The 240,328-nt window shown below is 43.2% G+C and overlaps 7 protein-coding genes across 18 annotated transcripts; 4 read left to right on the forward strand and 3 right to left on the reverse strand.

Moving 5' to 3' along the window:
- Positions 1–54,507: 54,507 nt before the first annotated feature.
- kcnd3 (potassium voltage-gated channel, Shal-related subfamily, member 3) lies at positions 54,508–147,736 on the forward strand. 2 transcript variants are annotated; one of them, XM_061670135.1, is made up of 8 exons: positions 54,508–54,585; positions 56,792–57,971; positions 135,783–135,951; positions 144,805–144,906; positions 145,973–146,005; positions 146,100–146,192; positions 147,024–147,277; positions 147,511–147,736. In XM_061670135.1, exons 2-8 carry the CDS (start codon positions 56,869–56,871, stop codon positions 147,683–147,685), a joined length of 1,929 nt encoding a protein of 642 aa, XP_061526119.1. In that variant the 5' UTR covers positions 54,508–54,585; positions 56,792–56,868; the 3' UTR covers positions 147,686–147,736. The 2 variants fall into 2 exon arrangements, with proteins under 2 accessions (XP_061526119.1, XP_061526109.1); XM_061670125.1 differs by having other exon boundaries at positions 54,509–54,797.
- Positions 147,737–149,991: 2,255 nt separating this feature from the next.
- On the reverse strand, positions 149,992–151,682 carry LOC133411719 (neuromedin-U receptor 1-like). Its single transcript, XM_061698603.1, has 2 exons — positions 150,741–151,682; positions 149,992–150,217 (listed from the first exon to the last, which is right to left on the reverse strand). Exons 1-2 carry the CDS (start codon positions 151,680–151,682, stop codon positions 150,062–150,064), a joined length of 1,098 nt encoding a protein of 365 aa, XP_061554587.1. The 3' UTR covers positions 149,992–150,061.
- Positions 151,683–152,355: 673 nt separating this feature from the next.
- Positions 152,356–162,286, reverse strand: ddx20 (DEAD (Asp-Glu-Ala-Asp) box polypeptide 20). Its single transcript, XM_061670149.1, has 11 exons — positions 162,074–162,286; positions 157,077–157,171; positions 156,571–156,739; positions 156,207–156,321; positions 155,981–156,123; positions 155,741–155,879; positions 155,587–155,645; positions 155,334–155,416; positions 155,149–155,254; positions 154,619–154,720; positions 152,356–154,216 (listed from the first exon to the last, which is right to left on the reverse strand). The coding sequence occupies exons 1-11, from the start codon at positions 162,267–162,269 to the stop codon at positions 153,090–153,092; spliced, it is 2,334 nt and encodes a 777-aa protein (XP_061526133.1). The 5' UTR covers positions 162,270–162,286; the 3' UTR covers positions 152,356–153,089.
- Positions 162,287–163,432: 1,146 nt separating this feature from the next.
- On the forward strand, positions 163,433–164,521 carry LOC133395152 (parapinopsin-like). The gene is given in 5 exon segments (XM_061668015.1): positions 163,433–163,688; positions 164,028–164,129; positions 164,132–164,133; positions 164,290–164,466; positions 164,468–164,521. Coding segments are annotated over 5 exon segments (582 nt in total). The 5' UTR covers positions 163,433–163,441.
- A 2,976-nt stretch (positions 164,522–167,497) lies between these two features.
- Positions 167,498–203,345, reverse strand: LOC133413316 (cyclin-dependent kinase 17-like). Of its 7 annotated transcripts, none has more exons than XM_061697503.1 (18): positions 202,603–203,345; positions 196,908–197,068; positions 194,888–195,052; positions 185,732–185,865; positions 178,899–179,024; positions 174,086–174,142; positions 173,889–174,003; positions 173,705–173,799; positions 173,544–173,606; positions 173,347–173,470; positions 172,531–172,651; positions 171,945–172,042; positions 171,663–171,768; positions 171,399–171,441; positions 171,212–171,302; positions 171,052–171,129; positions 169,348–169,469; positions 167,498–168,446 (listed from the first exon to the last, which is right to left on the reverse strand). In XM_061697503.1, the coding sequence occupies exons 2-17, from the start codon at positions 197,035–197,037 to the stop codon at positions 169,366–169,368; spliced, it is 1,650 nt and encodes a 549-aa protein (XP_061553487.1). In that variant the 5' UTR covers positions 197,038–197,068; positions 202,603–203,345; the 3' UTR covers positions 167,498–168,446; positions 169,348–169,365. The 7 variants fall into 7 exon arrangements, with proteins under 7 accessions (XP_061553487.1, XP_061553494.1, XP_061553501.1 ...); XM_061697510.1 differs by lacking the exon at positions 202,603–203,345 and adding an exon at positions 197,444–197,547; XM_061697517.1 differs by lacking the exon at positions 169,348–169,469 and having other exon boundaries at positions 202,603–203,344.
- A 2,176-nt stretch (positions 203,346–205,521) lies between these two features.
- Positions 205,522–213,547, forward strand: LOC133413334 (transmembrane prolyl 4-hydroxylase-like). 3 transcript variants are annotated; one of them, XM_061697563.1, is made up of 9 exons: positions 205,522–206,177; positions 206,422–206,503; positions 209,961–210,157; positions 210,262–210,352; positions 211,032–211,194; positions 211,256–211,441; positions 211,541–211,631; positions 212,336–212,459; positions 212,629–213,547. In XM_061697563.1, exons 1-9 carry the CDS (start codon positions 205,794–205,796, stop codon positions 212,841–212,843), a joined length of 1,533 nt encoding a protein of 510 aa, XP_061553547.1. In that variant the 5' UTR covers positions 205,522–205,793; the 3' UTR covers positions 212,844–213,547. The 3 variants fall into 3 exon arrangements, with proteins under 3 accessions (XP_061553547.1, XP_061553558.1, XP_061553567.1); XM_061697574.1 differs by having other exon boundaries at positions 211,568–211,631; XM_061697583.1 differs by lacking the exon at positions 211,256–211,441 and having other exon boundaries at positions 211,568–211,631.
- A 587-nt stretch (positions 213,548–214,134) lies between these two features.
- Positions 214,135–234,796, forward strand: LOC133413344 (sodium- and chloride-dependent creatine transporter 1-like). Of its 3 annotated transcripts, none has more exons than XM_061697605.1 (14): positions 214,135–214,781; positions 216,729–217,040; positions 220,046–220,193; positions 220,423–220,584; positions 222,054–222,186; positions 225,428–225,562; positions 225,656–225,759; positions 227,199–227,323; positions 227,998–228,110; positions 229,401–229,541; positions 229,936–230,038; positions 230,781–230,881; positions 230,952–231,122; positions 233,888–234,796. In XM_061697605.1, exons 1-14 carry the CDS (start codon positions 214,751–214,753, stop codon positions 234,014–234,016), a joined length of 1,908 nt encoding a protein of 635 aa, XP_061553589.1. In that variant the 5' UTR covers positions 214,135–214,750; the 3' UTR covers positions 234,017–234,796. The 3 variants fall into 3 exon arrangements, with proteins under 3 accessions (XP_061553589.1, XP_061553581.1, XP_061553597.1); XM_061697597.1 differs by having other exon boundaries at positions 220,046–220,177; positions 220,257–220,584; XM_061697613.1 differs by lacking the exons at positions 214,135–214,781; positions 216,729–217,040 and adding an exon at positions 217,922–218,452 and having other exon boundaries at positions 220,046–220,177; positions 220,257–220,584.
- The last annotated feature ends 5,532 nt before the right edge of the window (positions 234,797–240,328 follow it).

The following is a 240,328-nucleotide window of genomic DNA, read 5'->3' on the forward strand; positions in this document are numbered from 1 at the left end:
TATAATTTTTAGATCTCTGCCCAAGTGGTCATGTATGTACATGGTGCAGAGCGATGTATGAAAAAAATTGGTCACTATCATACATTTTAGCGTATATTGATCTTTTATCACAATATTTAGCGCATTTTTATAATATCATAAAAATGGTGTCACCATTCAAACATTGCAGATTTTTGTCAAGGTCGGTGCTGAACCTACTCAGCATGCAGTCAATGATGTCCTTCAGCTAGATGTTAAAGTCCTCACTGAATACAGTTGAAGCTTTTGTCCTCTTCGGTGTCAACTAAGGGAAAGAACAGTGTGTGCGCGTGTGTGTGTGAGCGTCTGTCATTTTTTTCAGTCAGGGCTTAAACAGGTCAAGCGCTGTCTGCAAAGATATACATTCTGATCAAAAATAGAACTATTCCACATCTACCTACAGTAAAAAAAAAAAAAAAAGGATACCATTCAAATTGGAGTTACATAATTAAAGCGCAGTGATGAATGCAGGTATTTTACAGTCAGCGTTTTCATAAAGTGTTGGCAGATAGGGCTGGTCTTGAAGATCAAGTAGTCAACGTGTCTTTGATCCTTTTTTTGCTTGGGGTACATGCGTGTGTTGACTGGCGCCTATCAACCTCACGGTTATGGAAATGTGACTGATGATGACTTTGAAGGCGCGCTGCATGAATGAAATAAATGTGCAAGTGGGCAGCTCGTGGGAGGCTTTATGCAGCTAAATTGCAGCCTTTGACGATCAAAAGCAGCTCATTGTTGCCTGTGTTGAAAGTTATTTGCCTCCCCCAACCCTTATCATAACTATCTGTGGTATATGAAGTCACACAGCATGTCCCTCTAGTTTTTTTTGGTTTTTTTTCTCTCTCTTTTGCTTTGCTGTGTCTTCAGTGTCCCGGCATGCATCAATGTCAGCTTCTGATTTATGAATCCTATCCTGCTCTGTCATTACTGCCTCCAGAAGGAAGCATTGATGGGCCAATATGTTGAGTCTAGCACCGTGAGAATTACCTCATTTCCACAAATATCATGAATATTCTTCTGACAACCTGTGGCCTGCAGGAGTTGACATATAAGTGGTACAAGATGAAATATTACAGTGATACTAGAAATGCTGGGTTATTTCATTTTCTGCGAGAATGATTTTTTTGGTAGTCAGTGTTGGGAAAGTTCATTTTCTACGCGAACTAATTCAAAGTTCAGAACACCATTCCAAAAATGAACTAATTCATAGTTCTTGTTTTCTTTTTCTCAATATGTTGCTGATGGGCTCGTCCCCTCAAAATATTGGCATTTCATTTTCCCATTGTTGCCACCCATTCAGCCCACACATTGTAGAAAGCTGCAGCTAGGATTAAAAATGAAAACAAAATATGAAGAGATTATTGATGCTTCTTTGCTTGTAGTTGCCATTCGTTCACTTTACCATAAACAGGTTTTGTTGATTTCTGTTCATGTATGTTTATATTCGCATGTCGTATGTGTATGTAACCAAAAGACATAAGATTACTGTTAACCACAGACAGATCACTTGATCATCTCCAAGTGATGCAGTTTTGTTATTAGACACCAGTTTTATTTTAACTGTATTTGAATAATTAATTTGGAAAACATGGTTGCATTTTGCATGCATGCAATTCCGAAACTGAGAAACAAAATAACGCGGCATGCCAGCATTTGTATAATATTCCACTCAGAACAGTGTTGAGATCTGGAAGAGTCAAACGGGGTTCTGTTTCATTGAATATCTTTGTGTTTACACGCATGATGTGATGTCCCATCCCCTTGGCTTTCATACTTAAAAGCCATATTTGTTTGCTTGTTTTTTTATTAGCTAAAGTATCAATAAAAGCACACGAGTCAGTGACAATTTGTTGTTGGACACTCTTCTTGTATCTGACCGAATTCAAGAGCTGCAGAGATCATTTTACACTTGTCTATGCGAGTCCCATGATGCACATGTCTGGAAACAATGAGTCCCATCCCGGGAACAATGAATCCCTGCAATTTATCATCAGTACAAATACAGTAATCCTCCGGTACATGACGGTTGTTCCTTCGCACTCCCGCTATATTGCAGATTTTTATTTGTACATTTGTACAGTATTTTTGTGTTATCCATTGCTTTTGCTCTCAATATATAATGTTTCAGTCTGCCACAATAGCACATTTTATAGGAAGATATATTATCCCAAGAACTATCACGACATCACTTATATGATGATATTATAGCCCATAATAATTCAAGCACATGCTTTTTAAGAACAACTAACTTCAATTCTAAAGAACATTGAACATTGGCATTGTAATGTATAACAATAAATAAAATATCTTAGATAAATAAAAGATATAAATAAATCAGACTCAGGCTCTGTTTGCAAAAAATGGCACTTAAACAAATATTAAACATTTGGCTCATACTCTAGGTATAGAGTCATTAACCCGCTAACGAGACCCCAAAATGACTTAAAGCCTGCCAAATTTAAATGAATAAAGCAAACAAAAACACCGTATACGGCCTCGAAAGCATTTGTGCTTTGACAGTTTTAAATCAGATGCCATACATTTTCATATCACTGTTATTTTTTTAGTCTTTATTTCTTATCTATTGTATGAATGTTGCCGTGTCATGTACTGTATAATCCCTGCTCCATTTGAAAAAGAGATTTCCCCTCTCAATAAGCATTTACCTGGTTAAATAAAGGATGAAATGTAAAATAAGGCTCGCCCTTGAGCTGCCGGACTGTGATGTGAGACCTTCACCTGTCAACCCAATGACGCTGAAAATGGATTCGCTGAAGTCAACTACTGCCTGAATATTGATAACGTGTGCCGCTGTACTTATGATTATAAACAGTTACTGTAACTTTCCCATGTGTGTGTGTGTGTGTGTTATGTGGGTAACACTCACACACACAGAAATATGTAGGTCTTCAACCATGAGTCTATGGACACAGACTGAATATGCTTCATGCATCCCTGCTAATTTGGGTGCGTCTCAGACGCAGGACGCACATCAAACGAGATCCCTGAGCTGTATCAAAAATGCTGCTTTACAAATGAAATGATGCTCACTTTTTCATGACACTGAGCTACATATCCATAATTGATAACTGATTCTGATAACATTGACAGAATATAACTTTATTCTCTCTCCCGAAACAGAAAAAAAAAAAAAAAAAAAAGGCAGGTATAGCCGATGAAGTGGCAAGTGTATGTTTTTATGTTGCTTACATTTATTACGAATACATGAAATGAAATGTTTTGGGTAGAAATGTGATGCAATGTTGCTGCAACAGTGAGTCTGTGGAAGGAAGCTGGAGAGCAGACCAAAGGAAACACACACATAACATAACCCCACCAACTAAATACACACTGGCACAGTATTTCATTTAACGCCCTGTTGTCTCTTAGGTTGGTATCAACTGTCATTTGGAGCTAATGTCTCAGATGTTTCCATACGGCTTGTGTCCCTATGCATTACCCAAACTGATGCTGATACAATAGCTGAGAAGATGGGACCAATGATATCCTGGCTCGCCTATTGAGCCACTGACCTCCTATCACAGGTTCCATTGTAACCCAACGCCACAGACATGAACTCATTGACCACTGTTTCCAACAACCTAGACCAGGATCATGGTCCCCTGTGCAACAATCAGACCCCAAATCACCCCGCAACATGGGCTGTCTTTGCAAGATATATATATATTTTTTTTTTATGATTAAAGCTACATTTCAGATGCATCATTAAGGAATTAGATGATGATGCTTCTTGGCTGCATATAACAGCAGTTCCACTCATCTGGAATTGGGCCAAGTATTATCTGGAAGAGCAGGGGTGGGATCACATACTATGTCGTGTTTCGTCCCAACAAAGAGGAGCAGTTTCTAGACATGAAAAGTAGGGAAACAAATGTTTTATCCCCGAGTCAAGGTTATTTATGCCATCTTACTACACTATTTAGTATCAACAAAAAAAACTATCTAATGGAATGAGTGTCTTAACTTCTTGTAGATCTCCTGAAAGAAAACAACATCTTAAGAACTGATTCTGTTTCAGTTTTTTACTCGTTTAGCGCAGCCATTTCACATGTGCTCATTTTCTTCAAAAGCCTCTTCTCGGTCGTAGGGGCCCCTTTATCTGCTTCCTTTTATGCTTCCTATACCATCCTGGAACTTTATCCTAGTTAATATTCAAATCAATTCATTCTCATGCAGGTTCTCAGCCTCAAAAGACCCCCTGCTTGCCCATTCTGTGTTTTGAGGAGATAAAAAAAAAAAAAAAGTATAAGAGAATATGTATGAGGGGAAAGCGATTCCAGAGTTGAGCTGTTCTTAAGAAATTCCAGGATCAGCGATAGATCCGTCAAGCTAATATACAGAATAACTGCTCCCTCATGCCTCCATTATTCCCTCCCGCTCAAACAATTCTTTTTTTTTTGTAAGTAAGGATTCAGGTGGTTTTGAAGTTTCACCCAAATCTTACGCAAGTAAAATTCAATGACATAATATGGGGAAATGATCATTTTGAAAAATTTGCTCTGCTTATAGAAACTTGTCATTTGTAGATAATTAAGGATAACAATTTGCAACAAAATGGAGATAAGTTCGATATTGTAGGTAGTTCTTATGCACAGTCATTTACTGTATTTGCCTAAATTAAACTCCCCCATAGGCAACTGTAGGAAACGCTGCTGAGCGGAGGAGACAAGAAATCCCAAACAAAGAAACTCCAAAAATAGCAACTAAAATGATCTTGTAATCAAATTCTGTATAGTTAGACATCGTCTCATTATTCCGATTCAATCCTATTGTCATGTTAATTATGTACCACGCTCATATGTGCTGTCAAGTTAATAGTTTTCCTTTCAAGTGCTCCTTCTAAAGCTATGCTGTTTGCACGGGAGTATTGTTATATTGCAACATCTGCAACTGCTAATCATTTCAGGTCATCTGTGGTCTTAACTAAATATTACATCAATTCACAACCCACAACCGGAAGTCTTTCAGCATTTTTTTTTTTAACACTCTTTAGTCTACATTCATTCTGGATCCAGAATTCTGAAATAGTTGCGATATTTCTTATTCATACCCATTCTGGTGCATTATCCTTTATAGAACAGGTGTCAAACTCAAGGCCCGTCACTTGATTTTATGTGGCCCCCGAAGGCAAATCATGTGTGTCAACTTCCATGATTCTTGTTAAAATCTGCACTGAAATTTCAAATAGTCATATGTCATAAATGATCAAGTTGAGATACTGCAAGCATTTCTGTGTTACCAAACATGAACAATAGTTGAAAAACCCATTACCCTTGATTTCAGATTCCAAAGCGAGTTCATAAATTTCGTTTGTAAATATGATGAGGCGATTAAAGATTTTTACGGTTTCACAGTCATAACGGCCCTCTGAGGGAAACCGTAACTACAATATGGCCCGTGACTAAAATGAGTTTGACACCCCTGCTTTACAGTATATACAAATTGTTTGTCTCCAGTTAGTTCAATGTTTAAGTGTCGATCTGTCCAGGGTGTACCCCACCTCCCGCCCCCCAAAAAAATCAGGGTAGAATATTGATGAATAGTTCAGAGAACTGCAGCTTGAGACAACTTTTTCCGCGTGTCATGTGTGTGTGTGCGTGTGTGCCAGGTTTTGTCTTCCTCTCTCGTTTCTCACACACCTGCTCCTGTGAGCATCTTCACCACCTGTGCCTCGTTCACCCTAATTACCTATTGTATTTAACCTCGTGTCTCATTCCCTCTCGTTGCCAGTTCGTTGTACCTTGTCGTCACGTTCCAGCATTCCTTGTCACAGACTCACAGTAAGACTTTGACCCTGTTCCGATTATCGACCTTGCCTCTTTGCCTCATGTTCTTGGATACTGTTGCCCTTCTTGGATTGCCTGCCCATGTACCGACCTATGCCCGTCTATTAAACCTCTCTTTTTGGAAACTGTCCATTTGTTTTGGAGTCTTGCATTTTTGGGTCCTAGCCTCTGTTCCGTTCATGACAGAACGAACTGGCCATAACATGGACCCAGCAGACTCAGACCCGGTGCGCAAAGCCCTTCAAGCGCAGGGTCAACGCCTCTCGAAGCAGGATGAGCAGCTTGCTGCCCTCCACCTTCATCTAGAGGGACTGTCAAGGCATCAGGACAATATGATGAGACAGGTTGGCCTCACAGTTTGAACTTCTTATGAAAATTATCCAAGACAAGGAACCAGTTGGCACCACACCCAATACCGCCACGGTATTTCCATGTGAAACAGTCAACATGCAGCCACCTGCCACCTCCGCTGCTGTCTGCCCACAGCTCGCTCGACCGGAGAGGTTCTCGGGAAATTCTGGGAACATTAAGCCGTTCATCACGCAGTGCGAACTCCACTTTGAGCTCCAGGCAGCTGCCTTCCCCACCGAGCGGGCAAAGATCGCTTTCGTCATTTCCCACCTGACTGGTCGTGCGGAGGCGTGGGCTACTGCTGAATGGAGCCGCAATTCCGCCACGTGTCATTCATGGGCTTTTTTCGTAAAGACTATGGAGCAAATTTTTCAATTTTCCACTCCTGATCGTGAGGCAGCTCGCTCCCTTGTCACCTTACGACAAGGCATGCGCAGGGTGTCAGATTACGCGATTGAGTTTCGCATTCTAGCAGCTGAGAGTCATTGGAATAATCGGGCGCTACTCGATGCCTTTTTTCAAGGACTATCCCCCGCCGTCAAGGATCATTTAGTGCCGCTAGACCTGCCGACCGACTTGGACACTCTCATCGCTCTCGCCGTAAAAATCGACAGGAGGCTTTTGGATCGCGAGCTGGATGGAGATCGGCGGAAGGCTGCGTCACCGCGCACTTTGAGGACAAGCCTCGGTGACCAGCCAAACCAAGGCAGATCCCCTGGTTCCGGTCTCAGCCCACTGGCTAACGTCCCCACGGAGGAACCCATGCAACTGGGCAGGTTCCGTCTCTCCCCTGAGGAACGTCAACGCCGGCTGAGGGAAGGGCGGTGCTTCTACTGCGGTCAGTTGGGTCATTCCGTGAGCAACTGTCACGTCAAAGTTGCCGGTGCCGGTAGCAAGGGCACGGGAGAGGTGAGTCTGAATTTGATGAAGGAAGACCCTACACGGGTTCTTCCTAAAGTGACACTATGCTCTCCTGATCAAGAAATTCATACACCTGTATTAATTGACTCTGGTTCTGACGCAAACTTACTCAACTCCATCCTCGTTAAACGTATGCACCTTAGAACCTTTGAAATAAAACGCCACCGCAACACCTATGCTGCAGACGGCAGTTTTATGGGCAAAATCACTCACCGCACTCAAACACTCACATTGACATTTCCCGATTCTCACTCGGAACGCATTAGTTTTCATGTTTTTGACGCCATGAATCAGGACCTTATCTTAGGGAACCCATGGTTGAGATTACATAACCCCCACATTGACTGGTCCTCTGGGCAGGTTATGTCATGGGGCAGCAATTGCGCCCGGAACTGTTTCAAGCCGCCATGTGATGTTCAGGGTCATGTTTCTAAGGACAATCCACAGACCCCATCTGGGGATCCTGATTTATCTCAAGTGCCCACCTGTTACCAGGATATTAAAGACGTTTTTTCCAAGTCCAAGGCCAAATCCCTTCCACCCCACAGACCTTATGACTGTGCTATTGACTTGCTGCCTGGAACCACACCCCCACGAGGCAGGTTGTTCACTCTTTCAGGGCCGGAACACAAGGCCATGAAGGAGTACGTGGAGGAATCACTGGCAGCCGGCCTCATTCGCCCATCTTCATCCCCTGCGGGAGCAGGATTTTTCTTTGTGGACAAGAAAGACAAGACCCTGCGACCCTGTATCGATTACCGGGGTCTCAACGATATCACTGTAAAAAACAGGTACCCTCTTCCTCTCATCTCCACCGCCTTTGAGTTCCTGGAGGGAGCCAAGGTTTTCACCAAACTGGACTTAAGAAATGCATATCATCTAGTCAGAATAAGGGAGGGGGATGAATGGAAAACAGCATTTAACACACCAACAGGACATTATGAATATTTGGTAATGCCTTTTGGGCTTACTAACGCTCCAGCTGTTTTCCAGAACCTCGTCAATGATGTCCTGCGTGACATGCTGAATGTTTATGTTTTTGTTTATTTGGATGACATTTTGATTTTCTCCCCGGATGAGGAGACTCACATTATTCATGTCCGCTCTGTTTTGCAGCAGTTACTGCAGAACCAACTATATGTTAAGGCTGAGAAATGTGAGTTCCACAGGGCGTCAGTTTCTTTTCTGGGTTTTGTCCTGGCTCAAGGTGAAGTCAAAATGGACCCTTGCAAAGTCGATGCAGTAATTAATTGGCCTACTCCCACGTCACGCAAAGATGTACAAAGGTTCTTAGGGTTTGCAAACTTCTACAGAAAATTCATCAGGAATTTCAGTTCTATAGCCTCTCCTTTGCATGATCTTACCTCGCCACACAAACCTTTTGCATGGAACCCGCTTTGTCAGGCAGCGTTTCAAAAACTTAAGTCGAGCTTTACCTCCGCTCCCATCCTTACTTTGCCAGATCTCCAACAGCAGTTTGTGGTAGAAGTCGATGCGTCTGATGCCGGAATAGGAGCAGTGCTCTCCCAGAAATCTCTCAAGGATGATAAATTACATCCTTGTGCTTTTCTCTCCAAAAAACTGACCCCAGCTGAGAAAAATTATGACATTGGTGACCGTGAACTGCTGGCAGTCAAGGTGGCCTTGATGGAGTGGAGGCACTGGCTAGAGGGGGCACAGACTCCGTTTTTAGTATGGACAGATCACAAGAACCTTGAGTACATTAAGACTGCTAAAAGATTAAATGCGAGGCAGGCTAGATGGGCTCTGTTCTTTACTAGATTTAATTTCACGCTATCCTACCGACCCGGTTCTAAAAATGGTAAGCCAGATGCTTTGTCACGCATTTTCTCCGAAGAGAATTCTTTGTCCAACCCAAAGACTATTTTGCCCAAGTCATGTTTTATTTCCGCTTTTGTTTGGGACATTGAAACGGCGGTTAAAGGGGCTCTGAAAGACACTCCTAGCCCTGACGATTGCCCTGAAAACAGGCTTTATGTGGTTCCGACCTTAAGGGGAAGAGTCATCCACTGGGCTCACACGAACCGCACTGTATGTCACCCAGGCATTGCCAAGACTCAATCAGTGGTCGAACAGCGCTTTTGGTGGCCTAATATTAGGAGGGATGTTATTGATTATGTCAATGCTTGCCAGGTATGTGCTGCCAACAAGCCCTCTCATCAACGTCCTTCTGGGGAGTTGCGACCCCTGCCAATACCACTACGTCCTTGGTCAGACATTTCCGTAGACTTTGTGACAGGATTACCGGCCTCTAAAGGCAATACCACCATTCTTACAGGTGTTGACAGGTTCTCTAAGTTGGCACACTTCATTGCACTTCCAAAACTCCCCTCAGCTAAAGACACTGCCGAGCTGATGATTAATCAGGTTTTTAAGTTCCATGGTTTCCCCAAGAATGTGGTGTCTGATAGGGGTCCCCAATTCATTTCGCAATTTTGGAAGGAGTTTTGCAATCTCATAGGTGCTACCGTCAGTCTGTCATCTGGGTTTCATCCTGAAACCAACGGCCAAACCGAGAGGCTGAACCAGGACCTGGAGACGGGGCTCCGATGTCTCGCTTCACAGGATCCGCGATCCTGGTCTCAGAAATTGGTTTGGGTCGAATTCTCCCACAATTCCCTCCCCTCTGCATCCACTGGTCTATCGCCTTTTCACGTTGTGCATGGTTACCAACCATCTCTGTTTCCTGCCATAGCCCCTGAGTCCACAGTTCCAGCGGCATTAACCTTGGTGAGACGCTGCAGGAGGACCTGGGAGCGAGCCCGACAGATGCTGCTGCGCCAGGGACGGTCCTACAAAGCCGCTGCTGACCGTCGGAGGACACCGGCCCCGAACTACAAAGTGGGTCAGCGAGTTTGGCTCTCGACCAAACATATTCCACTCCGGGTGGAGTCCAAGAAGCTCGCTCCCAGGTTCGTTGGGCCCTTCCCCATCACAAAGATCATCAACCCTGTCACCGTGAAGCTGAGGCTCCCAAGGTCGATGCGGGTCCACCCTGCTTTTCATGTCAGCCTACTCAAACCAGCCCGGGACTCCCCTCTGGTCCCGCCTTCCAGGCCCCCTCCTCCCCCCCGGTTTGTGGATGGGGGCCCTGTCTTCGCTGTGAAGCGGCTGTTGTCGTCTCGTCGGAGGGGGAGGGGGTTTCAATATCTGGTGGACTGGGAGGGCTATGGGCCTGAGGAACGTTCATGGGTACCGTCTGCGTTTATCATGGATGATTCGCTCATTCGGGACTTCCACGTTGCGCATCCAGGGGCCCCAGGGCCGTCTGGGGCCGGCCGTTAAGGGGGGGGTACTGTCGTGTGTGTGTGCGTGTGTGCCAGGTTTTGTCTTCCTCTCTCGTTTCTCACACACCTGCTCCTGTGAGCATCTTCACCACCTGTGCCTCGTTCACCCTAATTACCTATTGTATTTAACCTCGTGTCTCATTCCCTCTCGTTGCCAGTTCGTTGTACCTTGTCGTCACGTTCCAGCATTCCTTGTCACAGACTCACAGTAAGACTTTGACCCTGTTCCGATTATCGACCTTGCCTCTTTGCCTCATGTTCTTGGATACTGTTGCCCTTCTTGGATTGCCTGCCCATGTACCGACCTATGCCCGTCTATTAAACCTCTCTTTTTGGAAACTGTCCATTTGTTTTGGAGTCTTGCATTTTTGGGTCCTAGCCTCTGTTCCGTTCATGACACCGAGAACAGGAATAAACATTCTGGTGTTTACTTTTTTACTTAGACTAATTACTTACTGCAGTGCCAACACTTACAAACTATTGATTGTATACAGTAAATGAATGTCCCTAAATTGAAAAAAAAAAAAAAAAAAATCCCACTCGAGGAAATGTATTTACTCACAGGAAAGTATTTGGACATTCATTGACCTATACTACTGCGCAGGTCCTCGCTTTTTGGAATAAAATCATTCCATTTAAAATTCCTACCAAACTTTGGAGAGCAAATAGATACTCCTTCTCTGGCTGCCGAAGATGAGAAGATTCAGAAGTTTCATTTACAGACCCTGTCAAAGTAAAATAAAAATTAAAAAACATCCTAAAACTTAATTCTAAAATGGTCAAAATTGGTAGAATTACTATGGATTATGAACTTCCGAGATATCGATGGGGCCTGATTTACTAAAGGTTTGAATATGCAAAATGATACACAACCTTCATTTTGTGCTTGTGATGCTCTTCAAAATTTTCCATGGTGAAAACCATCAGAGCTACCTAAAGCGCAAAATCCTCATTTTTAAACTGGGATCTCCACCAGTTTACCACCTGTTGCCAATAGGCAAGCCATCGGTTAGCGAGAGTAAACTTGGAATTTAGCAACTGCTATTTGGGATCTGAGTAAAAGTTCGTAATCTTTGTAGAGCACGTGCGACAACGCCCACCAACAAAGCGCGCAATCTGTGTGTGTGAACACGGTAAGCAAAATTTTGTTTGAACTTTTGGGGATTTTAGTGAGTTCGGTCCACAGTCTGACAGAATCAATAGTTTTAGCCTTTCACTATACACATGGAAAGGTTGAGGTGATGGAAAAGAATACAAAACACATTTTGTGGTAAGCATCAGGGAGAGTTGCTATATAAAGAAAATTTAGTTGAGTTGAGTTGAAAGGTTAATCATGGGCCCAATTACAGCAGTGTTGGAATAATAGCTACAATCCACGTGGCTAAATTGTCATTTAGCTTGCATAAAGTAGTTTAAATCCAAAATTAATTGTCAAAATGCTTGGTATTGTATTTTGGGTTTGGTTTGCAAGAGGACTTAATTAAAGCTTCACTCCCGTATCAGTTGTAATACAGTGAATCATGCTGTTCGAGTCTAATCACCCTTTCAGTCTTGCTTAGTCATGAAGGAGGCTCAGTGTGTCTTTCTTGTAGTTATAAGATAATTTGAGTAATTACTGTGATCGGAACTAGTCATGTCTTTCCTCACAGTCAATGTGGATTTGTGAGGGAACATCGTGAGAGTGTTATCATAGCACACAAGGCCATTACTAAATGCATTACTCACATACAGTAATTGCTTTGACTCATAGTTGTTGCAGATGTGCGCGCTGATAAAAATCCATCCAGAAGAGTGTTACTAAATGATCGAGCAAGGCATTTGCTATTGGACCTCATCGTCCTTGCCACCTACAATATCTCACCTCAGAACATACCGAATGATATACAGCATTTGTAAATACTAAATAATAATTTTCAGATAAACCAAGTAAAATTGAATTGACTGGTATAGTTTGTAGTTCCCGTATAATTATTTTCTGGCTGTTATTTTAACAGGGTGTGTATCGCCACAGCTGCATTTTCTACAGGAGTAATGTTGGAAAATTAGACCTGAGATAGTTTAATATTTAATAACGCTCGCTCACTCCTCTGGTCGTTGACTTGGGTTTCAATATAGTTGCTGGGAGCCAGTCGCTTGATGGAAAACCTCTGTTCTGCATCACTCTAACAAGTTGTAAATCAGAAGCTGTCATTTCCTTCCACTGACCAAGACTTGTTTTTCCTCCGTTTCATTCATTTTAAATGAGTTCAGTTAGATATTGTTTTAAAAAGTTCTTTCAATAAGGATTCATTAGACGGTACAAGTGTGGCAAGTTTTTCCAAATCCTAAAGAAGGACTGAAAAAACACATTTAATCACAGTTTTCTATTTCAGCTTGATAGAAGCCAAGCCAGGTGGAATTCTGTGTATGATGTATAAAAGCAAAATGCCATTCAAAAATATTTTGAATGGCATATGGAAAGGGTGAGTCATCCATTGCGTATAGACATCTCAGACTCTTTGCTTGTAAGTATTTTATGTGAACTCTGGGGAATTTTAAGCAAGTTAAGTCCCTCCCATCAAGTAAATTGTGAAATTAATCAGACATTTGACTTGTAGCCTCAGTCAAGCTTTCATTACTCAAGCGCCACCCTTTGCGTCCCAAACCAAGACTGAACTGCTCCCTTGCAACTTGATAAAATATGTGTATGCATACAGTATGATGTTTGTAAAGCGACGTTTAATCTGCATTATTTTCAGAAATTCTCGTCACTCAAAAACATTATTCTTGAATAATGAGTTTCGATTCCCACAAATACAAACTCGAATGTAAATTGCTGTGATTGATGATCCGATGTTGATCCTAACTTAATTTCCCAACGGTCTCAGTCCGTAGAGACTGCTTTGACAGACAAGCAAACAATAACTTGTTTATTCACCAATAAAACAGAGATCATTGACAGTCTTTTTAAGGCGGTAAAAAATGTACTGTAGGCTCCTGTGATTGAAGACCATTAGCCACTGCTCCATTGGCTCCAATTCCTATGAATCTTTGCATATATGTTAATGATCATTCAATGCCGTGCTCTTTGCAATCAGTGCCTGTCTTTATCCACCATTGCAACCAATGAGATCTGTCTATCGGTTCAACCACGTCTTTCTCGCCTTGTGTTTTTATTGTTTTAAAAATAGTGATAAATGCCTTTAAAAATGTGGTATGGTTTGACTTCACTTTCTATATTGTTTAATAAAAATAAAGGAGAAAATAAGACAATTGAAAAATGTGTTTATATTTGAAACTGATGATGATTGTAACAAGAAGTAGCTGGATATACAATGAGGACTGGCCTATTGAACAGCTGGCACAACCTCTTTTTATTGATGGACTTCCAAACATGCATTCAGTCAAAAGCACAGTATTCCGATGAAACTACTTTTATTGGATTAATTTCATACATAAAAAAACATGCTGTCCTTTAATGTGTTAGTTTATTAACTGTAGCAGTGTGCACGTCCCGACTGGCTGACAGCACATCAGCTACCAAAGGTATTGTCATATTTAAAGAGTCACTAGAACTGATGCTTTCAGCGCAGGCATACATTACTAAGGCCTTCAATAATTGTTTATATCCTTAATGTACATGTTTTCGTTTTCTTTAAAAACAATTCCAGCAGCTATTCTTTCAACGCAGGGGGCTTTGCTTCACTGTGGTAAAGTAGTTCTGAGGCTTTTACGGATTCATTAACCAGACGGTCACCGCTGTTTTTCAAAACAAGATACCTGGAAGACTGGAATGAACTATAATTTCAAATAGTATCCTTTCTTTGAGGCCTGGTACCAAATGATCCACAGACCATGGTTTGAGGACCCCTGGTGGGAGGAACCAACGCCATAGTACAAGCAAGTAAAAGTAACACTTTGCACAGTAATAACATGACAAAAACTCACATGACACATTAGCTGCTCACAGAACACACTTGCTTCACTTTAAGCATTCCACCCTCAGGGCACACATTGTGATGTTTACTTAATAACACACGAGTTACTTAGGATCTTCTAAATTGCTCCGTAAATCAAGTCTTCAAACATGTTAATTAATGTAGAGAGACTCAAGGGCATCACGTGTAATAGTAGATGATTAAATTATTTTTAACAGAATTGCCAGGCCTTCCCTTCATGCGCCGCACATTCTTATAACCAACTGTTGGATTGCAAAATCATTTCATCACGCTGCTGAATATAGTCGTTTCTTGCCGTGGTGGAAGATCTCCTGCATTCCCTTCAAGAACATGCTTCAATAATCAGTAATGTTGCCAGGTAGCCACACAGATAGCTATGCACTATGAACTGTGATATTTAACATTTAAAACATACAGGAACTGTATCTGACTGTATAGTCTGAGATGAGTCGAGTAGAAGTATATTCAGCGAGGAAATGTGTATTAATTACCAACTCATTAAACAGTAGAAAAATAAATGAATAATTGACACTGTGCATTTTGATATGTCAGAAGCCTTTTGAATCATTCACATCGAGTGCTGCAATTTCTCCCCGATATTGTGTCTGTCACCACCGAAGCCCATCCCTATTGTTATGATGGATTTCTGGACCGCCAGTCGCTTTCTCTCCTCAGTCAGATCTGAGCTCCTCACTGCTCCTTTTCATTTTAATATTCACCAAACAGTTTGAATATACCATGAAGCTTGTGCTGCAGCGTGGCTGCTCTAATTGCACTGATATAATGTTCCACCAAAGATTTATGAGTTATTAATCTGGTCATGCGGAATGATTCATGAGTCGGAAGTTGAGATATTGACATATGAATCGCTATTAATTTGTCATAGCTGTAAGAGACATAAGATTTACACTATAGATTATTCACCCAGTGTAGGTCCCATACAACATGTCTTCATCAGGACTCTATGTACGGATTTGTGCATTCCCATATGCCGCAACCCCTGCATTCATTTAAAGATAATTCAATTAAGACAAGGGTTCAGACATTGCTTATCACTTATGTTGTTCTTTAATAGTTCTCAGCCACTGCTTTTATAATCCACAATTTTCATCCATCCATCCATTTTCTGAGCCGCTTCTCCTCACTAGGGTCGCGGGCGTGCTGGAGCCTATCCCAGCTGTCATCGGGCAGGAGGCGGGGTACACCCTGAACTGGTTGCCAGCCAATCGCAGGGCACTCCACAATTTTCAAAGATACGATTTTACATGATACATTTTGAGACTATTGTTACAGGCTTGTTTGATCACACGCATTTTTTAGGATAACTCAGTCAATGCAGCCCCTTGAATGTCACACTGACACTGACTCTTTTTAAGTGTGAGTTTGCAAGGACATTTGGCAGAGATAGATTTGTTGAGAAACAGTTTGGTAACTGTTTTCATGAATGGCCGATCATTTTCCGGAATAAAAATTTTGACCCAGGCTTCTCACATATGTGGATATAAATAAGATATTTCTACGACTCGAGGGCAATATGGATGCCCAGGAGGCATGCATCCGACCTACACGTCATCAAGTCGACAAACGTCACAATTGTTTGACAAAACAGACATGTGACACAAACAGCAGAAAACGAAGCAGCAGAAAACAGTCAGTGGCGAAAAGAAGATGATTTAGAACTGATAAACTGAAGAAAATGTTGTCTCCGGTGGCATAAAATCCACAAATGCATCAGGACGAGACATCCGCAAGAGCCGCATTTACTTCTGTAAACATGCCGCCTCACAGTTGTGCGTATGCGTGTGACGTCACGGACGCATTCCGTCGACAGGCAAGGCTACTAAACGACTACGTAAAAAGATCGGATTGAATAAATTTGAATTTGCGATGATGCCCTGCAGTGTGAACGCAACCTTAGTTTTGTGTGATGGTTTGGTCCAATCAGGTTCGACCACGCCGCAAAGTCTGCAGGTCCGATGTGTCTGCTTTTTTTCAGTAATGAGTAATGTAGCGCGTTAATGTAGCCCTATGGTGGGCACAAGCCAGTGCAAACTGCAGGCCGGTCCCAACCCCGGATAAATGCAGAGGCTTGCGTCAGGAAAGGCATCCGGCTTAAAACTTTACCAAACAAATATGAGCGTTCATCCAAAGAATTCCATACCGGATCGGTCGTGGCCAACCGGCGCCGTCAACCTGCAGGGCGCCGTTGGAAATTCAGCTACTGTGGGTTGAAGTCGAAGAAGTTGGAGAGGTGGAAAGCACAGAGCCTAGAACTGAATGTGGGGACTTTGAATGTTGACAGGAAAATCTCGGGAGTTGGTTGACATGATGATTAGGAGAAAGGTTGATATATTGTGTGTCCAGGAGACCAGGTGGAAAGGCAGCAAGACTAGAAGTTTAAAGGCAGGGTTTAAATTATTTTACCATGGTGTAGATGGGAAGATAAATGTAGTCGGGGTTATTTTAAAGAAGAGTTGGCTAAGAAGGTCTTGGAGGTGAAAAGAGTATCAGATCGAGTGATGAGGCTGAAACTTGAAATTGAGGGTGCTATGTATAATGTGATTAGTGGCTGTGCCCCACAGGTAGGATGTGACCAAGAGGTGAAAGAGAAATTCTGGAAGGAGCTAGAGGAAGTAGTTCTGAGCATCCCAGACAGCGAGAGATTTGTGATTGGTGCAGATTGTAATGGACATGTTGGTGAAGGAAATAGGGGTGATGAAGAAGTGATGGGTAAGTATGGCATCCAGGAAAGGAACTTGGAGGGACAGATGGTTGTAGACTTTTCAAAAAGGATGCAAATGGCTGTAGTGAACATTTTCTTTCCAGAAGAGGCAGGAACATTGGGTGACCAACAAGAGCGGCGATACAAGCACGCAGGTGGATTACATCTTGTACAGACGATGTAATCTGAAGGAGGTTACCGACTGTAAAATTGTGGTAGGGGAGAGTGTGGCTAGACAGCATAGGATGGTGGTGTGTAAGATGACTCTGGTGGTGGGGAGGAAGATGAGGAAGACAAAGGCAGAGCAGAGAACCATGTGGTGGAAGCCAGACAGGACGAGTGTTGTGCAGCTTTTCGGGAAAAGTTGAGACAGGCTAAAGAGGATGAAAAATGGAAAGCCAGATGGTCCTGATGACATTCCTGTGGAGGTATGGAAGCATCTAGGAGAGGTGGCTGCAGAGTTTTTGACCATCTTGTTCAATAGAATTCTAGCACGTGAGAAGATGCCTGAGGAATGGAGGGAAAGTGTGCTGGTGCCCATTTTTAAGAACATGGGTGATGTGCAAAGCTGTGGGAACTATAGGGGAATATCTTTAATGAGCCACAAAATGAAGTTATGGGAAAGAGTAGTGGAGGTTACCCACTTGTGAGGATAAGCGGCTCAGAGAATGGATGGATGGATGGAGTACCCAGAGAGGAACTGTGGTACTGCATGCGGAAGTCTGGAGTGGCAGAGAAGTATGTTAGAATAATACAGGACATGTACGAGGGCAGCAGAACAGCGGTGAGGGGTGCTGTAGGTGTGACAGACGAATTTAAGGTGGAGGTGGGACTGCATCAGGGATCAGCCCTGAGCCCCTTCCTGTTTGTGGTGGTGATGGATAGGCTGACATATGAGGTTAGACTGGAATCTCCGTGGACCATGAAGTTTGCAGATGACATTGTGATCTGCAGTGGAAGCAGGGAGCAGGTGGAGGAACAGTTAGAAAGATGGAGGCATGCACTGGAAAGCAGAGGAATGAAGATTAGCCAAAGTAAGACAGAATATATGTGCATGAATGAGAGGGGTGGTGGGGGAAGAATGAGGCTACAAGGAGAAGAGATAGCAAGGGTGGAGGACTTCAAATACTTGGGGTCAACCGTCCAGAGCAATGGTGAGTGTGGTCAGGAAGTGAAGAAACGGGTCCAAGCAGGTTGGAACGCGTAGAGGAATGTGTCAGGTGTGTTATGTGGCAGAAGAGTCTCTGGATGAAGGGCAAAGTTTATAAAACAGTGGTGAGGCCAGCCATGATGGACGGATTAGAGACAGTGGCACTGAAGAGACAACACGAAGCAGAGCTGGAGGTGGCGGATATGAAAATGTTGAGGTTCGCTCTCGGAGTGACCAGATTGGATAATATTCGAAATGAGCTCATCAGAGGGACAGCCAAGGTTCGATGTTTTGGAGACAAAGTTAGAGAGAGCAGACTTCAATGGTTTGGACACGTCCAGAGGAGAAATCTTGAGTATATTGGTAGAAGGATGATGAGGATGGAGCTGCCAGGCAAGAGAGCTAGAGGAAGACCAAAGAGAAGGTTGATGGATGTCGTGAGGGAAGACATGAGGGCAGTTGGTGTTCGAGAGGAGGATGCAGGAGAAAGGCTTACATGGGAAAGGATGACGCGCTGTGGCGACCCCTAAAGGGACAAGCCTAAAGGAAAAGAAGAAGAGTAATGTAGCGCGTTACTATTTCCAAACCGATAATAAGATTAAAGTTACTTTTCCTAGTCACTGTACGTTATTACTATGGCGAGGATCAGTTGCCTAATTAAAGTTGAGGCACTTCAGTTTGCTGATGTAGTACGCTTTAATGAGCAATCAGCAAAAAGGCACACTAGCAACGAACTCAGTCTGTAGATCATTTAGTAACATAATGGAAATGACACGCTCCTCTGAATACTTAATATAGAAAAAAATACTGGGGATGCAGATTCTAACAACATTGACTGGCCCAATCATGGCTTTCGGCCGAGTGACAGTCGGCCACCAAACATCATCAGTGCCTTTTTTTTTTTTTTAACATGGCAATTAACTAAAATGTTTCCTCCACTGTTTCAAACCTTGTCAGCCCTACCAGTTTAGATAGTTGTGGGATGGCCAACTTTCTATGTGCCCTGCGATTGGCTGGAAAACAGTTCAGGGTGTACCCCACCTCCTGCCCGATGACAGCTGGGATAGGCTCCAGCACACCCGCGACCCTAGTGAGGAGAAGCGGCTCAGATAATGGATGGATGGATGGTTTAAAGAAAATAAACCTCTCTTGCTTAACAGAAGTGCCTCATGGAAATCAATGGCAAGCAGAAAATTGACCACTGTAATAATTTTTTAATCTGTCCATCACTAGATGCATGCTTTTTTCACATTAAACAGTCCACCATGGATCACAGAAAACCTGTACCGGAAGACAGTTCAATGCACCCTGTAAATATTACCACACACTTTTTCCAGCAATGTATTTTCTTTTTCCCACTCTGATCTGTGTTTCTGTCGTCTTTTATTTATGGTTTTTTTTTTCTGTAAGGAGTAACGACACTGCTTGTAGTGTAAATATTGGACATCTACAATGTCTTTTTTTTTTTTTACACAAGATGTCTTCAAGAGCTACCGAAGATGACCATATCCAATGTTTAGGCTTTGTATGTGTTTTTACATATATCATATCTTGTATGTATACTTTAATGATATTCATGTCGTATTAAATTTGGTCTGAAGATGCCAGTGATAAAGAAAACAACATTCTTGCAAGTTTGGGTTCAAACTATCATGTCATCCGCCCGTAGTTCTCATAGTTATGGCTATGCATGCAGCAAGTCCACCAACCTGTTTTCCGGTTTGGTCACATGACATTCCACATAAGGTGCATTTTTTGCAGCTCAGCAGTTCTTCCACTTTGCAAAATAATCCCGTGCCCTAAATTTACACAGCAAAATTAAATTATGTGTTGCAAGAGAAATATTTTTTTTTATTATTATTATTATTCTCAATCTTTAATAGTGCAAAGTCAACATAAAAAGAACTCTTTCCAGTTTGAAGTAACTCTGAATTAGCCACTGTCTTCAAGAGCTGATGGGTTGTTGTAATTTATCATAGCAAACCTGATTTAAAACAATACATTTAGATAACTGAGTAAAATAAATGGGTTGTTGGTTCCTTCGCAGCTCCTGGCACAACTTTCAACAGTTCTTCAAACTTTCTGGCCAAATTTTACTAAATTACTGATTCCCAACTGAGGTGTTTATAGTAGGGATTACACACTAAAATTTATGACTCTTTTTTTCATTATTTATTGTAGGGACAAAACTATTTTGCTGAAGACAATAATATCCTCACTGAACAGAAAAGTATAATACTTTCACGGCTGCTACTTCTGTTGTTTGTATTTTAAATTGCATACATGCACCATTTGGCCAAACATTTTTTATTGTCGCTCAGTTATGCTGAGTTTGGCGTTCCCAGGTGAGTTGATGCCATACAAAATCAATGCTATAGCATGTATTTCACATTCACATATAAATGTATTTCACATTAGTCGGCTGACTCAACCTGACATTACACAGTCAACCCTCTACAGTAATCAATACACAACAAATGCTGTATAACAAGGTTATCCCTATAAGCTGAAACCCATCTGTTCACAGGTATTCACTTGCTGATGAATTGCTCATTTAACAACAACACTGCTGCTTCAACTTTATTTAGGCTATTTCATGAGCTTTACCCACCATTCCTTTCTGCCATAAGCATTCCCAGAATAGTTTGAAAAGCATTTTTGTTTTCTTTGACAATATCATTACTAAACCAGCCAATTAGTTATTGTTGTACTTGGATAGATAAACCTCAAAGGCAGTGGATTTGCTTTAATGGAATACCTTGATTTAGCTACAACCCCAATTCCAATAAAGTTGGAACGTTGTGTTAAACATAAATAAAAACAGAATACAATGATCATGTTCAACCTATATTTAATTGAATACACTACAACGACAAGATATTTAATGTTCAAACTGATAAACTTTATTGGTTTTAGCAAATAATCATTAACTTAGAATTTTATGGCTGCAACACGTTCCAAAAAAGCTGGAACAGGGTCATGTTTACCACTGTGTTACATCACCTTTTCTTTTCACAACATTCAATAAACGTTTGGGAACTGAGGACACTAATTGTTGAAGCTTTGTAGGTGGAATTCTTTCCCATTCTTGCTTGATGTACAGCTTCAGCTGTTCAACAGTCCGGGGTCTCCGTTGTCATATTTTACGCTTCATAATGCGCCAGACATTTTCAATGGGAGACAGGTCTGGACAACAGGCATGTCAGTCGAGTACCCGCACTCTTTTACTACAAACCCACGCTGTTGTAGCATGTGCAGAATGTGGTTTCGCATTGTCTTCCTGAAATAAGCAGGGGCGTTCATGGAAAAGACCTTGCTTGGATGGCAGCATATGCTTCTCTAAAACCTGTATGTACCTTTAGCATTAATGATGCCTTCACAGATGTGTAAGTTACCCATGCCATTGGCACTAACACAGCCGCATTCCATCACAGATGCTGGCTTTTGAATTTTGTGTCCATAACAGTCCAGATGGTTCTGTTCCTCTTTGGCCCGGAGGACACGACATCCACAATTTCCAAAAAGAATTTGAAATGTGGACTCGTCGGACCACAGAACATTTTTCCAATTAGCATCAGTCCATCTTAGATGAGCTCTGGCCCAGAGAAGCAGGCGACGTTTCTGGGCGTTGTTGATAAATGGCTTTTGCTTTGCAAAAAGTTGCACTTACGGATGTCGCGCCGAACTGTATTTACTTACATTGGTTTTCTGAAGTGTTCCTGAGCCCACGTTTGACATCCTTTACATATTGATGTCTGTTTTTGATGCAGTGCCGCCTCAGGGATCGAAGGTCACAGGCATTCAATGTTGGTTTTCGGCCTTGCCGTGATTTCTCCAGCCTCACCTCACCTTTTGATGATATTATGAACCGTAGATGATGAAATCCCTAAATTCCTTGCAATTGTACGTCGAGGAACATTGTCCTTAAACTGTGCGCCTATTTTTTCACGCACTTGTTCACAAAGAGGTGAACCTTGCCCCATCTTTGCTTGTTAATGACTGAGCAATTCAGGGAAGGTCCTTTTATACCCAATCATGGCACCCACCTGTTCCCAATCTGCCTGTTCACCTGTGGGAGGTTCCAAACAGGTGTTTGATGAACATTCCTCAACTTTCTCAGTCTTTTTTGCCAACAGTCCCAGCTTTTTTTTTTATGGCTGCAGCCATAAAATTCTAAGTTAATGATTATTTGCTAAAAACTATAACGTCTGTCAGTTTGAACATTAAATATCTTGTCTTTGTAGTGTATTCAATTAAATATAGGTTGAAGGTGATTTGCAAATCATTGTATTCTGTTTTTATTTATGTTTAACACAACGTGGGGTTGTATTTATCACAAGATTTATTTTTTTTGCAGTTTTCAGGATGATCGACATTGGGCACCTCTGTTACAGACCGTTACATAATGTTTGTAAACAATAAGCTGGAGGGTAGTTCAAGGTGACAGAGTGCCTACCACTAAACTGAACTGAAAACGATTTGCTGAGTTTGGGATTGTGCCACCTTATGCATGGCCAAAGGTTTAAATTTCATAATTAATTGAATTAATCCATCAGAAAGGTGATGAGGATAAATTGAGTAGATGTCGTAAAGAGTATCGTAGATACTTCTTAAGGGGCAGACTGGAGAACTAAACCTCTGTCATCCAGTGCAGAGAAGGCATTTTCTCACAGGTATGAATAAAATGTTTGGTTGGATTGTCTTTGTGTAACTTTGAGGCTACATTGACCATGACCAACGTTAAAGGATATGATTAATTGCTATCTCCAGAATCTCCCAATTAGCCAGTCTCTCAATGATCAGTTTAACTATGCCTGAATTTCCACCACGTCTATGTTGGAATCAACTTACCCGTTAAATGTAAATTCCGGACAGCGTTCCATCTCTCTTTACCTCATGTAACATCTTCCTTTCGTCTGACAGTTCACACAATCAAATTGCGGTTGTAAAGATGAAGGCTAAAGCCATTTGCCATGTTTTCTCAATGGCTCTCTGCCCTGGTCAAATGAGATGTAAGGGTTCATCCTTTGCAACCCAAAAGTACGTGTGATGTCAAAATGACACGGTGTATAGCCGCCCCATCCTATCACATCAAGTCTAGTTTATTCTTTATATTATGAGGTGAATGCGTCAGAAGAATTGTTTCCCCCCCCATACCTTTTTAAAACACAGAGAGAGAGATATTTTTAATATCCTCATAAAGCGCGCGCCGTTTTTACCATGTAATATTACATTCCATTAATTTGGGGGCCATTCATCATTACTATAAGCATTACACTTTCATGTCTTTGCATTCAGTTGTAATGATGGAGCTTCACTGTACAATTACTGTTACTTTTCTTCAGTTCAAATGAGTGCTACATTTGAGAACTGACATTTCTTAGAAGGCAATCAATGCAAATTGAAAACGTCAGGTTCTGCTTTTGTACCAAACTGTCTCAAATGTTGTTTTTTTTTGTGTCATAATGCAATTGAATCTGCTTGATGAGACGCTACAAAATAAACAGCATTTTTCCTAAAGATATCTGCAGTCTTATAAGATGAATGCAAGGCACATGGGACAACATGAAGTGAGTAGATATTATTTTCATAAATATTCCACGCTGTGCGATTGAATCTAAGCTTTTGTGGAGAAGATTTCAGACTCTAAATGCAGCGCCAGTCTGCGTTCACCTTGAGCTGTTAAATGAAGTGTTTGTTTCCATGTTGAAAAGAAATAAAAGCGGGAGGAGGAAAGTGGTCACATACATGGCTGGAGAAAAGGGGCCAGTGTGACACATTGAAATTGTATGCCTCACTTCTCCTCCATATCCTTTGTTGTTGCTGCTGCTGATGAAGTGGCCGTGACTGTCTGGATGCTGTGATATTCACTTCATTTTAGGGCGTCTTCCTATTGGTTGCGTCTCTGACAGTGATCGTGCCTGATTTCTGGCACTCATGGATATCTGTCACAGCCCATCTTTGGTCTATGACAGTTACATCTTTCATCTTGGCTCCTATCTCACTGTGACCACGTTTTTTTTTTTTTCTCCCACAATCGCATCTTTCATTTGAGATGGCACAGTGTAGAATACTCTTTAAAGAGTCACATTTACTTCCTCAAAAAAATAAAATAAAGATTTGTCTTAAGTTATGTTAAATATAATGTATTGTGCAGACACTCATTGAATCTGAGGTGAGGAGAGGAAGAGAGCGTGTGACTGCCGGAAAGGCTAGATCATATCTGGTGCATCATATAATTTTGATCCAAAGCTTACTATTACCATGATAATTCAAAATGTCCAAATGTGCCGTTTAAAGTGACCAAACCTCTGCTCTCCCAGAGTGCACTTGCTTCCTAACAAGTGCACTAAAACAGGAAAATAGACTTATTAAACATGCCACTGTCTACAAATTAAAAATAGAAATTTTTTTTAATGTATTTTTTATTTAATTTTTTTTAAAACCTTGAAACAATTCTTAAACTCTTACCATTCGTCTCCGTTGTGAGGATTTGGTCTGGGAGTTAGCTCAGTAGCACTGTCTGAGTTCCGCTTTCTCTGGTGGTTACTTTTGTATAGGCTGAACAGAGACTCTGCGATCTAATAATATCCCGTCTGACATGCATATTTCATGTGTTTTTACAGCTATTTCTCAAATCTGCTTTGGTGAGTCATTTAGTCATACATTTGGATGTCACTACATACCCTTGCAAATCAGAATCCATTTCCTGCTCAAATTATTGCTCATGTTTAATTCACTGCCAATACATACATTCTAATTTGACCGCACTAAATTATTAACCTAAAAGATGATGGATGGAGGGTGAAACATTAGTTCTGTGACTTAACAACACAAGAATCAATGCAGAATGTAAACTGCACATTTGGCCACAATAATACAAGTGAAACGGCTCTAACCTCAATATATTTGCCAGTTGTGATGAATGAATACACTCAATCACGCTGCTTAACCAGTCCGTGTGGTGAGTGATTAAACTGAAATAGCAGGTCATTCATTAGATAGAACGGTTGGACTTCCATCCATCATCAATGATGTACAGAATATAAAGATATACATTTTGTCCATTGAAATACAATTACAGGTACAGTGTATTTTAACTCTATAATAGGAAATAGTATTTGTGATTAAGGGTAAATAGATGCCCACTTTCAGTATAATTCACTGAGACCTCAGTGGCAGCAGAGGTTGATCATTGCAAGCCCAAGCTAAACTTTTACATTTTGCATTTATTTCTTCCTTAACATTCTTAACCCTCTTTAACACCCGCTGCCTCTGCTTCTGCCTCCTGCATGAATATCAAACTGGACTTGACACCCCCCCCCCCCCCCCCCCCCCCACACACACACACACACAAACACACAACACACAAACACACACACACACACACACACACACACACTTGATCCACTGCCATGTACTTACAAATAGACCAAGAAGGGTCGATGCCAGGCATCAACTGGGTGCAGCACCATGACTAATGCAGTGATCACTTTAATCTCTCCACATCCATTTGGTTCTGAATTTTCATATTTGTGGACTCCTCATGATCAAATTGGACTGTGGGGATGCTGATCTGTATTGAGGTTCCAGGAGTCAAGTATTTTGGTCCATTGACTCTCACATTGCAGTTGGAGAGGTGTTCAGTGTAGGATTTGAGAGTAAGACACAATGTTGAGAACAATACATTTTGTTTCATTGTAGCTGGGACAAGAGAGACCAACTGGCGATGCTTTTGCAGCTGCTCCAGAACCCCGCGAGGCCCGTGCTTAGTCAGATTCAAAGCATTGCTCGTGGGATTGACAACACTGATTGCAGTGAGTCAAATGAAACACTTTGCTGCTTTGAATAGGCTGTCATTGCAGGCAGTGATGACAGAAACTACAGTATACACACACTTTTACTTTACTTTTTACGTTTTTCAACTTGACTGCCTCACATTTAGTGAACCATAAGTCATTTGTTGTTTACCCTATTAGGGCGCGACAATGCTGAAAACCTCATTTGATCAACTCCAGCAGACTGCTTGCATTTCAAAGCTATTCTAATTTAGTTTTCTGTAACATAGATTCCGCAGGCTCATGCTACTGACTTACTCCTTAGCACGAAGCTACTAAACAGAAAGTTTGATTATTGGCTCAACGTGAGAAATGATGAAGCACCTTTTCTGTTTTATGTGTTGTCACAAGCATTTATTTTCATGAACAAACATTCTCATCAATTGATTCTTTAATGGCGCACATTTTCTCCCCGTTTATTTATAGAGCAGCTCGTAGAAACAACACAATTCACCATCTGTTATGCTACATCTACAAATGACAGGCCACAGTTGCTGTAGATTGGAAATGGAGCCAATTATTTATATGGGCTCAAACAGTGAACATGTGGCGCGGCCAGGGAGGATTGACATGTGCCTGTGCTCCATCTCGGTGTAATGGAGTCATAACCATGGCTACCCAGGTCATAAATTGCACTCAGAGCAGCGTCGCACGTTCCTGCTGGTACAGTGTGGAACTGTGCGTGGACATGGTTTGGTGATGATGCAATGAATCGTGCAGAGTTGGTAACGATGATGAGAATTACGGTGACAGTGAAGGCAGTGTTGATGATTATGACGATGGCAATCAAACAAAAGCGAAGCATTCACACATGTACTGTGTATACAGGAAAGCTCTATTGAGACATTGAGCAGTTTGTTCAACTGACTTAATTTGATTTTGAAAAATTCACCATTCTCAAGAAAGAGGTGATTTCTTCGTCGATTGGCACAGTAACAGGAATAAAAAAAAAAAGGACAGCCAAGTACTGTTGAGAGGAACAAGGACTGAAGGGAATCATACGTCATCATATGAATGTAAAATAAAATGTTTAACTACTGTAAGGGATACAACTGCAGCTACTTTGCACTTCCGCCGCTACAAAGCATTTACAGTCTCTCTCATCAAGACCCACAAGTGACTTTCAACTGGGTTCCATGGTCTTTCCACACCAACTTGATCTTAAAGCAAATGCCCATAAAATGTAATTATAGAGAGGATTAAAGCAGAGTTGTGATGCCAAGCGGTTCAAATCCTCTCAAGGCACAGAGACATTCTGTATTAAATTAACTGCCCACACTGTGGTTTCTGTACTGGCCTTGGTCAATCTGGGATGATAAAGTCATAGCTGGGTAAAGGATTTACCCAGCTATGAGCACATTACTGTATATCTTTGTTGTATGTGACTATACAGTTAGACTAAATACATTCTCTGTCTCTGGTACAAAACATCCTCGAAGTTATCTTGTATAAAATCAAACAGGTTTTAGGTAATTAAATACTATCTACTCTCATTTTAGGCATGCAAAGTAGTGCATCAAGTTCTGAAATACCCATCACATGCAATCAAAGCAATTAGTTGCAATCTGGCTCAAATCAAGCGTAACGTTTTCAACATTGACAAATGACACCTTGTTACTGTGAGAGTAAAGTCCAAACTCCTCCTCTATGCCAAAGACGTTTTATGATCATCTAAAAAAAAATAGGTTCATCCCATTTTTAGAAGATAAACAGAGCATTCAGTTTGCCTCATCATCCTACAGGTTTTTTTTAAATGTATTTCTTTTTTGTACTTCATCCACTCAGTCCGAGAATATGTTCGTTCGGGAGTTATAATTGTTTAAATTTTTCAACAAAATGTCGCAGTGACTTTGGGGACAACAAGACCACACATACAGTTCCCACACACCATTTCCGACAAATCTATAATTACCAATACGATAAACCAGCCTAAATTTGCATTCATTATTTGTGGTTTTCCTCTGCTGGTGCCATGAAAGTAGATGAGAGAACTCATTATCAAGTCTGTAGAGGGATCAGCCAGGTTATGAATACAGAGCCAGTTCTTATCTGCTATATAATTACATTCCATGTTCTAAATATTGATAATCGGGGATTTGTGTTGTAATCAGCTGTGTTGTGCTGAGTATCTAATTTGATGTTGAAAGAATAAGTCCAGTGGGGCCCATGCTCTAAAACTGGAGCTACAGTTTTTGGGAGTAGAATAAAAGTCAGTCAGAGGTCATTGTATGACTATTGTAAAATATTTTAACTAATTTCCCTACCCAAAATCCCATGAGCTCTCTGATTATTTCGCAATGTATCTCTCTAGCAATTCCAATTTATTCTGCATGAATGGGATGAGATGAGGGGATAAAAAGGGTGTTGTAACAGATGCATGGCAGACTTGATGAAATGCAAAGGCATAAGTCCATCCATGATTGAGTTTTATATCAGTCTGATAAGTTTGCGTTCCAACTTCATAACTGGACGACGTAGCACAAAGTCTCTCGGCAGGCTTTGGACAGAGACATCCTGAGAAAGGTTGAGTCATAGTGGAGGAAATTGGTCATGCAGTGGGGATCAGTGGGAGGTCTGAAAAGTAGATGACCTGAAATAAATGGAACGTCAATGTTTTTTTATCAGCGTTTCATAATCTCTGTCTTCCTCTGTCACAACCTTTATCTCAGAGAGTTGTATACGATGTCTGCTTTAGTGCTCAGATCAGACCGTCTGGTGGATTCCAACAGTCATTGTGGGATTAAAGTTTATATTTCAATATAACTTGCAATGTTTAATCCATACGTGTACATGCATAAGTATGAATCTGTTTGCTGATAAGATTTAAAAAAAAACACATGCATGTTTGGTTCATTGAGGACTAATTCTATAATCTACAGTGCGACCAGTTTGCATGTGAGAGTGAATTTACATCCTAAACAATTCTCTTTGGGGTTCATAACAAAGGGAAAATGTAAAAAAAAGGTGTGCTTGGCAGGATCTAATGGCGTGTACAGTATATGCCGCGGCTATCTGGTGAATGGAAATCGGCTAGCTCGATTTTTTGTTTCAGGTGCGTCTAGCTTCCGGCAGAATGACAGCATTCTTCGCGAGATCACTCAAGACATATCTAAAATGTCACTGAACGACGTGAGCTCTATCATTCGAACAAATTCATCCACGTCAGTGAGTTCGATATGGACTGATAGTCTATTGCATAGCTTTTTATTTTAGTTTACGAGACGCCACTCATACAGTGGACCAGCTCTACACCCTCGGCAGGGTCCTCGAGGGTGCATGGGAGTTCGCCCAACCAGTCTACATGTGTTTTGTGGACTTGGAGAAGGCGTTCGACCGTGTCCCTCGGGGAGTCCTGTGGAGGGTGCTTCGGGAGGATGGGGTACAGAACCCCCTGATACGGGCTGTTCGGTCCCTGTACGACCGGAGTCAGAGTTTGGTCCGCATATCCGGCAGTAAGTCGGACTCGTTCCCGGTGAGGGTTGGACTCCGCCAAGGCTGCCCTTTATCGCCGATTCTGTTCATAACTTTTATGGACAGAATTTCTAGGCGCAGCCGAGGCGTAGAGGGGGTCCGGTTTGATGGCCTCAGTATTGCATCTCTGCTTTTTGCTGATGGTTTTGTTGGCTCCATCAAGCCGTGACCTTCAACTCTCACTGGAGCAGTTCGCAGCCGAATGTGTATCTTGGGGTCTTGTTCACGAGTGAGGGAAGAATGGAACGGGAGATCGACAGGCGGATCGGTGCAGCGTCTGCAGTGATGCGGACTTTGTATCGGTCCATTGTGGTAAAGAAGGAGCTAAGCCGAAAGGCGAAGCTCTCAATTTATCGGTCGATCTTCGATCCTACCCTCACCTATGGTCATGAGCTGTGGGTCGTGACCGAAAGAACAAGATCCCGGATACAAGCGGCCGAAATGAGTTTCCTCCGCAGGGTGTTCGGGCTCTCCCTTAGAGATAGGGTGAGAAGCTCGGTCATCCGGGAGGATCTCAGAGTAGAGCCGCTGCTCCTCCGCATTGAGAAGAGCCAGATGAGGTGGCTGGGGCATCTGATTCGGATGCCTCCCGGACGCCTCCCTGGTGAGGTGTTCCAGGCATGTCCCACCGGGGAACGCCTCGGGATCCCCCCAGAAGAGCTGGATGAAGTGGCTGGGGAGAGGGAAGTCTGGGCGTCCCTGCTAAAGCTACTGCCCCCGTGACCTAAGCGGTAGAAAATGGATGGATGGATGGAGACGCCACTCATGCTTTGGTCAAAACTACAAGACCACATGTGAATTCACATTTTAGTAACATCTTTAAGGTGTGATATAAGACTTAGACTTACTTTGCTCTCATCAGTCTAAACTGAATACAAAAGCTACTCCTAACCAGTTTTATGTAAGAAAAGGTTTTGCGGATGATGAAGGGGTACGGTGGCCTGCATGCGGCAATTCTTACCTGTGCAGAAACTTAACAGTGTTATATGTATCGTTTTCAATATCAAGCAACTTTAAAGTAACATTGGATGCATTCGTTTTATGCATTAAACTTGTCTTGCCTAGTGAAAAATTTTCGCTATCTCCGAGGACATAAAACGATGAATGTCGAAACTTTGTTTTAACCTGTTCTTGCAGCTGGCGAATTTCCGCTCTGAGAGTTGTCTTTTTGTCTAGCACCGCATGCTCAACAGCTGGATCAGGAACTACTCCTCATTCCCGAGAAACATAAAAAAAATAAATAAAAAAAAAACCTGTTTTAGGCTACTTACTAGAAGCCTGACACAAAGGCACACATCACATGCTTGGCAGTGATGCCTCTTGTTCACTGAAATTTAAGCTCTTTCATTTTCCTTGGGGAGTGTGGCATAGCGTTGACAAGCGGATAGTGTTTGTTGTAATGCTGTAGAAAAGATGACAAATGGAAATACAGTATATGGGCTGGGTGAGATTTTATAGGGAAATTCACTATACAAGCATTGGCATAGATTATATTGTGTAGTCCCTAGTCACTCAGATTGAAGCAATACAGTTGCAGCTGTAGCCTCGGCATTGCATGCATTATTAAGTAAATTGTAGTAACGTTGTCGTCAAGTTATTCTAGATGATACAGGTCCATGTATGTCTTCAAATCCTGGGCCAATACTCAAATTAACAGACAATGATAAATTAAAGTGAAGGACATGCTCATAGAAGGCTTACACATATGCTGTGTTCAAAGTTTCTGAGGCTCTTCCATGAATATGATTTCCGAGACTTAACATCCACAGATGTTATGTTCTCAGAGAGAGACAATTTGTTCCAAGAAACTCTTTCCATATTTCCAAAAAAAACAATTTCCTCTACCAGATTAAAACACATCTTCGCTGCTACTTGGTAGTATTTGCAGAATCTATTTAAAAAACATTGTTAATTTTTTTTCAAACAAAATATTTGTTCTGGCTTTAAGATAAAATATGATACTACTATTTATTTATGTTTTTACCACGTTTCAGTCTAAAACTGGTTGTGCCTTACACCTTGAGATTGACTATACCATCCAGTTTTTATAATATACTGGTGGTTCATTTGTCTCCACTTGGTGAAGGTCTGTCGGGTTTACTGTCTAAGGAGAGCCTTACTAGCCCACAGTCTAGAAATCTGCAGGCCTCTTCAGTCCATCTATAGCACAAGATAATGGTCTCATAATGTTCAATGTGCAATTGCAAGTAACTAAACCATGTGTAGTCTAATGTGTAACATTTCATATGGTGCCTGTGTGACCTATACAACAGTACCCTAAAATTAGAATTACAATTCACCACAGCGTTCAAGTAATCAAGTAATTTCATGCATTCAGCTGACTGCAAGTAAACTGTTCAGTCATTTTGATAATAAGATTCTCTCCATTACTAGTTGAACTGGCTACATCCAAGGCCAAACTGAACAGTGCCCCCCGGATATAATTGCATTCATGAAAATCCTTTGGTGCTGAAGTAAAAATGTCAAAAGGTAGGGCTTGCAATGATTTACATCTTATCTAGGTTATCCATCTTATCTGACTTGAAGACAAGACACAAGTTCGCTTTTCCAAACATGAAGATAACCATTCCAACCTAGGATCACATAACTGATCCCTTTGGGGTAAGATGGATTGTATATCCCTTGGGAAATGCAACAAATATGTCTTGCTTTTAACAACTTCAACTGATCAATCTCAGACTCCAGATTCAGGGTGATTGTGCAAGCCCTATCGTTGTATTTTAGAAGCTAGCTGACGCAGAGGGTACAGATCCATGTATGCTGTAATTCACTGACTTTTCAGTGACTGGTGAGGTACTTTAGTATTGCTGTCTCGTTAAAGGCCATCAATGTATTACAAATGTCATTCTTACTGTAATTTCTCGTGTATAATACACTCTTGAGTATAATATGCACCCCCAAAATAGACCCCAAACAACAAACTTCTACCAATGTACTAATACGCACCATCGATTTGCTGCTATCCATCCTCAAAACATGAGGTATTATCTGTCTTTTACTAAGTTTTTCAAAAAAATATTCTCCACTATGTTAATGCTATGCTAATTCCGATTTTTTTTTTTTAATTGAACATTCGTGTCGGCACCTCACCATTTCTACTCGTGTTCTCATATCAACAAAGAGCAAAGTTTGGCTAAGTATAACATTTTAATAGTACTGTTGCAAATTGTAGCACAGTCTTACCAGGTATGCTGCGACTAGGTGCCATGACGGCCCTGTCTGCGATGACTGGACTGGTACAAAGGAGTCAGCATGTTGCGATAGCTGACTGCGGGAAGAGCGGTGCAGTCATTGCGGTGCTTGTTACCCGCACAAGTACGCCCCTCAGAGTCCACTGCATTAATTAATAGTTGGTGTATAGTCCACCGGGTGTTGTTTTTTGACAGTCGTTGTTGTGGTGTAAGTCTGAAGATGCTAGGAGCTGCAGGAGCTAGCCGCGGGAGCTAGCAGCAGGAACCAGCTAGCTTCCATAGTGACGCGGTGTAACAATCCAAGAAGATTGGATTGTTACACTTTTTGTGTGTGATGTGCAACACAAAGTATACATCGGAGTGAGGGTTGAATTTCCCTGAGACACGAATAAGCAGAGGTGTCGACTCGAGTCACATGACTTGGACTCGAGTCTGTTTAATGTCACTTCAGATTTATAGTGAGAATAAGTAAGTCATTTTAATAAAATAAGTGAAAAAAGGTTTATAAAGGTTCGATGCACTTGTTTATAAAATTTGTTTGGATCAATAATTTCTTTTGATCAATAAAAATACATTTTAAAATATATGAAATATATAGATGCAGTATATAATATATACATATTAATTAAATACAAATATTATATATATTAAAATATATTTTTATTTTGTTGGTAAAATGACTCAAAAGGACTCAAAGTGTAGCATAATCAAAGTGTAGGACTTACGACTTGACTCGGGACTTGCCTGTCTCGATTTGAGACTTGATTTGGGACTTAAGGGCAAAGACTTGAGACTTAATTGTGACTTGCAAAGCAATTATCTGGTCCCACCTCTGCGAATAAGTATAATAATACATAATAAAAAAAGAAAAAAAATACATTTTAAACAATCTCATAATTTAAGAGCAACAGACGATCTTGTTTTAGCAAGGTTAACTGATTGACTAATTCCTTCCATTTGGTATCACTAAATGCATCCTTGTCTTATTTCAACTATGGGCTGCGTTTAGAAATGATTGATTACTTTCAAAGCTCAGAGAGGCCTCGTCCTATGATGTTTTCGAGACCTTTTATTACCCTACATCCCTTTTTTACTCACTGATGCATGATTCCCTTTTCCCAGCAAGGTTCAGACATGTTAGATAATCCTTTTCATCCATGAGTGACTGGAATAACATGCCTGAGTTCATTGGGTCTGCATGCTATCACTCTGGACCCACGATATTACAAAAATTGGTCTTTTTTTTATTATTATTTTATTTTGACGTTAATGGTTTTTCAGATTTATTAACTCCCTCTGTGTTATATTATGTGTTAATAATGACTTTCAATTTGTTTCAAACTTTTTGATAAATCTGCCGTACTTGTTAATGACTTCAGCTGGTTTAAGAGGTGCTTTGCAAATCTTTTATCATTTTTATATCAAGCAGTTGAATGTTAATTTTTTTTCCTCCTCGCTTCCTCACTGAATCGTTATGAGGTCAAATTAGAACTAGAGCGCACAAAATGAATTTAGGCTGTTTGCACAGTACTACATTATCTGTGTGTATACATTGTTGTTTATGCAGTATCAAATTTAATCAAATTGCTTTATATGTATTCTAAAGGTACCACATGCAGTGTACTTTCAGGGCACTGAATCGATCGCAACTGGACTTTTCAAGTTGTTTTAGGCCAGCCGCACACTGAGCAACGCGGCCTAACGCAACTAAAGTGGACCATGGCAAAAAAAATTCCATTCACTGACTCAAAACCCGCACAACAAACGACTGAGTACCGCACATCTACCAACACACGGCAGCGGAAATACTGCAACCCTGTATCAGGTTTTGAGACGCCACATACAGTATACTATTCCTTATTATTCTGTATTGAATCACAGAAACATGTCACGATTGTCAAGGAAGAATCGGATTGCCACAAAGAGATGAAAAGTAGTGTGGATATTTTGAGTGGCTGTGGGCAATAATCAACACCCTACTCACTGGCTTCACTTTTGGGCGACAGGCCCTCCTTTGCCATAGGTACATATGAAATTATGAAATACAATTAAGGAAAATTGTAAAACAATATGTATACTATTTAGACTGTATTGATACGGTTTTGCGGCGCCATGGTGGCTGGCATTTAATTCTATGACAAAATATATTTTTTAAAAGCTCATGCATTTTTGATTGACTGTTACATCTGCAATGTCGTAACACCGTTCACCAGCGATTCAAATTGTGAATCGTAGCAAAACTAGTGGCCGACAGTCGGCCACTCTTGAAAAGTAAGTGCCAAACCCCGCACGCTGCCCGATGCTCGGTGTGCAGCTGGCTTCAAGAAGCTGTTTCATCTGTCACCCGAGCTTCCCTCTAAGACAACCTGGAAAGTTAAGCTGCGATCAATTCAATGACTTACGAATGAATGGATTCAATGAGAATAAAATGCAATTATCTGGATGAATGAGAATATTCACAGACACATTGGCAGTATACTGAAATAATAGTGATGGAGATTTATGTCCTGACTAGCTATCCATTTATGTGCTCTATAACTAAAACGTAATATTCATGTCATATTTAAAGACACTCAAATTAAACTGCGTACTGCTACCTGGACATTAGAATGAGTATATTATGTTTATAGCATTTTCTTATGAGAGCATAATTGGAGCAAAGCAAAAGTCATTATTAAGCAGCAGCAGTAATAAAAAAAATAAATTAAAAAAACTGTCTTGATCATGAGGCATGCAGAACTCATGAGGCAGTGGAAAATTTGCAGCACATTTCTCCAGTTGTACTAATTTGCAGGGACACTGAGGTTGCAATTATTTTATTTTTTTTTCTGAGTGATGACCATGGAGGCCTTGGTTACAGTATGTTGGAGGCACCTGACACCTTTTTGGAGCAGCTGTTCACACTTGTATTGCAAGACACTCTGAATTCCGATCAGGCAGCAAGTGGGCCATGCACATCCTTTGCGTCCCGCCTCAGTGACCATTTACAGCACAGGTAAGTGTTGCACTGGTATATTAATATTTATGACTGAAGATTTTATCATTGTGAGAGACCAGCTGCAATATCCAAACGTTTTACAATCAGATAATCTTTGGAAACATCTGTTAACCCAATACAGTCTCTTTCAGTAAGTACTTGATGACAAAATGAGATGAACAAGCTTGGAAGTCTTAAAACTGATTTGTAGCTGAAATGTAATTAAAGTAATCGAGGCTACAGGGAAAACAAATGCAAAAGGGGACTTAAGCTCACCAGTGTACGACTGTACTATAATCATTTCAAAATAAACACTGGACCTAATAGAAATAGTGTGTAATTCAAACTCAAAAGATAGCAAGCTGCCTTAAATCAGGAATAAGGGAGACAGTGTGCGAAGTTTACTTTCAAAGTTAAGGTTGAGTCATACTTCAAAGTCTCTTTAATTCTGACTTGTCACTCAGTTTTCCGCTTTATCAAACTGGATCTCTCACCTGAAAAAAATGTCAGGAACCACCACTTTTAATTAGTTTCAGCAAGAATGCTGGGGGGAAAGAAGTTTAATTAACTCACATGAATTATTACAATAGCTCCAGTTGATTGTACATAGCTATGTCGCTGAGTTATTGTTATTATGCAATTACTGTGTTACTTACCCTATTCATAGGTAGAATGGTTATGAAATTGACTGATGTTGACATTTACTTATTGTGCTGTTATTTTCTGTGGATCACACAATGAAGAAGATATAGAGTATTCTGACATGCCAATAAAAGTCTGCAAAACAATTTAAAAAAAATCAGACCTCATGTTGTGATTTTCATAATAAATGATCCGTTATCACTGTTTGCAACATGCAGATTGTAAACACTGCCGATACCAATACTACTACTTTACTGTATGAATGTGTATGTTGCACAAGTGCCTGTTGAAGTGCATGAAGCACAGCCTTCGTTGTTAAGCTGCCAATGAAAACCCTCTGATATTTTTTTTGCTTCAGATTTCTTACAAAGAGAGGGGCATGTCCGTGTGTGTGTGTGTGTGTGCATGCGTGCATGTGTGTGTGTACGTGTATTTCATTTTCCTGCAGGCACCTCCACCGTGGTGCTGTGAAAGAGTTCCACAGCGCAGAAAAACATGCTTAAAGGTAAATGCCCATATTAAAATGTACTTGTGCTGTACTACTACTAGAAATATGTATTGTCACTTCCTTGTGTCATTTCCGATAGAAGCAGTCACCAAATGAAAATGTTATTTGTTGCAACATTGTGAACCGTAGGGCCTATACACCTACAGTTTCAGATATTTAAATCAATTTTGAACAATCAGCCCTTCGCACTATAATGAAGGGATGTCAGCAAATGTTCTGTTTCGGGTGTAGGGATAGGGCCTGAGAAAAATTTTACTACATTTGACACGCGGCGATTGTGATTTAGAACCAAAGTGCAAAACAACGAGCCACCGGAGAAGTTGGAAAGGATTTTAGCAATCTCAGTCGAGAGGGTCAGGCTTTGAAGCTAGGGAATTTGTTTCGGCCAACATGATGCAATGGTCCGTAATCCACAGATAGCAGGTCAGGTCAGATTTTATTGTCGTCTTAATACACAATATGCAGAGAGCCAGAATGTGGCAACTCTGACAAACGTGATCTGGCAGTGCTCCTGGTTGTCAACGGAAGGCGGAGTAGATTCAAAGGGTAGCATTGTTGCCTCTTGCATGGATGTGTGTCAGACACTCTGATCCTGCTTGCATCATCCACAAGGATTTAAATCGGGGGTGCAGCTGACTCTGGCTGACAAACTGTGATTGGCTGGCTTTGGCTGTCATGACAGAAATGACAGGCTGTGACAACAATGTCAAGAAAAAAGTAGTGGCACTTATTTTGCTATTCAATTACTGGCCACTAAAAAACCTGTGTTGAAGCAGATGCAGCAAAATTAACTGATCTATTTTGCACTACCTGATAAGAAAAGCACCTTCAGGGATGACAATGATCTTCCATTTAACTGAAATGGGACGTGGGAATAAAATAAACTAATTACACAGCGGAGGCACAGGTAAGTAAAACCCAACAAGAGGCAAGGATATGATTGGCTGACACAGACGATTCAGGGCAAGGCAACATCAATTGTAATAATTATAATTGCACTATAGAAGACTGAAAACTGAAAGGTTTCTCCATCATATTTGATCCAACAGAATGCCTCAAACTAATGTGCTGGGAAATTGCTGGCAGCAATTGTTTGGAAAAGTGTAACATTTTCTTAATCAATAAACTTAACTTGATGTGAAACAGAACATTGCCAAGGGACACCAACGGAATTTCTATGCAAACCCGTGAATATTTAATATTTTTTAGCCATTTAAAACATCTAATTAAATCTCCCTTTCCCGGGAGCAATATACATGATGATCCTCCAATTAATTTGATACTTAAAGGCAATGAGCTTACTGTGTTAGAGCACACCCACTGAAATGCGTGGGATTTTATTTGTATATATGCTCTTAGATCAGTAAAGAGCAGAAGTTTAAAAGGAAGGGCTATATAGCGAGACCCCGCAATAAAACATTAATGTGTCAACCAAGATGAATAAAACATATAGGTGAGATGCAAAAGGTCAAGTCAGCAGTAAATGTGGGTGTAGCTTGTGTCAAACGATGTAAATAATGTTACGAAAGTGACGTTTCAAAAGCAGAAAGTGATGCTTACTGCCAAGAAAAAGCAACATACGGTCTGAGTTCTCCACGAGAGAAAGTAAGCTTGCATGCGATTCTTTACGATAAGAGTCATTCATTATGCATTCAGCTTTGAATGTGGCAGCCTTGAAAAATGTGAACGGGCGTTGCTTTGTATATGCTAGACAGGAAATACTAAACAGATAAGGCTTGAAAGAGGTCAGCTGGCGGGAAAGGTTGATTGAGCTGAAAGGTGTCAAGAAAGTACTCGGCTGGAAGATTGGGATAGCTAAGGTGAAAAGAAAAGCCACATAAGACAATCAGACCATAAATTTTAATGCACCAGGTGTTTTGAGTGTTATTTACTGAGGATTTCAAGCTTCAATTTTATCAGTAGTGAAGTCTGGCTGTGTGTGACTATTACAGCTGTCGTGAAGTGCAACTCAAAAGAACAAATGGCCCAACAGATGCAAAAACATCTAACACCTAACAAACCAACAATAAATTTATTTACACAGTACATTCAAATACATAAAGCATTGCATGATATCATCTATTAACATTAGGCTGATATGTGGAAATTATTCTTGACAATTTCGCAGTAATTGGAAGAAAAAGACCACTGTGAGCCATTAAAAAGGCATGGGATGTGACCCACGTAAAATTAAATTAAACTATTACAACTCAGTATGACTGCATTAATCACGAGTGTGTGTGTGTGCATGGACAGACACTGATACATAAACTGAAAAAAGGTTCTCTGTTCTTCCTAAAACATTTGCTCTGCTCGTTTTCATCCTGCAGATTAGATTCGCTGGATCGCTCCCTCAAAGGAAGCTACTGTGTCTCTGACAGCTGCCGGTCGCAGATTTTTTGCGGAATCACTGTCGCCAACACCTACTCTACTTGGATTCACTCACACCCGAGCTACTGGAAGTTGATAGAACAGTGACTGTTGTGCAATTCTCCAGAGAATGGTGCTGAAAGAGGTGACCGCATTTAACATTGTATTCAGAGAAATGCTAAGTCACCCTGTTGCACAAAATGAGGAACAGCTAAGGTCTACAACTGCCGCATATAATGAAATAATCTCCCACATGGGAAGGGATTTGAACACTTTTGTTTGATGCAATCGTCGTCGAATATTCAAATATGACATATCCAGTATGTGGAAAATGCATGAATCTTTGAATGTGGATTATACATATAAAAATGAACAGGCCTCACATATACAGCAATGCGGAGTTCTTTGTCTGTATATCCTCTACATCCTAGCAGGGACTGAACATCCACTGGGATCAATACGGGGACCGATGAGGATTTTGGGTAGAAAGGTATCAATTGTGTTAGCCTTCACACATAAACTGCAGGGGAAAATACTGTCTTCCACAGTATCATTTATTTTAGAAAGGCAAAACACAAAAAGAAAATTCTGGAAAATGTCACAGCAAAGAAAGAAATGAAATCACTTTAAAAATCTCAACAAAGACCGCATAGTCACATAAAACGAGAAGCCCGTGAATTAGAAAGCATGACGAAAAGTCCAGTGGGTAGTGCAACCCCACAGTGCTACCTGGGCCTGAGCCCTAGGGAGGGTTGCCTCATTGATCATTAAGTGCAGCTTTAGGTGAATGGCGGCAGAGGAGCCAGGGAGTTGAAAGGAGGGAGGTGGCTGTGAGGAAAGGTGCTGAATAATAGCCGGGATGGTTTTTGAGGGCTTTAAGAGGCAGGTCTAAGAGAGCTTTCAGTCCAATGAAAAAGGGTGAGATGGCTTCCTTAATCCATAGAGTGACTCGCTAACATGAACTTGAACTAAAATGTGTCAATTGAATTTAAGAAAAAAAACACACCATGGTTTTGTCATATGAGCGTCCAGGAAAGGCCCCTCTGACAGCTACTTCTGTCTGACCCAGTTTTGCATCCGCTTTGGCGTAGCTGGTTGCCTCCGTGTATAAGACCCACTTGTGAGAGCGCATGTGTTTTTTATGATGACAGCACTGGCATGGGAGCAGAGAGGTAGGTGGAGATCTTCGCTAGTGACGTAGATAAGCTCGAGAAATTCAAATGACCTGATTCCAGGCGTCTTGGCAGAAAAATGGAGCTCAGGAATGCGTGGATGATTTTAAATTATATTTCATATTTACTGAGGCACCATAGAGACAGTGTTACATCCCAAACATGAGAAAAAGTTGGGACCTTTAATATTTGTGTTTAAGAGCAATATATACAATTGAATTGCATTTTTGATTGTTTGCTGTCATCTCTCTGACGAATGCAGCCCTTTGGGGGGCACAAGCCAGTGCAAACAGTAGGCCGGTCCCAAGACCGGATAAATGCAGAGGCTTGCGTCAGGAAGGGTATCAGGCTTAAAATTTTGCCAAACAAATATGAGCATTCATCCAAAGAATTCCATACCAGATCGGTCGTGGCCCGGGTTAACAACGTCCGCCTCCGGCAACGTTAACCTGCAGGGCGCCGGTGGAAATTCAGCTACTCTGGGTCGAAGACAAAGGAGAGGTGGAAAGCGGGTTCTTAGGCAGAAAGAGAAAAAGAAAGCACAGAGCCAAGAATTGAGTGTGGGGACTTTGAATGTTGGGACTAGGACGGGTGTTGGTTGGCATGATGATAAGGAGAAAATTTGATATATTGTGTGTCCAGGAGACCAGGTGGAAAGGCAGTAAGGCTAGAAGTTTAGGGGCAGGGTTTAAATTATTTTACCATGGTGTAGATGGGAAGAGAAATGGAGGCAGGGTTATCTTAAAAGAGGAGTCTTGGAAGTGAAAGAGTATCAGATCGAGTGATGAGGCTGAAACTTGAAATTGAGGGTGTTATGTATAATGTGATTAGTGGCTATGCCCCACAGGTAGGATGTGACCTAGAGGAGAAAGAGAAATTCTGGAAGGAGCGAGACGAAGTAGTTCTGAGCATCCCAGACAGAGTGAGAATCGTGATTGGTGCAGATTGTAATGGACATGTTGGTGAAGGAAACAGGGGTGATGAAGACGTTATGGGTAAGTACGGCATCCAGGAAAGGAACTTGGAGGGACAGATGGTTGTAGACTTTTCAAAAAGGATGCAAGTGGCTGTAGTGAACATTTTCTTTCCAGAAGAGGCAGGAACATTGGGTGACCAACAAGAGCGGCGATACAAGCACGCAGGTGGATTACATCTTGTGCAGACGATGTAATCTGAAGGAGGTTACCGACTGTAAGGCAGTGGTAGGGGAGAGTGTGGCTAAACAGCATAGGATGGTGGTGTGTAAGATGACTCTGGTGGTGGGGAAGAAGATTATGAAGACAAAGCCAGAGCAGAGAACCATGTGGTGGAAGCTGAGACAGGACGAGTGTTGTGCAGCTTTTCAAGAAGAGGTGAGATAGGCTCTTGGTGGACAGGAGGAGCTTCCACAAGACTGGACCACTACAGCCAAGGTGATCAGAGAAACAGGCAGGAGAGGAAGGTGTCAGGTGTTTTATGTGACAGAAGAGTCTCTGCTAGGATGAAGGGGAAAGTTTACAAGACAGTGGTGAGGCCAGCCATGTTGTACGGATGAGAGAGAGTGGCACTGAAGAGACAACAGGAAGCAGAGCTGGAGGTGGCGGAAATTAAGATGTTGAGGTTCGCTCTCGGAGTGACCAGGTTGGATAAAATTAGAAATGAGCTCATCAGAGGCTTACATGGAAAAGGATGAAAAGCTGTGGCGACCCCTAACGGGACAAGCCAAAAGGAAAAGAAGAAGAAGCTGTCATCACTCTGACTGGAGGACATTCAGATTTTCTTTTGGCACATCAGTAAGGTTCAAAGGGACAGTTGAGGTAAGAATGAATCATTAGCATATATATATATATATATATATATATATATATATATATATATATATATATATATATACAGGTTAACAGAAATTGTTAAGGGAAGAAAATGTTACACGTGACTACAAAAACCTCTTGAATGAGATGTGTTGTGCCAGGATTTTCACGTTTCGTATTTGGTCGAAGGCGAGGAACGCAAGGCAAGAACATGGAGGACCCAAGTGCAGGGAAGCAGGGAGGCAAAGCAGGAGTGCAAGAGTCTCAAAAAAATAATATTTAATCTTCAAAAAACAGCCAACAAGGGACGTGGCTAAAGCAAAACTAAACAAAGTCCCACAACCTAAACCAAAGTAACAAAGAAACACTTAAATACCTAAAATTGGAAACAAACTATCACTGGTGAGTAGGACATAGAACAGATAGGGACAATGACACCTGACAATGGCATAATGCAAAGACAACGACAACGACAATGAACTGACACGAACTGATAGAAACCAGGGAAATAAATACAAACAGATTGACGAGACAACGAGGAACAACTGGACAAGACACGAGTGGCTGGAGAGAGCTGATTGGTCGACACAAGGTAGACGAGAGCACACGACAAACATGGAACACAGGAAAACATGGAACAAAACTAAACACAACCCAAACCAAAACACAGACCATGACAAGGATGTTTTTTTGTGGTGTTGGAGACAAGGCAAAACATGGAGGACCCAAGTGCAGCAACGCAGGGAGGCAAGGCAGGAGTGGAGGAATCTCAAAAAAGGTATTTTAATTTCAAAAACAAAAAATGCAAATTAGGATTGTGGAGCACACCTGGACATGACATGAATGGCTGGAGGGAGCTGATTGGTAGACACAAGGTAGAGCGCTGACGAGAACAGGTGGAAACAAAAACCTAACGAGCATGACGAGACATAACATGAAACAAAACTAAATATTCGAAACCACAAATACCCAGATCATGCCATGCTGACTGTTTTTCTCGTCCTTTGTTTAGAGTTGTTAACATTGTTTACTTGCTGCTCCAGGTGCCTTTATATGCCATGGGGACAATTTATTTGTTTAATTTTTAATTTAGGAGCATCTCTGTTTTATCATTTTAAATTTAGAAGCATCTCTGTTTTTCAATGGCAAGGATAATTTAATTAGAGCCACCTTCTCGCCGTGTGCTTAAGTCAGAGAAGGCGCGTAGGTGTGTGGATTCACTTGTCCACTTAAACCTTCATGCCAGATATGCAATCTCTTTGGAGTTAGTATTAAATCCAGCACCCTGTGATTGTGAGACATCATATTGCACCTGAAGATTGATTCCACTTAGAAGATACATCACCACACTTTGTAAGCGACTTTCCAAAAGCTACCAAATGTAGAGAGACTGAATAAAATATATTTTACTGAGCTGTTCAATGGAGCATTGTGAGTCGGCTATTATAGTTTTTTAATATTATTTTTTTTAATTATTTTATTTATTTATTTCTTCGTCATGATATTTACTGGGTGGCACGATGGACGACTGGTTGGAGCGTCTGCCTCACAGTTTTGAGGACCGGGGTTCAGTCCCCGGCCCCGCCTGTGTGGCGTTTGCATGTTCTCCCCGTACCTGCGTGGGTTTTCTCCGGACGCTCCGGTTTCCTCCCACATCCCAAAAACATGCATGGTAGGTTAATTGAAGACTCTAAATTGCCCGTAGGTGTGAATGTGAGTGTGAATGGTTGTTTGTTTATATGTGCCCTGCGATTAGCTGGCAACCAGTTCAGGGTATACCCCAGCTCCTGCCCGATGATAGCTGAGATAGGCTCCAGCCCGCCCGTGACCCTAGTGAGGAGTAGCGGCTCAGAAAATGGATGGATGGAAGAAAAACTTGGTCTCAAAAGTGTTAAGAGTGTTAGCGGGAGCGGTGTGCATGTTCCGACTGGCAACGACACATCCATAACATAAAGTATTTTAATATTCGGAGTGTGATATATTTTTCTAATTCATTTCAAATGACAATTCAAGTCTCAGGAAAACTCCATTCTCAATGATTTACAGCCAGCCTCAAAATTTGATGAATCACACATCCGTGACATAAAGTATTTTAATATTCGGAGTGTAATATATTTTTCTAATTCATTTCAAATGACAATTCAAGTCTCAGGAAAACTCCATTCTCAATGATTTAGATCCAGACTCAAAATTTGATGAATCACACATCCTTGATGGTTGCACACTCACTCTCTGGTTATGTCACAAATGTGGAAAGGAGAATCCGTGCAGATGAAACGTGGGCAAGCCCAGGTGTGGAAAAAAACATGAAGCATATGTGCGAACGGCAGAATATAGTCCTTAGTGCTGAGACCAATGTTTATGAATTTGATGACCAGAAAGAGTTGCATTGAAAATTAATTTGAATTATTCGCTTAATTGCGCAATCCATATCTGTCATATTATTTATTGATTTGCTTATTCAAAATTATTGCTGTGAAACACGTTAAGACAAAAGAGTGCTCGTGATTCTCCCATGATTTTGCCTAGTACTGATCAGTATCCACAGTCATACACATATGTACTTAGACATGCATGTAAGTTTGTTCTCTAGAGAGGGGAATCATCATCCAGTTTGTCTGTCACTTCTATCCATGTGATAAGCAGTCACGTCTGGGCGACATATCTTAATCAGCAGCATAATGAGAGGAAGATAAGCTCCTGTGAATTCCAGTCTTGGTCTGACAGACATGATCAATAATTCCATATCACAGCATCTCGTTAAGCTCTGCCTGGCCTGCCAGAGACCATGCGTCTTTGAGTTGATACATGTAGCGTTATTGGGCTTTCCATCACTCTCACAATTCCCTCCTCTTCCCTCACTTTGAAACAACAAAGAGATCATGTGAGAAATGTGTTTTGAGTGTAGAATTTGCAAACAAGACATTGGGTTCCAATTACTAATACTACTAAGCTTGCAACCATGCAGCTTTCGCTTGAATTTCTGCTTGCTTGCTGCAATTAAAAAAAATAAATGAAAAAAAAAACACTTTGGTATGGTTCTGTTTTGCACACTGTTCAGTGAAACACTGACTCAGCAAACAGAAATGCAAAGAGTCTCCACTGGAATGTTGCATCTTTTGGGTGTCTGTTTGATTTATGGTAATCAACTTGAGAAGAGTTTCTTCAATGCTCTGTGCAACACTTTCTTCTCCGGTTTTGGGCCAGAAGTGCATTTTCAGCAAGAACACAATGACGGTGTGGGAAACCAAGCCATATGCTGCACACTGGATGACATTATATCTCATTATAAATGGATTTAGCTACTTTGCATACTGTCCAGTTCTCCGTGCTTTGGGCCCCTTCATTCCATCCCATTGTAATTATGCAAGATTGGTCAATAAAGCAATAGCACCAGTGATTGACTTTATGGCTCTTCTTAATTTAGGAAGTCTACATTGGAATCTATTGCATTTTACATGGGATGAGGACTCGGGCACACCTTGGACCTCTCACAGTTGGCCTGGGAGTGTCATCCTGGTGGAACTCGAGGAGGAAGCCATGGACAATAATGTCTGTCTCTCCTGTTGAAACTGCTGTCCCCACATGAGTGGAAGAATACAAGTTTAAATAGGCAGATGGATACTAAATGCTGTCCATGTGGCATGTCACAAATAAAGTATCCTTTCATTTCATTTCACACCTAACATACAATTCCATTGCAACATGCTGGCAATTTTTTGTATTTTTGTCTTGAGTTTGTTGTCACATTTCTGTTGGGCCAATTATATATTACTCGTGCACTCACTGTAGTAGTCTCACCACGCTGCACTATTTGCATATCTGTTGTTGACCAATACTGGCCACTCATACCAGAGTAGCATCTGCTCTATTTGCACACTGACTGAGGAGAATCTGCAACATTTGCACAATCAACATTGTCCCAGACTATCGTACTACTCGCTTGAAGTCTCGGCGCCCTTTGCACAATGGTCATTGCACCGGACTATTGTAATATTAGTCATTCGAACTGCTCTAAGTGCTAGAGGACTCTGCATCTTTTTGCGCAATTGTCAAAAACAAACAAAACAAAACAAAAAAAAATGTACCGGCATTACCAGATAACTAGCAACCCTTTATTGCTCAGTGACTGTTTTTTCTCAATGTATTTATGTCTCAAAAGTGGTCTCTATCAACAAAAGGTGGCACATCAGATGCCTGTTAGCTATCCTAAATTGCTCAAGAGATAATTGCTCACATAATATATATATCAATTCAATCAAAGGTATACTGTATTAGTGCAGTGTGTCTCTACAGACACCTTAAATTAGAGTTTCCAAATAGTACATTTTAAGTAAGAAAGAACATGGCCAGGGAAAGAGAACATTGCACTCTGCGTTTTTTAAAATTTGTTATTATTGAGGTAAAAGGTGGAGGACACAAATCCACGGAAGCAGGGAGACAAGGCAGGCAGGTAGGAGTCTCAAAATTATATTTAATTTAAAAAACGAAAAACGGCAGACAAGGTATGTGGAATTATCAAAACAAAAAATCAAGATTCAAAGTCACAAACAAACACAGGGAATATCTCACCACAAAAGGAAACAACATGACTAGATTAATGCCTAGATCCGATCGGATTTTAGCCATGATATTGGCCCGATTAGCTGTCGCGGGGGATTTCCCAGATCGGACCCGACATATTTTGTCGGGAACGACAAAACTTGTTGTAGTGTAACAAAATGCTCGACCAACGATTTAGCCCTACGATAGCCATACGACACAAAAATGAAAAGTGTAGGATGTTTAATTTTTGGGATACCTTCCGACTAGTGTGACATATCAACGACAACTCTCCGACAGCGCACCTTTACCAAGCAGGATTGCGTATTGTGACTGACGCATCGCCTCCTGTGCTTGCCGTTGTCAGAATACTTGGTCACCATTGTCAACATTTATGCACGCGCAAAAACTAATCGACAGAACGCCGACATCTTTACATACCAACTTTAGTGCTAACACTAGCTTACTAGGCTACATAACGTTTTGTTGCCTGCTTGCAAGCCGTTTCATATTGAAAGTACGTGAACATACCTCAAACAATCCTTGAATGGATAGCCAAAACGTCATCTCCTGAGCACCCACACGTTTTTTTGTTCTTTTTTCCCCCACAACATTGAAGCAGCGATCCATTGTTTTGACAACCATGGTAACGTATCGTATCCGCTCCCCGACGGAGTTTGATTTGCCAAGATATAGCTCAGTGATCGGAAAAGACGAGATACGGTGGTGTCAGACTACACGTCATGTAGTGTTGCCACTGTCTGACCGAGATACGGCAAGATTTGAAAGCAGTAGTTTGGCCTCGTGCCAATGTGAAAGACCAAATTTGTCTTGCAGTCTGATCAAGCCATTATGTGACTAACACAGCAACATCAACAACAATGAACAGACGTAGACTGAACGACCCCGGGGAACTAAATACAATCTAAGTGATGAGACAACAAGGCACACCTGGACAAGACATGAGTGGCTGGAGGGAGCTGATTGAAAGACACAAGGAACAGGTGCAAATAGAAACCTAACGAGCAAGACAAGAGATGAACAAAGGAAAATAAGACAAAACAGGGAACTAAACTAAATAGATCCAGTTTCACTTCTACCCTTTGACATTTTTTAACTTAGTGTTCTTAGTGCTTTGATCCAAAGTTACAGAGTAATACGCATTTGTAACTGTTCGACCTTAAGCAAGTCTTCAAGTTCATCGGTTTTGAATCCAGCCTGCAGTTTTCTTCACATTGATCTTTAAATAACTAAATTACAACACCAAACAGGATTTATTATTATTTTTTTAATCATTATTTTATTGGACCTTAACCACTTATGGTACTTAATGATTACATATGTCTGTGTGTGTGTGTGTGTGTGTGTGTGTGTGTGTGTGTGTGTGTGTGTGTGTGTGTGTGTGTGCGTGTGCGTGTAACCTTTCTACTCATAATACATATAAAGAATAAAGATTTTTTTGCAGTGACTTCTTTTCATGTACTATTAATATTGTTGTCTTTTCCTCTACTGCCCGTGAACTTATTTCAATACAAGTATTGATGCTCTCTTATCAGACAGTAACACCACTGCTGATAATGAAATTCTGCCTGGCAGAGCCCAAATACTTTATGAGTCAGCCAGGAGTTGTTTACTTAATTAGACCTTTCTAAATCTCCTGTACTCCTTTTGGCACAATTTAGAACAAACGTTTATAATGCTTCATCATGCATAATTGTGATAAAGTACATTTGCTGTAGGTAAGGAGGATTAGGATGGTCTTCTGGCAAAGATTTGAACCTTGGGCATAATCGGTGGTGGCGGAAGGGAATGTTGATGTGTTTGTGGAAGTTACTCCTTAACAGGAAATGAGGTGAACACGGTTCGTTAAAGTGATGCAGCATCAATAAGATATTGAACCAGGTGTTTCTCGTGAGATTGAAGAGATGCTCTTATTACCTTGAAAACAGCAATGAACATCTGAAGAACAGATTAGAGGAAACTAATTTGAACTAGATTTGTGGTTTGCCATGCTGCTGTAGAGGTTCTTTTTCTTCTCGAATGTTCGCTACCAAGTTTGGATTAATCACATTATAGCGAGGGTCACGGCAAAGTTCCCGAGTGGACAATATATGACTGTCTATGTGCTTTTCTGTACATTAAATGTCTTGCAAGGTTCCAATTCCTCTGTCTTTCCTGTGCACCTCAACTTGTCACGAAGGGAAAAATCGGTCACATTCAACAATGACACACAATCCATTTAATGCTCCGCAACACTGCCAGGAACTATTGTGAGGTACGGTGAGTTCAAATCTTCTGAGAGGGCGCATTCAAATTTGACTGATGGATTTTGACATTGACATTGTCCTCTCCATTATAGTGTAAAATTAAGTCTTGTACTGAAGAAGAACTGAATTATATTATCAAGTCAGTATTCTCACACAGATGACTAGGTTGTATGCATTGGTCCACACATGGCATGTAGTGTTCTGCTATGTTAGCCGTGTATGGAAAATTACAAACAACGCATTGAGTCAGATGCAATATCAAGGCACTGAATGAAAAATGCAGTACTATGGAGTGCTTAAAATAACATTTGAATCATGAATTTGTCTAAAGCACACTACATCCACATATTGCCATCAACATGTCTGTATTGCTGTACACACACATTAAGCAAAATTCATTTATGCTCACGATAAGAATAGTTGTAATAAATTATGACTGAACAAGTGCTGCCAGACGGGTGTTGCCATGGTTACGGCAGAAGCATCATTAACCTTCTCACCATCCACACTCAAAGCCACACGCCACGCTACTGTGGTTATATCAAGGTGTTGTGATATTTGATGACGTCATGCGCAAATGTGAAAAATGCATGCTGAAAGACGGCTGTGGAAAGTTTAATGTTTATGGAGTTCTGTATTCAAAGTTGCAGCTGATAGTGAAGAATGATTACTTGACTATCGATATTGCTAATCACACTTTGTAAAAGGTATGATTATGCAGGCACACAGTGAAGAATACATGTGAAGCGGAGTGTACGTAAATGTCTCCCTTTATTGTTATCCGTTTTGTCAAATCAACTTCGGTGATAAGATGATCAAATCCACCATTTTTGATTCAAAGCATGCACATGTGTCGTAATTAACGTGGTGCACCCTCGGTTAACCTTCAGTGATTACATCTCAACCTCATAATTAGGATGAAGTTCAGGTGCTTACAAATCATTCCAGAAGTTCCCCATTTCCAATTAAGCACAAAAAGAAGGCCCAGCTTTGGAAATAGATTGGCTTATCTTAAATCAGTCAATTGCTGCTTTGTAATGCCCACGAATAATGACCCATATAGATGGGCAAAATTGTCAGAGACCAAATCAACGGTTTATATCGTGCTCATCTTCTGGCTCATAAATGTTCTTGGCTAAACATTTATTTTGTCTGATCTTTGATATTTACTGCTTCATTGCATATTGTCCATCACTGGTTACAGAAGAGCCCTGGAATGGGAACTGAACGCTTTATTAATCTTACTTAGGCATCAGTGATGAGTCAGAGTCCCTGGGAAATGATATGAGTGATGATTTTATTCACTTTTATTTTTCATTTTATTCACCGAAACGAAAGGTTTGTTCCCACAACAAAGAAAGCGTACTTATGCGCACAGACGTGGATGTTTGTGAAAAGTGATGGTGTTATTTATTTCTCTGTCGTCGGCTAGGAAGAACTTTACCAATAAAGCAAATTAGGTCACTTAAAAGCAGATTTCTGTTTCGTTGTGTGGACCAACTCAGTTTCTTACTGCAAATCTTACGAGCACATTCATTGTTATTTGTGCCCTTCCTGTCTGGGTGACACAAGGTTGAAAGCGCAAAGGTCATCTGATATATTTACATAGTATTTTTCCCCAAGTATGATTTGTTTTGTTTTTTGTTTTGTTTTTTTATACCGCCATAACCAAATTGTGCCATTTGGAAGCAAAAAAATATATATTTTGAAAAAAAACATTTTTTTAAAAAAGAAATAAAAATCTCTAATTTCACTTGTCACTTAAACCTTGAGGGGTGAAGCTATCTTTTGCGGGCTGTACGGGGGCCAAAGAAACATCTATAACCTCCTTGTGCCAATGGCTCCCCGAACACTCGACTGAGGGCCTGCCAGATCAATACGAGACAAACGGATGATTAACCACAGTTACAGACTAAACCCTTGGAGGACCATTTCAGTACCTACATGTAGATGAAGCAAACCAAGACAAGTTGTGGGCAACGTAACAGGTAACTGGCCCATATGAAGCTGATTCAAATAAATAAAGAATAAACACAAAGGTTATAATGTCAGAAATGAAAAAAAGTCATTTCTTGATTGCCAATAGTGATGCTTGGTCAGTAGTGGATCCATGCAGCAGTATTTGCAAAAGACAAACTGTATAAATGGCAAAACATAGAACGAAAGTCTGTTGGTATGTCGGATTTAAAATTAACTCCAAATACTAAAAACAGCCCCCAGATGTCCCTTTGAACTTACAGTTGTTGGAATGGAGGGAATTTATTCATTGCAAATCTACACAAACATAATCAAGGGGGGAGGTGGGGGGGGGGGGCGGCTTTAGCTTTGTAGATTCAAGCGTTACAGCATCGGTAATAAGGAATAAAATTGCACATTCAATTGAAAAGAATGCCAGAAAGCTTGAGACGGATGTACCTGCTAAGGGTATGCTGAAGCAGTGTATGCATATGAGATTGTAAAACAATTCACTGATGATTTATGTACAAAGTTTAATTTCAGATTTCGGTCACAAATATTTAATAAGTTCACTCTGCTTGCAGATCATTTTTCCATTGTGTTTTAGAAAGTCCAAAAAAAAAAAAAGCAGGCAGAGAGGCAGATCGATAGATAATAATATATACTGCAGAGTGAGAATTTGGGAATTTTGCTTTGGGGATTATGTAATCACCCCCACCCCAAAAAATAGATAAATAAAAAAAAATAAAAAAGGGGACAGTGTGGTGTATCAGAAGACTTTTTAGCCTCGATATTTTGTCAGACAGCAATGCAGAAACAATTTACAATTTTAATGTCACTGTCATGGCAATTACAGCGTCCTGCTGACCGTGAAATTCAACCCACCTTGTTATTCAGTGACATTTGAATTGCTGAAATTTGTCACAAACTCATCAGTTTAAAAGTCCAGTTTTAATGCAGTGATGGTTTTTTTTGTGTGTCTTTTTATGGATTTAAGTGTGTGACCCTGTCATTCTCATCACAGCCAAAACTTAAGAACATTTTTCCATAAGGTCATTTCACCCTTTATGGATGCCATGTATGGTACACCCATGACCATGCTCAGATACTATATATTGTATATACTGTACAGTATATGCAGAGCTGGGAACACCTGCCCTATTCATTATGGAATATACTGCGGAGTGATAATATCCCAGTTGACTCAATTATGTCCCTTTTTTTTTCATGCAAAGCAAAGCAATGAATAATGTGGAGAGAGAGAGACTGACACAGAATGTGAATACAAATCACCACATTCTCACATAAAACATTTTTTTTTTTTTACTTATGAGCTTTAGCACCAATGACCTTGTGGTGCTTGACGGCTACATTAAATAACTTTTTTATTGGAACACGTTTGACACCAAGCTGACTAAAAATAGAAGAACTTTTGAAGTTGCCCGTGCTTTGCAGACTTTGTAAGATTTTGGAGTGTGTCTGTGGAAATTTATATTGCCTTTTGACAAGAAATTTTTTTAGGTCAGAGGTCACAGATGTGGGAAGAGAGGACCTACCTCACAATTCATGGGGTTGAGGTCAGGCCTCTCCACTCCTTCCTCTATGCTTCCAATTGTGCTTTCACGGATCTTGCGTGAACAGAAAAGAGCTTTCGTCTAACTTTTCTGCACACCTCAAAAAAATATGTCATGAGTTAAATGAATTCATGATCATCAAATCTATGTTGGGATCATGGTTTTCCACTTTAGTTTTTTTTTTTTTTTTTTAGCCTTCATAAGTCACTATAAATGTTGAGATGATAAGCAGACTCTAATGGGAGACAAGAAAAGGCACAAATCATGCACGTCTGTTTTTATTGCACCACTCTTACGATTGTGTCAATCATGCCATTGCGGAGACTATTATGTTATATCCGATTGTTGAAAATGAGTGTCATATTTTACAGCTACTAGAAATGCAAGATAGCACTGACATCCAAGCAGGTTTGAAAATACGTAAGTTTAGGGGAAAAAAATTATCCTTGCTTGGGCGCTCAATCATTTACAAAGTTGATTTAAAATGTAAGCATTATCTTGCCTAGAGACCCACAGGCTAATAAATGACTAAAGCTTTGCATGTGTAACCAACATTTCACATCATTTTTAGGTTCCACATGGATTTAAATGGACTTCAAGATAAATAGATTTGGACTCTAGTTATCTGAAATATTAACTTTCATTTTACAGTGATCTTGAGCAAATGACATATTTCTTCATACTATAATAGGATCTTGATTGTGTGATGTCTTCAATATAATATCTGGAACACCATCCATCCGTGGTTTACTCTGCTCCGGGGTCACAGGTGAGTTAGACACACGTCCAGCTGACATTGGACAAGAAGCAGGTTGGTTACGCCCTGAACTGGTCACTAGTCAATCATAATGTGTAACTTAATGAAAAAGAAACAGTCCAATGCTGGTTGCAACACTGATTGGTCAACATAAGCGTCAGTGCAATTCAGTCACATCTCATCATAGACCAGATGGAGGGAACGAAGGTCAGTGAGCAAGCTGAGCTGATGAAAATGATTGACAGCAGATGATAATAGTGTCATGTCTGATATCCATCCATCCATCCATCCATTCTCTGTACTGTTTATCCTCACAAGAGTCGCAGGTGTGCTTGGGTTTATCCCGACTGACTTTGGGCGAGGACCACAGGAAGGCCGGACCCCGGATTTGCAGCAAAACAGCAAGTACACTGGCACAAAAACGACTACCGACTGGAAATACTCAGACAAGGAACATAAACGTAGGGCTGGCAAGCAATGGGTAGTGAGCATTGAGCTGACACCTTCCTGCAGCTTCCTCAGATCCTAAGTACCCAACTGACGACAACGGATAGCAGGTGTGGTGCTGCGGGCTCCGCCCACCAATGCAAACACTGAGCACTGGAAAAATACAGAAACCAGCAGGCCATTGATTGAAAATGTCATGTCAATGTGCCAATAGTGTTTAAAATTTAGTAGACACCAATGAAAATAAAAAAACAAAATAAAAATAAAAAAGATTCAAACAGGTGTGTCTTACAAAAACTCATTCTGAAATTGGTTTATTTTTGTAAAAGATTAGTTTTCAAAGGAGGGTGTACACATTTACATCCAGCACTGTCTGTAATTATCAGCATGACTTAATTTCCCTCGCTGGCTACTGCTTTTCTCAGCATTCATTACTGTAATCATGGACTTCAAATAACGAGAAAAATGGCAGCGACATTAAACCAGAAAGTCAAACGAATGCAGCGCATGAAATAATCATTTCAAGTTATCGAGGACCCTCGTGTAATCTAGAATTATTGGAAGCCAGCGCTTTTACACTTCATGAATGGATTATGTTTCTTCTATGAATCAGAGTGAGGTTTCACATCGCTGCGATGTTTTAAGAGCTCGAGAGATGAAGAGCGAGCGAGAGAGAGCAGAGAGAGAGAGACAGAGAGAGAGAGAGAGAGAGAGCGCTCCTCCTCCTCCTCGCCTCGATCTCCCGCCTCTGCTCACGTCGAGAAGCCGAGTAGCGTGTGTCTCTCCGGCGGCGTGCTCTCCCCATCCCTCCGCTGAGCAGGATGGCAAGTGAGCTCACCAATTTGTGGTACGTCCACTCGTCGACGCTTTACTCCGCTCTCCTCTCACGGTGACACATTGACCGGTTTCACTAGGTAACTTCATTGCTACTGTGCATTTAACAGACACGCCTTTTTTCATAAGGAGAAAAAAAAAAAAAGAACGTAACACGATTTAAACGGAACTAAAGTGCTCTGGAAGAAGATTGCCTTTCTTTTTTGGATGGAGAATTTCCAATAGGTGAGTTAACGCCTAGGTGTTTTGTGCAAAGTGCTCAACCTGCCTCTTTTCTGAATACAGTATATTTGTTAAGGTTTTTGTAGGGAACTGGCCAGCAACGATGCAATAACTTGTTGCCACTGTGACTTATATTGATAATTCAACATTAACTGTCAATTTTTACTTCATCTGGATTAGTTTCAATGCGCATTTACTGGGGAAACTCAACAGGTTTGGGTGAACATCTTGCCCGGTTGCACTCAGCTTAATAGTGAGTATTGGCAAGATGCAGCAAGCTGTGTCCTGCAAGGCTGCTTCTTAATTGCAACTCAATATACAGTGGATATAAAAAGTCAACACACCTCTGTTCAAATGTCTGGTTTTTGAGACAATAAAAAAAAAAAAATGAGGCCAAGATAAATAGTCAACTTTTCCATTATTAATGTAGCCTATAACCTGTGCAACTTAGCCGGGAAAAGATATTTTCAAAAGGAAGTAAAAATAACCAGAGATAATGTGGTTGCACAAGTGTGCACACCCGCTTGTAACTGGGGATTTGGCTGTGTTCGGGTTTTAACCAGTCACATTCAAACTCATTAAAGGGGAGTCAACGCACGACTGCCACCATTTAAAGTGCTGTTGGTTAACCTCAACTATAGTTCAACTATTTCAGTAGGGTTATCCTGATATATTTTTTAATGCATAGCAGAAGCATGAAGGTTTTTTGTTTGTTTGTTTGTTTGTTTTCCCCCCACTCACACTGACCTCTATTTGGAACTGTTCGTATTTTCGTCCATCTTGACTAAGGCCCCAGTCCCAAGCTGCATAAAAACAGCTCCAAAGCATGATGCTGCCACCATGTTTCATACTGTTCTTGTGGTGATGAGCAGGTGCTAACTTTTGGAATTGTTCATCCTTGGTTTAATTGTACCATAAGAATATTTTCCCACATGCATTTGAAATAATTTTTTTTAGCTTTTTTTTCTTTGTAAGATCAGGCTTACGTCTTGCCACCGTACTCCGTAGGCCAGACATACAGTACGCAGAAAACGGGGCGTTTGTTAGCACGTGTACTAAACAGGCAGTACTTGCCAGAAATTCCTGCAGCGCCTTCAATGTTGCTGTTGGCCTCTTGGCAGCCTCCTGGACCAGTTTTCGTCTGCATTTGAGTCAATTTTGGAGGGATTTTTGGTCTCCACTTGGTGACGGCTGTCTTTATTGTGTTCCAAAGTACATTTATTTTCTTGGAAATGGTTTTGTACCATTCTCTTTAAAGTTAAACAATGCGATCCCTTGGATACTGTGGAAACCGACGCGATGTGATGTGAAAAGATGTGACTACAAAACTGGCAGGAAAACTTCTTAACTTCATTTGGGTTTAGTCATCCATCCATCCATTTTCTGAGCCGCTTCTCCTCACTCGGGTCGCGGGCGTGCTGGAGCCTATCCCAGCTGTCATCGGGCAGGAGGCGGGGTACACCCTGAACTGGTTGCCAGCCAATCACAGGGCACATTGAAACAGACAAACATTCGCACTCACAGTCATGCCTACGGGCAATTTAGAGTCTCCAATTAATGCATGTTTTTGGGATGTGGGAGGAAACCGGAGTGCCCAGAGAAAACCCACGCAGGCACGGGGAGAACATGCAAACTCCACACAGGCGGGGCCGGGGATTGAACCTGGGTCCTCAGACCTGTGAGTTGAATGGGGGTGTGCAACATTTTTATATCCACTGTAGTTGTTGTGACAAAAGAGTGTTTAAAGCGATTAACTGGAATTGCAGTTGACCACATTTAAATTTCTGCTCCCAAATTACATTTCAGATATGGCTCATTTTTTTGTTTGACTGTAAATGAGATTCCGTTTTATGTCATTCACTCAACGAGACTGTTGGTGTTTTTCCAATTGGAAAGTTATGAAGCCAGACTTACATATTTTAAAATGTCCCCATTCTGCTGACCTCAACCCGCGCCTCTCTCTCTCCTGCACTGCTGTCCTTATTCTCTCCTTCTAGTCGGTGTATGAGCTGAAGTCAAGCTGGTTGTGAAGGTGCAAGATTTGTTCCCCCCTACACCCCAGGTCGGAGACAGTATGGCGGCGGGAGTGGCGGCATGGCTTCCCTTTGCCCGGGCTGCGGCCATTGGCTGGATGCCTGTGGCTAATCTGCCCATGCCATTGGCCCCAACTGAAAAGAACAAGCGTCAGGATGAGTTGATCATTCTAAACGTTAGTGGGCGGCGCTTCCAAACCTGGAGGAACACTTTGGACCGCTATCCGGACACCCTCCTAGGGAGCTCCGAGAAGGAGTTCTTCTACAATGAAGAGACCAAAGAGTACTTCTTCGACCGGGATCCCGACGTGTTTCGCAGTGTGCTCAACTTCTATCGCACAGGCAAACTCCATTACCCTCGCTATGAGTGCATCTGCTCTTACGATGAAGAGCTGGCGTTCTTCGGCATTGTCCCGGAGATCATCGGTGACTGCTGCTACGAAGAGTACAAGGACAGGAAGCGGGAGAATGCAGAGCGTCTGATGGATGACCAAGAGGACAACAAGGATGCTAAGCTGCCCAACATGACCTGCAGGGAGACCATGTGGCGGGCTTTCGAGAACCCTCACACTTCCACCATGGCCCTGGTCTTCTACTATGTCACTGGCTTCTTCATCGCAGTCTCTGTCATCACCAATGTGGTCGAGACAGTGCCCTGCGGCTCTGCGCTCAATATGAAGGAAGTACCGTGCGGCGAGCGCTACACTGTGGCCTTCTTCTGCATGGACACGGCGTGCGTCATGATCTTCACCGTGGAATACCTGATGCGCTTGTTTGCCGCACCGAGTCGCTACCGCTTCATGAGGTCCGTCATGAGCATCATTGACGTGGTGGCCATCTTGCCCTACTACATCGGCCTAGTGATGACTGATAACGAGGACGTGAGCGGCGCCTTTGTGACCCTCCGAGTTTTCCGAGTGTTCCGTATCTTTAAGTTCTCCCGTCACTCGCAGGGCCTTCGCATCCTGGGCTACACGCTAAAGAGCTGTGCCTCAGAGCTGGGATTTCTGCTCTTTTCCCTCACTATGGCCATCATTATATTTGCTACCGTCATGTTCTACGCAGAGAAGGGTTCAAGCTCCAGTAAATTCACCAGCATCCCAGCCTCCTTCTGGTACACCATCGTTACTATGACAACACTTGGGTAAGAGCAGAGCAAACACCTTTTATCTGGTTACAAGTGCATGTGTATGCCTCTGTGGCCCCAAAACCCACAACGGCGTCTGCAGTTTGTGTCACATTTGCCGAGACATACTTTTTACGATTGATGCACAGTGTCAAGACAACATTGAAACAGTAGTCAGTTTAAAGCTGTTTTTATAACTAATGGTGCTCTTCTGGGGCATAGCAGCCATCAAGATACACTCTTCTCTCTCACTAATGGTTGTAGCGTGTCCTTTATACGCAGTAGATAAGAGAGACTTGGGAGATGGCTCTTGGACAGAATGGGCTGAGTTGAAAAGCATCGTAGCGAGACAAAAACAGTGGCTTGGAAACAAAAATTAAACCGTTGGTTCCCTTTCTAACCTGCCCTGTGGTTGCCAGAAGGCACTTTTAGAGAGTGAACTCAAGCACACACTTTGTGCTGTGAGGGTCTTCATGCTCCTTCAACCGGAATTTTGTATCACACTAGTTGCAGGTTTTGCATCAAGTGCTTCTTGATGCTTTGATATACGGGACACTCAACAGCCACTTAATTTAGGAAGACTGCACAGTCTAATGAGATGCAATGCAACAGCTACTGTGTGTATAAAAAAATAAGAGTTTACAAAGATGCTTAGTTTTGACACTGCCAGTTTAGTGTTCTAACAATGTGTTTATTGTTCTTTTAGTTTGCAGTGGTGACCAAGTGTTTGGTACCATACTGAGAGTTCTTGATGATATTTTGTTCCGCTCATGTACGTAATAACATGACTAAATTACAGAAACGCTTTGTATTAACCTGTGAGACAACACAATAGCCAAAACCATGGCAGAAATGTTGACATTTTGCATCGGATCTCGTAAGATTCGACGGATCTCCTTACCATTCTAGCTGGGAGTCACAAACACTTTGGTTGACTTTAACAAGATATGCCAGTGTGTGTTACGCCATGAGACATTTACCGGTCGTTTAATGTCAGTGATGGGAGCAAACACACGTAAATGTTTGACCGTGGATGCATTCGTGTGTGCTTGCATGTGTATGTGATGTGTGTGTGCTCGTAAAGGGTTGAATGTGGGAATCAGAAAGAGGCTGACATTTGTAGCACCCTTTGAAATGCCAAAGATGTGGGCCCCCGCCCCCTGAAAAAAAAAAACACCCTGACTCCTTTGACTTAGTTGCATTGTCACACTCGATACCATGTCATGTGCCATTCTGCCAAAGAGAAGAGGACTGGACTTGTTGGAGAGATGAATTTTCCCGGTCGTCTGTGCTGTTGTCCCGAATCCACACATCCCTGTCATTCCATACATCTCTTCCCAGTGGAGTGAGACCTGACACACTAAACCTAACTTGTTTCTTTTTGCACTTGTTTTTTTTTTTTTGGGGGGGGGGGGGGGGGGGGGTAGAGGAGAGTGTGTGTGTTTGTGTATCGCGGTGGGGTGTGGTGGGTGGGGGTTAGCTTTTGAGCTTGGTTTCATCAGAAAGCAAAGGCCGGAAGTGGTTGTCAGAGTGACTAATGATGCGGCCCACTACATCTGCTGACAAATGCAACTCTGTCTGACGTTCTGACCACTGCCCTTTGTTTACACCATAAACAAACACAGATGTTCAACGACAGCGCACACATGATATTTGTCTGTTTGCTTTTGTACATGAAGACAAATATTTCTGTGTGTTTACATTTGCCTACATTTTTTCGACTTTCCCTAGCAGGGTTATAGTTCAGGTTTTGTTCTCACCACTAATTTTTTGATAGAAACGTGTGGAGAAGCATCATTAATAGCTCCTGTTATTCATCAATCTATCCCCGTGACATATAGTGACAGGAAGAACAATTACTCTCTTCCAGATGGCAGAAGGTACAATAAACCTGCGTATCCACATGTTGCTATTCATACAACAGAGTAAGTCGTGACTACCTGCTCTTTCTTCATCTAAACAAGCCCAAATTTCACACTGAGTAAATTTTGTGAGTGAACTGAGACAAGATCGCCATTATTTCAGAATTACTAGTTTTTGTGACATTTTTGATTGGTGGTGTGGTGTGCAATTTTTTCAATAGGTGCCTTGGCTCAGTAAAGTTTGGGATTTAGAATAGTGAGGCACAAAGAAAGTTCATCCATTTAATCTTGTAGTGATTATCTTGTTCAGAGTCACATGTGAGCTGGAGCCTATCCCAATCTACTTTGGTCCCCCTGGACTGGTCACCGGTCCATTTTGAGGTGTTATCCCAATTGTGTTATAACCAAGTGTAGAGCTCAGCCGGGCCAAGCTGGTACTGTGCAGTGAAAAAAAAGTGAGTTTCTCAAAAGGCTTTTTTTTTTTTTTTTTTTTTTAAGCTTCCAAAGTAGAAAATTGTGTTGGATGACCTGCTATGTTTGAATTTCATTAGAATTTCTCATTTTTAAATTTTAAAGTTATATTTTCTATAACGATACAACATGAGAGATGTGGACATATCAATAATGACTCGCCTTTTAGTAGTAACATGCCCGGGCAACAGAGATTAATCATGGAAGCCTTTAGTTTCAGTTTAAATCAAATCCTAGTGATACATCTTTGGTTTGATAATTTGGAAAGACAACGAAAGATAGCTCGCATTAACAATGTTTTGCTTGTCTCTTTGTCTTCTGTCCTTATGCCACTGGCCAAGACTCTCTCTGCCAAGTGCTCCAATTTGCTTTTCCACACATATCATTTGCACACGTATATTTAATGTACTGCTCAAAGTAATATTTTTTTGCTTTTGCCAGAAAATGTGTGCGTGCATGCATTTGTGTGTGTGTGTGTGTGTGTGTGAGAGAGAGAGAGAGAGAGAGAGAGTCCTGCCATGTCCACTGTGTTTTTTTTGGGCTTTGTTTATGTGATCATAATCCGACCTCCAACAGAAGCCGTAATTCTCTTTTCCAAGAGAATAGCTTTTGAGGTTGCATAATGTTAACAGTGCCACAAGAAGCTGTGCCGAGACTATTGGAAAGACTAACAAACATCCATTTATTTCAGCCTACATCTTCGTAATAGCACACTGGCTGTGGACACGGCTGGTTAATCTACTTTCTTTGCTACCAGCCATGTAAAATAAGAGCCGAAAATGGCTTTATTGCCTTTTTGACCAATAGGGTGAAATAAGGTTTAACCAAGCGAGACTGTGTTAGCCAGGCACTAACCAAGCCTGTCGCCCTTGCCTGTGCTTTATTTATTTATTTTATTTTATTTTTTAAGACGCTCAACTGAAAACCAACAAATGAAGGACAGACAAGCACACACCGTGCAGGTTTGAGTTAGAATAAACATTTAGGACCACTGAACGAATTATCTTCTCTTGTTTGTCAAGTAGGTGGCACGGTGGACGACTGGTTAGAGCGTCTGCCTCACAGTTCTGAGGACCGGGGTTCAATCCCCGACCCCGCCTTTGTGGAGTTTGCATGTTCTCCCAGTGCCTGCGTGGGTTTTCTCCGGGCACTCCGGTTTCCTCCCACATCCCAAAAATATGCGTGGTAGGTTGATTGAAAACTCTAAATTGCCCGTAGGTGTGACTGTGAGTGCAAATGGTTGTTTGTTTCTATGTGCTCTGCGATTTGCTGGCGACCGGTTCGGGGCGTACCCCGCCTCCCGCCCAAAGATAGCTGGGCTAGCCTCCAGCAACCTGTGACCCTAGTGAGGATAAGCGGTTAAGAAAATGGATCGATGGCTGTTCCTTTTCTCTCTCCCTTTCTCCCTTCCCTATGAAAATATTACCTCTATTTTATGACAGTCCATTGGTTCATTTAGCCTTCTTGTTTAATTCGTCGTTTTGTTCTCATTTTGAAAGAGGAACAAAGAACAGCAAGACCTTTTCATGGTGAATTAACTTAAAATCCCTAAATATGGCTTGTCGCAATGCAGCTCAGTGACACTCTTGATTAATTACCAACTCACAAAATAATGACAGTCATTATTCCATTTCGTCGTATAAATGTTCCACTGATGGTACCATCTGCCCATGACTGAATCTTGATTGAAATACACCGTAATTGATCTATACTGCCTAACTAAATGAATGTATAGTGCTACTTTGAAGGCGGACTGCAGTCCATCCCGTGATCATGCATTTATTGTATACTTCACTCTTTTCGCCTTCTTGTGCAACGGCACAAACGGATGCACACAAATGTTAACACTAACAGGGCTTATACTATATATATATTTTGTCAATGAGTTAGTGTGTTCTAAAAAGGCATTCTTTATGCATCACGTCATTTTTTTTTTTTTTTTTTTTGTGTGTGTGTGTTAGGCTATTCAAATCGACCACATCATTAGTGCACCCCTGCCTTCCTTTCATTAATAGTCATCAAAGACTAACTTCTTTTAATCACTGCACCTTTAAAATCAATGTTCTGCTCCCGGTCTCCCAGACAACCAACGTAGAACTCACACAGTTGCTGTGTACCGTACTTAGATTCACAAGTGCATGGGAAAGATAGACAATGCGTGGAGGTGTGTACATATTGGGCCATCTCTTCACATCCCCAATCTCAGTTTTATAATAGCGTGTGTGTTTGTGTGTGTGTGCGTGTGCATGTGTGTATGTGTGTGTTTCATTATGAAAATGTGCAACTCTGCCCCCTTTCACTACTCATTACCAGGGAACTTTGATAAACACTACATTAATTTATGGAGCAACAGCTTGTGAAAAACTATGATCAATGCAGATGAGCATATTGATTTGGGTGGTTAAGAGAAATGCGCTCATGCTACCAATTATACTGGCAGTTGATGATTTTGCGATTGAAAGATAGGCTCATCTCAGTCTTTTTATTAGATCAGTTAATGAAGCAATTGGTCTCTGAAGATTTAGGTCTAGGTCTATTCTTAGCCTTTGCTTAGTCAAGATCAGTGTTGAGCTAACCTGCTCTTTTATTAATTGTTTGCATAATTCATGACTTGCATGTACTATAAAGTCTTCTGCCACAGTCTTCTGTGGTTGCTTTAAAGGCATGTGAAAATTGGTCAATTTTTTTTTTAACTGATTTCCTCCCATATCCCCAAAACATGCATGGTAGGTTGATTGAAGACTCTAAATTGCCCATAGGTGAGAATGTGAGTGTGAATGGTTGTTTGTTTATATGTGCCCTGCGATTGGCTGGCAACCAGTTCAGGGTGTACCCCACCTCCTGCCCGATGATAGCTGAGATAGGCTCCAGCACGAGATAGGCTCCAGACCCTAGTGAGGATAAGCGGTACACAAAATGGATGGATGGATGGATGGATGGGTGGGTTCAAAATTGAAGAAAAGAAAACAGTCTGCATCACAGTTTTTGAGTGTTAACTGTACACCAAATCAAATATTTTTAGAGCACCCTTTTCCCATCAGCTACTCTAATCATCAACATAGCAATAGTTCTCATGATTGGCCCTGTGGTGCTGTTACTGTAGGAAAATGTACAAATAAACTTTCATGCAGCGTGATTTTTAATACCAGGAGTCGGGATTGGAATTGATGAGAATTTTCAGATTCCGATTCTATTATCGATACTGCTTATCGATCCAATTACTTATTAATTCTCAATGGGCGAGGGAGTGAAATAATACAAATGATTTACTGTATGATATAATTTCCTTAAAATTACCACAATTTCTAGTGTACAATGTGCATCCATGTATAATACGCACCCCAAAGTTGACCTAAAAATGCACCCTATATATAATGCACCCTAAAGTGCACCCTATATATAATGCATTTTTACAATGCATGATTTTGCTTCTACCCATATGATCAAAATGAAGTATTATCTGTATTTTGTTAGGTTTTTTTCAAATACGTATTCTGAAGTTAAGCACTTTATTTGAACATGTAATACTTTTTTAATTGACTTGCTTTTAGTTTGAAATTCACAACCCTACTTTTATTTAGTAAATGAGTAAACAAAAAGTTGTGCTCATATGTTTGATTACCCAGGCAGAATTTGTAAGATGGGTACAATTCTTTAAAGCATGATGGGCCAGGTGAAAACCATTTAATTGTATTTTAATGGGATTCAAATTAAACTGTCAACCATTTCAGAAAAACATTACCATCAAACAAAACATAACCATGAATAAATTAATGATTGTTGTTCAGTCATCAGTCGTATTTTAAAATATTTCACAAATTCTGCCAGGGTATGTAAACTTATGAGCACAACTGTAAATATATGCAGTCATACGTACCCCTGTCATGTTGGAATGAAAGTGTAGGCTACACCTTTTTCATAACCACTAGGCAGCGGTGGCATTTATAAAATGGGAACGTTTTCACCTATGTATAATGCACACCATTGACTTTCGACATTTTTTGGAAGGGGAAATGCGCATGATACACGAGAAATTATGGTACATGAAATTCATGTCCATTTTCTTCCTAGCAAACATCCGGTTGAAATGCCAATCAAATACGATAATCATAAAAATATATTAATAATAAAATAATAATATGAAAAATAAGAAATAATAATAATCCAAATACCATTCAACATATCTGGTTGCACAAAGGAATGTTCACTTTTTGTGTACAATGTAATGTAGTGTAATGTACAATGTTGTTTACATCCACACCTCTTGTCATGGGTGTGTGTTCCGGTTGTTGTCTTCCCCCTGTCTCATACACACCTGCTCCTGAGAGCATCTTCACCACCTGTGCCTCGTTCACCCTAATTAGCCCTTGCATTTAACCTCGTCTCATTCTTTCGAGTCGCCAGTTCCTTGTCCCTTGTCGTTGCGTTCCACCATTCCTTGTTTCCACGTCAGACTCACAGTAAGACTAGACCCTGTTCCGATTATCGACCTCGCCTTTTTGCCTCACGTTTTTGGATGCTGTTGTCTTTTTTGGATTGTACTGCCTGTGTACTGACCTCTGCCCGTATATTAAACTTCGCTTTCAGAAACTTAAATCGAGCTTTACCTCCGCTCCCATCCTCACTTTGCCAGATGTCAAACAGCAGTTTGTAGTAGAAGTTGATGCATCTGATGCCGGTATAGGAGCAGTGCTTTCCCAGAAATGTCTCATGGATGGTAATTTAAATCCTTGTGCTTCTCTCTCCAAAAAACTGACCCCAGCCAAGAGAAATTATGACATTGGTGACCGTGAAACTGCTGGCAGTCAAGGTGGCTTTGGTGGAGTGGAGGCACTGGCTAGAGGGGGCACATACTCCATTTTTAGTATGGACAGATCACAAGAACCTGGAATATCTTAAGTCTGCTAAGTGATTAAATGCGAGGCAGGCTAGATGGGCTCTGTTTTTCACTAGATTCAATTTCACTTTATCCTACCGACCTGGTTCTAAAAATAGTAAGCCAGATGCTTTATCGCGCATTTTCTGCGCAGAGAATTCGTTGTCCAACCCTAAAACCATTTTGCCCAAGTCATGTTTCGTTTCTGCTTTTGTTTGGGACATTGAGACTGTGGAAAAGGAGGCTCTGAAGAACACTCTTAGCCCTGAAAATTTCCCTGAAAACAGGCTTTATGTGGTTTCGACCTTAAGGGGAAGAGTCATCCACTGGGCTCACACTAACCGGACTGTCTGTCACCCAGGCATTGCCAAGACTCAATCTGTGGTCGAACAGCGCTTTTGGTGTCCCAATGTTAGAAGGGATGTTACCAATTATGTCAATGCTTGCCAGGTATGTGCTGCTAACAAGTCCTCTCGTAAACGTCCTTCTGGGGAGTTGCGACCCGTGCCAATACCACAACGTCCTTGTTCAGACATTTCCATAGACTTTGTAACAGGATTACCGGCCTCGAAAGGAAATACCACAATTCTCACAGTCGTGGACATGTTCTCTAAAATGGCACACTTCATTGCACTCCCGAAACTCCCCTCAGCTAAAGACAATGCCGATTTAATGATACACCAGGTATTCAAGTTCCATGGTTTCTCCAAGAATGTGGTATCCGATAGGGGTCCCCAATTCGTTTAGCAATTTTGGAAGGAGTTTTGCAAGCTCATAGGTGCTACCGTCAGTCTGTCATCTGGGTTTCACCCAGAAACCAACGGCCAAAACCGAGAGGCTGAACCAGGACCTGGAGACTGGGCCCGCTTCACAGAAGCCATGATCCTGGTCTCAGAAACTGGTTTGGGTCGAATTCTCTCACAATTCCCTCCCCTCTGCATCCACTGGTCTATCGCCTTTTCACGTTGTGCATGGTTACCAACCATCTCTATTTCCTGCCATAGCCCCAGACTCCACAGTTCCAGCGGTATTGACCTTGGTGAGACGGTGCAGGAAGACCTGCAAGCGAGCCCGCGAGATGCTGCTGCGCCAGGGACGGTCCTACAAAACCGCTGCTGACCGTCGGAGGACACCGGCCCCGAGCTACAAAGTGGGTCAGCGAGTTTGGCTCTCTACCAAACATATTCCACTCCGGGTGGAGTCCAGGAAGCTCGTTCCCAGGTTCGTTGGGCCCTTCCCCATCACAAAGATCATCAACCCTGTCACCGTGACGCTTAGGCTCCCAAGGTCGATGCGGGTCCACCCTGCTTTTCACGTCAGCCTGCTCAAGCCTGCCCGGGAGTCCCCTCTGGTCCAGCCTTCCAGGCCCCCCCCCGGTTCGTGGATGGGGGCCCTGTCTTCACTGTGAGGCGGCTGTTGTCATCTCGTCGGTGGGGGAGGGGGTTACAATATCTGGTGGACTGGTAGGGCTACGGGCCTGAGGAACGTTTGTGGGTGCCGTCTGCGTTTATCGTGGATTACTCACTCATTCGGGACTTCCACGTTGCGCATCCAGGGGCTCCGGGGCCATCTAGGGCCGGCCGTTATCATGGATGTGTTCCGGTTGTTGTCTTCCCCCTGTCTCATACACACCTGCTCCTGAGAGCATCTTCACCACCTGTCCCTCGTTCACCCTAATTACCCCTTGCATTTAACCTCGTGTCTCATTCTTTCTAGTTGCCAGTTTGTTGTACCTTGTCGTCGCGTTCCAGCATTCCTTGTTTCCACGTCACAGACTCACAGTAAGACAAGACCCTGTTACAATTATCGACCTTGCCTTTTTGCCTTTTTTTTTTGGATTGTCTGCCTGTGTACCAACCTCTGCCTGTATATTAAACCTCTCTTTTTGAAACTGTCCATTTGTTTTGGAGTCATGCATTTTTGGGTCCTATCCTCTGTTCCGTTCATGACACTCCTCTGCCATTGCCGTAAATGAGTATTTGCTGGTGATTAACCTTCATTCATGTTTCATACAATGTTAGTGTTGTGCATCTAAAGTCACTTCTGTCACACATAAACTCATTCTGTGTTGGAGCACATGTATGATGGTGGTCATTCGGCGAGGTCCTGCCCCTGGCTTCAACCCATGTTACCACCGTACCCTGGGTTGAAAGTCCAGCGGGCTAACCAGCAGTTTAAGAGCCTGTCATGTCACTCTACTGGCTGGCACTACTCTTAAGGTTCTCGAGGAGTGAGGTTTAACTTACGTATTTTTGCACAGTGCAAGCTACCATCTTTTACACGTGCACAATGCATAGACTTCCTCAAACTCAACTCATAAGTGACCACCAGTGTAAAAAGTCTCTTCTTTAGCATGGCATCCCTGCGCCCCACTCTCTCTCCAGGCATGACTAATCTATTTACGCTCAATGCAACTTTTAGTGTCGCTGTTGGTTGATGTGGGTCATGCCCAGAGAGTGAGGCACAAGGATGATGTAATAGAAAGGCAACCGTTGTTATATTACGGTCTCGGACACTACATTAGTGTAGCAACAGAGCTAATACAATACCCCACACATTAAAATCCATCCATCCATCCATTTTCTGAGCCGCTTATTCGCACAAGGGAGTGCTGGAGCCTATCCCAGGTATCATCGGGCAGGAGGCGGGGTACACCCTGATCTGGTTGCCAGCCAATCGCAAGGCACACATAAACAAACAACCATTCACACTCACATTCACACCTCGGGGCAATTTAGAGACTTCAATTAACCTCCCATGCATGTTTTTGGGATGTGGGAGGAAACCGGAGTGCCTAGAGAAAACCCACACAGGCACGGGGAGAACATGCAAACTCCACACAGGCAGGGCCGGGGATTGAACCCCGGTCCTCATAACTGTGAGGCAGATGCTCTTGGCAGACGCTCTAACCAGTCATCCACCGTGCCGCCACACATTAAAATAACGATATAAATTATAGGCGGGTATATAGTATGGTCGCGTCATGTGCCGCCACACATTAAAATAACGATATAAATTATAGGCGGTTATATATCATTATTCTCGGGGACTTTAACAAAGCTAAACTCAACCACGAACTCCCTAAATACAAGCAGCACATCGACTGTCCTACCAGGGAAAATAATACTTTAGACCACTGCTGCGCTACGGTAAAAAACGCATACCGTGCTATACCTCGTGCAGCCCTGGGCTCGTCTGATCACTGCTTAATTCACTTCATACCGACGTACAGGCAAGAACTTAAATGTGCGAAGCCTACAGTGAAAACAGTCAAAAAGTGGACCAATGAAGCCAAGATGGAACTTCAAAGCTGTTCAGACTGCACAGACAGGAGTGTCTTTGAAAATTCAGCTGGCAGCATGGATGAATATACGGACACTGTCTCATCCTATATCAGTTTCTGTGAAGAGGTTTGTGTACCAACAAAATAATTTTGCACATTCAACAACAACAAGCCGTTGTTCACTGCTAAACTTAAGCAGCTTCGCCAAGCTAAGGAGAACGCATATCAGAGCGGGGACAGGGCCCTGTATAATCGAGCTAGAAACCAGCCTACTAAAGAAATTAACATTGCAAAGAGGAACTATGCAGCAAAGTTGGAAAAACAGTTTAGCGCAAACGACTCTAAATCAGTCTGGCATGCATTCCAAACGCTGACTAATTACAAGCGACAATCCCCCCAAGCTGAGAACAATAGCGCACTAGCCAATGACTTGAATACCTTCTACTGCAGATTTGAAAAGGGCAGTTTCACACCACACACCCAGCCGGCCGCACCCGTGACCACAACCACACCTCTGACTTCTACGTTAACCATCCATGAACAGGATGTGAGATGCATCTTCAAACAACAGAAGATTAACAAAGCGGCAGGCCCGGACCATGTGTCCCATCCTGCCTCAAAGTCTGCGCGGACCTGCTCGCTCCAGTCTTCACTCAGATCTTCAACAGATCTTTGGAAATGTGCGAAGTTCCATCCTGTTTCAAACGCTCCACCATCATTCCAGTCCCCAAGAAACCTGCAATCTCGGGTCTGAATGACTACAGGCCTGTCGCTTTGACATCTGTGGTCATGAAGTCCTTTGAACGTCTCGTGCTGGACCACCTCAAGAGTGTCACAGGTCCCCTGCTGGACCCCCTGCAGTTTGCCTACCAAGCGAACAGGTCTGCAGATGATGCAGTCAACATGGGACTGCACTTCATCCTAGAACACCTCGACAGTGCAGGGACCTACGCGAGGATCCTGTTCGTGGACTCCAGCTCAGCGTCAAATCTGCCATCTGCCAGTGGATTTACAGCTTTCTTATGGGCAGGACACAGCAGGTCAGGCTGGGGGAGGCCACCTCATCCACACGCAGCATCAGCACTGGGGCGCCCCAAGGTTGTGTCCTCTCTCCGCTGCTCTTCTCTCTATATACGAACGACTGCACCTCAGCGAACCCGACTGTCAAACTCCTGAAGTTTGCAGATGACACCACCTGTCATCGGCCTCATCAAGGACGGTGACGAGTCTGCATATCGACAGGAAGCGGAGCGGCTGGAGCTGTGGTGCGGCCGACACAACCTGGAGCTGAACACGCTCAAGACTGTAGAGATGATCGTGGACTTCAGGAGGCATCCTTCGCCACAGCTGCCCCTCACGTTGTCCAGCTGCCTTGTGTCAACCGTCGAGACCTTCAAGTTCCTGGGAATTACAATCTCTCAGGACCTGAAGTGGGCGAGCAACATCAACTCCATCCTCAGAAAGGACCAGCAGAGGATGTACTTCCTGCGGCTTCTGAGAAAGCACGGCCTGCCACCGGAGCTGCTGAGACAGTTCTACACAGCGGTCATCGAATCAGTCCTGTGTTCTTCCATCACAGTCTGGTTTGGTGCTGCTACAAAAAAGGACAAACTCCGACTCCAACGGACAATCAAAACTGCTGAAAGGATTGTCGGTACCCCACTACCCACCATTGAGGACTTGCACGCTGCCAGAACTAAGACAAGGGCATCCAAAATCCTCTCTGACCCTCCACACCCCGGTCAGCAGCTCTTCCAGCTCCTTCCCTCAGGTAGGCGCTACCGATCAATGCAAACTAGAACTAGTAGACATTCCAACAGCTTCTTCCCTCTTGCGATCAACTTCTTAAACACCTAACCTATAATTCCATTACAATAAGCTGGCAATTTTTTGACTTGAGTTCGTTGTCACATTTCTGTGGGGCCAATTATGTATTACTCGTGCACTCACTGTAGATGTCTCGCCATGCTGCACTATTTGCATATACTGGCCACTCATGCCAGAGTAGCATCTGCTCCATTTGCACACTGATTGAGGAGTATCTGTAACATTTGCACAACCACCATTGTCCCAGATGATCGCACTACTCGTCACTTTAAACAGCATACACTCCTTGAAGTCTCAGCCCCCTTTGCAGAATGGTCATTGCACCGGACTATTGCAATATTAGTTATTCGAACTGCTCTAAGTGCGAGAGGACTCTGATTCTTTTTGCACAATTGTTTTTTGTCAATGTCTTTATGTCTCCAAAGTGTTCTGTAAATTGACTGTCTGTTGTACTAGAGCGGCTCCAACTACCGGAGACAAATTCCTTGTGTGTTTTGGACATACTTGGAAAATAAAGATGATTCTGATTCTGATTCTGATGTTGTAAAGGTTCGGAGCCAAAATACACTTCTTGACGTTTGTGAGAAAAGACAAATCGATAAGCGGAATTGTCAGGCAAGTAAACAAACTATTCCTAGGAATCGAATTACTTGGAAGTGGGTCTCGAAAATAAACTGTTTTCGATTCCCATCGCTAACCATGAAACACTTAAAGGAAATTGGTAAATGCAGCTTTTGAGTACATAAATAGGCACAAGAGTTGTATCAGACATCTTTATGGGCATCTGTTGATGTATTTTGAAGATTTGTAACCAGTATTTGGAGCGTTTAGATTAGGGGATGTTCTCAATCATTTCAAACTGTGCCGCCTGTGAAGCCCTTTAAGACTCTTTTGTGATGAATGGCTATACAAATAAACTTGACTTGACAATGTCTAAATACCACACAGTATTAATGATAAATACACTTTATAGGGGGCATTCAAGAATTGGCCACTAACATAAGTTTAGGTTAAATAAACATTACAACTGACAGAAATAATGGGCGCTAACTTACTGTAATTAAATTACTTTATTTCAATTAAATTACTTTAATAAATACTGTTAATGACATGCTTACTCTAACTTTCTCACTGTCCCGACTATATCGACGGGTGCTGTCCAGAGTTTGAGTCAGTTTGAGTTTTATTTATTTATTTATTCCCCCATCCCCACGCTGCATTGCTTGAACGCGGCATGCTCCTCATGTACATTATTCAGGTGCACGATCAAATTTGTTGTGTTGAAGCATTTAGATGACGTTCCCCATGACGTACTTCAGTTGTGCACAGACTGCAAATTACTTACATGTTGTTTGTCTGAGACAGCGCAAAATAGTCCCAAACTGTTTTTTCACAGAGAGATTTAAGATTGAAAAAAATGTATTGGCCGTCAGATAGTTACAGTACTGCGCAACAAGACACATGACAAGGCTAAAAATAAACTAGCTTTTGGAATCATATGTGACCAAGACGCGGAGTTAAATGTCTTGTGCGGAGCCGATCGATGACGTCATTGATCAGATCAGCGACTTATGACATGAAAGCCGATCAGCATAAAATGCTAATTATCAGCCGATAAAGTGATCGGATCGGTGTAAAGTCTAATGATAAACAGTAAATGTTCATCTGCATCTTATATAGTCTTTCATGGGTGTCTGAGTCTGATGTTATGGTTTAAGGGAGATAAATTGTTTGCAGTTCGTTTTATTCATGTTAGTGTAAGTGCATTCCACAAACACTTTTGGCCTAACAAAGGATATGAAACACTGGCCTCCACTCGAATCCACTGATAGTGAAATTCAATAGATATTATCACGAAGACACAAGTATTCAGATCTAAATTCCAGATATGTGCCATCGAAACTTTGACCTCCCAGCCGTTATTCTCCTTCCATTTGTGCTGCTGCTGAGGAAAATGAGTCAGGCGAGAGTAGACGAGGCAAGTGTGGTGGACCAGGAAGTGGCAATGATTAGTAAGGGGGCAGTTAGAAAGGCATTAAAGAGGATGAAAAATGGAAAGGCAGTTGGTCCTGATGGCATTCCTGTGGAGGTATGGAAGCATCTAGGAGAGGTGGCTGTGGAGTTTTTGACCAGCTTGTTCAATAGAATTCTCGTGCGTGAGAAGATGCCTGAGGAATGGAGATTAGCCGAAGTAAGACAGAATATATGTGCATGAATGAGAGGGGTGGTGGGAGAAGAATGAGGCTACAGGAAGAAGAGAGAGCAAGGGTGGAGGACTTCAAATACTTGAACCGTCCAGAGCAATGGAGAGTGGGGTCCGTCCAGAACCGTCCAGAGCAATCGAGAGTGGGGTCAGGAAGTGAAGAAACGGGTCCAAGCAGGGTGAAACGGGTGGAGGAAGGTGTCAGGTGTGTTATGTGACAGAAGAGTCTCTGCTAGGATGAAGGGCAAAGTTTATAAAACAGTGGTGAGGCCAGCCATGATGTACGGATTAGAGACAGTGGCACTGAAGAGACAACAGGAAGCAGAGCTGGAGGTGGCGGAAATGAAGCTGTTGAGGTTCGCTCTCGGAGTGACCAGGTTGGATAAAATTAGAAATGAGCTCATCAGAGGGACAGCCAAGGTTCGATGTTTTGGAGACAAAGTTAGAGAGAGCAGACTTCGATGGTTTGGACATGTCCAGAGGAGAAATAATGAGTATATTGGTAGAAGGATGATGAGGATGGAGCTGCCAGGCAAGAGAGCTAGAGGAAGACCAAAGAGAAGGTTGATGGATGTCGTGAGGGAAGACATGAGGGCAGTTGGTGTTCGAGCGAAGGATGCGGGAGATGGCTTACATGGAAAAGGATGATGCGCTGTGGCGACCCCTAAAGGGACAAGCCGAAAGGAAAAGAAGAAGAAGAAGAAGATGGAATATTTACCATGGGCTTTTGAATTCACATGCAGGCAGCTCTGTGAGATCATAGCCAAATTGGAACACATGTTTCGTTGGTATTTAATCTAACTGAATTTAAAAAAATATATATATATGGATTAATCATAGTATGATAGGAAAACATGAATATTTCGAGCAGTATATGCCAACCCATCCTTGCCCTATTTTTCCATGTTTTTCCATGTGTGAAACAAATCATAAATCAAAACCACAATGAATAAAGTCACCAGGAAAGTTAGTTTCTCAGCTGTGCTTTCGAGTTTTGCAACTCAGTACTTCCCAGCCACTCTTCTCCTTTTAAAAATGTGTCACCGAAATGTTTTTTTCCCCTCTGAGTTCAATGAGCTAGTGTCTTTTGTTAGGATGTATTTTATCCTTCCTTCATGCAAAGCTCTGAATGGCACCCAGTTAGTTTGAAAGAAGAGATCGAGCGCCAATTATTTGCTTTGCGGTCAATATTATATTGCTTTCACAAAATGCATTTACTTGGAATCAGCAAGGAAAGTGGGGGGGGGGGGGGGGGGGTAGTGTGCCAGGGGATCTGTTGTGGCTAATGTGACTGTGAAGGGTAATTGACAGGGAAAGGCTGTCAAGCATGTGCCTTTAACTTACATCCCGCCTTTTCAATCATGGTCTTGCCATGCACGCTAATGCTGCCCAGTCACAGGACAAAGTGTCCGGCCAAACTTCATCTCAACTAACTGGTCCAAAGTAATTGGTGATGCTCAAGGTGCTACGAAGGGAAAAAAAAATGTACATCGGATGTGGTGAAATTTCATTATAGAAGCACTTTACCTCCTTCTTTGTCTCACTCTCATTGCTTGTCACAGTAGACTGCCTTCACCCACAGACCTTGCGAAACCACTACACTCACAGTATATCCACCCCATAAATTCAATTACAGTACCACCAGACTCTTACTGAGTAGGCTGATTATGAGTCAGTGATGATAGGTCTGCATGCCACTTAGCAGTACTGTGGCCAAGTGGCGCTACATAACAAGGTAGGCACACCATACTATTGTGTATCTGCTATAGAAAACAGTACAGTAGGCGCCATTGTGATTCCCTTTTGGACATATTATGGAAAATTGCCTCTTTCAATGTTTGCACACAAATAGTCTGGTTTCTCGACTCATTCCACCCATCAAAGCTGAAATGAAACAACCAAGTAAATATTTTGGTGTCAAACTATTTCTGAAAATGTCTCTGTAAGCGAGCCGTTCTGCTTTTATGAAACAGTGGGACCGAGTATTTTATTAATATCCACACACTTGAGTTTCTCATTTAACCCATTCACTGCCATGGACGTCTATAGTCGACAACTGGAATCTAAGCGTTCACTGCTATCAACGTAAATTTTCAATGTATAGGTGTGGAGGAGGATGTGGTTCAGCTCGTCTGTGAATATCAATCTTGTAAACAACTGTAATGAGGAAAAGATCCCTGTAGATGGTGGCAGTGCAGCGATTTTGAGTATAAAGATTAGGCAGTGAATTTCTTTTTTTTACGTCGATTATGAGGGAGAGAAATGGCAACACGTAAGGGCTGGGGGAAATATGGAAAAAATCATGAATGTCTTGATTGATATTGAAATCACAATTAATAAACATGGTTTTTTCATTAAGTCAAAATTTTGTATTTGTTCAACTACCTAAACTCTAATTTAAAAATATAAGAACTACCAGAAAATAAATCAGTAACAAGTAAAATAATAATATATAAAAATAATACAATTTTTTTAAAAAACTAATGAAAATAAATATTCATGGCTAATAATGTGCCGTTGTTTTTACCCATGACTGTATTATTTATTATATATGCACAATATCTCTCTTTTAATGTGTTGCCAACACTAACGCAACATCAATGCAAACTGCATTTCAAATAATAATCATGTTATTAAATGAATCAATGCCTGGCCTTACTAGTTTTGTGTTTTACTGGAGCTCATTTTATGGTGTAGATATCACCTAGTTTTACATGTTTTAGAAATTTGATTTGATTGCTTGTACGTATTGCCAATTGCGAAAGACTCCCGTAAAAAGGCCAGTATCTCTCGGCACTGCATTCACAGCAGATAATATCACACCACATGATTTTAATCACATTCCTCTAGTCAGTGCTAATGTGAGAAGTAGATCACACTTTACGATGCAAAGCAAAGCAAAAAGGTGTGATGAATTGTCCATGTTTAAATATACAGCAGATGTGAGAAGCAACTAAGGATACAAAAGCAGAAAAAGGAAAATTATACTCGCACTCTTTTAACTTTTCCATAAATCATATGACTGCTGTCCATGGTCATAAAAATATACTTTTGAATCCTGACAATTGGAGTATTTATCATCTATGACCACTTACACTATTGATATTTGATGCCAGCATCCTCCTACAGATTACAATAGTTGTGCTGTGAAGAAACAGTTACTGTATAAAGATTTATAAAATTATTCTGTCCATCTCTATTTTGTCCCCGCATTATTTTTAGAACAAATTGTCATTCTACTAGAGCATTACAAATTTTAATGTTAGATTTAATGATGTACAGGCAGTGCTTTTCTTCTCATTACCGAGAAGATGTGCCAACCCCCTGTAAAATGTCAAATTTGTACCTTGATGCTCCTATTTGTTGGAATTCCATCTATTTCAGGTCGGCCCAGTGAGCCAAATCTCTTCATCTTTGTGTATTTTTGTAGTATCAATAATAAACTGCAAATCACTTTCCGTGTCACCTCCCAAATATGCTGCAGAAATGAGATCCCCCTGCTGTGTGAATACAAACGCCTAAAGCTATTATGAACTGAGCACAAAATCTGCCAAATTAAATGAAATATAGCCTAGGATGAGTCTCTTTTGTCTGAGAGCGGCTGCAATTCAGATCCAGTGTGTGTGGAGGTATTTCTTTGTGTGGGGTGTGTGCACATATTCAAGAAAAGACAACAGGCAAGATACAGCCTCTGGCAACAAGTACACCTACAAGTTCTGGTCCATAGCTCCAATTAATTAGAACGGTATCAATTCAGTATTTCTAATATTGTTGTCGCTGTTTGCAATGATGTAAAAATGCACTGCATCATATTAAGTATCATGTGACATATGTACCCCTCATGGAAGCCGTCACCTTATCGTGGTGGAGGGGTTTGTGTGTCCCAATGATCCTAGGAGATAAGTTGTCTGGGGCTTTATGCCCCTGGCAGGGTCACCCATGACAAACAGGTCCTAGGTGAGGGACCGGACAAAGCACAGCTCAAAGACCCCTTATGATGACGACAAACTATTGACTCAGTTTTCCCTTGCCCGGACGAGGGTCACTGGGGCCACCCTCTGGACCCAGACCTGGAGGGGGGCTCGAAGGTGAGTGCCTGGTGGCCGGGCCTGCACCCATGGGGCCCGGCCGGGCACAGCCCGAAGGTTGATGTTGGTCCCCCTTTCCGTGGGCTCACCACCTGTGGGAGGGGCCATAGCCATCGGGTGCAGTGCAAGCTGGGCGGTAGAAGAAGGCAGGGACCTTGGCGATCCGATCCCTGGCTACAGAAGCTGGCTCTAGGGACATGGAATGTCACCTATCTGGCAGTGAAGGAGCCCGAGCTGGTGTGTGAGGTCGAAAAGTTCCGACTAGATATAGTCGGACTCGCCTCCACACACAGCTTGGGCTCTGGTACCAGTCTTCTCGAGAGGGGTTGGACTTTCTTCCACTCTGGAGTTGCCCACGGAGAGTGGTGTGGGTATACTTATTTCCCCCCGGCTCGGCGCCTGTACGGTGGGGTTCACCCCGGTGGACGAGAGGGTAGCCTCCCTCTGCCTTCGGGTGGGAGGGACGGGTCCTGACTGTTGTTTATGCCTATGCACCAAACAACAGTTCAGAGTACCCACCCTTTTTTGAGACCTTGGAGGAGGTGCTGGAGAGCGCTCCTGCTGGGGACTCCATTACTCTGCTGGGTGACTTCAATGCTCACGTGGGCAATGACAGTGAGACCTGGATGTCGATGATCAACTTTGTGGTCGTGTCATCGTACTTGCGGCTGCATGTCTTGGACACTCGTGTGAGGAGAGGGGCGGAGCTGTCAACTCATCACCACCTGGTGATGAGTTGACTCCGATGGTGGGGGAAGATGCCAGTCCGACGTGGCAGGCCCAAACGTATTGTGAGGGTCTGCTGGGAACGTCGGGCAGAATCCCCTGTCAGAAGGAGTTTCAACTCCCACCTCCGACAGAACTTTGCTCATGTTCCGGGGGAAGCGGGTGACATCGAGTCCGAGTGGGCCATGTTCCGCACCTCCATTGCTGAGGCGGCCGACCGGTGCCTGTTGTGGCGGAAATCCCCGTGGACACCAACGGTGAGGGATGCCGTCAAGCTGAAAAAGGAGTCCTATCGGGCCTTTTTGGCCTGTGGGACTCCTGAGGGAGCTGATGGGTACCGGCTGGCCAAGCAGAATGCAGCTTTGGTGGTCGCTGAAGCAAAAACTCTGGGATGGGAGGAGTTCGGTGAGGCCATGGAGAAAGACTTCCGGACGGCTTCGAGGAAATTCTGTACCACCATCCGGCGTCTCAGGAGAGGAAAGCAGTGCACCACCAACACTGTCTATAGTGGGGATGGGGCGCTGCTGACCTCGACTCGGGACGTTGTGAGTCGGTACGGAGAATACTTCGAAGACCTCCTCAATTCCACCGACACCCCTTCCCATGTGGAAGCAGAGTCTGCGTTCCCTGAGGCGGGCTCTCCTATCTCTGGGTTGAGGTCACCGAGGTGGTTAAAAAGCTCCTTGTTGGCAAGGCCCTGGAGGTGGATGAGATTCGCCCGAAGTTCCTAAAGGCTCTGGATGTTGTGGGGCTTTCCTGGTTGACACGCCTCTGCAACATCACATGGACATCGGGGACAGTGCCTCCGGATTGGAAGACTGGGGTGGTGGTCCCCCTTTTTTAAGAAACCGGAGGGTGTGTTCCAACTACAGGGGGATCACACTCCTCAGCCTCCCTGGTAAGGTCTATTCAGGGGTGCTGGAGAGGATGGTCTGTCGGGAAGTCGAATCTCAGATCCAGGAGGAGCAGTGTGGTTTTTATCCTGGCCGTGGAACAGTGGACCAGCTCTACACCCTCGGCAGGATCCTCGAGGGTGCATGTGAGTTCGCCCAACCAGTCTACATGTGTTTTGTAGACGTGGAGAAGGCGTTCGATCGTGTCCCTTGGGGGGTCCTGTGGCGGGTCCTTCAGGTGAGTATGGGGTACCGAACCCCCTGATATGGGCTGTTCGGTCCCTGTACAACGGGTGCCAGAGTTTGGTCCGCTTATCCGGCAGTAAGTCGGACTCGTTTCAGGTGAGGGTTGGACTCTGCCAAGGCTGCCCTTTGTCCCCAATTCTGTTCATAACTTTAATGGACAGAATTTCTAGGCGCAGCCGAGGCGTAGACGGGGTCCGGTTTGGTGGTCTCAGTATTGCATCTCTGCTTTTTGCAGATGATGTGGTTATGTTGGCTTCATCAAGCCGTGATCTCCAACTCTCACTGGAGCAGTTTGCAGCCGAGTGTGAAGCGGCTGGGATGAGAATCAGCACCTCCAAATCTGAGACCATGGTCCTTCAGTCGGAAAAGGGTGGCGTGCCCTCTCCAGGTCGGGGATGAGATCCTGCCCCAAGTGGAGGAGTTCAAGTATCTTGGGGTCTTGTTCACGAGTGAGCGAAGAATGGAACGGGTGATAGACCGGCGGATCGGTGCAGCGTCTGCAGTGATCTTTGTATCGGTCCGTTGTGGTAAAGAAGGAGTTAAGCCGAAAGGCGAAGCTCTCGATTTACCGATCGATCTACGTTCCTACCGTCACCTATGGTCACGAGCTGTGGGTCGTGACTGAAAGAACAAGATCTCGGATACAAGCGGCCGAAATGAGTTTCCTCCGCAGGGTGTCCGGGCTCTCCCTTAGAGATAGGGTGAGAAGCTCGGTCATCCGTGAGGATCTCAGAGTAGAGCCGCTGGTCCTCCACATCGAGAGGAGCCATCTGAGGTGACTGGGGCATCTGATTCGGATGCCTCCTGGACGCCTCCCCGGTGAGGTGTTCCGTGCACGTCCCACAGGGACCCCGGAGACGACCCAAGACACGCTGGACAGACCACGTCTATCGGCTGGCCTGGGCACGCCTCGGGATCCCCCCGGAAGAGCTGGATGAAGTGCCTGGGGAGAGGGAAGTCTGCTAAAGCTACTGCCCCCGCGAACCGACCTCAGATAAGCGGTAGAAAATGGATGGATGGATGTGACATATGTATTTATATTTCAAATAATAAGTGCACGTCATGTTTCAAAAGAACCAAATTATGAGAAACTCCTTTCGCAGTGCATTTCTACCCCTGTGCAGATCAATATACAGTAAAACAATGTCTTGTAGAATTTAATCAGGTTGAGGTTTAGAATCAATTTATGCCAGCTCTTGGATTTAACTCTTTGCTTGTTCTCAAAATATCTTTGATCTCATTCACGTTTCCAAGAGCGAGCAAATGGAATCACACACACAGCCTGGGTGTTAAGGTTACATGCACACCAACACATTAAGAGGCACTGCTCCTGCGGCGAAACAAAATCCATTTGCTGGTGCTGCACAGGTTTTGATGTGTCTCTCATGAGTGGTTGGTCCAGTTCCTATATCCATCCATCCACCCAGTGTTTGAACCGATTATTCTCGCGAGGGTCACGGGTGTGCTGGAGCCTATCTTAGCTGAATTCAGACGAGAGGCGGGATACACCCTGAACTGGTTGCCAGCCAATCACAGGGCACATATAAACAAACAACCATTCGCTCTCACTGTCACACCTATGGGAAATTTAGTGTCTTCAGTTAACCTACCATGCATGTTTTTGGAATGTGGGAGGGACCCGGAGTACCCCAAGAAAACCAACACAGGCGCGGGAAGAACATGCAAAGTCCACACAGGCGAAGCCGGGTCCTCAGAACTGTGAGGCAGATGTGCTAAGCAGTCGGCCCCCGTGCCGCCTTCCGATATACATGCGCTCTCACAATTATATATCACGTCATATGAAGGGCTTTTATTTCCCTCTTTTCCCCCATGGTGAATTTTAAGCTTTGTATACGCTTCTTGTGCATTTAGAGGTTTCTCTGATCCTGTCTTACATATCAACTGCCAACTGGCTGGACTGAAAAGCTTATGTTTTGAGCAGATTTTTGAATTGGTGCTAATACACTGCTAATAAGATTGAAACATAATGGAGATTTGTTTTTTCCTGTGAAACTAAGCTGGGGAAAATTCTTCGAGGAGAGCTCTTGTAAAAAGCAACTGAACTAAGCAGCGAGGTGGATGATGGGTTACTTGAGAGATGGGTATAGAAATTAAATTGACGGTGCCACCAGTCAACCTTTTAAGAGAAAAGGGGGGCTTACACAAATCTATTAATGGTGTTAGTCCATGACCTGACTCGAATGCGCTTTCCAGTGCATGGTGCAGTCAGATACTGTAGATAGACGGGTAGTAGGATAAATCTCTCATGAAAATGGGTAATCCCCTGAATGTGCATCAACAGAAGTTATTTTTTAAGGTCATGTATGGTGTTCTCTTCTGTCAAGAAAATGGGACTACCCTGTAAAGAATCCAAAAAAGACATCAGTATTAGGAACAAAGGTCAATTGATTAGACGGCTAACATTTTTTACCAAGTCAGTTGTCATGGAAATACTTTTACATGAGTCATTTGTGGGAAAAAAAATAAAAAGTAAAAAACCTGTCAGGGTTCAGACACTGAAAGATTGATGCCAACTAAACTCACACATGCACAGGGGGACAAGCTTCACATACAAACATTAATCCTGACAGATTTACTGGAGAGCAACGACTGATTTTGTCAACCATCATAAAACTGGAATATACTGTATGCATCAGAATAGGTTGAGAAAGACATAGACATGCACACAAAGTAAGCGTGAATGAGTGTGGATGACAGGAAAAGTAGAAAAAAAATGGAACAATCTCCCTATACAAATCTGGGAGATTAATCAGATTCATTCAGACAGCATTTCTCACAATCTCTGCAGGGAAATGAGAGACAATTTATTTCTATAACCTGGCCTACATTTATGGGGAATTATCGTTCACATTCACCTCCACCACCATTATCTGCTCAGTAATGAGTGTCTGCCCAGTGGACACAATAGTGTCTTATCCATAATTGCTCACAGTCGGGTGTTTGCCCAGGGCAGACCAATCATCGTTGACCCAGAGATGACTGCAACAATGCTTCGTTAAATCCTGCGGTAATCTTCTTGTATTCCTGCGTCAATAAGATTAAAACATAGATTTATTGGGAGGCATTAAAAGGACCGCACATTTTTTTTCAAATCTTCAAACCAAATTATTTCTTATGCAGTTGTATTCTGTTTTTTCAACAAATGTCTTCACGGTGTGCATAGCTGAGTTACACAAAGAGCTGTAGGACCTAATTTACTGTCACCAAATAAAGACATGCATAAACATGAAGGTATGTGGGATGGGACCAAACAAAGATCCCCTGCTGGAATGGAACTCACTTCATTGTATGCTGATGAATTTAAAACACCTCAGATGGGGTGCTTTTTATTTTCTATTGATTTGGTAGGAGCAATGGAGCTGGGTATAATTACAAGATTAAACCGATGTGATGCACAATTTTCACCTCCAGTTTCCAGTTCGGCATTTAAATGTAGAATACATCAAAATCTACATATACATGAAAATGCAACATAATAACTGCACACACATTTAAAGATAGCGGATGCAACTTGCCGGCACGGTTGACGACTGATTAGCACATCTGCCTCACATTTCTGAGGACTGGGGTTCAAATCCCGGCCCCGCCTGTGTGGAGTTTGCATGCATGGTAGGTTGATTGAAGACTCTAAATTGCCCATAGGTGTGAATGGGAGTGCGAATGCTTGTTTGTTTCTATGTGCCCTACGATTGGCTGGTTCAGGGTGTACCCCGCCTCCCGCCCGACGATAGCTGGGATAGGCTTCAGCAGCCCGTGACCCTTGTGAGGATAAGCGGTAAAGAAAATGGATGGATGGATGGATATCACTTTTTTTATTTAAAAAAAAAAAGTCCTTTTTACGTAATTTCTCTTGGTAACACTTTTAATGTTGTCAAAGGGGTAGTGCAGGTAAAATTTACCCTCATTTTTAGGGTACTTTACCTATCTAAAATAAAAATGTAAATATTAGATGATTTTCATGGATAATATTTACCACTCTCCAAAATAATTTTTTACAGCGTTACGTAAAATACAGCACCGTCCAAACAATGCATGCACAAAACACAGCAATAATTGGTCATTTACAACAATTTCGTCTTCCGAAGAATCCGTATTTTTTTTCTTCACCGGCTGTCCGTCAAAACGGAATAAGAATTGTGTTGTCCATACTTCATATGGAAGCAACGGCTCTGTTGTTACAGAGCAGAATTCCAGCCTTAGGGGCTGACACAAGTTACATACTATCGGTTCAATGCTAATTCTGCACAACAACAACAAATTGTTTAGGATGAAAATGGACACACCGCTCATAAAAATCATTGCTGCACATGTAATATTTCACAGCCAAGCAGTGAATTACTGTAAAATAACACTTTGATGATTTTGTTTTTGTACTCCACTCAAGACTCGTACGGCCTAAAAATTAGGAAATTGAGAGAGGCTTTAGATAAGATAAAATGCCCCCCCTCCCCCCCCCCCAAAAAAAAAAAAAAAAAAAAAACGCAGTAAACTATAAACGTGTACGAATACATGCCCTCTAGCGGCATAGGGATAACATCAGATTAAAATGAGTGATTCCTAAGAAAATTATTTTCTGGTTATTCCATTGCAACATTGCAATATTACACACACACCATGTTGTACTTTTCATTCAAAAATGAAGGGAAAAAAATACACATATTCGAGTAGTTTGCAGTTTACACTAATCTCTTGCTTAAATAAGCGTAATTTTGCATTCTGCGTGAGTCGTCCACATGACTAAAACCTTGGGAGTGTCCTGGGGGAGGCATCTATCCAGGTTTCTATCCTCTCACATTACCGGTGTGGCTAATCAGTGTTGGAGTGTGATGATAGCAGCAGTCTAATGAGTGAATATAGATCGGGCTGCGGTGATGGATGTTGTTGTCAAGTGATTTGGATCATAATGAATGTTCCCAGGCCAGGTGGACTAGTCGGGCAGCAGGAGAGTGTATGCACAGCAGCTTCACAGTCATACCTCTTCACTTGGCTCAGTGAGGCCACACACCAACTGGGCAATTATGTATGAGCAACAATGTCAGAAACGTAACATTAAGAGAAACATTTTAAAAAGGCAATCGTCATTGCACAGCTGCATAAAAACTGGCACACTGTGTTGCTTCAGTTCGGGGGGGAACGTTGCCTTTTAAACAGATGCAAATGATGCGCACGCTTTCATAATTAGCTGCGGTGGGATTGTGGATCACACATGAGACTTCTTTAGACACTGCATCGCTCCAGACGACCAGAGGACGGCGTAACAGCTTCTTGTGTGCATTTAACCCTCCTGTGACCTTCAAATCTTTTTATACTTGGGGTCAATTGGACTCACAAAGTGAGGATCATTCAAATCGCTGCCCAAGTTTGTGTCAGAATGTTTGTTTGTTAGTTGTTGATCTAAATAAAAACAACAACAACGACCTCTGACCTCTTGTACATTCACAATACCTGGTCGGCTAACTATAGAGAAAACACTTTCTTATCTTTTAATGTATTTGTATGATTAGAGTAGTACATGCAGTATTTGTACAGTCTAATATGATGTTTGACCTTCCCAAGACGCAAGACTTATCGGAGACTCTGGAGTGTGGAAGAGGAAACCTGCTAAAGTCCACGGGAGAATGCGTGCAGAATGCCCGAAGGCCACATTTGACAGGGCTCGTCCACATTTTAGGGTTGCTCCAACCAGGTTGCGTACCTGGAGGACATTTTCTGATTTACACACACGGAAGAATATGGCCCTGTAAAAAAGTAAGTACTTCTTAAGTTAGATTGATCACGTCGCCGTACAGTTCCATCTACAAGCTGCTTTCAATTGACTGTGTCCTTTCTGTATTGAGCAGTTCTTAGTCATAAACTTGGCCTGCTTCTGTCTCCAGCTGTGAGGTCATTGATGTGTGCTCTATACAGAAAACATGCTGGGAAACAGTAACAGATTGGAGCCAAGCCCCACGGACAACCAGATTGATATCGAGAACCAAGCCAAATGCTTTCAAAATGTCACAGATGGCTGCTATTGTTGACATAGCCATCACAAAGAGTTTTTTTTTTTTTTTTTTTTTTTTTGCTCGTATACATGCCTGAGTCATAAGCGGATATACAGTTTGCCGACTAACATAGAATAAACACAATCCAAGGAATTTAAACTCAGCGTGTGCGGCGTACCTGATTCCGTGTGATCATCTAACATCATCAAATTTTAGAGGTTAGATTGTCTCTAATCAACTGCATGTATTTCATTTGAATCTTAAAATGGAATTGAAATGTAAGAGTATGTTGAGTGCTTAGTTTTTTGTTTTGTTTTTGTACCAGTTTTTTGTTGTCGTTTGTTTGTTTGTTTCCTGGATTTTTATTGCAGCACATTCCTCTCGTATACATGTTCAGGTAAAAAGTTTTTCATTTATCACTTTGGTAAAGCAATTGTCACCATCAACTAATATTAGTCGACAATGTTGATCACCTTTAGCCTGATAAACATGAGTAATGCAATTAGTTGTATTGTCGACTGCCAATCTTTTGGAAAATCCCTGAGGGTCACTATATTTGTCATTTTTTGGCCCTTCGGGGAGGATTTTGAGAAACTGAGACAGAAAGGGTCAAATCGGTCTCCAATGGCGAAAAATACATTTATGATTAGTCAGGAAATGCGTCAATTCATCAGGCTATTTATGAGCAGATCATCAGATCATCAGATAAATGCTTTTGGTAAGAGGAGGCCGGGCAGAGCACAGAGTGATTGATTTGATTGCCATATAATCCAATAAGTCATTGTGGCTTCTGCATTGCAGCACTGCAAACAGAGATGCATCACAGAGAGCGGAAGGCACATTTGAAATGACACGCTAATGGGGCCAAATCCATCCCAATGTATCTGTTCCATCGTAATTGTGTTTCGCATGGTCTTTGGAAAATGGTCTGGATCTGTTGGGATGTTTTGATTTTGCTCATGAATTGGAATTTATGGATGGATGTTACTTGAGCCATCTCTGATCCATATGTGTGTGTGAGTGCATGCGTCCGTGTGCCTTTCTGTGTACGTGTGTCTGTGTGTGTGTGTGCGTGTGCTCGCACATTCTTTCCCAAAGCACAATCATTTGGGGATTAGCAAGTGATGGAATGGTTTTATGAGTATAATCCTGATTTGATTTTATCATGGTAAGATTTTTATTGTTTTTTTTTTTTTTTTAATGTTTTGTCCACAGTAGACTCAATTTAATTTCAGCACATTCAATTTATGCGGCTATAACTTGGCTTTGGCTCTCGGTCAGGAAAGGAAAATTAAAGAAACACCCACTTGCCTTATAAACAAACGGCTATTATCATTGTTACAGCGGTCTTATGGCTGAAAAGGTAATGATACAAAATAAAGTTTTAAGTCTCAGTTTTGACTTTCGAATGGAAAGAAATAAGCTTTATTTTCCTGTCAACATCTCATTCCTTTTCGAGTTATAACCCCTCTTGGCATATATCACACCTGCAGGTTAAAAACAGAAACCCTCCACACTCCCACCAACAGCTCCTCCCGCTATGCCACCTCCTCCATCTCCCATTATCACCCCATTTTCAACACATCCCTCTCCTTTTGCCTCCTCCCTGCATCGCTCACACTATGTATATTCTACCACACACACTAACACACATGCTAGTCAAACAACATGCTTTTTTTTTGTCGGTGGTGTATTTTTAGCCATGTCGCCTGCTGCTCAGTTCATTGTGTTTCTGTGGAACTGATGGTTGATATGATGCTTGCTGTGTGTGTAAATGTTATAGTCAATTGTGAATTGCGAGTGTGTTGCCAAAAACAGCTTCTTTTTATTATGTTTTATTGTATTTTCCCTTCAATTACAAATACTGTGCCGTCATCCTTGCGCGCTGTTGCGCGGACGTTTCGCACTGAGCGAGTGCAGTGTTAAGAAATCTTTACACTTTAAAGGAAAGCATTTTTTTTATTATTATTATTCTGTAGAGCAGGCAAAATGACAGGAGGCGGGAAGAACTTTTATGCTCATATAAAAAAAAAATGTTTGGAATGCCAGAAACAAAAATGATCGCAATTATCGCCCTTGCAATGATCGAAGGGTTGACTTGGAGAAGGAATCGTGCACAAAACTCCTTTGGGCATTTCCGTGCATGTGGTTCATTTCAACAAAACAATGACAATTGGTGCTGGCCTCTGCCAGAGCGGTTTTCCTGGTGTGCTGCCCCAAGTTTTAAATGCGTGCATCCAATCGCCATGCACTAAATCAAGTTAAATCAAACAACAGTGCGAGCAATCCTTTTGCTTTTTGGGATCTTAGTGAAAGATGACAATCTGAGTAGATCATGCGCAACAGGCCCACTAACATCGCGTGCAGTAGGTTACAGCAAACATGCAATTTAGCTCCGGCCTTTTTGGGGATCTTAGTAAATCAAGCCCATAGTGTTCTCTCTGTCTCCATCCCACCTGTTATGACTCGAATTAAAGAGTGTGACTGTTAATCACGCTCAGATTGTCTCATGTGCGTGGCTATAAATGCCTTTGTGGAGCACAGTCTGGAGCAAGCTGCTACCCAAAATAGCTCACGGCTTTTACTTGGTCTGTTTGTCAGCTTTTGGTTTGGGGATAGCATATGTGAAGCGTTCGACATTCACTCCCTTCCCTGAGCCTCCTCTCTCCGGAGTGTCTTTATAAAGAAATGTATGCATGTGTTTATCAGAGCGAAGGCCTCCTTACACGCTTTTCTCGACAGGTTGTTTCCCTACGAGGCTCTCCTTGGATGACAAACTCGCACATCCGTTATCGGCCTCCTGCTTTCCACAAAATCAATAATGGACTTGGAATCTTGGTTTTCTTCGGAGACACAGTGATGCATCAGTTAACTTTTAAACGTGCACAACTGTATTGCAATTTAGCTACGGGGAAGGTCCCATTTTATGGAGGATTATTTGTTTTTCTAAATGTCAATTTATGTTTGGCGATTGACTTGAAAAGCACGTTGGAAAGAAATAGCGTAAAATGATGCTCTGCGCATGAAAAATGCACGAGGCATTGACAGAGTGCCATTGTTGCCAGACAGGCATGGAGATAGCGCCGGCATTCATATAAACAACGAATGGAAGCATGAAACATTCATCTATCACAGCTCTATCTAATTTGTACTGTACTGTACTGCCAACATCCGTTACTCATCAGCATGTGATGAGTATACTGCCAGCAAGAGAAAGGAAGCAAATGTGTATAAAATAGACAAACCATGTAAAAAAGTCACACAAAATGTAGGTTTAATATAAAATCTGCAGTTTGAGAATTCGCTTAATCATGATTTCCTACAGAACAAATATGAATTTTTGCTCGAGTTGTTGGCTATGCAGGAATGTTTAGGTAACTGAACTTGACATGACCGCCCAAATCTCCTGACAGAACGTTGAGTGGGAAAGAAATCACAGTAAACAACAGTGTAGTCTCCTTGACCTTTACCTTTACTGAGGAACAGTGAAGAACATTAGTTTAATGCTGAACGCACCTAAAATGTGTAACAATTGCACTTCAAACCTTGACCAAATGTGTGGATTAGTGCAAATTACAACCAGTCAAATGATTAGCCCGTAAATTCAAAATGGAAAGGACTTTCGCTTTGTCATGATCCATTATTATTGTTTTTTTAACAATAATAATGGAGTTCAGTTCTAGCATCTTTGATAGTTTGAAGGTGATTGGGAGCGCAAGGTCAAGCAGATTTGACCTTGGGCCTCAAGTACCTTGTAGGTGTTGTGCCAGATCCTAACCAAAGATTTTTGCAGATTTTATGTTTCACGGGCACAGTGTGAGCGATGCAGGGAGGAGTAAAAAATGGCAACGTTCATGTATGTTGTATTGGTGTACAGTAAAGCAATAATGTGACATATCTCAGGTGAGATATTACCTATTAACAATTGTTGCGACTTTCATCAGCTGTCTGTGTGATGTGGTGGAGTGTACAGATTCTCGCTAGTTACTAGATACTGTATGTTATAGATGCCTTTTCAATCAACTGACATTGAGAGCCTCTTGAGGAAATATATTTTTATTTTTCACACCTGCATGAGTACTTCACCCCTCTACTTCTTTTTTTTTTTTTTTTTTTTTTTTTTGACAAAGTCCGAATATAATGACTGCCGAAGGGGATGGAGTTTTGAGAGGAGGCCAGAAGGAAAGGAAACACATGAAGGTCTGGAGAGGGTTAGGCTCTTGGCTAACGACCTGGTGGCAGGCTGCACAGTAAGTGTGTCTGTCGCTCACCTTTCCTGACTAGCCAGGTGGGGTCACAAACATGCTTTTGATGGGTAGACGGTTGCCATGGCTGACACATTTGGATAGGCTGTGACGGTTATAAACAAAGCCCTGACGGGGTCTTGCAGATTGACGAGGACTGACCTTTCCACCCCTGACCCCTTTCCGTGAGCCCTTGTCCCAAAGAAATGGCTGGAAGGCGGGGAGCGCTATTTTTGGTATCGGGGTCATACTGGGTGTTGAAAAGACACAATGGCCAAGATACTTAGACAGACTGACGGCACTGGGCATGGAAGATGCACTACAACAGTCCAAAATAATACTGTGCGTGTAGGGATGTTTCTTGATATTTTGACCTTGTGTGTTCAAGTAATTTAAACTGTGCGGTTAAGACACTGAATAGTAGAGCCGCGCAGTATTTGTCATGTGTTTTTCAATTGTTGAATCTTTGTGTTTGATTTGGGTTTCAGTGTTGTTGTTGTGTTTTTTAACAATTTCGAAAAGCATTGCTATCTTTTGAAAAATTCGAAAGGACATAGAGCATTTGCTAGTCAAAGGTGACTCTAACATGTTTTGCTCTGACCGACCAATTAGGGAATGGAAGAATACCAGTGAGGACAAATTCGAAATCTGATCGTTTATAGAAACAGTTCCATTCCTAATACAGCCCGCACGACAGCTTCTGAAGGCGCTGGACAGAATTGAGTGACAATTTGACATGGCATCAAATAGAGACTGAACTCGGATTGGACAGAAGGAAACAAGAAATCTAAAGTTCACATACAGTACACTGCTAGAAACATTGCAGCCGAGATAAATGCTACAAAATGAAGAAAATAGACCGTTAAGAATAAATGAATACAATTTAGTGGAACGAATACTAGGATTTAGGTTGTAAATGTAGGTCAGTATGTAGAGGATATGTATTGAGGATGATACTTTTTCTCTCTGAGGCATGATTCTTGGACATAAAAGCTGCAGTGTTGTAGGTGGGAGAGTTGTATAAGTGAGGAGGCGCAGAAAAAAGATGAGAGGTCAAGTAGCCCTGATTATGTAAAAAGATTCAGGGAGTTAGTAACACATTTTGCTGTGCTTTCGGAGAAATTTGATTATAGGAACATCACACTGAGTGGCATACGCAAAATGTGCTGATTGAGTAAGTGAAGGATTTCATTTGTATTCACTTTTCGGCATAATTTAATCAGAATTGTTCTGTCTCCAAGGTTTGGATCTCAACGTCATTTCTCTTTTCCTTTAAAGCACTTCTTCCCACTCGCTGACTCCAATCTCTCCACTGAAATGTCAACACACTCCCCACCCCAGCAAATGCAGGCACACAATATTCGTCCAAGGAGTTACAGTTACAGTGAAAAAAGAGAGAGAAAAAAGCGGGTAGGAGCTCCGGTGATGGGCATTGATTAGTGAAGACGCAAATGTTGACTGATAACAGATTGTGAATGTAGTTCATCTCGAAGGCTATGAGGAATGGACAAATGAGGAATGTTAAAGGCTCGAAGGATGCGGTGAAGGAAGGATGATTTCCCAGAGGGGATGGAGATAGATAAGTGAAGAAGACATTGTAGATGGTCAAGGCGGTACAGAGAGAAGATGAGGACTTCATTAAATGATTTTAGTTCGGAAGAAGTACAGCCGGTTGCCTCGAGGAGAGTCAGTCTCTTTTTAATCAATGCCCATGAGCAAGGCACAAAACACTGTGCCTTGCTGTACATGTGACTGCATCTGTTTAGTTTCATCATCGACTGTAATAAACATCCATCCATCCATTTTCTGAGCCGCTTCTCCTCACTAGGGTCGCGGGAGTGCTGGAGCCTATCCCAGCTGTCATCGGGCAAGAGGCGGGGTACACCCTGAACTGGTTGCCAGGCAATCGCAGGGTACATAGCCACAAACAACCATTCGCACTCACAATCATGCCTACGGACAATTTAGAGTCCCCAATTAATGCATGTTTTTAGGATGTGGGAGGAAACCGGAGTGCCCGGAGAAAACCCACGCAGGCACGGGGAGAACATGCAAACACTTCACAGGCAGGGACGGGGATTGAACCCCACACCTCAGAACTGTGAGGCTGACGCTCGAACCAGTCGGCCACCGTGCCGCCCTGTAATAAACGATTATACTTAAATCTTTACATTTTCACTTTTTTCTTTGCTCAGCCTTTAATGAGTGGTAAAATAAATCAATCAATCCTGCTACTTAGTATGTAGCCGTGCTAATACGTAAATGCCGATGAATGCTCGAGACAACATGCGCTCCTTTGCTGAGGTAAAAACAACCTCAAGTTAAACATTATTTAAACATTTTTCATTTTCTCTTGACAATGCTGCAATAAAATACAAGTTTTGCAGGTACACTTTTGTATGGCACCAATTCACGGCTGGCCATAGTAACCTCGCAGCATATTGTCGCCAGTGTTTTGTTGCCAGGCAACCGTTGGAGAACTCAGGTTAGTTTGAAACAAAAGGTTGCATCTCCTTAGCAGGAAAAAGGAGGGCTATGCATACATGGACAGAATTATTGGTAGCCGCAATGGTCACTGGAATAACTTGCAAGTGACAAAAGTAGTAAGAAACATTAATAAAACAAATGAATGAATGAACACATTCATATTGCTTTTTTTAATGTTCAAACAAAATTGTTTTAAAAAGCTAAAAATCAAACAGGCCTGGTCAGAAATTATGGCACTCTTAACCTAATATTTTGGAGGAAACCACTGCAAGGATTTATTTTATTTAAATTATTTTTTTTTTGGTCTCAATGAGACTTGTGCACCCGCCAACAGGTATATTGGCCTCCTCCTCATGAGCGAACTGCTGCAGGTGTCTCCGGTTTGAAGGTTGCCTTCGCCGTGTTCCATGTTTCCGCTCCTTCCACACAATGAGCCAATGGGATTTAGACCACCGCTTCAGAATGAAGTGGACCCGTGAGCTGCGGTTGAGACCGAGCTTTCTGACAATCAGCTGCGCACCTCGCAGCATATCAGCGTATTCTGCTGGAGAATGCCTTACAAACCTTGAGATTCCATTGTACGCCTGCAAAGATTCAAAAAATCCTTGTGCTGAATGTAGCAATGCAATTCCAGAATATCTCAGAGCCTCCTTCATCTTTCAGAATGTCATCTTTTGGCAAATCTGTCACTTTCAAGTAGTCTCAGTTAACAATGTGGCTATTTCTTTTGTTAATCAGTGTTTAAGTAACATTATTAAGCTCACCCACTAGTTGGTAATCATTCCTCTCAACAATGATCAAACTTACTCATTGTTCGAATCAGAACAATATTCAAAAATATGAAAACTATCTCAATCAATTTGTGTCAGTAAAGTCTGAGTGTTGGCAACAGACATGTAGGATCACTTAACTCGGGTTTGGTGAAGCCAAAGACAAAGAAGAGCCATAAGACAGATAGTTCATCTCAAATCAGTATCTCTGAATCATTGGTCCCGTTCACCCCGCTCCAGTCTCCAGAAAGATGAATGGCAAGCCTTGGGTTAAGAACAGTAACATGGCTGGCAGTTGGGGCCCGTAATGATGAAATGGAGGTAGCCCCAGGAGCACGCTCGCTTAGATCTCACTAACCTTGGAGCAACTACAAAATAGCCTCATTCATCAGCTGGCAAGCTCCAGCTAATCCAAAAACGCTATGAATCATAAATGGCGACTCATGTGAGTCGTGGGCCATCACTGAGATAAGGAACACGTTATGAATGTCTTTTTAAGCACCTTATTTACAGAATATTAAATGCTCACATGGACCTCCTATTCAGTAGAATTATAATAATAGTTTATAATATGGTAATAGCATCATTATGCTGACATTATGGGAAAGCCTTCTTGGAGCCTCAAAGCACTTGTTGAGAGTGTGAGACTGAGCAGGGAAGACGAAATGATGTAGCTAGATGGATTTTCATCATTTTTCCAACGGAAACCCTCATGTGAGGATGTGGTCCAAGGATGGCCTGACTGATTATTAAATGTTTGCACCTGCGCCTCACACACACAACTGCATGTAATCGCAATCTTTTGACAGTTGTTGCATACACTTCAGTGCTGTTCTCTTGGGGTAATCTGTAAATTTGTTGAGGATGTTATTGGTATTCCTATTACCTTTTGCAGCACATTTATTTAACATATACTGCGATTTAAAACACATACCCAAGGCCGTAACAGTCAATTATTGGCCATAAATTCACAGATCATTTGACAGGCCATAAATCTTTGTATTCGATTCGAGGCCATGTTAATGTATTGTTCTGGCAAGCTTTGCCATGGCAGATGGAGAGAGCTCTGATATTGTCCTGAAAGGCCTGAACCGCTGACTTTTAACAGTGGGGATCAAGAGAGGCAGCTATTGGATCCCCCCCCAGGAGGGAGTTGGAGCAAAACAGTCGAGGCAAGTATCATGCTGAGACACGCAGCAAAGCAGGTGGAAAGGCTTGTTCCTCGGGTCAGAGGAGTGCGAGGAGGAGGTACAAGGGTGGAAAAATAAAGTGTTTCAAGGGGCCGCATTCGAGGAGGTAGGGAGGATGTTACAGCATGATGACATCACCGCGTATAGAAAAAGACTGCACACTGTGTGGTTGCATCATTCTGTTGCCACACATCACAACTCCACTTTAATCTTTTTATCCGCCCTCATCCTCTACTGTTACTTCACTTGGAATGTGATTTTTCTTTGTTATTCACGCACTGTAAAAATACGCAAAAGGTTTCTATAAAAATGGTGCAGTACATGAATTAGCATGTACTGTTAATTTGTAGTTTGTAGCCTGAAGCAGAAATGCAGATTTTGTCGAGGGAGATTGTTCACACCATCACATAAAGCTTCACAACTCTTCGCCTCACTTCTATTTATGCACTGCGTTTACTCAGGTTAACTGCCAAAGCTGATGTCAAAGCCTCTTGATCGTTGTCTGACAGAAAAATGAAACTTGTTGGAAGGTCTCGAAAAGATTGACGCAGGCCGGGCGGGCAGCGCTAACAGATAATCGGGCCAAGAGGGCTTGCCGTTGTGGCTGTCTTGCAGTGTCTCGCTCTGTTTTCTCTCCCTTTGGCGTATGGAATAATGGATCTGACAAATTATTCAGAATCTGTTGCCTGTGGCTGTGGGTCGGTGGTATTGGTTAGAAAGGGCCACTTGCTTCCTCTCACTCAGACACTTGTGTATGTGTCAGCATGCTGGCAACGAAAATGCACATGCACAAGTTACATAATACTTCCATAATACTTTGGCTTTTTAAGCACTATGATAGATTTCCAAACCACAAATTAAAGGTCAAACGGGAGGAGAGAAGCTTGTGGTTTAAGTCTGTGTATCATAAACTAATACAAGCCATGCTTTATTTGAGAAAAGAAAAAAAAGGGTTTTAAAAAATTTGATAAATGTACTCAGATTGATGTTTGATGTCATCACCCTTTGCCCTTCGCTTCTTGTGAGGATTTCTGTTTAAAGAGGATTTGAGGATTAAATGTGGGCAAAAGTCCTCACAGGAAATTTTTAGCCATACGGTTTCATGTTACTCCGAGTCTCTTGGCTATGCAGTGTGTGTGTGTGTGTGTGTGTGTGTGTATATATATATATATATATATATATATATATATATATATATATATATACACATATATACACACACACACACACACACACATACATTGTGTGTATACCAAGGCAGACACAATTGCCTGTGGTCACAAACAGATCAATAACCTTCTAGAAAATCTCAAAATAGAAGCAAATCATTTGCCCAAATGGATTATTGTGACAGCAGCACAAGTGAGGACACAACATTCAACGTGTTCTTGTGTATTCTTTGAAACATGATTACATCTATAACGGCTGAGTTGACAGAGATTTAGGTGGCATCGGCTCATAACATTATTAAAGCAATATGTGTCTCAATCCAAAAAAAAAAAAAAACCCTTGTCGTACAAATTTCAGTCTTAAGTAAATATCTCACAATTCAGTTAGATAATAGTCATATATATATATATATATATATATATATATATATATATATATATATATATATACACATACAACCCCGATTCCAACGAAGTTGAGGCGTTGTGTTAAACATAAATAAAAACAGAATACAATGATTTGCAAATCATGTTAAACCTATATTTAATTGAATACATGACAAAAACAAGATATTTAATGTTCAAACTGATAAACGTTATAGTTTTTAGCAAATAATCATTAACTTAGAATGTTTTGGCTGCAACACCTTCCAAAAAAGCTGGGACAGGGTCATGTTTACCACTGTGTTACATCACCTTTTCTTTGAACAATCAATAAAGGTTTGGGAACTGAGGACACTAATTATTGAAGCTTTGTAGGTGGAATTCTTTCCCATTCTTGCTTGATGTACAGCTTCAGCTGTTCAACAGTTTGGGGTCTCCGTTGTCGTATTTTATGCTTCATAATGCACCTCACATTTTCAATGGGAGACCGACTCTTTTACTACGAAGCCACGCTGTTGTAAGACATGCAGAATGTCGTTTGGCATTGTCTTGCTGAAATAAGCAGGGGCGCCCATGGAAAACGATGTTGCTTGGATGGCAGCATATGTTTCTCCAAAACCTGTATGTACCTTTCAGCATAAATGGTGCCTTCACAGATGAGCAAGTTACCCATGCCATTGCACTAACACAACCCCATACCATCACAGATGTTGGCTTTTGAACTTTGCGTCCATAACAGCCTGGATGTTTTTTTTCCGCTTTGCCAAGGAGGACACGACGTCCACAATTTCCAAAAACAAAAATAAAATGTGGACTCGTCGGTCCACAGAACACGTTTCCACTTTGCATCAGTCCATCTTAGATGAGCTCGGGCCCAGAGAAGCCAGCGGCGTTTCTGGGTGTTGTTGATGAATGGCTTTTGCTTTGCATAGTAGAGCTTCAAGTTGCACTTACGGATATAGCGCCGAACTATATTTACTGACATTGGTTTTCTGAAGTATTCCTGAGCCCATGTAGTGATATCCTTTACACATTGATGTCAGTTTTTGATGCAGTACCGCCTGAGGGATCGAAGGTCACGGGCATTCAATGTTGGTTTTCGGCCTTGCCGCTTACATGCAGTGATTTCTCCAGATTCTCGGAACCATCCATCCATCCATCCATTTTCTGAGCCGCTTCTCCTCACTAAGGTCGCGGGCATGCTGGAGCCTATCCCAGCTATCATCGGGCAGGAGGCGGGGTACACCCTGAACTGGTTGCCAGCCAATCGCAGGGCACATACAAACAAACAACCATTCACACTCACATACACACCTATTTAGAGTCTCCAATTTATGCATGTTTTTGGGATGTGGGAGGAAACCGGAGTCCCCGGAGAAAACCCACGCAGGCACGGGGAGAACATGCAAACTCAACACAGGCGGGGCCGGGGATTGAACCCCGGTCCTCAGAACTGTCAGGCTGACGCTCTAACCAGTCGTCCACCGTGCCGCCATTCTTGGAACCTTTTGATGATATTATGGACCGTAGATGATGAAATCCCTAAATTCCTTGCAATTGTACGTTGAGGAACATTGTCCTTAAGCTGTGCGACTATTTTCTCACGCACTTGTGCACAAAAAGGTGAACCTCGCCCCATCGTTGCTTGTGAATGACTGAGCAATTCAGGGAAGATCCTTTTATACCCAATCATGGCACCCACCTGTTCCCAATGAGCCTGTTCACCTGTGGGATGTTCCAAACAGGTGTTTGATGAGCATTCCTCAACTTTCTCAGTCTTTCTTGCCACCTGTCCCAGCTTTTTTGGAATGTGTTGCAGCCATAAAATTCTAAGTTAATGTTTATTTGCTAAAAAACAAAGTTTAGCAGTTTGAACATTTAATATCTTGTCTTTGTAGTGTACTCAATTAAATATAGGTTGAACATGATTTGCAAATCATTGTACTTTGTTTTTATTTATGTTTAACACAATGTCCCAACTTCATTGGAATTGGGGTTGTGTGTATATATATTATATATATATATATATATATATATATATATAGATAGATATATGAGAGAGAGAGAGAGAGAGAGAGAGAGAGAGAGAGAGAGAGAGAGAGAGAGAGAGAGAAAGAGAGAGATTATTTTAAATTATTAATAATAATCCAAATAAAGCAATGTATGCAAAATCACTCCATGATGAGGAACATTCAAAAGGGGAAAAACTCCGGACTCCACCAACAGCTGACAGGAAACTTAAAAGAAGTGATAAAACCTGCACCCTTAAATACACAGACACACCGACTAACCACTGATGAGTTCCAGCTGGGGAAGACTTAAGTGAATGAAAGCAGCTAGATGCTGACACTGTCATGTGTGTGTGTGTGTGTGTGTGCGTGTGTGTTCCAGGTTTTGTCTTCCTCTCTCTCGTTGCTCACACACCTGCTCCTGTGAGCATCTTCACCACCTGTGCCTCGTTCATACCTAATTACAGATTGTATTTAACCTCGTGTCTCATTCCCACTCGTTGCCAGTTCGTTGTACCTTGTCGTCACGTTCCAGCATTCCTTGTCACAGACTCACAGTAAGACTTTGACCCTGTTCCGATTATCGACCTTGCCTCTTTGCCTCATGTTCTTGGATACTGTTGCCCTTCTTGGATTGCCTGCCCGTGTACCGACCTATGCCAGTCTATTAAACCTCTCTTTTTGGAAACTGTCCATTTGTTTTGGAGTCTTGCATTTTTGGGTCCTAGCCTCTGTTCCGTTCATGACAGAACGAACTGGCCCTGACGATTGCCCTGAAAACAGGCTTTATGTGGTTCCGACCTTAAGGGGAAGAGTCATCCACTGGGCTCACACGAACCGCACTGTATGTCACCCAGGCATTGCCAAGACTCAATCAGTGGTCGAACAGCGCTTTTGGTGGCCTAATATTAGGAGGGATGTTATTGATTATGTCAATGCTTGCCAGGTATGTGCTGCCAACAAGCCCTCTCATCAACGTCCTTCTGGGGAGTTGCGACCCCTGCCAATACCACTACGTCCTTGGTCAGACATTTCCGTAGACTTTGTGACAGGATTACCGGCCTCTAAAGGCAATACCACCATTCTTACAGTTGTTGACAGGTTCTCTAAGATGGCACACTTCATTGCACTTCCAAAACTCCCCTCAGCTAAAGACACTGCCGAGCTGATGATTAATCAGGTTTTTAAGTTCCATGGTTTCCCCAAGAATGTGGTGTCTGATAGGGGTCCCCAATTCATTTCGCAATTTTGGAAGGAGTTTTGCAATCTCATAGGTGCTACCGTCAGTCTGTCATCTGGGTTTCATCCTGAAACCAACGGCCAAACCGAGAGGCTGAACCAGGACCTGGAGACGGGGCTCCGATGTCTCGCTTCACAGGATCCGCGATCCTGGTCTCAGAAATTGGTTTGGGTCGAATTCTCCCACAATTCCCTCCCCTCTGCATCCACTGGTCTATCGCCTTTTCACGTTGTGCATGGTTACCAACCATCTCTGTTTCCTGCCATAGCCCCTGAGTCCACAGTTCCAGCGGCATTAACCTTGGTGAGACGCTGCAGGAGGACCTGGGAGCGAGCCCGACAGATGCTGCTGCGCCAGGGACGGTCCTACAAAGCCGCTGCTGACCGTCGGAGGACACCGGCCCCGAACTACAAAGTGGGTCAGCGAGTTTGGCTCTCGACCAAACATATTCCACTCCGGGTGGAGTCCAAGAAGCTCGCTCCCAGGTTCGTTGGGCCCTTCCCCATCACAAAGATCATCAACCCTGTCACCGTGAAGCTGAGGCTCCCAAGGTCGATGCGGGTCCACCCTGCTTTTCATGTCAGCCTACTCAAACCAGCCCGGGACTCCCCTCTGGTCCCGCCTTCCAGGCCCCCTCCTCCCCCCCGGTTTGTGGATGGGGGCCCTGTCTTCGCTGTGAAGCGGCTGTTGTCGTCTCGTCGGAGGGGGAGGGGGTTTCAATATCTGGTGGACTGGGAGGGCTATGGGCCTGAGGAACGTTCATGGGTACCGTCTGCGTTTATCATGGATGATTCGCTCATTCGGGACTTCCACGTTGCGCATCCAGGGGCCCCAGGGCCGTCTGGGGCCGGCCGTTAAGGGGGGGGTACTGTCATGTGTGTGTGTGTGTGTGTGTGCGTGTGTGTTCCAGGTTTTGTCTTCCTCTCTCTCGTTGCTCACACACCTGCTCCTGTGAGCATCTTCACCACCTGTGCCTCGTTCATACCTAATTACAGATTGTATTTAACCTCGTGTCTCATTCCCACTCGTTGCCAGTTCGTTGTACCTTGTCGTCACGTTCCAGCATTCCTTGTCACAGACTCACAGTAAGACTTTGACCCTGTTCCGATTATCGACCTTGCCTCTTTGCCTCATGTTCTTGGATACTGTTGCCCTTCTTGGATTGCCTGCCCGTGTACCGACCTATGCCCGTCTATTAAACCTCTCTTTTTGGAAACTGTCCATTTGTTTTGGAGTCTTGCATTTTTGGGTCCTAGCCTCTGTTCCGTTCATGACAGACACAGAAGAGCAGATGAAACCAGTGAGACAGCAAACACACGGAGATGCACACAAAATGCATAAAGAAAATATATTATTTTTCTGCTCAGCACAGGTTGTCACGTATAGGGAGTGGCTGGATCCAAGAGTAGGCAGAGGCAGATGTAAAATGATGAACAGTTTATTGAGCAAAGGTAATGGTGGTGGTCCTAGGTGTTTTGGCAGGCGGTGGCATGGACAGGTGACAATGCAGCCCTATGGGGGGCACAAGCCAGTGCAAACTGTAGGCCGGTCCCAAGCCCGGATAAATGCAGAGGGTTGCGTCAGGGAGGGCATCCGGCTTAAAACTTTGCCAAACATATATGAGCGTTCATCCAAAGAATTCCATACCAGATTGGTCGTGGCCCGGGTTAACAACGTCCGCCACCAGCGCCGTCAACCTGCAGGGCGCCGGTGGAAATTCAGCTACTGTGGGTCCAAGTCGAAGAACATGAAGAGGTGGAAAGCTGGTTCTTCGGCAGAAAGAAAAGAGGAAAGCACAGAGCCTAGAACTGAATGTGGAGACTTTGAATGTTTGCAAGATGACAGGAAAATCTCGGGAGTTGGTTGACATGATGATTAGGAGAAATGTTGATATATTGTGTGTCCAGGAAACCAGGTGGAAAGGCAGTAAGGCTAGAAGTTTAGGGGAAGGGTTTAAATTATTTTACCATTGTGTAGATGGGAATAGAAATAGAAATACATTATTTTAGAAGAAGAGTTGGCTAAGAATGTCTTGGAGTGAAAAGAGTATCAGATCAAGTGGTGAGGCTGAAACTTGAAATTGAGGGTGTTATGCATATTGTGATTAGTGGCTATGCCCCACAGGTAGGAAGTGACCTATAGGTGAAAGAGAAATTCTGGAAGCACCTAGACGAAGTAATTCTGAGAATTCCAGACAGCGAGAGAGTCGTGATTGGTGCAGATTGTAATGGACATGTTGGTGAAGAAAATAGGGGTGATGAAGAAGTGATGAGTAAGTACGGCATCCAGGAAAGGAACTTGGAGGGACAGATGGTGGTAGACTTTGCAAAAAGGATGCAAATGGCTGTAGGGAACACTTTTTTCTAGAAGAGCCAGGAACATGAGGTGACCTACAAGAGCGGAGGTAGAAGCACGCAGGTGGATTACATCTTGTGCAGACGATGTAATCTGAAAGAGGTTACCGACTGTAAAGTATTGGTAGGGGAGAGTGTGGCTAGACAGCATAGGATGGTGGTGTGTAAGATGACTCTGGTAGTGGGGAGGAAGATTAGGAAGACAAAGGCAGAGCAGAGAACGATGTGGTGGATGCTGAGACAAGACGAGTGTTGTGCAGCTTTTCGGGAAGAGGTGAGACAGGCTCTCGGTGGACAGGAGGAGCTTCCAGAAGACTGGACCACTGCAGCCAAGGTGATCAGAGAGGCAGGCAGGAGAGTTCTTGGTGTATCTTCTGGCAGGAAAGGAGAGGAGGAGACTTGGTAGTGGAACCATACAGTACAGGAAATCATACTAGGAAAAAAGTTAGCTAAGAAGAAGTGGGACACAGAGGACTGAGGAGAGGCGAAAGGAATACATTGAGATGCGACACAGGGCAAAGGTAGAGGTGGCAAAGGCCAAACAAGAGGCATATGATGACATGTATGGCAGGTTGGACACTAAAGAAGGATAAAAGTATCTATACTGTTTGGCCAGACAGAGGGATAGAGATGGGAAGGATGTGCAGCAGGTTAGGGTGAGATGGAAATATGTTGACTGGTGCCAGTAGTGTGCTAGATAGATGGAAATAATACTTTGAGGAGTTGATGAATGACGAAAATGAGAGAGAAGGGAGAGTAGAAGAGGCAAGTGTGGTGGACCAGGAAGTGGCAATGATTAGTAAGGGGGAAGTTAGAACGGCATTAAAGAGGATGAAAAATGGAAAGGCAGTTGGTCCTGATGACATTCTTGTGGATGTATGGAAGCATCTAGGAGAGGTAAGAGAGCTAGAGGAAGACCAAAGACAAGGTTGATTGATGTCGTGAGGGAAGACATGAGGGCAGTTGGTTTTCGAGAGAAGAATGCAGGAGATAGGCTTACATGGAAAAGGATGACACTCTGTGGTGAACCCTAAAGGACAAGCCGAAAGGAAAAGAAGAAGAAGGCGTGGACAGGCAGCTGGCTTGACGGCAGGAATGATGTGGATCAGGAACACAGGGGAAAACATGCTGGAAGTAACTACAATACTTTGGAGAGGATTTCCTGGAATAGGTAGGCTTATATATACACCGATGGTGATTGGAGACAGGTGCTGACAACAGAGAAGGGAGGGGGGAGAGCGAGAGGATGCAAAGCGCCCTCCCAGCTCCAATAATGGAACTGCAGGGCACTATATGACACAGGTACCACTATTTTGCTCAAATTTGCAAGTGCTTTGGATCAGTTAAATCAAAATAATGGAATAAAAAGTGAAACTGTAAAATATAAATGTTTTTTGGGGAGTGTTTTTGTCTAAAAGAACACTAAAAGGAAAATTTCATGTTAACGCAGCATCATAGACGTGACATTTTTGGTTTGTCATTTTAAACACTTTTCCACTATTACAAGCATTTATTTAAATACTTCTACCAATGAATTATTTTTGTGTACAGCGTACAAAAAGTCTTCAAATGTTGATTGTTTATCACAGACAAGAAATTTGTGGATTGTCATGCAGATAATAATTTATGTAAGCACTTTTTGTCACTTTGACATACAATAGGCCTCCTGTGTATTTGGAATAAATGCATGTAGGTGCACTCTCTGGGACTTAATGTGCTTGTGGGGGCGTTTGTGTGACTTATTACACTTCAGCCTTTCCAAGTGTACATTAGCATGTGCTGAGCCTGATCTGACTTGCTAATCTTTAGCTACTTGGTGAGCTCAACACTTTCTGTAGTTGGAAATCATTTAGAGGACAGCGCTTGCTTCACTCACCTTGGCCTAAACAGACAAAGTACACATTTATGCTTGGCTTTGTATGTACTTAAAACTGTGTTAATATCAACAACAAGTTGATGGCGGCATGGCAGAGCGGTTGTTTTATTTCTTCCAGAAGTCTTAATTCTTGTGCAAAGTGACAGTATAGTGCATATCACACTGTCTACTCTTTTTTTTTTTTTTGGAGTTCAGTTCAGTGTATTGTCCATACACAATTTCAGCCTGGCTGATGTTATGATAACCACAGGGTTAGCTTACAATTAAAATGCAACCAATTCATCCATCCATCCATCCATTTTCTACCGATGATCCGACATCAGGTCACGGGGGCAGTAGCTTTAGCAGGGACGCCCAGACTTCCCTCTCCCCAGCCACTTCATCCAGCTCTTCCGGGGTGATCCCGAGGTGTTTCCGGGCCAGCCGAAAGACGTAGTTTCTCCAGCGTGTCCTTGGTTGTCCCCGGGGTCTCCCCCCGGTGGGATGTGCCCAGACCAACTCACCAGGGAGGCGTCCGGGAGGCATCCGAATCAGATGCCCCAGCCACCTCATCTGGCTCCTCTCGATGTGGAGGAGGAGCCCAGACACCCTGTGGAGGAAACTCATTTCAGCCCCTTGTATCCGGGATCTTGTTCATTCGACCCACAGGTAGTGACCATAGGTGAGGGTAGGAACGTAGATCGGCTTAGCTCCTTCTTTACCACAATGGATCAATACAAAGTCTGCATAACTGCTGACGCTGCACCGATCCGCCTGTCGATCTCCCGTTCCATTCTTCCCTCACTCGTGAACAAGACCCCAAGATACTTGAACTCCTCCACTTGGGGCAGGAACTCATCCCCGACCTGTAGATGGCATGCCACCCTTTTCCAACTGCTTTTTTGCTTATTCTCATCCCAGCGGCTTCACACTCTGCTGCGAACCGCTCCAGTGAGTATTGGAGATCACGGCTTGGGCTTGATGAAGCCAACAGAACCGCATCATCTGCAAAAAGCAGAGATGCAATACTGAGGCCACCAAACCAGACCCCCTCTATGCCTCGGCTGCGTCTAGAAATTCTGGGCAGCCTTGGTGGTGTCCAACCCTCACCGGAAACGAGTCCAACTTACTGCCGGATATGCGGACCAAACTCTGACTCCGGTCGTACAGGGACCGTATCAGGGGGTTCGGTACCCCATACTCCCCAAGCACCCCCCCCCCCCAGAGGACTCCCCGAGGGACACGCTCGAACGCCTTCTCCAAGTCCACAAAACACATGTAGACTGGTTGGGCAAACTCTCATGTACCCTCGAGGACCCTGCCGAGGGTGTAGAGCTGGTCCACTGTTCCAGGGCCAGGAGGAAAACCACACTGCTCATCCTGGATCTGAGATTTGACTTCCCAATGGACCCTCCTCTCCAGCACCCCTGAATAACTTACCCCTTACCAGGGAGGCTGAGGAGTGTGATCCCCCTGTAGTTGGAACACACCCTCCGGTCCCCCTTCTTAAAAAGGGGGACCACCACCCCAGTGTGCCAATCCAGAGGCACTGTCCCTGATGTCCACGTGATGTTGCAGAGGCGTGTCAACCAGGACAGCCCCACAACATCCAGACCCTTTAGGAACTTCGGGCGAATCTCATCCACCCCCGGGGCCTTGCCACCAAGGAGCTTTTTAACCACCTCGGTGACCTCAACCCCAGAGATAGGAGAGTCCGCCTCAGAGAACCAAGACTCTGCTTCCTCATGGGAAGGCGTGTTGGTGGAATTGAGGAGGTCTTCGAAGTATTCTCCCCACCAACTCACAACGTACCGAGTCGAGGTCAGCAGCGCCCCATCCCACTATACACAGTGTTGGTGGTGCACTGCTTCCCCCTCCTGAGACGCCGGATGGTGGACCAGAACTTTCTCAAAGCCGTCCTGAAGTCTCTCTCCATGGCCTCATCGAACTCTTCCCATACCCGGGTTTTTGCTTCAGCGACTTACAAAGCTGCATTCTGCTTGGCCAGCCGGTACCCATCAGCTGCCTCAGGAGTCCCACAGGCCAAGAAGGCCCAGTAGGACTCCTCCTTCAGCTTGACGGCATCCCTCACCGTAGGTGTCCGCCACAACAATCACTGACCACCTTACGGCCACAGCTACGGTCGACCGTCTCAGCAATGGAGGTGCGGAACATGGTCCACTCGGACTCGATGTCCCTTGCCTCCCCCGGAACGTGAGCAAAGTTCTGTCGGAGGCGGGAGTTGAAATTCCTTCTGACAGGGGATTCTGCAAGACGTTCCCAGCAGACCATCAAAATACATTTGTCCTGGTGCACAGTGCATGTGTGGACATGAGCTGCTTTAGAAGGCACATGAGCTGCTTTAGAAAGGAAACATGTAGCACATGCACGTTTAAACTTAAATTACAACTTTATGTTCTTATAGAACCAAGACACAACTAGCCGAAGATACGAAGCAGGTTGGAGATTTGGCTGTGGGTTGTGAGCCCGCTCATGTTAAATTAAACACAGTCATGTTTCTCATTCATCCCAAATGTGTTTGATGTCAGGACTCTCAAGTTTGTTCACATCAAACTTTTGTAAACATGCCTTTATGAGTGTTGTTTTGTGGAGTTGGGATTAATACACATTGAATTTGTTTTGAGTTAGAACTAAGGATTCAAGCTCAGCCGATGATTAATTAGAAAAAAAAGGGCTTACCCAAATACTTCTGTCCACATGAAGTTCTGTTTCACCTCTTTAAAAAAAAAAAAAAAGGGACATAAAGTGCTACTCATTACAGATGGGACCAGCAACATATTTCATCACAATTTTCTGAATTATTTTTAGCTAAAATGGATGAAAGAGTTCTCAGTGTATAATGATTGTTATATTCCCGGCAGATCAATACAGACTTAAATCAAACAACTTGTGTGACCCTTGCTCAATTCCACAAACTTCTCCTGTCTGTTTCAATCTCCACCTCATGCTTCATCCTTTTGTCGTTTGAGACGGATGAAAAATGTGTCTACATGGCAACAGGAGCTCCCCAGGGGACAGAAGACAATCGACAAATGCGAAACTGAAGTTCGACTGATGAAAAAATTTCCAGAAAAGACTCTTGCAATGTAAAAGGTAATAGACCTGTTGCCCGGTCACTTGCTAAATTTGTGTTTCTTTGTCAAAAGAAAATGACAGGCGTGTTTTTCACTGGGACAGATTGGTGCTGGGTGTCCGAGGGAGCAATCAGTGCCTGATATTGACATCATACTGCAGTGCCAAGTCATTCTTCTTCCTGACAGCAAATGAAAAACCTGTCTTTCAATATATATGCACACGTTTCACTTTCACTGACATATTGCATACACAGTCATCGTGTGTGTGCGTGTGTGAGAGAGTGACAAGAGAAAGAAGTGGGAAGTGGGAAAGATCGGACACATTCAATCAAGAGCGGAACAAGAACAAAAGAAGGAGGTAGAAAGAACAAAATGGAGGTGTGTGTTGAAACTGCAAGACATTCAACAGGTCTCCGTGTTCAAATGTCAGGCCCTCAGTTATTTATGGAACCTGTAATTAAACCAAGAACTTCTCTTCTGTGCTCCCCAATTCTCTCCTGAACCTCATCCTCACCCGTTGGTTCTCCTGCTCTCCGTTTCTCAAACTCTTTTCCCATTTTCAGTTTTGACCACGCTGCCTTCCACTGGCTACCAATTAGCCAAATCCAAATTCGATAGCGATGCCGGTCTGTTTTTGTATAGAAATCACAGACGCATTTAATCTGCTGAGATTAAAATCTTTCTCACCCCATCAGCACAGTGACAGACGCACACGCGTGTGTATATGTGTACACACACATTGTCATTTAAAGGAGCCTTGATTGTCACATTGGCTCCTCTTGGGGGGTGGTTACTATAGCAACTCCAGATGAGGAGTGTGTTGTGTGCATCTGTGGCCACGTTTTCCCCATGATTTAACTCAGTCGTCGAGATGGGACCCTGACATACTCTAACACATCTATTTGTGTGCCTTATTGAATTTTATCGATGAAGAAATAATTGAAATATATAACCCTGAAGGGCAGCAAGTGATCTTTTTGATCACCCAAAGCACAATATGCCCCCCAGTGTCTCTCCTGACCAGAAGGCGCCACGCCCCTTTTGTGGGCGTCGATTCTCATGCAAACTGTAATAGGACTGCTGCGTGGAATCAAAAAAAGATAGTGGAATAAAAAAAAGATAGTGTTATCTTTCCGAAATGTGTTTCGTTAAACCAATCAAACTCTTGTAATGCCGTGATGGCAGTGAACACTCACACTAAGGCAAAACCGCTGCATTTTCAATACAAACCGCCACAATGAAAATGAAGCAAAACGGAGGCTGAGAAAGCCCCATGGAAATACCAAAAGCACGACTCCAAATAGTCACAACACAACTGCGTCTTAAACAAAAAGCTGAGTGTTTAGTGTGTAACAATGTACTGTATATGATATAGAACACCGGTGTCAAACTCAAGGTCCGGGGGCCAGATCTGGCCCGCCACGTCATTTTATGTGGCCCGCGAAAGCAAATCATGTGCTTGAACTGCCATGAGTCTTGCTAAAATCTGTAGAAAACAAATAACTTCAACAATAGTTACAAAGTGTTACCCTTGAATTTCGATTTCCAAACTATTCATCTATCAATTTGTTGTCTTTGTAACAATATAAGGAGGTGATTCAATATTTATATGATTTCAAAATCTTAACAGCCCTCTGAGAGAAACCATAACTACAATGTGGCCCGCAACACAAATGAGTTTGACACCCCTGATATAGAATATCAAATTAGATACCTTTACCTATATTAGAGGTCAGTGATACAGTAGAGGAGTGCTTATTGTAGCTGCTCCGATTGAGCTCCAATACTGACTCCAAAAGATTTATGAAAAATTATGCATTAATCAATATTTCTTCTTCCTTTTTTTTAGGTGTACAAGAATCACAAAATAGTTTAAAAATCTATTAGTTTCATGCCATGCTATCTTAAATAAATCAAATTGCAAATGTCATTGGATTGTGTATCTTTACCTAATATCACGCCAAGCAATCAATCCAGTAAGAATGTTTTTACTTGGTCTTGTACATAGCTGTTAAATTAAAAAAAATTAAAAACCTAGAGAAATGGGGCTGTTGTTGAATGTTCCTAACCCTTTTAATGGATGAGTGCGCAGCTGTTACTATTTATATACTTTGTTAATTCTCCGCACGGACAGAAGGAAGGAAGGACAGGGGAAAAAAAAGTGTAATTAGGTGGCGATGTGTGAAAATAGAACAGCTGACTGAAATGTCTGGGACTATTCAAATTCGGGCATGTTTTGTGGGGATAGGAGGCAGGGTGGCTGTGAGCATCCTGTCGTCAGTCTCTGAGTCCAGCAGCTGTAATGCCTATGCCTCCTCTGACCAATTAAACCATTTGCAGTGCGGCTTGCACGTTGCACAGGGGAATTGAGCATCAAGCGCTAATGTTCCTGCTCCAAATTGCATTGTTTACTGTGAAGTCTGCGAAATGGCCTTTTCCCCCCTACTGGCACATAACAATAGTTTGGGAGGAAATGAACCTGTCTCAAATGGAATGACTAAATACTGCAAGTAGCATAGTCCAGATGGAGAAGTCTGACGCTTCTTTTCCATGTCAAATTTTCTGTTCGTTAACATTTCTACAACCTGCTTCCTGTTCAAAACCAACCCGGCGTCGCAGCACAGGGCTCATTACTGAGGCTCGTAGCAGCAGCAGTCACACTCTGTCACCAAGAAAGGCGTTTCAGCCTGCCGCCATCACAGATGTCAACGTAACCATCTAGCCCGTGGCCCGAAAGCTAATAATCGTTGTTTCATATTCAAAGTCAGCTGCGATCCAAAGGTTGGTGTGACAGTCCGGCTGTATTCCGACCCATTAGCTGGGATTCGTGATCAGGAGACTGAGCAGGTCTGAGACATAAATGGACACTATTTGGCAACGCCACAGTGTCAGCTTTTGCCAGCTGAGGCTCCCTAGAAAGGGAGGAGGGAGACGGAATGAAGACATGGCCTTATTCGCTGTCACCCTTTGAAAATGAGGAATATAGATATATGGGCCATTCCACAGAATGGGTGCCATTTACAATGTGCTGATTGGAGATTTGTTTTGTGCGATATGAAAGTTGAAAAATAATGACCTATGACTGGCTTATGTTTGAACCCACAAAAGGCAGGTTTTCACTACTCAGGTTTGGTTTACCAGATTATTGAGACGAGGGTTGGAACAGAGATGAGGAGTCTCCAGCGAGACAAACTGAGCTCTTTGGAATTAGCGCTAATGCATTCTTAAGACAATCAGATTCATGGGAAGTCAACCCCCACATTAGTTTTTAGAATTAGAAAAGTGGCGACAGTCTGTGGGATGGTGACTTATGTACAGTTGAAACCAGATGTTTATATACACTATATAAAAAGACACATCCTAGGGTGAACTTTCCTGAAGGTGCCACGTTCATCTATTCCAACAATTATCCGCAAGTATAAACACCATTCTTTGTTCCAGAGATGAACGTGCTTTGATCAGAAATGTGCATATTGACCAAAGAACAAAAACAAAAGACCTTGTGAAGAAGCTGGCTGAAGCCGGTAAGTTTGTGTTATTATGCAGAATTAATGTTATGACACCATCCCAACTTTGAAATACGGGAGTAGCAGCATTATGTTGTGGCATTGTTTTTCCACAGAAGGCAATTCAAAATAAATGGCATCAAAAGAAAAGAGCATTATGTGGAAACACTGAAACAACATCTCAAGAGATCAACCATGAAGTTAAAGCTGAGGCGAAAATGGATCGTACAAATGAACAATAACCTGAAGCATACTACCAAACTGGTTACCAAGTGGATTAAGGATAAAGTCATTTTTTGGGGGGTGGCAATCATAAAGCACTGATTTCAAGGCTGTTAAAAATGTATGGGCAAACCTGTAAAGGAATGTGGGAGCAAGGTGCCCTCCAAACTTGACTCGGTTAGACGAGTTCTGCCAGGAAGAATGGGCCAAAATCCCTGCCAGTTATTGTGAGAGACTTGTGGGAGGCTAACCAAAGCACACATTTTAACTCATTCACTGCCATGGATGGACTTCTAAAGCCGACAATGGCAGTGAATGTGTCACGTGTGGGGACTAGCTGGACCCAAGAGCAGGCGGAGGGAGATGTAAAATGATGAACAGTTTATTGAGGAAAGGTTATGGAGGTGGGGCGGAGGTAGAGACAGGCTTCAGCAAAAGAGATGTGGAATGAATTTTCAGAGACTGTGGAAGCTTCAATTGGATGGAAGAGGGATTGATGATTTTGGTAATGGGGAAGGGACCAATGAAACGCAGACTGAGTTTCCAGGACTCTGTCTGAAGCGGGAGGTCATTAATAGAAAGCCAGACAGATTGGCCCACCTTGTATACGGGCGTCGGGGAACGATGACGGTCCGCGAGCTGTTTATTGCGTGCGGCGGACCAGGTCAACACCGCTCGGACATCTTTCCACACTGCCTGGATTCTCTGGAGATGATCCTTGACGGTAGGGACTGCCACTTCCTGCTTCTGTTCTTTGAATAATGGGGGTTGGTAACCATAGCAAGTCATGAATGGGGACATACCGGTAGCGGAACTGGTGAGGGAGTTGTGGGCGTACCCAATCCATGGGAGGAATGAGCTCCAGGAGGAGGGGTTGCGTGTGGCAACACAACGGAGGGCTGATTCTTGGGATTGGTTTGCCCGCTCCATCTGGCCGTTGGTCTGCGGATGATATCCTGATGACAAGCTGGCTGCTGCACCCACCGCTTTACAGAATAGCTTTCATACCAGGGATGAGAACCTCTGTCAGAGACAATATCGATGGGAATACCGGGGAGTCTAAAGACATGCTGGACAAGGAGGTTACCGGTATCAAAGGCGGATGGTAGTTTGGGGAGGGGTACGTAATGGACGGATTTGGGAAACTGATCAACAATAGTGAGAATGATAGAGTTACCTTCAGAAGGAGATAGACCAGTAACAAAGTCCAGAGTGATATGGGGGCAGGTGTGAAGATTTCCCTCGGGCACAGACGGAGCAGGCTTGGACGAACTCCCATTGTCTTGAACAAGGCTGGGCCACCAGAAATGCTGTTGGATGAACTGAATGGTGCGGGTGATGCCAGGATGACAGGTGAGTTTGGAGTTGTGAGCCCACTGAAGAATGTTAGAGCGTGCGTAATAAGGTACGAACAGGCGGTTTGGAGGAAAAAAAAGGCACAGGGGTTTCTGGGTCGTGGGGTATCGCTGCGAGAGGACAGCCCCGGCCCCCGTGTGAGAGGCGTCCAGCTTGACCATGAACTGGAGGGAGGAGTCGGGTTGGCAAAGAATGGGCGTACTGGTGAAACAGGGTCTTGGGTCAGTTGACTAAATGCTTGGGATGCTGCCGGGGTCCACTGAAAGTGGGAACTGTGGATGTGAGGGGAATTGCGACCTTGCTGTTATTACGGATGAATCGACGGGAGAAATTGGCAAATCTAAGGATACGTTGCAGTTCTTTGCGGGTGGTGGGAGGGGGCCAGTTAACAACAGCGTGGATCTTGGCAGGGTCGGGTTGTCCTTTAGAGATTACATAGCCCAGGAAGTGTATGGAGGAGAGGTGGAATTCACATTTTTCGGGTTTAACATGCAGGCGGTTTTCGAAGAGGCGATGGAGGACTTGGCGTACATGACGGTGATGTTCTTCAAGGGAGCAGGAGAAAATGAGAATGTCATCCAAATAGACAAAAACAAACCAGTTCAGCATATCACAGAGGACGTCGTTAATGAAGGTCTGGAAGACATCGGGGCCATTAGTCAATCCCACCGTCATGACCTGGTATTCGAAGTGTCCGAGAGGGGTCTTGAAAGCGGTTTTCCATTCATGCCCCTCTCGGATACGGATGAGGTGGTAGGCGTTCCGTAGATCCAACTTGGTGAATATCTGGGCGTCACAGAGGGGTTCAAACGAGGTTCGATGAGGGGAAGCAGAGATTTATTTTTGACGGTGATGTCATTGAGACCACGGTAGTCGATACATGGGTGAAGAGTGTTGTCTCTTTTCAACAAAAAAGGAGAAGAGGAAGGTCGTATGAGTCAGTAAGCCAGAGAGTCATGGATATAGTCCATTGCCTTTTCTCAGGTCGGGAAAGGTTGTAGAGATGGCTGGAAGGAAGAGGGTCCCCCAGCAGAAGATTAATTGCGCAGTCATACGGAAGGTGGGGGGTAGAGAAATGGCCATGTCTTTGCTAAACACTGGAGAGAGATCTTTGTATTCTTCAGGGACTCTGGAGAGGTCAACGGGCGTGGAAGACTGTGGCGGTTTACCAGAGGGAGGTATAGCTGAGAGCAGACAGTGTGAGTGGCAGTGAGGGCTCCATCCGGTGATGGCTAAGTGTGTCCAGTCTATGGTGGGGTTTTGTTATTTAAGCAAGGAAATTCAAAAAGGACTAATGGGGTATCAAGGGAAGGGATAACAAAAAGAGAGATGTTCTCAGAGTGATTTCCTGAAATAAGCAAGGTGAATGGCACTGTTTGGTGGCTAACGGGGGAGATGATTCGGCCATCCAGGGCTGTGACTTTCGTCAGGGACGGAAGTGGTTGGAGAGGAATTTGGAGCTGGCGAATTATTGAGTCATGAAGTTGTTATCAGCACCGGAATCTATAAGGGCAGTAATGCGGGTGTTCTGAGCAGAAACTATAAATAACTATAAAGCAGGAACGGTCATGCGAGAGGGAGCGCTTGAGGGAATGGAGGTTTGGCTCACCACGATGCTCTCGGGTCGCGGTGAGTCTGGTCTTTTGATCGGAGGGGGCATGAGAAAATAAAGTGACCGGATTGACCGCAGTAGATACACAGCCACTAGATGACTCGATGCTGACGCTCCTGTGGGTGTAGACGCGTTTTACCAATTTGCATGGGCTCTGTGGTAACTACGGAGAGTGACGGAAGTGCAGGAGACGGTGCGGGAGGCGAGTGAGAAGCCGACGGCGTGGTGCACTGAGTTGGAGGTTTCTTACATACCTGGACCCTCCTCTCTGGAGCTCTCTCTCGCAGTCAGTTATCAAGCCGAATGGAAAGCGCGATGAGATCCTCGAGAGAGGAGGGCTCGTCCCAGACCGCTAGCTCATCCCTGAGTTGGTCGGAGAGGCCATTTGAGAAAAATTCCCCCAAGCGCTGCATCGTCCCACTCGCATTCACCTGCCAATATCTGGAACTCAATGGAATATTCCGCTGCTGATTTAGCGCCCTGCATGAGCATGAGGAGGCGATGGGTGGCTTCTTTGCCCTGAACTGGGTGATCAAATACTTTGCGGAGTTTGGCAGAAAAATAATCGAATGAATGAAGTACCGGAGAGGAGTTTTGCCATAATGAAGTGGACCATTTTGCTGCTTTGCCACAGAGGAGGTTAGTGACTTATGCTACTTTGGAACCTTTGGTGGGATAACTGTACAGTAGGAGATTGAATACGAGTGAGCAATTAAGAATAAACTGGCTACATCCACCTAGGTCCCTGGAGTAAAGCTCGGGCGGAGGGACATGGGGTTCTTTGTACAGGAAGCGGGGTGGCTCAGAGGCTACGGGCTCGGGATGAATACTTATAGGGGATTGAATGGATTGCATCTGTTGGAAAAGGAGGGAGACCTGTTGCGAAAGGGAGTGGAGCGTTTCAATGATTTTTTGCAGGTTTTTGTCCTGTCGTCCAATGTGGGCGCCTTGGAGGGTTAGTGCGTTCTTCGGAGCCTCTGGAGTTGCTGGGTCCATAGTGGCCTAAGTATTCTGTCACATGTGGGGAGTAGCTGGACCCAAGAGCAGGTGGAGGCAGTTGTAAAATGATGAACAGTTTATGGAGGTGGTCCTGGATGTGTTGGCAGGCGGCGGCGTGGACAGGTGGCAGGCAGTGGACAGAACAGGCGGCTGGCTTGGTGGCAGGAATCACCTGGGTCAGGAACACAGGGGAGCACTGGAAACGAGGAGACATAAGCGTTAACAAGGGAAGCGAGGAACAGTATAGCTTACTTGACCGCTGGTGGTACCGCTCGGAGAGGCTGCAATACTTGGGCAAGGATTTCCGGGAAAAGCCAGGCTTATGTACAGCCTCATCACCGGTGGTGATGAGGCTGATTAAAGTCAGGTGCTGAAAACAGAGAGGGGAGAGTGGAGAGACAGGACACACAGCGCCCTCCTGTCTCCAATAATGGAACTGCAGAGCAGAAAGTAAGTAAAGGCTGTGCAGGTTGGATAATGTGTTACATGCTATGGTAGCAAATACTCATGAAATGTATGTAAACTTCTGACGATGAAGAAAGTAATGAAAAATTGTCTAAAAAAATTCTTCTTTCATTATTCTGGCAATTAGCAAATAGAAATAATTTTGGTGCCGGTAATCATATTTGACCTAAAACAGGAAAAGTTTAGTCTGATTTCATATCAGACAGTGAGGGGGGAAAAAATGTTTGTCTTTTCATATACTGTCGTGTATGTAAACTTCTGTCTTCAACTGTATGTACTGTATATGTGATGCTATATGGCTTAGAATATCAGGTGACTATGATGGCAGTATGATGTTACATCTATATGATGAAGCCCAACTACCTTACCTCTCAAGTTTATAACATGGGAACATATATTTGAAGTAAGTACAACCCAATTCCAATGAAATTGGGACGTTGTGTTCAACATAAATAAAAACAGAATACAATGATTTGCAAATCATGTTCAACCTATATTTAAATGAATACACTACAAAGACAAGATATTAAATGTTCAAACTGATAAACTTTAAATAATCATTCATTTAGAATTTTATGGCTGCAACACGTTCCAAAAAAGCTGGGACAGGTGCCAAAAAAGACTGAGAAAGTTGAGGAATGCTCATCAAACACCTGTTATGGCATGGGTAATTTACACATCTGCGAAGGCACCATTAATGCTGAAAGGTACATACAGGTTTTGGAGAAACCTGTATGTACCAACATACCTGCCATCCAAGCAACATCTTTTTCATGGACGCCCTGCTTATTTCAGCAAGACAATGCCAAACCACATTCTGCACGTGCTACAACAGCGTGGCTTCATAGTAAAAGAGTGGGGGTACTACGGGTACCAGACTGGCCTGCCTGCAGTCCAGACCCGTCTCCCATTGAAAATGTGTGGCGCATTATGAAGCGTAAAATACGACAACGGAGACCCCGGACTGTTGAACAGCTGAAGCTGTACATCAAGCAAGAATGGGAAAGAATTCCACCTACAAAGCTTCAACAATTAGTGTTCTCAGTTCCCAAATGTTTATTGAATGTTGTTAAAAGAAAAGTTGATGTAACACCGTGGTAAACATGACCCTATCCCAGCTTTTTTTGAGCCAGCAGCCATAAAATTATAAGTTAATGATTATTTGCGAAAAACAATCAAGTTTATCAGTTTGAACATTAAATATCTTGTCTTTGTCGCGCATTTAATTAAATATAGGTTGAACATGATTTGCAAATCATTGTATTCTGTTTTTATTTATGTTTAACACAACGTCCCAACTTCATTGGAATTGGGGTTGTATAAAAACAAGAAATTGGAAGCATACTGTATTTCTCAACACCCACTCCTAGGGTGGCCTGGCCTTTCTTTTTCCATATTCATCCGTGTGCCCTGTTTAATCAGGCCTAATCTCAGCTCCTTATGTTCACCAACAATATTTTGGCGCTAGGGGAAGCTGATTGTTGTCTAACATGGCTGTTTGTTCCACCACATGCAATCTGGAGGCTGCAGACTGTCACAATCGTCTTTTTTTTATTTTATATTTTATTAATAACATCAAGCTGAACCCTGCTCAGAGTGTAGCACCTATAGGGTCTGAGTCCACATGCATGTAAAGATGGTTTGATGAGTTGATTCTGTTGTTTTCATGCTGTCAGTGAGTGCGGCAAAACATTTCGCGAACATGGGGCTGCGGCACAAAACGTAGATGACGATATGGAGCAGATGGAGCCAAAAGCCAGAGCAGACGCGTTTGGGAACATTTGATCGTTTCTTGTTGCTTTCCGCTGTCTTCTTTGAGCCCTAGTTATTTTTCCTGATTCAACAAATGGATTTACTGAATTTCATTTCATTTAAAAGAACCTCCGGGGAAGTTGTCAGCTTTGATGTTTCAAGAATTTTTGACCTCACACAGTTCTGCAACTGACATCGTACACGTTTACTTAATTTGTGTCTGTGATATTAAAATTTATACAGACATATGAAGTGGCTCTAAATGGTCTACACAACCCTGTTCAAATGCAAGTCTTTGTGATTTGCAAAAACGAGACCAAAATATATCATTTCAAAACAGTTTCCACCATTAATGTAACCGATAATTTGTACAACTCAACTGAAAAAAATAAATATTTTTTGAGAGAAGTAAAAATAAACAACTGCGATAATGTGGTGGCACAAATGTACACACCCTCTTATAACTGGGGATGTGGCTGTGTCCAGAATGAACCAATCACATTCAAACTCATGTTAATTGGGAGTCAGCACACACCTGTCAACATTTGAAGTTCAGATGTTCTAGTAGGCTTTTCTTGCCATTGTTTGCTTTCTAGCAGAAGCCGACACTGTCTGCCATTTGAAACTGTTCGTAATTCCCTCCATCATGACCAGGGCAGAAGAAAAATAGCCAAAATAATATGATGTCCCCACCACCATCCTTTTCTGTCGCCATGTTTGTTATTGTCTTTGAAAATATTTTTATTTCATTTTTAATTGAGTTTTACAGGCTATAGGACATAAATAATAATTAATTTTATTTATAGACACTCAAGGTCGCCGTACAAACAGTACAATAAAATAACATAAAAGCTCAATTAAAATGGCAAATGCATAAAATTAAGAAGTGGTGGAAACATTTTTTTAAGTGATTTATCTTAGTCGTATTTTTTCATATCACAAAAACCTGGCATTTGAACAGGAGTGTGTCGACTTTTTACATTCACTCTAGCACCAAATTGGGTTCAGAAAGCAATGTGTGAAGATCCCTGTGTGTGTGTGCGTGTACATATTCATTCTCTCTGTCTCTGACTTCATATTCCACCTCTGCTGCATATTTTATGAATGTTCTTTTCACAGCGGAGGACAGAGTGATTCTATCCATGCCTCCATAATGATTTCGGTCTTGATAATGTAACTTGTCACGCTTGTGTGTATGTAATACATTTTGAATTTGAATTGATTTTGGCTGTACAGGAAGTCCCTGAAGCAATGACGTTAAAAGTTTGGACTCAAAGATGTCTCGCAATATGACGACATGGTTCTATGACTGATACAAAGAACATAAAAAAATACATTGTAAAATAAGAGAACAATTCAACCAACTAATTAAGTTGTCTTACTTAAATTAGTTAAATTAAAAAAGGGCGGGGGGGTCATAGGCTGGTCAGGATGAGCGGTAGGTAAAGAGAAGGTTGCAAAAGTCTCCAGAGAAGAGGCGAATGCATTATTAAACACCTTTTTGACAGCCTTCGAATCTCTGACTATGAGCGTCAGACCAAGGAGCGAGCATCTCTAACTACTTGGGTGTAGCTCCCACTGATGGAAGTCAACAAATCATCTTTTTGTTTATATGCATGAGAAAATGGCTTTTGTTATCTCTGCTAAGCACGAAGACAGGATGTGTTGGTTAGGATGTCAGCAGGATTAAACTACAAACAGTCAAGATTGCTGGGAGGTGAGACATTGTTTTGTTTTTTCTGTCCATCACTATGCCAATATGCACAAACCCTAGAATGAATCGGCAATTTAGCACCAGACTTGAAAAACCAGACATTGCACTGTGTCGAACTGGTTAGCACGTCCGCCTCACATTTCAGAGGTTGTCGGTTCTAACCCTGGCTCTGCCCTTTCTGTGTGGAGTTTGGATATTCTCCCCCATGCCTGCACGGGTACTCTGGTTTCCTCCCACACTCCAAAAACATGCACATAGGTTAACTGAAGACTCTAAAGTCATCCACAGGTGTGAATGTGCGTGTGAACGGTTGTTAAGTCTATTTGTGCCCTGCAATTGGCTGGCAACCAACTCAGGGTATACCCCGTCTCTTGCCCAAAGTCCGCTGGCAAAGGCTCCAGCGCACCCGCGACCCCAATGAGGATGAGCGGTACAGAGAATGGATGGCTGGATGGATAAAGGAGCGATGCTGGATACATGAGTTCAAGTCACTATGCTGTGATTGGAATATTCTGGGTGTCCAGGAACAAAAGTCACACCGCCCACCGCTTTTATAACATCTTGTGTCATCCTTCACGCGCCATAAAGCAGCCTGCTAACTTACAGTACAGCCTTGTTGGGCGTTTATGCTCTTACTGAGTGTCATTCTAGTTTGCCCTTTTGCTGCATTCCAGAAAATTGTAAAGTCATAAATTTCCAACATTCATGCATTGGAAAATATGTTTATAGACCTCCGACTGCACAGAGATGCGTAATCTAACCTTAAACAACAATGGTAGCACTCATTTCGGATGCCAAACATCAATTTAAAGCATTTTTGTTCCTTCTTTCTTTTTTTTTTTGACCTCAGGAGTTCAAAGTGGTATATTTACTACTTCTCAGCAGTCTGGAAAGTAGAACGAGTCTGCGACTGCTCTTAGAAATTTTGGTGATGTCACCTGAGCAAGCCTTAAATTTTAAGGCTTTTTTTTGTCTGCTGTTGTTGCTGTTATATATATATATATATATATATATATATATATATATATATATATATATATATATAATATACCATATACTCTCTGGTGTCTGCAGAGGATTGCTCCATGTAGAACAATTCCGCACGCAGCTCGGCTAAACAGCCATCCTCCACTGACTACATTCCAATTGAACACTTTACAGAGTCAGTGGAGCATTGTTTTAGGTCCGCAACACCTCCATGATATTGCAAAATATGACTTGTCGCAGCACTGGCAATGTTGCTGACCAGAGGCATTGAGATGTACAGACATTGTGGGTTAACTGTCTGAGGACCCTTTGGCTAAAAATAGCTCGCAGCACTGAGGGGCGGCAGCTCCTCCAGCTTGAATAAAGATCAGTGTGAGTGCGCAACGTGCTGTGTCTCCAAGGTCTGTCAAATACCTGTTTGCATTGCATCTTTATCTAGATTTTTCATACAAATATTTACTGATATTATGAGTTTTACTGAGATTGCAACTCTCTCTATAATTATAATCAAAAGCTGAGGGAAGGCCACCGTGAAGAATGATGTATCACTGCTAAAGAGGGAAGGCAAGTTGAAAAGAAATGGTGTTTGCGTTGGGGAAAGGAAGAAAGAGAAGCAGAAGGAAAAAGAAGAGGACGAATGAAAGGAGTGTATTAAAGGCATCAGCAGCGAGAAGCAGGAATTCTCTTTGTTCCAACTTCAAAAGACGCTCGGAGGCACCCAGCGTCTTTGAACGAAGGCTCGTTTGCGATCGCACGCAGGAATACGAAAGCGAGATTTTGCTCTGCGATTACTAGCCCTTGCCAAGAGAACCCGACTCCGACGGATGGTGAAGGAAACAAGACAAGTGAGGATGAATCATAAGCCAGGGAGAGCGAAAGACGCAAATGACACCAGTAACAGAAACGTTGATGAAGATATCACATCTATAAACGCTCAGGAGGACTCATAACATCATGTGTAGCCTACTTTATGCGTGTACATTAGGAGTGACCACAATCCACATCGTGGACAAAGTCAAGCAAGCCTCTTCAAATTCAGTTTTTTTTTTTTGCTTAGCAACTTTCCTCTTTTTTTTTCCAATCGGTGCGAGATGACGCAGAAGTACTTTGCGGCGCTATCCATCCGTCCATTTTCTGTACCGCTTATCCTCAATAGGGTTGCCAATCGTAGGGCACATAGAAACAAACAACCATTCACATTCACACCTACGGGCAATTTTGTCTCCAATCAATCCACCACGCATTCGTTGCAAAGGGAGGACGAATTCTGTATTGTTTTTCTAGTTCTATTTCTCATTGGAGTAATGGGCAAGTGTCCCAATAGTTTTGTAATTCATAGCAGATCTCCTGTTCAAGTTAAAACTCAAAGACATTTCCAAACAAAAGTAATTGACCCCACAAGTGCATTGACCTGTTATCAGGTTCCCTTCGGGGTACTTTCGTTTTCCATTGACCTCTCTGTTTACTGTCACATCTTTTTCCCTCTGAGGTTCCTACACAGGCAGGTGGGACTCAGTCACTGGATGAAAAATGACCTTTTGGTGTACATGCGAGCTGTTACATCTCCTCCATAGCAAAGGTCAGCAGCATCTTGTCCACGTGTGCGTATGCTATTATTAGGAATCGGGCACAAGTTGATGCAACAAAAGATGCTTTGATTTCATTCCGTCAAGTTCGCCGACACAATCGAGTGTGGAAAACCTCTCAGTATGATGCGGTGCAGCGTTTGCATTGTGCAGTTGTGCATTGACCCTTTTGATCTCATGACTTTTCGGCACCTGCGGATATTTCCCGGAGCTCCACTGCCATGAAAACTTTCTCACATTGGCGTTTCTCTTCTAGCGCTTTTGCCCTTTTGAACTGTTCTTTACATTCATTCTTCAATGTAAATTGAAATATGTACGAATGGGACGCGGGGACCGTCACACCTAGATACTAAACTGTCATTGTGTCTGTTCGTTCGCAACCATAACAGCTGTGAGGCAGCAGACTTAAACGGAACAATGGAGGAGAGGGCCATGATGTGGAGCTGATCCATACACAGTGGAATGGGGGGCCGGGAATAAATTATTCACTTACCGTGTGCGTTTGTTCTTGAGGTGTGACAAAATCGTCGTTTTAAATGTTTAAGACAGCTGCTTCAACGCAGATGGCGTGCGACATTTGAAACTGTTATGAAAACTGCATCTTTTGATTTCATTAAGACCTTTCCTTTTGCCGCAGAGTGGAGCACGTGGTCCGTCTCAAACAGCAAAACCGCTTTCCTCCAACTGTCCAAAAGTATTCTTCTTAGGTTAACCGAAGACTTTTAGAAAGCAATTTTTGAAGAAATTGTGGGAATGTTTGTTAATCTATGTGTGCCCTGTTATTTGGCTGGTGACCTGTTGAGGATGTACCCCAACTCTCACCCAAAGTCAGTTGGGATAGCCCCCAGCTCATTCGTAGCCCTGAACAAGATAAGCAGTAGAAAGGAGACACATCCTCTCACCCACAATGCAATGCAAGCACAGTTCAAAATCTATTTTGCGTGGTTTTGCCCACTTACCGTCATAGCTATTATTTCATTCACAAACAACATGTCGTCTTTTGCGGCGGCACGAGAGCTTTGAATGTGCGCGCGTTCGTCCCCGTTAATTTCCTGCTCTCGTGTGTTTGTGTTTACTGTCCTGCCAGCCTACATAAACCCTACACACGCCCCCTGTGAGCTCCACATGAAGCGGCAGCTCAGCGGGCCAGTGCTTTCTACTTGGGAGTCGGAGCAGCGGGCCGGCTGTCAGCAAAGCCTTACAAGGCTATTCTCAGCTGCCTCTGCTCTCAGTGCCGATGACCCGCTAGACCTGTTCCACGCTACGCTGATGCAGTTCGATATGCGGCGTGGGCCGTGTAGGAGTCACAACACTTGTTTAAACACTTGCTCTCTTTGGCTCACCGGAGCTCACCATGAATGCTGAATTTAGCTGGCTGAATTTTACTGCCTTCCCGCTGCAAGCCTTTTCTTGCTGCGTTGCGTTTCGCAGTCATGAATCTTGCTGTCACTTGCTATGTTCTTTCTGCTTACATGGGATTTGTTCTCATCCCTTTTGTTCTTTTGGTTGTTCCCTGGTCTTACACGAGCTGATTGTAAAGCGTAGTTTTAGTGTTTATGCCTGCTTGTTTCTGACTCCGGCTTTGTTTTCTTCTTGTCTGCCTAATCTCGTTCTTTGAACAGGCAACTTTATTTTTCATGTCGCCACATTTAGAAGAATGTACTTTCTTAGGGCCTGTCGGAAAGAAACATAATTCTCAAGTTTGTCTTGCCAATTTCCTACATCGAGCTCTACTGTTGAGAAGGATAACACCACTGCAGCCCAAAGTCAGCCATCGCCCATAACCGCGCTGGAGGGGGATGCAGGTGGAAGACAGAACAGATTAAATGATCCAAAAGTCACTGGAGCCCCAAGGGCATCGCAATTTGCCTCAATTAATTGAGTGTGTCAGAGCGTGAAAGTCCAAGGTCCCTTCATTGGAAGGCGAAAGGACAGAAAGGTCCGGTGAGGCCTTTTCATCCACATCGCACGTCCAGATCTGCTGCATGTCAGCATCTTGGCCCAGGGTGCTGCTATTTGCAATCTTGAACGGGCTGTAATTTTACACTTCCTAAACTTTGCACCACTCGCTGATTTAGTGGTTAATCTCAAACAAACTCTAATGGCCTCACTAAGGTGATTAAATTGCACACTTCCAATTATGGGAGTTCTGGACCAGGCAGCTCGACTGTTGCTTAATGGAACCCACATTTTGCCAGTGGGGGACTTGAGAGCCTCGTGGTTATTGTGACGGTAACAGCGTGGAACTAAAGATGGGCACATCATCTGAGCCAACGGTCTGTGTTGTTTTTAGCCTCAGTATTGTGTTTGTAACCATACTGGCTTGATATTATGTTGTATTAACGGTTCTCTTGTTAAAGAGTTTATGTTTAATTCATGTTTGATTAGCGGTATTATTTGTAATCTTACAGGGCTCCAGACGAAACTTTTTTTACAAGGAGCACAGGGGCCCCTGACTTAATATTTTAGGCAGAAACTTTAGGCCTTGAAGCACACACTCTAAATCAACTTACAAATCAACTCTCATTTGAACTGTTTTAATATGGGGCCACTCCAAAAACAGAATTTCCTGCTTTGTTTCCCCCCCCCACCCCATGGACGTTTCCTCACAAAACGAGTCGGACTCGTTATCAGCTTTTGTCTCCTCTTGCCACGTCGGCTTTACGGGGAGAAAATAAGCACTGATCGTCCTCTTTTTCATTGTTCACAGGATTACAAGAGTAATGGGAAACCCGTAGAGTCGCACGATAAATCCAAGTCCCGCCTCTTTTCACATACTGTCTGGAAAACCGCAGTGGACAACCGTTCACTGCGTCACAATGCTACATGCATATTTTATTGCATCTCTTATTCCCCCAAGTAAAAGTAAAGTAATGCTATACATTTAGTACAAAAACGCACACAGACTGCACATGCCGAGAACATAAATAAGCCAGGAAAAGAAACCCTTCACCTTCAATCAATGAGGTTCATATGGAATTCGTTGAATTGACACAGGCGGCACGGTGGCTGACTGTTTAGAGCGTCAGCCTCACAGTTCTGAGGACCCGGGTTCAATCCCCGGTCCCGGCTGTGTGGAGTTTGCATGTTCTCCCCGTGCCTGCGTGGGTTTCCTCCCACATCCCCAAAACATGCATGAATTGGAGACTCTAAATTGCCCGTAGGCATGACTGTGAGTGCGAATGGTTGTTTGTTCCTATGTGCCCTGCGATTGGCTGGCAACCAGTTCAGGGTGTACCCCGCCTCCTGCCCGATGACAGCTGGGATAGGCTCCAGCACGCCCGCGACCCTAGTGAGGAGAAGCGGCTCAGAAAATGGATGGATGGATGGATGGATGAATTGACACACAGACCCAAACACAAACAGACACGCACTTTCAAAGCAGTACCTTGCTTCTCTACAATGGAAAAGCTTTCAGAGCCGCTCCAAATGTTTACCAAAGAGAATACACTGACCATCTGTTGTGTTTCCGTAACCCTGTTAGGTAATTCTGCTTTTGGAGATGCTGACCACATTAATTGCGGCCATTTCGCTGCCAATGTCAACCACATTAGTTCACATGTTATTTTGGGCTCGTGTAACAGTAATATCTTCAGATGACATTATCATTCTGTCTTTCAAATTACATTTTGAAACGATGAGGTTGCACAGGAAGATGCGGTAAAAAAAATAATAATAATTTAAAAAGGAATGCGAATGATTTGCTCTTCATCGAATAGTAAAGCGAAGCGTGTACGTTGCGTGTGTGTGTACTCTTGTGTGTGACCTTATATATTCTTCCCCGGCTGTGTTGAATTGTTTTGACAAAGTCATTAGCCTTAACATATACACTTCAGTGGAAAGAATGTCAGAACACTACACCATACACAACATTATGTGCACGTGCACAACGTAATGACAACAAATATGAGAGCTGTATTACATATTTTGCTTTTACGACGGTGATAATGCTCGCTTTTGATTGGCATCGTCTCTGCAGCCGGCGGATGTGCTGTTGATTCCGTCTCAACTAGTTTTGTGGTCGCAAGAAGAAGACCGTTGTCCTCGATGGGAAATTGAGATTATTCTGCTTAATACAGCACTGTCACTAAAATAGGAAGTCTGAATATTAAAAATTAAATAGAATTCAAGTTTGCTCATTCCAGATTCAATGTAAGCAAAACATAAGTTTGCTTTCACATTTTCGTCCGCAACTTTGTCCCAGTTTTTAATTTGACACCCCCTTTTTGTGACTTTAGAGTCGTATTTTTCTGCAAAACAAAGACAACGGAACGCAGAAAGAAAGCAAATTCAAAAGAAAAAGATTGACTGCATCACATTAGCTGTCTGAATCCAGCGGCTATAATGACCAGAGCAAAAGGCTGAACATCCAGCTGCGGGCGTGGGGGGGCAGAGAGTGGGTCGAGTAGTCGACGAACTCGTGCACGCCCGCTGACGGGCAATATGTGAACATCTCGGATACACGTTGTCCACGAGATGTAAACTCGAGTTAAATCCATGAGATGAGGGCTCTACGGGAAAGATAAGTAGCAGAGTGTGTGTGTGTACACGCGTCTCTCTTGGTGGCATCTGTCATGCCTGCAAATTTATTTTCATTAAACCAAAGCTGTTAGTCCAACACATTTTTCCATGCAAGAAATATTCTGTCCCATCCAATCTAATCAGAGCAGATTCCGCATACAGGGGTGCCTTGAGATGCGAGATTAATTCGTTCCATGATCACGTTTGTCATGCAAAACACTCATGTCCCAAATCACCCTTCCCCACTGAAATGAATGGAAATGCCACTAATCCGTTTGACTCAGTAAACTGCAGTAATATTAGTCGGTTTTCACAGAGGACAAAGAATATATGCCTGTGAGGATAGTTATTTTGTCTGTCTACATGTGTTGATGCACTTTCTGTGTTCAGATATACTGTACGTTGCTTAAAGGTCCCATGCCGTCAAAACAGTTTTTTTTTTTTTTTTATTTACTGTTTTTCAACTTTTTTTCTGCATAACGAGGGAGTCTGCGACATGGTTGCCTATTAACGAGAAATCCGTCCGTTTCGACGGCCAGGGGTAGAAGACCAACTAGAATAGCTTGAAAAAGGACATTGTGGGACGATTTACAGTATGCATGCATTACATATTTTCCTTGATTCCGTTCATAGAAAAACAATTCATGTGTTATTTCTGTCTATTAGCTCTTCTGGATTTATAGCTCAGCATCGGTTCACCATTAAAAGTAGCTTCCGAGAGAGAGAAATGCACACAGTAACGGGACCAGATCCTGCACAGTGATAAACTTGACAAGAGCACATTGGACCGTCTCTGGCATCTGAAGTGTGCGTACGTACGTGCGTGCGTTTTCTGGATGAAAGCCAGACAGGGATCGCTGCCAAAGAAGGAAGTTGAATACCGAACACGGCTTAAGGTTTGGCGGGGGGGCAGCTCATCTGCCCGCGGAGAGTGACAGAGGTTAATGCAATCCCTCTAAGTGGACATCGAGCCAGTAAAAACGCAATTTAGAGTGCAGGAGACTAAATGAGTCATCTAGGAAAGCCTTTGGGGTAATAATGTGGTTTTATTTTTATTATAATATATTTTTGACAGGCATTTGGATTGAAAATATGATGGAATCCTTATTTTATTTGGTTCCGTGTGGGACATTTAACTGCTCTCTTTTAAACGTGAACAGGCCATGAGCACTACTGCTAAGTACTGACATGCTTTTGATAGAGTCACTTGTGTGGTAACGCTCACTTGACCTTTTTGGTGGAATAAAAGCAAAGACGTATTTACACCAGTTTGTGAGCTGCTCGATCTGACAAATTGGCGGCTCGCTGCAAAAGGCGTCTGATCGGGTTGGTGTGTTTTGGAAAATGATTTGGTGCGTGCGTGCGTTTGCATTCGCTTCTCTGTGACATTTACATAATACCGCTCGCTTCTTTTTAAAGCCCGTCTGCCGCCATCGTGTATCACCATGGTAACTAATTGCCTCGTAGTATGCTTTAAAGCTGTGACGTTCTTTTACTCGAAATGTGCAGTCTGTTTTGATTTTCTGTTGAGTGGGTGAGACGTCCCACAGAGAGTCTCTCTATTTTCGAGCCGAGTCCCGAGCTTCTTTTGAAGGTTATTTTTCTGTTTGACCTCAAGGAAAAACTGACCTCTGACGAATTAAAATTTAATGGCGTCTTCCTTTTGGCGTGCCCTCTTTCCTCCACCTCCACCCACCCACCGCGCTCACAGCCTCCCGCTCTGAGACCAGTCAAGATGCAATCAGACAGAATCAATATATGAAATGTAAGAGCGCGCCCACTCGGACACCCTTTCAGTGCCAGTTATTGTTTTGAAAGTAATAGATAATCAGATATTTACTTGCTGGCTTGTTTTAACTAAGTCATGCCAAAAACTAAAATTCTTATCTTTACTGGGATCTGGAACCACATTTGCTGTAAGAAAAACCGAGTTCCCATTACACGGCAGGAAGCGTGACCCTAGCCTTACCTGGAAATTTGACACTCCAGCCACGCCCACTGGACAATGTTGGCAGCTCGGTCAAAGAGCAAATAGCTGAGTAGGATTTACGCGTTAACCTACATCGCCATTCTGATTCCGTGGTCGTGTTGCTTTGGGTTGCAACTCCGATACTGTACAAGCTTGCAGTCGGAGCTGAAGTGCAACCTGGCCCGGCCCGAAAGGGCCGGCGTGAATGTTCAAAGGCGGCCCTGACTGAGCTGAGGGAAATGCCAGGGATGAATTAGTGATGTGTTGCTGGAAAGCTCCGGAGGAGAGCAGTGCTGGAACTGGTAGATAAATAATCTCTGTCGTGCGTCTATAAACACTGAGTGTGTGTGTGTGTGTGTGTGTGTGTGTGTGTTGTGTGTTGTGTGTTGGTGGGTGTATGCATGAGTACGCTTGAGGAGATACAGAATGTGTGCTGCGCTGTGCATACTTTTGAAAAAGTGAATATATTCAGCGACACTTTTTTTTTTTTTTCTTTTTTTTTTTCCTGGCACCCACTCGTCGAAACAGAAACACCTACACGCACACTTCCCCCTCCTGCTCGTTGCCTTGTTTCAATCTCTGTCCTGTTGTGACTCATTTGCCCATTTGACGGTGGAGACTCACAAACGCACAGATGCACATGCATGGGCAAATGCACAAAGTAACACATTCGAGATTTCCACGATGTGTGCAAAGACTTCCTTGCCATTTGGCCGCTGCCCCAGGGATTGCTGGCAATGTTTACCACACCAGTAAAGAGGTCTGTCTTTCCAACAGGTATCCGCCCTAGAGCTCATCTTCTATCTTCCACCTTGAACTTTTCCCTTGACTGCCCAGGGTGCCCCTTCAGTTGAAAAACACACAATATATACATACTAGTCCGGTCAGGGAGGGAAATAGGAAAGGAGGCTGGGCTGGACACACCTCTCCCGAGTCTCAAAGCTGCCCTACTTTTTCCACGAAGCCTACTTTTCTCTGCAAACACGTGCAACGCAGACAGCTCCCCTCGTGTGCGAACGTTGATTCACCCTGACGGGTAGACACCTGACTGCTGCCACAGTTGGTTTGGGCCTTTTTATATTCATGTGTTTAATATGTATTTCACAATTAGAGGTTTTTCCCCTTTAATTTAACAGGACTTTGAAAAGAAATTTGAACTTTTAGGGTTACTTTAAAGATGTTAAATAAAGATGTTATTGTTCTTAATACATATGAAGAAGATATTGTGGCCCTTAATGCCTAATCCTATCCACGATGAAATTATGACAAAAAAATACCTATTGCGTGGCACAATATAGCATTTTGTATATAGTAAGTCAGAGTACTTTATGTTTTGTCAGGACTAGGGACTAGTTGTCTTTGAGAACCGGTTCCCAATAATTGAATTCCTGGGAATCGTTTGTTAGCCTGCCTGATGATTGCACTTATCAAGTCCTCTTCGGCATGGTACACAGTTTGGGCCGCCGTGCTGTGTGTGGTGTGCTCTGATCATCTCAACACTGAACACCTCACAGGTAAATTTGCTGGACAAAGTCACTCTGATTTCTTGCGACGTATGCAAAAACTGCATTAACCGTTTTGTTCTCTTGACATACTTTCAGTTGTGTTTTGTTTTTCTCCAATCTTACGGATTATGAGTGCATACTGGACATTTTGTATCTTCCATCCAGATTTAAAGCAAACAAAGCCATTTGTATTATTTCATTCTCTCACCCAATGAGAATCGATAAGGAATCGGAATCTCTAAATTCTTATCCATGCTTATCCCTCATCGGGGCGAGCCATTCTTTAAACGGTAATGTATTTGGTATTATATGCACAAAAATACTTAATTAGGCTGCCTACCAGGGGGAAAGAAAAAAAAATCCACTTTTGCTTCCAACAGCAATGTTAAAAATACCACTAACATTCCAAATGTGTTTGATTGATTATAAAACTTCAAGACTGAAACAAAAAAACAACAATAACAACATAAACCGGCGCAATTGGACTGATTCTTTTTCCTGGTCAGATCAGACTTTTGGAGCGTGAAGCGGATTGAGCAGCTTGGTGACATTGGCCACCTCGCCGTCACATTGCTCATAGATCAGTACAGTCGACGGCACCAGCGTGGCTTACACTGATGAGAGTTATTGTTGTCTGTGCTCACAGTCAATCAATCAGGCAGCATAAAACAGTGTTTGATATTCACGACCAGAGATAAACAATCTGACTGAGACATCTTTGATTCAAGAGCTGCAAACTCCTCTGAGGGCACAGCTACTAAATTACTGTTAAGGGAAATGTGTTTTATTGTATTTATAATTCTGATGAGTGTTTCTTAAAGTTGACCAAAACAAAAAACAAAAAACAAAGATTGCATCACAAATATAATAACCGAAGTATGGATTTCCCCTAAACACAATAATGCAGCTGATAGCAATTTATGGGACCGCAGAACCGAAGTCCCCGTGACGACAGACATCATCAAGGACCTGAAATATTTGAAGCACAGACCTCACAAACTTTAACAAACACCAATTTTACCGAGGCAGGTGGCACATACATCTGCACACATCAATGTTTGTGTCGTGCCTCTCCCTTAAATCCCACACTACTTTCTTATTTATGCTACTTTAGATTAGTTTTACCTGAGTGAATTGTTTAGAGCAAACTATATATTGTAGTGAGGAAAATGGCCTCAGCTCGGGAGTCACTTGGGAGCGCCAGCAAGGAAAGCAGAGCAGTTTTAATTCATTTATATCGCCTTTATATTTTACATTTCATCGTTCAATACGGTAGTCAAGTCCATCATCAGGCTTGCAGCGCCTTTTGCGCCTCCAAGGGACTCTCTTAGTGGATTTGTGTGTCCAATTGCCGCATTATTGGCGGACTGCAGCCGACCCAAAGATGACTGAAAGAACTGTGTAAGCATTTAGTTTTATGCTATTGTGTTCGAGTCAGAAGTAGTGGCAAAGTGGTAGCTTGAGCAAATCGAGTCACACTTATGAGATATTATTGTATATTATTAGGATTATTATTAATATTATTATCATGAGAAGATAAAACTGCAATAGCGATCATGACTAGAATAATAGGAAAATGGCTGTAAAGTATTTTGCCACTCGTCTCTTCTTCTTGTCAATTCATCGCCGAAGACCCGACTGCTCCGTTTTCCCTCCTCACCCCAGGCATTCCCTTTTCATGTTTTTCCTTCCATCTACTCCTCTTTTTTCACTTTGATCGCTGCGTAACTGCGTGCCGGGGCGTGCTGAGCAGTGACCTTGCTGCTACGACCTTGAGCTCCCTGTAGATGACCTCTGAACTCCTTCCTCTGCCTCACTCCTTTCAGCTTCGGTCTTATCTTTCCTTGACTTCTTTTCATCTCGCAACACTGCTCCCAGCTGGGGGACAAGCACTGGGAGGAGATGCCGAGATATCTTTTTTTTTTTTTTTTAGTGGCGGGAAGCCAGAATCGTACTTATGTGCTCCCTTTTACGTGCTCCAGTTGAGAGACAAAGGGAGGACTGACTGACTCCAAAATGAAGTTCATTACAGTACACAAAAACATTTGGTTCCTTGTTACCTTATTCTTTCTTTCTGGCAAGGAATGTGATGATTTTCTTTCAGAATATTTATTTTTGTACTAGTTAGAGTGTTCACAAGCATGGTTCATGTTTTAAAGGTCCTTCCACCAACTGATGGAATTGTGAAAGGTGACAACGACTTTGAAATCTTCACTGTATGCTTGTATTTTACTGACTAGACAGTATATAGTAGTATTGTTAAACTAATGAAGACAGTCCCATTCATGTCATATCCGATCTTTCCCTGGATCTCTTGTTGATATAAGTTAACGATATCATGAGGCACCGTGTTTCAGAGGTTATCAATTCACTTTAATTACACGTCGGCTAATTAATCTCATATTTCTCCAGATATTCACAATCCGGCCGAGTGCAGTTTTCTCTGGTTGCCAGTCTAATTGAACCACATATCAGCGTAATTGTGTCCCAGCGCCTCGGCGTCCGCGCACCTTCCACAACGTGACTCCCGCTCACGGAGATAGATGGCTCGGCGCTTTTTAATTACCAGCAACCGCCTCGCTGATGTTATCCATACATACGCAGCGGCCCCCGAGAGGCTCCAAAGCGTTCGAGCACTCGGAGATGTGCCTGTTATGAAGTGTGCGCACACGGGCGTGCATTTCAAGTGGCTTCTCACCTGACACGCACAAGGGGGAGAAGCGCAAATGAGTTCATCGGGGGATCTCCGGCGAATCTGGAATGATGCAGGCTGGCGTCATTGCAAGTTTGAAGGCCCCTGCGTAATTCATATTTAAATGTTGTTTGTGAACGTTCTCTGTTAATTGCACTTCCCGGTTAGTGGAGGAAGTGTGGCTTTACTGAAGCATTCTGTTTATAGCAGTCTGGTAATCACTAATTATATAGGCGAGTGTATACGAACACACATGCTGGCACATAAAGGAACAGAGCTTGTAACGCCGCCCCGCGCTTATGTTTATCCAGATCCTGAAAACTAATTGTACTCATGCTGCTTTATTGGTGGACTCCTAGAGTCAAAAGTCAACTTTTGCATTGTAATCACTTGTAGATTTCTTCGGAATGAGAGGAGGTTGTTCATTATCGAGAAAGACTTCTTTGTGCAAACGGGGTGAAGGCCAATTGAACATTTGTTAAATGTCGCAACAGCTCGGTCCTAGTTTGATTTTTTTATTTTTTTTTTATTCACCCTTCATGGAATGGCGCAAATTCCTTCAAGCTGTTCGGAAATGTTTGTCCATCACAAGAGTTGGTTTTCAATGAATCAATTCCAAAGTGTATGAATCTGTGTTCAACTTCTATTAAATGTTTCAATCTTTCGTCTGCAAACCTTTGGAAGTATGAACCCTGAGGATTGTGCAGGATAGAAAGAGTGTACGTGTTTTGTCAAAGGGTGAAAAAAAAAAGCAACTTTCCTGTGTAGCTCATCCCCTCTAATTACACAGACAAGTACACGTCCTCCGCATTGGTGGAAAGTAAATTTTAAAGTACAGAGATATGAAAAGTCAGCATTAGAGGGGGAAAAAAAAAAAAACAAGTGTCAAAGTAAGTAACTGGAAGTATGTTGCAGAGAAATGATGGTTAATCCCTCAGCATGATTCACTATAATATTGGGTGTGAAGTGAGTGATGATAATGACCTTTGCATGCTGTGCAGTGAAGTGAAAGAGAAATACCCTTCACTTTATCAACTTATCTGTGTGTTTCGTTCTTGGATTCTCTACTTGTCACTTGACAAATGCAAATGGGGAGATAACATATGTGTCTGGCCACGGCAGAGCCTGCAAAGCCAAGGAATTGGATTTTGCCTCAAGCCGCCCGTTGCGTTTGCTCTGTGTTGCAGAAAAATGCATTTCAATGAACATTGGCTGCAGTGTTGCTTAGTCTCCCCTCTCATGAATATAGCGGGACGCTGGAAAGAGAGAAGCTACTTTTTCTCATCTGTAGATTAGGAGATGAATTCATGAATGAATATAAAATGAATAAAAACACTTTGTTTCTATTGAAAAGGCATTGCGCTCGCAACCCTGTCGCCCTAACTGCTTTAAAATTTGGGCAAAATGGAGCATTTTGGTGGAAAGGTAAAACAATAGCGATACAGCTTGTCGGCCACTTTTGTCGAGTAGTTTGAAGCCCGCGCTTCAAATATAAAGCTTTTGTGGCTCCGAATGAAAAACGATCGCAAATGTTGCTCTCATTCCCGGCGTCTCCATTGCACAGTCAGAAACTTCATTTGTTGTTCTCAAGCGACTCTCATCTTGACCTTTTTCTCTTGCTCCCTCCTCATCCTCTTTGATTGTGTCTCTGTACCTGCTCTTTGCCGGCTGCATCACAGTAAACCTTTGGTTCCCCCTTCTGAAGAGCAATTTATCACCCAAGTTACTTCCCCCTGACTGACTGGCCGTGAAAGGCCGTCAGATGGCGGCCCAGATGAATGTTGTTTGCAGGACGGAGGTCTGGAGGGGCGGCCTGTCGCTGCGCTCGGCTCGGAAGTGCTGACGGTTGTTGGTATGCCGCGTTTTTAAATATGATCTGACAGAGAAGAACCGGTGCTTGTGTACTTGAGTCCGGAAACACAGTACAGTAATTGTGCCTACATCGCTGGGGTTCTGCTCCCGACCGCGCCCCTGAAATAAGTGAAATCTGCATTATAGAAATACCTTATTTAAAATACCTTTTCATAACATTTATGGCATGTCATTTTCTGAAACAATACAAACACATTAGACACATACAGTATCATATACTGAGAGAGAAGAAGAGCAATGGATAACACAAACTATAAATATTTATTAATATTAACTAATGATATTATATGAATACTACATTATTAATATTATAATATATAATAAATGCGTGATAAAAATATGATATTATGTATATTAATATATGTAATATTGTAATGATTATATTAATATTAACACATGTAATAACACTCTTAAAAATGTGAAAAAGTAACCAAAAAAATATTAATAATCATAATGTGGCATATGTAATTTATCTGGTACAAAATCGTATTGTGATCTTAGATTGTATTCATTTGGTGAGACAAATTACCTCTGCCAAACAGAGTACAAGTTCGTGTTGGGATTCGAACCTCGGTCACCGGACAACCCGCTCTCCCAAGTGAGCCATAGCTGCCCCATTAATGTTCGTGACAAATTCCATGCATTTGTCATGCCAAGCCAGATATTAGCACTCGACTGAAAAATAGAAATGGAAAATGACCATCTATCAAAAGTTGTTCACACATCGACGACATTGCACGCTTTGTTTCCAGCAGTTTCAATTCATCTGTTGCATGAAGACGCATTTTGTTACATCACAAGCGACCCAAACCTTATTATTATTAAAAATCGGTTCTGTTGTGTTTTCAAATCAAAACCACACATATACTGTAAGGGAAGAAAAAATAAATAAAAGTCAGCTGTGATATTGATATAGTACACGTTTAAAAAAAAATAAGAATAAAAATCCATTCAGGGATCATGATAAGGATTTTTGAAATGAACAAAGGGTGTCTTAAAGTTTCATCTAATAGCAACATATGTTCTATGCTTTTATTTTGCCTTCATAGAACATTTAAAAATATGAAGAGGCTGGAAAAAAAAACAACCTTTCAAGCAAAACAATAAATATCACTGAAATTGTCTGGATGTCATTCAAGGCGGGTTATGGGGGTTATGAATTTAACACTAAGACCTGGATGTGCTGTGGCAACCCTGACCGACGGCTGACCTTCTCACCTCAACCCGTGAAAGTGTACGTGTGCGTGCATGTGCGCGTGTACAGATGCAGTATGTGCATTTGTTTTTTCGCCTGAGTGGAATTTGAGAATCTCTCACCACCTTTAGCAAGAGGAGCAAAAGGACTTGCATCTGCAAAACAATATAATTCCTGCCAGTTTGCTTGCCTTTCACTGCTTATTCATCTTGACTCGCTTTTTTGAAACATTTGGCTCATTCTCCATCTCCGTCGTCTTCCCGAGTCGGAAGCAGACACAAGAGCTCATCCAGGCAGGAAGGAAAGAAATTGTGACAAACCTCGCTTACCGCACTCATGCACTCGCATCTTTCCTACGACGTACGTGCTACCAGTTTTTTTTTTTTTTTTTTTGTATTTATTAGTATGTGTAAAAATCTTTATCTCTGTGCCGTGTATAATGGCTCAGAGACGCTATCGTCGGAGAAAGGCCAGCTTGACTAAATGGGGCCGGCAAATTGACTGTCGTATTAAAAGAGGAGAGGCTCTATAAAGCGATCTGATAGCATCCCATTATAGACGGTTTGCAGATGAATATGATTAGCTTTTCATTCCTCCTAATGAGAAGATCTTCTGAAGAGGGGAGGAGATTAAATGTTACGCAGCGCTTGTTATTGCCTAATTTGGGTAAAAATACCATTATTATTTCTCGGAAGGGAGGATGAATACTCCTTTGTACAAGTATCGTCTGTTTTGTTGGCTCACTATGTGAAAGGTGCATTTGGCTTTCGCATTTGACTAATGTGCCTTTTTACATCTCGTTTGCCATTTCCATCGGACTTTTCAACATTCTTAAACAAATGATCGCAACGGAAAAAACGGGCGAGCTCCATAAAGGCATGCTTGGAAAAGTTGTGCGTGTCCGATTTAAGTTGTTCCCCTCAATGTACAGACATGTTTGATCCACTCTTTGAGTATTATTAACAATGACAACAACCTTTGGTTTGCGTTGTGCTGCACTCAAGGTCATTGAAGGCAGCGTAATGCAGTGTATTGTATGTGCAGTACTTTATGTCTGTCACAGATTTATACAATGATGACAAAGGATTGATGGACAAGAAGCAATGAAAAATATATTTTATTGAATGTACTGGACATTTTTCAGTTTTTTTCTTTCAATTTCCCCCATTTAACACAGCATATTTCTTCATATTGAGTACATGGATTGATATAATATCAGATACAGTCAATGCATATGTGCGTCAGCGTCATACAAGTTGCATGTAGGAACATAATTTGTGTTCCGACATTGTATGATGCCATAAATCATGCTTGAAAGGCCACTGCTCTATGAAATGCATTTTCTTATGGTCACGAAAACGTTTTATTGATTAGATTGTATTTTTTATTATTGCAGTAGAGATTGTATCTTACAAGGAAAGAGAGAGCACATATGATTGAGGTAGGGAGTTGGGGGAGTCCTCGGCGGTTGCACCTTAATGCATTTTATCCCCACGAGAGCACCCGCACCCCGCTGAAGTATATTTCTATTTTCACCGTCTGACACATCACCTTGCCTTCTGCAGAGGTGACGATAATCAGACAAAAGCGAGGCCCTGCGAGATTTTGAGGCCGTCTTTCCGGATCTCTCTCGGCTGGAATTCACCTTCCAGCCTTTCGCTGCCAATCAAACTCACGTTCACTAAAGATTTGTTTTGTTTTGAATTCTGATACGATGCTTGACAAGTTGCCTTTCAGTTTTACTACTGTTCTACTTGCATTGCTTCTTGTGTTAGGTTTATTCTCATGGTTTATGTTGTCATTTTTTTGCAATGAAGTGAAAAGAACATGCACTCACTGGCCTCCAGTGCAAGAGGCGTATCAATTACTCAGCCAATACAGAAAAATAACTTACGTTTTGAATGACGCCAGGTAGAGATACTGAATTGGTAACGTTTAGAATTGTGCTTTGGAGTGGAGTTTGAGAGATATTTTTAATTCATAAAATCAATGTCATTTGGAATCTGGTCTAATCCATTTGGTAGGACATACTAAAATGAACTACTTGCAGATTTAGCTCTGTTTTCTTTTCTTTTTTTTAAGACTGAAGATCTTTTAGTTTCTTCGTGCCCTCGCCACCTTCCCTTCAGCGGTTTTCTGATTCTTGCTTCGGTTTCTCCATTGGCAAGAAAAAAATACTATAATAATTGTTAGGTCTGCCTGACGCACTGACAGTGAGATCACATCTGACTTGCAGAAATATCACACAGAATTAGGCTAGATAAAGTTATATGCTTCTAAAAGTTATTGGTGCCTGTGAAGTGTTGAATAGGTCATGTTGAATGGGGATTAGGGGCCATGTCAAAATAAAGAAATAAAGAAATACATAAAATAAAAAAATCATTTTGGGCTCCTCGGCGTCATTTGCCACGAATCAAAAAATACTTTTTTCAATGGCCCATGTCACTCATGGGTTCTTGGAATGGCCATCACTTGACACCCTTGACGACATGCAATCACTTAATGATATCTGAACAGTTGAACTCGCGCAGACAGGTTTGTACTAAAAGCATCGTAAAACCCTTAAAATGTTCTCTTTGTCCCTATCACCCCCTTGCAGGTATGGAGACATGGTCCCAAAAACCATCGCAGGGAAGATCTTTGGCTCCATCTGCTCTCTGAGTGGGGTGCTGGTAATCGCTCTGCCCGTTCCCGTCATCGTGTCCAACTTTAGTCGCATCTATCACCAGAACCAGAGAGCAGACAAACGGCGGGCGCAGAAGGTACAGGTGAACACAGTTTTTTATTTGCTTCAACTGGGATCCAGAGGGTCGGACCCCCAGACCTCCAGCCAAGAGGGCACTTCTGACTTCCTCCAGATTGGAGGACTCCACAGGGTTGGGTTAGAGTTTTCTTTGAGATGGACCTCGTGTAAGACTGTATAGTGATGCACTACATACCCTTTTGAAATACATTTGACCATCCAGTGTAATCTTTGTTGACGTGTCCCCTTTTGGATTTACATTTGGATAACATTTTGGGGAAATTCATAAATTATATGACTCAAAGTCATGCTTGAAGTACAACATTGGGAGGTTTAAGCATATTTGGAGTGAATATGCATGCCTTTTTAGCCATGGCCCCAAGACATGAGAAATAATTGTGTTGCTGTTGTCTGCACGTGACAAATTTGGTCGCAGCATCCGTTGGTCCAAATACAAAATGGGACTGCTAATCATAGTTTATGGGCAAACCTGACTGTCCTCATTCTCCTGTGATACATAGTAGTACTGTGCTAATATAGAGATGGGAGCCATACTGTTTATCCATTCATATTTCTGCCACAAGTATTGATTTTAATATTTTAATTATTGTAGTCATAATTTGCGTAGAACTGCACCGCATCATACTTAGAGTTGTTTCCAATAGTTTGCCTTTCTAGATAAATAACCAAAATTTGGGGAACAGCACTAATTGCTATTCTATACCACGGCAAAGTGCAACCACAATAATAAGGACACTGTTCAAGGTCCCATATTTTGTCTATTTAGACCTCCATAGAGTGACTCTCTATCATGGACTTACTAATAAAAGTGTCAATTACATTTAAAAAAAAACACTGGTTTTGTCATAGAAGTGTCCAGAAAAGGCCCCTGTGGCAGCTACTTCTGTTAGACCCAGTTTTGTATCCGCTTTGTCCATATTTGTCGAAGACCGCCCCCTTTCCTCTTATTGGTTGCCTCCGTGTAGAAGACCCACTTATGAGAGCACAAGTGGGAATCGCGCTGGCTCACGAGCGAAAAGGGAAGGTCGTGATCTTCCCTCGTGACAGAGAATAAGATCAAGCAATTCCAATGACCTGATTTCAGGCCTCTCATCTGGAACGTCTGGAACTCAGGAATGCGTGGACCATTTTAATTCCTATTTCACATGTTTACTGAGGCACCATAGAGCCAATATTACATCCTAAATACTACAAAAAGTTGGTTTGATCAAATATGTGACCTTTCAATAAGTAAGCATTATATACCGTCATTTCGAGTGTATAATGCGCATTTTTTACCCCCCAAAAATTGTCAAAAGCCAATAGTACGCGTTATACATAGGTATAGGGGAAAATGGAAAAACTTTCGCATTTTATAAATGTATGCCGTCTAGAGGTTATGAAAAAGCTGTACACTTTCATTCCAATATGCCACCGCCACCAAGAGGTTATGAGAAAGGTGAAGCCTACACTTTCATTCCAATCTGACAGGGGTACATATGACTGTATATATGTACAGTTGTGCTCATACGTTTACATACCCTGGCACAATTTATGAAATATCGTTTTTTTTTTAAATACGACTGATGACTGAACTACAACCATCATTAATTTCTTTATGGTTATGTTTTGTTTAATGATAATGCTTTTCTGAAAATGCTTGACCGTTTTAATTTGAATACCATTAAAATAAAATGTATTGTGTTCTGCCTGGCCCTTCATGTTTTCTTTATAGAATTGTACCTGTCTTACAAATTCTGCCTGGGTAATCAAACATATGAGCACAACTGAGTGTTTTCTAATGTACTAAATAAAAGTAGGGCTGTGAATTTCAAAATAAGAGCATCCATCCATTTTCTGAGCCGCTTCTCCTCACTAGGGTCGCGGGCGTGCTGGAGCCTATCCCAGATGTCATCGGGCAGGAGGCGGGGTACACTCTGAACTGGTTGCCAGCCAATCGCAGGGCACATAGGAACAAACAACCATTTGCACTCACAGTCATGCCTACGGGCAATTTAGAGTCTCCAATTCAGGCATGTTTTGGGGATGTGGGAGGAAACCGGAGTGCCCGGAGAAAACCCACGCAGGCACGGGGAGAACATGCAAACTCCACACAGGCGGGGCCGGGGATTGAACCCGGGTCCTCAGAACTGTGAGCCTGACGCACTAACCAGTCGTCCACCGTGCCGCCAAATAAGAGCAAGTAAATAAAGATAATTACGTGTTCAAATAAAGTGCTTAACTAGAATTCTTTTGAAAAAACAAACAAAATACAGATAATACTTCATGTTTGAATCATATGGGTAGAAGAAAAATCATGCATTGTAAAAATGCATTACACATAGGTAGAAATGTTTTCCAGAATTTTTAGGTCCACTTTGGTTGTGCGTATTATACATGGGTGCACATTATACATGAGAAATTACTTATTGGTGCTCATTCAATTGTGCAGGTATACCTAAAGAAGTAGCCAGTGATTTTATGTTTTGGATGCAGAAAACAGAGAGGAGATTGGTGACAAGGAAGGCGAGAGGGGAGGTAGAATCAGGTTAAGCAAGCGTAGAAATAGACAAGCGCTAGAGGCGATGCGGGCACGGTGTTCTTTCCTGAAATAGCCCTCAATCCAGATGAGGTGCTAGTTAGAAGGTCAGAACATGTCTGTCTATCTGCTCGTGTATGACTAAGCCCCTGATGCCCATGTCCTTGTATGTGCACTATACTGTAAATACATGTTCACTGGGTCTCATTATGCTCCTGGAAAAAAAAAAAAACTCAACGAACTAAAAAAAAACGGTAGCAGGCAGCGCTGTGAAGAAATCCCTGCCATTAGTTGTGAGGAAAATACAGGTACCCATATGTTAAATTACAACAGGTACTTTGAATAAATAATTTCCAAATCCATACCCGTAGAGCGCTAATGTGACCTTTGACCTCATCTACCTCAGTCAACTTGGATGGTTGGACATCCCTTGACATGTACAGTATAGCGGAGATCGTGTGCCATGTGAGATCATCAGGTGTGTCGTGGGAAATGATCCCGTTTCCCTTTTTTTACAATTTATTTGCACGAAAATTATTTTATATTAATGATAATAATGTATCTTTGTACATCTTGTCTATGCCAACGATGTACAGTGACAGGCAGAACAAGTAAATGCTCATCCACTAGATGGCAAAAAGCGAAAGCTTTGTATTCATGTATGACATGAAACAGCTGTTGCGTCTTTGTCAATAAAGACATTTGTTTAGTACATTTTCTCCATAATTTAGCATTAACACTGACTTGAAATTAGACAAACAACCGCTCACACTTTTCAAGTCTTCAATTGACCAAACATGCATGTTTTTTGAGAGGATACCCGGAGAAAACTCGGAAGGTCAAGATTCGAACTCGGAACTTCAGAACTGTAATGGATATGCGCTAACTGCTACGCCTGCCATGTACGTAAATATACATCAACACAAATCTTCGCACAAAGGCAGATGCAATGGTTGATACACACAACAAGGTTAGAGAAACAAATCAAGGAACCATCATCTTGTCATAATTTTACTTCTCCAACACATTTCCATGTCATAATGAAAGCATACAAAAAAGATTATGGGCTTTTCAAAACCAAAACATGAGGCACTGAAAATGAAAAAAAACAATAAACTGAGATAATCCAGCACCTCTTGCATAAACGGATAGAATTAACAAAATGATTAACCTAATGTGCATTGTCTGTGGTTAGTTTGTGGCCACCTCGCGTCATGTGAATGTGGTTGAACAAAATGTAAACACGGTGAGCAGTCGCACGTAACGGCGTGACAGTTTTGGCCCCACAGTTCTCCGATGACGAGTGGTGGCTTTATCCCACATCTGTTCTGCTGCGCTGCAGGCGACTGTCAGGATTTAATGATCTCAGTGTTTCCATACAGTGTGAAGCTGCATGAAGCTCCATTACAGATTTGATACATAAATGAAGAAACGTATGAAACTTTATCACATGGTGCAATTGTGTATTCAGGGTGGCTTCAAAACATGCTCAAGACTAACCTGGAACTCTTCCTTAAGCCTTTCTATCTGAGCAAGCCTGCTATTTTGAAGCTAAATTACATATTACATTGCAAAGAGAAACTATGCAGCAAAGTTGGAAAAATGACTCTAAATCAGTCTGGCATGCATTCCAATCGCTGACCAATTACAAGCGACGATCACCCCAAGCTGAGAACAATAGCGCACTAGCCAACGACTTGAATACCTTCAACTGCAGATTTGAAAAGGAAAAGGACGCCAAGCTTCTCCAACTCAACGTCTCGCCTTCCATCTGCCAGTGGATTTACAGCTTCCTGACGGGCAGGACACAGCAGGTGAGGCTGGGGGAGGCCACCTCATCCAGACGCGGCATCAGTACTGGGGCACCCCAAGGTTGTGTCCGCTCTCCGCTGCTCTTCTCTCTTTACACGAACGACTGCACCTCAGCGAACCCGACTGTCAAACTCCTGAAGTTTGCAGACAACACCATAGTCATCGGCCTCATCAAAGACGGTGACGAGTCTGCATATCGACAAGAAGCGGAGCGGCTGGAGCTGCGGTGCGGCCGACCCAACCTAAAGCTGAACACGTTCAAGACTGTAGAGATGATCGTGGACTTCGTGTCATCCTTAGCCACAGCTGCCCCTCACGCTGTCCAGCTGCCTTGCGTCAACCGTCGAGACCTTCAAGTTCCTGGGAATTACAGTCTCTCAGGACCTGAAGTGGGAGATCAATGTCAACTCCGTCCCCAAAAAGGCCCAGCAGAGGATGTACTTCCTGCTGCTTCTGAGAAAGCATGACCTGCCACAGGAGCTGCTGAGGCAGTTCTACACAGCGGTCATCGAATCAGTCCTGTGTTCTTCAATCACAGTCTGGTTTGGTGCTGCTACAAAAAAGGACAAACTCCGACTGCAACGGACAATCAAAACTGCTGAAAGGATTGCCGGTACCCCCCTACCCACCCTTGAGGACTTGCACGCTGCCAGAACTAAGACAAGAGGATGCATTGCATCGGACCATTGCACCGGACTATTGCTATATTAGTCATTGGAACTATTCTAAGTGCTAGAGGACTCTTCATCTTTTTGCACAATTGTCAAAAAAAATCAATAAATAAAATAAAATAATTGTACCAGCATTACCAGATAACTAGCAAGGCTTTATTTCTCAGTGACTGTTTTTCTCAATGTCTTTATGTCTCCAAAGTGTTCTCTGTCAATTGTCTGTCTGTTGTCGTACTAGAGCGGCTCCAACTACCGGAGACAAATTCCTTGTGTGTTTTTTGGCAAATAAAGATTATTCTGATTCTGATTCCTGATTGATGCATTGAGTGTGGATGACATTTTCTACCGTTCATACAAGCGATTTAGGCGCTGAGGCTCCCTCTAGTGGTTCACAAAAGAGTTGCTGCCAAAGTACAGTTCACTTGTATTTAACTTTTAATTTCAACACATTTGCATTTAACCGGTAAAAACTGTTTTTTTAAACATTAATTTAGGTACTTTCTTTTTTTTTTTTTTTTACTTTTGTCTGCAATAAATTTCAATTCAATCATTATTTATTTACAGTTGGTTTCCATATATTGAAGCAGCATTAATGTTCAAACTATGCATAATGTTACAGTGGCTGACAATAATATTAAATAGACTTTTTAGGAATAAAACCTCTGTCTCGTTTTTGCCTGACTGTATTTTAATGTTGGTCATGATGGTGGTACTTGGGGATTGTTTTCACATGGTGTTTGGTGTAAACTGCTTGGCGAACCACTGGCTTAGAGTCACGGGTAAGATGGAGTTTTTTCGAGCTCTCCAACAATTTAGATTCTTAAATTCACACCAATGCGGGAGGAAGCCAGAGCACCCGTGTTAGCACAAGGAGATCCTCCAACTCCTCACACAAAGGCCCAAATTGAGATTTAAACCCGGAACCGAACCGAATGCTCCATTGTTCTGAACTAATATTTTATTTCGGAAGTTAAACCTCTGGTAAGTCTGTTTTTTACACCGTTCACAGAATATATTGTCATTGGACATAAAATGGCATTTACTGCATAATAAATACATTGCATATTAAGCCTATACTATAATAGTCTTTATTTGCTGCTTTTTCATTTTTAAACCTACGCGGTTGTGTTGAGGTCAGGGTTGGTCTGTCTTGACAGATTGTTTTTATTCCAATCCAAACACTCTAGTTTTATGGGTTGCCATTTTATAGCATGTACAAGTACCACATGTTCAGCTCATTGCGTGCTAAATCACAAGCATTTAATGTGCTTGGAATATGTTGGCAGACAAGCGTTAATCGCTGCACAAGATGGTCACTTCAGAGAAACAAAATGGACTTTATTACCGTTGTATGTTTTTTTTTTTTTTTTTTTTTTTTTGCTTCTCAATGCCCCACCCCAGTTATAAATTACACTGACATGGCATCTATTTCAATACGCCAATGCCATCTACATAACGCAATGTTCTTTCATGGTCCATTACTTTAATGACTTGTGACCTACCCCAACATTACGCCAACTGATTAGCAAGTATAACTGGCCATTAAATGTAGCAGACACCTTGTTTTACACGCAACCGCTTGCATTTCTTGGAAAATCCATTCTTCTTCAGATCATTTCCTAGAATAAGTGCATGTTCTGTATTTCACAATATTTTAAGGTTGAGGGGTGGGGCAGCTCGGAGTGCTGCCAGATCAATTTCCGTGTTCCTCCCTCATCTTCCTTTTTCTCTCCTCTCGTATATTCCAATATTTTTTCCTGCTGTGCTGAGCCACCCCCTTCTGCAGCTATCTTAATTCAGGTCTAATTGTTATTAATTCTGGGTGCCCATTACAATTAGCCATCCATCTGGATGGCAGTTGAGCATGAGCCAAGATTCCTCTGACTCCCGGTGGCTACATGTGAATAAAATCCGCAGCTGCAACGCAAACAGGATACCACAGTCGTCCGTTACAGTTCTCGCTAATCTGCCCTCTCGTTGGCTGTCGAACATTGACTTCAAAGTTCCCTGACCTTCATGACATTTGATTGCGTGATTTAATCGTGAACAAAGTGTCCAATTGGCAGAGGTCGAGCTTTGCATGATTTTAGAATATTAGCACAAAAGTGATAATATCCTAGTTAGGTCTAAATACCATTATGGATACCCAGGCAAGATGTACAAAATAAAATAGAGAATCATAAAGGCCAAGGAAAGCAGATTAAAAATTGGATAGGGCGCAGGGAGGGGATTACACCAAAATGACAGTCATATGTTAACAACAAGCGGTAAACTTTTGGGTGGTAGTCTCAGAGCTCACATATATGACTATGACTTTTTCTGCATTATCTGCATACAAGATAAGAAGTGTAAATATCACTTTCGTCCCGGTCTGAACAAACCAACCGTCTCCACAATCCATTTCCATGTGTCGTGCATGGAAAGATGTAAATGTTCTCCTTTCTCCATAATTCAAAAGGTCATCTGCAGCTGTGGGGCTGCGGGTTGCCTGAAAAAGAGCAAATGAGAGAGTGTTGATGAGAGATGCAACCAAAAATCCCAAACATCTCATCTTGGAGCTGTAAAGCGTGTTTGGCGCCTGTAAAAGGAAGTAATCCAGGTTTAGAAAAATTAGCAGAGCTAGTTTGAGGTCTCGGTGGGTGGCAGGCGTCTTCATACATTTTTCTAACTTTGCCAACAGTTAGGCAAAGCTCCTCGGACGTGTTTTTTTTTTTTTTTTTCTCTCTGTAAGTGACGATGATGATATCACTTTAGTCCATTTAGATGCTGGTTTGGGCTCGACTCTTCATCACGAATGCAAACAACACGCTGGCCGAGTTTAACTTTGCAGTGTTTATCTTTGTTTACTGTTTGTCGCAGTAGAAAGATAATCACTGCTGTTGCACTGCCTCAAGGTTGACACTTTTTTTTTTTTTGTTACCGCGCAGAATGTAGCACTCGCACGTTTGTTATAGTTAAAAGGTGTGACTATAGCAGATATTTAAAAACATGGTGCAAATCTACTCTTACATTGCAGCCAATTCTATGGAGTGGTGAAATTAAATATAGTTTGGTGCGTAGGTTTGAAAGTGCTCTTCAACACAAATTTACGATGTGTTGATGATGAATGCGGTCATGAAGTGTTTTTAAACGTGTGTGTGTGTGTGTGTGTGTGTGTGTGTGTGTGTTCCCTCCCTAACCGCAATCGTTTGGGAATTAGCGAGTGATAGAATGGTTTTATAGGTATAATGCTTTTTATTTTTTACTGTCTTGTCTACAGTACATTCACGTGTTAATGAAAGCCATCTACGCCCATAGTTTCCTCACACTCCTGTAATACTGTAGCATCGATCTGTAACGACACTTTGGTCCCGAAGTCCTGGGGATCGTTCATTGTTATTAAGGAACTGGCGATATTAGCATGGAGTGATCTGAAATGCGTGCACTATATGCTGTATGGGTGGGATAATCAATGAAAAACATTTTTTTAAATAATGAATGGTCTTAGATGCTTGATCAGTTTGACTCACGTTTTCAATTGATGCGTTTCTCCGCTAAATTCTTTGCCGTTCTACCTTCACCGATCCTTGTCGCTTCCGCTCTCAGTCATTTTCTTCCCAAGGAATGTGTGTTGTCGCGCAGTGACCATAAATCATTCATAAGTATAGCGAGGGGATCAGAGTGAGTTATCACAGGAGATCAGAGGGAATAATCTAGTAGCATATGTTTGATTTGAACCAGAAGATCACAACTAATACATGGAGCATGTGAAAGTGTTGGAGCCCATCAGTGGGAGATGTCAGAATGATTCCCCAATCAGTCTCACGCTGGAGGTGGTGCAGCCTCCAACTGACATCATTATCAATGTTTCCTGCAGAAAGCTCGCCTGGCCAGGATTCGAATATCCAAGAAAGGAAGCTCCAGTGCCTTCCTCCACAGCAAGCGCAACGGCCTCTTTAACGAAGCGTTGGAGCTTACGGTAAGACCAGCGAACGCTTACGCTTGACCGCTCCTTACATTCAAACATTCCAAACGTCCGAATCGCCATTACTCCGAAATTTGAGTCTGAGCAGCCTCGGAAAGAATGATTCAATCAGTTCCAAGAGCTCCTATAGCGTCCATTTTGCCACTTATTTGGCATTGTATCTTTGCAAAATTGGCGCATTTAACAATCAATCAATCCACCCATCAGACTTAATTTCTACAGCACTTTTCATGCATTAAAATGTAGCACAAAGTACTTTACAATTATCTATATGTCATCTTTGTGGGTTCGCCTGTCTCTCGACTTTTGCCCAGTTTATTTGAGTACTTTTTTTTGCATCATCCCGCTAACTCGCAAGAAACAAAAGTAGAACATGAGCTCTTTAGCACAAGCGAATGTTTCCATAAAATTGTGGCAGCTAAAGTTAAATTGGCAGCTGTTGTCATACGTGTAAGTATGCCGACTGAATACACAAAAACTAGTGAGATAATTGTTAAAGATGCATAAGTGAAAAGGAAACATTGCATTGAAGTAACAACCCTTGAAATTAATATTTGGACTCATTAAAAAAAATAATAATGTGTTTGGAAAAAAATATGATGACAGAATTATTATTTGTTTTTCTCCAGTTGGTCTACTTGTTAGAGGGTGCACATCAGCCTGTGGTTGTGTTGTTTATTTTAGTCACATTACTTTATGGCGAGCCACCACAGAAGCAGAAATATTACCCTTTTTGTTCAGGCACATAAACACATGACTGGAAAAAGAAATAATTATGGGAAACAAGTCGTTATAAACTCCCTGTCGGCAACCTTGTCGGTGAAGGAGCCAGAGGCAAAATGTTCTGCATGCAATGTAATGCACTGTATATCCATAAGGGGCACAAATCAATGTTCTGGCTCCATTGATCTCAGCAGACGTGCCTCCGGGGTTCACGCTGATAATGTGACCCTGCTTCTGCTGCCTGGCACGTCTGAGGCTGTGACAGCTTTCTGATCTCGGTGCTGAACTCCAAACACAAGTAAAACTGCCTGTCTCTTCTTCTTCTCTCCCACTTCAGCAACTTCCGTACAAGATGAACGTTTCTGATCAGGTAGTGACACGCCACATTTGGTTCCTGTCTTCCTCAAAGACAAGATGGCATGCCGCTCATTTTGGATCGTTTGTGCGTGCGTGTGTCGTCACAGGGTTCTACTGAGGAGGAACAAAGGTTAAGTAAGTCCACCTCTCTATTAGAGAGCCAGCACCATCACCTGCTGACCTGTTTGGAGAAAACCACTGTGAGTTTACAAGTGCCCAATAGTTAATTAACAGAATGAGCTTTTAACAATTTGTATCTTTTCGAGATATTAATGTTGCACCTCCTCCGATGCTAATTGCAGATAAACAGTTCTAAGTTGCAGACGGTGTTTTACACTCCAGTACTGTATGTGGACATGTTTGGTGCTCAGCTAAAAAAATGAATCAATAGAAGACATGTCCGCGTCTCTGTTAAAAAATTGTTTTAATCAATTATGGACCAGACCCAGACCCCGATAGAAATATGTTGGTTTTTTTTTATTTTATAATACAGTAAATTAAGTGTCGGCAGCATAAGAGTATAGTGCTTTTGTGCCAACCTTTCTATTTTTTTAAATCTAATCTTTAATCTTAATCCCCAAAAAATTATAATGTGTAAATCCATTTATTTGAGGCACTAGCAGTGAGATAGGGATAAAAATGATAGAAACTATTGCCTGCCGTGTTACACCTATTCGTAACAATTAATGTGTGTGTGTGCCGTTAATGGAGCGGCGGAATGACCTAATGCCCCCGCATGTCTGACGCCGACACTGAGTCAACTCAATATGAGTAAATGAACACACCTAAATATCCAGACTCTTTAGAAAGGGCAATATTATAAGCTTAAACGTACTCTTATAGAGTTTCTTTTTAGTTGTTGTATGAAGTCTGACATATACTTTTTATGAAGCAAAAATGTATTATTTTTACATTACATTCAGCACTTTAAATTTGGATTCAAATAGAAATCGAGCTGTCAAATTGTGGAAATTCTGACTTTCTTCTTTTTTTTTTTTTTTTTTTTTTTTTGGATCTCTTGATGGTCATAGAACCACGAGTTTGTGGATGAGCAGTATTACCAACAGAGCTACCTGGAGGCGGGACTTCAGAATTACCCGTCTCGAAGCCCGTCACACTCCAGCCAAGAGGGCGTCACGGGCACTTGCTGCACCCGCAGAAGCAAGAAGCACCACAGCCCTTTGCCCAACTCCAGCGAGCCGGCGCACATGCAGCCTTTGACGCACACGCACCAACAAGGCCTGCAGGAGCTCAGCACCATCCACATTCAGCCCCTCAGCACCAGGTGGGATCGCTGACGTCGACGCATAACATGATCCCGATATGAAAGTTCCAATGTTACCAAGACTGAGTACGACCTTAACCCTGTCAAACAATTTTTTTGGATGAACCAGAATGGAGATAGTGAGGCCAGGCCCTCTCAGCCAACATCAGTGACCTCACAAATGTCACATTGATCATTTGAGATTTGCAAAGCATCTGCATGAGTTCCATTCTTTGCTCTCCCTCGCCTCCTAGCCGCTCCAGTTTGAACCTGCGCATGGATGAGCCAGCGCCACTCAACTGCCAGGGCGGCCAGATCACCACCGCCATCATCAGCATTCCCACGCCACCGGTGACCACCCCCGAGGGCGACGCCCATCTTCCAGCAGGCCCCGCCCACCAGAACATTGTGAAGGTTTCCGCACTGTGAAGGATGCGTTTGTGTTATACTCAGAGAATGTTACAGACTCACCTAGACAGACTGAAGGACAATGGGAGGAGGGCCCGGCCAGATGGTGGGTGGGGGGTCGGAGGGGGGGGTGGGGTGATGTGACGCTATTCAGAGACTTAGTTTACTCGTGGTGGAGTCTGCCCTCTCCTGGTCATATACTGTAACAACATCGACTCATTGAAGAGGAGAGATCCAGTGCACCATGTCCTTTGAGTGTGTGCGTCACTGAGCATTAAGCACCTTTTTTTAAAAAAAAAAAAAGAATAATAATAATAATAATAATTTTCGCATCAGTTTGACTCTTTGAAAAGCAGGAAGTGTACGCTGATGAAGGGACGAATCCCAAATACATGATTGTGCCCTTTTTCTTTGTGTCACCATTCCTTATCACTTTCAGTATCACCTCACTTTTTGGGTGGGGTGGGGGGGGGGGGGGGGGGGGGGGGGGGATACATATGAATGTCTGTATTGCCAGCAAATGAGTTTCATATTTGTGAATGAGTGCGTGCGTGTGCATTTGCCCAGATGGAAGAATTGTGATGTTTTGGGTCAAAGGTGTGTGGCCTGTGCGGGAGCGTCGCCTCGGGTGATGGAACTTTCAATTCTTCTGGAAGTCTCTTTATGGTTGTGCATTTGACTAGCTGCCACTGTCGAGGCTTCGAACGGCAAATTTCTGTCCAAAACTCTCAGCTGTGAGCCTTTTAATACAACACGCGCCTGTTTTTTTTGTTTTTGTTTTTGTTTTGTTTTTGTCAGCGGGAAATCATGAATTCATAGATTCATAGTTGATAGATTTGAATATCCCCTCTCTTTCTTTTCCCCCTGTGGCTGTGGACAGACCTCAAATGACAAAATTGCATCCAATTATTTTGTATTATTATTATTATTTTTTTATTTTTTTATTATTTTTTTTATGTAAAGCCACCCTATTTAAAAAAAAAAAAAAAAAAAAAAAAAAAAAAAAAAAAAAGCACAAGGCATTTGCTGAGAATTTTGGACACTAACGTGTTCTGTGCCCAGGTCCTTTGTGAATATTGTTAATAGAATATTTTGTAATATTTGACCATCGTATGGCAGAACCTGTGAAGCTGTGCTCTCTCTCTTTCGTCTCACTCTCTCCCTGACTCCTCTGTTTGTATTTCTCTCTCTCTCTCTCTGTCGTCGTTGTCCGCTCGTGTTCCTTATCCCTCCTGTGTTAACGACCGTTTTTGCTGACAGTCGTCTTTATAACTGTCAAGCAGCGTTATTCCTTCCCCTAACTCACTGGGAATTTTTCAAAGTTGTTGACTATGTGTACTCTTGTGTGGTTAAGAAACTTTGGTGTTTGTACTTTTTGTCCTCCTGGATGTTCCAATTTTTTTATATATATTTTTTTTGGTCCCACTTCATTTGCAGGAGAACTGGAAGGAGGGAGCGGGATCTGTTGTGTTGGTTTCTATGGCGACACGAAGGCCACTTATTGAACCAGGCCCAGGGCTCTTTGCCAACTCCACTTGACCTTTTCGAATGTTAGTCCAACAGCTTTGAACCCGTGCCGGAGATCCAAATTCCATCCCAATCTTGCTCCTCCATCTTGTATTACAACCCAAATCCCTGATGCGTTTCCTTAATCCTAAAGATGGGGACGAATCCGAGAAAGCCAAAAGGATTCTACAGAGTGAGAGCAGAAAGTGTCACTCCTCTAGTTTAAGTACTAGTACTATTTTTTTGGTGTCGTGACAGCAGCTGCCCGGAAATATTGCGAAAATCACCATGCAGGCGTTAAAACAAAGAGACAAGCACAGACAAGCGGGCCTTTTTTTTTTTTCTGGCTTTTACTGAAAGCGGTTTTAAAGACAACAACATAGCATTAATTCCAACATTTTGGAATATTTAGAACTACTGTACAACAGGTGATGGCAGAAGTGAGGTTTCTTTTCTTTTATGTTGCAGGGACTGGGATCAAACTTGTCAGCTACACTTTCGAACACAGTTTGAGTGGGGCTCAACGTGTCCAATGATTGGCTTTTTTTTTTAATGCAACAAAAAATAATAGCGCCCTCTTGTAGTGTGTTATTGCTCTCTCTTTCTCTGTTATGTACTCGCGTTTGTCTTTAAAATCAGTCAGGTTTTCGTCTCACTCTTTGCTTTGCCACCTGTCATTGTTGCAATTACTGCTGTGTGTGTGTGTGTGTGTGCGTGTATCTTGTCATGTGTTTGATATTATTTATGACCTTGTCTCGTGTCCCAACTGTGAAAGGCCTGATAAAACATCTATATCTGCCGCATATGCCAAGTCTGTGGAGTTTTTCCCTGGCCTCGTTCGTCGCATTCTGCGTGGATTTGTGATCAGGGCGTTTGTCGTGCGGCGGAATTTCAGGATCCCAAATTCAGTGGACACCTTCGGAGAGACAAGAACATCTTGCTGAGTTCAAAGCGAAACTGTCTGGTGACCAAAGTGTAGATGAGTGGATCCAGTGCAGCTTGCACGCAAGTGAGCACCATCGCCGAGGTCTCCATCTCCAGCAGCAACTGTGTGACAAACAAAAACGCATGTCACTGTCTCCGAATGGAGGAGGTTCTCATTAGACTTTTTACTTTTCAGCGAAAGCACGCTTTCTTGCGCTTAACAGTAACAATGCAGTGGCGGTTTCCGACATGCGCGTTATGTGCGGCCGCACAGGGCGACGCTGCAAGGTTGTTGTTGTTGTTGTTGTTGTGTTTAAATCTACGTGAAACGGTGTTTGTATTGTGTAATTTCATGACATGCCAATCATTTTTCCATGCCCAAATTGACAGCAAAAATGAATTATATGCTGGCGTCATACAAATTTGCGCCAATGAATTCAAATTGCAAATGGCAAGCACCGGATGATGACAATGGATGAGATGAATTGAAGATGGTTTTTTTGGGTTTTTTTTTTAGCGTTTGCATTTAATATTCTGGTATGATTCACAATTGAAATCGAAGAGAAATAGCAAACTTTTGTCGCGTCGCTTGAAACGACTTTTTTTTTATTTTTCTTTCCCTTGTCTTTGTCCTTGTGCAACTCACTCCGTCGGCGTCCGGCCGTGCGACGAGGTGTTGGATGATCAAAATAAGCACCATGGGAAGCCAACAAAGCGCGAAGGCGACGATCATGTAGCCGAAGCGTTTGGCCAGTTTGCCCTCCATCCGCTTCTTGCCCCGCTCTCGGGCGCCCGGCGTCAGCAGACACACCGCTCCCGCGATCTCCGGAGTCGCCCCGCGGGCTCGTCCGGCGAAACGGCCCGTGGAGTCGCCCGGCCACCTCCACGCGTGCCGGGACACCGCGGGCATCACCCGAATGCCGCGACTGAACGCCTTCTTTCGGTGCTTCCTCACCATGGCGACGATTCGCCCGTAGTGAATGACGATGACGGTCAGGGACGAGACCCACACGGGCACCAAAACGTAAGGGCCGAACGGATCCGGGTGGCGAGGCCGAGCGTGGCCGTGAGAGGCGGCGGGCCGGCACAGCGCGTAGAAGAGGGGCCGCTCGGAGAGGGTCAGCGAAAGGAGAGCCGAGGCCGGGCCGCAAAGCCAGATGAAGACGATCCACAGGCGAACCCGGGCTCTCCTCCGCCGCGTTCGGAACGGAAAGGCGACGGCCTGGTAGCGCTCCACGCTGATGCCGGCCAGCGTCAGCAGCTGCACGCAGCCGCACGAGGCCCACGTCAAGTGCTGCGAGGCGCACGCGGACGCCGGCAGCCGCTCGCCACGCGCGCGCTGCAGGAAGGAGGCGAGCAAGAGCGGCGCGTCCACGGAGCACTTCAGCAGGTCGCTGGCGGCCAAGCTGACCAGCAGCGCGTTGTCGCTCGTCCGGAGGCTCTTGGTTCGGAACACGACCCAACACACCCACACGTTCCCGGGTAGGCCCAGGACGAGGGCGAGGACCAGGACCGTGCATTGGGAGACGGCGAGCAGCACATCGGGCTTGGTCTCGGTGTCGTTCCTGGAAACGAGCACGTCCGTCATTGCTGCAGAACGACTTCGCCTCTCGAACCATTTTTGTGCACACCCTGGACAAATCCCTTCCTGCTCGTCACGCGGTCGCCACTCAAGGATTTCATTTGGGGCACAGCGGAGAGAGAGAAAACAACAACAACAACAACAAACAAACACGATTGAGTGGCCCCTTGGTTGAAGCACTCGAGGGGTTTTGTTGTCATCACTGATTGTCAGCGCTGATTAGCTGCAATCGCGTGAAGATGTCTGACCTTGCTCAAGGCTGAAATAAGTATTCAACTCGTCGCCGTTGTCGGTGCTATTGACGGGACATTTCCGCAAGATGCTGGGATGCCATAGAGCAAATAAGACCTGAAATTAAGTGGTGCGTAAAAATGGGGGGAAATGCGTTCCATCGTGAAGAAAGGGAGGTGGCAAACTGGAAAGCCAAGGCAACACCTAAAATCGGTCAATAATCGAACAGCAATCCAGCCACTGGTCATTGCCAATGGATATCGGCTGGTTCAGTCCTAATTGATGGCCGACAAAAAAAAAAAAAAAAAAAAAAAGGCTCCAAAAGTTTAAAGTTTATTGAACAACATTTGGACAAGCCGGTTAAATACTGGGAGAATATAGTCTGCTCCGATGAGAGCAAAATTCAACTGTTTGGATGCCATAATGCACACCGCGTTTGGAGGAGAAATGGCACTGCACATCATTGCATTTATTTGCCAAGGAACACCATACAGTAGCACAGTGTATTAAAAAAAAAAAAAATGCCTAAATGTAAGCAGCAAAATGTGCGCACTTACCAACAGGGTGGACAATGACAGGATGGACATAGTTTTTCTAATCATGAGCACATGATGGACCTTTATTTAGCAAGCTGTATTTGTACTATCTACCAAATATGTATCACATTTCTGCAAGCTTTTTATATCAATTGAAATTTTACTGACAGAATGGACATGTTAAGGTTGACAACATCCAACTACACTCAGAACATGATAGACATCATGAAATGTGTCATTATTTACTCTGCAATGAGTCACTGTTTCAGCCTGAATTGGAGGAGGACAAAATGCTGGCCGCAATGTTCCTGAAAACATCAGGAGGGTTTCTTACCATAATGACAGCGATTTCAGGGACACATGCAAAATGTTAAATACAGTAGTATATGCATGATCAAAAGCTGTTTGACAAGAAAAACGTATAACGGTATGTGCAACATTCCAAAACCATGTCCATCCAGTTGAAAAGCGAAAGAAACACTTGCATCGTACTGGTACGTGTAGAAATGTTTGTCCATTCACAGGATCTCACTTTTGTTATTCTGCTCCGTTTCCATGATAATTACACAAATTCTGATGAGGACACGAAAGGCACCTCAGAGCGACATTGACCCCGGGGTGCCTGCTGGTATTTAGGCACATCAAATCAGTGTTTGAGCAGTTCCTCCATGTAAACTGTGTTCATGCGGTACGCTGCCATCCAGTTGTGAGCGGCACTGTAGTAGCCTCGGTAACTTTGCTCCCCAAAAGGAGACATCGAGGCGTAGTAAGCATTCCAGGCTCTGGCGCACTCTGTCCAGTAACTCTCAGCACTGGAGTCTTCTTCTTTGTCATACTTGTCGTCATCCCTTTCCCATTTTTGCTGTGTCCGCATTGTCTCCGGCTTCCTGCTGCTCCATTTTTCCAGCCGACCTTTCTTCTTTGCTAAATCCTTTCTACTCGCTTTGGCCGAAGACACCAGTTTAGTTTGAGTGTCCGCTTTCGTACCGAGCGCTGATTTAAAATTGGCAGTCAGGGGTGAAGTTCTGCTGCCTGTTGAGTTTGTTGTCGGGAATGTTCCGGGAGCTTTTGGTCTAAATGACTCAGTCTTCGCTTGTGCTACGGCGCATTTAGGGCTCGCGTCTGTCTGAGTGTGCGTGGCTGCAGTGCTCTCACTGCCTGCAGTCATATTGTACTTTCGCTCAGAGTTCTCCTCCATGTCATCTTCAGAGCGTGAAGAACCAGAAGTCGCTTTTGCAGGGTTCCGCTCCAACTTCCATCCTTGACAGATCTCACCTCCGTCGTCCTCAAGCGTGGCAAACTCTCTGTGCCCGTTAGGATCACCGCCGTCTCCCTGGCCGCTGAACTCCCTGATGATCTCCACCGATCTACCTAGCCCTGTCATAATGAACGCTTGGAAGTCCCGCTCAGCCTCCTCGAAGGTCATAAACGCAGGCGCGCGGCTCTTAAACGAGGTAAGCGGCGGGATCTTGGGCAGCGCGTCTTGCAACTCTTTACGAGTGGGTGCCGCTTTAGAGGGGTTCTGCAACAGCATTTTCTCTGCAGGATATTCTTTTGCAGACAGGCCTTCAGCTCCGACACGGGCTTCTGTGCGGCTCCTATCTGGCTCCCCGGCCTCCTCCGTGATGTTGGCGGAAACAGCAGGCGAGGACGCTTTGGACCGCGCCGCCTTCTTTTTCTCATTCGTGGAGAACGCTCGGCGGCCCACAGTTGAAGCCTCAGCGCAGACATCCCAGTCGCACTGCTCAGCCATCAGCCCAGCATCAATGGTGGCTAAATTGAAAGAAGACAAATATGACTGGACGAATTCTGTTGACCTGTTTTCACTATGTGTAACACTTCCGATCAATTTGGTAAGCAGTTTGTGCATTCTCATTGTGTGACAACACAAACATTCACCAATGGTGTCTTTTGTCAACTGTGTCGCTCTACAGCTTTTTTGTGAATTCATTGGTGGGTTGGAATGTGTGATATATCTATGTAGCTGATGCCAAGATCCTCACAACAGACATTTCACAGTGGGGTGGGGTGGGGGTTTTGGGAGAGATATTACGTTGAACCTTTCTGTCTGTATGTCTTGGTGGGAACATGGTTAGATTATTTTAAACAAACTAACAGGAAAGATACCAAGCACGCTCCAAGCAAAGTGCTCGCCAATATGCGGGCGGGGCTTACGTGGCAACGCTGACAAACTCAGGCCGCACTTTTGAGCAATGGCCATCATCTTGTTCTCCTCTTCACCGTGGCAACAGTAGGTCACAGCCAGCCCCTGAGTGCCTGTGGACAGGGTTTTGATCCCGGTTAGAATGTGTCATGACGTACAGCGTCTACCAGGGCTCAACAATTGCTTCTTATATTTCTCGTCAAAAAGTAACACGCAGCAGAAGATTGACTCTGTTGTCAGTCCACACAGGTGAATTTTTTTACGTCATAACATCATTCATTACGTATGGTAGCGGCGTACAGCCGATAAAATAATTCGCAAAAACACGCATCCAGCCAATTGTGGGGAAATAACATTAAAAAGAAGCAGCAAACAAAAGCTGCATAGCAGGTTTTCTTTCGGATGTGTGCTTCAAGAAAGCATTGAAAGTTCTCTCCACTTCCTTTTGCCCAATTGCGCAGAGTGATGAGGAAGATGTACCCCCTTTCACTCTGCAGCGATCGCTTGCTTCTGCCTACGAATAACCACGCTGGACACTGACCGAAGCGCCCGGCTCGTCCGATTCGGTGCATGTACGTTTCCCAGTCCTGCGGCACGTCCAGATTTATCACCAGGTTGACCTTCTCTGCGTCTATGCCTCTGGAGGTCTACAACAAAAAACAACAATACTGATAGTAATACAATTTTTAATGACCAATGAATAAATAAATAAAAAGTGGGACTCACCAGGTCAGTGGAGATTAGCACTCTGCACTGATACTGCTTCAATTTGGACATGGCCTCAAGTCTCTGTTCCTGACTCAGACTGCCTGTACAATTATTATTAAGATTACAACAGAGAAATTGGAACGCACTTCTGTTACGACAAAGACGCTAGCCTATCCTAACTCGGTGATGCCAAGTTCAGTTTTGGACGATGTATGTCATCTTGGTTGTTTATTGGCTGTAAGTCCCCCTGACCTCTCCCTCCACAACTCACCTGAGATACAAACAGCGGGTAGGCCTTTAGAGGACAAGATGTCTGCCAGATGCTGAGCCCTGAGGGTGGAGGGGGAACGCACAGCGCAATTATTTCAACTTAACGTCGTCTTTTCTAGGCGTAGTTAATGGTAAACATCAAATCTACAAATCACCTTGTGTGCAGATTCGAGAATACAAGGGCTTGGTTGAAGGGTATTTTGCCGAAGAGCTCAAGCAAGTGCTGCACCTTCTCCTCGAAGATCTTATGAGGTAACGGATGGGACTGCACCAGCTTGTAATACTGCCGCAGGCCTAGCATGCGTCAAACATGGGCAGCGGGCAGGGGAGAGACCATTTGTTGTCAAGTCAGTCAGCAAGAACGCAGGAAGCTTAAATGGATGACGCGCATGCACCTTTGAGTTCCATGTCCTTGGGGTTGAGTCTGACAAAAGTGGGATCTCTCATGTAGCGGGTAAGGTGCTGAGCAAGAGATTCTGGGTAGGTCGCAGAGAGTGCCAGCATCTGTTTGTTCACAGGCAGAGAGGAGTAGATCCAGCTGTAGCGGGACAAAAGGTTTGGTTCACTTGAGACATTTCATTTGTACCGATTTGTAAGGAGAAGCTCAAGAATGATTGGCACTTTATCTGTTCCTGGAAGCTGCCCTCCTCCAGCAGCTTGTCAGCCTCATCCAGAACAAAGAGACGAATGCTGGCAGTGGACAACATGCCGAGGTCAATGAGCTGCTTGATTCGACCTGTGAAATTATGTGAGCGGGGTTATTTTCTTTCATGCAACAAGGAAGGAAAATTGCTTTTAAGTATTGTGGCAATTTAACATCTTTGGAATCAAGATTGCTTTAGGGGAAAATGTGCTTTCCTTTGGTTTTCTGCCATAAGAAACAGGGATCTCTATGGCGACTGTTACCGTCGTAAAATATCCCACCCAGTGTTGGATTTGTTCAATTACGTCAAGTGCTGTGAACACGTAATGACTGGCCTCTTACCAGGTGAGCCCACAGCTACGTGGCATTTCTTCAGGTGGAGTTTGTCCTGACTAACAGGCCGCCCCCCGATGAACACGTGGCACTGCAAGCCCTCCATGGCACAGCCGATCGCCATCACGACGGAGTGGATCTGCACGGCTATCTCTCGCGTAGGAGCCAGCACGAGGACCTGCACGGGTCAAAGTAAAAGTCAACAAGCACTTACGTTTGATTGGGGCAGATTGGAGCCAAAGAGTTCTCAATCGGTAAGAGCCTGCAGCTAATCAAATCAACGTGCACTTCACTGCAGACAGATCGGATGGACCTCTGCTTTATCAATTAGTGTCCACTTTCATTTAACCATAGGAGACTGAGCATCTTAACCTCATCAGATTAAGACGCCATAACCAAAGTGATTAACAAACATGGCCATCTGCTAGTCGAGTGACGGTACAGCTCACCATAATTCTCATTTTGTACCTTATATTACCGAGACCTTATAAAATAGTGACTGCAATTGTACTCACCTGTGTGGCAGAATTTTCCAGGATCAGAGAATCCAAAGCAATTGTGCAGAACACGCATGTCTTTCCCGTGCCAGATTTGGCCTGTACAATCAAATCTGAAACAAGACAATCATCATTGGCAACTGAGAACCATTGACTCGATTGGGCATGTTATTATAGAGTCGCATGTAGTGGAAGCTCCAAATCCCTCCAATTTGCACTGACACAACTGACTGGCTGAAGCCCGTAAGCTGTATTGCAAGCTTTGGTTTTCCCGCAATTGCGAATGTCGTGAAAACAACGCTCCGGATTTGTTTGCACGACGACATACCGTACGTCACAAGAACAGGTCAAACACGCAAGCGCGCAACATCATTGAATACATTTTGAAAAAAATCTTATAATTACACATTAGTTCATGACCGATCAGAATCAGAATCATCTTTATTTGCCAAGTATGTCCAAAACACACAAGGAATTTGTCTCCGGTAGTTGGAGCCGCTCTAGTACAACAAACAGTCAATTTACAGAACACTTTGGGGACATAAAGACATTGACAAAAAACAATTGTGCAAAAAGATGCAGAGTCCTCTCGCACTTAGAGCAGTTCGAACGACTAATATTGCAATAGTCCGGTGCAATGACCATTGTGCAAAGGGCGCTGAGACTTCAAGGAGTGTATGCGGTTTAAAGTGACAAGTAGTGCGATCATCTGGGACAATGTCGGTTGTGCAAATGTTACAGATACTCCTCAATCAGTGTGCAAATGGAGCAGATGCTACTCTGGCATGAGTGGCCAGTATATGCAAATAGTGCAGCATGGCGAGACAACTACAGTGAGTGCACAAGTAATAAATAATTGGCCCCACAGAAATGTGACAACCAACTCAAGTCAAAAAATTGCCAGCTTGTTGTAATGGAATTATAGGTTAGGTGTTTAAGAAGTTGATCGCAAGAGGGAAGAAGCTGTTGGAATGTCTACTAGTTCTAGTTTGCGTTGATCGGTAGCGCCTACCTGAGGGAAGGAGCTGGAAGAGCTGGTGACCGGGGTGCACACGGTCCGAGAGGATTTTGCACGCCCTTGTCTTAGTTCTGGCAGCGTGCAAGTCCTCAATGGTGGGTAGGGGGGTACCGACAATCCTTTCAGCAGTTTTGATTGTCCGTTGCAGTCGGAGTTTGTCCTTTTTTGTAGCAGCACCAAACCAGACTGTGATGGAAGAACACAGGACCGATTCCATGACCGCTGTGTAGAACTGTCTCAGCAGCTCCGGTGGCAGGCCGTGCTTTCTCAGAAGCCGCAGGAAGTACATCCTCCGCTGGGCCTTTTTGAGGACGGAGTTGATGTTGTTCGCCCACTTCAGGTCCTGAGAGATTGTAATTCCCAGGAACTTGAAGGTCTCGACGGTTGACACAAGGCAGCTGGACAACGTGAGGGGCAGCTGTGGCGAAGGATGCCTCCTGAAGTCCACGATCATCTCTACCGTCTTGAGCGTGTTCAGCTCCAGGTTGTGTCGGCCGCACCGCAGCTCCAGCCGCTCCGCTTCCTGTCGATATGCAGACTCGTCACCGTCCTTGATGAGGCCGATGACAGTGGTGTCATCTGCATACTTCAGGAGCTTGACAGTCGGGTTCGCTGAGGTGCAGTCGTTCGTGTAGAGAGAGAAGAGCAGCGGAGAGAGGACACAACCTTGGGGCGCCCCAGTGCTGATGCTGCGTGTGGATGAGGTGGCCTCCCCCAGCCTGACCTGCTGTGTCCTGCCCGTCAGAAAGCTGTAAATCCACTGGCAGATGGCAGGTGAGACGCTGAGCTGGAGAAGCTTGGTTGAAAGGAGTTCAGGGATGATGGTGTTGAACGCTGAGCTGAAGTCCACGAACAGGATCCTCGCGTAGGTCCCTGCACTGTCGAGGTGTTCTAGGATGAAGTGCAGTCCCATGTTGACTGCATCATCCGCAGACCTGTTCGCTTGGTAGGCAAACTGCAGGGGGTCCAGCAGGGGACCTGTGACACTCTTGAGGTGGTCCAGCACGAGACGTTCAAAGGACTTCATGACCACAGATGTCAAAGCGACAGGCCTGTAGTCATTCAGACTAGAGATTGCAGGTTTCTTGGGGACTGGAATGATGGTGGAGCGTTTGAAGCAGGATGGAACTTCGCACATTTCCAAAGATCTGTTAAAGATCTGAGTGAAGACTGGAGCGAGCTGGTCCGCGCAGACTTTGAGGCAGGATGGGGACACATGGTCCGGTCCTGTTGCTTTGTTAATCTTCTGTTGTTTGAAGATGCGTCTCACATCCTGTTCATGGATGGTTAACGCAGAAGTCAGAGGTGTGGTTGTGGTCGCGGGTGCGGCCGGGTGGGTGTGTGGAGTAAAACTGTCCTTTTCAAATCTGCAATAGAGGTATTCAAGTCGTTGGCTAGTGTGCTATTGTTCTCAGCTTGGGGGGATCGTCGCTTGTAATTAGTCAGCGATTGGAATGCACGCCAGACTGATTTCGAGTCGTTCGCGCTGAACTGTTTTTCCAACTTTGCTGCATAGATCCTCTTTGCAATGTTAATTTCTTTAGTAAGCTGGTTTCTAGCTCGATTATACAGGGCCCTGGCCCCGCTCTGATATGCATCTTCCTTAGCTTGGCGAAGCTGCTTAAGTTTAGCAGTGAACCACGGCTTGTTGTTGTTGAATGTCCGAAATGATTTTGTTGGTACACAAACCTCTTCACAGAAACTGATATAGGATGTGACAGTGTCCGTATATTCATCCAGGCTGCCGGCTGAATTTTCAAAGACACTCCAGTCTGTGCAGTCTAAACAGCTTTGAAGTTCCATCTTTGCTTCATTGGTCCACTTTTTGACTGTTTTCACTGTAGGCTTCGCACATTTAAGTACTTGCTTGTACGTCGGTATTAAGTGAATTAAGCAGTGATCAGACGAGCCCAGGGCTGCACGAGGTATAGCACGGTATGCGTTTTTTACCGTAGTGTAGCAGTGGTCTAAAGTATTATTTTCCCTGGTAGGACAGTCGATGTGCTGCTTGTATTTAGGGAGTTCGTGGTTGAGTTTAGCTTTGTTAAAGTCCCCGAGAATAATGAGGGGTGAGTCAGGGTGTTTTTTTTCAATTTCGTTGACTTGTTCGGCGAGCGTTAGCAATGCGGCGCTCGTGTTAGCTTGCGGTGTGATATAGACTCCAGCCAGTATAAACGATGCAAACTCACGTGGCGCGTAAAATGGTTTACAGTTCAGAAACAGCGACTCCAAATGCGGGCTGCAGTGTGTGCTGAGCACCGTGACGTCCGTACACCATTTTTCGTTTATATGGAGGCATATCCCGCCGCCCTTCGTTTTTCCCGATGATTCCATGTCGCGGTCCGCTCGATGAATGTTGAAGCCGGGAAGCGGCTTTACCCTACACCTGTCTATGTGTTTCCGCTGTCGGTGTTTCTGTTGTCATAATTTGTCAGATTGCAGATACCCATTCCAAATAATAATCCATCAAGAGTCTTAAACAAAGAGTGAATGTGATGTTTAATGGTCATATATCCATTTAATTTGCCTTTATATTTACTTCCCATTGACCAGCAAAACAATGGAGTGCCCTCTTGTCCTTTCACCACCACAAATCAGAAAGATCAGCCGTGCATTTGGTACCTGGGCCTTCAGTGGGGACTTGGTCGACTTAATCCATCCCTTTAACCACAACTATTCCGTTGAAGTTATAGAAACTATCAATACTCGCGATATACAACAGCATGCAACTGTGCCACGTACATCATCTGAAGCAGTTCAGAATCAATATTTCTCCAAAATAATCAACAAAGTTGCTGATAATTAAATGTATTATTGCGAGCAAATCGCTACAGGCGTGTTTTATTAGTCAAATTTGGCTTGTTCTGATGTACCAATCAGAGAATGGGAAAATAAAGATCCTCTGAGGCCAATTTGAAATCTGATTGGTTGAAGAACATTAAGGCTAGTCTCAATTTTGCCAGAAGACATCTTGATGATCCCCAAGACGTTTTGTCTCTGACGAGACCAAAGTTGTACTTTTTGGAAGATGTGTGTCCCATTACATCTGGCGTAAAAGTAACACCGGATTTTAGAAAAAGAACATCATACCAACATTAAAATATGGTGGTTAGAGTGTGATGGTCTCGGGCTGTTTTTGTTGCTGCTTCAGGACCTGGACAACTTGCTGTGATAAATGGAACCATCAATTCTGCTGTCTACCAAAAAATCCTGAAGGAGGATGTCTGGCCATCTGTTCTTGACCTCAAGGTGAAACGAACTCGGGGTCTGCAGCAGGACAATGATCCAAAACACAGCAGAAAAGTCCACCTCTGAATGGCTGAAGAAAAACTAAATACAGACTTGGGAGTGGCCTAGTCAAAGTCCTGACCTGAAGCCTATTGAGATGCTGTGGCATAACCTTAAAAAGGAGGTTCATGCTCAAAAAGCCACTAATGCGGCTGAATTACAACAATTCTGCAAAGAAGAGTGGGCCAAAACTCCTCTCCAGCGCTGTACAGGACTCCTTGCAAGTTATTGCAAACGCTTGATTGCGGATGTTAGGGGGGGGGGGGGGGGGGGGGGGGGGCAATCACTTTTTCCACACAGAGCCATGTAGGTTTGATTATTTTTTTCTCCCTTAATAATAAAAAAAAAAACGATTTAAAATTTGCATTTAGTGTTTACTTATGTAGTCTTTGACTAACGATGCAAAACATTTGAGTGTGCTAAACATGCAAAAACAATTAAAAAAAACATTTTTTTTAAATAAAGAAATTAGGAAGGAGGCAAACGCTTTTTCGGACCACTGTAGTTTAAATTGCATCGGCCAGCACACTTGATTCTAAAGGCCCTGGGCAGGCAGGATTAACATGGCAGCACACAGGCTGAAATTTGATTGGAGCAAAAAAAAAAATAAAGACGGAAAATTAATCATCCATACAGAAGCAGTGCAGCCAAGAGAAACGCCACGGAATGCAAAAAAAGTTGGAGCTTTCTTGATTAAGAAAAGACATACCGAGTCCGCAGCGGCCGAGCGGGATCGCCTTCAGCTGAATCGGGGATGGTTTTTGAAAACCAGCCGCTGACAGTCCGTCCAACACGACCTCAGACAGTAACAGCGACCTGAAGTCGATTCCCTCCGTCAAAATGACATCGTCCGTCCTGTTTCGCCTTTCTATATCGTGGGCTGCTTTCCTGATGGAGGCCGCCATGTTTCTTGCCAGCCGGTAGCCAGTGGTCAAAGAGAGCCTTTTAAAAGTGCCGTCGAACTACAGGACAACTGAGACTACACTGCCCTCTCGCGGCCGGCGGGAGATCTGCAAAGGTTGACTCAAGGGAATTGGATTGATTTTGTTTGTTAAAGACGTTGCGCCTTTCATCCAAAAGGCTTCTTCAATTCTAAATTTGTGAAGGGGGGCGTGTGAGCTTCAAGTTGATCTATTAGAAGTAATTCATAGACTTTGTGGCGATTTTGCAATGACAGTATTGTACATCAAAAGTATTCACAATCTGTACTTGAGTATAAGTTAGAAGTAATGTACTAACCAGTAATTTCAAAAGTAAAAAAAAAAAAAGATTGTTTTTTTTTTTTTTTAAACTGTCAATTACAAAATCTTGTCTGTTGACAAAATGGGTTCCCTGTTTTACACCAAGAACCATTCTTACGGACAGCAACATCAAAACACAAATCACTTCAATATTGACATGGATGGCAAATCGGGAGTATCTTTGTGTTCAATTAAGCAAGCCCAGATTTCACACCGAGTAAGTTGATTTGTGAGTAACAAGAGAAAGGGAACATCATTATTTCAGTATTCATACTTTCGTGATATTTTTGGTTAGTGCTTTGCCGTGAGATTTTTCGAACGTAAAACGGGCGCCTTGGCTCAAAAAAGGAACGTAAAACGGGCGCCTTGGCTCAAAAAAGGTTGGGAAACACTGCTAAACCCATGTTGTGAGACAATCACAGAAAGTGCAGTCTTACAGGTTATTATACCATCCGGATCTGCAGATTTGGTTGGAAAGATCCGCTCTTTTTTGAGGATTTCTTCACATGTTCATTTTTGTACCGCAACATTTAAAATCTTTAACGTCTTTGTTCAATTACACAGTTGGATCCCAAATTTGGAGTGTGATGATCATCATGATTACGCAGTCGAGTTTTTATTTTAGCACCTTCGACCTTTGGATGTTTTGAATTTGGTCAGATAGTTTTTCAGTAGGCAGGTGGGCTGCTAATGTCAAGTATCGGAACCTATCAGCGAAAATTCCGTCCGCTTGAGCCCATTTCACATAAATGACCGACTGGAGCACCGTAGCCCTCGCGGAAACCCGTCCTTTTCTGTCAGCGAGGCCAACGCAGAGCCGTCGGACTGGCTACGCCATGCCGGCCGTGATCATGGGTGTCTTCTCTATTTTGGGGATCATTCTCAACCTTCCGGCGATTGCGGTGACCGTGCGACACAAGCAGGTGAGGCAGCCTCTCAGCTACGCTCTGGTCAGCCTGGCTGTATGTGACCTGGGCTGTGCTGTTTTTGGAGGGCTGCCCACCACAGTGACCACCACAATGGGCTACTTCAGTCTTGGACTCGTGGGCTGCATATTAGAAGGCTTTGCTGTGGCCTTTTTTGGTGAGTCCCTCAGCCGAACTGCTGCATGTATTTGTGAGCGTGCGCGTGTGTGTGGCGTCGTAAAGATTCATAAGTAATAAAGTACGTGAAAGTAGGCTTTTATAACAAGATATTCAGGAGTTAAAGTGACGTTAGTTTAAATTTTGCATGTTTACTTGATGGGTTTGTGGCTTCTCTCAATTTCTTTTCAAAGCTTCTCCTATGCATACTTAATAGGATTCTTTCTTTTATGAGTATTGAATTGGAAGTTCTGCCTTGTTTCGGTAGAGACACAATGAAATTACAGTCAAAGTAATGTTGTTTAATTTTGCAATATCTAATTACTCTTGTCTCTCGCAGGTATAGCAAGTCTGGGTACAATAGGAGTCATTTCCGTGGAGCGCCACATCGTGGTGTGCTATCCAATGGGTGCCGTACTCTTCCGGAACCAGGTGAGCTTGTTCTTGTAGCTGCTCTTACTTTGCAAAGTTATGTAACTCATGTTGTGATTCTTACGTCCGTCTCCTTCCTTGGTGTGAACATGTTGGTTAAAAATAACCCTGGAAAGTGTCGCTTTTTATGAAGCCTTGTGAAATGAGATGTCTCTACGTTGGCGTCCTAGGTGAGCAAGCTGCAGGTATCTGAGGCTGGCAGCACACACCGAGTGGAAGTGCAAGTGGCACGCATGGTTGTCGCCATGGTGCTGGTCTTTCTGGTGACCTGGCCGCCATACGCTAGCATGGCCCTGGCTGTCATGGTAGATTCCACACTAAAAATTGACCCGCTAATTGCAACCATTACCGGTCTACTTTGCGAAAAGCAGCACTGTCTACAGCCCCATCATTTACAGTTGATTGAAAAAAAACAAAGGGATCTCTGAAAGAAAAATATGCTCACCAGACATAACATTAGGTACAACTGTGCAACCTAATGAGCTACTCCAAATTCTACATGTACTGTAAAATGATAATAATGTATTGTTGTATATAATAATGTCAATGATTTCCACTTTAAAGGGGGTAATATTTCAACATTGTTTACTGTTATTGCTATTTGCAGTGATGTAAAAGTGCACTACATCATGGTAAAACACTTTTGGTTTTGGCCAGTGTAAGGTGGATGCATAGTAAGATAAATAAATACAATACGATGGATATAAAAAGTCTACACACCCTTGATTCAAATTGCCAGGTTTTCATGGTAAAAACAAAAATGAGACAAAGATGAACCTTTTCAAAAGATTTTTCACCATCAATGTAACCTGAAATCTCCCAAACATATGTGGGGATTGGGGAAATGTTCGACGGTCCAATGGAACCAACGTTGAACATTTCAACAATAATTCCAAAAGGTATGTTTGGTGCAAACACAACACAGCTCTTCACCAAAAGAACACACCAAACTGCAGTGAAGCATGGCGGTGGCAGCGAATTCTGAACAGTTTCTAATGGCAAGTCAGTGTTAGCAGACACACAAAAAAGTCAGGAAAAGTCTATTAGAACAGCTGAACTTGAACTGAATCATAAACACTTTTTTTTAAAATTTAAATGTAACCTTTATTTATCCTGGTAAGACAATTGAGAAAACAGATTCTCATTTGCAAGGCCGACCTGGCTAATTATGAACACAGCCGAATCCTAGTTTTAAGGGGGTGTGCACACTTGTACAACCACATTATTTCAGTTGTTTATCTTTGCTTACCCTCCTCGAAAAGACTTTTTTTTAAATACAGGTTTGGGTCACATAATGGTCTTCATAGAAAATGTTTTGAGATGATTTTTCTTGGTCAATTGTTTTATATCACAAAAATCTGGCATTTGTGCGGGGGTGTGTAGACTTTTTATATCCACTGAATAGGCCTTTACACTATTAAAGATAGACTTGTAAATCATCATGGAAAGTGTGTGAATGCTCCATGTAGTTAAAATGACATTTCATTTCTTTGGTGACAGGGCTGTAATCCACCATGTCACTTGTGATCACGTATTTTTGTCACGTATGCGTTCTGTTTCATGAATATTAGAGCTATACATTTATTTTTCAAGATACTGTCAAAGTAAAAAAATATGTATATATATTGGCTCAACAAAGAAAATGTTTTCCACAGTGAAATGACTCTGTGTATTTGGTGTCTGGTGCGCATTAGCAGATGTGAACTTTGACCACAGACACAAGTGTAATTCAAAATATTTGAGTGTCAAATATTTACTGCGTCAAAAGAGAGACAACAAAAGTTTAATAACACAACTTTTATTTTTGAACTTGGTGCACACATCTCTTTTTCTCCTTAAGTAACCACTTTACACAACCACCTTGTTATCACCATCATGGCTTTCACTGGAAAAAAACATCTGAAAATAATCGACGTGTGTTTAGTGACCCTTCCTAAACTCCAACCTATGAAACACATCTGCATAAACAGCAAAAACATAAAAGACCAACATCCTTGTCACTTTCTTTGTCAAGTCTCACAGTTGAATCATACATAGTCACCCCTCAAAAATCAGAAATGTTCACCCTATTACACCCTACCTTGGCTTTTTTTTATCGATTACAGAAATATTGCTATGACTTTCATTAAAGAAACACAAAAAGGGCAGAATGTGAATCTCAGTATCAAACCTATACACTTCTCTATATATACAAAGTGAGCCATCATCTATGTACATGCTACATACTGCCACACACTAGGTGGCGTAGTCCTGACAGGCACAGACCTGTGATCGCGTCTCAGTCTGAGACGATCCCAGGTCAGCGCCAGAAGACCGCAACACACCGATCTATACCCATAATCCGTCTCGGCGATACAGTACATGTTGACATGTTAGTTTACCGGTGTGTGAAACGGTTGTGTGTGCTTGGAGGTTCCTGGCAGCTAGTAATACGTAACATCGTTTCAGAGCGCTTCGAGTCCCGCTAACTACCCGGTGACCCGCTTCTGCACTGCGCTGAACACACGCTCAAGTTGTTATCTGGTCCCAAAGCACCACAAACCCTTTTTTTTTTTTTTTTTTTCCCCATTGCTATCGTTGGGGTCAATATGATGTTTGATGTGATGATTATTATTAGCTCACATGCCATGCAAATATTGGAATCATTTGGCGACGTTCCTTTTCCAGCAATTTCACATACCATCTGAAAACATGGCTGTGTGGAATACACAAAACATGCTTCGAGTGTGTTACGATATACACCAGGTAGTCTCATTGGAGTCTAAATAAAAGAGAATGGGGAACACAAAAGAACTGGCGCATCAACGCAGAAAAATACTTCATAATAAAGCCTTGCGAAGGGATTTTGGGGCAATATATTCTGCACTAACGGGGATTCACTGAGGTTCAGCCGCAACCTTGCAGCACCCACAAAAAACAACACACGCAATTAAGTCCTGAGCTCGAGGAATGTGCAACACGTTCCCAGCCAGTCGCCTAACCCTATTACAGCGGGAGCACAGCAAAGACTGAGAAATACCATTAATTGGAAATACCGTTGCTTCTGAGAAGTACAAAGTAGGATCTTATATACAAATAGGAAAACAAAAGAAAAAAAAAATCAAGTGTAAAAATAGACACTGCACACGGAGCTGGTCTTGGAGAAGATTGGGGCTGTTGAATCATCTACCGGTGATCCAAAGAGGTAAAATTAGGTGCAAAGAACAGTTGAACAACAACGCCTATAATATCACACACAATAAGTTGCGAGTCAAGGCAAAATGGGGTGTCTCAGGAGAAGCAGGCGAGGACTTGTACGCTTTCTTTAACTCATTGTCGTGACACTTGCTTTAATGGGAGTAGTCGTTACAGTGTCCATGATTGTGGTAACCTAAATCATCCGCCAAGTTTTTCCCAATGATTAGTGTTTTTTTTTTTTCGTTTTTTTTTCTTTTCGGTTTGTCATTTCGATTCGATTCCATTTAGATCGTAGCCTAACTCTTGACGCATGAGGTAAAGTACAACGTCCCTGACCTCTAGCGGACAATAAGGTGCTAAAGTTCATCTCCGTAAACGCCATTGATACCGACACACGCACGCACGCACGCACACACACACACACACACACACTCACACACAACCATACTTTCAAGTGAAACATAAGGGGTAGTGTTTGTGTGTGCGCAAAAGCGAGAGCTATGGAGCTAGAGAATGAAGCTCGTGTGTGTGTATGTGTGTGTGTGTGTGTGTATGTGCACGCGTGCGTGCTTTACAGATCATATAATAAAGGGCCAAGGTGAGGTGCAATGTGTCGAGTTTGGATTGAGGCTCAGTCTGTTTATGTACAGCACAAGTTCCACAGACTGAAGAGTGATGAAGTTCATTTGAATCAGGCCACACTGCCACTCCATCTTCTTCACAGTTCGCGTTCTGTTTCGGCCCACATCGACACTGCCCCCGTCTGGACGGCAGCGGTAATTAGCAGCAAGGAGACTCACGAGCGCTCCCACTTTCCTCTCTTGTGGTCACACACATTTCTTCGAATTCATCTTTTTTTTTTTTTTTTTTTTTTTTTTTTTTTTGTCTGTCTCAAGGGGAGAGCATTATTCTTTAGTCATGTCTGAATTCTTCAGTCCCAAAATCTGTTGAGTTCAGTTGATGTTTCTATGCGGACGCGTGAATAATTTTCTTCATCAAAGTGAGAGTGTGTCGCTCCTTCAGTGCGCGTGGTGTGGTCGCTGAATGTTTGTCTCTGATGGAATTGCTCCTTCAGTCGTGGACCTCCTCACTTCTGGGACCATCCGACACCGCTAGAACAACACACTCTGCCGTCTGCCCTTTCCCTGAGCTGATAGACAGACAGAGACAAACATGTTGGCCAAACATGTTGGAAACATTGTATCAGTACGTGTTTAAGCACAGTTTATTCCCACAGCATTTCTGCATTCAGCGAGCATAACTGCCTCCGCTACATCTCGAGGTTATCACTAAGGTTTAGAGTTTTACCGACAGATTTTCATGTTGGGGAATAAAAATGATGACAACATTTAACAATTCACACAAACAAACAAAATATATATATCAAGAGCAAACCAGTTACTCGCAATTTTATAATGAACAATGCAGTTTTGCCAAATTTGTATCGCAAAGGTTAACATTTCAACTATTGTTTATTTGGTTATATTATTTGTCATATATACAGAGGAACCTGTGTAAATATACTCACCAGTATCAAGTCAAACACTGCAAGAAAACCCACACTACAGTCCAGTATATCCATGCTACTGGTTAAAAAAGACACACGACTTCAGGCCCTTACCTACACGCTCAACAAAAAGACTACATCTCTCACTGGAGAAACCTAAAGAGGACTACAGATAAAAGAATCAATTGACTCCACATCAGAATCCTTTCTTTTACCAATACATTGTTGTTCCTTTCATCCCTGACAGAAATGCTGGCAGCAGGTTTGCTCGACGAAAAAGAGGGACGGGGTAAGTGGAAGTCGAGATGTTCATTCTGCACGAATGTGAAATGTGAGGAAAAGCTTGTTTGGACTACATAAGAGTCTCCTGCAGGGAAGGATGAGAGATTCATTTTTCAGGTTGATTCACTTAGGACAGACATACAGAATGTGGCATCGCAACAAAGAGGGGGGAAAGTGACAGTCAAATAGATTTAAAAAAAAAAAAAAAAGAAACATAAAACATAAAACATGATACAGACAGTGTGAAAGAGACCGTATTTACCAGGATGGTAGCGGCCACTCAGCCAGTGGATGTGGAGGAGAGATTGTGACTCTGAGGCCTGGGATTGGCTGCTTCTCTCTGGAAGTACTGCGAGGGCGCAGAGCCTAGCCTATGGGCCATCGCTTTTTAGGGTGGGGAGTCGGGAATAAAGAAGTATGTGGAGTAGGGAGCACAAAGGAGACAGAAAGTATTTAGGAAAAGATGAACATTGCGAGAGAAGAGTGAATGGGTGCAGAGACAACGAAAAGGAACAGGTTTTTGGAGTAGAGAAAGAAAGAAAGACACGAAACTCACACATAGACTGTGAAACTCACACATAGACTGTGAATTTACTCCCCATCGAGCACAGTATATTTGAATCCAAAGGCTAGTTTATTTTTAGCCTCGTCGCGTGTCTTTTGACGTACTACTGTAAATATCTGACGGCCAATGAAGTTATTAAAAAAAAAAAAAAAAAAAAAAACGTGTGGGACAGACAACACGTCTGAGACAGACAACACGTAATGCCCGGATCAGACTACAAGACAAATTTGCTCTTTCACGATTGCACTATGTCAGACTACTGCAATAATCCGCATCCCATTTTTTGCCGATCACTGGGCTTCATCTTGTCAACTCAAATGCGACCGGATACACTCGTTACCATGGTGACGGCAACAACAATGGATCGCGCCGTGTGTTTGTAAGAACAAAATGGGGGAAAACATGCGTTGATGGTCACCGGTGCTCAGGACAGGAGAGGAAACCGTTCGTTTAAGGCTTGCCTGAGGTATGTTTACATACTTTTAATACGATACGGCTCGCAAGCAGGCAACAAAACGTTCTGTAGCCTAGCAAGCTAGAGCTAGCACTGACGGTTGTACATAAGCAGCACAGTGATTTCCAACCTTTATGGAGCCAAGGCACATATTTTACAATTGAAAAATCTCACGCCACACCAACAAACAAAAATGTCACAAAAAGTGGATACATTAATTACTGTATTTACTTCCTGCCATCTAACAGAAGACCATTCATTTCTTCTGTCTGTCACTATGCCTCACTGGCATAAATAGATGAACAAAGATACATTATTTGTTGTAAATATCATTTTTGGAGCAATTAAGTACACAAGTATATACAGTAAATGAACAGATCATTTAAATAGACACATTCCTCCATCTTGTGATCGGATCGGTGATCGGTTATCGTTTTTTTTTTAAACTCGCTGATCGGCGATCGGCCCCAAAAATCCTGTTCGTGTAAAGCCTACAAAAGATGTTGAAAATGTTTTGAGTGCATCTGTGGCAACCTGTCTCACTATTAAGACCAACTGTAAGAGTATGTCAGCGTTTTGTCTGTAACATTGTGTCCATTCTGTGATCGCTATTTTATTTCATAACTTTTTTTGCTCGTTGCTAAGAGGATCAGTATCCTCTCTTTATTAAATAACAAAAACAGTACGACTACTACGTAAAGTGCAACATCTCTGTCATGTCCCACAGGGGCCGCTAGTAATGTCATAGATTAGGAAACACGAAAGTGATGTAAGACTAGGACATAGTGCTCAGCAAGTATGACCACACAGCGGCATGAAAGAAAACATTAAGCGAAGAGGAAGAGAGAAAGAAAGAGAGCGAGAGGAGGCCTGCCCTTGTCTTATTCCCACTAAGATATCCTCCGAGTGTGTCTTTCTCTTCTAGTTTGCCGTCTCAAGAGACTTACTTGACTCTGGGTAGACGGAGGATCTCTTCCCTGGGTCTTTCTGAAGTTGAATGCCTTTTATGGAGAAGATTGATGCCGCTGAAAACAAAAGGCAGGCAGTGAGTGAGATGGTGCCACGTGTGCGCGTTCGAGCAGGACTCGTTAGCAGCAGTTGACTCACTGTCAGCCAGGGTTTGAACCTGCTCGCCAAACGTTCTGAAATACGCGTGCCTGAGAGCATCCTCGGCCGACACTCGTTTTTTCGCCTCAAACTAGAATCACACAGAGACAGACGAGGGGTTTAAAGGGTCAACATTTATTGGTGTATTTATCTGAAATGTGTCCTCGATCACTTGTATGTCCGTTACCTGCAGAAGCACTGAGAGCAAGTCGTGACCGTCGTTGTCTATCCTGCACGCCAGCAAAGAACAGAGAAGACGGGTCACTGAGGTCTAAGTCTTATTCTGTTGACACATCACTAACTGTGGAGGAACTAGACTCACTCGACACTTCATGTAACTAATTCGAGAAGCGACCGATGAATGTCATCTGAATATTATATTGCATGTTGCGACGGCATTACACTGCGCATTCATTGTGTGATTCTTCTGCCTGTGAGTACGCGCACGTACCTCGGAGCGTGGTTAACAAGCGGCTCTGCGTTGTATTTGGGGAAATTATACGTCTTAAACTCTTCACTGGTGCTGATGCCAGGCCAAGTTTCTTCTGTGGGGGTGCCTGGAAGAGTTGACAGTTCAGTTTATTAACCAGTTGCAGGTCCGCACAAATTCAATGGGGGCATCAAATGTATTTAGCAAGGGGGGAAAGTTGTTGGCCTACAAACATACATGTAAGTATAAATAAACAAAAAAGCGAGCATTTTCTGCACTGGAAAAGCCCTTGTTTAGTCTCACCGAGGATGCGGAATATGAGGTGAAGTTCGTCCTCCACGGTGGATCCGGGGAAGAGAGGCCTGCCTGTGATCATTTCATAAAAGATGCAGCCCACACCCCTGTACAGTGACACCCAAACACAGGGTGAGTGAGCAACGGAATGTTTTCGAACAATAAGAACACATACACACAAATAAGTTGATAATGAAAAGGTTTTCGTGTACAGTGCATCTAGCTATCTTTTGCCCTACAGACTGCCCATTATTTAAAAAAAAAAAAAAAAAAAAAAAAAAAAAGATAATTGTGCATTACACTTTTCAGTTGATCATATTTAATACGACACCCTCGTGACAATTGGTGTTGTCGGCAGGATGTGAGTTGAGGGAATTGATGCCGAAAGGGCCACAATATTTTAGAAATGACGATGGCACCCATTTATCCAGGTGTAGCCACCGCCACCCCTTTCAGCAGCAAAGTGAGAAAGCAGCATACAGAGTGAGCAAACCATCTGCTCTCGTCTGTCCCAGTGGGAATTCGAGTTGAATTTTAATGCCGTGAATATTAGCTTTCTGCGAATATGAAGAGCAGTCCGTGTGTGTTTGCTCACCACATGTCTATGGGCGTAGAGTACTCAGTGGAGCCTAGAAGCACATCTGGAGGTCGGTACCATAATGTCACTACTTCATTTGAGTAGGTCTTTGTGGGGACAGACTTGGCCCGTGCCAACCCTTAATTAAAGAGGGGAAAGAAGCACAAAATAAAGGAAATATTGACTTTGTTGACTCAACACAAGACAATTTTCAGTGCATTCATTTTCTAACATACTGTCAACAGATTGTGTTGAGACCGTGGCCCCACATGGCATATGGCTTAGGGTCACGAGAGTGGGTTTTCAGTACAGTATTTTATACATACAATGTATACAATAATACACCATTAATTAAACAAATGGAAAAATTCAAGACGATGTGAGTATCATTCTTTGATTTAAAAATGATAGTTGTCACCCAAGGAAAACCACATCCCGCAAAGTTCAGTAAACTCCCACCTGTTTTCAGCTCCATGTGCAGGAATTCATACAATATTCGCGAAACCTATCCTTAACTGGTAACTGATAAAAATTGCCTTAATGTCACCACATGGAGGCACCAAATCCCTGGCTAATATCCATAGAAAAGTTGTAATTGGTGTCAGAGAAGTATTATAAAGTGATACATCGCGACTGAGTTACTGAGATCTTTGTATGCAGGGAAGGAGCTAAATAGATTTTTTTGTTTTGTTTGTTAGCGGAAGTTACAGTTACAGAGTCTTTGCCGCATATATTTCTGCTTCTGTTGAGTGGCTACTAAAAATGCATTGCGGGGGTTTATTGTGCAGAGTATAAATTTGAACAGGCTGGCATTTTAGTAAAGCAGGGCTGTACCAAAATCTGCTAGTTTCAGCTCTCCCTTCTCGTTGATGAGCAGATTCTGGGGTTTAAGGTCCCTGTGGAGGACCTTCCTTCGATGGCAGTAAGCCAGACCTCTCAACAGCTGGAATAAGAAGATCTGGAGGGGAGAGAGTAGGAATATAATCCCGTTCAACTGCAGAATTCTCTTGAGTGCAGACTAAATGACGTACCTTGACGTTGTGTACGCTCATTATGCTCCCACAGTCGTCCATGTACTGCTTCAAATCTTTTTCCTGACGAGACAATGAAGTGTTGACATTTAGATGAGTAAGACACATAACTAACATTCGTTTGACGCTAAATGACAGCGCGCACACACAAACACACTCACCAGATACTCAAACACGAGTGTCAGGCACTTGTCAGTGTGGATAATGTCATGAAGAGTGACTATATTGGCGTGCTTCAAGTCTTTCAGTAGAGATACTGCGAGGAGGAGACGTAGAGATTGGCAGTCGAACCCAAACAACAAACTCAGCCGTTAAAAAGCAAAGCCGCCGGCGGTAGTGTCAAACCTTCTCTGATGGCTGTGCACGGTGCACCCTCTTCGTGTTCCAGTCGGATCTCTTTCAGAGCCACTAAGTTGTCTGTTAACTTGCTTCGCCCCTTAAAAACTGTAGCATATGTTCCCTGGCAAATATGGGGAAGTACGCTGAACATCCAAAAGTGTCGTGAGAATTACATACATTTCTGCTTCATATTCTCATCTCACCTCCCCCAGTTTGTCCAGTTTGATGTAGGTCTCGAGTTTCCCGAAGCCAATTTCAGACTGGAAGAGAAGACATTTAGGAAAATGAATAAAAATAATAAAAGCACAGCCAACATTCTTTTTAAACAACTAGAAAGATATGGAAGCTGAATTTGACCATAGCAACTTCTGTCATTTCTTGAAGATACATTTTAAAGTTGCTTTTTTTTTTTTTTTTTTTTTTTTTTTTTAGTTAAAAGAAAAATTATTAGAGATTTTGGCAGTTGTTTCAATATCCAGGCGTCAACCTTGTGATTACCATCCAGGGTGCCCTGGCACCCTAGTGTGCCATGAGCGATCATCAAGGGTGCCATCCAATTTCACTTAATTTTTTGGAAAAGTTGTGTATTAATTACAGATATACTGTTTCTTTGTTCATCAACCTATGACAGGTAGATGAAGAGGTATCAGATTTCATACTGAGGGAGTCCATTTGTGCATGTCTTCTTTTTTTTTTTCCTCCAGTATTCATACATTTTATGAAATGTTGTCTGCCGTGAGATTTTTCTAATGTGAAATGTCACCTTGGCTCAATAAAGGTTGGAAAACACTGTTTGTTGTCTTTTATACTGCAAGTGTGGAAGTCATCACGCCCCTTTTTTTTTTATTTATTTTTTTATGTTACATATGTAACCCATTTCTATATGGTTTATTCTCATTAGTGTCGTGGGTAAGCTGGAGCTTATCCTAGCTGCCAGATATAGACAAACAACCATTGACAGTCACGTTCACACCTGAATTTAGAGTCTTCAATGAATCTAACATGCATGTTTTTCCAAACGTGCGAAGAAGCCGGCGTACCAGGAAAATACAAAACAAACAAACAAACAATTACTATATTATTATATTATACTGCCTACAACCCCACCTCCACTCAAGTGGCCAAGTCACACAAACCAGAAGGATTTGGAATTAATTAATCATGATAGACAAATTACGTTATTATGTTGTTACTAAATGTTTTATAAAATGCTATGTTACAAGTCCTATTTTCCGTATTAAAAGACACATTCAAACATTTTTATTTTTTTTTTTGGGGAGGGAGGCTGGAACGGATTAATGGCATATCCATTCGTTTCAGTTGGGAAAGATGATCTGAGATGAGTGCTTTGAGTCAACTCAAGCTCATATCTTAAGGCACCACTGTATTGTTCCTCACAAAACAAAACACCTCAACACTATTACCTATTTAATGTGCTGTAAATTACCAGTCAATGCTTGCATTATAAAGATGAATAAATAGCATTTATCTTCGTGAAACGGATGAATTATTCCATCCAAATGAAGATAATAGAGACATGACAGTATAATACAAACGTTTGAGGTCATGAATAATAGACAGCTGCAGCTATGTCACGCGGTGGTACCCACCGGCCTGCCAGTTGTTATCCCTCTCACTGTCACTTCCCCTCAGCTGTGTGTCAGTCGCTGTCAAGGCCGTTTCAGGAAAAGTTTTTTTTTATCATTTGTTTCTTCCTAAAGTGACACAACTTTCAGCATTGATGCTGATATGAATGCCATGGCAATATTAGGGCACACTCGCATTTGTGAGGTTGGGGGGGGGTGCTAGTGACCAAGTTAGCTAATGAAGCATGTGATCTCTTTAAAGGCATATCTAAAAGCCAATTTCAAATGTCTATGTGCGTGGTTATTATGCACATAATATATATATATATATATATATATATTATAGATTATAAGGGCGAAGGGGGCTTCCACACAAGCAACACACAGTGACCACGTAGCGGGATCAGCATCCTCGGGCCCATTCCTGTCCGCTAGGGCTCATCTAACTCGAGCCGACGACGTCATTGTGTGCGGGGCTGCATATGCGTCTGACAACTTCATTTCACTTCCAATGCTGCAGTGGCAGGTTTTAGCAAAATTGAAGCAACATAAAACCAAACAAAGCAATGAAATGTAGTGTGGGCTGGGAATAGAGTCCTTTACAAGACCATCCCTTCATTTATACAGCACCAAGGGTTTTACTGTGTGTAGCCGACACGAAAGCGTGATGGGGGAAAGAAGCGAGATGAGATAAAAAATGTTTCGCCAAGAAAAGAAGTGGTGATAGGAAGCGCGTTAGATTTATAAAAAAAAAAAAAAAAAAAAAAAAAAAGAAACTGGCTATGAGATGTAATCAGTGATGTGGTTTAAGGCCCATCCATTCATTTTCTGTACCACTTCTCCTCAGTAGGGTCGCGGGCTGCTGGAGCCTATCCCAGCAATCTTCGGGCGGGAGGCGGGGTACACCCTGAACTGGTCGCCAGCCAATCGCAGGGCAGTAGTTTAAGATCATTAAAAAAAAACAACAACAACGCCTTCATACCTCAACCAGTGTAACCCAAAGTCTTCACTGGACTGTTATGTATAATTGATTATCAAAGGCAACAAGTGTATAAGAAATCTGATACCAACTACCTTTGCTTGGATTACAGTGAAGAAAGATCCGATTACGGTTTCACATATGTTAGGTGACACCTGACACTTGCTCATGGTTTTGGTAACAAAGGCCAAATGCACTCAAAAGTCCATGGGCTAGTACCATCTGTTTGTTTGCCGTGCATGGGCTTCCATTTACTGATCACAAATGTGACTGCGGAAGCCTTACGTATTTATAGCACCTTCTTACATACACTACTTAATGTGATCCGTAAGCGCTGTATGCAAAGAACAATAACGCCAATGCAAGCCAATAATATTATGTATTATTTTAACAATGTTGATTATTGTGGACATAGTTCTTGTCATTTGCACTGGGATTTGAACCATGACCCATTCCCCCCTCCATTCCAGTAACAACAATAGAAATGATCATCAACAATACCCTGTTTTCATTTTTTTTTTTTTTTCATTTTTTAATTTTATGGAGTGTCTTTTGCGTGTACACGCACAATAGATTTTTATTCCAGTACTGTACTTTTAATCAAACATGCACTGAGCGTGTTGAGAAAGTGAAAAACACAGACAGTAGTGCAAATGTTGTCATGGCACAAGAACACAAGTTACAACGGAATGCCATTTTATGTGAGTTAGCATACAATCAAAACTACTGCTACTTTGAAAATCATCTTTTCTTCCCGAAAGATGACGTATGCATTTGACAAAAATCAAGTATGCACTTTTCAAAGTGTCTGCGTGTGACCTGACAGTAGCACATGAGAAAGCTGATCTGTAAAAACCACCGCGCCTGAGGAAAAACACCCAATCAGAGACAGAAGGCGTTTACCGACAAGGTGTCAATCATTTGGCAGACTCATTGCGGGAACCCCCCCCCCCCCCCCGTGGCCTCGTGTTTTTCTACCTTGGACTTTGGAAATCTTGCTGAACCTATGGCAGAACATACAGCTCAGGAATTTTAAAAATTAAAAATAAAAATGACATTCCCTCATTTGCCAACAACAAGACAGCAAAATGAAGCAGGGCGAACACGCAACAACATATGACTAATTGGCGAACGTAGGAGTTGTCTTTCAGCCGTGGAGGGACATCACGCAGCCGAGAGAATTCAGAAGCGACGCTACGACATTTCCGCTCGACAGTTTATCGCCGCTTTTTGATTTCGAATGGATTGTAAATTGCCCCAAAATACAACTTCAAACCGATAACGCCGTGATGAATAAGTCATGCTATAGTTTGTTGAAGCTGGACAGCCTTCTCTGCGATTATGTATCATGACTATGCACTTTCATTATGACCGTTCGAATGAGCCCTCACTAAAGTGCACGAGCGCGCTTAGTGAAGTGATTAGTGAAGTGAGGCTACATCCAAATCTTGCTAGCAGTATTAACACTGCCAACTCCCCCTCTTTAATAGTCTGCTTTCATCCCTCTCTGCATTTTCGCCTCTATCGTCCTTGTTCGTAGCCACGTCACGTAGAAACAGCAGCCTGAAATAAGTCAAAGTCGCTCAAGAACGCATGTCTTTGACTTTGACGCCGTTAAACGTCTCAAAGGCGCCGAAGGCTGCCACCTTCTTCTCATCCACCGTAAAGCTCCCGTCTTCCTCGCAAAGCTCGCTTCAAAGATCCTTTCCTTTCATCTCGGTGAGCCTCCTGCAAAATAGCTGCGTCATTAAAGCGCCGCAAGAAGGGAGCCCGGCGGCAGGGCACTGGCCTTGCTCGACATTAACGCGAAAAGGGGCGATGGAGCACTAAACCTTTATACTTTGTCATAGAATATCAAGGCTGTTGGTAAAACGTGTTATGCAAAATGTAAATCAGGATGATGAGCAGAGAGAATGATTCTGTTCAGATGTGAATGAATGGAAGCAAGGACTGTGTGTCTCCAACACCCAAAAAAAATAAAAGCGCGTGAAAGAGCGGCATTAATTCAGTAGCAACACAATGGGGCATAAAGGGATACTCTGCATATTCATGAATATTTCCCCATTTCTCCCCATCCTCCACCTCTCTGGATATGTAAAGCAAACCCCTCCTCTCAACCCCCCTCCTTCTCATTCTTACCCAGAATGCTCTTGGCCTGGATACGTAACAGTCTCATTCATCCCCCTACTGAGCCATTGTTAAATGTAAGCCATACCTCAGTGGGCATTTAAAACGAGTTGATGTACTGTACACGGATTTGCAGTGTGTTAACCTTTTTTGTGGAACGCAGCATATCAAATACTATATAAATGAACATTTGGTTGTGAATGTGCCTGAGCAGACATGCACAGCAGACCCAAATAAGATGCAGCTGCTTAGCATACGTACATACATACACACACACACACACACACACACACACACACACAAAGACGCACGCACAGTACTGACCAATGAAGCGCGTCGTAGCCTGCGGCTCATGGGCTTGTCAAAGGGCGGGCTGTTCATGGCAAACTTCTCTAAGTAGCCCTCCGGTAGCCTGATATCAGCTGGGAGAGACAGACGTTTGTTTATGTCCTGAAACACAAAGAAAACACGAGGCAGGCTGTATTTTGTGAGTCAACCACACAACAGTCACAAGATTATGCCGTGTTTTTCTCCAGTGGAAACAAACAACAACCAATGTTCGCCGAACACTGAGCAGCCATATAGTGTTATTGAAATATAGGCCCATTGAAATGAATGGAAATTCCATTACTTCATTCCAGCCAAACCAACCCAAATGTTTGTAATGTGTTTTTTAACAAGACAAATAGCCCTCTATGATATTGTACTAGATAAAAACATACAGTAATGACATAATTAAATATAATTTTTTTTTTTTTTTTTTTTGCTTCAATTCAATGGACATTGTGCTGCTGCTTCTGTTATGTGTGCCTTGGTGACCTGGGGGGTAATAAAGACAGAGACACACACAACAAAGAAGAAATTCACAACTGACTCAGTAAAGCAGTTATATTAATAGTTTTTCGCAAAGGATAAAAAATATATGCCTGTGAGTATTGCTATCGTGCCTGTCTACATGTGTTGGGTTGTAACGCCGCAACACCAATGCTATTAGTTAGCCTTGTTAGCATAAAGCTAAGCAGACTTTTTCAAGGCAAATCTATTAGGTTGTTTTCAATGCAAAACGTAATTATCTTTGAGTCATGCTTAGTTTGACAGTAAACAATTGGAAGTGGCAATAAAAAACATTTAAAGACTATTTTGACACTATTTGCCAAACTGCTGCTTGTTGTGTGAACGGAGTTGAGTGGAGTTCAATGTCATAATTCAGCTGTTGTATTTCAGTTTTTTTCCTCACATGTTGTATTTCAACTAGCTGGTAAACTCGATCACTTGCATCTCGAAGCACCACTGTGCAAGGCAAATGATGACATCGAATAGAAAATGGGTTTTCTATGATCAGATGACAATTTCAGTGCAGTATATGCTGTACAATGTCAATGTTCCCTACAAATGAGCTCACGTTGGTGGTGAGTCACATCAACACGACTGGTATGTTGCCATTGTTTGCAAGCACGCATTTGGCTGTAACGCCCTACTGCTAGCTAATGTTGTCATCAAAGCCAGCGAAGTGAAAGCGACAGCTGAGCGTAGAGTGGCCTCAAAGCGGCCTTGGAAGGCTACAGGCCCAGTGCATTCTGGTTTTTGTAGGCTTTCTACAATTTGAGCTCCCTTTGATCTATTTCATTATCTCGAATTGATTGGAGTGCATCCTCACTAGTAGGTCGATGAAATCCATGCCACAGGTACCATCATATTTTATAAATGGCTGCTAAAAATCCATGTTAATGGCATTCATGCCATATGCGTCACAATAAAAGACTTTCAGACAAATTTTCCAACTGCATTTTTGGCAGAATGACAAAGTTTCAGACCTCATCTGGAACACATCTGTCTGGTCTCTTTGTGGGTTTCCGCTCCTCATCGCGTTTCTCTTCTGCTGTGTGTGGCAGGCTTCTGTGTGTTTAGATAAACTATTCTGAATGAGCATTCAAAATGTTTCATTTTGTTATGTTTGCAAATACTGTATTCATTCGGCACATCTGGTGTGAATATTTTTAACCAGATCAATGCATTAACTCGGGGAAAAAAAACATTGCTCAAGGGCAATTCTGTATGAAGCCCGTTTTCCACCATGTACAACTCCTATATGGTATACATCGAGGACTTGTTAAGTGGTAAGGTGCCGATCACACGTTGTTTCCATGGCAGCAGGGCTGGCTGGCTGGCGTAGCCCCAGCAGCCTCGCGGTGCACTTGTGTGTGGTATTATACGTGCGTTTGAATGTGAACATTAGCAGGAGTGTCTGTGCGTGTGCCGGAAGATGAAAGAGAGAAGGGTTTGTAGCTTTTGCTCATTGCCGAGCATAATTATAAGCAGGATGAGTACACGCGTACTCCACACTATGGCCACTACACACCCTTAGCAAATGAACTCCCATGCTGCAACAACATCAGGCAATGTTCTGCAGACTAAATCGTAAAAACAGAAGGACAAAACGAGCCGTAAACACATCCACTGACAGTCAGGCTTTGACCTAGGTGATTCACACAATTCAAAGCAGTAAAACACAAGAGAACAAACACAACAAACACAACGCTGTGACATTAGCGTCCCTGGAAATGCCCTTCAGATACACATAGTGCTTTGAATCGCAGCAAATAAGGCCACACATTGTTGGAAATGAGTAAAAATGGACACAGGCTCAGAAAGAACAACGCTCATGCCCCTTTGACTCACTGAATAAAGATCCCCACGCGATCATGCGTGCGCCCATACTCACAATGCAGAACAGCTCTAGTAGCTCCCTCATTGTCCTCCTTAAACGTGTCTTTCTATAATGCACTCACACACGGGCGCGTTGCCCCATGCACATCTCGGTGCTGCCACTTGACTGCACGCACACAGTGAGCGAGACCGCTGTGCCATCCACATGCTCAGGCAAGAGAGAGAGAGAGAGGGGGGGGGGCAGTGCAAAAAGAGGAGGCAAGGGAGGGAGGGAAGGAGTGAGTGGGAGGAGAGGAGAGACAAATGGACAGATTCCTGAGAGAAAGAAGGCATGTTGGGGGAAGGGGGAATGGAAGGGCTCACTGAGAGGAGACAACTTTTGTTGGTCTCTCGTTACCATCTTGTCCTCTGTCTCTCTTTATCCCTTGCATCATCTGCTTCACATCTTTCACGTAATTGTTAGTTCACTAATTATTCCTATTTTTATAATTATTTCCTCCTCGAAGCGTTTCTCGCTGTCACTCCTCCTCCTCCTCGTCCGCCTCTTGCGCTCTCTGGTAAACTTGGTCTAAATTAGTTCCTTCCACTGTTCACAGCAAGCGGAGTCAGCACGTGTGTCCAGAGGCATTTCCCACAATACTGCTGTGCTCATCACGCTCCGGCTTCTTGAAACAGACACGCTGAGACGCAGCGTCTGCCGACCTAATCGTGTCTACAACTCACAGGTAGACTCTCATCTACAGTCGCGATAGCTCAGCGCGAAAATTATCCGCGGTTAATTTACGCCCATTGTAATTACATTAAAAGAAAGGGGGAAGAAATTAAATTAATTAAACCCCCCCAAAATCACGAATAAGCAGGGATAACCCTCCAATAAGCATTTCAAGGTGAGTGCCTTCAAAAAAAAAAAAAAAAAAATGTTTAAATTGGGGAATAAAAGAAAAATAATAAATTAAAATAATTGGGGGAAAAAAATCCACGAATATGTGAATCCGAACTGCGAGTATACATTGGTCAACTGTATCCAGAGAAAACCCAGGGAAGCACGTGGAGAAAAAACAAACTCTACACAGAACGTGTGAGGTGGACATGCTAACGTGACACCACAACCACAATAAACATTTGAGGCCGAAAACCGAAACGGCGAAAGAAATTATGCCAATTAATAGTAAAATTGCATTCATTCATTCTAATTTTATCCAACCTGGTCACTCCGAGAGCGAACCTCAACATCTTCATGTCCGCCACCTCCAGCTCTGCTTCCTGTTGTCTCTTCAGTGCCACTGTCTCTAATCCGTCCATCATGGCTGGCCTCACCACTGTTTTATAAACTTTGCCCTTCATCCTAGCAGAGACTCTTCTGTCACATAACACACCTGACACATTCCTCCACCCGTTCCGCCCTGCTTGGACCCGTTTCTTCACTTCCTGACCACACTCACCATTGCTCTGGACGGTTGACTCCAAGTATTTGAAGTCCTCCACCCTTGATATCTCTTCTCCCTGTAGCCTCACTCTTCCCCCACCACCCCTCTGTTTTACTTTGGCTGATCTTCAGTCATCTGCTTTCCAGTGCATGCCTCCATCTTTCTAGATGTTCCTCCACCTGCTCCCTGTATCACTGCAGATCACAATGTCATTTGCAAATATCCTGGTCCACGGGGATTCCAGTCTAACCTCATCTGTCAGCCTATCCATCACCACTGCAAACAAGAAGGGGCACAGGGCTGATCCCTGGTGCAGTCCCACCGCCACCTTAAATTGGTCTGTCACACCTACAGCACACCTCACCACCATGTCCTGTATTATCCTAATATACTTCTCTGCCACTCCAGACTTCCGCATGCAGTACCACAGTTCCTCTCTGGGTACTCTGTCATAGGCTTTCTCTCGATCTACAAAGACACAAAGTAGCTCCTTCTGACCTTCTCTGTACTTTTCCATCAACCTCCTCAAGGCAAATTATGCATCTGTGGTATTCTTTCTCGGCATGAAACCATATTGTTGCTCGCAAATACTCACTTCTGTCCTGAGTCTAGCCTCCACTACTCTTTCCCATAACTTCATTGTGTGGCTCATCAACTTTATTCCTCTATAGTTCCCACAGCTCTGCACATCACCCTTGTTCTTAAAAATGGGCACCAGCATACTTTTCCTCCATTCCTCAGGCATCTTCTCACGCGCCAGAATTCTTTTGAACAAGCTGGTCAGAAACTCCACAGCCACCTCTCCTAGATGCTTCCATACCTCCACAGGAATGTCATGAGGACCAACTGCCTTTCCATTTTTCATCCTCCTTAATGCCTTTCTAACTTCCCCCTTACTAATCATTGCCACTTCCTGGTCCACCACACTTGCCTCTTCTACTCTCCCTTCTCTCTCATTTTCCTCATTCATCAACTCCTCGAAGTATTCTTTCCATCGAGCTAGCGCACTGCTGGCACCAGTCAACATATTTCCATCTCTATCCTTACTCACCCTAACCTGCTGCACATCCTTCCCGTCACTATCCCCCTGTTTGGCCAACCTATATAGATCATTTTCTCCTTCTTTTGTGTCCAAGCTGGCATACATGTCATCATATGCCTCTTGTTTGGCCTTTAGCACCTCTACCTTTGCCCTATGTCGCATCTCAATGTATTCCTTTCGCCTCTCCTCAGTCCTCTCAGTCTCCCGCTTCTTCTTAGCTAACCTTTTTCCTTGTATGATTTCCTGTACTGTGAGGTTCCACCACCAAGTCTCCTTCTCTCCTCTCCTGCCTGCCTCTCTGAGCACCTTGGCTGCAGTGGTCCAGTCTTCTGGAAGCTCCTCCCGTCCACCGAGAGCCTGTCTCACCTCTTCCCGAAAAGCTGCACAACACTCGTCTTGTCTCAGCTTCCACCACATGGTTCTCTGCTCTGCCTTTTTCTACCGAATCTTCCTCCCCACCAGAGTCATCTTACACACCACCATCCTATGCTGTCTAGCCACACTCTCCCCTACCACTACCCTACAGTCGGTAACCTCCTTCAGATTACATCGACTGCAAAAGATGTCATCCACCTGCGTGCTTCCAAGTTCCTTTCCTGGATGCCGTACTTACCCATCACTTCTTCATCACCCCTATTTCCTTCACCAACATGTCCATTACAATCTGCACCAATCACTAATCTGTCGCTGTCTGGGATGCTCAGAACTACTTCCTCTAGCTCCTTCCAGAATTTCTCTTTCACCTCTAGGTCACATCCTATTTGTCCACTAATCACATTATACATCACATTCTCAATGTTCTTATCAGTTGATATTGATATATATCAAAATATGAAACAAATCACTTTCATCTTTTTTCCCCTTTTTACATGTTCTCTGTTACTCTTAAACGTTTAATTTAACTATCGCTTTTGTGTCAAAAGTTTAACATGATATGGAACAATTTAAAAGTGAATTTGTGATTTTTTTTTAACATAATGTTCGGGTGGTGTTGCGTTGCTGTTAGCGCACAATGGTATATTATTGAAATATAAGGTATAATAACAACTTGAACAATGTGGTGTTTGGTAACTTAAACAAGTTGCCGTTGAGTTTGGTTTCCTGAAAACGTAGTCATTTTGCAGATGCGAGGATTCGGATCAGCCAGCGACGATATTCTGGTATGCGCACGTTCATCTTGACTCCTCTACCTGCACAGGCTTGACACTTTTACAAACTCATCGTAGCCAATCGTACATAACCACCCAACCATCTGTAAATATGCTGAACTTGAACCTGATCTATATGTACATTTACATACACCACCCTTTGAATAACATTTGTGAATATATTTTTTTTTCATTGCCTGTGTACCTTGCTCAGTCACAATAAATAAAGTTAACTGATGTTCAACTGCATATATAGGGCTGCAGTGGTGGGCAGGATGGCAGATGGCGCTTATCTACTGTGTGATTCCACTTGGGGTTTGATGGCAATGTGGGTTTTTGGTACAGACAGTCATGATATAGTCTGTAACATGTATGAACATAGTGGGGGTGCACATCTGTTTTGTAGTGAAACTCGTGCATCCCACAATGAAAAGCTAATCCAGCGTGAAAAGGAAACCCATCCCTGACTCAATGGAAGCAGAGGAAGCAGTTGAGCCATTTATTTACCCATGTTCTCCTCAAAGAATTAGATCATTTTAACATTAGCTTACAAATCATCAGAGAGGTGTATAATGACTATACTAGCATGTGTCTTCCCATTACAAAACGTTTTTTTTTTTTTAAATAAACCTAAATTGATATGATTCTTTTCATTTTTTTCGGCTAATAGTTAAAGGGTTTTAACACAACCAGCTGCAGTTTTACAGATAACATTTAACATGAGATGAAAAGAGCCCGCCGTGCACGTTTTGCACCCTAAAACCCTTTACACTGTGCAAGTACATTGCACCACACAAGGCATTAATCTTTGTGTTGTTGAACCCAGACATGTGCCAGGTGTGTTCATTATGAATGACAATAAACTTCCTATACCTCATTAGAGATCCGTCGATGGTGGTTGTTTCTCATACGGACCCTGACTGGACTCTGGACCTCATCGGAAGATGTCCCGGAAGCCTGGTCGCTCTCGCCATCTGAGCCCATCTTCACATTCTCGTGGACGATACCTGTAACAGACAACATGTAAAAACTTTGCACAACACAGAAAGACAAACTGTCATCTTGGGATGCGCTTTTCAGTAGTCATAGTGAATGTATTCAGAAAATGGAGTGTATAATGATCAGCACATAGGGTGCTAACAAGTGAGTATAAATTTCCATTGGTAAGATGAGGAGATCAGAGATCCATATTACTCTGAATGCAATGGGAGCTTTCTCATTTCTGCCTGTTGCCCCTCGCTCAAAACTCCCCTTCCATCTGATTAATGAATCACGTTGCAGCAGACAGGGCTACCTCCTCCGGAATGGAGCGTATTAACAAATATGTGCGTGCGGGGGAGGGGAGGGGGGGTCTCTCTCTCTCTCTCTAAGATCCGTGATGTCAAAATCTCTACAGTTGCTGAGATATGTAACGCATGCAGATATTTGTGCTGCAGGAAGCTGCTTTGTGCAGATAAAAAGTCAAATGTTACAGCTCACAGTAGACACTCTACACTGTGCTTATCACGTTTTAAACAATGCTCTAGCAGGGCCTGGTGTGACAAAAATGCAGCCAGATGGAAGCTGATGTCATTGGCGGCGTAAAAGGAGGTGAAAAGGAAAATTATGTCTGCAACACATCAGCCATGAGACAGATGGAGGGCGGGACAGCTGAAGTGATTCGTTGTGGTCAGCTGCGGAGTGGGATGAAATTATCTGCTTTTTGCTCATTTGAGGCTTGTGGTCATGTTGCCTCAAAGATAAAGCACAGCGGCGCCATGAGGTACGAGTTTTCGAGACGCCGACGTCGCATTGCTAGGTAATTCAGTTTAGTTAATGATAACGAAAAATGCAAAATGCCATAGACGGGCTAACAAATAGCATCGCCGTTATAACCCTTTAAGCAATGGATAGTTGAACACAAACGGTGGAGCAATACATGTAGACAGATAATATAACAATACTCACAGGCATATAATCTTTGTCTGGGACGAACTACTGATATTACTGTACTGCATGAGCTTAGTTGTGACATCGCTATGGACTTTATGGCGGTATGCCTGTAATACATTGCCCCAAGGTGACTACGATGTGCACACCAGAAGGAGCAGCACAAGTTCCATTGAAGCTAAAAACATGGCAAAAACAGATTTATTCTTTACATTGTATTTAATTATGTCATTACTGTAAGTTTTTATAAAGTACAATATTATAGATTGCTGTTTTATTGTTACAAAAAAATAGACAAATAGATTTTTAAAAAACTGTTGTTGTTTTTGGGAGGCTGGAAGGGATTTAATTAATTTCTTTGAGATACAATTTTGAGCAAAAAAGTTTTGAGCAAAAATCCAGCCACCCGCACAAATGCTCTGGAAATTATGTCATAGTTAGCTATTGATGTTTACCATCGCTGTATTCTTATTCCAATGGACTGAAAGCATGAGAAAGGATATGCTTACAGAATTGAATTTCTTCAGAAAGCTGAGTAGGCAGTATTAATATCAGGCATTAGCTCTCAACACCTCAATGGTGAAACAGTAAACTCAAGTTAACTGACACCTGAGATAGAGACATTTATCCAGGATATCCACCCAATGACAGACACGCACGAGCACAGGCTCTCTAAAAGGGGCAAGCACTGAATACTTACCCATGCATAATAATACTAAGTTGGTTAGAGGACTTTGACGCGTATGCAGAAGTGTTTTGTTGTGTTTGTGTAAATAGTCAAGCGATGTGGGTCAATGAGATAAGCCATCTTATGCGGAAGGAAAATTCCACCACTTGCGTCCCTAAACATTACGAAAGATCATGTGTGTTTTTAACTTGGTGTTTCCATAGCAGATAGTAAACATCATAATTAACTCTTGGCTCCCTGTGTGTGGTCTGGGTGGCCTGCTGTGGGATGTTGACACCCCACTATGGACACGTGTGTGCGGGCTTAATATGAATCCATATTTATGTCACATAACTACATTTCCTTCACTTTGTTTGAAATCAGTCAGACATGCATGGTCTCAGCAGGCTGCTAAAATATTTATGGGTGGAATTCACTTGAAAAACACTGGAAAGAGGAGTAATCATGTTGCTCAAGGGTACAATGGTAAAAAATTTCTAGTCACTGACCACATCCAACCCATTACCATCTGTTATTACCATACTTAGAACCGGATCATCCTTTTAAGCTCCTCTGGCTCTGAAAGTGATTTAAAGCTTGCGACAGAATACCCTCTAAATTTATAAAGTGTACAAGAATAGAGCTGCTGGAGTCATTGTACTGACAAGTAAATGAGTTTTTAAAATATTCAAAAGAGGAACGACTGGGAGGATAAGCAGCTACACTGTCCGGAAGCGACCTAGTTCATCTCTAGAGGAGTCATATTGGGAGTTGACTGATTCAAGTTAAAGAATGGACACAGCAGCAAAATTACAGGAGAAAGCAACATACAGTATGTAGATCCTTTACTGTGTCTTATAAAATCACACAAAAGTTTTTAAATTCATGAAATCACACGCAACCTCTTATTAGGACGCAATAAATTCCCAACATTTGGAATGAAAAATTCCTCGATCTGTGGTCATCCCATCGTCATCCTCCCATTGGAGGAGAGCAAATCAATAATAGAAGCGATGACACTCACCAATACGGCTTCCCGGAGGACGACATGAGTCAAGCACACGGAGCATGCGGAAGGGTGACATCCTCAATGGTGGCTCTCTCTCCCCCATTCTAACCTCCAGCGTGCGAGGGTCTCCCACCCGAGGAGCGCTTGCAGGACCCCCTTTGGGGTTTCCAGACACATCCATTGCTCTGAAGGAGTGCCGTTTTCAAAAGTCCAAAATGAATGTCCCAGCCAACAACTTCAGTCCAGTCCCAGACAATTCCAATTTTCAGGCTGCTTTCGTGCATCCAGGTGAGGCATGCGGCGAAGAACGTTTTTGGAGGGCGAGGCAAGTGATCCTCTTGTGATGCAACAACTCCTTCAGCTACTACTCCACTTTACTAGTTGCACCCGTAGACACTCCCTTTTATGCTTCCCTCCTTTTCCCTGCAGTCACACTCTGTTTGCTTACTAAGGAAGGTCAAACAGTGCAGGCAGGCGAAATGCTGCAGAGACAGTCGGAAAAAGCAAAAGCGGAACAAACATGACAGGTGATTTTCCCTCCGCGCTGGCAAGTCATCCTGACGAGACACTTTCTTGTGTCTTAAGTGTGTGACGGCCAGCTCTCCTCTCCACATCCATGTTGCTGTATCATCTGCATTATCCCAATGTCCTGCTCGTCTTCCTCCCCCCTCTGACACGTTCCTGTGCCTCATGCTCTTCTATTCATCGCAGTACTCTATTCAGCCTCTCCCTCTTTCCACTCCCCTTGCTCGATGTCTTCCTCCTTGCCTCTGGCGCTCTATCGGTGCTTTCAGTGTTGTTAGTCGTCCAGTTCCCTCCCTTCACCTTGCCAATATCCTCCTCCCTCTCAAGTGATACCAATCGTTGGCTCTCTTTCTCTTTTTCCCTCCACCCGTCTATCTCAAAACACTCTTCCTCGCTGCTACCATCAGTCTGGGTCCACAGAGGGTGTTGTTCCCATTTGGGGGGGGGGGATCAACATTCAAATTTTTTTCCTGCATGATCAGCCTCTTTATTGCAGCGCCTTTGCATCGTTTCATTCACTTTCCAGCTCTCTTTCGTTATAGTAAAACACAGAAGCTTCAAAGTGACATCACTGCCCCCATCATTGCTCTGTTACCTTCTTTCCACTTTGATCATTCTATTCTAAACCACCCCGGTGGACCTGAAGCTCAATCGATTACCAACGGGCGTGCGCAAACACACTCAGTCCGACATGTGCCACTGTGCATACAGATAGTGTGTGACCCTGTAACAACGGCATAGCAGAGAATACAAACAACGCGCAAACGCGGGCATGTCAATAAGAAGGCTAACCGGAAGCATTAAGAGCTTGTTTTCAACATGGTTCGATAACATGAGCGGCATAGCATTACTAGCACAAAATAAAAACAATCAAGTTTGTTATGGTTAGGGTTAGCTAGCGTTGGTTTAGGCTTTGATGCCATCAAAACATGTTCCTGTAGCTTTGCTAACGTTGTGAACTGACGAACAAAAGATGCTAAATTAAGAAATTGCTGCCAACAAAAATATGACACCTTATTTGTATGTTTTTTCATATTTGAAAAGAGAATTTTTGAATGCCAGAAGCGAATGGTCCCCCAATATCAGTCAATCGTTAAAATCTCCATGGTTGACTTTACCTCTCTCTAGTTGCATACTTTTCACTTCGTGTCGTCATCCGCGGAAGTTGACAAAAGTTACAAGCCTATATTGACATACAAAAGTTTAAAAAGTATAAATGTCTGTTTTCAAATTTAGGGAATATGTTAAAAGTCTTGAAAAAAAATAAAAACACAAGACAGCTGAAAAGTCTATTTACATGCAAGTACAGTAACAAAATATTTGCACTTCGATGCTTCCCACTGGTGAGGAAAAACACTTAACAGTGTAATGACTGGCATATTACAACATAGCCACGAAGCCATCATGCCAAAAGTGAAACGCACAAATACTGTCAGTATCACATTCACACCTACGGGCAATTCCCAGACTTCAATGAGCTTAATATGCATGTTTTTGTAAAGGTGTCAGGATTACAAACTGGCCATAGCTGAGATTCAAACCTAGTACCCACTGCCTTGGAGTGTCCAAGGCAGACGTGCTAGCCACATGCTCCACCGCCCCACTACAACTTCCTGTCACTGTATACATATATATATATATATATATATATATATATATATATATATATATATATATTCTTTTTTTTTTTCATTTTAATCATGAATACCACAACCTGCCCCCAGACAAGAGATATTATTTGAAACAAAACAAAAAACGAAAAAAATCAAAGAGCATATCATCCCAGAAGAACGCAAGCATGCCAAAAGTGACTTACAGGCCTGGAGGGAGGGTGAATTTAGACTCCGGTAATTAAATCTGCATCTGTGGAATCTTATTATTTAAATCACTGGATCTAGAGGGCCTACTGTAAGATATCAGTTCCATTCTGTGCGTGTTAGTCCCCAACGCGTCAAAACCTTACTATAGATTTAATTGGAAATATTCAAAAATCCTAGCCTCCACCTTTTCAGAATATAACTTGAGCAGCTATTCCCAATTATGTATTTATTCATGATACTAATTACAATCCCTCAAGGGGAAATTCAGCGTGCATATATTTTTGTGTTGCACATATAGAACCAAGTCACACACATGCAGCTATGCAAGCGGAGATGTCAAAGTGAAAGGGGCGTGCAAGCAGTGGGAGTAAAGGGGACACAATTGCAGGGGGGGGGGGCAATGCAAACTGCTGCTTTCAGCATTCTTCTTGTTACCCACCGACACATTTGTAGTAGCTTCCATTATGTCATTTTTAAGGTTTTTGCAGCATTGTTCTCCTGGAATGCGTTTTTCTTCAGATTATATTTACTATTGTTTCATGTTTTCTTTTCTTGTGTCCCATGTTCATGTCTTGTCTCGCTCTTTCGGTTTTCATTTCTGCCTGTTTTCGTCTGCCCTGTTCCTCTCGTCGACCAATCAGCTCCCTCTAGCCACTCGTGTCTTGTCCAGGTGTGTCTCGTTGTCTCGTCGGTTAGCTTGTATTTAATTCCCTGGTATTTTTCAGTCTCATTGATGTTGCTGTTAGCCGTGTTAACCGAGTCATGCTATATTTCCTTTCCTCCAGCATGCCCTTAACATGCATATATTGTGAACAAGGTGTCTAGTTTTGCGCAATCTTTAAGAAAGCATTCATATGGGTTTTACAAATCTGCATAATGAATTTCATTGTCCCTGTTATTCAACTGCTAAATGAATAATTTCAAGCAAAAATGTTTCCCTTTGCCAAAAAAAATCTCACTCTTAGACTGATTGGGGATCATTTGTTGTATAACTCTGAATAATCACCATTTGAGAAACATGTTTATTACACAAATATTTGGTGGTCTTACTAAAAGCACAAAAGGAAAATGCTTACAAGGCCATCCATAAACAGACTCAACGCTATTGTTATTAAATCCAGTCTGCCGTTGAACTCTGTTAGTGCAAGCAAACGGATGTGCCGGGAGTGCTGGGGAATAAAGACAGCAGTTAATGCAGTGTTAATGGATTAAATCCTACGCAAAGACAAGGTCATGATGTACAGTGGGAGTAACGTAGGTGTTTCATTTTGCCACATTCAGCTTTCATCTGCTAAAGGACATTTACATTGGACTACAGTAAACCTCCACTCCATCGAGGGGGTTACGTTCCAAACCCCCGCGATAAGTGAAAATCCGCGATATAGCAATACCTAAAGAAATAGGATTTTTTATTTATTTATTTTTTTAACTTGAAATTGTTTTAGGGTCTTCAAGCACACTTTTAAAACAATACATACATTTAAAAAGAGAATATATTGAGAGAGAGAGAGAGAGAGAGAGAGAGAGAAAGAGTGCACAATGGATAAAAAAATGGCAGAAATATCAAGATTAATAACACATATGGTACAAAAAAAATAAAGTGTTTGCATCCCAGAGAGACTAGCTGTACTATCAATTGCCTTAACTGGTTAAAAAGGAACATAATAATAATAATAATAATAATAATAATAAACGGCATGGTGACCGACTGGTTAGCACATCTGCCTCACAGTTCTGAGGACCGGGGTTCAAATCCCGGCCCCGCCTGTGTGGAGTTTGCATGTTCTCCCCGTGCCCGTGTGGGTTTTCTCCAGGCACTCCGGTTTCCTCCCTCCTCCCAAAAAACATGCATGGTAGGTTGATTGAAGACTCTAAATTAGTTGATTGAAGACTCTAAATTACCCGTAGGTGTGAATGTGAGTGCGTATGGTTGTTTGTTTCTATGTGCCCTGTGATTGGCTGGCGACCGGTTCAGGGTGTGGATGGATTGATAATAATAATAATAAAAAAACGCGAAATAGCGGGACCGCGAAGCGTGAACCGCTATATAGCGGGGTTTACTGTAAATTTAAATTAAAGGCATTCTGTGAAGGAAGGAAAAGTGGAGGAGAAGACATTGCATCACATTTTAAATAAGCAGGCGGTTTCGATATCCTTTTTTTTTCAGTCAAACAGAGAAAAGGGTTAACTAATTTGCAGTGTCAGCCCAGTTACCAACAAATTAAAAGCGCTCTGGCTGCTGGACAAACCTACAGTATATGGACAGTAAATGCACCACAGTGAAGCCCACTTACGAAGATGAAAAGTGTATTGAAATTAATACTCATACAGATGGATAGAGCAAGTTAGCAAATGACTGAGGGAGGACAGACATCTCTTTAGTGCAGCAGGAAAGTGAGATTGCATCATCATGTCGCTCTTAAGGGTGCGACGTGCTCCGACTGCCAAATGGCAAAGTGAGTCAGCGAGACCAACCGGGAGACACACACACACACACATACATGCAAACACAAACACGCACACACACTTGTCTTGTCACAGTTTGAATAATGGAGTGGCATCAGTTCTGGCTACTGCATCGTACGAGATCCTCGGCTTTGCTGCCCCACAGATTTCACAGAATGACGTCACCTGGCGCACAACTGTTCTGCACCTACAGACTCCTCTGTTTACGTCTCAATTCGTGATAGGCTGGTAAAGCAACCCACACCAAATTAGCTGCGTGGTCTGTCTTGGATTTCGAACAAATACATGAGTAACTTAACCTACTGTATGTTTCTATCTGAAGGAAGATGGCAATGCAGGAATGACAACAGTGATTACTGCGATGGCGCCTACCTCTGCAACTTTCTACATATTTATTTTGTATTATTCAATTGAATGTGCTTTTACTGGAAAATGTTTTATAGATTTCAATGCATTTGCAATGCATTTCAAAGCAGTCTTTTTGATTTCTGTACAAGCATCATTTTATTTACTGGCAAAATCCCTTTTTTGCACAAGACTAGTTTCGGGAAGGACTCAGGGGACACGTAGCATCCAGCTAATATGACTCCACTGTGGAGGGAGCACTCTGATACCGCCTCCATCCTCATCTGCACTGCTCACCCAGCCCCCCTTGTATTGCTGTAAGTCATGTAAATCAATTCCTCTCACCATCTCCAAATCCTCCTTTCCCTCCTTCGATCCCGCCATTCCACTGCTCCCGTATTAGCCCTTCTGTCACAGTGCATCAACGAGACCCACGACAGCCATAAAGGAACAGACTACGGGTTAGATTACAAATTTTAGACTGACAGAGGGAGGAAAACGTGATTGTGTGAGCTGTGAGATTGTGTTTGTGTATGTTGGATTAAGGTCATTACAGTTTTATCTTTTCACATTCACACAAAACACTGGATGGCCAAGTATTGTGAATGGAAGTTTTATTCCCATTAAACACCGCCACTCAAAACAAACAGAAACACTACAACGCTACCACATATAGCGAGCAAAGCTGGCCTTTACTGTAACTGTAAATGTAATATTTCTTAGAGACTGTGTTTGAATTTGGATTGCCAAAGAACACAAAGAATTGAGGACAACGATGCTGGCGAATACAGGCAAACTTATCAGAGTAATCTCCAAATGCTATAAAAAGACATCTAAAAAAATACCCCAAAGGGGCTGCAAGCAGTTTCGGGGTGACATCAGAGCAATCGGATTGGGTGCTACAAAGTGCTACAATTATCTGGAGATGCAACGACATCGCTGCATTTCTGTCCCTTTATCTCTTGGCAGAAAAAGTCCAATACAGCGGTCACTTGAGATGCGAGTTTCTTTTTTTTTTGCTTTGACTAGCGAGCAAAAACTTGAGCTGCGAGCACTGTATAGTAATAGTGAACTCAACACAACACTTTTTAAAAACAACGCTTCAATGTTTCTTATAATCAATGTTGAGACATCGCATTGATTTGACACAACAATTAGCAGAGTGGTAGTTTCTCTTAACTCACTGAAGACAATACATACCGTGCAGTCCAAATGTAAGAGGTAAACAAAAGGTGTGTGTTTGTTTGCGTTTGCATGTGTGTCTGTACCCAGAGATCCAGTCCTGTGGAGGCTTAGACAGGCTCTGTCTCTTTCCAGCCCCCCACCCGGCTCCCTGCGGAGGGCGGTGCGGCCCAGATGACCGGCATACTGACGCAGGAAGGAGGGAGCGCTGTGGGAGGCGGGAGGATGCAAGGCGCTCACCGCCATCGGCACTGAGCCACGCGATTGCAGAGGAGCAGCCGGAGCCAGAGAGAAAAGGAAGAAAGATAGACCAAGATAAGGTGTGAAAAGGAAGCCACAAAAAAAAAAAAAAGAAGACAAAGAGGAGAAAATGGAAGAGAGGAACACCACAATAAAGAAATAACACGGGAACACAAGGAAGACAGAAAAGGAAATCACGCTGAGCATTTGAAGGAATAAGTAGACTTGGGAGAAAAAAAAAAGCTTGACGGGATGTGTATTGCTCTACTAATGCTTCAGTAACACTGATGGACACTTAGAAAGATTCAAAGAAAAATAGAGTGGGAAAGAAAACATACACATGAAAAAATTAGCAGGCCTAAGCCTAAGAGGCATCAGAGGTAGAACTAAAATATTTATTGGACGAACTGGAATAGCTAGTTAGAAATGGTAAGCTACACTGAGACATAAACTTAGAAATAACTAATTTATGTCAGCACAATGTCCATCGTTACGATTAAAAATCATTATATCGTATGTGTGCATTGGCCACATGACACACCTGCCGGCTTTTTAATCATCCCAAATTTCCTCCGCAACCGGACATTCGGGCTTAGCATGTAGCCTGAAATGCACAATTCTTTCACAGCCCCCATTAAGCAACCCAGATCTCCTCCAGAAAAAAAAGGGAGGAGATCAGGTCAGCACCAGCCTCCATTTTGCCTCTGATTAGCACTTTGAGGAAGGAATGTTTCACCGCTCTTCTACTTAGCCGGATCAAGTGGAATGTGCGTGCAGGAGGGGGCGGGGGGGGGGGGGGGGGGGGACAAGTGGAAGAAAGATGCCGAGTAAAAGACGCAGTACGCTGGTCAAAGTTTAATGCCCTCCATTATTTCGATCACTTCCTCCAGCTGACTTCTTTTCAGCACAGTGCTGCCTTTTCTCCCTGGAAATGGACTAAAATAAAATCAGCTATCAAGACAAAGGAAATGAATGCTATATAAAAAATTTTTTTAAAAAAACACGGGGAGAGAAAGGGGGGAGTTATATTTATGCGACGACGGTGAAGTTAATGTTCTATCTATAGCCACCAAGTTAGAAAACCAACTCTGGCCGAGTATTAACAAATCGGAGCGCAGCCATCATATCTTGGCTGAATGGCTATAAATGAACATTGAAATTTGAATGCTTCTTTTCTCACGTCCTCGTTGTTTGTTCAGAGTGTGAGAGCAGAGAAAGTGTAACATTCCTTCACTCCGACCCGGTTTCTGTTTGGTGACAGAATATGGCTGAAACACACGCACACGCACACACACACACACACACACACACACACACACACACGTTAGTGTCTCACGTGAAGCTGTTGGCATGATGCAAGTGCAGTCCTTCAAAATGCCCAGCAGATGGCAACTGCAAGTACCACAGTGACTTGGCTAATATTTCTACAAGAGCACAATGTGTGTGCGTGAATAAAACACACAGTTCCTTTCAATCCTGATGATCGGCACAACGGAGACAAATGCAAATTGAAGAGGTGATGGATGATGGTTAAGATGACTGCAGTGAAGTCAAATGTGAAAAAAAATAAGAAAATAGGAAATAAAGGACCTGTTTCCACCAAGTCCAGTTGGATTCTCTTTGGTTCAGTTCAGTTGTATTTCTTTCGAACTGCGAAATTTTACAAAAGGTTACGGCTCTACTGTAACACATTTTGACCTCCAGGATGTCCTTCATTGCTGCCGGACGATGTAAATAACGTGACGCAGCAATCGCCATCCCATCTATACACCTTGACGAGTTGAATTGAACTGGACTGCTTGGTGGGAAAGTGTGCATGGGTGTGTGGTGTGGGCATGCGTACGTGCATGTGTATGCGCGTCTCACCATTATCCCTGGCTGTTGATGGCTCATCTAAAGCCATCTGCTCTGCCAGTTCAGACAGGGAGTCGTCAACGGGTCGAGCGCTGCGTAAAGACATGGACAGCCTCCGTTTGATTATCTTCATTCGGTCCATGTTCTCAGGTGCAACCCCAGCACCCGGAGGCCTGAGAAGGAGAGACAACCATCATCATGCCACATTCATGCCTGCTGTGCTCATTACGACCGTCATATCTGAATACTGCCATCAGTCTTTTTTTTTTTTTTTTTTTGTACAGCGAATATACTGCAGTACTGCAGCCAATGCACATTTTCAACAGTCATTTGGCTTCCGGATGATTGTGTTTGCTCATTCAGCGCGAGTTCTCTTTGTTATGGATCCCAAGTGCAAACATTGCAGAATGAAAAACACGGGGTGGCAGAGAGAGGCAGGCTCATCGAGACAAAAATAAAAGCAGAGAAAGAGAGTAACAAATGAAAATGCTAAAGCTCGGCTTTACACGATCGGGATTTCGTATCGTATGAAATGCACGTGAACATACCTCAAGCAAGCCTTAAACGAACGTCATCTCCTCTCCTGAGCACCGGTGACCACCAGCGCACGTTTTTCCACATTTTGTTCTTAGAAACGCACGGCGCGAGCCATTGTTGTTGTCGTCGCCATGGTAACGAGCGTATCCGGTCGCATTTGAGTTGACAAGATGAAGATGAAGCCCATTGATCGGAAAAAATGGGATGCGGAATACAAGATTTTATTGCAGTAGTCTGACATAGTGCAATCGTAAAAGACTAAATATGTCTTGTAGTCTGCCGGGCATTACGCGTTGTCTGACTCACACGTGTTGTTGGTTCCACACCGCCGCCGTGGTTTTTTTTTTTTTAAATAACTTTATTGGCCGTCAGATATTTACAGGACTACGCCAAAAGACACGCGACAAGGCTAAAAATAATTCTAATATACTGTGTACGATGGCGATTTTATGCTGATCGGCTTTAATGTCATAATTCGCCGATCCGATCAATGATGTCATTGATCGGATCGGCAAATTATGACATTAATGCGGATCAGCCAATCAGCATAAAATGCTAATTATCGGCCGATACCGATGAGGCCGATAAAATCGGTGTAAAGTCTAGCTAAAACTAAATGTGCGCCTTCTCCTAGAAGAGCGATGATTGACATTGCAACTTCACTAACTTGCAAAACCCCTAAGGCGACATGATTGGGGGGAAAAAAAGGTTTGCGAGATCTTGCAAAGTTTCTATGTGTATTAATGCCTTCTCGGTCAATTTTTAGGTTCACAAAATTCAAACGAACAATGTAGAAAATTCAAAGTAAAAACTAGATGTGGCAACTGAAATAATCTTAAGGGAAAATGCTGTATTGGGATATATAGGGGGACCCCCCCCCCCCGAAAAAAATATACATAAAAATAACAGTAATAAAGAATGTATATACAAAATAATATAATAAAATAATTAATTAATTGTGGGCATGCTTGAGCCGGATGGATGGAATTAATTAATTGGTTATAAATAAAAAAAGAATTCCTGACAAATATCAGAATCTGCATCGGCCTCAAAAAAATCCATATCTATTTACAGTTGTGCCGCAGCCTATCCCAGCCGACTTTGGGCAAGACCCTCGAGTGGTTTCCAGCCAATCGCAGGTACAGTGCATACATAAATAATATACTGTATATTCAGTCTTTCTACAAAGTCAAAGTAGAAATGTGCACCATGTGTAAGGTCAGCTGTTTTAGAGGGTAGTGATGAGCGTTAGACAATTTTTAAGTGTCTGGTCGTTCTGGTGTTCAGGGTTGTGTTATTGTGTAGCATCTCCCAGAGGGTATTGAACAATTCATATTTGCATGTGTGTCTGTGTGTGTGAGTTAGCTTTTAGAGTGTGTGTTCCCCCCCACCCTATACTTTGCTTCCCTGGCCTGGAGCTAGAGGTCACTGCAGTAGATTATATTTGTATCCCCTCCACGTCCTGCTTCTTCTATCTCATCCATAAGTGCTCAGCATCTGACATGCACACACACATGAACGCAAGCACGTACACACAACGAACAGCGCACGTACAAAGCACACATTGGCGTTCTCTTTGTGTCCAACCATTCTTTCAGGCTCTCAGCCCATCAAGAGACACCGAATGTTGTGAGGGAATTCAAACCCTGTGAGCCGCAATTAGGACAAATGCCGCTTTGCACAAGAAGATGCTTTCAGCTAACAATCATTTTTAGCCCAGTTGTATATACTTGGCACCTCATGTGTCTACAAATAAGCTTAAGAGAAGGTTAAAAAAAGAGCAAAAGGCGACATGCTAACATTATTTTGTATGACTCATGGATTAACGAGGAACCCTTCCCCCATCATTAGCACGTCTTCCCACACTATACCGTTCAAGATTAGGTTCCCCTCATCCAATTTTGCCGTCATCCCCAAATTGTCAGGAATAGACATGTTACATTATTGGCAAAACAGCTGACACACAATAACGACAACAGTCTTCTCTGTCAGTCTTGATCTTAACTGTGGTGAATTAGCATGGACAAACAGGGAAGCAAGAATCTAATTACACTGCAGTTCATAAAAAAAACATCATCTGGGTATTACTTCATCTAGCTCGCATTTCCAGTTTCAGTCAAGTTTAAAAATAGGTCGAAAGTATCTTTAAAATTTTAGAACAGTAAGACACTGATACAATACTTGGAATTACTATTATTATGTAAGTAACATGCATACTTTTAGTCACCTCTACATGAAATGCTGCTCCATACCATTTTGTAGCTCTGTCAAGAGGAATTTCCATAAATAAATTGCATTGAACGCATGGAGTCAGAGAATACAGCAGTACAGGCTCCTCCGTGTGTGTGGGGAGGAAAGAGATGTGGCTTCAGGTTGCAGCATGTGCAGGCCACACACGCCAGACACCCGGAAAAAAAACTCTCTTCAGTAACTCCCACTAAATGGACGAGGGGGTTGGTAGGGCTGCATGGCCACTCCAGATGATGAAGGCAGTTTTAACACTGTGCATTGTTTGCGGAATACAAACAGCGCTAAGTGTGATGCAAAGGTGGAACAATAAAACATAGCAGAGCAAAGGTTTGCAGGTCAATTTGCCCAAAGGTGAAATTAAAATCACCAACAACATTGCCCTGTATTGTTTCGCTGTCCCTGTTAATTGCGAGTGAGCATGTGTGTCATCGAATGTGCGGGCAGGGCGGCGGTCGGACAGAGGTGAGGTGAAGTAGCACACGCCCGAGGAGGGCAGGGGACGAACGCAGTCGGATTTATTCAGGGCGCACACCATTCGGGTTGCTAGGTTACAGGCCCATGCTGCAACCACAGTTTCACGCTCTCAAGTGAAAAGAAGGGGGAAAAAAAAAAGAGAGAAGTATCGCCACATCACCAACTACATCACTCTTCTCGCTATGCATACACACACCCAGAGGGATCGATGAGTGTCGAAAGCATGATCCCTTGCACATTTGACACACTCATAAGGGACCGTAATACAAGTTTCAGGCAGCTACATTCTTTGTCCCTATGCCTCTGTGCTTTACAAACAAGCATTCTTCTGCACAAGAATGTGTGCACGCACGCACAGTCGCACGTAGAATTGGACCGAACGGAACGGGCCCGCAATAGCACCCAGAGCGTGGCTTGTCACAGCTGACCGAGGATCCATGCCTAATGTCCAAATACTGACAATATCACATATTCTAACGAGGACTGCATTCTGAGTTACTTAACCAAAATCATGCAATTAAAAAAATAACCAAAAAAAACAGTGTCGTCTAAAGGAGACATGATTGCTTGATAGAGTTGTCAGCGAGAGGTCAGGCAAAAAAAATCCACGAAAACAGTCTGCTGCATTCAAGGACACAAATGAAATCAGCCCACATTAAACTAAATCGCCGCTTTTGTTATTGTATAAAAGATTGTGTGGGTTCAGAAGTACACCCACTAATATGGTGCTATCATAACTAAAAAGGAAGAAATGCGCTTTCCCATCATGTCACACAGCTTTAATATGCTGATCTACAAAATGACCTTTCTATTGCAACCTCTGCGTCTAAAATGCTGCTATCATGCAAGTACTTATGTCTGCAATTATTGATCATTTTTGGTTTCATTATTTAAGTATCATGCAATTGTTACACTGACAAATTAGTCTTCCACCCTTCTTGGTCAGAACAATGAAGTTTTGGGTCAATATCACGACGTCAATATCACCATAATGTGCCTTTGAGACGTCCCTATTTTTACTCCCAAAAAAAGATTTTCCATTCAACTCCAGAAACATTGTCTTAAGTAGGTGTTGTGCTGTAAGAAATGCATATTGGTCAAGCTGCCACGTTTTTTGTTGCCATTTTGTTGCTTGCCGACAGGTTGGACATTTTCAATGAATGTTGGCAATTCATGAGCGCGTGGCGGACCTTTACTTCGCAACGCGATTCGGTTAGCAAGCGTGTTAACAAATATACTTGGAACTTCTGAAAGGTGTTTAAGTCAATTGATATTGCACGATGACGGCGTGGACGTGTTCTTGTTGCTTGGCAACATCCAGCGACACACATACGGGATGATGAAAATACAGAAACAGAAGTGTAAATATTCATTCATCAACTAGCCATTGGTTCAGCCGCCATTGACAAAAGCCAAGAAGAAATGTGGGTTATAATGTCACTGAAAACAACAGAGGGTTTCTTAATGACAGGGCGGACAGCAATTTCAGGGAGGCGTGCAAAATGTTCAATAGGATCATGAAAATCGTATATACTGCTCCAAATTATTCGTTTTACCCCCAAAAATAATAATAATAATTTCTTGTGGACTATAAATCCATGTGAGAATTATTCGTTATCATTTAACCACCTATCCCACACGCTGTAATTAGCAGAGCAATGCGTTTGGACACGCCAAATCGCCCACATCCAGTGAAAACAAATGGTATAAAATGAAGAAAACACATTTTAAGAGCCTTATCATGTGTGCCAACGTGTGGCAACTGATAATAAGACCTCACAGTTCAATTATTCTGCTCCATTTTCACATTTGAGTAAATGTGATGAGGACACCAAAGGCACGTCATAGGAATATTGACCCCCCCCCCCCACAAAAAAAAAAAAAAAAAAAAAGCAAAACACACGTGCATGCATGCTGGATCATCCAGCACAGTTCAAATTGCTTGGAATTGAACCGGACGATCCTGCGCGTGTACATCTGCACTTAACAAGCCCAGTGCTTTTGCTGCCTTAACTGGTGTGTGTGTGTCTGTGTGTGTGTGTGTCTGTGTGTGTGTGTGTGTGTGTGTGTGTGTGTGTGTGTGCTTGTCAAGAGAGTCCTCGCCCGCATTCCAGGCCCAGTGTGTTTCTCGATCACCCCGCGCTCCCCTGACGCAACTGCCCTGGGGAAGGTGAACCAAAACACGGCCTGATAAAGGGGCTCCGCGCGTGGAAGTCCCCCCCCCCCCTCCCCCTCCCACCCAACTCGCTCTGAAACGTGGGCACCCGTAATAACTGTGTACTGACGCTTCAATGCGGAAAGGTTAAATGGTGGGTGCTCAAAAAAAAAACAAAAAAAAAACGTCTACCTGCAAAGGCGGCTCAAGCACAGGCACGCGGGTTCAAGGTGGCCTCTCGTGAGCAGGGTCCAAAGGACGAGTGAAGAATCGACACGGGCTAAAACATACCTGCTCGTGCTTGTGCTGCTTGGAGGAGACGATCGTCGCCCCTCGTGTTTGGTAATCCGCGCAGGGGAGGAGCGCGCCACTGCGACGACGTCCGGACAACTACTTGGCGGCGAAACGCAGCAAAGCGCCAGCAAGTCTTCTTGTCCCACCGCCTGAGTTGCCGTCACACGTGATCGGTCGTGACTTGGGCTCGCGAGCAGAGCCGTCCCGGTCGGAGGTGATCAGCCATATCGCTGCCGCCGCTGCCCTTGTGGGTGTGCGTCCACCTCGAGTGGAGGCGGGCGGTGGCGTCATCCCGGAAAACACCACAGGGAGTGAGGGGAAAGGTGGGGGGAGTGGGGAGTGCCCCCCCCCCTCCCCCGATACGCCACCTCAACCCCCAATCGTTGAAAAGGGAGCTTGAGATCAATTCACTCCAGGAGGGCAGGCGTGGGGTTGTCATGTGGGGAAATTAGCCTCAAACCGATTTTAATAAGCACCTCAGAGAAAAAAAAACTCCGTCATAATGCATGTAGATCTATGCAAATCCAGCGACATTATTCACCCAAAAATGAGGGCAAACATTGGACCCTCCAGCTGGCAAGCAATAGACAGCTGTAATGTTCTCCTCGAAAATAAACAAAGATGTTAGTTTAACACATTTTAATCATGTGCAACCGATGCACGTGTTCGAATTAGGTACAGTCAAAGGAGTTGTTTTTTTGTTTTTTGTTTTTTTCCCCCACTGCGGTCAAGCCAGCCTCCACTCGTAAAGAAGCAGTCAAGCCAGCCGCCCCTAATTTTGTTCATACTAGGCATTACGGTAATGGACTCGCGGCGAAAGCCACCTTCAAAATAAAAGCCGCCCACTAATACGGACGTCAATGCTCTTCGCTTAGGGAACGCAACCTGCATTAAAACATTTAGTTTATTGATATCTTTGGAAAAATAAATGGTAAATGGACTACACTTATATAGTGCTTTATCTACACCATCACAGTGACTTTACAAAGCCACACATTCATAAACCAAGGGGCGACTGCTGCCATGCGAGGCGCTGCCAGGCCCACTGGGAACAAATGAGGGTTCAGTGTCTTGCCCAAGGACACTTCGACATGCGAACAGTCGGAGCAGGGATTCGAACCTGTTCTACCTACTGAGCCACCCCAACATAATCCCATTGGTATCGCAAGACAAGTCCAGATCTGTGTGACAGACCACCAAGGACTCCACGAAAAGAGGTTTGATGAAGATCTGATATTTTATTTCAAAATAAAAGTCTCTGAAAACTGCATATTTTGCTGTCATTACCCCTAAACGAAAAAATCTGTTACATTTTTCTTTTTAGGAGATATCGCAACACCGGTCCAGTTCTGGTACACCACCCCCAGGTCTACAACAAAAGAGGTCACATCCAAATCTGATGTGGCATTTCAAAATAAAAGTAACCTGAAATTGGTATATTTCACTGTCATGAACATGGATTTCAAAAATTAATTAAAAAAGATCTGTGAGATATCAAAACACCAGTCCAGTTCTGGGGGATACTACACCACTGCAGGTCTCCAACAAAAGAGGTCCCATCCAAATCTGATGTGGCATTTCAAAATAAGAGTCTCCTGAAATTGGTATATTTCACTGTCACTACCACAGATTTAAAACATTAATTAAAAGAAAATTACAAGCTCTCGCAACACCAGTCCAGTGCTGGGGGACACCACACCAGGTCTCCACCAAAAGAGGTTTGATCAAGATTTAAAAAAAAAAAATACAAAATAGAAAACCATCTTTCTTTTAACTATTTAAAATATACTGTTCTCCTTCCAGTTACTGATGGTGTCGTGGTTCATGAGGTGGTGTAGTATCCCCCAGTGGGACCTGGCAGCGCCTTGCATGGCAGCAGTCGCCCATTAGTGTATGAATGTGTGTGTGAATGTGAGGCTTGGTAAAGCTTTATTTTGAAGGTGGCTTTCGCTGCGAGTTGCCGACCTATTACCGTAATGCCTAGTATGAACAAAATTAGGGGCGGCTGGTTTGACTGCTACTTTACGAGTGGAGGCTGGCTTGACCGCAGTGTTTTACTCGTGTATTATAGAGTACTAGTTGTCCTTGTTTTAAAAAAATTATATATATATATATATATATATATATATTGTGTGTGTTTTTTTTCCGGGAGCCTGAAAAGGTTTAATGGCATTTCCATTCATTTCAATTAGGAAATATGATTTGAGATACAAAAAAAATGTAATAATAATCGGTTCCCATCTGACCCCTTTATATATACGATTTTTAATCCGAGTTGTTTGTTGTGTGACTGTTCATTGTTTTGAATGTTTTGAATTTGTGAATTGTTTTAAACGTCATGATATATTTTCCATTTAGGTGACATGCTATCTTCGAAAACATGGCAAAAGCAGTTCTTCGATTTCTATGTAAATCACTGATGAAGGGAGGTGCCATAGAAAATGTGGTTGTCTGCATGTTGCGCATGAAATCCCTCTTTAACTCAAAGAGAAATAATAAACTGCAACAAACGTGTAAACTGCTCATTTCTAGTTTGGGGTCTCCAGGTCTGGATCACGCTACAACAAATAATAAAACTTGCTTATTGCATCTGTTTTTAACCTGTTATGAACCTTTTATTCATCAGATGCTATGATGTAACGTATTGTGTTATGTAAATATGTAACAATATCACATTGTAAAGTTTGTTGTACTGTACATGTATTTATTTGTTTTGATTTGATTTTGAATTACTATTTTTTGGGGGTATTTTCTTTTATCTTGCTTTGTTTTGCTCTGCTGTTTGCAGCCAGGTCGGCAATACAAATGAGAATCTGTTGTCAATTGCCTTACCTGGATAAATTAAAGGTTCAAGAAATAGAAATATAAACGTATTGACCGACAGAGGTCGCTGTTTGATGTACTCCAACCGGAAGTTGTAAGTATGTCCGCCCTGTTAGGTTGCTAGGAGCTGCCGCAAACTAGCTAGCTAGTGCCGGATTACGGGATTTAGTTAATGATGACAAATTTAACAACGCCAGAATATGAGCGTTTCCACATCTGCATTTTGGCTACGAACTGCCTCTTTCATTCGGGCAAAACAACTGTGATGAAGTTATGATTTTTGCCATCGGAACAGACAGGCTTAACTAAGCATCCGGCTAATGTTATCAGGCAGACATAAGTAACTCACATCAACATTGATCTGGATGGAAGGACACATGGAGAACATTCAGGAACATCTACGGCACGGGGAGGACTCGGGTGTCGGCGGCATTGCATCGTCGTCGTTCGGCAAGCCCCGCATACGCTCCACTCGACTGCCGGTCCAGAGGAGCAGCATCTGCTCTCGGGCTTACTTCGTCGTGGTGATGGTCTTCTTTCACGTCTACATCCTCAATGTGATCGCCCTATTGCTGTACGTGCATTACAATAACGGCCACGGAGATATTGTCAGCGATGAACGGCATTCCTCTCCATCTGTCGGCGAGGGGGAAAGCCCTGCCCTCCATCCCACTGCGCCTCCCGTGAGAGATCCCCGTAAAGAGGAGCAAAGTCATAGATTTAGACTTCCTCGAATTGAGGGGATCAGGGTATGTGAACTGCTTGGAAACACTTTTGTGACTCGCGACCTTGCTTATATTCTGCTTTAGACCCAACATCGCTGCTGAACTTGTAATTCTTGTTGTGAATTTGACTACAAAGCTAAAAAAAAAAAAAAAAAAAAAAATGACAATACCTCAGCCAGATCAAACATACAGATTTTTATGTGTGGTGTGACTGCAAAAGCAACCCTTGTGTATTCGACTTACTCGTGTCATTCGTGATGCGTCTTAGGTGGGACATGTTCAGCCAGTGTCACTTGTATCGGACAGAACACACAAGATGACGACGCTCGGCCTAAAGCCTCTCCTATTCGGTAAGTGCTTTGTGGTGTTCTCTTTCATTCAGGTTCCACATCTCATCCAAAGCTTCCATTGTTGTTTCCATTTTCGCGACGCTGCCTTCAAATTCTTGTTCCTCCTCTGCCAGGCGTAAGCCTTGTTGACCACCAGCCGATCTCCCCGCACCGTTCCTGTCACCAGGAAAGTGGCGCCCCGCTGACGTTGTCGCGTCATGTTCCTTACACACGTGGCGTCCCTCTCCAGCCACAGCTCGATGCGGGAGCGGATCTGTCCCCCCAGCAAGGGCCCGTGCTTCAGGACGATTAGTTTTGCAGCCAGCGAGAACTGTGACAGGCTTATAGGACTGTGCTTGAGCTGAGTCAAACGCAGTTTCACTACTGTCAAGACAGATCAGAAATGAACGCAGAGAATAATAATAAAAATACAGCAGACCTCGTATTTAAACCTTTGTCCCTTGCAAAATCAATAGGAGAATGGCCACAAACTAAAATCTTATTTGTTCGACAAAGGTTAAGTTTGTGCGGATTCTCACTGGGAATCCGTGAAAGGATAACAATTCACCCTTAAAACCTATGTTAATTGTTTTGAAGAGAAAAATGTATTTGAAATCACCCTGCGAGTTAAATGAAGCAATATTATGTAGCCAGAAGTTTCAGAAATCTGACAAACCCACACTGATGAAAAAAACATTTGCAAATCAGTTGCCCTACAGTAAGTGTGCATACCCACCAAAATCAGTCCTACAGAAGTTTTCCGGTGTGTCTTTTAACGAGGACGCCTCCTCCAAATTACAATCCCGACAGGTTGCTCGTGGCACTGAAACAGTCGAACCGCAAAGTGCGTTGGAAACAAACATCGTGTCACGGTCGTCTGCAGCATATCGTTGTGAATGTCTTATTTACCTCCATGCCCCGCCGTGTGAACTGTGCCATTGGTGGTGGAAGCGATGCACATGAGATGGTCAGCAGGATACCTGGTCACAGTGCAGAATGTCTGGCCAAGGGTAGCCGTAGCAACTCATTATGTGGAGGCAAATTGGCGCAAATAGAGAGCAGAGGAAAACACGTGCGTCAGGGTGGCACTGATTGAGCGTCTCCCCGCTTAAGTTCAGGTTTCCCCTCTTCTGTCTTTTAACCGAACTCTGACCCTATCGTCAGGCCTCGATCGTCCGTCCTGCCCTACTCGTAACCGACCAGCACCGAGCTCCAATGTCATGCTGGACCCAGCTAGCAAAAGGAGAAAAGGTATTGAGCATGCAAAGAACAGAGCCTTCGTTCAGGGACAAAAGTGTAAAAGGACTGAGTGAATCTCCCTTGTGAGTGAAATCCTTTGGCTGGTGGGGATGGCAGGATAGGTGTATTTATAGTGGGTGGTGATTACATTTGCATAGGAAGGGCAACGGGGAGGTGTGGAGAACAGGAGGGAGATTCGGTGACACGCTCTAAGGTTAGAGATGCAGATGCACTGACATTCTTAAGTGTGTTTGACAGACATTCAGTGAGATGGACAAGTTGGCATTTGGATAGCTTTGGCTCTCTGCCTTTTCCATCACACTGGCAGACTTATAACATTGGAAGTCGTTTCTGCAGCCCTCTGCCGTGTGCAGTGGTGTGTGTGTATGTGAGATCAGGCCTCAAACAGATTCAGCCTTGCCCTGCTGTGTAGCTGTGACCTGACTGGTCAGACAAGCACGTCACTTCCTTTCAGGGGGGGTTTGGGTTAGAAGTGAAGGGTTCAGCGCCACTTCATTCGTATCAGCTGTCCACATTAATGAGTCCAGTGAAAGAGACGTGGGAGACAAACAAGGCGCTGACTGTACAAGCAACCGGAAGTCTTTTATTAACACAACTGACAGATATGACGAGAAGTACTCAGTGCCTCCACGTTGAGAACTTTATGAGGCGAAGAACGGATGCGATTCAATACACAAAACAGGGCCTGTGATGACAGGTTTTATTTCTGTGGAGTGTATTGCAGACATTGGTCAGAAGTCATTTTGGAGACAACAGAAAGCCACTAATTAGATTTGTTAAACAGATACGGGCATAAATGTAATCATGGATTGTCCAGGAATGGATCTGCTGTAGTGTGGGGCAGATCTTGGGTGCTGGTCGCTTACTACCCTTTTTAATCAATTACTCCCCCGCCCTCAGGTTATAGTCATCACCCCTTATGGTATTCTGTGAATATAGAACGTGCAACGTGCTGTACAACAGGTGGCTCACAGGAAGCAATCGGAATGACACTACACCATTCAGTAATATTATAGTGCATATTCACGTCCCTAACCCTAAAGTGTTCCTAGACTTACTAGGGTCTGTGTTTTCATGCTTTTGCATTGAAGGTTTCACACAAGTTTCTAATCACAGTATCATGAGCATAGATTGGAGGGTTTCCAACTCATCCATTCAGTAGTCGGTCACTGTCTGCAGAGATGCTTTAATCATTCGTTTCACTCTCTTACGGTTGGCTGTTGAACAGTGACGCTTTGTGTCTGTGACTTTTTTTTTTTTTTTTTGTTAGTCATTCATTTTTAACGACAGTATTACATTCTCGTCTACTCAAGTTCACTATTCTATTTTTTCACCACGAAGACCGATGGCACTGACTTCAAAATGCTCATTGTTTGAGGTGACTTTTCATCTTGGAACGAGCCTGTCAGAAGCACTTTCAATGTTCTTGATTACCTCTGCCTAATCACTGCTTCAGACAGGATGTACTTGCGTGTATGCCTTCTCCGGTCTCGGACAAAAAGCAGGCTGGCAAGACGTGAAGCTTTCATTTCCCAAATTGAGTCGTTGCTAAAGTCACGTTGTGACTTGTTATTTTGCTTTAAAGAAGAATCTGAGATTATTTTCAGTCTCTCCTGTAGGAAAATAACATTTTGGGAGTAATATAAAATGTAATGGAGAAACATTACATGCATTAGCTGCATCAGATATTCGGCCTTGTTCAGTTTTGATTAGGAGGTAATAATTACAAGAGGTTTATTATTGTGCTTGCAGTGTTATACAATTGTACTTAATTATACGGAGAGACTTTTTTTTTTCCTGTAATTAATTGAGGTAACCAAAATATTGGACACAATTGTACACCACTGCAAACTAAAACCAATAATATTCTGAAATGAAAAGCTATTGCACTCGCTTGCAAATAAGTATATTTATGTTGTCTTGTTGTATCTTATTTTCTTATTCTATTTATATTTCAGAGGTCCTGATAAATTAATGGGTTAATCTGGGCCCTCGGGTATCGAATGTCGAATGTGTGTTGGTATGACAATTAAACTCCTTGGATCTGACACTAGATGTAACATTTTGTGCAAGTTGTCATGCTGTTGTGGCTGTTCGGTGAATCTGAAGAAGCAAATAAATGCTTCCTCGCCGCCAGATGACCGTGTGTTAATTATAACGTCATTTGCGGCCTGCACCGCTGCTTGCCCTGGTTTATTATTCAATATTTGTTGGTCAGAGATCCCTGGCTTCCTGTCAGAGGAGGAGTGCCGAGTGGTGGTGCAGCTGGCTCTGCTCAAGGGTCTGATGGAAAGCCAGATGACAGCAGCCGGCCGGGGGCAAGAAGAGCCAACCCAGCCACTGCTATCTCTTAGCACCGAGGAAGTCTTCAGTCTGTTGGACCTCAATCAGGATGGGCGGCTGCAGAAACAAGAGGTGACCATCGGAAACAATTTTCTTCCCGTTGATATACTGCGTGAAAAGTTATCTGAAGCATGAAGCTTGTCAGTACATTTCCTGAAAAATGACTTCCACTCCAGATTGTGAGTCACTCGCGCTCTCGAGACGGGACTTGGTTGAGACCGGAGAATCTGCGACAGATACTCGCTGGTCTGGAAGCCTGCTCGACAGGTTTGTGCAGATGGGTTCCTTTGCGTGCGATTCGTGTTGTGTGGACAGAGGCAGCATTCAACTAAGCATCAAAATTGTGACCAAAGCAAGCTGCAGCGGCGGTGCGAAGCGAGCGTCTTCCACTTTTAAATCTGACATTTAGGCTCAATTTCGATTCCTGTGTAAAAGCGGGACACAGGAAAATCGGGAAAAGTAAGGTACTCCGTTTGTGTATTTCAATTTTTTACTGAATCTACACTAATGCATTTAAATAAATATCAAATTGAAATGAATCGAAATTCAAGTGAATCGTGAGATTCTTAACGATACCCAGCTCTAACTGTCAGAGTCACAGGAAGTCAAACAAGTGGATATAATTGGAAATTTTCATGGATTAAACACCTGTTTTGTATTTTGCTTCTTCGGCCCCTTGTTAAAGAAGAGCAAGTTGCGCAAAAATCACTGAAAGATTGTAAAGTTGGAGATTGAAAAAGTTTAAAGCAGGTTCACCTGTACAATTTTTGCTTCATCCTGAAATCTCACCTGAAAGCCCAATATCCCTAACGTTTTACGAGAAGTGTATTTGTAGAGAGTAAGTGATAGTAAGAGTAGACGGAACGATTCTTTTTTTTTTTTTTTTACAGCGGAGTGTTTGTTGTATTCAGGTTCACTAATGGACTGCGTCTGTGTCCCTTGATAGGGATGCTCAGCCTGGAGGAGTTTAAGCGTGTTTACGACATATCCCAAAGCCCGGGAGAAGAGCAAAGCGGGAAACTCCGGAGTCAGTTCAAGCAGAGAAGCAAACATACGGGGCTTCATCAAGGCCCCGGATCCCACCATGTGCTGCAGACGCTGAGGAGGAGGTAACTCCACTTTATGTCACACCACATTTATTTGAAATGTTCACTCTTACCCTGGGCTCAGAGTGCTCGCCCTGACACGTCTGCCGACCGCGTTGGTCGACATGAGCGAGCTGCTGCAAGTGTTTCGGTTTGAGCTCGGAGACTTCAGCGACGCTCATCACGACAGCAGCCCGCCCCACGTAGAGACCGCCTGCTCGCACACGCGGCTGGCGGGAAATGCCTCCGCCCTCGCTGAGGTCTCCTGCAGGTGTTTGCATTTTGGAAATTCCTGTAACGATGTACTCGTAGTGGCATAAATTCACACGAATGACCATGCTTGTGTTATGTATTTCATACTTGGTCCCAGGTATCTTACTGTGTTGATCTACCTCAGCTCTGTCGAGGAGGGCGGGGAGACTACGTTTCCTGTGGCCGACAACCGTACTTACGACGAACTGGTGAGCATTCTTCTGCGATACAGTGGTGCGCTCATGTTCGCAGGCTCCAATTTAGGAGATTTTGTAGTCGCGGAGCATCTCGGTTGATCTCTTGGGGGGGGAGCCGAGGTCACCATTTGAATGGAACACACAGTTGAACACACAGATACAAAATGAGAATACTCACAAGGAGCATGGAGCAAACGCGCACACTGGAATAACTGGTCAACCAGACTGACTCCAGCTCCTGAGGTCACTTACTTAGCCCCGCCCCTAAAAGGCACACATCAATTATGTTTAATTTTGTAATTATACAATACAGAGCTGTTTCTCTTTATTAAAAATGTAATAAAATAATTTTGGGTTTTATGTTGGGTGGGGGGGGCTACTTTAAAAATATAGTTCTTTACAATTTCTTATGCTTTGTTTTATAGAATACGGTGCTATTTTTCTTTATTAAGAACATGTAACTGTTTTCGGGGGCTGGAACGGAATAATGGCGTTTCAGCTCATTTCCGTAGTGAGAATGTGTTCGATATAAGTCGAGTCACGGAACAAATTCTATGCAATTCAAAGTACGATCGGACTCTCTGGCTCCCATATGCTAATATGCGTATGGTGCTGACGCATGACAAGGAATCTGATACCCAAATCATCAGCGCAGTGTAGTACACCAACCGATTACTGTGCACACAAGGCATTAACAGCTGTGTGTTGTGTTCCAGGCACTGGTCCAAGATGGAGTTGATTTAACAGACACCCGGAAGACATGCGTTCGAGGGAACCTGAGAGTAAAACCCACTGTTGGGACGGCACTCCTCTTGTACAACCATCTCTCTGACGGCCAAGGTAAGAATAGAATGCTTTAGTAACGGCTACTAAATTAGGGACACACTTGAGTTGAGCGAAGAGTTTAATGGGATCATGTTGTTAACTATTTGTAAGGTGGGAAAAGTACTCGCCCACTGTGCTTAAGTCAAAGTCAAAATATACTTCCTCATTCCTTTGCCTTCCTTAGGTTGGATGGGCGAGCTGGATGAGTATTCCCTGCACGGGGACTGCCCGGTAAAGCGCGGCCTGAAGTGGGTCGCCAACAGCTGGGTAAACGTGGACCCAGACTACCAGCGGCAGGCCCGTTACCAGAGACTAGTTGCCGATGGGCATCGAGCTCAGTCGGGCACGGAGGAACATTCCCAAACGCTTTCGCACATGAACCTCCATCAGGATCTCTAGCCGAGCCCCCTGACCCATGGTGTGCACTCCTTGACAGATGTTTACCTCAGTCTTGTATACATTTATATGAAAATCGTTCACAGTTCCACAATTTGGTCTTGCACTATCCTATCATGTTCCATGACATTTTTTTTTTTTTTTTTAAGGAAAGATAATCATTATGATAGAGCTCAAGTGGGGCTGACGCATTTACGCACAATCGCTGCAAAGAAAACAACAAAAAAAAAACATTTGAAATTAATCACGCCTTAAATTAAATATCACGTTAAAGGACCAAAATGTATCAAATGAAGAGTCTTTGTGTCTATTAGGTCACTTGAACTGGCATCTGCCACTTCTGAAGATATCGCTTAGAATGTTTCGGCCTGCTTTTTTTGTTGTTGTTTTTTCAGCCTTATTACAAGATCTATTTGTGAAGATTAGCGTAAGCTCTAAAGTAGTTTGCTACACCAACTGCACATACAGAAAGCTCATCCGTATTTATAAAAAAAAAAAAAAAAAAAGCTGCTCGTCCCTTCGTCACAGTTGAGCCATTCAAGAAAAAAAATCATTTGTATTTATAATAATATATTTAATTGATACTTTAATATTTATTTGAGTTATTTATTACCTTTTTTGACCAGTTAAATTATTGGAATGCATATTTATTGGCGATGCACTGACTCTGTCTCTCAGTTGTGGTTTATGAAATGAAATGTATGAAAATGTTCAAACGTCGTCCTGGTTTTCATTTTCACGCGATGCTTGCCATTTGCACTTTGTCCGCTAGATGTCAGCTGTAGCACGTGAGCCTGTTGGCAGGATTCTGCGTGTGAAAAATGTGGCGGACCATTAAAAATACTGCAGCGGCTGCGTCTTAACTCTTCTTTTGCGGATGAGTTAAGACGCTGAATTCGGGCTGCAGGGCGTCAAACTTGCATTCACGCAAGTGCCCTAAATGGCCCTATGACGTGTCCCTGTAGTGCGTGATGCGGTAAAAGTAATGATATTAGCGCCATTGTGGCGGTGGAGAGGATGGCGAGGACGGTTGGCACCTGCAGCTACATACGGGCCCAACATGGCAACCGCCGTGAAGGTGCATTTTCAAAGCCGCCTCGGCGTGATTCTTGCGCGGTGACGTAGGCGCTGCAACCAAGCCATCCATCCGCGGGATTGTGCAGGAGCCGGTTCTGATAATGATGATGATGGTGAGGAGGAGGAGATGACGATGCCGTGTCCGTGCGCCCTCCCATCAGCCAATCAGAGCGCGGCAGCGGGGGAGGGGTGCAGGGGTGACGACAACGTCTGGAGCGTCACTTGTTCTCTCAGTCTGCGTCTGTCGCACCGCGGCATCACCAGAAGAGCCACCACGGACTTCTGAATCTGCTTTTTTGGGGGGAAGGAAGAACTCCTTTTTAAAAAAAAAAAAAAAAAAAAAAAAAGAACAGTTTTTTTGAAAACACCCGTTCACCCTCAGGCGCCAGCTTTTTTTCGTCTAACGGTCCTCCATGAGATTCTTCAGGCTTACCTTCAAGTGCTTCGTCGACTGCTTCTGAGTCTCCTGCCTCCCGCGGCGCCTACTGACATTTAAAAAAAATAATAATAATAATCATCTCTTGGCTGTGCTGAGGCGATCCAACGTGTGGGGGGGGGGGGAAGAAAAACAAAACAAAAAAAACAACAACTATATTATTCTTAATTGTATCTTTTGTATTTCCAAGAGGCGAAATAAACTGAGAAAATCGGAAAAGACAACTGGGGCACACTGCATGGTGCTAAATATATATCTGCTTTTCTTGGCACGTTTACCCTCCCTCGTCTAAAAACTAACAGCCAGCTCGCTCTTTTTTTTTTTTTTTTTTGCCAATTTAAATTCAATTCGCCTTTTTTTTTTTTTTTTTTTTTAACCCCCGACGCAGTTAAACAACATGTCACCCGAGTTGGGAGAAACTAGTCGAGGTGAGTATGGCGCATGATTGTTTTTCATTATGCATTATTGGAATGAGTCATAGCTTCAGATGCACTACAGTACTCAACATTTGTCACCACAGCCCAAATTCTCATACATGCTCAATCTCAATCTCAGTAAATGACCACAAATCGCTTTAATGAGCATAACACGCTTTATCCAAAGCAATTCAAACTTTCTTGTCACCCCAGCGTGTGTCTCCCAATTCCATTGGGTAGTGGCTGTAAAACTAATGGGATTATAGTCTTGGCTCACAGTCAAAGGTTATGAGTTCAAATCTGGGCTCTGGCTTCACTGGGTAAAGAATGTTTTTTATTTTTTATTTTTTTTGGGGGCGATATACTCAGGCTTCTTTCTACATTGCCCAAAACATGCGTGTGAGGTTTCTTGAAGTTGTCCATACGTGTGAATGGTCGTGCCCTGCGACGAACTGGATCCCGCTTCTCTTCCACAGTCAACTAAAATAGGTTCCAGCTCACCTGTGACCCTGCACAGGATAAACAGTAGAAATTGAAAGAATGACTGGAATGGTATTCCCCCAAAAATTAAAGGACCAGTTTAGCAGTATTATCATCCTAATTGTAGTAGAATTTGTATCACGCTTTAGACTAAAGGATGCATAGATTTGCTCATCTATTCCTCACGAGGCAGATTCGCACCCAGTATGCGCAGCCATTCCTTTACCTTGCCCACTTTATTCCGTCTTCAGATCACACACACCCCAAACTGCTCTGATCTGGATTGAGCTGCCTCACTTTGCATCCAACAAGAGACTAGCCCGCACCGATAATCATGCGATTGTACGCCGAGGATGATGAGATCGTCTATCTTTCTTTTTGCACACACTCGACCGTGGTGCGCCCAAAATAGTGAAAAAGGGGGAGCTCGGTTACGACCAACAGAGAAGCCCGAGGTCCACGGATAGCGGGGTCAGTCTACTGCGCTGTGCTGCAGCACACTAATCATCCTGACTGAGATGGAGACAGGCACAATGAATGTCGGGGGAGGGTTCACTCGGTGATGACAACACAACCGCAACATGAGTATAAATATAATCTGTCAGGGCAGCACGCTGAAGATATGCTGCTGAGTATTTCTAAAAGCCTGAAGCCACGTTTGAAGTAATTGTCCAACAACACACAATCCGTCTTTGATTCCATCGGCGTGCGATGGATTGAAAAAAAAAAAAAGAAAAAAGAAAGATACCAAGATCAAATATATATTTAACTTTTCCCAGCACCATTAATGTGATCTTAAACCTTAAAAATGCAATTAAACTTTTTTTTTTAAAGTGAAGTTAAAATAAGCTACTGAGGTAATGTGGTTCCACAATCCATTTCAGATGTTCTAGGAGGCTTTTCAGTTTGTTTTTGTTTTTTGCTTTATAGCAGAAGCCTGAAGGTTGAGTGCTAACACTGAATGTTTTCTGGAACCGTGGAACGAATTATGAACGGTTCCAAATACCATATAATGTTAGCGCAAAACCTTCAGGCCTCTGCTAGAGGGCTAAAAACTGTCAAGGAAAAAGCCTACTAGAACATCTAAACTTTATTTGGTGTTAATCAGAGGCAATGTAAATGGCGGCAGGTGTGTGCTGACTCCCATTTAACATGTTTGAATGTTATTGGTTAATTCTGGAGATAGCCACATCCCAGTTATAAGAGGGTGTGCACACATGTGCAACCGATCTCAGGTGTTTATTTTTACGTTCCCTCTCAAAAAGATATATTGAGTTGTACAGATTATAGGTCACAATAATGGTGAAGAAAGTATTGAAATTATTTTTCTCGATATCACATTTTACATTACAAAATCCTGGCAGATTACCAGGGGTGTGTAGATTTTTTATATCCACTGTACGTAATCTCACTCATGATAAAGAGTGTTTTACATTTCCCGTTCCTTGTGTTAATATCTTGCCATCTTCTCTTGTCCAGGTGAAATCAGCCTCCCCCAGTTGGAAGCAGGAGACCTGTCGGAAGGGGAGGGGGGCGGATCAGCTCACCCCCTGGTGCCCGCTCCCGCGCTCGGAGCGGGTCCGGGGTGCGGCGAGGGCGGCGGAGCTGGTCCGCCGCAGAGTCAGGACGGAGATGCGGCTGGGACCGGGAATGTGGGGGCCGTTGCAGGACCGGCGGCGGAGAGAGAAACCTGGACCAGACAGATGGACTTCATCATGTCCTGCGTGGGTTTTGCTGTGGGCTTGGGCAACGTGTGGCGCTTCCCTTACCTTTGCTACAAGAACGGAGGAGGTGAGCTTCACTAGCCCTGTACTTGATTTGTAGTACGATGTGTAAAATGATGCGGGCGCACAAGTGTGCCCACCCTCTGGTAACAGGGTTGTTGCCGTGTTCAGAACTAACCAATCGCATTCCGACTTACTATGTAAAATGAAAGTCAACGTTTAAGGCCTCAGTTTGAGCTGAAGAAAAACAGCCTCAAAACATTACAATGCCACCGCCGCGCTTCCCTTAGGTATGGTGTTCAGTTCAGTGATGAGGAGCGTAGTGTTTGCGTTAAAGACTAAGATGTTCAACCTTGGATTCATCGCAACGTAGAATTTTCCTACGTGTGTTTGTTTGGGGTATTTTGTTGTTTTAGTGACGTCTGGGGCTGTTTTTCTTCAGATGGCATTGCGCCTTAGACAAGGTGGAAGAAATTATGAAAATAGCAGCCGGTGTGAGCACGAAACCTTCAGGCTTTTGCCAGAAGGCAAAAGAAAAATGTAGGGAAAGCCTACTAGAACAGCTAAACTTTATTTTGGGTGAACCAGAAGCAGTTTAAATGGCGGTATGTGTGTGTGTGTGTGTGTGTGTGTGTGTGTGTGTGTGTGTGTGTGTGTGCAAGCATGAGGAGAACATGCTACATGATTTGTTGGTTTCGTACCAATGTTTGGAATTTTGAAAAAAAAAAAAAGAAAGACCGAGGTTGTTGACTTCCCGCTGTTATGATGTTACTACAATGCAAATCCCCGGAATGTTTAACTAGTCATATACTATGCTTTAAGTTTAAACACCAGCGAGCGATGTGTGGTCTGCCGCTCGGTGTTATTGGCAGAAAGCTCCCGTATCCTGCAGGCAGGGCAAGGTCAGGCCTCCGGTGCGGATATTGCCACATTGTCAGGGCACGGCTGTTATTAATGAGCTCTTTTACGATATGATGAGATAAAGAAACCATCGGCTACGTAAGGTTTTGCCACATGACAGTTATAAATTAAAGTGGAAGTACACCGACAAATCCTTTTTGCGTGGCTGTGAGCACGTAGCTAAAAATTCTCCCCCCCCCTCCATTCACTTGATTATAGCCGCTTAACAGATGTACACGATGTCCTGCAGGCGTTTGCCTCTCCCACTTGTGTCCTTCCCATTTTCATCCATGCCAGCGTGTCCAATAGTAACCTGCTCAGATTCTTAACCTTTGCCCTTGGCTTCTCTTATCCTCGGCCCGCCCACTTGTCGATAGTTTTACGATGTGTTTCGTTGAAATTAAGGCCAATGAGTGGTTGTGTGTGTGTGTGTGTGTCTTAGTCCAGCCCTCCCTCTGTGCGGTGTGTGTCTTGTGACCCGCAGCTCTGATACCCACCTTCTGGTATCGGATAACAATGGCCTGCTTCACACAGTCCACCCCCTGTGCTCCTGCCCTGCACTCTCACAGCTTTATAAAGGTGCGCTCTCTCTCTCTCTCTCTCTCTCTCTCTCTCTCTCTCTCTCTCTCTCTCTGTCTCTCTCTCTCTCTCTCTCTCTCTGCCTGATAAGGTGGCATATGGACACACAATAACCTGCCCTGTGCACATTCTTTCCTCCCCTGCCCGTCAGCGCATCCTCTAAACAATTAGATTTTGTGCCCTTGACCAGCCCGGAGTAGACCTTCCAACACGACAACAATTTCAGATAAGAGCTGAGTCAAACTCTCGCTCTATCGCACAGAATAAATGCCCTTATTTATGTATTTATTTATTTGTGACCCTGCTACTCGGCCCGCTGTGTGCGGTCCAGTTATGATTAGAGAGGATTTACTTAAGCCTATTAAGGATGCACTTCCCCATAACTCGAGGTACAGTATCTCTGCAAAAGCCTTTTTTTCCCCCTCTCCGCTCGTTCGGTTCACGCCGAACATCTCATCGTGTGCTCTCTTCTCTGGCTCCCGCTCTCCCGCCTCTGTCTCTTGTGTTTGAGTCACGCTCACCAGCGTTGCCTTATAAGGCGACACAGCACCTCCGCTCCCACAGAATGACATGTGATGAACAACAAATTGTCAATCAATAACGCTGCCCCGCTGCCGGTCGGCCCGATGCGCATCGCCTGCTCATTTTTTGTTTTGTTTTTTTGCTAACCTCCCCTCTAGCTCCGACATCGTCCCACTTTTTTTTTTTTTTCCTCCGGCCTCCCTCCTCTGCGAGCCGTCCATCTTTCCCTCCTTTGCTCTTAGCCAGCCTGTGCGCTGCGTCACAGGCGCTCACGTGACCACCTCGTTTGCTCTGTAGTTGCATCACGTAGTTTGCAATTCCCTTCAAATGACATTTTGGATTTGAACTGGCTTGTGTTCTTCGTTCCTGTTCTGGTGTGTCTTCCTCATTCAAAAGAAGCTTTCTTTTTGAAATAATGCGTGTGAAAAGCAGCAAGCCCTCGGCCAAATCCCGCCAATCAAGACAAAGTCCTTGCTTTCTCTATCAGGACTAATTACTCATGAACAACTCCGTCATCCCTTTGCCGTCTCCGCTCTCTTGCCTCTTCACGCATTTCAGAACCAAGGACCGAAAATGTGCTTTTCTCTTACCTACATTTTCATTTAAGCCCTTCACAGCTTTAAGTTTTGCACTTAGTGTTTTTGCCGTGGCTTGTGGGACATCTGATACGACGTCTAGATTTGTGCAGCTTTGTCCCCCTCACGCTGTCAACATTACGGACTTAATCAAAGCAATTAATAATGAACTTTATTGCATAATACCAGGTAGGTATTTAAATCTCATTCAAACTGTCTCCATTTTTACACTTAGGAATGGAGAAAGACGCGATGTGTTGATTAACTTAACAATTAACCAATTTGTCTCATTCCAATAAAAATCTGATTTCACCAGAAGGAATGTATTTATATGGCATTGATATGTCTGTCATGCAGGTATGGGATTACAAAAACAGGACAGTAAAATCAATGAGTAAATTGCATTTCCGACAGGGAGACTGTCCATTTGTAACACGACTCCGCCGGCACATACAGTCCAATGCGTCAACGTGACAAGTTGTGTTTCCTGTTGCAGGTGTGTTCCTCATCCCGTACTTGCTGATCGTGTTCATCGGGGGCATCCCCGTCTTCTTCCTGGAAATCGCTTTGGGACAGTTCATGAAGCAGGGAGGCGTTTCCGCCTGGAACATCGCACCTCTTTTCAAAGGTGTCGGACAGGAAGCGTAAGCAGTGGCTGTTACTTCCTTCATTCATTCACGTTCTGATGCGCCTCTTCTCCCGACCAGGTTTGGGCTTGGCCTCAATGGTGATTGTGTTCTTCTGTAACACCTACTACATCATGATTCTGGTCTGGGGTCTCTACTTTTTCTTCCACTCTTTTACCAACCCGCTTCCGTGGGCCACCTGCGGACACCCTTGGAACACTCCCAACTGTACGGAGGACTTCCGCAGCACCTGCCACAACCACAGCGCTGCCCAGCTATCATCCGCTGCTCCGGCCAGCAAGCCCTTTTCTTCTGGGCCGCCAGTGAACGGGTCCTCAACCAAGTTACTCCTTAACGTCAGCTGCGTGGAGACGGAAGACATGCGCTCCCCAGTCATCGAGTTCTGGGAGTATGTATCTCTTCTTTTGAAATTGTCCTTTCTCGGACACCCTTCATCTTGTTGTGGAAAAATGTAAATGTTCTGATAGAGAATACCTGAAACAAAGACTTAACTAACGTAAAACGAGAGCAAGAGGGTGTTTCAAAAACTGAGTTTTCGACGTTCCATCGTGTAAACGGTTCAGACCAATACACAGAATGAAGGAAGACACGGACAATTGGTCAGAGAGAGAGAAAGAAAAAAAAAAAAAAAAGCATGATAGGATTCAGTGTGGAAGTTTCAAGGGGTTAATGTACACAGTTGGTTTCGCACTTGCACCTATTCTTCTTGATCAGCGAACAAGAGTGGCTCTCGAATAATCGAATGAGAGCAAAGGGTTGCGATTCCTGGTCTTATCAAGACCAATGTGGACATTTGTATGCTCCCACTTTTGTAGTTTGTCGAAGGGCGTTTTTCTATTCCACGGTGCACAAAGCGAGGTCTATAAAAGCACGGCTGTATTAGTTTTGGAAAACATCCAAAATGACATGCTCCAACTTATCAACAGTATGAGTCAATATCAACATGTCAAAGTTGTGTCAATGCAACCGTTCCCATTTTACCGCTGAAGTTTATGACTTGCCATTGAAATTCATATTCTTTGTATTAAATACCGGTATATGTTATATGCTGTTAAAAAAAATGCACACTGGTCAAGCTGCCACACTTTTGTTTTACATGTACACGCAAGAAGCAAAATATGGCAGCGTGCTTGCAGGCTGGACATTGACAAGGTGGATGACATTTTACGGCTAACGGTCGCGTTTTATGAGCACATGGTGGACCTTCACTTAGCAACGTGATTCAGTTAGCAAGCTGACTGTGGACTGTTTAACAAATAGATTTCTGAAAGGTTTTTACACCAACTGATATTTCGCTAAGACTGTGGAGAAATGTTCACCTCGACAAAAATCCAACTACACACATAATATGATGCGAATTACAAAAAAAAAAAAAAAAACGTCAAGTGTAAATATTTACTCCGTAGACGAGCCACAACTGTTTCACCCCCCATTGAAGAAAGACCCGACATGGTTAGTAATGCCACTGAAAACATCGGAAGCTTCATAAAGGCGCAGTCACCCCATAATGACAGGGTGGACACTCATTTCACGGACACATGCAAAATGTTCAATTTGATCATGTAAATAGAATACACTTGTACTTGTATGCAATAAAAGCATGTCAATGTTTTGATTTAGTATTATTTTGTCACGTAGTCAAACACATTTTAAGAGACATACTGGTGCGTATGTGTGCGAACGTCTGGCCATTATTAGACCTCACGGTTGAATTATTCCGCCACATTGCTATGATGACTGAAGGCACTTCATCGTAATATTGATCCAAATGTGTCCTCTAGTATTTTCGTCCAATGACTAGCTGCTTAGCTATCTTTGGCTTGGTGTTTGTCTTGAAGTTTGTGTTCTGGCTCACAGACGCAAAGTTCTCCGTCTGTCTGGTGGGATTAATGAACCTGGTGACATCAGCTATGAGATGGTGCTGTGTCTCCTCGCCACCTGGGTCATTGTTTACTTCTGCATGTGGAAGGGAGTTAAATCTACAGGCAAGGTAGGTTTCATCTTGCATTACAAATCATACACCATAATGACGTGTACCATGTTTTGGGTTGACGCAACATAGGTTATTTCTATTTATATATTATCTCTTGCTACTATCAAGGTTATAGGCGATATTTGTGTAGTAATTACACGAGAGGTGAAATAATTGTGGCATTTTGCCCTTTGACCCCCAACCTGCTTTGGTGAAGTGAGAGTGTCTAGACCGAAACCCATTTGAGCTCACATTCTTCTGGTTATTGTGGGGTTGGTGTTTAATCATGTAAATGTGCACTTTAACACTTCAGACACATTATAAATATATAAATACATTGTTCCCTTATGGCACGGGCCAAGGAACAGTTTTCAGAGTGTCGTTTAGTCGTTTCATCCGCTGTCATGCCAAGTGCAAAGTCTAGTTTGCGTCTCTAGTCGGCAGATTTCAAAGGAAAAGGGGGGGGGGGGGGGGGGGGGTGAAAAAAAAAAGAATGAGAATCGGCTAACCTGCTGTAAGCCGATTAGCAACGTTCCACCATGTAGATATTTGCAATTTGGAAAGAGGCCGCACTCACCCCAGATCGAGACAAATATGCACTTTCCCAGTACTTTCCCTTCACCGTAATGACTTAGAGTAGCCGAGACTGTTACTGGCCTAGCAGGGGCAGTGTTTTCGTCATAACTTGTCAAAGACAATGTTTGAAAAGGTCTGCCAAAAACCTTTTGCAAATTACAGGAGGTTTACAAATTGTCTGGCTTTCAAGCGCGCAGACAACCTTTTCTTCAAAGTAACATGACAGTGCCCACATCTACACCTGAGATGTCAAAGTCATTTTAGTCCACATTCACCCCAATTTGAGCTCACACGGTCGACTAGTATGTTCGTGGCCTAGAGCTGTGCGATATAACGATAGATAGATAACATATAATCTTCTATCATTTATATCATTAGCTTTACATTGCCGTTGCTGAGGGAATTCTGGAATTTCTGCATGTGTGGTCTAAATAAAATGTCTCTTTTTTTTTTTTTAAATAAATGAAGAAAAGATAGATTTCCATTAATTTCAGGAAAAAACATTATATGAGGATATACTGTCTATTGTTAATGGGATATAAAATTCCCTATATCAGAATATAACATTTTACATATTGCACAGTTCTACGGTGGCCTAATAAACTCTAAATAGCGACAATTCCCACTTTTTCCCAAAAGCTTAACTCTGATTAGACGTTGCAAGACATGTCCTCATAGTAGTTTGCACCTTTAATTTACACTCTTGACATCAAGCAGATTGACAGAGTGAAACTTAAAAATGAGGACAAAATAAATCTATTCGCTATGTCTATTCATGACATACATATTCACAACAAGTGCAAAACAGAAACTTATATTAGCTCTCACCCAGTAGCTAGCCATTAAAAGATGGCATATTTTAGCGAAAACACAAACAATTAATCTATATGAGTTAAGCATTAGTCTGCATAAGAAATTAGCAACCCATGGCAAACTATTTGCATGCATCAAATTAGCTTGTAGATTTGACTTTCAGGGGTCGCCACAGCAAGTAACGCACATGATTTGTTTGGCACAGTTTGTACACCAGATGCCCTTCCTGAAGGAACTCGACCACTTTTATCCGGGTTTGGGACTGGCAGTGGCTAGGAATTGGTGCACTGACCAGGAATCGAACCCCAGCCACCTTTAATAAAGGCAGCGTGTACCACTACACTTTTCAATAAGCATGTCCCAAGTAACTTCACAAACTGATTTTAACTGCACATTTGCGTATGACATTACTTAACAAATAATATATGATACATACAGGCGTTGCTTCTGCAGGAGTTACACTATTTTTTTTTTTTTTTTTTACTGCATAGTTACATAAATCCGAAGCGATCTTTTTTCCTCACAGCTACATGCAAGCGTAGATGTGAGCAATAGGTAGATACGACACACCCCTTTGAGCTGCGTGCCTACGGCGACGCTAAGCTAGCGGGGGCAAAGTGTTGGCACATTCCATGTGTGTGAATGGCACGAAATCCAAAATAACAAGGATGCCTACACATTGTGCTGCATACGGTTTGACACAACGCTGTACAATCAAGGGAACTGGAAATAACTTTTATAATAGGTGAGAATAATTTTTTAGGCTGTTTTATAAAATGTTGTGTATGAATACCACATGCTTTGCTATTGACAAAAAAAGTCAACCTCATGAAAATCGATTGAGAAATGAGTAAGTTATGATTTATTTTCAATGTAAATGTATTGCCTTTGATGGGGACGTTGCCCCCACCAACGTGGCCGCCATGTCGCCACGTCGCTTAGGCTGTTCCCATCAATGGCATGTTGATCGAAAGATGGGTCACAACTTGCTCCTTTCTCACCCGATTTTCACGAGGTTTACTTTTTTTTGTCAACGCCAAAGCATGTGCTATCAAGATATTACATTTGAAAAAAGAGACAAAAAAATATTTTTACCTGTTAAAGGTTGTTCCCATTTCCGTTGTTGTGATTGTACGGTGTTGTGTGCAGCTGTATGCTGCACAATCTGCAGGCAACCTCGTTATTTTGTTTTTAAGTTCCATCCACGAACATGGAATACGTCGACACTTTGCACCCACTAGCTTTAACGTCGCCGTAGGCATACAGCTCAAAGGGGTGTGACGCATCTACCTATTGTTCATATCTATAGATCTAGTCTTCTATTCATATCTGTGCGTGCAAGTATCACAACGAGTCTAAACACTTACGGCTCTACGGTGCTTGTGACAAAATAAAAGCATGAGTTTCAAAATAAGAGTCTGTCTGTATAAATGAACTAAAACTTGTCCGACAGGCAGAACAATCCCCACGGGCCGGATCGGACCCCCTGACGGGCCGGTTCTGGCCCGCGGGCCGTACGTTTGACACCGAGATTCTACACCGAGGACCTAATGGGCTTAAGACTTGAGTACTTGAGTATTTAGCAGGTAATTGCTTAATCAAAGTGATAAAAACATACTTTGGTGCAGTTGCATTTGACCATAACAAATAGACCACATTGACAACCACTAGCCTGTTTCTAGTCAACACAAATGTATCGTTTTATGCACTTCATTTAATGTGACAAATTTAAATACCTTCAACAGTTTACTGTTAATTTTCACGATGTGAGTTCTGACACATAGCACTTCAACTCCACCTACCCACCAAAATCCTCTACATTTCTCCCGTATCTCCTGTTCATCCACCGTATTTTTTCCTCTTCCTCTAGATTGTATACTTCACAGCACTGTTCCCGTACGTGGTTCTGGTAGTTCTTTTGGCCCATGGTGTCAACCTACCTGGAGCATTAGATGGGATTATATACTACTTGAAACCAGATTGGTCCAAACTAGGAGAAGCACAGGTAGACTCATCTGTATCAACATCTGGCCGGTTCATGAATCAAATGACTTGTTCCAACCCTGCAATTCAAAACATTGTTCTTCCTTCGTGGTAGGTGTGGATTGATGCCGGTACCCAGATTTTCTTCTCCTATGCCATCGGACTGGGCGCCCTGACCGCACTGGGCAGCTACAACCGCTTCCATAACAACTGTTACCAGTACGTTTTAAACTCTGTGTGAGAGCAGACCCCACTGACTCTGTAAATAACTTCACATAACTCAAACATCAGCCACAATTTGCATTCTGCTTCCTGTGACCTTTGACCTGAGCACTACAAATATACGATTGCGGGCAAACGAGCCAACGCAAAAGCGGCATGAAAGGGAAAAAAAAGAAGACTGCAGAAATGAACTGGAGGTTGTTTCTGACTCCCGCAGCTCCATGTAGCTTAAAACGAAAGCTGTTGTTAGCTGACATATGGAAACATATTTCGAGACCCTTAGGTAGCCCCACCACACATTTCTACACACCACACAGATCCACAGCTCTGCTTCCTTCGACACGGTCGACCGTGGGATCTTATTACAGAAGTTAGAACACCGGGTGGGGAATCTTTGGTTCCGATTTAAACTGCTTCAAGTCCTACCTCGAGGACAGCATGTATTTTGTTGATATTGGTAACCGTCTCCAGTGGATGCAAACGAATTTTCGTCAGCTCGACTCAGACAAAACTGAACTCGTTCTCTGCGGCCTAGAGAAACAAAGAAAAAAAGTGTGATCGGTCACCTTGAGACTTGAAACCTGCAGATAACGTTGGACTCAGACCTGAATTTTAACATCAAGCAGTCTTGCAAGTCTCTTCATGTACCTCTCTGATATGTTAGAGTCATATGAACCTTCTCGGGCTCTGAGGACTTCAGGGGGTGGTCTCCTCGCTTCTGAATAATGACGACTCTTATGTTTTATGGAATTCTTTTTATTGGCGGTGTCGCGCTTTGTAGTGTCTTGTGTACAAATTGTGCAACTGTTAAGTGCTGTCTTAATTGTTTATTTAACAGTAAGTGAGGCCAGAGAGGACGTTTAATTGGCGCGGTCTCGGTATGCACTGCTTCGTTAACCCCGACCTCCGATGCCCGATTGTTATGATTCTGCACGTGCATTAGGATTCCCCCGAGCGCTCTCTCAGACATGAACGGACATGCCTCTGTCGGATGAGTGAGGCGATTTATTAATGACCGTCGCGAATTAACAGCATTCTTTTTGTTCCGCCAGAGAGATGGTTCGTCTTGACTCGTTGCCAGAACACTGAAATTCACTTTGTTATTAAAGTGATGTTACCTTTTCAAAATGTGAGTTCATAGTTTCCATTTTCCTGCAAGTGTGTGAGGGGGGGATATGTTGAGACGTAGTAAGTAGCCTTTAGGTCTTTCACCCCGTCTCCCCTCAGGCCTTGAGCCAAACTTGCTGTTGCCATATTTGCTGTGCAAGGACAACAGCAGCTCGCGGAGATATATTTATCTGCTCTCTATCGCCCCGTTCATCATTCCCAGCCCACCCCTTCTCTCGCCTAATATTTCTTGTGTCCCAATTGTCGTGTTTCAGCATATTAGGAAGCGTACTTTGCTCACTTGAGTTTTTATGTCGTCTTTTCTAAAGGGATGCGTTTGTGCTGGCACTCATTAACAGCGGAACCAGCTTTTTTGCGGGCTTTGTGGTGTTCTCCGTGTTGGGCTTCATGGCTGCGGAGCAAGGCGTGGACATCAGTAAGGTAGCCGAGAGTGGTAAGTACGCAGAGTATGCCGAAAAACACTACAGTGGTGCCTTGTGATATGAGTTGAATCTCAAGTCATCGTTCCCTATTGAAATGAATGGGAATGCCATTAATCCGTTCGTCCTCCCTCCCCGTCCCAAAAACAAAACATTTAGCGTTTGTTTTTTTTTCATAGGGAAAAATTGCACTTTGTGAGACAGTCATGCAGACACAAACGAAGACGAATAGTACTTCTACTATGACTGTGACTCAGTAAGATGCTGTAATACTAGTTCATTTTTCATAGAGGATAAAGAATATATGCCCGCTGGAAGTATTGATACATTATCTGTCTACATGTGTTTCTCCACCGTTTGTGTTCAAATAACCTGTTACTTCTAAAATTAAGACCGTCGATGCTCACAGTTAGCATGTCAATGGCGTTTTGCATTTTCTGTTGTCGTTGGCATTTAGCTAAGTGGACTTTCCTAAGCAAAAGCAATGAGGTTGCGTTAAATACACAACATGCAACTCTGTTTGTTTTGTTTAGTTTGAGAGTAAAATTCAACGGGGAGTGGCATTAAACAGCTTGAAGCCTCTGCTTGCAAGTCAAAGCAAAAATTCTTACGCATATGTTAAGGCACCGCTGTATATTGAACGCATTACCTGAAAGCCTTTTCCACTGAGTTGTTTGTTAATGTGTAGGACCCGGCCTGGCCTTTATAGCCTACCCCAAAGCTGTGACATTGATGCCTCTGGCCCCACTCTGGGCAGCGCTCTTCTTCTTTATGTTACTTGTACTTGGCCTGGACAGTCAGGTAAGGCCGACTGCATAATGAGTAAGTCCTTTTTCTTTCGTTCTTGCTTTCCTCCGCGTCACTGTGTAACCACTTGTCCAGCTCATGCATTGCATTTCTGTGCAGCGTGTTAGTTGTGTGTCTGTTTTGTGCCTACATCTATTGTCATTTGTCAGTGAGCTTCTGTCTTATTCACACAGTCATTCTACTGTCCATTCATGCTCTCTCACTGGCTATTCTTTGCCTAGTTTATTCTCCATGCGGAAGGGATCATGTGACAGTAGCTACGACAGCTGTTACCCTTTCAGGTTATTTTGAAAGTTGCCCCGCACGATATGCTGAAACATTCTTGCAAAGATGATACCTAGAGAATTATAGTCAGTAATACGGTGTCCGTTTCTTCTGCTGTCCAGTGCAAATGAGTTTTGATTTGCAGTTTGGTTTCCATCAGAGCCAAAGGCTAAATGTTAGTCTATTTACTGTATAGTTGTTATGATGCGAAACTTAAATGCTGTGCAATTCAAATGGAGAAAAAACAAAAAGGTTGAATGTGAGGCTGTAAAAAAAAAAAAAAAAAAGCTTAATTTAAATGATAGAGGCATTGCATTCACAGTTTAGGGATTTTGTCATGGAAGATGTGGAATACAAAAAAAACGAATGTGAAGAAGAATATCCCGAATGAGCTCAAACGTTTTGAAGTTGGAAAGGGTTGAACTGGGTGAGAAATGTCGAAGGAGAAGGTGAATATGTAAAAATGCCAAGATTGATTTGGGAATGTTGTCGTGGGAACTGTGTGGAACACTGGAAATTGTGGGAAATTGGGGAACGTGAAAAATCGTTCCTAATATTTCCTACATTTCTGTGACTATTTTGAAGTTGGAATGCTCTGCATCCGTTGAGAAATGTGGACGGAGATAAACGTAAAGAATCATGGGGAAATTCGGAATTTTGGGAATGTGGAAAATGTTTTTTAAGATGTCCGCAATTTTGTGACTATTTTAAAGTTGGAACTGCGGTAGGAATAGTGTGTCGAAAAACTGCCAGGACTAACATAATAAACATTTTTGATCCGGAACGACTGCGTGAATGCTCTTCAGCACCACACAATTGTCACCTCTGCTTTATTTGATAGACTATACTTTTTCGGGGTTTTCACGTTTCCTCTACCGAGCTGAAGACATTCTTATATGCATACCATCTAAAATCTTATTGAATAATGCAAACACTTTTTTGTAGAGCAGTCACTCCGACTTGTGTCCCAACGTGACCTCTTATCGACTTTCCCGCTGTCGTTTTACTTTTTGATTCAAGTTTGTCGGCGTCGAGGGTTTGATAACCGGAATCATGGACATGCTTCCTCCCAAGTCCGCCCTGGGCTCCTTGCGACGAGAAGTCGTGGCAGCCATCTGCTGCGTCATCTGCTTCTTCATTGACATGTCCATGGTCACAGAGGTACGATCTCCCGTTTAACCCGGTGAGCTTCAGTTGTCCTCACGGCGGTACCACTATTTGGAAGCTGGCAGGAAATGATAGTAAACTTTGAGAAATTGGACAAAAGCCGAGGCTTATCAGTACCAAAGTCCGGTACTTGCCCTGTTGACACGATTACTCATTTATACTTAACCACCAAAGTACAGATAGCTGTCATTTAAAAACTTTGGTATAGATAATTGTTACCTAAAAAGATAAATAATGTTTTTGGATGTCTCAATGGGCACATGAAACCATTTCTGGGAACGACTTGCACGGCGAGCCAGTTGGAAGGCTCGAAATAGGTCACCAATAAAATATTAACTACAAATTCTTGATGCTGGCTACGTTCTCTTTCTTTCTTTCTTTCTGTCAGGGAGGGATGTATGTGTTCCAGTTGTTTGACTACTACTCTGCCAGTGGCATCACTCTGCTGTGGCAGGCTTTCTGGGAGTGTGTGGTGATTGCTTGGGTCTACGGTGAGATGCAAGCGCTGCCTTCACACCATATCACAATCAATCACAGTACCCAGTAGACTTTCGCAATACAGTTGTACCTTGAGATGCACGATAGATGGGCTAACGAATAGCATATAGGTGGCGGTGTTATAACACTTTAAAAACAAACAACAACAAAAACGGATATTTGAACACAAACGGTGGAGCGACACATGCAGACAGACAAAGCCATATTCACGGCACAATGTCCACTGAAGTGAAGCATAACAAAATGTGGCAAAAACGAGCCAGGTTTATACGAAGCCTTTTTTTGTCATCCATTTAGCACAGTATTTTTTTTTTTCTTAAGATTGTTTTTACACTTGTATTGAAGCAACAGCTTGATTAAAAAAAAAAAAAAAGTAGTTAAAACCAGATCTCCCATTGCGTACGAGCTGTGGTCGGCAGCCGCCATATTTATGTGTGTAAACGATGACGTCACCGCACGTTTGTGTCAAGAAGGAGCACGCGCAGACAGATAGCTGCCCGGCACCGTTCGTGTTTTTTTTTTTTTTTTTTTTTTTAAAGTACAATATCATAGAGTGATATTTTTTTCTTATGAACAACACATTACCAACATTTTACTTCTTTTGGATTCATTTCCATCCATTTCAATGGGGGGGGGGGGGGGATGATTTGGGATACGAGTGCTTTGAGCGAGCGACGGAACGAATTCAAGCGGCATCTCAAGGCACCGCTGACTGCTTGCGTAACCTCTTGTCAGGCGCAGACCGTTTCATGGACGATGTGGCTCGCATGATTGGCTATCAGCCCCTTCCCTACATGAAGTGGTGCTGGTCCTACATCACGCCCCTTGTCTGCGTGGTAAGTGCTTGTTTGGATTGTTCGGTGTGCCCGCCGGTGGCAAATAGCTGACATTTATGTGTGCTTCTAGGGAGTCTTCCTATTCCACGTGGTGAACTACAAGCCCCTAACCTACAACAATGTGTACACATACCCATTGTGGGGTGAATTGTTTGGCTGGGCATTAGCCCTTTCTTCCATGCTTTGTATCCCACTCACTGTTGTCTACAAGCTGCTGCGCTGCAAAGGATCACTGCGGGAGGTCAGTATGTTTGTCTGCATGTGCAGACAAGTTTTCTTGTGTGTTTTTCCTCCTTGTAATTCCTTGTGAACAATGTGTCTCCATAGATGCTTTTTTATTTATTTATTTATTTGTTTTTACTTTTTTTTTTTTTTTTTTATGGCTCCCTTTATTGGTTGCTGGTGTTGAACAATTGACAATTGAAGTCAGAAATCAGTGGGTTGATGTCCCGTTCTGTGAAAAACAAGATTGAAAAAAAAATAAAAAAATACACTTGCCGGCGTATTACCAAAACATCTATGTTTGTGGCCAAAATCATATGAAATTACTTCTACTTATTGCAAACCATCTTAGCTGTTATGATTATTTGATTACCTGGAATATTGCACGATTGTTTCATTTGATGAAATATTTGCCTAATCCTTACAACAGACAAGACAAAACAAGCAAAGTGCTTTCCACTTAATCTATTTAGTGTATGGAAACTATTTTGGCCCACAATGTTCTTATCCAGACTGAGGGTGTTTATTGAAGTTATTTTTTCCCCCCTAAACTTTCCTAACGTCCTCATGTCATGTCATGTCATGTCATATGACACTTAACCTTTCTCCGGTATCGAACCTTGAACCGAGTTCATAAAATCTGTTTTGGATGTGACTGGATTGGCACCATTGAGACGGCAATCTTGTACAGGCCACAGAGTTCCTCTTCTAAATGCAAGAGTGCAACGACAAAAATGCACATCTTCAATATGTTTCGGGGGAATCATATCAACAAACTAAATATGCACTAGATATCAGTTTTGCTTTAGTGAACCACTAGCCGAGGCAACGCGACAACATAAAGATACAACGACTGACTTTGAATTGTTCCCTCAGAAGAAATGAAACAAAAATAGGATTTCAGATGGGACATGAGCTCAATCAATTAATTTGGTGGTAAATATGATAAGGAAGCAAAGGATGTTATATGAGGTCACCTATAAGCAGGTAACTCAAAACATTAGACGAGCTATTTAGCGATGGTCCAGTTATCCTGTAGATTTTGACAGCAGGATTGTCATTAAAATAAGCTTTTTACCAAGGCTGTTGTGCATATTCCAGCCTCTACCAGTAGAGGTCCCCAGGGGTCGCTTTTCAGCCTGCCATAAACTTCTATCTCGGCTTGTCAAAGATGAAAAATGGCCGAGGGGGAGTTTTTCAACACTTCAGCTGCCAAAGAATAAAGATGATTGGCTCTTCCAAATTCGAAAGGATATTTTCATGCAGCCCAGTTTCAGTATGTGTTTTGTTGGTGTCGTAATAATTATATAGAAATCGAAACACAGTAAAGGTTATCAGATTCAATCGTTATTATGAGAAAATGGAATTCATTTGAATGCAGAATAAATTAAATTGGTTTCAATTCAATTCAATGGATTACTTTTGACACTGTCTTTGCAGGATTAGGCAACGTCATAGGCATTAAGGCGGTCGGTACAGCAATATAAAATAACGACTTGCTGCGCTTCCAAAAATTAAATCCAGCCTAAAATCTGTTCAGATACCAACAAATCTGGGATTAATATTATAGTTAAGTGAACATGCAAAGTACACAAACAGTAAATTCGTTGATAAAAGGCATGCTTAATGCATTCAAACCTAACAGTAACTGTACAAAAGTAATTGCCAGATTTGATGAGTTTTGAACAGAATCGGTGACAAAGGGCAGCCTTGGCGGAGTCCAACCCTCACCAGAAACGAGTCCGACTTACTGCCGGCAATGCGGACCAAACTCTGACTCCGGTCGTACAGGGACCGAACAGCCCGTATCAGGGGGTTTGGTACCCCATAATCCCGAAGCACCCCTAGGGACACGGTTGAACGCCTTCTCCAAGTCCACAAAACACATGTAGACTGGTTGGGCGCACTCCCATGCACCCTCGAGGACCCTGCCAAGGGTGTAGAGCTGGTCCACTGTTCCACGGCCAGGACGAAAACCACACTGCTCCTCCTGAATCTGAGATTCGACTTCCCGACGGACCCTCATCTCCAGCACCCCTGAATAGACCTTACCAGGGAGGCTGAGGAGTGCGATCCCCAGCGCTTTCCCCTTTTTAAGAAGTACAAATTACATCTGATGACTATGACATATGTGAAAACCAGTACACCTCCACCAGTTAATTTAAAACTACGCCAAAAATCCAAAGTAAAAGCTTATGAACACCTCGGCCCCCGTTGGCGACGACGTGGTTCCTAAAATGCACATCATAGATATATTTTATGGAGCTGAGTAAAATTGAAATCCTTTGGGGAAGATGTACTGTACCGCGCTTGGACGAAAGATCCCAATGACGTGTGTTCATCTGTACGAGGGTCTCATTGTACCAGCGCTGCAGGAGGATCGGTGTTTGGTTAAGATAGACGGCCATGGTACAAACTTGTAGTTGCAATACCTGCTCCCTGGAAAGAAATATCGGCAGTGGAAAAATGTAATACAATTGAGGGAAGTCTGTTAAAGATGGCGAAAGTATAAGGATACTGCTATATTCTAAGCATACATTTTATTTTTGTGGACAATTACTGTAAGGACAAAAATGTCTATTAATGTAATCTCCCACAAGCGCTAAGAAAGTTTTTTTTAATTTTGAGTTGGGAATTGTGCAAAATGAAAAGGACAAATCCAATAACATCATCGTTCGCGGAACGCTGAAACTTCTGCGCAGTGGCTTGATTCCATTTTTTTTTTTTTTGGTGGGTGTCGATACACCCTCACGGATATGAATTTGCCTTTTCTTCCTCATCCAGCGCTGGCAGCACCTGACCACCCCAGTTTGGGGCCGACATCACCTGGAGTACCTTGCCCCAGAGAGCGAGGCCAAGCTGCTGCCCCCCGCAGGATCTAAGAATGATCATCTCTTCGAAAGCGTTGTCTAATAGTCAAAACCCCGTAGAGCTCAAAGTCAAGGTCGCCCCCCCCCCCTCCACCCCCCCACCCCATCAGTACACTAGTACACCAATCACTAATAACTTAACATTCCTCATTGGAGTGTGCACCCTCAAATGTTAGAACCATGGCTAATCCCCACACAAATGGTCCAAATATTAGATTGGAAAAAAATACACACCCGTTCCCAGTTATGACAACTTACATTTGCCTCTTCTACAACTCCCTGCTCCTCGACTGTACTCGGCTGACTAGCTCTCCCCTTTTCTGCTTCTTGTGCCGTTCCTGTCTCGCGCGTGTTCTGTCCCTTGTGGTTGCACTTAGGCGCTTTCTGTCAGGGTTTCAGCAGCTGCATCCAGTTCGATACAGTCCAATCACTTTGTGAACATGAGCTGAAAGTATTAGTGAAACCTCACATCTGCTGCTAAAATGCCAAGATCTGAGGCGTGCGAGTGCGCGCGTGTGTGTGTGTGTGAAGGGGTGTAGAACTTGGCAGCTGTGTCTCCACGATGCTTTCCACCAACTTTAGTCCCTCATGAATTGTACAAAAATCACTTCCAGTTGTAAAAAAAAAAACAGACAATCCATTTCCACATCCAAATGTGTTATGAACCTATGTATCCAGTGTTTGTGTAGGGTCTGTGATTCAGTGTTATCAATATTAGGACTGCATCATTATCAGTATTTCCCCTCGAAGAAAGTTAAAATACAAAATAATAATAATAATCAGGAAAGGTGACAGTACGGAAGGCTATGAGAGACTCAATAAAAGATTCAAAAATGACTGCAGTTTTGTTTTTTGTATGCATTTACATACCAGTAGTCATGTTGGGGGGGGGGGAATAGTACATCTGCAAAAGTTTTATAAACTCATTGAGCATTTTAAAGGACAGTTCCAAATGAGTAGTTTAATAAACCAGCAAGGTTGGTACACATGTGGGCGGTCAGCGAAGGCAACAGTATCCAAAAAGCGTGAGGCAAAAAGGAAGGCCGGTAATCAGAAATTGGGTCAAGGCTTAATTTTAGTCAGGAACGTGGAAATAGAAATGCTGGAATGGGACACAAGGTTAAATGCATGGGGAAATATTTAGGGTAAACGAGGCGAGGGTGGGGAAGACGCTCACAGGGGCAAGCCGACAACCACAAGACACACATGACAGAAATATCTGCCAATGACAAATAGGACCGGTGTCTTTATTGAGTGATAACTCTTTCCTTAAAAGTTTGCATTCCACTTTGCATTTGTTGTCATCAATCAGTGCTTTGCTCCCAAAAATAGAAAATGCCGTCAAATAAAATGCCAACATGACTTCTGGGTGCTTGAAATAAAAGCGAGCTCAACAAGTCAGCAGAATCAGACGTGTGAATACTGACTATAAATACAGTTCAGTAGTTCCTGCCCTCTTTAAGCGTAACACGGATTAACCTATGAATGCAACCCCGCCCTGTTCTATGACCTGTTTCTTTATTCAAGCATAAAGGACCCACCGCCCCAGAATGAATGGAGCTAACTTTATGATGAACAAATATTGACATCGATGAGTTGTGGAAGAGTGCAGCAAACACTCTCTCACGTGACAACATTGTAGAAGGTGGCGTTTGCCATTTTAGTTTTCCCTGCCGCCCACTCTTTAAGCCTCTCATACAGGCTGCCTATAAATACACTCCCCTCTTATTAGTCCTGTGTTGCATTCTCCGACTCAAACCCCCTCAGAGAGCCACCGAGTGCAAGCACTTCAGTGACGTGTAGCTGTCTCATCTCATTAGACCATATCATGAAAAACCCTTGTTGTCAGAGCAACAGCTCCCTGCGTTTCCATGGCAACTGGGCCGCCATGTCAAAGTGGTGGACTCTTTCCCTGTGGAGGGGGAGGAGACCATGTGCACCAAGAGTGAGCAATGGAACGCATCATTGGGAGGGGGGGGGGCGTGGTTCCCATTGGAACAGGCAGCCCCCTGCTGGTCACACTTGGGTGTTGGAGGTAAGTTTTCTGTGTTGAGAATTCAGTGGAACAATACTGTACATGGCCGGGGACCCACTTGCTGAAGTCTTAAAATATTGTCTATTTTACAACTGACCTTGGCAGTCGGCCCCCCAAGGTCCCCTAAGGTCCTTGGATTGTTCACTTCAAAAACTGAGGGAACAAGAATGAAGAAATGAAATGAGGAACATATTAGTCTTAATTTAGGATCAATTATCTGCCAATAGAACTGGAAAATTTGACTTGGCTAGATTTTTTTTATAACAAGTAAACAAGGCAAGCCGAAAAAAAAAAAAGGACACTGGTACCCTCTGCAGTTAAAAGAATAAACGCCCACAACCATGATTTGTAATGACGACAAACTATGGACTCAGTTTTCCCTTGGCCGGACGCTGGTCACCGGGGACCCCCCTCTGGAACCAGGCCTGGAGGTGGGGCTCGAAGGCGAGTACCTGGTGGCCGGGCCTGCACCCATGACCGGGCACATGCCGAAAGGGTAATGTGGGTCACCCTTCCCACAGGTTCACCACCTTTGGGAGGGGCTATAGGGGTCGGATGGAGTGCGAGCTGGGCGGTGGCCGAAGGCAGGGACCTTGAAGAAGCTGGCTCTCGGGACGTGGAATGTCACCTCTCTGGCAGGAAAGGAGCTGGTGTGTGAGGTCGAGAAGTTCCGACTAGATATAGTCGGACTCGCCTTCACACACAGCTTGGGCTCTGGTACCAGTCCTCTCGAGAGGGGTTGGACTCTCTTCCACTCTGGCGTTGCCCACGATGAGAGGCGCCGAGCCGGTGGTCAATAAGTATACCCCACCGGCTCGGTGCCTGTAAGTTGGGGTTCACCCTGGTGCACGAGAGGGTAGCTTCCCTCCGCCTTCGGGTGGGGGAAGGGTCCTGACTGTTGTTTGTGACTATGCACCAAACAGCAGTTCAGATTACCCACCCTTTTTGGAGTCCTTGGAGGGGGTGCTGGAGAGCGCTCCCGCTGGAGACTCCATCGTTCTGCTGGGGGACTTCAATGATCACGTGGGCAGCGACAGTGAGACCTGGAAGGGCGTGATTGGGAGGAGCGGACCCCCCGATCAGAACCCGAGCGGTGTTCAGTTATTGGACTTCTGTGCTCATCACGGATCGTCCATAACGAACAACATGTTCAATTATAAGGGTATCCACACGTGCACTTGGCACCAGGACACCCTAGGTCGCAGTTCAATGATCGACTTTGTGGTCGTGTCATTGGACTTCCAGTCGCATGTCTTGGACACTCGTGTGAAGAGAGGGGCGGAGGTGTCAACTGATCACAACCTGGTGGTGAGTTGGCTTCTACGGTGGGGGAAGATGCCGGTCCGACGTGGCAGGACATAACGGATTGTGAGGGTCTGCTGGGAACGTCTGGCGGAATCCCCTGTCAGAAGGAGTTTCAACTCCCACCTCTGACAGAACTTTGCTCATGTTCCGAGGGAGGCGGGGGACATCAAGTCCGAGTGGACCAAGTTCCGCGTCTCCATTGCTGAGGCGGCCGACCGGAACTGTGGCCGTAAGGTGGTCGGTGCCTGTCGTGGCGGCAATCCCCGAACCTGTTGGTGGACACCAGCGGTGAGGGATGCCGTCAAACTGAATAAGGAGTCCTATCGGGCCTTTTTGGCCCGTGGGACTCCTGAGGCAGCTGATGGGTACCGGCTGGCCAAGCGGAATGCAGCTTTGGTGGTCGCTGAAGCAAAAACTCGAGCATGGGAGGAGTTCGGTGAGGCCATGGAGAAAGACTTCAGACGGCTTCAAGGAAATTCTGGTCCACCATCCGGCCTCTCAGGAGGGGGAAGCAGTGCACCATTAACACTGTGTATAGTGGGGATGAGGCGCTGCTGACCTCGACTCGGGACGTTGTGAATCGGTGGGGAGAATACTTCGAAGACCTCCTCAATGCCACCGACACACCTTCCCATGAGGAAGCAGAGTCTGGGTTCTCTGAGGCGGGCTCTCCTATCTCTGGGGTTGAGGTCACCGAGGTGGTTAAAAAGCTCCTCAGTGGTAAGGCCCCGGGGGTGGATGAAATTCCCCCGGAGTTCCTAAAGGCTCTGGATGTTGTGGGGCTGTCCTGGATGACACGCCTCTGCAACATCGCATGGACAGTGCCTCTGGGTTGGCAGACTGGGGTGGTGGTCCCCCTTCTTAAAAAGGGGGACCAGAGGGTGTGTTCCAACTACAGGGGGATCACACTCCTCAGCCTCCCTGGTAAGGTCTATTCAGGTGTGCTGGAGAGGAGGGTCCGTCGGGAAGTCGAATCTCAGATCCAGGAGGAGCAGTGTGGTTTTCGTCCTGGCCGTGGAACAGTGGACCAGCTCTAAACCCTGGGCAGGGTCCTCGAGGGTGCATGGGAGTTCGCCCAACCAGTCTACATGTGTTTTGTAGACTTGGAGAAGGCGCTCGACCGTGTCCCTAGGGGAGTTCTGTGGGGGGGTGGGGGGGGGGGGTGCTTCGAGTGAGTATGGGGTACCGAACCCCCTGATACGAGCTGTTCGGTCCCGGAGTTTGGGCCGCATTGCCTCCAGTAAATCAGACTTGTTTCCGGTGAGGGTTGGACTCCACCAAGGCTGCCCTTTGTCACCGATTCTGTTCATAACTTTTATGGACAGAATTTCAAGGCGCAGCCGAGGCCTAGAGGGGGTCCGGTTTGGTAGCCTCAGTATTGTATCTCTGCTTTTAGCAGATGTCGTTCTGTTGGCTTCATCAAGCCATGATCTCCAACTCTCACTGGAGCAGTTCGCCGTCGGCTGGGATGAGAATCAGCACCTCCAAATCTGAGACCATGGTCCTCTGTCGAAAAAGGGTGGCGTGGCCTCTCCAGGTCGGGGATGAGATCCTGCCCCAAGTGGAGGAGTTAAAAGTATCTTGGGGTCTTGTTCATGAGTGAGGGAAGAATGGAACGGGAGATCGACAGGCGGATCGGTACAACATCTGCAGTGATGCGGACTTTGTATCGGTCCGTTGTGGTAAAGGAGCTTTGTGGTAAAGGAGCTAAGCCGAAAGGCGAAGCTCTCTGTTTACCGATCGATCTACATTCCTACCGTCACCTATGGTCACGAGCTGCGGGTCGTGACCGAAAGAACAAGATCCCAGATACAAGCGGCCGAAATGACTTTCCTCCGCAGGGTGTCCGGGCTCTCCCTTAGAGATAGGGTGAGAAGCTCGGTCATCCGGGAGGATCTCAGAGTAGAGCCGCTGCTCCTCCAACATCGAGAGGAGCCAGATGAGGTGGCTGGGGCATCTGATTCGCATGCCACCCGGACGCCTCCCCGGTGAGGTGTTCCGGGCACGTCCCACCGGGAAGGGACCCCGGGGACGACCCAGGACACGCTGGAGAGACTACGTCCTTCGCCTGGCCTGGGAACGCCTCGGGATCCCCCCCGGAAGAGTTGGATGAAGTGGCTGGGGAGAGGGAAGTCTGGGCGTCCCTGCTAAAGCTACTGCCCCCGCGACCACACCACGGATAAGCGGTAGAAAATGGATGGATGGATGGAACCATGATTTGAAACATACAGTTTGAAAGCGCAGACCTCCGCTAACTAACCAATTTACCGCGATGTCACACGTCAAACATTCTCCAATGTCATTTAATCAAGGCAGAGAGCCAAATAGAGAAAAACAAGTTTAATGGCTTGAATGATGAGTTGAGCCTTCTTCCCTTCCGCCGAAGTCAAAAAGAAGTTATATATTTATGTAACATCTTTCTAAATGGATTCAAAAATGCGTCAATAGTGAACATGAAACTTAAGGACTTGGACTTTTTCTTTGCTTGGGTTAATGGCACAGATGTGCTCTGGATGGCAGATGGCGTCACGTTTCGCTAAATGACTCAGAGACAACAAAAACACTTTGCACATACCCCCCCCCCTCCCCCCCCCCCCCCCCCCCCAAAAAATAAAATAAAAAAAACAGACTTCCTCTAATCCATTCATGCATATTTGGTTCCCTGTCTGTGCATTTAGAAATGGACTAATTGTTGACTAACCAAACTGACTCATGTTAATATATCGAGAAAGATTTAGTGGGTAAAACGCGATTTTGCAAAGAAGGCGCATCGTCACTGAAGGCGTCGTCACGTGACTCTTGATTGAATGACGCGTTCTTTATCACATCCCATCGCAGTGGCGACACAAGCGGAAACGTCTGCAGCGTCACACAAGCGACAGTCTGTGAGTGTGGCGCCCAACATCTTCCTCCGACCCGCCGCCGCCCCCGCCCCCCCCCCCCCCCCCCCCCCCACTCCTCGCCTACACTTGGGGAAGCCAAAAGCATCCTCCCCATCGCTGTGCATTTGCCGTC

The sequence above is a fragment of the Phycodurus eques genome, chromosome 1, assembly GCF_024500275.1.
Source record: "Phycodurus eques isolate BA_2022a chromosome 1, UOR_Pequ_1.1, whole genome shotgun sequence".
NCBI lineage: Eukaryota > Metazoa > Chordata > Actinopteri > Syngnathiformes > Syngnathidae > Phycodurus > Phycodurus eques.

Bases quoted from the DNA above. Each gene is read 5' to 3' on its own strand.
- kcnd3 (XM_061670135.1), top strand. From the start codon at position 56,869: ATGGCGGCGGGAGTGGCGGCATGGCTTCCCTTTGCCCGGGCTGCGGCC. The intron at 135,952-144,804 runs GTGAACACAGTT...TGTTTCCTGCAG, and splicing joins GGCGGGCGCAGAAGGTACAG to AAAGCTCGCCTGGCCAGGAT. The intron at 146,006-146,099 runs GTAGTGACACGC...GTGTCGTCACAG, and splicing joins AGATGAACGTTTCTGATCAG to GGTTCTACTGAGGAGGAACA.
- LOC133411719 (XM_061698603.1), bottom strand. From the start codon at position 151,682: ATGACGGACGTGCTCGTTTCCAGGAACGACACCGAGACCAAGCCCGAT. The intron at 150,218-150,740 runs GTGAGTTGCACA...TTTGTCACACAG, and splicing joins CACGGCCGGACGCCGACGGA to TTGCTGCTGGAGATGGAGAC.
- ddx20 (XM_061670149.1), bottom strand. From the start codon at position 162,269: ATGGCGGCCTCCATCAGGAAAGCAGCCCACGATATAGAAAGGCGAAAC. The intron at 156,740-157,076 runs GTGAGTACAATT...TGACCCGTGCAG, and splicing joins TGGAAAATTCTGCCACACAG to GTCCTCGTGCTGGCTCCTAC. The intron at 156,322-156,570 runs GTAAGAGGCCAG...ATAATTTCACAG, and splicing joins CGTAGCTGTGGGCTCACCTG to GTCGAATCAAGCAGCTCATT.
- LOC133413316 (XM_061697503.1), bottom strand. From the start codon at position 197,037: ATGGACCGAATGAAGATAATCAAACGGAGGCTGTCCATGTCTTTACGC. The intron at 179,025-185,731 runs GTATAGGAAGTT...TTTGTGTTTCAG, and splicing joins ATCGACGGATCTCTAATGAG to GACATAAACAAACGTCTGTC. The intron at 171,130-171,211 runs GTGAGTCAACTG...TTTTGTTTTCAG, and splicing joins GGTTCAAACCCTGGCTGACA to CGGCATCAATCTTCTCCATA.
- LOC133413334 (XM_061697563.1), top strand. From the start codon at position 205,794: ATGGAAGGACACATGGAGAACATTCAGGAACATCTACGGCACGGGGAG. The intron at 211,442-211,540 runs GTGTTTGCATTT...ACTTGGTCCCAG, and splicing joins CTCGCTGAGGTCTCCTGCAG to GTATCTTACTGTGTTGATCT. The intron at 211,632-212,335 runs GTGAGCATTCTT...GTTGTGTTCCAG, and splicing joins ACCGTACTTACGACGAACTG to GCACTGGTCCAAGATGGAGT.
- LOC133413344 (XM_061697597.1), top strand. From the start codon at position 214,751: ATGTCACCCGAGTTGGGAGAAACTAGTCGAG. The intron at 228,111-229,400 runs GTAAGGCCGACT...TTTTGATTCAAG, and splicing joins TACTTGGCCTGGACAGTCAG to TTTGTCGGCGTCGAGGGTTT. The intron at 229,542-229,935 runs GTACGATCTCCC...TCTTTCTGTCAG, and splicing joins ACATGTCCATGGTCACAGAG to GGAGGGATGTATGTGTTCCA.